We start from the raw sequence: 288,358 nt of genomic DNA, 5'->3' as shown, positions 1-288,358 counted from the left end.
GGCTTTCATAACATAAGATAGCGTGCATTTATTAGGTAGATAGTTGATACATTAATAAACAACTCAAAACAATGTCTACATTAGCGCCTGGTTAGTTAAAATGTAAATATGTGATTTATGATTTCTTTGTCTATAAACACACACGCACAAACACACTCACACACACACACACACACACACACAGACACACACAGCTTCCCCCTTTCCTGCCTCCTCTACTGGTATTGGTAGACCCTATTACTGGTCTGTGCTAGGATCAAAGGACACTGTAATTGAAATGGTAGGCAGAGGGGGAAGGGAGGGTTTCCCTGAGGAATTTGGGTTCTGGTTTGTAAGAAGGGAAAGTCTGGCTCACGCAAACTGACAAGACTACAAGTTCTTATCAGAAAATAAAATTGTGCATTTGTGAGAGGAAGATTAGATTACATTTTGTCTTAACAAACATTCATACCATGGGCACAAAATGGCTGTGGGGCCTCCATCTTGTTCCCTTTAATCAGTCAGTTTCCCCAACACATTGAAGTAATTCTAATGTCTGGAATTCTCTGGTACCATCCACTCAGTGTTAAACCTTATTTAATGGTTTAATGATACATGAGTCCCCAGCAGCCTATTTCCTCTGTGCTGGGTGGTCTAATGGGCGGATGTAATTTGCTGAGAGTTTCAGCTGGACGAATTGTCAGCCCATCACAGGGCCCATTGCTGGTATGAATCAGTTTGTCTAGAAGGAAGTGTGTAATCTCTGCCTTAGCCTCACTTCTAGTAGGGCCGGACTGTGGGTAACCAGGGACTCTTATCAAGTGCTAAACTGCTTAAATATGGTTTAACACTGAATGGAGGGATAGTGCTGGGGACTCCAGGCACCATAACCAATTCAAAGAGTTGAAATGATTATAGTGCCTACAGTGTCCCTTTAATCCTTGGTCTACTTAAAACAATGTCGAGGAATTTGTGCAAGTAACCTTCATTTTTCCAACTGCCACCACATGTAGATAAAATTATATAAAATATGTGTCTCCCATCAAAGGGTATGATAGAATAATAATAACTAATCACCCGCTTTTTTGTAAAAGGATGTCCTATGGTACGAAGGCTCCATTTTGTTTCTCAGACTCCATCTTGTTGTTTACTGCTCAAAGTTGCTTTTATGAAACATTGATTTCGAGACAGTATCCTATAATCTGCTGATCTCTGCTAATTTTGCTTATAAACAGATGTTTTATGTGTAGACAATGATTTAAGGAACAAACATAATCAAATGCAGAATCTGGTCAATGTTGACCTTAATATTTGATGATTTTTGTATATCTCAACACTTTATATTTCTGAACTATTGCCAAATCAAATATAACGCCTGTCTAGGTGCCAATGAGTAGTTTTCCAGAGTATGCGCTCTTATTATTGTAATGTAATATGATAACCATGTGACAAAACCTCTTTATAAACCGATGTGATGCGCAAATTAAATCAGAGTTGATTTGAACCTCACTATCATGGTGCCGTGCCAGTCAATTCTCTGAGGTCATACGTGTGGTTTGCTGATTGGAACCCAAGTTCAGACCGCGGCCGTTATGATTCCCTGGGGAAGAAACTTTGCCCTTTCAGGGTATAATGCAATCAAAGTTCCTCTTGTGCACAGATATGAGAAAAAAAGAAAAACATAGTGTGCCCTTTTGTATAAAAACAATAGCGTTAATAAAAACGCACTTACAAGATAATAGTAATAAAAGTTCATATCACCATAAATGGTTGATATACCGATCATCATATTGTCCACAATCCTGAAGTCCAGTGCATGGAATCCGGGAATCTAGATAGTCCTATGTGTTTTATCTGTTATGCACAGACATACTCAGTGGAAAAATTATAAATAAAATGCCTTCACTCTTCGCTAAATAAATACCTACCCAAACCAACACCCTTATAACGTCCAAACTCCACTCTAAGATTATGCAATTCGCCTATGAGCTTCTAGAAGCACTGTCGTTCTTTTAGTCCATTTCATCCGTGTTCCAAGCCACATATCCTTACAATTCTTCTAAACTTCCCCATAACTCTCAAAGGTGTTTAAAGTGGCATAACTGTCGCTCACATGCATCATGCATTTTGAACTTCCATACCAGGTCATTTGTAGATGTGAGAACAGGTACCCTACCTCCCATAACATTCACAGCTCCAGTGTATGTGGCCATGAATATAGCTTCTACCCTGGACCCATAAAACAAATGTTGGAATGGAGTTATGTTAGCACAGTAGCAGCTTGTACGAGTCAGGGCAGGGCGCACGTAAAGATCTAAAAGGTAAAATGGCTGCAAATCAAAACGGACAGAGAGGAAGAGAAGAACGACAAAGCAACACATCTCCACCCTAGTACCATAGAGACTATAGAGCACACAGCAAGTCTTCCAACACATACAGATTAATCACTAGCGATTATTACTTACAGCCAGACGGAACTATCACATTAACAGAAATATTCATTCCCTTAACTTGCTACTTGCTACTAATAACACAGAATAATATAGGTTCTTCCGTTCTCTGAACTGTATTCTAGCTACCTCTGCTCTCGCTGCCTGTATTAACACTACTTATAATATCGCTACTTGGATTCTAGCTTCCTATTCCCGTTACTCTTTACCTCCTTGTTCCTGCCCAAGCTATAAACCTGTAAATGAGGTGTGGACTCTGTTGGTGCACCGTGATGACTTGGAACCTGCTGGTAACTTGTTTTCAGACATCTTATAACCTGTATACTGCTTTTATAACAATTATTCTTTTTTAGAACATTTACATTTTTGCTACAAAGCTTAACCTTGTAGACTAAAGAACTGCAGAGGGGTGTAAGAAAGTTAGAGGTTGCAGTCCTTGAAGATATGAAGAAGTTAAGGGTCTGAGCTCTTAAACCTCACTTTACGTTTTTTTTGGTAAAGAGCCGTGTTCAACCTTTAATCTTTTATTCTGCTCACCTCATCAGGAGACATAATGAAGACAATGTTCCTTTTTTTTTGTCTAATTTATGCATCTTTACTTTGTATAAAAACTGCGAAATTCTACTTCATTTTAGCTGTTTCTCTTTTGAAGTCTTACCACTGGTCACGGTTGCTGTATAACGATCAATAAAAACATTTTGGTGAATCTGTTGTTTTTCATAAGCTAAAAACCCTAAACTACTTACTGTGATGAGGCTCCCAATAAAGCTTGGTAACTTCTACACCATGTCATGTGATCTTGTCTGGTCCCTACTTCACAATTAGCACACAAAACCTGTCCATGCTTTTCATTACTGAGGCTTGTCTTGTGCATCACACAAAGGCCTGTCTATGGGTTCCTAGTTACAGCAATTTTAAGTTGCAAAGGATCTTCAGATTTGCAAGATAAGGTCAAGGTAAGTATACCCCAACACGGAAAGCAAGGACAAAGAGCATCCTTTAATAAAGGAAATATTTGTTTCCAGTCCTTTAAGCTGGGCTTAATGTCTGAAATTACAGAATGAGATGGATATTTTGTTGTGAGTGAAGACCCTATAACCCTGACTCTTGGAGTTGCTCGGAGGCCAGCCTCCACCCCACAGAGTATGGACCCTGTCCGAGACACTCTAAAAGAAGTAAAAAATGTCTATGATACCTGTGGTGCGGAGTCTAAAGGGGACCCAGGGCGTATTCTACCCCCAGTTGGAGCCAGATGAACTTTGTGGATCGCCAGGACTTATTCACACACCAACCAAGATAATAATAAAATTCTATACATTACTAAAAAGTATAATAAATATTAGTGAATAGAAGGGTGAAATTTGTAGCCAATCCCAAGTACCTCTCCAAAAAAATACTATAAACAGTAGTGTTAGGGCTATTTTCTTTCCCCGGGGACATCCTACGGCTGAACTCCTTAGTTCAGGACTTCCAACCAGCACAACACACATACAGGCCCGAAGTGCCAACTCAGACACAACACCAATGTGAGGTCGAAAATAAACTCTGAGTTTATTAATATAAATGTTCAGATTATATAGGTATTTTATCATGTCACATTATATAGAATCAGCAATTAATTTAGACTGCTGTCAAAGACCCCTCATTATCACAATGATTATTTCAGACAGGTTTCGATCAGTAAAGAACAAAATAGGAGGTGAACTCAAAATGGCTGCTTGGTTATATGGATATTCTGAATAGCAAGCAATTTGAAAAGAGAAAAACAAGACGAGTGGATTTCTATTTCCACAGAGGGGTAGGGGTGGGTGTGTGACTATTAGCAAACACATCTGGTTTCATTTTGGCATACATGGAAAAGTCATTGGTTTTACTGGAAGATGTTGGCATGAGTTAAATAGGAGAAGCAAAACACATTTTTATTTAATAACAAGCACTGAAATAAAGAAATTACCATATTGTTAGGAATAATACACTTTGTCTATTTACAATGCTTAGTGAATATACCCCAAGATAGAGCTATAAACGTTCCTGTCTCAGAGCGTTGGTCTAATTTCCTGTTTTCTATTTCTGTAATTCTAACTGCGTAGTAACATATCTATTTTATGAGTGCGTAGTAACTTTTTTTTTATTTCATCTTATTTTATATTTTATCTTATTTATTAAACTGAAACTATAATGAGTACTCCCTCATTACACCTGCAAGCTAGCTATAGGATAAGATATGTTGAGATAAGATTGATGTTATTATTGGATAATTCCTCTTGAATATAACCTGTTACACAGCCTATTAAATGTTAGAAGTCACCTTGAACCTTACATTGTCTTGTCTCGTTCATTGGGGGCTCCTCACCAGCTGGTTTGGGGACAAGGAGAAATACAGAGAGTTGCAAATTGATAAGAAAGACCATGGCAAGGGGGAATTTCTGACAGAGAAAATTCCTCACAAACACATATGCAGCACAAAATAATAAATTAAACACTGTTGTTTGGGCTGGTTAGCTCCAATCTGGGCGCTTTTGGACTGTATATAGTTTAAGTGGCAAGCTGCCCAGTGATATTTAGGTTGTGGGGTGCTGTGTCGGGAGTTTTGTGGCTCAGATTCCCTGGTGCCCCTGTCTGGAGACGACACAGAAGGGGGGAAATATCAATTAACATTACTCTGAACTGATCCCATCAACACTTATCAGCCCAGACAGAGTGGAGTCGGGGCCCAGACAGAGTGAAGCCAGGAAGGGGAATGGATTGCATTATATTGGATTGTATGGACCAACCCCTGGAGGGTGAATCCACATCTGAGGAGTATAAATGTACGTGGTGTGTTCTATTTTACCCCCTTGGTAATGGTTGGGGGAAAGGGCTGCTATATCTGCTGTGAATACTGCAATAGGATTCAAAGAATATCACTGGTAGAGTGAACAAAGTCCTTTCATCAGGGAGACTGCAATGGGATTCGAAGTGTATTCCATACTAATGATAGCACAGAGTAAGCTGACCTGGTGGAGGTACTCGGTCTGAATAAGGAGTCAGGATTTAAAGGGACACTATAGTAACCAAAACAACTTCAGCTTAATGAAGTAGTTTTGGTGTATAGATCATGCCCCTGCAGTCTCACTGGTCAATTCACTGTGATTTGGGAGTTAATTCACCTTTATTTCTGTTCATGCAGCCCTGGCCACACCTCCCCTGGCTGTGATTGACACAGCATGCATGAAAACAAAATGGTTTCACTAAACTTGCCTTTAAAAAAATATATAGGCTCCTGTAGGTACCAGAGTACGAGATAAAAGATTCTAAATTAAACAGAATTTACAATAAAGGAAGTATACACATTAGATGACTCATTATAGGAAGTGTTTAGAAAGGCTGTACAAGTCACATGCAGGGAGGTGTGGCTACTCAAAGCACAAGACAGGGTCAAAATGCAATAGAATCAAATTATATAATGCACTCTTGGATAACCACAAGTGAAACCACGACAGGGCATTGAGAAATATCTAATTTGAAGTTAAATAGCCTATGAAGGGCACTGATTGGTCAATAGCGGTCATGTGATGTTGGAAATGTATGCGCAACATCAACATGAAACACACACATAGGTCTGCAACTGAAATGGGGGCGGAGAATATGGAGGCATAAAAGGGTCCACATGCTCAGCAGCAGGCATCAATCGGACTGCTGAAGGAGCCGCCATGGTTGTGAGGGAGAGCGGCACAGGCGTTAAGGGAGCATCATACATTACAGTTGCATTGGATGGAAATGGAGGTAGCAAAACAATTAATGGTGGTGAAATTGCTATGGAACGCGTTAGAGGAAAGATTGAAGAGGAATTTCCGAACTGCTACACCAATATATGAACATTCTAGAGGAACCAGTTTTTCCATTACATTTAATTACAATAAAATTCTAGTCAATTCCGGTACAGTTTCAGCTCGGTCTGCCTTGTTAAACCTTTTTGTGTTTGTTGTTCCTTAGGGCTAACTGACACTTTCCAGGTAATCCCTTTGTTCTTTATCTCAATTAGAAGAGATTCTGAGACTGTTAGGAACTCAGTGGAACTTGTTAAAATGTACTCCTATTACATGAGAAACAAAGACATCCCCAAAACAAACACTCTAAAGACAATACAACTCATACAAATGGAAATATTTACTAAGACTAGGATTGTGGGAAACTAATAAGAGATTTGGAACTCTATGGCCAAATTAACCAAATTGGAAGAACTTTCTTTCATTATTTTTTTTTCCCCAAGAATAGCTATTTTTCTTAGTATTTGCTATTCCGATGCCAATTTTCCACAATTCCAAGTATGTGAATATCTCTGGAGATTTTTAGAGCAGGGTTTGGGGTAAATCGATGAATTAAAAGGCACTTTGGAGAATATTGTTGTACCTAGTACGCATTAATGACTATTTTTCTCTAGTTTGTTGTGTTACAGGCTGGAATTGAAATGGTATAAGGTTGGTGTAGGCAACCTTCGGCCCTCCAGATGTTGAGGACTACATCTCCCATTATGCTCTTAATGCCATAATTATGTCAAAGCATTTGGAGTGCCAAAGGTTGTCTATCCAGGGGACAAGGCCCACCTTGTTTATGACACGTTATTGTTTATTCATTTTTTAACAGGAATAATGATCACAGAAACATATGGAATGAAAAGTTATATCCTTTTGATGACCATAGTGATTGTTCTACGTTTAGAACTTCCCCTCATTTTTTGGTTACACCAGCGACGTTACTGGGCGTAAGCCATTGCTGACACTAGAAAAAGGACATAAACTACAAGTGAAGTATGGGATGCCTTGTGTTTGCTTCATGTTGTGTACGTGATTAAAGGGACACTATAGTCACCAGAACAACTTGTATTGATAATTGTATGGATAATTATTGATCATCGCTTTATAAAATCATTTAGCTAAGAACTATAGTAAGCAATTTAGCTATGAACTATAGTATCCTGTATCCTGGCATACTTCTCAGAGTTCAAAACTCTTCTGTATGGGATAGAATTCCAAACAAGTCTTTCAGATGGGATCAGATGTCTTATCATAACAGGATTCGGACCCTCTGGGCATCTGGACAACATTCCTGGGGAAATGGGGGGATGACCTCCTGTGTATTTAGGATTCTGCACGCTCGGATGTATAATCTGTACATGTTACTTACATACACTAGTGTTACAGGACATCCAATCGGCGTCTTGCTAACAGCCTTCCCTAGTCGCTGTGGTATAGTGGGCATGACCGGGAAATCTTATTCAGCCTGCCGGAACTCTGTGTTGGATCGGGGGCTAGCCATGTCCCACTTAACTTTGGACTTTCACCTAATTCGAGCTAGCAATATCTGATCCGATATTGCTTTTTGGACACAATGGGCACTCCAGGAAGACCTTTCTGGGGATGTATGTATGGCATGGGGGGGTTCCTATATGTTTTATGTGTTTTTGATGTTTTGTATTTGTATGTTAGTCATGCTGACACAAGAAATTCATGGGCATGTTGTGGGAGTGTTCTGGGCATGGTTGACTGTACCCTTGCTGTATTTATAAGTGGGCCATCTGGCCATAATAAAACCAGTCTTCTTCACCTTTCACTAAGTCTCTACCGCGGTAACCTGTGCAAGAATCTATAATCACTCTGGAGCCGATCACTAATGGAAGGGGCGATCTAGGCGGTAGTAACCCATCTTCAGGAGGGTATACAGCTAGTTATGTCAGCTGGGTTCCTAAAACCTATAAAAGCCAGAAGTCTCATCTGTAGATAGACACATCATGGATGACTTTCCTGATTAGACTGCTGGTAACAGGCAGAAAGGAAGTGCAAGCCTGCATGTTGGTTTTCTACATTAATCGGTGATGTATTCGATTTTGTACACTTATTGCAGCTAAATGTATTCGGATCCCTTTTTTTGTATTTAAATATATATTGCATCACTATGAGCATTTTGCAGTGCATGCTCAGTAGTCTTGAAAGTCTTTCTTATGGGAAAGCATTGGATTGGCTGAGATTGTCAAATCTGATCATCTCAACCAAGGGGGTGGAGAGGGGAGGGGCCAGCCACGACCGGACCCGCGCCGCACTGGTATAAGGTAAGTAGATCACCTTTTTAACCGGAGGTAAAACAGGTATTTACACCAATAGTGTCAGGAATTGCTATAGTGGTTCCTTTAAGGAATGCACAAGCATCCTGTGTATGTGTTCAAAACAGGTTATTCTTTAAGTGAAATAATATGACCACACTGGCTCAAACTAGTTATAGAAAGGCCCATGAAGGATACTGGTAGCAAAACAGGATTTTTAACCCTCCAATCACATTTCTGAGAAACTGTAATGTTTACATTATGGATTTTGCATGATTACTTGAGGCTCGGTTTTAATGATTAAAAAAGATATATATTAATCAACACTCTGCGACCACAAGACTACCCTAGATAAGGCGATATTCCTTTTGTATCAACACATGCTAGTGGGGCACCTCACCAACAACGACCAATTCCGCAGGCGCTGGGAACGCATGCTGGGTACATCCTTCACTGCGTCGCAATGGGATAAGATCCTCATATTGCACCATAAATGCTCATTGAGTTCCCAATATCAAGTAATAAACTATAAACTCCTCTCATTCTGGTAAAGATATATATTAATCATTTTGTTCCTTTAATGGAATTTTAATTCTGCCCATACATTTTCCCTTACTAAAGATGGCGGCCGTCATCGCAGAGCACGTCGTTCGTTGCCACGCCCACAACATTCACACGAGTGCTGAGAGTTTCCGTTATCCTCGGGGAAATCCCCTGCTGTCAATCACTCCGCGCTGGCACGCCCCTCCGCCCTTTGATTGGTCGCGGGGTGTGGCCGCTGGGCGTGGCCGTTGGTTTGGCTGTGTAGCGGGCGGGTGTTGCCGCCAGTGAGTCCATGGCTACCTGGAGGGAAGGAGCTGCGCGGAGACCGGACACTCACTCTCACCGGAGTTCATGTAAGTCAGCCCGGAGCCGGATACCGAGCACATCGGTTACTTCTCTCTGTCCTTCCTGAGCTCAGACCATCACAACCTCCACTCACACTCAGTGAGTGAGCCTGGCTGCCCCACCCCCCTTCAGCACTCAATGAGTGAGCCTGGCTGCTTCACCCCACCTCAGCACTCACTGAGTGAGCCTGACTGCTTCACCTCCCCTCAGCACTCAGTGAGTGAGCCTGGCTGCTCCCCCCCTTCAGCACTCAGTGAGTGAGCCTCAGCACTCAGTGAGTGAGCCTCAGCACTCAGTGAGTGAGCCTCAGCACTCAGTGAGTGAGCCTCAGCACTCAGTGAGTGAGCCTCAGCACTCAGTGAGTGAGCCTCAGCACTCAGTGAGTGAGCCTCAGCACTCAGTGAGTGAGCCTCAGCACTCAGTGAGTGAGCCTGGCTGCCCCCCCCCCTTTTAGCACTCAGTGAGTAAGCCTCAGCACTCAGTAAGTGTGCCTGGCTGCCCCCCCTTTTAGCACTCAGTGAGTGAGCCTGGCTGCTTACCCCAGCACTCAGTGAGTGGGCCTCCACGTCCCATGTTTCCATTCAGATTCCTCAAACTGAGTCCCATACTCCTCCACACACCCTCCCCCCCCTCCATGGTTCCCCCTCAGATCCTCTATGTCCCATCCTCCCTCTCAGAGCTCCCCCTGCTGAACACCATTGTTCTTCTGGCTGGACTGTCTTCTCCCAGCTTGGGCAAGTTCTTTGGATGTTACCCCGCACAGGGGGCCCACAGCACTCTGCCTATACTATCTGATTACAGCTGGATTGCAGGGCAGCTGCAGAACATCTTGGGACAAGCGCATTGCTGCAGAGGAACTTATCTGGATGTTTTGGGCATTGCTGCTGCTGCAGAACCTCTTGTTTTGGATTGGTCCCTTGTAGCTGCTGCAAAAACCCTCTCTTGGATTCTTACTTTGCATTCTCAGCTGCTGCAGAACCTCTTTGGGAAAAGATCTTTGTAGCAACAGTCTGCAGACTGAGGATCCTCTCCCTGGAAAGTGTGCTCTGCGCTGTACACACTGCAGGACCTGGTCCATGTACTCTGTGCTCAGCAAGCCCAGGCTCCCATGCAGCCTGCAAGGGTTAAACTAGTCCAGCACATCCACAATGCAAGCTGAAGGAAAGGGTTAATGTTATCTCTCTCCTGTATCATTCCTGAATGTAAGATTTTAGGAAGGGTGGTGGAAGACCGAAATATTATCTTTTGTTTCTCTTAACGATCTGCAAAACTGAAGATTAGACTTGTTTTTTTTTTTTCTGTAGTGTTCAACGTGTAGGGAAGCCTACTGCTATATATGGTGTTCCTTGGCTTTTCCATCTCCTAATGATATATACTGTATATTGTAGGTATTTGTTGATTTGTACTGTTTGTCTGATATTCTGCATTGTATTGTAATTAAACGTCTAAGATTCATTCCTAGTCTGTGAAATAATCTTAGATTGGGTGGGGGTGATGTTAAAATACTGTACCCAACAAAGGCTCATAGTGTGTTTTAGTAGACAAGTAATGGAGGTTAGAGTACTGAAACAATCTCTATAGGAACCCCACTTGCCTTGTGACATAATTGCTTTCAAAGCCATGTGGTATTGGAGTCTCATGGCTTTACTGGCTCTTTGATCTAACACTTCACACAATCTGATATAGAATAGTCCTGCTATCTACATCTTATTTGCAATGTTATCTTGCTAATGGGTGAGCTGAGATCTAACACTGGGGCATACCTTGTCCAACAATACAAGGGGGTCAGGAACATTATACTAATTGTTAGTCTTAACCTTACAGCCTTTTTATTTTATGTGCATAGTTTAACATCAGGACCTAATCTCATTGTATAACACACTGCTTTGAGATCTATATTTAAAAAAGAAACAAATTGCTCGGAAATTATAGATTTGCGAGCTTCATTATTAAGGGATAATTTTCAAGAATTCATTAAGAACATTAACAATAATCAGCATTGGTTTTATGAAACATGGTTCGTCAAACTAACCTAATTGCCTTCTGTGAAGAAGTAAGTAGAAGTATAGATCAGGATGTTGCAATGTATGTGATTTCCTTGTATTTTGCCAAAACGTTTGATACAGTTCCACACAATAGGTTAGTGTTCAAACCAAAAGAAATTGTTCTAGATGAGAATTCTTGCCCTTGGCTATAATTGTGGATTAAAGGACATCGAATACAGAGCGTTGTAATTCATGGTAAATGGTTGCCCTCCGGGTTCTGTTCCGTGACTTTGTTATAACATTTATAAATGATCTTAAAATAGGCATTGAAAGTCATGTTTCAGTGTCTGCAGATTTCACAAAACTTTGTAAAAGACTACAATGTGAGCAGGATATTGCCTCGCCGCAGAGGGATTTAGATAGACTGGCTGGGAACTCAAATGGCAGATGAAATTTTAATGTAGATAAATCTTAACTTCAGGGTTAAGAATGTGCAAGCAACTTACACCTAAAACTTTGAATTAGGGATCAGACATGAGAAGAATTTGGGAATTGTTATAGGCATCAATGTGCAATGTCAATCGGTAGTTGCTAAGGCTAGTAAGGCATTGTCATGTAAAAAAAAAACTGCATTAATTCTCGGGCTGAACATATAATTTTGCTTCTTTTTAAATCGCTGGTATGACCACATCTTGAATATACTGTGCTATTTTGGACACCTGTTCTAAAGTGGGATTTTTATGGTGCTAAAAAAGTAGAGGCAGGCTCCAAAATTAATAAAATCTAAACCTCTTTAGTTTAGAAAAACAGTGCCTCAGAAGGGATATGAATATTATATAAATATATTTAGGGCCAATACAAACAATTGTCTGGAGATCCGTTCATAAACAGGGCTATACAAAGGACATGAGGTCAAGCATTTAGACTGGAAGAAAGGAGATTTAGTCTAAGGCAAAGGAAGGTTTTTTTTTTTTTTTTCGTGACTATAAGGATGTAGAATTTTCTGCCTGTAGAGGTGGTTTTATCAGTCTGTACAAATTTTCAAACATTAACTGAATACTTGCAAAAACATAATATACAGGGATATATACATTTTAATGTGTGGGTTAATAGCTTTTTGATCCAAGGAGAGATCTGCCGTTCTGGGATCAACGAGGAAATCTATTTCATTTTTAATTTTTTTGCTGTAAAATTGGAAAGCGCTTGAAACTGGATTTGCCTTTTTTTGTACAGCAAAAACAGATGTGAGGCTGAATTTGATGGACACGTCTCTTTTCCGCTAAGTAACCATGTAAGAAGTATTTTAGCTCATCTGTTTGCAATTTGACTAACTTTGGTTTTGTTTTCTTTGCACAATTCAAGCCTTTATACATTTCTTAAATCCATATTTCCTGTCTGGTAATATTGGGATTCCTGCTGCCTGCCCAGCTCCCCCTTACAAAATTACTGTATTGAAAATGAAAGCGGATACATGTGTAGATCTTGCGTTCGTCTTTACTGCTCTCTGATGCAGGAAATAAATCTGAGATAAAATAATTGCTTATTCTCTTGTAATAGAGACAAGACTGGCTGTAGTTATTCAGAAAGCCTGGGACTGACATGGGAATTCCCATGTTTTAGGTTATAGTAGGTTGCAGAGTTATTCCAATTAAATTATCTTTAACCCAAGGTGCTCAATCCCTCCCCACCCACCATTCTAATTTAGCAGTTTAGTAAATAAGCACTTCCTATCTCAGCCTCTCTATTGTGAGACTTGCATTTATGGTAGTGTGTATGTATGTATATTTTGGAAATTTTTTTTTTTTTTTTTTACCACCTCGTCTTTCTGTAAATTTGAGTTTGTAAGATATCTAGTCTTTTTAATGTATTGTTACAAATTAATCCTTGGCATGGAAACAAAATTCAGACCGTACAGAAACAAATGTATACGTATTTACTGAAAATACCAACATTTACTCAGGACGTGCTTGAGCGCACTACAGCCCCCTCTCCAGATGTTTAATTTTTTTTTTTACTTTTTTTAAATTTATTTTTATTGCCGTAATTTGACCCCTAGGTGGCAGTATGGGATTAGCATCCTGCTAGTAAAAACTCTTGTAGTTGTATTGAGAGGGAAAAAAAAGAAAATATTCTTTACGTCGGGGCTTTTTTTTTTCTTTTTTTTTCTAACTATCTATAATATGAATAATTCCTATTTTCAATATTTAAATGTAAGTATGCTTGGCCTTATGTTTAATATACATCTTGTTTAAAATGGTATGGGATTAGCAAGGATGTGTCATAATTGGAGGGGGGGGGAGGGAGACCTGTATAAGTTTCAAAAATTATTAAATTCCCTTGTGAATTTTCTGTAACTCTTGTCTTTGTAAACACCCCCCATTACAAATGAGGGGTGCCATGCAGCTTTGGCCCAGTACAGGCCTAGCAGGGGTTACATGGACGAGAGTGATGCAAAACCTAGAGGTGCAATCGGTCATCTGTCTACTAATGGAGTAGGGGGCCTCAAACGTGTAAACTAAAGCCGAGCCAGGATTCCTTGCAGGCTAGGATGCCTTGCATTTTATTCAATAGAATGCTGGATCCACCTAGGAGTGAGAACAAAGCAGAATAGTGCAGAGGAGTTATACTAAACCAAAGATTAGCAAAACATTCTAGTGGGTTGCTTAGCAAACTTATCGCAATGCTGTCACCAGTAGAGCAAAAACACATCTGATTAAGTTGCTGTTTTAACGCTTATAAAAACAGTTGAGTTAGAAATCCAATGACTTAAAACTACAGTTATTATCCGGAAATAAAACAAATTAACCTAAATGCAAGTTAGTAGGAGAGGCTAAATTTCAACAACAAAAAATCCCCACAAATTATAAATCCGTCTCATTAATCATGTGCTCTAGAGATCGGTGGCTCTAAAACTTTAGCTTAATGAAGCAGTTTTGGTGTATAGCTCTTGCCGCTGCAGTCTCACTGGTCAATTCTCTGCCATTTAAGAGTTAAATAACTTTCGTTTCTGTTTATGCAGCCCTAGCCACACTTCCCCTGGCTGTGACTCACACAGCCTGCATGAAATAAAATTGTTTCATTTTCAATCAGATGTTAAATTGGTTTGTTTTTAACTCCTAATCTGTAAATTGAACTTGAGTTACCTCAAGGAGACTCCCGTAGGGTCTTGCAAGCAATTAACAGTGCAGTGATAAGAAATTCTAAATTAAACAGAATTGGGGAAAAAAAGGAAGTATAAACATTACATGACTCTTTGCAGGACGTGCTTAGGAAGGCTGTGTAAGTCACATGCAGGGAGGTGGGACTAGGGCTGCATAAACAAAGTGATTTGGCTCCTAAATAGCATATAATTTTGCAGTGAGGGCCTGATCTTTACACCAAAACTACTTCATTAAGCTATAGTTGTTTTGGAGACTATAGTATCCCTTTTAAAAGCCCCATTGCTGGTTTGTTTTAATCACTTGTTGGTATGCTCTCATATTCATTTCACAATTTATTTGGAAACTTGTCGACAGGTGTCTGGAAATTCAGAGAATCGAAACTTGAAAGTATATGGCTTCAGCTGTTTGCATAACTCATGTAGGGTAGTGGACTAATTTGAAGAAAAAGTAAAGTGCACACCATAGATTAATAGACTAGATGCTATGTGTAGCTTCCTACACACAGTTGCTTGTGCAGTACAAATTTTATAAGTTTTAGTTTAACGGTTTCCACAACAAAAACATGCATCCATTATAAGGGTTCTGCTTGGATGAATTCATACTAAATATAGAATCCACTACACTTGCTTAACTATAAACGAGTTTCTAAACTCTCTAAAAAAATAAAAAAATAACTATTTTTAAAGCGCCCAACTTTAGGCAAAAATAATGGGTATTGGTTTTTAGTATAATTTTTCACAATGTCAATGTACCCTATTTTGGCAGCTCCTATTTTAGCAACCAAATACCTGCGTTAATGAGATTAACCCACATACTTGTGAAATCCATCCTCCTGGTGCTCTTTGCGGTGCTAAACCAAGGACGTTGTAAGATTTCCCACGTGAGTTGGTTAAAGGAATACTCCAACCAGGAGTTGACTCTCCTGAGCGCAGTCCTGCCTTTCACAGCTTGGTTTAGAAGAGCTTACAGAAGCTACTACTTTTAGTAGTTGAGGTGGGCAGCGGTGTCTTGTGGACCCCAGGTAATAAGTTAAACCGTTCAAAAACTACTTGCTTAGACTCTTGCCACCATAAACCGGTGTCTTTTAAAAAAAAAAAAGAGAACTTAAACCTTGTGGGTTTTGAAGCTCGTTTATAGTTGAGTGAGTGTTGGAATACCTTATAAACTAGACCTATGAACTATGACTCCTATCAAGGACCTCTTCTGTGCCTATTCAGTATTGGTGTGTAGGCGTTCATGATAAGCTCGGCAGTGTTATGGGAAGTTAAAGAAGCGTTAAGTCGAGGCCAAGTCACATACTACCCCATGAGAGCTCAGTTCAGAAGCAAGCATAGCACAAGTTAATGAAAACCTAAACAAATATAGGTTTTCAAAGCTGTTTTTTAATCTGCGTATTTTGCATTTGAGTCGCATTTAACACCTCTGTTCTAGGAGAGGGGTAGAAAATCAAAATGCAGCAATATAGACCCATTTACATTTATACTTTTACATGTACATTTTATATTGTTATTGCTTATCTAACATTATTGCATCCTATCTAATTATTACCCAGTCTGTGATGGCTGATATTTGTTAGCATGCACTAGAGGAGGTTGGAGCTAAAATTGGATGGAAAAACAAATTGCTTATGATCTTTGCTGAAACTGTCAGGGGAACAAAGATTCTATGTAACCTGAGCCTTCAAGGTCTGTTCTCGACATGCCAAAATACTTTCTGCAGGAGTGGTCCCACGTGTGTCTATGCCCAGGGGTACTATGAAGAAAAACACGTGCCTGGGTCTGTCATGTGATATGCAATTATTAGAAGTGAAAACTTGTTTTTCCTATCTTTCTGTCTATTGGGAAGCCATTATAGGTGCACCCCGAATGTCTTCTAAGAACTTTTATTCCTCTTTTAAAAAAAAGTGTGTGTGTGTGTGTGTGTATATTTATATTTATATTTATTTTTATTTTAAACCTTCATTAAGTCTTTGTTCCAATCTGCATACAAATCATCTTTTCATTTCTTTAAATGGCGAAGACTTGAATACTTCTTGATAGTGGACTCTAAAGCCATTGTTTAGAGACATCTCGGTGAGCTAGAAGCCTTAGACATAGCTGGCCAAAACTGGCTAGACCAGAAGTAGGGGTATAAATGCTAGCTGTATTTAGGAAATAATCAGGCCATAGAAAGTGTTTTCTATCATAGTAGGCATACCCCACTTTTAAGTACACAATGGGACCAGAGCATGTATGTAAAACAAAAATGTACTTAAAGTGAAGCAATACCTTTTTTTTTTTTTTTTTTTTTTTTTTTTTCACTTCCCAATGCATGTACTGCATTGCAATAGTCATTTACAGGCATAACTGATACTGCAACTGCAGATTTCCAGGGATTTTATTTCCAATGATTGATTTTAGTGATTTCCTGTGGACTTTTATTCAGTTAAAACAAACCGTAAAAAGAAAAATCTCATTCCGGATTGTACCATAAATGGCAGGGTAAACCCTTTCACTGGGTGGCAGCCGATTGCAGAATATGAACAATGTATGGGCAAAAAAATATATGTTCAGCTAGCAGTAGACATTATAAATTTGAGATGATTAACCTGTGCCATGTCAGAAGGTGTGATAAGTTCTTGCCCCAAAGACACTGAACTGAGCTGTTCCGGGCAAGAATAGAACCTTCCATTTCCTGTTCACTCGCGGACAGAAGAGGCGCGGGAATGTCTGTACTCGCGAGTGTACTTGAAGTGAGTGTATGTAAAGCTGGGTATGCCTGTATAACACTCCCAATGAACTCCCACAGCTGAGAAGCTTTAGTGTCAAAATCCTTTTAATACATAAAACAATCGCCCAAGCATAGCGGGTGTTTAGTGCCGCATTACCGTATTTCTAATTAACTGTCACTACCTGATGCCACTTATTCTCTAGTTATCACCTCAAGGCCCGTCAGTCAACAGAGGAAGTGATGTCTCTGTTAATTGGGGTGATAAGTGTGGCGGAGGTAAGAAGGGATCTTACTAATCTCTGCCACAATTCCATGTTTTCAGTATGCTTGGGCATGCAAACATCTCAGAGAACTTCCTTTAGTCCACATGTGTTGTGAATGCGTACGACGTTGAGATATGTGTCTATAGTTTATAAGACACAACAAGGCTGAATTAATCTTTTATTTATTATAGAATACATTTCTGGCTAATGTTGACTTTTATATACTTAAAGTTCAGACCATTTTATTTTTTTCCAACTTTCCTCTATCTTTATGTAAGGAAACACTAGTTGATGGATCCACTGGGTATCTTTGTTTGTATATATATATGTGTGTGTATATATATATATATATATATAATGAGCAAGTGGCAATATATTGCTTCACAAATTATGGCTTTGTGCAAACCGTAATCGGGAAAGCTTATTTTTTTATTTTTATTTTTTACAATTGATTCCCTTGAGATGTCTTCTTTGTGGTGCTATTTCCTTGACAGATTTTTCAAGTCGAATTGTGAAATTATATACATTATTAACACTCTTGAGTGTTGCGATTCAAAATAACGTGATCAGTTGGGATTGTCGAACCTGGTCAGATGCAAAGGAAATAGAAAAGGGTATGTAAGTTTTTATCAAACCAGATAAAACTTGCACCTCATAACTGCTTTAAAAGAATGAGACAGGTTGGCGCGAGCAGGCAATATATGGATTACAAATACAGTAGTTGACCTTTTTAAGTGCAAACTGTTTTTAGACTGGAAACAAGCTCCAATAATATATTTCACAATCACCTGATTACATTTTGCTCACTTGGTTATAGAACATTTATAAAAATTGATGCCCAAGTAGAATAGCTTGCATTTTCTTTGAAACAAAACACACATTATGCAGACAGAAGTAAATCAGTTGTTGCTTATTATGATACCCTGCACCCCATAACCTTTGGAAGGACACTAGGTGGCTGAGATGTTTAATGTATTACCGTATTTAAAATGACTTGTTTTCATGTCACATGCTAGATCCTGCCTATTTTATCTTATGCAACTTCTCCTAAGTGGATGATCTGTAGCAATTTGATTTTCAGGATTTTATATTTACATTAGACATCTTTAATTTAATGAAGAATTATTCTATTTTTTTTTCCCCCACAGGATTAGCAAACTGAAGTGCCTAGAACATGGCGTGGAACGGCGGACAGAACAGTAATGGTGCCAATATCCGTTCTGAAAATCAGTATTCATTACAGCATACTCCAAACACACTTGCACCTGTGCAAAAACAAATGCAATGTGCACCTCAGAACGCTTGCAGTCAGAGTGGCATGAATGCAGAAAGATTCTACTCCAATCAAAACTCACAAGGGCGATATATTGAAGGTTTGCTGACAGCAAAAACAAATGAAGATATGTGTAGATTAGAGAACACTATTTTGGCTATTTCACCATATGGTCATACTAATCAGATTCCTCAGAATAAGGGGTCTACTGTATCCAACAATGTGCCAGGCAATCAGCTTGCTGTTGAGAGAGGAGCATATCAACCTCCCGACTACCCAACTCAGAATCTTCAACGAATGCAAAGAGCGAACTATGTTGCCCAGCAGTATGCCAACTTGTCATCTCAACAACCATCGAAGTCACAACAGCTACTACAAACAGCACCTTCAGTACAGCGTTATAATCCCAATGGTAATGCGGTTTCCATCAATTACCATACATTACCATCACAAAGTTATCAGCAGACTGTCAGTTATGGAAATGCTCAGAATCGGGGACCACAACCAACTCAGAATTTTGATAAACCCATTACATATGCTTCCTATAGACAATCCAGAAGCAAGGTTAACCATTCCCAGACAATTCTGCCAAAAGTGCCAACATCATCTCCGGCTCAGTATAACATACAAAAGGTAGGAGCTCAGGACTTAAAGTTGAGTTTCCCTTCCAATATTGCAAGTAAAAATTCCAGTGAATGTCTTCAGAATCTGCAAACCTCATTAATGCCAAACTGCCAGACAGGGCAGTCGGAGGGCTCTGTTTTAGTTGATAGGTCTTCAGAAAGTTACCAAATAAATACACATAGTGCCTCTATACCAAACCAGCCTGTTCACAATCAAACAACTGTGAATGCATCACAGACATTTAATGTGCAGCATGGACAGTCTTTTTCCACCCAAGCACAAAATTACCTCCCACAGGCTGCTCAGCAACCAGTCGCAAATAATCCTGAACGGGCTCGCGAGTTGCAAATGTTGCAATATATTAAGACTTTGCCCCCAAACAGCAAAGCGAGAGAAGAGTTTTATTTGCTAATTAATCTATACAAAAAAGTCAAGCAAAACATGTTTCAGTTGGTTTTGGAAGGAGAACGTAAAATGCAAAATGCGCAATTGCCAGTCAGTGCTACACAAGAAGTTGTAAGTTCCTATACCGAAGCTGAACTGAAATCTGTTTTAATGCATCAGCCGATGGTATCCAACGTTCCAGTACCACCTGCAAGTTGTAGGGCACAACAACAAAATGTGACGCAAAGTCCCTCATTTCAGATGAGGGGAAATGGAAACCAAGCCAATCACTCTTCCTCGCAGAAGCTTGAACCTCCGAGTCAAACCTATAACTCTGAAGGGTGGAATGTAAATGCTCAAGCTTTGTATTCTGTGTCTGGTCAGCAGAATCCTATGAACACACGTAATGATTGTAATCAGTCTTCCAGTTCTGACTCTTATAAATTAGCCCAAGAAAGGGCTGTTACATCCCATTTATTACAGAACAATTCGGCTACAGTGAACTTGTTGCAAAACCTAAATAAACTGTTGCCTTCCAGTGTTGGCAACCAAATGGAATGTGTTCCTCAAACGAAAACATTGCCACAGCACAGTGATTCTTCAGCAAGTCCTCAGATGAACAGAAGGACTCCTAATCATAACGTAAACTTTTTGTCTGGTGTTGGTCAGACAACTACTGTAAATTGTGAGAATCAAACTGATCAGTCAAATAACCAAACCAGCACTTTGCTGCAGCAGGCTGATTTTTCTGTAAGTCCTCAGCAGAGCAGGAAGATGCCTCAATTTCAGGTTAATGTAACCCTTGTACAAAGTAATGGTCCACTAAGGAATAATGCAACTATGGAAAATCCCAGTGTTCCATCGAGTATCCAGGAAACCCCTTCACCAACTGCACAAAGTGCAGATGTTTTATCCAGTTCATTAGAAGCCATAGATACTTGTCTCACAATGTGGAAGACTAAGCCACATAATGTGTCTGGAGCAAGTCAACTTTTGTTAACACAAAATAAACAAACTGTAGTGGACAGCACCGCGTTGAATGGTGATTGCTTAAATGAATGGTTAAAAGACCCTTCTGTCATATGTAATGATGCTCCAGTTTCAATATCTGCTATTTCTTCCCTTAAACAAGAAGCAGGATCTGCTAAAGTTGGTGAGCCTCAAATTGCCATTGTTTCCCCACTAGTACAATCCAAAATAAAGCATCATACAGAGGTCCAGCCTCAAATAACAAACGAACCAGTCACCCAAGAAGCTACTACCCTGCCCTTTAGCATTACAAATGAAAAAGTTAATTCTTATCTGGCCAGTATGGAAAATATCCCTGGCACGGCTCATGGAGGCTTTAAACATCGGTTATTAAGTGAACTTGAGGCTGTAAACACCGTTCTTCAAACAATAAGCTCTGGTAGAACAATGCCTCTGTTGCAAGAGGATACACAAAATACCTCATTTGTACGAAAACAAAGCATTAATGAATCTCCCAACCAGCTGCTTATCCAAACTTCAAATGAAGAAAGTGAAACTGAACAAGACGGTAGCTTTCAAATATCTAGTATCTGTTCCCTCGCTGAAGGAAACTCCTTCTATGACTCATCAGTTGCCATGATGTTTGTCAATTCATCTTTACCACAGGAAGACAACTTGTGCCTCACAAAAACTGAGGTGCAAGATGGTCAGGAAAGAGAACCTGAACGATGTTCTTCTGAGACTCCACAGATGGAACATGCTACAGTTAATGATGATCATAAACTAGAGACTACAGATGAGGTAAAGGACACTAATGCAACCTCCCATTCTATAGCCTTAATGTCTGAGTATTTACATGGATCAGACACTCTGAACCTTAATGTTGAATATTCTTGTACTGAGCAGTCTCCAAATGAAATGGCTACTGCTGACTTAGACTCCACAAAACTATCTGATCAGTTGACTGAGCTGTTATCGGAATTCCCCTATGGAATAAAAAATTATGTGTCAGAACTTGCTGATAAAGTAACAAACCCTGTATCTTCACCCATTAAGGAAGAACAAAGTCCAGTTGGTAATGGATGTTCCTTACTTGAAGAACCACCTAGACTTCAGCAAGTATTAAAGGAAGAAGTGCCTTCAGTTAAGACTTTTTCTATGTCATTTAAAGAACTACCTCAAGCTGAGCACCCAAACGATGAGAGTAATTTAGGTGACAGTGTATCTCTATCCGTTAAGGAAGACCTACCTATACTTGAGAGAGAATCGTCCCTACTTCTGGAAAATTCTTCATGTTCTGAGAAATTAAGTGAGCTGCCCCTTCCTCAGCTTGAGAGAGAATTGCCTCTACTTCTAGAAAATTCTTCATGTTCTGAGAAATTAAGTGAGCCGCCCCTTCCTCAGCTTGAGAGAGCATCACCACTATTTCTGGAAAATTCTGAGCAATTAAGTGAGCAGTCCCTTGACGGCATACAGATTACAATACTAAGTCAGGAAGAAAGTGCTAAACTTTTTCCTGGTACAGCAGATACGGAGTTGTTGCATGATTTGCCTGTGGAAAAAATGGAGGATACAAGTAATGCAGTGCTGGATGAATCCCAGTCCAAAGATGGTATTGAGAAGTCTGATAAGGAGGATGTGGAAAGTTCATCAAAGAAAGAAATGCCTGATGAGTTTTGTTGCCTGTTTAAATGGCTCACGTATGCATATGGGAAAGCACCAAAATGCTCGTGTAACTTGGCAGAAGTCAAAAGTGCTAAACAGTCTTTAGCAAACACCGTGCTTGACAAAACATCTGGTTCTTCTGACATAAATGACTCGTCAAAATCCACAAATACTAATTTTATAGATAGTGAGCCATCTCCAAACTCTGTGTGCCAATCTTCAGGTGAAAATGAAGTGTCCTCATTTGTGAAGCAGACAGAATACAAAGAGGTGCAATCTGTCGCTAAATTTAAGCCTCCAATTTCAAACAGTACCCCAAACTTACACGTGGAGAAGTTAAAAAGATCTGAATCCTGGGGAAAGAAAGCTACCAAATCTGTTTATGAAAACAACAAATATGTCAAACTTGGAAAACCTGACTGCAAGAATGGTTCAAGAGAGGAGGCTTCAAAAAAAGCTAAATTTGACTCCACATCTTCAAGAAAACCAGATAAACTGATAATTAAGACTGACTTTTTGAAAAACAAGAACTTTAAAAAAGACAGAGACCGTTCACCAGAGTCAAAAAGTGCTCAATCAGCAAATGGTGCAGGAGATTGTTCCCAAACATCCACCTCTCAAAACTCAGCCAGGGAGGTCATGAAAAAACACCATTCAAAAAAAGCTATAAGTGAAAATGTAAAACAGCCTGTGCGGCAACATCATTCCACAGAGCGGTTTTCAAAATCTAGCCTGGAAAAATCCAAGCCTTTCTCGTCCAGCCTTGATAGTGACATGCCCATGAAATCTGCGAACAAGTGTGATAAACCAAAAACCTTGCCAGATTACCTGCAAAGAAGACCTTCTAACAGCCACGGCAAAGGGCAGGAGCCAGTATTCACACAAACAAAAGGTCAGGAAAAATATTCTAATAAATACTCACATCCTGAGAATCAAAAAATGGGACCTAACTGGAATGGGCATCGAACAGGCCGTATGAACATAAAATCTCCTGCAAAAGCTAAACACATTTCCTCAAAAGTGAGCTCTGAGCAAGCAACATTAACTAAAAATTTCAATCGCTTAAAAAGAGAACTATCGAAAAGTAAAAGCTACATATCAAACAATAGCAGGCAAATTAGTTCTAAGCAGAGCACTCAAGGGAGAATGTCAGCCTCAAATAAAGTGTCAGATCTGACAAATTCATCAGCAAGTAAAGATAAAATTTATTTGGGTCCTTTTCATACGTTGCAAAGTCCATCATCTCAGAATAGCATTAGTCTAACAAAGCTGGAAGTCAGGTCTGCACCAGACAAATCTGGATTCATTCATGGTGACAGGAGGCGTAAGTCATTTGAGCAAGCTTCACGGACTAATACGTCAAGTACTCTTGTGAAGAAGACAAGTAGCCCAAAAATGCTAGAATTCAAACTCTGTCCTGAATTGTTACAGAAAAGTCCTTTGGCACATGTCCACTCGGAAGAGCCAAAGACCAAAAATGAACAAAATAGAATTGAAGGTAAGGTATTTTTTCTTTAGTCCATATTTATGTAGCTGTTCATTTTGTATTTTCCTAAAATGTATATTTCTTTATTTTGTAGGAATTAAAAGCAAGAAGGAGGCATGGTTTAAAGATATTCCATTTAAAAAACGTAGACTTGAAAGCTTTGAAGAACAAAGTAAGTTAATACTGTCTGTCTTCAATCTGTTTTTTGGATGGTCGTGTGCCTCAGCCACTTCAGATAACAGCTGTAATATGAGCATCTTGTTGCAATCTATATTGGGTCCATAACATGTGGCTAATATGTTGGGAATTTGAATATGTAGCAGACTAAAGTAGAACGCTTGAAGCACCATAACTACTACAATGCACTGTAAGTAGTCAAACTGCACACTGCAGTGATTATGATGCTTGTAGTGTTTAAGGATTAACAAACTAGGACCATCAAGGGTTTATAAAATGTATCCCTTGTTCTGCTTTTTCCAGTAGAAAGCTCACCTGTCAAATGTTTTAATGTGATGCTTGCTGCCCTATTTTCTATCCACCCATATCTTGAAGCTGGCATTACAGAGGTGATGATTATGCAGCAGAATGACTGAAATGTGTGTGTGTGTTTCACTGTGCTCAGACACTATTTTTATTTCGTATAAACCTCAGATTGCACTTTGACACTTTATATTTTACCCCTTACAGAGGACCAGGCTTCTTCACAGTCTTCAGGACCTACTCCATCTTCTCCATTAACTGAAACGGATTCTGCGCGGCAATATCAGGATTCCAAAGCTGCAACGTTTCAGGCTTTCCAAAAGATTTTTCTGGAAAAGAGAAGCCGGAGTCTCGAAAGCTAGCTGATCAAAAACCTTTTGACTTGAAACTGCTGTAATGGCTGTTTGACTTTTTCGTTTTGCCTTCTTGTTCTATGAAGGCATCTTCACTGTACAAAATTTACAAAACCGCTGTTGATGATCCAGTATTAAATAGGGCATGTTGACCCTGACACTAAAATATGCAGTTTATTTTTTCACTTTTTTATGGTTTTAATTTAATGTACGTCAAACACTGGCGGTTTTCTTTGTTTACAGTATGCTGCTATAAAAATGGGTTTACACTTTCTCTACATTAAGACTTTTTTTTTTTTCTTTCTCTCAGCAGAAGCCAAAAAACTCATGTTTTCCTACCTGAAAAGTGAGCAACAAACTGCTGTTAAAGTGAGCAGATTACATTGTGAACTTTAGCTGCTAGGTCAAAACTTTGCACTATGTTCATTATAACAGTTTTTTGTTATGAAATCTTTTTGTTATAGAATTATTTTCACAAGTTGAATAAAACCTTTTTCTTTTGTAAAGATGGTTTGAAAAGTCTATAATTTACTAAACCGCATGCAGTTACTTAATCATGTTTTATATTTCTATGTATGTGTTTTTTAAAATATGCATTATGAAGCCATAAGTCCTGTTATTATTTAGGTGGAGTTTTTTTTTTTTTGTTTGTTTTGTTTTTTACATTTAAAATGTACCTTTTTTTTTTTTTCCTGGCATAGGGTGGCAGTACAATAGGGATGTACTCTTCCCATAGGCAAGCATCTGAAAGAAATCAATTAACATAAAAAGTTCCTCCCCTTACCAGGTAAAAGAGACCCTGCAGCCTTAGGACCCCAGTTCTCTTTCTTGTTCCAACAGGAACGGTCGGCATCTGGAAGATGGAGAGCAGTGGTGAGGCACATGGGTTGCTGCCAGGGGGATCCGGTCTGATAGCCTCCCGGGTGGAGCGCTGGACGGCCATTGGACATACTGCAATTACGGAGGCAGGTATGAAAAGCCTGCTTTTATGCCGCGTGAGGTCACTGGCTAAACAAGGAGGCGGTCCTTTAGGGCAGCGAATCCCTGCCCGTCGGAGGAGCATGCGCACAGCGGTGGAACGCATGCCCGGGTGGTTTTGCATTCCACCGGAGTTCCGACCGCGCTATCGCGCATGCGCGGTCGGAACTCCCCAAAAAAACGCCGCCAAATTTGAAATGAGCTGCCTATGTATACTGTGCAGATCTGTCGGCATGGATGCTTGGCATTGAAGATCTCCCGTGTCACCAGCCCCCCCCACACGGGTCAGAGGTTTTAGAGGTAGGATCCTGATGGCTTCTATTCTTTAAAACTTTCTAGATAGGTTGATTAAAGTAGAATTCAAATATTGTTTAAAATTTGTGTATTACAGATATGTCTAGCCCTGTTTCTACGGATAATATGGATAAAGGCAAGGTTCCTACTCCTCCTGTTTCTAAAAAAAAAAAAAAAAAAAGCCAGTTCCAAGTCTAAACACTCCTTTGCCAGATGGGTTCAAGAGGAAAATCTGTAATAATTGCTCCTCATTATCGCTAGAAAAATCCAAGCAACAAGAAATGAAGTCTTTTTTTGTCTTGGTTTCAGGATAATCTAGCCCAGACCTTTGAGTCTTTTTTTAAAGAAACGGCTCAGACTTCTCCAGTTAAAACTAATAAGCAGAGAGCTAAAAGGAAGAGGACACCTTCTGGTTCAGAACTCTCTTCTGGGGAATGTTCCTTTTCGGATTCAGAATCCTCTAGCGAATCTTCTGATAATGAAGTGGGGTTTCCTCGTGACGAGCTAAGGAAATTTATTAAAGAGGTTACTATGGTCCTTGCTGATGAGACAGCAGATAAAACCAGGAGTAAATTTTTCCCAATCCAAGAAAAGATGCTGGATTTAATTTTCAGGGAATGGAAGAACCCAGAGAAAATGGCCTTTATTTCCAGTCATTTTAAAAGTATTGTTAAAATACAGGAGGATGATAAATGGGAGAATTTACCAGTAGTTGATGTACAAGTTGCGCAATTGTCAAAAAAAAAACAACTACTTTACCTATTGGAGTTTTCAGGTCTGAAAGACCCTATGGATAAGAGAGCTGAAACTTCCAGCAGATGGGCTTATCAGGCAGCAGGTTTTCAGGCAAAAGCTGCATTAGCCGGGGCTTCAGTAGCAACAGCTCAGAATTTTTGGTTGAATACCTTGGAAGAAGGTCTGGGTGATACCCAGGACAAAGACCTGTCCCTCCTATTCCAAAATTTGAGGTTGTCAAATGAGTATCTTATGGATATTGTTGCGGAGGTGATTAAACTATCAGCTTGTATCATGGGTTTGTCATCTATAACACGAAGGGCACTGTGGCTTAAGGCCTGGGCAGCAGACACTGCTTCAAAAGCTGCATTATGTGAACTACCCTTGGAGAAGAAAAAGTTGTTTGGGTCTCCCCTAGAAGAATTGGTACGACAAATGTCAAACTAAAAAGGCCTTGCCCCAGGACAGAAAGTATTCCTGGAAGCCCAGGTACAGAAATTTCCAATTCAGGCACCGGAGGGGTTTTCAAGATAAACCCAGGGGTTCTCGTCAACAAAAGAGATCAGAAGTTTGACACTCACAAAGACAAAACTGACAGAAACAAACGTTTCTGACGCCATCAGAGTAGGAGGCAGGTTACAGAATTTCGTTCACAAATGGAGAGAAACAACTACAAACCCATGGGTTTTGAATATAATCCAAAATGGTTACCGAATAGAATTCTTGGATTCTCCAAGGTCAAATTTCCTTGTCTCATCCTACCAGTCAAAATTAAAAAAACAAGCCCTTTTTACCGCCACTGTTTCCCTTTTAATAAAAGGTGTTATAGAAAGGGTCCCAAATTCTCAAGTTTATCAAGGGGTATACTCCCGCTTGTTCCAAAACCAGACATGTCTTTTCGCCAAATTTTAGATCTAAAATCCCTAAACAAACTCGTTTCTTATCAACATTTCTGAATGGAAACAATAGAGTCTGTCACTCATATCCTTCGAAGAGGAGATTTTATGGCCACCTTGAATCTAAAGGATGCCTATCTGCATGTTCCTATGGATGTGAGCTCAAGAAGATACCTCAGGTTTGCTATAAAGAAAGGAAAGAATATCCATCATTTCCAGTTCAGGGCTCTCCCGTTTGGGCTAGCCTCAGCACCCAGGATTTTTACAAAGATCCTCACGCCAATCACTGCACTTTTAAGGCTACAAGGTATCACAATCGTGCCCTATTTGGACGACTGGTGGATAAAAGCAGATACAAGAACCACGCTGAATTCAGATGTGGCTTACACCCTAAAAATCCTGGAAGAACATGGGTGGATTATAAAACTAGAAAAGTCACATCTTACCCCTTCAAAGTCCATCCTATTTTTGGGGTTTTTGATCAAGTCAGATACCCTGTCAATTCATCTTTCAAACAAGAAGAAGACAAAGATAAAGAGGTTGATAACAAAACTTCTTCAGGTATCAGAATGTTCTGTAAGAACAGCCATGCAGGTTTTCGGTCATCTGACCTCTACGATTCCAGCAGTAAAATGGGCCAGAGCGGAATCAAGGCGCTTGCAATGGGAAATACTTAAGCAGTGGTCAAAAAAGGAAGAAGACTTGGATGCAATCATGTGTATATCAAATCATACAAAAGAAAGAATCTCTTGGTGGCTGCAGGAAAAATTCTTTACAAAAGGCCGGTCCTTTCACCTAAGATCCTGGGTAGTAATTTCAACAGATGCATCAAAAACAGGTTGGGGAGCTCACCTAGGTTATCACTTAAGACAGGGTGTTTGGTCAAAAGACGAAACAAAGGAATCGTCAAATTTCAGAGAAATGCTAGCAGTCTTCTACGCCCTTCAACAGTTCGAAGTTTTCATTTTCGGGAAAGCTGTAAAGATCCAGTCGGACAATCAGACTACCGTGTCCTACCTGAACAAACAAGGCGGTACAAAAGTAAAAAAAATTGTATCTTCTTTGCTCTCTAATTATGTCCTGGGCTCAGTACCATCTGGAAGACATTTCAGCCGTTCACATTCAGGGGGTAGACAACATTGTTAAGACGATTTGAGCAGATCAAAATGGTCCCAGAACGAGTGGTCGCTCAATCAAGTAGTCTTTGCTCAGCTGGTGGGGAGATTTGGCCTTCCAGTTATAGACCTTATGGCAAGAAGATCAAATGCAAAAGTAAGAGCGTTTGCCTCCCTTTTCAGGGTAGACAGGCCTCTGGTAATAGACGGTCTTTCAATCCGGTGGGAATTTCCCCTTGCTTACATTTTTCCCCCGGTAAGCTTAATTCCGAGAATTCTACACAAAGTGTCTTCGGATCAGGCACGTCTCCTGGCCATACTGCCGTACTGGTTCGCAGCTGGTTCTCGGGTTTGAGGAATATGACTTTAAAGTACTGGACTCTTCCGGTTACGCCGGATCTTCTGGAAAACGCGGATGTCCCAGTGAAAGTATTGGAGATGTTCAAATTGACAGCTTGGCTGCTGCAAGGCTGATTCTGCATCATAAGGGTATTAAAAAAGAGAGGTTTCAGTTGCTTTTAAACTCCACTAGGAGCTCTACCTCTTCTATATACTTGAAGATTTGGACAAGATTTCTTCACTGGTGCATTACTAAAGATTGCATTAGATCCGATCCGTCTGCTGACACAATCCTTCATTTTTTGCAAGATGGTCTTGAACAGGGTTTTAGTCGGTCTACCCTCAAGGTCCAAGTTTTTGCTCTAAGTCATTTTTTGGTAAAGAATTGTGCTTATAATCCTCTCATTAGGAGATTTTTTAAAGCAGTAAGGATCTTAAGGCCTCCTATAAAAGTCTGGTTTCCCTCTTGGGATTTGTCCTTAGTTTTAAAATGTCTTTGTTCTCAACCTTTTGAGCCGCTAGAAAATGCCTCTTTGAAGAATGTGTCCCTAAAATCCGTGTTTCTAGTAGCAATTACTTCAGCTAAGAGAATTGGGGAACTGCAGGCGCTGTCCTCTTCGCTTGACTTTACTAAGTTTTATCCGGATAAAGTGGTTATGTTCCCTAAGCCTTCATTTCTTCCGAAAGTCATCTCCTCCAAAGTTATCAACCGACCTATTTGTCTGCCTTCCTTCATTGGTCCGGTTAAGCCGGATTGGGAATTTGATTGGAACCTACTGGATGTAGGGAGGTCGCTTAAAATCTACTTAGAACGCTCCTCTACATATAGACAAACGGATAATTTTTTCGTGAATTTCTTTGGAAAATTCAAAGGTCAAGTAGCATCCAAAGCCACTTTGGCAAGATGGTTGGTAGAGGTTATAAAGTTGGCTTATTCTTCGTCGAACCTTCCTATACCTGCTTCCTTGAAAGCACATTCCACTAGAGCCATGGCTATGTCTTGGGCTGAAAAAGCTTGTGCATCTCCGGAAGAGATATGTAAAGCAGCTACCTGGTCTTCTTTCAACACCTTTGTGAAGCATTACAGACTAGATGTATTCTCTGCCTCTGACGCTGATTTCGGGCACAAGGTGTTTATAAGCTGTTTTGGACTAATTCCCGCCCTTACTTGGGATCTCGATATATCCCTATTGTACTGCCACCATATGCCAGGAAAAACTGCAATTTTACTCACCGTAAATTCCTTTTTCCTTAATATGGTTTCCTTAATATGGTTTTTGTGGTTCCACTGTGGTTTTCTTGACACGTACTGAGGTCCTAAGGCTGCAGGATCTCTTATACCTGGTAAGGGGAGGAACTTTTTATGTTAATTGATTTCTTTCAGATGCTTGCCTATGGGAAGAGTACATCCCTATTGTAATGCCACCATATTAAGGAAAAAGGAATTTACAGTGAGTAAAATTGCAGTTTTTAGTTATATTCTCTATGCTGTCCCAAAATTTTTTTTTTTAAAAATTGTGTATATAGATTTAAACCTGCACCACATATACTTGATTTTACTAAAATGTTGCACCTTTTTAATACCCCAGTGAACAGCTCCAAGAGTTTGTGGTATTTTTCCTCTTATACCTTGGTTTATCATTACAGAACTTATCTAATATTGAACTAAACATTTTCTGTTACTTTAGATTGTTAAAGGATTAATGACCATGTTGACCGTGGCCAGGGGAAACGGGTTAAACATTTTTTAAAAGTGTGTTCCCATCCCATCCACCTCTGTTAGCATTTGTAATTAGTGAATTCGCGAACACAAAATTTTCGGTTCGCGAACGGCGGACGCGAACTTCCGCAAACGTTCGCGAACCCGGGCGAACCGCCATTGACTTCAATGGGCAGGCGAATTTTAAAACCCACAGGGACTCTTTCTGGCCACAATAGTGATGGAAAAGTTGTTTCAAGGGGACTAACACCTGGACTGTGGCATGCTGGAGGGGGATCCATGGCAAAACTCCCATGGAAAATTACACAGTTGATGCAGAGACTGGTTTTAATCCATAAAGGGCATAAATCACCTAACATTCCTAAATCGCAATGGATATGGATTGACATATGACATATTGACACCTTGATATATGGATTGACGCCTGTCCTCAGAGACCCTGATACACACTGACACAGAGCAGAATAGGGACTGTTCCCCCTACATAGGGTCACTTGGCAGATATGGATTGACACCTATCCTAAGGATCCCTGATAAACACTGACACAGAGCAGAACAGGGACTGTTCCCCCTACATAGGGTCACTTGGCAGATATGGATTGACACCTGTCCTCAGAGACCATGATATCCACGGACACAGAGCAGAATAGAGACTGTTCCTCCTACATAGGGTCACTTGGCAGATATGGCTTGACACCTGTCCTCAGAGATCATGATACACACTGACACAGAGCAGAATAGAGACTGTTCCCCCTACATAGGGTCACTTGGCAGATATGGATTGACACCTGTCCTCAGAGCCCCTGATACACACTGACACAGAGCAGACTAGAGACTGTTCCCCCTACAAAGGGTCACTTGGCAGATATGGATTGACACCTGTCCTTAGAGCCCCTGATACACACTGACACAGAGCAGAATAGGGACTGTTCCCCCTACATAGGGTCACTTGGCAGATATGGATTGACACCTGTCCTTAGAGCCCCTGATAAACACTGACACAGAGCAGAATAGGGACTGTTCCCCCTACATAGGGTCACTTGGCAGATATGGATTGACACCTGTCCTCAGAGATCATGATACACACTGACACAGAGCAGAATAGAGACTGTTCCCCCTACATAGGGTCACTTGGCAGATATGGATTGACACCTGTCCTCAGAGCCCCTGATACACACTGACACAGAGCAGAATAGGGACTGTTCCCCCTACATAGGGTCACTTGGCAGATATGGATTGACACCTGTCCTCAGAGACCTAATTGTGTAATAATGGTAATACTATTACCTATTATATAATATTGGCAGGGGCAAGGAAATGCCCTCTAAATAGATGGGTATAGGCTGAGAGTATGGAGACTGGAGTGATAAAGTGTCAATAAGGTGATATAAAGTTAAATTTATCACAGACACACAACCACCCTTTCTCTTAGCTAGTTTCCAGAAATGCTGGATAGGTAGAAGGGCTATAAAGACTCAGAGAGGTCTAAGAAGAATCCTCTAAACTAGCCCTAATCTCCTTAAACACCTTCAAGGGTGTTCTAAGCTAAAGCTCAATCTAACCGTTTAGATGACTGCCTGATTTCCCATCACAGGTGCTGGCTAGGAATAACAGTGTGCAAGACAAAGAGTGGGTCTAAGTGTCCATAGTGCAGTAAAGTGTCCCTAGAGAAGTGAAAAAGAGAATAACGAGCTGGCGTCCAAGAGAATAACGAGCTGGCGCCCTATCAGGGGACGTGTATATGGCATCGATTTTAGGAACCGGAAGAGGGAAAAAGATGCTTGGTCAGTCCTCCTACTTCAAATTTGGGGCACTGCGCGTGCAATCTAATGTGCCACCAGATAGGAGTGGTGTGTTAAGTAGTACTATTCCTATCAGTTTAATCCCTGTTATGTGTTTTTTTTGGTTTGGTTTTTGAAGCCACAGTGCAGCACCAGAGGGCAGAAAAATTAGGCACGTACACATGCCTGAAAAATTAGGTATTGTTGCAGCCGCTGCTGTAGCAGCGGCCATAAAAATTGATGTTTGTTTCCCAGGCAGAAAGTGCCCTAAAACATTGCGGCTTGAACCCTAGTTGGTGGCGGATAAGTCCCGCAAGTCAACCGGCATTCAGAACTAAAATACAGCAGCGTGTGGGCCATTTTTAGCCACAGGCAGCTCATCTCATCAGGCCTTTTTTAGTCGAATGTATCGCCCAGTGTCAGTCCCTTCGGGATCCATCCCTCATTCATCTTAATAAAGGTGAGGTAATCTAGACTTTTTTGACCTAGGCGACTTCTCTTCTCAGTGACAATTTTTCCTGCTGCACTGAAGGTCCTTTCTGACAGGACACTTGAAGCGGGGCAGGCCAGAAGTTCTATCGCAAATTGGGATAGCTCAGGCCACAGGTCAAGCCTGCAGTAGTCAAGGGGTTCATCGCTCCTCAGACTGTCGATATCTGCAGTTAAGGTGAGGTAGTCTGCTACCTGTCGGTCGAGTCGTTCTCTGAGGGTGGATTCCAAAGGGCTGTGGCGATGCGTAGGACTTAAAAAGCTCCGCATGTCCTCCATCAACAACACGTCTTTAAAGCGTCCTTTAAAGCGTCCTGTCCTTGCCGGCGTGGTCGTGGGAGGAGGAGGATGACTTTCACCTCTTCCCCTGTTAGATTCCCGTTGTGCTGTTACATCACCCTTATACGCTGTGTAAAGCATACTGTTTAATTTATTTTGCAAATGCTGCATCCTTTCCGACTTGTTGTAATTTGGTAACATTTCCGCCACTTTCTAGTAGCGTGGACACCCAGTACAGGTCGTTCTCCTTCAGCCTTTTTATACGACGGTCCCTCAACAGGCATGACAGCATTAAAGACCCCATTTGCACAAGGTTGGATGCCGAGCTACTCATTTCCCTTTCCTCCTCCTCAGTGATCTCAATGAAGGTATGTTCTTCCCCTCAGCCACGTACAACACCACAGGTACCAGATAGGTGACAACGAGCACCCTGGGATGCCTGTTGTGGTTGGTCTTCCTCCTCCTCAAAGCCACATTCCTCCTCTTACTGCTCTTCCTCACAATCCTCTTCCAGCGTTGCCGCAGGTCCAGCAAGCGATGCTGATAAGGCTGTTTCTGGTGGTAATGGTGACCACAACTCTTCCTCTTCAAGCTGATCTACGGCCTGATCCAGCACTCTTCGCAGGGCACGCTCCAGGAAGAAAACAAATGGTATGATGTCGCTGATGGTGCCTTCGGTTCCACTGACTAGGTTTGTCACCTCCTAAAAAGGACGCATGAGCCTACAGGCATTGCGCATGAGCGTCCAGTAACGTGGCAAAAAAATTCCCAGCTCCCCAGAGGCTGTCCTAGCACCCCGGTCATACAAATATTCATTAACGGCTTTTTCTTGTTGGAGCAGGCGGTCGAACATTAGGAGTGTTGAATTCCAACGTGTCGGGCTGTCGCAAATCAAGCGCCTCACTGGCATGTTGTTTCGCCGCTGGATATCTGCAAAGTGCGCCATGGCCGTGTAGGAACGCCTGAAATGGCCACACACCTTCCTGGCCTGCTTCAGGATGTCCTGTAAGCCTGTGTACTTATGCACAAAGCGTTGTACGATCAGATTACGCACATGTGCCATGCACGGCACATGTGTCAACTTGCCCAACTTCAATGCCGCCAACAAATTTGTTCTGTTGTCACAAACCACTTTGCTGATATCCAGTTGCTGCGGAGTCAGCCACTTTTCCACCTGTGCATTCAGGGCGGACAGGAGTGCTTGTCCGGTGTGACTCTGCTTTCAAGCAAGTCAAACCCAAGACGGCATGACACTGCCGTATCCGGGATGTGGAATAGTACCTGGGGAGCTGGGGGTATGCCGTTGATGTGGAGCAAGACGCAGCAGCAGAAGAGGACTCAGCCGAGGAGGTTATGGAAGAGGATGAAGTAGGAGGAGTAGAGGAGGTGGCAGCAGGCCTGCCTGCAAGTCGTGGCGGTGTCACCAACTCCTCTGCAGAGCCACGCATTCCATTTCTGGCAGCCGTCAGCAGGTTTACCCAATGCGCAGTGTAGGTGATATACCTACCCTGACCATGCTTTGCAGACCAGGTATCAGTGGTCAGATGGACCCTTGCCCCAACACTGTGTGCCAGACATGCCATTACTTCCTTTTGCACAATCGAGTACAGGTTGGGGATTGCCTTTTGTGAAAAGAAATTTCGTCCGGGTACCTTCCACTGCGGTGTCCCAATAGCTACAAATTTTTTGAACGCCTCAGACTCCACCAGCTTGTATGGAAAAAGCTGGCGGGCTAATAGTTCAGACAAGTCAGCTGTCAGATGCCGGGCAAGGGGGTGACTTGGTGATATTGGCTTCTTACGCTCAAACATGTCCTTGACAGACACCTGACTGTGGGCAGATGAGCGGGAACTGCTCAAGGCGAGAGACGAAGTGGCGGATGGTTGAGAGGGGGCAAGGAGGACAGCAGTGGTTGACGTGGCTGAAGATGCTGGACCAGGAGGAGGATGGCGGCTTTGAGTTTGTGTGCTGCTTGTACTCATGTGTTGATCCCATAGGCGTTTGTGATGTGCGATTTGGAGACTCTAGGCGTTTGAAGACAACGAACTGCTATTCAATCTATAACAGTGAAAAAAGTTTTGGGGTTTTTAAATGCACGCTATTGTGACACCAGATATGAGTGGCACTGTGCACTGGCAGAGGTTGTCAGAGTAGACGCTGTAGGCCTGACACACCCGCTTGAAGACAACTAACTGCTATTCAATCTATAACAGTGAAAAATGTTTTTTGTTTTTAAATGCACGCTATTGTGACACCAGATATGAGTGGCAATGTGCACTGGCAGAGGTTGGCAGAGTACACGCTGTAGGCCTGACACACCCGCTTGAAGACAACTAACTGCTTTTCAATCTATAACAGTGAAAAAAGTTTTTGGGGTTTTGAATGCACGCTATTGTGACACCAGATATGAGTGGCACTGTGCACTGGCAGATGTTGGCAGAGTAGACGCTGTAGGCCTGACACACCCACTTGAAGACAACTAACTGCTATTCAATCTATAACAGTGGAAAAAGTTGTTTTTTGTTTTTAAATGCATGCTATTGTGAGACCAGATATGAGTGGCACTGTGCAATGGCAGAGGTTGGCAGAGTACACTGTAGGCCTGACACCCGCTTGCAGACAACTAACTGCTATTCAATCTATAACAGTGAAAAAGTTTTTCGGTTTTTAAATGCAATCTATTGCGACACCAGATAAGAGTGGCACTTTGCACTGGCAGAGGTTGGCAGAGTACACGCTGTAGGCCTGACACACACTTATGAAGGACACTGACTGCTATTATATTACAGTCCAAAAAGTTTTTTGTTTTTAAATGCATGCTATTGTGACACCAGATAAGAGTGGCAATGTGCACTGGCAGAGGTTGGCAGAGTAAACGCTGTAGGCTTCCCACACCCGCTTGAAGACAACTAACTGCTATTCAATCTATAACAGTGAAAAACGTTTTTGGGTTTTTAAATGCACGCTATTGTGACACCAGATATGAGTGGCACTGTGCACTGGCAGAGGTTGGCAGAGTACACGCTGTAGGCCTGACACACACTTATGAAGGACACTGACTGCTATTATATTACAGTCAAAAACTTTTTTTGTTTTTAAATGCAAGCTATTGTGACACCAGATATGAGTGGCACTGTGCACTGGCAGAGGTTGGCAGAGTACACGCTGTAGGCCTGACACCCGCTTGCAGACAACTAACTGCTATTCAATCTATAACAGTGAAAAAAGTTTTTGGGTTTTTAATGCAATCTATTGTGACACCAGATAATAGTGGCAATGTGCACTGGCAGAGGTTGGCAGAGTACACGCTGTAGGCCTGACACCCGCTTGAAGGACACTGACTGCTATTAGATTACAGTCAAAAACTTTTTTGTTTTTAAATGCACGCTATTGTGACACCAGATATGAGTGACACTGTGCACTGGCAGAGGTTGGCAGAGTACACGCTGTATGCCTGACACACGCTTATGAAGGACACTGACTGCTATTATATTACAGTCAAAAACTTTTTTTGTTTTTAAATGCAAGCTATTGTGACACCAGATATGAGTGGCACTGTGCACTGGCAGAGGTTGGCAGAGTACACGCTGTTGGACTGACACACAGACGCTTGCAGACAACTAACTGCTATTCAATCTATTACAGTGAAAAACATTTTTTTGTTTTTAAATGCACGCTATTGTGACACCAGATATGAGTGGCACTCTGCACTGGCAGAGGTTAGCAGAGTAGATGCTGTAGGCCTGTCACACACGCTTGAAGACAACTAACTGCTATTCAATCTATTACAGTGAAAAAACTTTTTTGTTTTTAAATGCAAGCTATTGTGACACCAGATATGAGTGGCACTGTGCACTGGCAGAGGTTGGCAGAGTACACGCTGTAGGCCTGACACACAGACGCTTGCAGACAACTAACTGCTATTCAATCTATTTCAGTGAAAAAAAATTGGGGTTTTTAAATGCAAGCTATTGTGACACCAGATATGAGTGGTGGCACTGGGCAAGTGGGCACAGTATCCACTGTGAGCCTGACACAGAAGCTGGCAGGCAGGCAACTGCAATTACATTATACGGGGAAAAAAGCAGACTGATGTTCTAGCCCTAAAAAGGGTTTTTTGGGGTGCTGTCCTTACAGCAGAGATCAGATGAGTCCTTCAGGACTGTAGTGGACACTGAATACACTAGCCTAGCTATCAATTTCCCTATCAAATCAGCAGCAACTACACTGTCCCTCCTCTCACTAAGAATGCAGCTTCACAATGAATGTAAAATGGATGCTGTACAGGAGGTGGGAGGGTCTGTAAGGGAGGGTCTGCTGTTGATTGGCTGGAATGTGTCTGCTGACTGTGAGGCACAGGGTCAAAGTTTACTCAATGATGACGAATAGGGGGCGGATCGAACCGCGCATATGTTCGCCCACCGTGGCGAACGCGAACACGCTATGTTCGCCAGGAACTATTCGCCAGTGAACCGTTCGGTACATCACTACTTCCAGGTTATTCGCGAAAGTTAAAATTTAAGATTAGATTTGCCGAACTAAAAGCACAGCTTACTATGAGAATTTGTTTCAGTGTAAGTAGTAGTGACCATCCTAGCACCTGTTCTGCTACTGTTATAGACATGACTAGTGATGTCAGAATGTTTAACTAAAACTCTGGCCGTATATGGATACATGTGAAAACCCTTGACCCTCCATCTTCTCATTTTACACCAACGTTCCAGACTTCTCATGGTACAGCACAGCAAATTACCATCTGTTCTTAACCCACTAGACATCCATACCGAATATGAATATAGAATCATTTCCCACAACAATTTTGACATTAAATGTGGAAATCACTGCAAAGTCTTATTTTACTAAAGTACCCGGTTTGTCTCTAGCTGTTTGGATTTGTATCTATATCTATGTACCTACTCAAGGAAATAAACAAATAGCAGACAGAGTTAAAGACATGCTTGAGAAATGGTAACAGTACTGGCATTTTCTTTTCTCTAATTCAGTGGTTTATGAAACAAACTTGTGGCCTCTAAAGGAAAGTCAATACAGGCTCTGTGTAAGGGCTTCTTTACTCATGTTTTATACAATATGTCTGTTAGTAAGTTACGATGCAGAATATGTCACTTTAGCACTTAACATGTCACTGCACAAGCCAACATACTTGTAACACCTGATATCGTACTCTTATCCAAACTCCTAAAATATGGTCAAAACTGATATTTTATAGGCACACTGATCTAGCACTTGGCTTACGTCATTCTTGTACCTTGTAACATTCGCACAGGTATTAGAGCTAATGCACACAGGACAGAAGTGAATAACTCAAATGCTGTTTTTAAACCCTTAACCCCTGCAGTAGTCCATAACGTTTTCACATTATATAATCTGGAATTTAAACCGATACATACCAGCAAAGAAAAAAAAAAGCAGGGTGGGGTCAAGAGCATATACACATTCCAACCTTTTACTGGAATAACCCCATTAATCTATAGGTTGTCTATAATGACGATTAACGGCCACTGGAGGCCAGTAAGGCAGCTTGTGATATAGACATATTTACAAACCCACCATATTATTCAATAGTATTCTCTAATATCCTTTTACACTTACAGAGAGAATTTTAACAGCATTATGCGAATCCCATTTCTCTCCCCTGCCCTAACATATTTTTATTTGTCTTTTTTTGTTTGTTTTCTTTTTCCATATTTCTATTATTATTATTATTGCTATTTATATAGCGCCAACAGATTCCATAGCGCTTTACAATATTATGAGAGGGGGAGATTTAACTATAGATAGGACAATTACAGGAAAACTTACAGGAACGATAGGTTGAAGAGGCACCTGCTTCAAAATGAATCAAATCCAAAGCGTTATAGTATGCAGTTTCACAGTTGGTCTTGCTGAGTTATACGCAATGAGTCTAATTCATGGAATGCCATTTACTGCTGAATTCCATAGAACTGTCGTCTTCCATTACACCCTGAGGCATCTGTTGTTTACTCTTTATCTTTGTTTTCCTATGGTGCAAATCTTTAAAAAGATAGGAATACAAACCTGTAAAACACTTACTCTAGTGACCTATACTAACTGTTTAGGTTACAGCCCCCGTGTGCATGTATGAGGTACGTCCGACAAAAAACAGTCCTTAAGGACGTCTGCGGTAAATTTGAGCTCTGAAAGCGATCGTGATCACTTCCAGCTGTCAGGGTATTTATATCGGCAGACATTTTGTGCTATGATAGAAATTAAAGTGTATATTGCCTAAATCATTCTGAACAGAGCAGACTCCATTTTGTTATCTTCAAGTTAACAAAAGACACAAGATTTCTATCCCTTCTGTAAAACTAACCACTTTGCCAGAGCTAAGGAATGCTTAGTATATACAAACCAAATTGATAAGAAATGAGAACGGGGGATGGACTGACTGTCTAAATGTTAATGGAATATAATTAATCCTAAACCCAGACATTTATGACAGAGAAGATTAAATAATTTAATTTTACTTTTGATATTGTATAAGATTCCCATTGTAAGAGAAAGGTGAAACTTAGTTTACGAACTGTCATATTAGAAATTATAGCATAATTTTCCAGACACATAGTCTGAAGAAAGCCCAAAGAAACTCTTTGAACTGACAGAAAACTTAAATTATAAATAACCATAAAGATAAGCTAAATGGCGTCAAAATAGCCACCAGGAAAAGTTAACTCTTTCCTGGATAGGAATGTTTAGTGGGACCAGTGGTGTATACTGGTTTTGTGCTGCCCCAGGGCAGGACAAAACTCAGGCCCCCCCCCCCACGTCCCCCCTGCGCACCCCCCCACCCAACCTTTACCCCGCCCCGCATTCTAAATACACACACACACATTCACTGACAGATACGCATACACTAGCTAACAGAAACACACACTCGCTATCAGAAACACACACACACTAACAGACACACTCACACTCAGTAACAGACAAACACACTCACTAACAGACACACACTAACAGACACACACTCACTCACTAGCAGACACAAACTAGCAGACACACACACTCACTAACATACACACACTCACAGGCAAACACACACACTAACAGACACACACAGTCAGACACACACACACACTCACTAACAGACACACACACTCACAGGTAAACACACTAACAGACACACACACTAACAGACACACACACTAACAGACACACACACTAACAGACACACACACTAACAGACACACTCACACTCAGTAACAGACAAACACACTCACTAACAGACACACACTCACACTCACTAACAGACACACACTCACTAACAGACACACTCACACTCACTAACAGACACACACACACTAACAGACACACACATACTCACACTCACTAACAGACACACACACTCACACTCACTAACAGACACACACTCACACACACTAACAGACACACTCACACTCAGTAACAGACACACACACTCACTAACAGACTCACACTCACTAACAGACACACACTCACTAACAGACACACACACACTCACTAACCGGCACACACTCACTAACAGACACACACACTCACATTAACAGACACACACACACTCACTCACACTCACTAACAGACACACACTCACACTCACTAACAGACACACACACTCACACTCACTCACATGAACACTTTTCTTTTTTTACTTTAACCCCCCAGCCTCCTTACCTTTGGGAATGCTGGGGGAGGGCGGTCATCTTTCTCCCTGGTGGTCCAGTGGCTGCTGGGCTGCTGGGCAGTCGGGCGGGCGGCTGGCGCTCTGGGGTGTATTAGCCGTGAGGCAAACAAGGCATTTGCCTTGGGCGGCATTTTCCAGGGGGCGGCAAAAAAAGCCGCCCCCAAATGCCCAAGGCAAATGTCTTGTTAGCCTTGCGGCTAACAGACATGCTGGGCTGCTGGGCGGGCGATCTGTTGGGCGGCTGGCGAGGGAGCACTTCCTCTGAGCTGTCTGCTCAGCTCCCTCACGTGCCACACAGTGAGGCTGGGAGCCGGAATATGACATCATATTCCGTCTCCGCCTCCCAGCCTCACTGTGCGGCGCACGAGGGAGCTGAGCAGACAGCTCAGAGGAAGGGAGCACTATCTGGAAGGTAACCACACCTCCAGTTTTCTATTGGTCTATCACCTAGAGAATTTTCCCTTTAAAAAGTTAAGACAAAGGGAAGAGAGAGGTATGCAAAGGAAGCAAAGAAGCAAGAGGTGAGCAGTTGGGGGCAATGCAGAGAAATCCATGACAGATATCCACTCCAGGGCACTCAGAATTTCATACACACCAATCACACATCCATTCAGTTCCTGAGACTACCTACTAATCTGATGAAAATATCTACTCAACTGGTAATTATACTGGTTTCATTTAATTAATCTAAATTAATTACAATTTTCTAATAGCATGATATATGACTGGATAAATCACGATCAGATTTCGATATTTAGAAATCTTAGTTACTAATTCTAAAAAACCCAAAAATGAAAGTGTAGGTACACTAAAAACTGAAACGGGGGTGTTAGTCAATGAAGACCAGGAAAAGGCAGGAATTTTAAATAACTATTTCTCCTCTGTATATATTAAGGAAGAACCCATGGCAATAGATGTGCAAATGATTGCTACTAAAAACTTGCAGAATAATTGTAATTGGTTAACTCAAGACAAGGTGCTGCAGCAACTAAAGAAAGTTAATATAAACAAAGCTCCAGGGCCTGACGGTATCCATCCACGTGTACTTAAGGAACTAAGTGTAGAAATAAGTGAACCTCTGTTTTTAATCTTTCAAGATTCTTTTCTTTCAGGAAGTGTTCCGGAGGATTGGAGGAAGGCAGATGTGGTTCCTATATTCAAAAAGGGTTCAAAATCCTTGCCTGGAAATTATAGACCTGTGAGCTTAACTTCTGTGGCTGGTAAAATATTTGAAAGGTTATTAAGGGATTATATTCAAGAATTCCTTGAGAAGAACATGATTATCAGCAAAAATCAGCACGGTTTTATGAAGCACAGGTCGTGTCAAACTAACTTGATTGCATTCTACGAAGAAGTAAGTAGAAGTATAGATCAGGGTGTTGCAGTGGATGTGATCTATTTGGACTTTGCCAAGGCATTTGATACAGTTCCACACAGAAGATTAGTGTTCAAACTCAAGGAAATCGGTCTAGATGAAAATGCTTGTTCTTGGGTAGAACATTGGCTTAAAAACAGAGTACAAAGAGTTGTCGTTAATGGTAAATTTTCAAGCTGGACAGAGGTGGCAAGTGGTGTCCCTCAGGGGTCTGTTCTGGGACCCCTTCTATTTAACATGTTTATAAATGATCTTGAAGACAGCATTGAAAGTCGTGTTTCAGTGTTTGCAGATGACACAAAACTTTATAAAATAATACAATGTGAGCAAGATATTACTTTGCTGCAGAGGAATTTAGAGAGACTGGAGGACTGGGCACTCAAATGGCAGATGAAATTTAATGTTGAAAAATGCAAAGTTATGCACTTCGGCATAAAGAATACACAAGCAACGTATACCCTTAATGGAAGCGAATTAGGGATAACAACACACGAAAAGGACTTGGGAATTGTTATAGACAACAAACTATGCAACAATGTGCAATGTCAATCGGCAGTGGCCAAGGCCAGTAGGGTATTGTCATGCATGAAAAAGGGCATTAATTCTCGGGACGAGAATATCATTTTGCCTCTTTATAAATCACTGGTAAGACCACACATTGAATATGCTGTGCGATTTTGGGCACCTGTTCTAAAGAAGGATATTATGGCACTAGAAAAAGTGCAGAGGCGGGCTACAAAATTAATAAAAGGATTAGAGCATATCAGCTATGAAGAAAGGTTAACAAATTTAAACCTATTTAGTTTCGAAAAACGTCGCCTGAGAGGGGATATGATAACATTATACAAATATATTCGAGGCCAATACAAACCATTGTGTGGAAATCTATTCACAAACCGGACTTTACATAGGACACGAGGTCATGCGTTTAGACTAGAAGAAAGAAGATTTTGTCTAAGGCAAAGGAAAGGTTTTTTTACTGTAAGAACAATCAGGATGTGGAATTCTCTGCCTGAAGAAGTGGTTTTATCAGAGTCCATACAGATGTTCAAACAGCTACTAGATGCATACTTGCAAAAACAGAATATTCAAGGATATAATCTTTCAATGTAGGGTAATAACTGCTTGATCCAAGGATAAATCTAACTGCCATTCTGGGATAAAGAAGCAATTTTTTCCTAGCTTGTTGCAAAATTGGAAGTGCTTCAGACTGGGTTTTTTTGCCTTCTTTTGGATCAACAGCAAAAAACATATGTAAGGAAGGCTGAACTTGATGGACGCAAGTCTCTTTTCAGCTATGTAACTATGTAACTATAACCATCCCATGCTGCAGATGGGAAAATAATAATTATGTATTTATGTGATTTATCACATGTTAGCATATCGTGATATTTATCCAGGTGTATTGATTTGCTCTAAAATAAGATAAAATATCTGTTTAGGCAAGTTAAAATTCTGCTTATAGAACATGGTAGATTACTCTTATTGGATGGTTCCAGGAAATGACTAATGAGCTGGTTTAACCCCTTACGGACCAAACTTCTGAAATAAAAGGGAATCATGACATGTCACACATGTCATGTGTCCTTAAGGGGTTAAATGTTATTTTATTTAAAATCACATGAGAATAGGTCTTAATTACCTAGGAGGTCTAGCCAGCATTGAAAGGGTTATTCTAACTGTTAGCTAAAGTTTTATGGCCTTAAGCTGCAGCTCTGTGTGTGTAAGTTTCACTTTCGTTTCTCTGTGAAGTACCGTCATAAATCTTCTCTTGACAGCTAATGTTGTAGATTCTATACTGTATTAACCATTGGAATGTATTACCATTTGTATTGCATACTCATGTTATACTGAATATTCATTGATTATTATCACGCATGTTACATATTATTATTATTATTTAAATTGTCACAATAAATTGTATCTATTTTTATAACAAATTGTGATTTCATTTATATCTTTGGGATCTGAGAATTTAAATAGTGGGCAATTCTCAACTGTTTACTATTATTATCCCATAAATATCCCCACACAGCTGCTCTAAGGGTATTACACAATGGTTATATCGAGGCATCATGGAATATCCCCCAGGAGCGATCACTTCCGGGTTGCCGCACGTAGCGCCCGGCAGTGTAGGCAAGAGCATCGGAAGCCTTCAGGCAGGCTTCCGATGCTCTGCCTGTACTGAGCGCCTCGAGGGGTCGAGGCACTCACTTAAATTTAAAAAAATAATATTTTTTAAAAAATTAACCCCTAACCTCCCTACCTCTCCCTCCCCATGTACGGCGGGGGAACGGCGGCGATCGGTCTTCTTCTGAGGGGGACTGTCTGGGCTCGGCTCAGGACACTACTGACCTCATCATTCTAAAGATTTCTCGTTATTTTAACTCTGACATATGATACTCTGCTTCCTGATCGGCTTCTCAAAGCTCTACATCTAAACGATAAATTTTAGGGAAGCCGTAGTTATACTGAGCTGTTAATCCAGATAGGAGCTGCCTTCACTTTAGGTACGTTCCTCAATCAGCACGATAAGTGCCCTTGAAGGCACAGAATAGGAAATGGCCTGTTAACAGACAATTCGAGTCTTAGACATTAGAATCAAGACGATAGGTGCCCTTGAAGGCACAGAATAGGTCATTTCCTCTCAGCAGACAGTTAGAGATATTTGCTGTATAGCAAGCAGATTGACTTGATAGAAGATTAGGTGCCTATCAAGGCACAGTTTAGAACTGCTGCTGAACTACTATCAGCCTTACTAGACAGCTCCCCATTATTTGGATTAAGACAATTTGGACTATTTAATATATGTTTTTTTTTCTCTGTTGCTCTTGTTTAACTATCTATCCACATCTCTGACATAATCCGAGACTGTTTATCTATTTAATAACAATTTGTTATTGCTCTATAGTAGCAACTACTAGATATATATGTTGCCACTTTTATATTAAGTCTGGCTGCTTGCCAGCACAAGGGAACTTTAGTTAACTAGAACACAGCTGTAGATATACTTTTCTTTCTTTGTACTTTCTAGTTTACAAATCACTTTATTATTATTATTTCACGATAGCACTCTCCTCTCACTGTGTGATAACAAACCTTTCTTTTATTTTAATGGAAAAAATAAATGACAAGTTTTAACCTCTACCTTTACCTGTATATACATTTTTTTGTGGGCTAATTTTGAATCTAGAAAATTAACGAATACTAAGGGTTACTCCTTTCCAAAGCCTGAATCTTAGAGCTCGCTGCATCTTCCACTATATATATGTATACACACACACACACGTAATATATACGTATATATATATATACACACACACACACACGTAATATATACGTATATATATATACACACACACACACACGTAATATATACGTATATATATATACACACACACACGTAATATATACGTATATATATATACACACACACACACACACGTAATATATACGTATATATATATATACACACACACACACACACACGTAATATATACATATATATATATACACACACACACGTAAGATATACGTATATATATATACACACACACACACACGTAATATATACGTATATATATATATATACACACACACACACGTAATATATACGTATATATATATATATATACACACACACACGTAAGATATACGTATATATATATTGAAAATAATTTTTTTGAAAAAACTTTGGCCTGCGTTTGTGACTAAGTGGCTACTACAAAAGACTGGACATACCCCATTTTGAATATCCTGGGTTGTCTACATTTAACAAAATAGCATGCCATGATGGGGTTATTTCACATTCCTGGACTACCATATGGTCTCAAAAGGCAACAGAGACCAAGCAAACCAATATGTCAAACTGAATTGGGCAAGTCCTATATTGACCCTGTAACTTTCCAAAACACCATAAAACCTGTACATGGGGGGGAGGGAGGGGTATTGTTATACTCTGGAGACTTCAATCAACACAAATATCAGTGTTTAAAGCAAACCTTTTGTGTAACAGGTTCGCTTTGGCGTTGTCTTTACATGCTCCTGTTTTTAAGATATGTCATAGATAGACAACTTTTATGAGCAACGCAATGTTTATGAGATTGATAAGAAAGTGACGTTCCATATCATTACAAGAAAAGAAGTTGCTTATCAGCACATACAATTTTTTTATGACGCAAATGAACCAGATAACTGTTGCCTACAGGGTAAATTGATTATAATGTATGCCAATAAATTATACTTCTGTAAACATATAAAAAGTATATAAGATTGTTGAATTCATGTTAATATTTTTCTAAGACTTTTCACGTATCCCATGTCACCTGCTGTTAACCACAAATCGTTATTCACGGTACTGTAAGGACATATAATAAGAGCAAGACTCTAATTCCCTTAACATCAGGAACAACATATATTCGGTGTGCTTATTCAATTAACTCTGAATTGTAGCCAATTGAAATATGAATTTTAAAATTGAGGTTAAAATTGCCAAGTTGTGACTGTATGCAAGTTGCAGAATTATCTCCATATTAGCTATTTTTGCTAAACCCCTTAAGGACCAAACTTCTGGAATAAAAGGGAATCATGACATGCCACACGTCATGTGTCCTTAAGGGGTTAAATGTTGCCATTTGGCTTTTAATTTGCAGCAATTCAGATTTTAGAGAGCAAGCCTTAGCAAATTCATGTTCCGGCATACTGTGGGTTTGAATCATAATCACCCTTTAATAAACAGACTCTATCCCTTTACGAACATTGGATTATCTGCTCAATGATAAGGATTTATCCAGAAATCTTTACTCTTTTTTATGAGGTACCATCTGGTTAATGTGTAACCAAAATAACTTGCCCAAACTGAAGAGAGAGTCCTATAAAAATTGCAATAACAAAATGAGTCATGTGAGTAGCATTTTGGAACACTGTCACAAATAGTCATGAAAGAACATGTGTTTTTGTTTAATTCTTTTCTGGTTTTGTTTAATTTTCTGCTTTTTTTTTTGTATGCTCAATTTTTTCTTAAACTAGTTTTAAGTTAAGTAATCTTCAAGACCCCCTTTGAGGCTGGTTTGATACACGCTAGGGTGCTTCTATTTGTATTTTGGTTTATATTGTGTTTACACCCATCAAGCCCTGTGTCTGGGAGTCTGAAAGAAAAATAATAAGACAAAAAGCAACAAGAAAGCTGGGGGGATGGACATCAGTAACACCAGTAACATCAGGACGGGACAAGGCCATGTGGTGTTAGAAGAAATGTGTATCTTGGTTAGGAACAGGGAAGTAAAATTAGTTTATAATGGTTGTTGTGGGGTTGGTGATAGGTTATACCACAACTGTTACATAGTTACAGAGTTTTCTAGGTTGAAAAAAAGTCTAAAATCTGTCAAATTCAACCCTAAAGCCTATTTTTTAATCCTGTTAATCCAAAACAAGACACAAATTGTAGCCATTTCCAAGTATGTCACAGAAGAGGAAAATTCCTTCCTGACTCTCTAAGGACAATCAGATCTCTCCTATTTACATACATATCAATGATATCCTTGAATATAATGTTAATGCAAAAGTGCACCCAAGCCTTTTTTTAAAATGATCTATAGAAACTGTATGTAATGCGCCATTTAACCCACTTATTTCCCCCCAATAATAACTTACTGGGACGTGTCCACAGTTCCCACAAATTACTTTTAAAACCAACCAAACTGTTTTTTCTTTGCTTTCTATACTTAAAGAATGAGATTTTCTGATAACAGTAAAAATAAATATCAGTTGTTCCCGCCTATTGGAGAAAGCAGAGTGACAATAGGTGTTTTTCTTGCAGAAGTGATGTTTTGCTATCGAAACCTGAGCCATGGCAGCTGTGTGCCATCTGCAATCATTGCTTCTTTACAATTATGATTGACAAGCTCATTACCATGGTGCCTACAGATAATTAAACTCTGACTGACACACGGACAAGATCCAGACTGTTACTCAGTGAGAAGCAATGGAGTGACAATAAGCCCCTATTTTTTTAATGCCTTATACATACAACGTGATAAAATGCTAAATAAATAAATCAATGGTAAAAAAATAAAAAGTTGGAAGCTCTTATTAAAGGGACACAAATCAGAGTTGGAAGAGAAAATTAGTCAATGGAGATATATATTGTATTTTACTAGAAATTCTACACAGGCCTTGATTTCAATAGTAAAACTTTTTGGTTGAACCTTTTTGTTATTTCTTTGTTTTTGACATGTTTATCTGTACAAAATATTGTCAGAAAAACTATTAAAAGGTTTATATTATTAAAGGGACACACACATGTTAGATGCACTGTGCAGGTTAGGTTACAGTTAGTTATACTGGGTGGGTTTATATTATTAAAGGGACACTCCAGGCTCCCACACACGTTAGGTGCACTGTGTAGGTTAGGTTACAGTTAGTTATACTGGGTGGGTTTATATTATTAAAGGGACACTCCAGGTTCCAACACACGTTAGGTGCTCTGTGTAGGTTAGGTTACAGTTAGTTATACTGGGTGGGTTTATATTATTAAAGGGACACTCCCGGCTCCCACACACGTTAGGTGCACTGTGTAGGTTAGGTTACAGTTAGTTATACTGGGTGGGTTTATATTATTAAAGGGACACTCCAGGTTCCAACACACGTTAGGTGCTCTGTGTAGGTTAGGTTACAGTTAGTTATACTGGGTGGGTTTATATTATTAAAGGGACACTCCAGGCTCCCACACACGTTAGGTGCACTGTGTAGGTTAGGTTACAGTTAGTTATACTAGGTGGGTTTATATTATAAAAGGGACACTCCAGGCTCCCACACACGTTAGATGCACTGTGTAGGTTAGGTTACAGTTAGTTATACAGGGTGGGTTTATATTATTAAAGGGACACTCCAGGCTCCCACACACGTTAGGTGCTCTGTGTAGGTTAGGTTACAGTTAGTTATACTGGGTGGGTTTATATTATTAAAGGGACACTCCAGGCTCCCACACACGTTAGGTGCACTGTGTAGGTTAGGTTACAGTTAGTTATACTAGATAGGTTTATATTAATAAAGGGGCACTCCAGGCTCCCACACACATTAGATGCACTGTGAAGTTAGGTTACAGTTAGTTATACTGGGTGGGTTGCTATTATTAAAGGGACACTCCAGGCTCCCACACACGTTAGGTGCACTGTGTAGGTTAGGTTACAGTTAGTTATACCGGGTGGGTTTATATTATTAAAGGGACACTCCAGGCTCCCACACACGTTAGATGCACTGTGTAGGTTAGGTTACAGTTAGTTATACTGGGTGGGTTTATATTATTAAAGGGTGGCTCTCTCCTAGCCATCAATCATAATTGCTTATCAGATCTTGAGTGGATGAATGTATGAAATGTATGAAAATGAACCCCTGATAAGAATAATGCAATAATGGTGAAATGTCACCAAGTATATAAATCTTTAACTATTGAACTGTGTGACAACAATCACCTAACTGGACAAGAATTCAGAAATTCTGATCTACAAAAAGAACAAACTCATAGTAGTCTTGTTAAATTTTATGTAGTCACTAAACATTCGTATTTTTCTGTGTTAAAGCCCTCCTTGTGTCAAACATACACCTCTATTTAATGTGGCTGGATTCGCTTTCCAAATGATTTAATATTTTTGATAAACTTTTAAAACTATTTAATATTATGAAAACTATTTTACTTTTGTGATACATATATAGTTATGTACTTTTCATTTGTGATATATGTTTTGATATTTTAATATGTTGAAAAAATAATTTTAATGTTTATCCATGAATATTAAATCATTTAAAATGTTTTGTGCAACAGTAACAAATTTCGGCCCTTTATGGGTGACATCGGAGATACATTACGATAAAGACACATTGTGACAGTCACGACTCAGGACACTAGCGGACGTTGAGTTAATACAATTTGGCATTTAGCTTCAGAACTCAAATAGGTGCGTTTACAGACAAATCCAGACAGCCTCCTTTCCCTAGATCTGATAATTGTTCCAAATGGATGCTATTCTCAGAGCATTGCAGTGGTTGCTTATGGGTTGCTTATGTGAATGCTGACAAAATTAAATGCTCCCTATGTAATACAGATCTGAAGTAGATAAAAGGCACAATTAGCAGACTTGTACCTTGATTTAATATTCATAGATACGCTTTTAAAATGATTTAATATTTGAAAAATATTTTAATTTTTTTTTGAATTATTGATTTATTTTTATAAATTATGTATGATTTTATTATTTTAATACCTTGAAAAATATTTTAAACGTTTATCCAAAAATATTACATCATTTGAATTTTTTTATCAAAAAATATTAAATTGTTTGAAAAGCTTGTACAAAAATATTAAACTAAGCCCTTAGTATGATGGAGGGACATCTCTGCTGGCATGGGGTGTACGTTGCCAAATATGGGGAGTCAAAATCTCTATCTTTTTTTTTTTTTTAAAGGTTTGAAGAACTGGAGACATTGACTTCTACCATAAATAGTCCTCTTGTAACCGCGGCTGGTTCCCTTATTTACCACTATAATGTCTTAAAGCATAGAACTTAGCAGGGCTCACCATACAGATATCTTAGCCATAATTTTATATAGTTAGTTGGAGATCCTCTATTTAACATATATAAATAATTGAGAATACAATATAAAATAATGATTCTCTTAGAAGCTATAAAGTTTTGTCTTTTTAGATATTTATGATATAAAAATATAAATATAGACATATAAAATCCATTATAGCAGGGGGGCGTGGCCAGCAGAGCAGCACACCAGACGTGTTTATTTGGAGCTCCTGCTTCACGAATACAAAACCGACCCAAAAGCCACGAAAAAGCCGAACCGAGACCCGAAAAGCAAACAGCAACAAACACCAAACCCCCTGCAGAGATATGGGGAAAAAAAATAAGAAAATCACCCGCCCAGAGAGCTCCCACCAGCCCGACATTAGGCGCTCCTTTACAAGGCCGCAACCAGCTATGCAGGCCAAAATGGCGCCGAGCAGACCCCATAGCGACAGTGATTCCGATTCCTCGGTGGAGAGGGAGGAATCCCAGGCCGCAACCCCGACACCCGCGTTATACGGGTCGGAGACCTCGGACTCTGATGACTCACCCTCCACTAAAGGTGACATCAAGAAGCTCCTCATCGATCTCCGAGAGATGTGGAAATCTGACCTGGCCGGCGTAAAGACGGAGGTCGCTGGACTGAAAGGGCGCCTGGACGCAATTGAAACCCGAGAGGGTAACAGAGACGACTCCCTGACGGACACCAAAAGACAGGTAGAGGCACTGACACTTCAGCTGCAGGGGCTCAAGCGCACGGTTACAATGATGGACACACGCCATCGTAAACGGAATGTCCGCATACGCGGAGCCCCTGAGGATATAGACTCTGAGGCCCTACTGGATTACACAAACCAAGTGGCAGCGGCTATGGGAGCAAAACCTGATGGAGACACAAGGCCGATAACGGCCGCGTTTCGAATCCGGAAATCCCCGACCGCCCCAGCGGATGCCTCAAGAGATATAATAGCCGTTACCCGAAACGTCGCAGTTAAAACGGCGATGATGGCCTACTCCAGGAAAACCCCCACCGTTACCGTGGACAACCACCAAGTAAGAGTCTTCGCAGACATCCCATTTACTACACTGCTCGAGCGGAGGAAACTCTCGCCGATCACCCAACAACTGCGAGACAAGGGAATCCGGTACCGGTGGGGCGCAACAGGCACATTGGTGGTCCAACAAAAGGACTCAATACTCACGTTGTCTGCAGACGAAGACCCGGCAGGATTTCTCCAGACCCTCCAGTTACAGCAGCAGACACCCATGGAGGGGGAATCAGAGAACCGGGAGGACAAGAACCGAGGAAGCGTCGGCAAGGCGGAGAGGAAAAGGAGCAAACAGCACTCATACAACCCCCCACAGACTTAAACGAGCAGGGAACTTATGACTCCTACCGCAAACCAGCTGCACGGCTGCAAAAGACCTATGGGGATTTAAGGCAATGACAGCAGATAGAGACTCTGAGCCAGGACTTTATACTTTATAGTTTTGCATTCCTTACTTTACAAATTATTATGATTTTCTTTATGATGTTTCCTTTATTTGCATTTTACTTTAATATTATATATACACGGGGCATACAGCTAAGGGAGGGGAGTCTTGGTGCGAAAGGTATAGGCGATTCTTTCTTGGGCATCAGAGACTTCCAGCCTGACCCAATAGGCCACCGCCAGCGGATACATGCACCCATTAGGCTATTATCCCTCGTTAAGATATTTCAATGGGAGTTAGCCAAACGGCACTACTGGATCCAATAAACACTGTACATTGTATCTCATTCCATCTGGAGCACCCCTTTGTAAGATGGCCCGACAGTAGAAGCGCTATATTGTCAGTTAACCAGGGGTCAACAGATCAGTGGTAACCCATGATTTATGTCTCCCACCGTGGCTTGGATGCCGCACAATTACCAGACATGCGGACACGTAGACGTAGCTACTTGTATTATGATCCCAATAGTTCCTAGTCTCGCAAACAGATAGGTCCTCAGCACAACCTTTCCCTTGGTTGTACTGGCTACCAAGCTCTTTAATTTTCAGTGCAATGGGCCGGCAGCACCAGGCTGGGGATTCACCATGCATGCCTAACCTGCTAGAATTAAATGATCCGGCACCCGCATAGTACCCGCTACTCATCCTGCTTAGTAAATATGGCCGGGCAGACGGTTTCACTGTATAACGCCTTGATGTCTATGCCTTGCCTGATGTACCTAGACGCGCCACAACAGATACGCCGTATCCGAACAAATTTGCCCCCTTACATATCCTACCTTTATTAATACTAGATATGCGCAACTAAGAATGTCTCACACCTATTTTCTCGTTATTAATTATTAATTTTTATGTCTAGATAGACTCGCTTCTATGCCAACTTAATTTTCACTAACCGCCTAAGCAGTATGATATTTGATTGTTTTCCTTACAAAAATGTACAGTTTCTCTTTGAGACATGTAAAACTGGATACTTCTGTCACTAAGCAATGTCATGATTACTGATATCATTTGTATTATTCTGAAACACAACAAAAATAAAGAATTAAAAAAAAAAAAAAAAAAATCCATTATAGCAGAGTTTATAAGATTAAACTAAATGCTTGCAAATATCATTAATAGATTAACCTACCCTTCTGAACATGTCATCATGTCAGCCTCTCTGTCATTTTAAGATGGAGCAGCGTCTGTCTCCAAGTCTCTCCTCTGTCTTAACATTTAAAAGTACACCTATTTATACCTTAGGTGTCTTCATTTTAGGGTTACTGTAGTTCATATATGAAAAAGTAACTTCTTTTACTTTTATTCATTTTAGGACCTCCCTTAACTTGGCAAAAAGACAAGTCCATAACTAAAGGGTGTATACGTCATGGAAATTTTCCTGACTTAGGTCAAGATGGCATCATAAAATCTGAACATCTTTATCTACTTAGGGTTACCACAGTATATTATGTACTGAAAGAGTCGTAGCATAGCCTTGAAGCTTGTTTATGCATTATTGTCATTGTATTTCATCTGGGACAAAATGGCGTAAACATATTATGCACTGAAGGTAATTAAGAGGTTACTGCTTAAAGAAACATGTATGAAAAAACAATATGTTCCATTTCTAACACCTTGTCAGTTTGCAATATCTCTTAAAGACAAAGTACACAGTTTGAGGAATACACTATTTGCACTTGCCCATAACACCCTCTCCATTAAACTGTGGGCATTGTAGAGCATTTCTTCCTTAAATTAGTAAACCACAGTTCTCCAACAGTCTTTAAGTTTTAATGCTCCCAGCATCTTTGATTATTGTAGCGGTAAAACATCCGTAGTGTGATCTTTTCCTGTAAAGGTGGTTGATTAAAATGAACAAAGCTTTTGTTTGGGAAAGAATTGAAAAGAACACCAGGTTCCATAGTAAGATATTCTTGGATGGATCCTGATAGGAATTGTAATCCAAAGTTAAAAGTAGTAATTGTATTTGTAATCCAAAGTCTTTAACCCCTTAAGGACCAAACTTCTGAAATAAAAGGGAATCATGTCATGTCACACATGTCATGTGTCCTTAAGGGGTTAAAGGCCTGTAGAAGTTTACATTTCTTAGATACATTGCTGGAGGTTGTGTTTGTAGAATACCCGGGTATTTGTTGTAGAGTATAGGTTGTAAAGTCTAGCTATCCAAATATTTGGCTAGAATTGGTTGCAGATATTGAATCAGCATCATCTGTTATCACCGTGGTGATGGTGTTGGTATTTGTGTTTGTATTTTGTCTTTGCATGTTTTTTTTTGTTTTGTTTTTTTCCATGAAACATTTTTACACCGTTTATGATGTGTATAGATTGAATACTCTCCAATATTCTTTTACGGAATAAAGTAATTGATAGCATTTCCAAGACATTGTCTTAGGTGACATTGATCCCATTATAGTAAATGTTATGTTGATACAGCAATCGAAGTGGTTTCTCAAGAACGCCTCTTTTTGCTGGATTGGAATCTTTGTAACACCTCTACATCTCACTGATAGACATCTTACTGACATCAGGTGCTGTTGTGCTAAAAATGTTAACAGGTCAAATCTGTGGAAAAATCTTTACATTTGTTATACTTTGTATAATAATGATAGATGAAATAGTAACATAGTTAATCGTTCTAGTGTTTTCTTTTAAAGATAAACCCTTGTATATGATTTAAATATATAAGGATACTTTGAAGCAGCAAAGTATTTACCCCCTTTGTTCACAATGGTATGTAAAATCATATTCTTTTTAAATGTTAAAAATACTCTTTTATTCAAAATCTCTCAATATATTTAGAATAGTTGATAATTGGAAACATGACATTATGCATCTTTCTTTGTCCAGTTAGGGAGAAGACAACTTATTCTCTAAGTTATAATTAGTAAATATAATAACTACAGTTATTAGTGGCTTAATATTCTCTTGGCTGGGCTTCTGCTCTAAGTAGGCCGGTCTTGTTATTCTTTATTAATTGCATCAAGGTTTCTTTCGTTAATGAATGTGTTTCTTCCTGATTCAAATTGCCACCAAATGTCACTGTAAAGTTCATTATTACAGAATATGGTTCCAGTATGGTTTTTCACTCTAAGCTCAAAGTTCACTTTAAGCACAGGGCAATACATGATTCCAAGTTAGCCAATTTTAATATAGGCCAGCACTTACGGGGCCTACAAGCTTGAGCTTTGGAATAAAGGTGCCTTCCTTTACAGTCAATCAGGTATTCTCAGTACTATGTTCCATCTTGAGAAATAGCTGGTTGTTGACAGTTATCAGCCTTTATTTATTTTTCCGGTCATCTGTCCAGAATAAGCATAACACTTCTTTTCAGCATAAGAAGGCTGTTTGCGGTAGTCATTACAATGGAATTTTAAAGTAAAACAATGTGCATCTAAAAGCCAACTTTTAGTGTGCATAGGAATTACAAGGACGTTCATAATGTGAGATAAAGAACAGCTTTTTTTTTAAAACTGAATAGTCTGTGAACACAAAATGACCTTGCACTGAAAATTCACTTGCAAAAAAAACCTTTTTTTTTTGTTTTGTTAATTAATTAATTTAATAAACGTAGTTAGAACCTCCCTCAAAGTCCCGATTTCTTTGCAAGAAACATGTCGTCCTTAAATACTGGGTAAGTCTGTTAAACAGTGAAATAGCATTTTTACCCTGTATATTATTTTGTCACAGCTATAATGTACAGTATTACAATCTATTTTATTAGTGTTGTGCCAACTTTTCATTATAACCAAGTGGTCTAGCAAGCCATAGAATATTTATTTATTTATTCTTTAAAGCCCTGACCTCAATCGGCAAAGCAATATTGTAATGGTGTCCATTGCAATTTGCATTTTTTTTTTTTAATTGTTAGATAAATAAAGTTCTGAATATTGTGCAATAAAAAAAAAAAACTGAAAAACTTTGCATTTATGCCACACCTTCCTGTTGTAAACGGATTCTGTATATTTCTTGTCATAAGTACTTGTACTTGAATCTTGAATTGTTTAACAAAGTAATTGTTTATATTGTGGTAAAAAAGAAAAAATACATATATTGATTTACCTTTAAAGATACCTGCATTTTAAATTAAATATCCTTTATATGTTGTTAAAGCATAAATTATCTGCAAATTACGATTATATACAAAAATGCATGTTCCGGGTGTTCCCATGATTAATTTTCTATAGTTTTTTTTTTCTTTAAGTCTGGAATCAGATGCCTTTTGGGATGAGCACCCCTCTCAGACCCCAGTTTCAGAGGCTTCTTTGGAGGTGACCAGAGAAAAGTATAGATTCTATAAAATAGATGTGAGGTGGCTTTGGACAGTAAAGTCACCTTAATTATACTTTTCATATAGCAGATATGTGACATGCAATATGATCTAATATAGCAGAACATTATCACTTTAATTGACACTGCATTTTCTTTTATGCGTTATTCTTTATGCATTATTATTTTTTATTTATTTTTTCTAAAATTTTAATGTCTGTTTAGAATATTGCAGGCTTTGCAATATCACATTAATTTAGCATTATATATATATATATTCACAATGCTCTTACAACGTATTATTATTAAAATTAGGCTCTTTCAGCATTATCACTACCTCCCACTGGAATTAGTGTAGGATACACCAATATTGGGGTACTGTAGAATATGTGGTGGAACTGAATCGCCATATATGAGATTTGAAAGTGTATTATTATTTCTACGCTGTTCCCTAATCTGTATTTATGTACATAATTGTGGCAGCATATAGCTTTTAACCCCTTAAGGACCGGACTTTTTTTGCAATGTTGTACATTTGCGACCAGGCATCTTTTTGACACTTTTGTGGTGTTTGTGTTTAGCTGTAATTTTCCGCTCTCTCATTTACTGTTCCCATACAAATTATATATTGGTTTTTTTCAGGACAAAAGGGGCTTTCTTTACATACCATTATTTATATAATCTCATGTAATTTAATAAAAAAAAATGAAAAAATATGATGAAAAATTGAAAAAAATACACGTTTTTTTGAATTGTATGTGAAAAATCTTTTACTCATCTACAAAAGCGAATGAAAAAAACTGCTAAATAGATTCAAAATGTTGTCCTGAGTTCAAAAATACCCAGTGTTTACATGCTTTTTGCTATTTTTTTGCATGTTATAGGGCTATAAGTACAAGTAGGATATTGCGGTTTCAAAACATACATTTTTAAAATGTATCAATAGTGACATTGTAACACTATTATCTGTCATAAATTGCTAAATAACACCCCACATGTACATATTTTTTTAAAAGTAGACAACCCAGGGTATTCAATATGGGGTATGTCCAGACTTTTTTAGTAGCCACTTAGTCGCAAACACTGGCCAAAGTTAGCGTTCATATTTGTTTGTGTGTGAAAAAAGTAAAAAACTAAATTGAACGCTAATTTTGGCCAGTGTTTGTGACTAAGTGGTTACTAAAAAAGACTGGACATAACCCAAGGTATTGCAAATGGGGTGTCTTCTTTTGCAAATGGTATGCCATCATGGGGGTAATTCTCATTCTTGGGCTACCATACGCTCTCAAAGGCAACGTACCCAACCTGGCCATTTTCAATGTAAAAATATTTGACCCATATATTTGACCCTGTAACTTTCAAAAATGCTATAAAACCTGTACATGGGGGGTCCTGTTCTACTCAGGAGACTTTGCTGAACACAAATATTAGTGTTTCAAAACTGGAAAATGTATCACAACAATTATATCATCAGTAAAAGTGCTGTTTGTGTGTGAAAAATGCAAAAAAAGTCACTTTCACTGACAATATCATCGCTGTGATGTGTTTTACTGTTTTGAATCACTAATATTTGTGTTCAGCGAAGTCTCCCGAGTAAAACAGTACCCCCCATGTACAGGTTTTAGGGTGTCGTAGAACGTTACAGGGTAAAATACAGTGATAGCAAATTAAATTCTCTGGACTTTCGGCCTGGGTTGGCAGGCAGGTCCCTTAAATTGCAATCAATAAAATAACTTAATTATGTAAAAATATTACATAAATACGCACGTAGAATTTAAATATATATGCATATTTATATATTTGAAGTCTACGTGTATATTTATATTATTATTTATGTATTTTGTATATGGACATATGAATAGTTCGCATTCTTTTTATTTATTTATATATACATAGATATATATACAATTTCATTCTAAGTGTATTTTGATATAAATATATATATATTAATATCAAAATACAGTTAGAATAAAATTTCATATAGATATATAATTTTTTTTAATTTTAATTTTTATTTTTAATTTTTTTAATTTAATTTAAATTATTTATTATTCGTATTTTATAATAATATATATACAATATATATAGTTATTATATATTATATATATACGTGTGTATATTAATTATAAGTGTATTTTTATATTAATATATGTACATATTAATATAAAAATACACTTAGCATGACATTATATATATGATATATAGACATATATTATATAGGTATAATATATGTCTATATATCATATATATATATACACATATATAATTATTATTTTTTTATTAACTATAACTTTAATTTTTTTTTCAGATTTTACACTTGCAGGGAGACTGCCTGTCAGCACAGACAGTCCCCCTGCAGGCAGAGACTAGGACACCTATTGTGACCATGTGGTCGCCCTGTTGGGCGATCACATGGCCCCAGGGGTCCTAAACCGCCATGGGGAGACTGTCTGGGCTGCAGGCAGTCTCCCCACACCGGGAGCACCGCCGATCGCCACCGGGGGAACGACGGTGATCGGGTAAGTACATTTTAAATTTAGGACGGTTCAGGACCGTCGTCGGTCGGCAAGGGAAAAATGCCCATGACGGTCCTGAACCGTCTAGCGTCCTCAAGGGGTTAAAGAATCAAGTATTTTATCCATCAGGTGTTTGTGGTTTACCTATCACTGTGGGGTTTTCTCTAGATTTTTAATCCTCCCCCCTCTCTCCCCCCATCCTCCCCCTCTCTTTTTAAAATATTATTATTATTATTATTATTGCCATTTATATAGCGCCAACAGATTCCGTAGCGCTTTACAATATTTTGAGAGGGGGGGGATGTAACAATAAATAGGACAATTACAAGAAAACTTACAGGAACGATAGATAGAAGAGGACCCTGCTCAAACGAGCTTACAGAGTATAAATCAGTTCCTGGCTCTGAGACAGCATGTAAATGCTCTTATTGCTTAGTCTATGTATATTTATTTATAAACAACATTGATATTTAATCTTATTTTATGTTATTTTATGAAAACCTAGTTTATGAAATTCACTGAGATTACATGAGTCTGATCTGATTACAGTCAGTAGTACAATATCATTGTTCTAATTTCCTTACTGCTAGCACTACAGGTACAGTGGGATAGTACCACTGATTTAAGTAAGCTTTCCCTTTTAAAATTTGTGGACTTTAATCCTTCTGCCATTGCAATAGACTAGAGTCTGTACCTGAGTAAGCAAAGTCATTATGTGCAGGAATTGAGCACTTTAAATAGTCGTAATACTTATGCTATGAATTGGGCTGGCTGCTTAACACATCACTTAGTATCTTTTGGCTACATTTAAAGCTGTAAATGTATTTAACATTTTATTTAAATAAACCTTTCAACAATTTCAGTTTAAAAGTTATCAGAGATCCTGTATAGTTACAATTTTATTTTGTCCTGATTTATCTTACATATATATTATTTTTAATTATTTTATAAATATTTATTTTTGCAGAGCATTTAGAGAAGCAAATGATGTATAACAACCTGCTGCTCTTCTGTTATATATATATATATTTTATATTAACAGATTTTCTAGGAGGGTAGTATAATTTCAACTCTGTTTAGGAAAAATATAAGCTAGTTAGCATATATTATATAAAATATATGCTGCAGTGTACTGCATTGTACTGTAATGAATGGTTTTAAAAGCCATGCCTTTCTCTCTATGGCTGTATGTAATAAAGTTGTTCATAATTTGGAATATAAAAAAAACAAAAAACTTCTCAATTCCTTGGAATGGAAGCAATGTTTATATGTCTCTGTATCGCCGCAACCTTGGCTAGACGTTGGGGGCCAATTGTAACCGCGGCTGGTAACTCCATAAAATAGTTATGCTGTTATAATTCCTGATTTTTAATCAACAGCTAGTGTAACTGACAATATGGAAATTATCACTGTTTTATAAAACTTTTACATAGTGGATATTACAATCCAGAAGGCAGTAATGCAATAAGTAAATCCTGTCTGTCTGTTGCTTCTGTGGCATGAATGTTTTCATTAAGCCATAATGCAATTTTCTTTGCATTCTTGGAATTAGACTTCGAAATCTATTAGTAATATAATAGCAAGTCTTCCATCGCTTTGTCTTATCACTTTTGTTTTGACTGCATTTTGCATTAATCTTTTTTTCTGCGCATGCATACCAAGCAGCTACAAAGAGAACATACCCCCCTGCCTGCAATCCACTGTCCTGGAACTAATGGGCCATGCTGTGCTGGTGTATTAGGCATATTAGGGAGTTTACAAATATATCTAGTACTATAGTTTCTTGCTACTAACGCGATATGCTGTAACTGCACAGATTGATACTTTATTTCTTTTTCTCTGTTGCACTTCCTATTTAGGGACCTGGTTACATTGTTAAATACTTTTTGTTACACATTTGTCCAATAAAGTTATTTAGCAGTATATTCTCTTTTTAAATCCCGGTGGCTTTACCACTCAGCTTTCCTTTTTATTTATAGCAGTTATGGAGTTTTGGGAAGTTACAGGGTCAAATATAGCACGTTCCCTTTTTCAGTTTGTACACTTATTATTTTGCCAGATTGGTTATGTTGCCTTTGAGACCGTATGGCAGCCCAGGAATGAAAATTAACCCCATCTTTGGCATTCCATTTTCAAAATGGGGTATGTCCGGGTGGGAGAAGCCAGTAGCAAGGCAAAGCAGATGCAAGCTTATAGACCTTTGCTCTACTATTGATAAAGACAGCAGTATAACCAACTAAAATTGCACCGATTACTCAGGGAAAACGTTCACAGGCCACCTATACATACCATGGGCTGAAAATCAAAGATACCCAAAGCAGACAAAGCATCCAGCAGTCGTGATATCAACGATCTCCTCAGGTGCTCATACAAGGCCGCATGTCCCAATATGGCGCCACTAGGCTCATTGGAGGACATTCTCGCTGATGTAGGCAAGGGAGCCTCATCCTCTCCGGTGTCGGAGGTGAGACATGCCCCTGCTGCAGACCGTGAACTGGTAACAACTGCCACCATTAAGCAATGCTGAGAGAATTGCGTACCAATATTGCAGCTGATATCTCCCAGTTTAAAGGGGCAACTGAGGGAGCCATCACGAGCATCACGCTATTGGAGGCCACAAGCAGTGTCCAAGATTCCAGACTTGCAACTGGAAGAAATACAGCACCTGCAGCGGGACACGGAGGTCCGTGTAGACACAATGGTGAAACGAAGGAGACTCTATAATATGAAACTCCACGGTGTACCCGGTTAAGTTCGAGGGCTCTATACTCTCCTTCTTTCACGACTTTACAAAGAAAATGCTAGCTTGGCAGAGAATGCTGAAGCCAGTATTGCAGACCCTCTGATCAAGAGATGTGACCTACTGCTGGGGCGCACCCAGGATGCTCATCTTCTCCTACCAAGGCAAACCTCATCGTGTGCACTGCCCTCCAGGACTGGAAACCTGTATTGGGCTTACTGGCACCTAATGGAACTACAGATAAGGGGCTATCTAGCCTGGTTCCCTCAAACATCTCAGAATCCACACCACGATCTCCCCAGGGACATTCCTCTACAGTGGCGGACACTTGACTGTTACGCTGGTCTCAAACACTGGCAAAAGTTAGCGTTCATATTTTTTTTTTTTTTTATGATATCATCAGTACTCATATTTTTGTTTAGTGATGTCTCACATGTACAACAGTAGCCCCCCATGTCCAGGTTTTATGGTGTTTTGCTAAGTTACAGGGTCAAATATAAGGCTTGCTCATTTCAATTTTTACACATTGACATTTGCCAGGTTTGTTATGTTGCCTTTGAGACGATGTGGCAGACCAGGAATGAGAATTACCACCAAGATTGCATGCCATTTATAAAAGTATACAACCCAGTGTACGCAAAATGGGGTATGCTCATTCTTTTTTTGTAGCCACTTGGTCACAATTTAGCATTCATGTTTGTTTTTTTTCATTTTTCACAAAGAAACTGCCCTTTCATCGTGATACATTTTACTGTTTTGAAACACTCATATTGGTGTTCAGTGAAATCGTCCGAGTCCAATTCCCCCCTTTACCTTCCCCTCCCCCATGTACAGGTTTTATGGTGTTTTGAAGAGTTACAGGGTTAAATTTAGTGCTTGTGAATTAAATTCTATTAACTTTCTGACTGCGTTGTCCGACATATCACTCAAATTGTAATTAATAAAATTTGTTAATTATGTAAGAAGATTACATAAATATACTTGATAGAGTTAGAACCAAATCCCATGTATATATTTATAATTTATTTTCTATTTCTCTAGTTTTCATCTATTTTATCCAAACCAATATATGGACCTATGTACTACATTTGTAATACCTTTCGCTTTAACCACATTTTAACCACATTTTCTAGGGCAAAGTGAACATTTTATCTCAAGGCATTCCACCCCACTCTCCGACTGTACCCCCCACTAACTCTCCTGGCCCAGTATCTTTACAAACATCTACGATATGAGACACTGAATGCTTTTATCACAATGGCCAAGCTGAAACAACCACAAAACCACAGGTCATGCTCCTGGCTGTGACGACCTCACACATTACATTGTTTGCACCTTGGTTCTACCCTTTCTCAATCAATGCACTTCCAAAATGTTGCCATATTACTCACACCCTTTTTACAACCTCAATTACATTTATAACAAAAAGACCCAACCTATTGCTGCAGCTCCATGTAGATCTTCCTCTAAAAGGGACGCTCCTGGCACCATTAATACTTTCAGTAGGTTTTAGTCTCATTAATGCATTCCTTTTTTTTACATGCTCTAATCCTTATTGTAAAATAAAATGTTTTGCTGAATTCTGCACCATCTTAGCCCCGCCCCCTCACTCAAGAATAGTACTTCCTTTTCAAATGCATGTACACAACTTAGCCATTGACAGTACTGAGTGATCTGAACTACACAACAACCTGTATTAGAAGAAGAAGACACCCAGGGAGGCATATAGTAAGGATAGCACTATCTGTTGGTAGTTTATCTATTTATTGCAGCCAAGTTGTGAGTTCACTTTTGGGGCTTAAACTGTGTGCATAAATTTGATAAGGAAGTCGGGGTGTGGCTATGGAGGCAGGCTTATAGTGCAGCATTATACTAAACATTTATTTTTATTGATGCCCAGAGTATCCCTTTAACAGATAAAACCACGGCATTTGCCAAACAACTTGTTTTTCCAACTTGCTGTATGTTTTGTAGTGATAAGGGTGTTTACCTTATCTATTACGTATTCCCATGTCTTCCACTTGTTTAGAGGTTTTTTTTATCTACCGGTACTTTGTTTTGCTTACATTAGACGTGTATTGCTACCAAATTGTTGTTTTCACTCAAAATCGTAAAATAAATATTAGTAAGATAAAAAAAATGTACGTATCTATCTAACATGAAAATACGGACATGCTACTGTTTTGTTTTTTTATGCGTTAATGGCATCACGTCTTGTCACTCGATGTTTGTGTTAAATTTATCAAATGGAATTTAGGAAACATTGAAATATTCCTCAGGGGAAAGAAAATTATGTTGATGTTTTTTAATAGAAGATATATTGGTTTTAGTAGCAATGATATTGTTATAAAGCTAGAAAATGTGCGTGTGTTTGGCATCCAATGAACCTTAAAACAGTAATTCACACATACCGTGTGAAAAACTTTATTTTAATTTTCATTCATGCCATTAAGCAACCATGACCTGATCAAATGACACAATAAATTAGAGAACATGAATTGGGGAAAAGGCTAATTCATTAAATTCTTTCCTGTGATTGAAGCAGTGGTTTCCAAACCAGTCCTCAAGACAGTCAGACTAGTCCAGGATTTAGGGATTTAGGGATTACACAACTGGGTTATCCCTAAATCCTGGACTGGTAGGCATGTCTTAAGGACTGGTTTGGGAACCACTGGGTTGAAGCTTGAATGTGTATAAGAAACATTCAATTGGACCATCGAGGAGGAGGCCATATTGTAGGAGGCAGAGATGTAAGACACACCAAGAGAGGTAAGAAAAACTTGAATTTCCTTAATTTTTTATGAGAAATAGGGGAAGGAGGAGGCTGAATATACCTGGACACAGGGACACTAAATCGTTAGGAAAACAGGTTTATATTCCTAATGCTTTACAGTTCCTTTAAGGACATCGGCACACTTCTATCAGAAGGTGACATTGAGGGGAAAAAACATCAATCAAAAGATTATGATGCCTTTATTTTGGACAAAACATCCCTTCAAATCTGGAAAATAAATGTAATTTGCTAGACATACAAAGATACTAATTAACATATTTAGAGCTTTAGAAATTCTAAATGTTATTTTGTTATAAGGTGAACACACAGTTGCTGCTGTGTCTACGAATGCCAGATGGATAATGGATTTGATATTGTTGGCATAGATTCAAGCAGACAGGTCTACACTCCTCAGGCTGTGAACTAAGGGATATTGACAGCAAGTGAGACTTTTCATGTTTCTCCACTTCTTCTTCCCATTGTCTGGGCTTTTCTTTTTCTTATTTTCCTGTTTTTTCTGTTTTCTGTTTCTTTTCTTCAAACTCCTCTGTCCTTCCAGCCTTTTTGTTTGTTTTTGTTCTCCCCAATCCCTCGGCTAGGCATTTTTTTCTGTCGTTCTCATATTCAACCTTTTACCTGGTTTCTATTCGTATTTCTCTTCAAAGTCTCTATTAACTAAAGTGAGAATTTAATGTAATTAACGTAGCCGAACAGTTTGGAAAAATGATATGTAAAAATATGAGAAGAACTCATGCCTTCCTTTAGCACGGGAGGCTATGGCTGCAGGATCGCATCATATAATAAAGTTCAGGGTTCAATTCTTTAAATTCTTTACATATACGTCAATTTACAAAAAATCGTTTTTATGTCAAAACTTGATGAATGGATTATTACATAGAAAAATTGTTTTAAGGTGACAGTTGTCCTTTAACTTTTCTTCAATCAGCTAACTGGTTGCAGTGTTCTTCAAAGATAGGGGGTCAGTGAAAAGGGTGTTGGGGGGCACGCTGCTGCAGGGATATATAGCATGTCTGGATTGATGTTGTGACTGTCTGTTACCCAAGTAGAAAGCAAGCAAGAGACAGAACCTCAACGGATACCAATCCATGGTCCAGGAGTTATATTTGTCTACAGTTATTTTTATCTTGCCGATGCCTGGATAATTTAGAGGAAATAACTGCTTATTCTTAGATAAATTTGAGGAACCATAATTTTTTTATATGCTATCTGATTTAAATGCCTGCTAAAGTCACCCAGACCATGTCTTATCAATGAAATGGCCTGGGTGCACTGGTCTTGTCATTTTAACCCTGTGATGTAAAACATTGCATTTTTTTAAGAAACTGCAGTGTTTCCATTGCAGGTTTAAATAAAGCCCTAGTGACTTTCCTCCAGATAGCCACTGTGATGTAATTCCAGTAAAATACAAGTTTAGCAGGCTAAGATTGCCACAAGGCATATGTATGTATATGTGTTTGTAGTATCAGTTAGTTAATAACACGTAGCTAAGATACTGTCATCACTGTACTGACCAGGTGCAGGAATGTAAGAACTGGAATTACGCGTCCCTCTCCTTTGTATCAGATGAGCCACGTGGTTAGACCGGATGGATGAGTTTAGACTCTATTCATTAAATAGGTTAAGGGTATGTGTGGGTGTAGTTAATTGTGGGAGGAGCTACAGTGCTATATAAGGAATGTACTCTATGTATTCAGTACTCAGACTTTGCTGTATTTTGGTGACGCTAGTCCCTCTGAGTCCCGATCGGTGATCCAATAAAGAATCTCTTCCTTCCTGAAGAAACCTGTGTCCATCTCTCTGTGCTTGGCTTCCGTCAGTTTCTCCGGTATCATTTGGTGCATTGGCCGGGAAGCTCATCGTTCAACGGTAGCTGAGAGGCAGAGGCGTGAGACGGTCTATCTTTGCCCACGTTCTCTACGGCTGCACCCCTGAACTTCTGCGTGGACCTCCCTTCGTCTCGGCGCCACTGGTCTGTTGTCCAGGAGATCATCGGCCTCTACGTGAGAAGTGCTGGGGTGTCCCCGTCGATGAGTGTGAACTCAGGTTCAGGAACGAGGAGGTAAGACAACTGCTGTTTTAGACGGCAGGACCCACTAGGGGTATACCGATTGTGCGGTAGGCCCAAAGGGGTTTTGAATCTGTGTATCTGCCCCCTCTGTCGGAGGGAAGGAGCGAAGGCGCACCGCTCGATCGAACGCTCTTTAGTCAGACCGTTTGATTTGGTTAGTCAGGCGGGGTCCTGGTGTAAATAGCCCTAGCCGGACACCGGTGTCTTGTCTAGACTAGCGTTCTAGGGTGTATATTACGTTCGCTAGGTCGGAGGGACCGGGAGACTAAGCGGCGCCTGTGTAAATTCGGTTCGCTAGTTCTCATCCTATCTGGGCTAAGTGGGAAGGCGTGTAAATTTGGAACCCACTAGACTTTTGATAGTGCGACTAAGAGGCGCCTGTGTAAATTCGGTTCTCTAGCTCGCTATATATGTGGTGATTGGGCAGTGTGGCTAACCAAAACGGGTGTATATAGTTTTAGGTAGTCCATTCAAGGTACTGGCCAATAGTTTAGTTGGGAATTGTAAATGTGTTAACGATTGTTTTAGTAAAGTGTATATCTTGTTAGATAGCGCGAGCTCAGCCGTCTAGCGAGAGTGTTAATAGTGTGTTGCTGTATTATAGTGCACGGTACCATAACCCTGTATATTTACTGACATTATATAATAAGTACTAATCATTGTCGTCCATTGCATGTTTAACACCATAACCACTAATAATTGTATTGTGACCTTAACTTGTGCTTTGACCTATGCTAACCGTACTGTAACCGCTATTTGTAAAAGACGATGTTACTGGGGTGTGTTATAGACGGGTAATTCGTATATAGAGAATTATAGCGTGGGTGACTGTATAGTTACGCCAAAGGGCATAATATTGATTATATAGTGACTGGTGTAACAGCTGTGTGTGTACGGGAATTCCCTGAGTGTTTATTGTTATTGTGTACGTTTCACTTGGTAACCGTACCACGTGGTGCTGTTGCCAGAGGAAACGGGTGTGACTGTTGAATAGTACGCGTGTATAGTATTCGTTGTCGACGACGTTCCATTGTTAAGTATGGGTGCGTCGCAGTCAACGATTCCGGATCCCTTAGGATGTATGGTTAAGAATTTTAAAAAGGGATTCAAAGTTTGTGATTTTGGGGTTAAGATGTCCCCTGTACGTTTGGTCACTTTGTGCACTAGGGAGTGGCCTACTTTGGTTGCGGCATGGCCGCCACGTGGCAGTTTGGATCCAACTCTGGTACAGCGCTTACACGTGGCTGTATCAGGTAGGCCTGAACTTTACGGCCAGTTTCCTTATATTGATTGTTGGAGACAGGCCGTAAATGACTCGCCAAAATGGCTCCGGACATGCCACGAGGAACAGTGTCGCCTCATGGTAGCTAGGACTTGTTCGTCCACTAGGGCTGGTGTTAGGCCCATTTTGGACACGCCCCCTGAGTCCGAGATCCCTTTGCCGCCCCCTTACTTTCCGTTAAGAAGAAGTGACGCAAACGCAGGAAGTCCTGCACCCCTCCCCTCATTACCCTCATCCACTTCCGCTTCCTCCTCCAGTACAGGATCCACCCCCCCTCGTACTAAATCTCCCCTTCCGGAACCAGAATCCACCCCCATTAGAAACGAATATCCTGATTTGGCGCCACTTCAGACTTCCGGTCAAGCTTCATCTAGCTCGGCCCGAAGTGTTCTATTTACCACCTTTTCCCAAAACCGACCTCCCACATCCCCATACCCTATCTCTCCCCGACCGGAACCCATGACTGACGCCTCTCTACGTAGCCCCATCCAAACCCGACAGTTGACTGGTGCCCAACAATTAAAGCACTATCAGATGCCTCTTCGTCTGAATCCCGGGTCAGCTTATATCGATGCCGCAGGTCAAATGGCACACGCTGACCCAGTCTTCGTATATGTCCCATTTACCACAACCGATCTTTTAAACTGGAAGACCCATAATTCCTCGTATACTGAGAAACCACAAGCTATGACTGATCTGTTCACCTCAATAGTACAGACGCATAATCCGACATGGGCTGATTGCCAGCAGTTACTAATGACTTTATTTAACAATGAGGAAAGGACAAGAATAAATCAAGCAGCCATTAAAGCATTAGAGGATAGAGCCCGTGCTTTGAACCAAGCCAATCCAGCAGCATGGGCCGCAACACATTATCCCAACACTGATCCCGATTGGAACGTAAATGGTGCTGATATGGTTCAACTCAGAGCCTATAGAGACGCTATAATTGCTGGCATGAAAGCCGGAGGAAAGAAGGCTATTAATATGTCAAAGACAGTTGAGGTGATTCAGAAAAGCGATGAAGCGCCCAGTGTCTTTTATGACCGATTATTGGAGGCGTACCGCTTGTACACCCCCTTTAATCCGGAAGACGCAGACAATTCCCGAATGGTGAACTCCGCCTTTGTCAGCCAAGCTTACGGAGATATTAAGCGCAAGCTACAAAAGTTAGAAGGGTTTGCAGGTATGTCAATCTCCCAACTAATGGAGGTAGCTAATAAGGTCTATATGAATAGGGAAACAGAAAGCAAGAAAGAGGAGGAGCGCAAGATGCGTAAAAAGGCTGATATGCTAGCGGTAGCGATCGCAGGCGTAGATAAACGGGGCCCAGATAGAGGCAATAATAGATGGAGTAGGGAGCCTTTGAGTAGGGATCAGTGTGCGTATTGCAAGGAAGAAGGGCATTGGAGGAACGAATGTCCGCAAAGAGAGCAGTACGAGAGAGACCAACCCAGGGCAGGCTACGGAAACTTTAGAGGTAGAGCGAGAGGTAGAGGAGGCCCCGGAGGGAGTAATGGTTATAGAGGGAGTAATGGGAACAGAGGAAGTGTTAGGGAAGACAGGTATATTCCAGCAGCGCAAAGGTCCCGCGATAGAGAAGGTAGGGACTTTGTAGGATTGGCTGACACTGTCATGGAGGACTATTGATACCGACCGGGCTCCATCCCCCTTGGTCGAGCGGAGCCTATGGTCGATGTATCAATAGGGGGGAAAAGGAGTGCGTTCATGATCGACACTGGTGCTGAACATTCAGTGGTGACTAATCTAGTTGCTCCTCCATCTGGAAGGACTATTACTGTGATAGGAGCAACTGGAAGAAGTGCTGAAAGACCGGTTCTTAAAAGTCGACTCTGTACATTGGGAGGCCACGTAGTAAAACACCAATTCCTTTATATGCCTGAATGTCCAGTCCAATTGCTGGGACGTGATATGCTATCCAAATTACAAGCGCAGATTACGTTCCTACCAGATGGAACAACATCTTTAAAGTTTAATGGACCTTCAGGTATTATGACTTTATCCGTACCAAAGGAAGAAGAGTGGCGACTTTATACAGTGTTGACTAGCCAAAACCCTAGGAGTGATGAGACATTGTTTAACATACCAGGAGTTTGGGCAGAGAACAACCCACCAGGACTGGCCCGCAATATTCCACCAATAAAAATTGAACTGAAACATGGGGTTTATCCAGTGAGCCTAAGACAATATCACATTCCGCAGAAGGCTAAGAAGAACATCCAATCCTATCTGGATAAGTTCATACGGTATGGTATCCTAAAATTCTGTACTTCCCCCTGGAACACCCCATTGCTGCCTGTTCAAAAGCCCGGCACAGATGAGTATCGACCTGTGCAGGACTTAAGAGCAGTCAATGATGCGGTTGTTAGCATACATCCAGTTGTACCCAATCCATATAACCTGCTTGCTTTAATTCCGGGCGGGGCTACTTACTTCACAGTTTTAGACCTCAAAGATGCCTTCTTTTGCCTCCGAATTGCCGCAGAAAGTCAATGTATTTTCGCTTTCCAATGGGAGAACGCTGTAACGGGCTCAAAACGCCAAATGACTTGGAAAGACTGCCCCAAGGGTTTAAAAATTCACCTACCCTATTTGGTTCAGCTCTAAGTCAAGATCTACTGGATTTCGAGTCTATCCCAGGAGAATGTGTATTGTTACAATATGTAGATGACTTGTTGATAGCAGCAGTTACAAAAGAAAAATGTCAGCAAGCAACGCACGATCTACTACATATTCTCTGGAAGGCAGGATACAAGGTGTCCAGGAAGAAGGCTCAGTTGTGTTTGCCAACTGTCAAGTATCTGGGATTCCATATCTCTGAAGGTCAAAGGATTATGGGGCCAGAGAGAAAAGAGGCTGTCTGCCAAATACCAATACCCAAGAATAGAAGACAAGTGCGAGAATTCTTGGGGGCAGCAGGCTTCTGTAGGATATGGATTCCCAGCTATGCGATACTGGCAAAACCTCTGTACGCAGCTATCAAAGGTACAGAGCACGACCCCTTCTTATGGACCCAAGAACAGCAAACGGCATTTGAAGATGTGAAGAAGGCTTTGATGAGTGCCCCAGCATTAGGTCTACCTGATCACACACGACCATTCTACTTATATGTACACGAGCAAAGAAGAATGGCTGTGGGAGTATTGACACAGTACTTGGGATCATGGCAAAGACCTGTTGCCTACATGTCTAAGCAACTGGATGCAGTGGCCAGCGGACTTCCACCTTGTCTAAGAGCCGTAGCTGCAGCCGCCCTGCTAGTAGCTGAAGCCGATAAACTCACTCTGGGTCAAGAACTTTATGTACGAGTCCCACATGCAGTACAGACGTTGTTGGATTACAAAGGAAATCATTGGTTTAGTAACAGCCGTATGACCAAGTATCAAGCAATGTTGTGTGAAAACCCAAGAGTGCATTTAGAGACTGTAAACACCTTAAATCCAGCTACCCTTTTGCCACAACCTACTGAAAGTCAACATGATTGTCTGGAAGTAATGGATGAAGTATTCTCAAGTAGACCAGATCTTCGTGATTTTCCCATCCAGAACCCCGATGTTCAATATTACACCGACGGCAGTAGTTATGTGAAAGAAGGGATCCGCTATGCAGGATATGCAGTGACAACAATAGACAAGGTGATAGAAGCTCGGCCACTGGCGAAAGGAACATCAGCACAAAAGGCAGAATTGATAGCACTGACACGAGCGTTACAATTGGCTGAAGGTTTAAGAGTGAATATCTATACGGACTCTAAGTATGCGTTTTTAACCACTCATGCCCACGGAGCTTTGTATAAAGAAAGAGGACTACTGAATTCAGAGGGCAAAGAAATCAAGTACGCAGCTGAAATCCTACAACTATTGGAAGCAGTGTGGGAGCCGAAAGAAGTCGGTATCATACATTGTCGAGCGCATCTGAGAGGAGATGGTGATGTAACCAAGGGAAATCGGATGGCAGATAGTGCAGCTAAGCGTGCTGCTGAATCAGGAAGACAGGAGTATGTGGGGCATATAGCTGCTCTTATACCAACTCCACTGTCCCAATGGACTCCAGTTTATACAGCTCAAGAAGAGGAGTGGTTAAAGACTGAACCGGGAAAGTATTTGGAGAACAAGTGGTATCAGCTAGAAGATGGAAGAATAGTCATACCAGCATCACTAGCGGTAGAAATTGTCCAAAATTATCACAACGGGACACATTCTGGGAGAGACAGTACTGAAGAATCTCTCAGGAAACATTTCTACATACCAAGATTGTCCAACTTGACTCAGGCCATTGTACGCAGATGTGTAACGTGTGCTAAGAATAATGCAAGACAAGGACCAGTAAAGCCACCAGGAGTCCAGTTTATGGGGGGACTCCCCATGTCCGATCTACAAATAGACTTTACAGTGATGCCTAAGTCGGGTGGACATCGTTACCTGCTGGTAATTGTGTGCACCTATTCAGGCTGGGTAGAAGCATGTCCTACTCGTACAGAGAAAGCAGGAGAAGTTGTGAGATTCCTGCTACGAGAAATAATACCCCGATATGGACTACCCTGTTCTATAGGATCGGACAATGGTCCAGCTTTTGTTCACCAGTGCCTACAACAACTGACTCATATGCTTGGTATAAAGTGGAGGCTTCATACTGCATATAGACCCCAGAGTTCTGGTAAGGTAGAGAGAATGAATAGAACTATAAAGAACCAGTTGGCTAAAATGTGTCAGGAAACCCAACTTAAGTGGAACGTTCTCTTACCTATAGCCTTATTGCGAATCCGCAGTACCCCTACCAGAAGGATGGGCCTCTCTCCTTTTGAAATCATGTATGGGCGACCACCTCCCGTACTTGGTAACTTAAGGGGGGACTTGAGTCAGTTGGGAGAAGGAATTACTCGGCAGCAGGTTGTAGAGTTGGGTAAGACTATGGAGGAGGTACAGAAATGGGTACAAGATAGATTACCTGTGAATATTTATCCCCCTGTTCATAGTTACCATCCAGGAGACCAAGTGTGGATTAAAGAGTGGAATACTGTACCGTTAGGGCCCAAGTGGAGAGGTCCTTATGTTGTTCTTTTGTCTACCCCTACAGCAATAAAAGTAGCAGAAGTGACTCCGTGGATACATCACTCCAGGGTTAAACCAGCAGCAGTCGATTCTTGGCAAGTTACAGCAGATCCAGAGAATCCCTGCAAGATCCGGTTAAAACGTACTACTCAGTCGGAGTAACGAGGAATTATTGTGGATTACAAATTTTATTGTTACAGGTGTGAGTGAGAAGGCCATAATAAAGCCTGTCCGCTTACCATCACATAGTGTATAAGCCAGGAAAGTCTCGAAGGGACACCTGTGAAGACGAGCAGAACTCCATTCCCTGCAGCCCCTCACATCCTGGAAGCTGAGGTTCCATCGCACGGACGAAGACTGAGGATGACGGCGAAAGATGTGCTTTTGATTGTGTTTATTTATATGTGTTTTTATATTCAGGAAGGTAGAGGTACCGACACTCCTAGCTGTGAGGTATGCATTAAGACTACGAGAACAGGTAACCATATTTCCCAAACCCTAATTTGGCATTCACAATACGAATGTAAAGGAGAGGTATCAAGATGTAGATACCTAAATATAGACTATAGTGTGTGCCATTTAGGAGTAGGAGAACCTAAGTGCTTCAGTCCGGAGTATCAGCCTCGTACAATTTGGTTGACTCTCAGGAATGGAGATCCTCAGGGGACCCTAATTAATAAGACGGTGTTAGAATCCGTACATTCTTCGGGTGTTCTGCTATTTGATGCATGTAAGGCGATATCAAGTGGTAGAAAACCGTGGAATGTATGTGGGGATCTTAGATGGGAGAGGACGTATGGGTCTAATGATAAATATATTTGTCCCAGTGGTAAAAATAAATATGTGAGTCCTAGATGCCCAAATAAAGACTATAACTTTTGTCCATATTGGTCTTGTGTGGGGTGGGCAACTTGGGGACAGACAGTAGACAAAGACATGATAGTGACTAAGTTGCCGACTAGCCCTTATTGTAAGTCTATGGAATGCAACCCAGTCCATATACTTATTAATAACCCCGACAAGTTCCTAGATAAGTATGGAAATTTATTTGGGTTTCAGATATACGGGACGGGTTTAGATCCTGGGACATTATTGTTTATAGGAATAGAGACTGATACGGTATCCTCCCAGACTCATCAAGTATACCATTCCTTTTACGAAGAGATGAGTATAGATAATAAGATCCCCCATAATGCTAAAAACCTGTTCATCGATTTAGCTGAAAGTATTGCCGGTAGTCTTAATGTTACCAACTGCTATGTGTGTGGAGGTACTAACATGGGAGACCAATGGCCTTAGGAAGCAAAGGAGGTAATGTCCGGTTCTGAGGCAGTTCAACAATTAATATCTTCACAAGCCGATTATCAGATGAGTGTTAGAGGTAAATCTGAGTGGAGATTAAAGACCTCCATCATAGGTTATGTTTGCATAGCAAGGAAAGGAATAATGTATAATACTTCTGTAGGAGAATTAACTTGTCTAGGGCAAAAAGCTTATGATGATGATACAAAGAATACAACTTGGTGGTCGGCTTCAAATGTCTCAGAACCATCAAACCCGTTTGCTAGATACGCCAATTTAAAGGATGTGTGGTTTGATCTATCCATCACATCTACCTGGAGAGCCCCAGCAAATTTGTACTGGATCTGTGGTAAGAAAGCCTATTCGGAGTTGCCACAGGACTGGGAAGGGGCATGTGTGTTGGGTATGCTCAAACCATCCTTCTTCTTGTTACCAATTGAAACAGGTGAGACTTTAGGTGTTAAAGTGTATGATGTGAATCATAGGAAGAAAAGGGGACCCTTAGAGATAGGCACCTGGGAAGATAATGAATGGCCTCCCCAGCGTATCATAGATTATTATGGGCCAGCCACGTGGGCTGAGGATGGTACCTTTGGTTATAGAACCCCTATTTATATGCTCAACCGTATTATAAGATTACAGGCGGTGGTTGAGATTATCACAAATGAGACATCACAAGCGCTCAATCTTCTAGCGAAGCATAATACCAGGATGAGGACAGCAGTGTACCAAAATAGATTAGCCTTGGATTACCTTTTGGCAGTAGAGGGAGGTGTATGTGGGAAGTTTAACCTGAGCAATTGCTGTCTTCAAATAGATGACGAAGGGCAAGCAATAGCTGAGCTTACTAGCCATATGGTTAAACTAGTGCATGTGCCTACTCAGGTATGGAAAGGGTATAATCCAAGTAGTTGGTTTGGTAGCTGGTATGAGTGGTTTGGAGGGCTTAAGGCAGTGGTAGGTGGAGTCCTACTGATTTTACTGTTGTGTCTACTCCTGCCGTGTCTTATACCCTTAGTAGTTAGGTCTGTGCAAAGCCTGATAGGAAGTATAGCAGAGAGGAAGGCTGCTGCACAGATAATGGCGATATATAAGTATAAGGCTCTAGATCAAGGAGAACCAATGCAGGAAGATGAGTGTTAAAAGATTCACATCATAAGATAAGTCTGGTCTGGTTCATGGTAACCTGAGGTATATGCAAACCAAGGTTAAGTGATGCCTCAAGTAATTGTGAAATATCAGAGGCATCAAAGGGGGGAATGTGATGTAATTCCAGTAAAATACAAGTTTAGCAGGCTAAGATTGCCACAAGGCATATGTATGTATATGTGTTTGTAGTATCAGTTAGTTAATAACACGTAGCTAAGATACTGTCATCACTGTACTGACCAGGTGCAGGAATGTAAGAACTGGAATTACGCGTCCCTCTCCTTTGTATCAGATGAGCCACGTGGTTAGACCGGATGGATGAGTTTAGACTCTATTCATTAAATAGGTTAAGGGTATGTGTGGGTGTAGTTAATTGTGGGAGGAGCTACAGTGCTATATAAGGAATGTACTCTATGTATTCAGTACTCAGACTTTGCTGTATTTTGGTGACGCTAGTCCCTCTGAGTCCCGATCGGTGATCCAATAAAGAATCTCTTCCTTCCTGAAGAAACCTGTGTCCATCTCTCTGTGCTTGGCTTCCGTCAGTTTCTCCGGTATCACCACTAGATGCGCTTCCATCTCCTGAAACTCATAGCAGCATTAGATTGGAGGAGCACAGTGTTTGGCTGCCCATTCCTAGTTCCAATTCATTCCTTGTCTATAGGAAGCAATGAATTGGAGGAGGAGATCGTGAGTGATGTCAGCTTAGATGCTGAAATCACTAGAGGCGGAGGCTGAAATGGAGGCGTCCCGGTTCTGGAAACGAGGTGAGTAACCCTTATATTGCTTAAATTTAACTGGGCAAAGCTGGATGGACAGCGACCACTTTGGTATAAGGGAACCTGTAGTCCCTATAGTCAGCCTCGAATTCTGTGGCTACCATCTTCTCTGTGAACACATTCATTTTATATATATACACTGGAGTTATGGTACCTTCTCTCCACCCTCTGTTTATTGGACTCCTAAAAGAAAACATGTCTCAGCTTGCCTTGGATGTCTAATGCAGTGTTTCCCAACCCAGTCCTCAAGGCACACCTACCAGTCCAGGATTTAAGGATTACCCAGTTTTGTCTAAGGTGTTTTTTCTTTTTTTTTCTAAAAACACCTTAGACAAAACTGGGTAATCCTTAAATCCTGGACTGGCAGGTGTGCCTTAAGGACTGGGTTGGGAAACACTGGTCTAATGTACACAACACTCATACTTTAATTAAAATTATAAAAGTGTGTTGGTACAGTCTACGTGCCCTCAAATGGAAAACAGAAGCTGTTACACTTATAAATGTGTAGTTAGACAATTCACTAAAGCACAGGGACATGGCAGATTTAGGGTTTAGCTGAGGGTTAGAATTAGGGTTAGCTAACTAATTTTGTTATGGGCAAACGCAAATATTACAAGTTTTAGAATGCAAAGTTGTATTTTGAAACGGTGTACTTTGTTTTTAAGATATTGCAAACTGACAAGGTGTTAGAAATGGAACATATTGTTTTTCATGCAATGTTTCCTTAATAGATAACCTCTTACCTACTTTCAGTGTATAATATTCTGCTTAGTTCTAACTTACGCCATTTTGTCTTAGTATATTGAATTTCCAATGACGTATGCACCCTTACGTTTTAGTATAAACATTAAGATAAGATGTTCAGACTTTAGGAAGCCATCTTGTCCCAAGTCAGGGAATTTCCCACGACGTGTGCACCCTTACATTTTAGTTATGGCCTTGTATCTTTGCCAAGTTAAGGGAGGCCCTAAAATGAATAAAGTAAAATAACTTTTACTTTTTTATTTATGAACTGCGGTAAACCTAAAATTATGTGAAGGTAGAAATATGTGTACCTTTTAAATGTTAACGGACAGAGGAGAGATTTGGAGACAGACACCATCTTATAATGACTGAGAGATGATGACATGTTCAGGAGGGTATGTTAATCTATTAATGATATTGAAGCATATAGTTTCATCTTATAAACTCTGCTATAAATTATTGTAATGGATTTTATATATCTATATTGTATTTTTATTTAATAAAATATCTAAAAGGACAAAACTTTTGTGACGAGACCAATCTCGCCACATTGCATTGGAGGAGCCTGGTTGCCTGCCTGTTGCCTCTGGACTATGGCCCCATGTTAAAAAGCCTTCTTTTCCCCTGCAGAAAAGGCTTGTTCGTGCCTTTCTGCCCGGCGGTCTACCGAACTAACGCACGAATGACTGGACCACCTGGGAGCTGGAGTGTGTCGGCAATTTACCTCCCAGAAGCTGCGGTTAACCGCAGCTTAATTGACGAATACTGGGTGGCCTTTGTTCATTTGCCGAACACGTGACGGCGGCCATTTTAAAGTCCCGAATGGCCAGCGGTGTTCAGCGCCCAAACTATGGAACTGGAAACGGACACTTATTTGCGCGAACACCGCTGAGCCGTCAGCCTCCTTGCTTCTATTCATGGCGGTTTAGCCGAACGCTGAATTAATCTGGACTTTTTCTATGCGACTGTTTTAACCCAGATAGCTAGGCCATGAAGCCTATTCGTGTAATTAAAGACTTTGGCTCCATGGCAATTGAACTGTGTGTACAGGATCTGAGCGCTATTCGGTAGTTATGTGCGCTCAGATCCCAGCTATCTGGGTATATGTGACATGTCTGTATTTTATGTATAAAATGTAACTTTGCATATTTTAAAGTAGTTTGCTGTCTTTGTGTCCCCACGTGTATAATGGAGTTTTGCCTCTGTCCTAGGAGATAATTGGATTACTTGTGGGGATGTTTTACTTCTGTGTGTCTGAATGTGATACATGTCTGTCTGTGTTACAGTCTTGCATCTGGTCCCCTAGGGGAGTGTCCACCAGGTGGGAGACCTGCATAAATACTGGGCAGGTAGCCCTGATTAAACCCTCAACACGGAGCTCTGTCTCGTCTTTGGGGGATTTACTGTATGCTGTTAGAGACTGATTGCCAGGAATGTAAGCCGCTTGGGTGCTTTTCCTGTTCGTCTGCTAGCAGCTATTCGTGAGGTTCTGGTTCGGGAGTTTGGAGTGCTATTTTATATGCGGTTTGTGAGTTTGGAGCATTCCCTTGTATCCGGTTCGGGAGGTTGGTGTTCTACAGTAGCTGTGCCTGTATCTCTGGAAGGGGAAGATCTTCTAAACGGCGGTTTAACACTTTTATGCCCTGGGTGCCGTTACAACTTTATTGCTTCCAAGACAATCCTTATTTTATATTGTAACCTCTCTCGTTCCTTAACCCTAACCATAGGAGTAAGGATTAAATTAACCCTATACATAATTTTAAACGTAATGTTTTATCATTAGGTGACAATAGTTTCTATAAACAAATTACCTTTTAAATCTAACCCTAACATTAACCCTAAATGTCCCATGTCTCTGTACTTAGTGAATTCCCTAGCCATAATGTCAGCATGAAACTAGCTTTACTCACCTTCCAGGACCTCACTAAGGAGGAGTTACCATTCCAGCTGATGCCTCATCATCGGGAGTGACATGGTGGTCTTGCGCATGCTTCCAGCTTGCATCAGATTTCCCTACCCGTGAGGAGTGCTAGCACACATGTGCAGCACAGGCAACAGCTGATCCACGTCTCAGGGCCGGATTAACATATGGGCTTTTTTTTTTTTTTTTTTTTTTTTTTATACACACTACTCTCAGGGTTGCCACCTGGCCAGTATTTCTGAGGTATTTAAAGGCTGCCTAGCCGGTGCCGGTATTGCAGTAATACCGGCAATAAAAATGTCAGTCTCAGTATAAACAGAGATTATTTTGCAATACCAGCATCGGCCAATAGGGGTCGCTGTGTGTGTGGAGAGAGGCAGGGATAGGAAGTTACAGCATCTCCCTCACTGCCTCTCTCTCCTCACTGACCCTTGGGGAGCAGCTCTGCACAGAGAGTCTAAACAGCAGTTACAAACCTGCAGAGACAGCCTACAGCTCAGGTAAGTGAGGGATGGAGGGAAAGGCTGCAGGGAGACACTAGGGGAAACTGTGAGACATGGGGACGGTGAGAGACTTGGGGACACTGGGAGACATATGGACACTTGGAGACATGGGGACACTAAGAAACTGGGGAACATGGGGACCTATGTCTCCCAGTGGCCCCTAGTCTCTCATGTCCCCATGTCTCCCGCCAGTGTCACTTGAGTCTTAGTGTCCCCATGTCTCCCAGTGTCCCTGGTATCTCTCAGTGTCCCTAGTGTCTCAGTGTCCCTAGTGTCTCTGTGTCCCCATGTTTCTCAGTGTCCCCATGTATCTCAGTGTCCCCATGTATCTCAGTGTCCCCATGTTTCTCAGTGTCCCCATGTATCTCAGTGTCACAGTGTCCCCTAGTATCTCAGTGTCCCCATGTCTCCCCAAGTGTCTCAGTGTCCCCAGGTCTCCCAGTGTCCCCTAGTGTCTCAGTGTCCCTATGTCTCACAGTGTCCCAGGGGAACACAGACTCTAAGGGAGACATGGAAGCACAAACACTAGGGGACACTGAGAGACATGGGGACACAGGGAGACATGGGGACACTGGGCGACTTTGAGACCTGAGAGACATAGAGCACTCCCAGTGTCCCCATGTCTCCCAGGGTCCCTTGTATCTCAGTGTCCCCATGTCTCCCAGGGTCCCTGGTGTCTCTCAGTGTCCGTAGTGTGCCAGTGTCCCTAGTGTCTGTGTTTCCTAGTCTCCCAGAGTCCCCTAGTCTCCCAGTGTCTCAGTGTCCCTATGTCTACCAGTGTCCACATGTCTTCCAGTGTCTCAGTGTCCCCTAGTATAAAAGAAAAAAATCTCAGGCACTCATTTTGATAGATTTAAGCTGTTTTATTGGACACCGCAACGTTTGTTGTACCCAGGTCTTTATCAAGTCTCCAGTGTCCCCTATGTATCACAGTGTACCCTATGTATCACAGTGTCTCAGTGCCCCATGTATCCCAGTGTCTCTGGTGTCTCTCAGTGTTCGTAGTGATTCAGTGTCCTTAGTGTTTCAGTGTCCCCTAGTCTCCCAGTGTCCCCATGTCTCTCAGTGTGCCCTCGTGTCTCAAAGTCACCCAGTGTCTCCATGTCTCCCCCAGTGTCTCCATGTCTCCCCCAGTGTCTCCATGTCTCCCAGTGTCCCTATGTCTCCCAGTGTCCCTATGTTAGATTTTGTATATATTGCGTATTAATATTGTTTTTGTATTTTATTGTACCCTATTGTATTAATGCAATGCTTTGTGGACCCAGGACATACTTGAAAACGAGAGAAATCTCAATGTATCCATCCTGGTAAAATATTTTATAAATAAACACATAGTGAGAGATGGACATATTCAAACAAATAGCATAAGTCAAAAATCAGAGTAAAACAGACACAATATTCAGGACATAATTTTTAGAAATAAATCAAATTTTTCAACTTTTTTGGTAGCAAGGTCTGTTTAAATCAGTAGACATGTGCAATTCATTTCGGTCCGAATGTGAATTCGGACTAATTTCGGGACATTCTGACATTCGGGTACTTCCGAATGTCCGAATAGCTGAATTGCCGAATTGTCGAACTTCCGAATTGCCAAAGTCCTGAAGTTCCGAAGTTGCCGAAGTAGCCGAAGTTCCGAAGTTCCGAAGCACAGTATTGCCTAAGTACTAATATACCTACCCATTGGAGGAATGAAGAATGTTACACTGTATACAATTTTAAATAAAAAGTATACAAACATAGCCACGATTCAGCTGTAAGCATTTGCAACACTTACAACAATCAAGTAACACACATTCATATAAAACGTAAGTTACGTAGCCTGTCAATGGAATGACAGGAATGAATAAGTAGATAACTCCCTAATTCCCACGCTATTAGGGAGCTATCTGCTAAAAGGCTGAAAGACCTAAATTGGTCTTTCAGCCAAATTTACTAATACTAAGTAAAGATTACTTATATTATTAGTAAATTATGCAACTACTCGCTATACTACTCGCTATACCGCGAGTAGGGGCATGTCTAGTAAACAGTGAGCAGCCTGAACGGCAGGTGGGGGCCCTAAAGTGGAATAAGGGGGGGGGACCTATTGTCATTCTTGAAAGTAACCAATCAGAGTTATGAGTCAAATTACACAGCGTTGGAAAATTCCAAAGAACTTTCCCACGCTGTGTAAAATGACACAGAGCACTCTGATTGGCTGGATTTCAAGCTAACCAATCAGAGTGCTCTGTGTCATTTTACACAGCGTGGGAAAGTTCTTTGGAATTTATCCACGCTGTGTAAAATGACACAGAGCACTCTGATTGGCATAACCCCTTAAGGACACATGACGTGTGTAACATGTCATGATTCCCTTTTATTCCAGAAGTTTGGTCCTTCAGGGGTTAAACCAACCAATAATTGCAGGGCGATGCAAGGCTTTATAAGCCTTCCTCCGCCCTGCAGAGCTCAGTCTGCTCAGAGCCCTCCATGGGTGAAGATGGATTTTTTTTTTTTGAGCTCTGTTTTTTTTTTTTTTTTTTTAATTGCGACGGTCATTGTGGATTTTTATTTGGCCTTTTATGGGGCTGAAAAAAGAAGATTTTAGAAAAAAGAAGACATCAAATTGTAAGATTTATATATATATATATATATATATATATATATATATATATATATATATTAGAGGTACTTAGTTAAAGGGACACTATAGTCACCTGAACAACTTTAGCTTAATGAAGCAGTGTTGGTGTATAGAACATGCCCCTGCAGCCTCGCTGCTCAATCCTCTGCCATTTAGGAGTTAAATCCCTTTGTTTATGAACCCTAGTCACACCTCCCTGCATGTGACTTGCACAGCCTTCCATAAACACTTCCTGTAAAGAGAGCCCTATTTAGGCTTTCTTTATTGCAAGTTCTGTTTAATTATGATTTTCTTATCCACTGCTATGTTAATAGCTTGCTAGACCCTGCAAGAGCCTCCTGTATGTGATTAAAGTTCAATTTACAGATTGAGATACAACTATTTAAGGTAAATTACATCTGTTTGAAAGTGAAACCAGTTTTTTTTTTCATGCAGGCTCTGTCAGTCACAGCCAGGGGAGGTGTGGCTAGGGCTGCATAAACAGAAACAAAGTGATTTAACTCCTAAATGACAGTGAATTGAGCAGTGAAATTGCAGGGGATAGATCTATACACTAAAACTGCTTTATTTAGCGAAAGTAATTTAGGTGACTATAGTGTTCCTTTAACCCCTTCAGGACCGGCCTGTTTTTGCGATGTTTGTACGTTAAGGACCAGAGCAGTTTTAACACTTTTGTGGTGTTTGTGTTTAGCTGTAATTTTCCGCTCTCTCATTTACGGTTCCCATACAAGTTATATATTGTTTTTTTCAAGACAAGAAGGGCTTTCTTTACATACCAGTATTTATATTATGTCATATATTGTATTTAAAAAAAATAATGAAATATGGTGAAAAATAAAAAAAAAAACATGTTTTTGGACTTTTACTTGAAAAATCTTTTACTTATCTACAAAAGCTAATGAAAAAAACTGCTAAATAGATTCAAAATTTTGTCCCGAGTTTAAAAACACCCAGTGTTTACATGCTTTATTGCTTTTTTTTGCAAGTTATAGGCCTATAAATACAAGTAGGAAATTGCTGTTTCAATATATATATATTTTAAATGTATCAATAGTGACATTGTTACACCGTTATCTGTCATAAATCCCCGAAACACACCTAACATGTACATATTTTTTAAAGTAGACAACCCAGGGTATTTAAAATGGGGTATGTCCAGTCTTTTTTAGTAGCCACCTAGTCACAAACACTGGCCAAAGTTAGCATTTATATTTGTTTGTGTGTTAAAAATGCAAAAAACGCTAACTTTGGCCGGTGTTTGTGACTAAGTGGCTACTAAAAAAGGCTGAACATACCCCATTTGCAATACCTTGGGTTGTCTTCTTTTGTAAATGGTATGCCATCATGGGGCTAATTCTCATTCCTTGGCTACCATACGCTGTCAAAGGCAACCTAACCAATCTGACAAATTTCAATAAAAAAAATCAAGCCTTATATTTGACCCTGTAACTTTCACAAACACTATAAAACCTCTACATGTGGGGTACTGTTATACTCAGGAGACTTCGCTGAACACAAATATTAGTGTATCAGAACAGTAAAATATATCACAGCAATAATATCCTCAGTGAAAGAGCTGTTTGTGTGTGAAAAATGCAAAAAACTTCACTTTCACTGACAATATCATCGCTGTGATATGTTTTACTGTTTTGAAACACTAATATTTGTGTTCAGCGAAGTCTCCCGAGTAAAACAGTACCCCCATGTACAGGATTTAGGGTGTCATAGAAAGTTACAGGGTTAAGCACAGTGCTAGCAAATTAAATTATCTGGACTTTTGGCCTGGGTTGGCAGGCAGGTCCCTCAAATTGCAATCATTAAAATTACTTAATTAGGTAAAAATATTACATAAATATGCACGTAGAATTTTAATATATATACATATTTATATATTTGACGTCTACGTGTATATTTATGAAATTATTAATGTAATTTTGTATGTGGACATATGTATATTTCGTATTATTTTTATTTATTTATTTATACATAGATATATATATCATTACATTCTAAGTGTATTTTGATATAAATATATATATATATCAATATCAAAATACTGTTAGAATAAAATTGAATATATATATATAATTTTTTTTTAATTATTAAAAATTATTTTTATTTTTTGTTATTTATTTTTATTAACATATTATTTGTATTTTATAATAATATATATATACCATATATATAGTTATTATATATATTGTATATATTCGTGTGTAATTTAAATATAAGTGTATTTTTATATTAATATACGTATATATAAATATAAAAATACACTTAGTGTGACATTATATATATGATACATATACATATATTATATATATAGATATAATACATGTATATATATCATATATATATATACACATATTATAATTTTTTTTACACTGATTGTTTTTTTTTTTAACTTTATTTCTGATTTTTCACTTGCAGGGAGACTGCCTGTCAGCACAGACAGTCCCCCTGCAGGCAGATACAAAGACCCCTATTGCGGTCATGTGATCGAGTGATCACATGGCCGTGGGGTCCTGATCTGCCGAGGGGGGACTGCCCGGGCAGACAGGCAGTCCCCCTGGACCGGGAGGAGAGCTGATCGCCGCCGTGGGACCGACGGCGATCAGGTAAGTAGCCCAAAACCGTTATGACGGTTCAGGACCGTCAGCGGTCCAAACGCACGTTTTACCGCTGACGGTCCTGAACCGTCAGCGGTCCTGAAGGGGTTAATGGTCCCCCCTCATTTTTTTAGGGTGAGGGGGGTAAGTAGGGGTTCATTTTTTGAGGGGACCCCTAGTCACCTGGGGGGGTTACTTTTTTATTTAGGGCCCCCACCTGCTGCTCAGGGGTGTGGGCCAGGGGGGGAGGACAATAGGTCCCCCTGCCTTTATGGTTATTTATGGCCCCCACCCGCCGCTCAGTGGTAGGGACCAGGGGGGAGGACAATAGGTCCCCCCTTTCAAGTATTTTAGGGCCCCCACCCACCGCTCAGGGGTGGGGGCCGGGTGGAGGACAATAGGCCCTGCCCTTTCATTTTACTATGGGGTCCACACCCGCAGCTCAGGGGTGGGTGCCAGGGGGAAGGACAATAGGTCCCCTCCTATTTGAAGTATTTTAGGGCCCCCACCCACTGCTCAGGGGTGGGGGCCAGGGGGAGGACGATAGGTCCCCCCTTGAAGTAATTTAGAGCCACCACTCGCGGCACGGGTGGGAGCTCGGGAGGGGGGGCCCTGTTTTTTTGTTTGTTTTTTTTAAACAGTGAGCAGCCACAGGCTGCACACTATTTAATAGACATGCCCCTACTCGCAGTATAGCGAGTGGGGGCAGAATGTACTAATACTAAGTTCCGAAATTCTGAAGGTCCGAAGTTGCCGAAGTTCCGAAGTGTCGAAGGACCGAAGTACCGAACTTCCGAAGTGTCGAAGTGCTGAATTGGCGTACCGAACCGAAGTCCCGAAGTGCCGAAGTCCCGAAGTGCCGAAGTCCCGAATTTCAAAATGCCAAACCAAATTTTTCCCCATGCACATCCCAATAAATCGCAGGGGAATGATCTATACACTAAAACTTCTTTATTTAGCTAAAGTAATTTAGGTGACTATAGTGTTCCTTTAAGATCAAAATAGCCGAACTGGAAAATAAGTCAGTTATGCTGTCAGTTCGGTTACTCTGTCCTTACATTTAAAAATCACTTGAAATTTACTTTCAATTTTCACTTTAGTAAATAAATATGATAGAACTCCATGTCTGCCTAGGGGCAATATGATGTATATGCATTGTGGGCAGGGTCATTGTGGATAGGGCATTAAGGGTAAGAGCATTGTTTGTAGATGCATTGTGAGTAGGGCATTCTGGATAGGAGCATTATGGGTAGGTCATTGTGGGTAGGGGCATTGTGAGTAGGGCATTGTGGATAGGGCATTAAGGGTAAGAGCATTTTGAGTAGGGGCATTGTGGGTAGGGCATTGTGGGCAGGGCATTGTAGGTTGGGGCATTGTGTGTAAGGGAATTGTGGGTAGGGAATTAAGGGTAGGGGGATTGTGGGTAGGGCATTAAGGGTAGGGGCATTGTGGGTAGGGCATTAAGCGTAGGGGGATTGTGGGTAGGGTTTGGAGGACAGTGATAGCTGGCATCCTTGATGTGAGGTGACATCCTGTCTGCAGAGCTAACTATTGAAGAAAACTTAAACTGTGTCAACTAGTTTGTGACAACCTACTTGGGTGTTGTTTTCATAACAACCTTTATTGGAAAAAAAAATTATCAAATAAACATTTAACAGTACATGTAACCAGAGCATAGTATTTGCTGATGTAGCAGGTTTACAGAGAAAGTAAATAATTCTTAATTTCAGAAAACAATAGAAACCCAGTTATTGGTTTCATGTGTTTGTATACTCTATAATTAATAATAATGTCAGTAATTATAATAATGATAATAATTATAAAAAAAATCATAACAATAATTCTAGTAATTACATAATACTAGATATAGTACAGATATAAATGGCATGCATTATATTGTTTGAAACTATGTATTTGTTTTAAGACAGTGACAATTCAGGCAACATTTCTACAATAATACTATGTTACCATCCCAACACAAACTGTATACAGACAGCCATGAATGAAAGACACATGTATTTATTATGATGTAAATAATAATAATAATAATAATAATAATAATAATAATAATAATAATATGTAGCTTTTATAATGCAGACTAAGCCACGGAGTCTTTCACAAAGTATCCTGAAATCACTAAATCCCTGCTTCTTGTATCAATGATTAGGAATGCAGGGTTAGATCATTGTTTCAGTTCCTGATCACAGTGCTGTGTGTGGAGCGGTCCCCCCTCCGGCAGGATGTGTGCTCTCCTCATGTAATGCTGTGAGTGCCGGTTCCTGGCAGACTGCATCATTTTGCAGGCTGCAGGAGGGGGAGCAGGTGGAAGGCTCACACTGCAGTGAGGCTGATCCAGGGATGGAGATGTGTTCTCATCCTTCTGCTTATGAATAAGCAAAAAAAATAAAAAAAAATCCCAGACAATGCCATGGCAGGGATGCTGAAGGAACAATGCATGTGAGGGGTGAGGGCACATGGTGGATAGGCTGGTGCTGTGCCAGGGATTGGCAGGATGCTGCAGATGAGAGTGTGAGTCTCCAGGACTAGCAAAGCCTCCCCAATCCCATCTCTGCTCATCCCATCTCACTCCCCCCCCCTCCCCTCCCCAGCCCCATCTGTCCATCCATCCATTCTCACTCCCTGCCTGGCACAAGGGGGTTATGGCTGCTGAGGAGGTGCTGCAGACAGTGGAGGAATACAAGGCTGAGATTGAGAGGCTGACCAAGGAGCTGAGTGAGACCACCCAGGAGAAGATCCAGGCTGCTGAGTATGGGCTGGTGGTGCTGGAGGAGAAGCTGTCCCTGAAGCAGCAGTATGATGACCTGGAGGCTGAGTATGACAACCTCAAGCAGGAACTGGAACAGCTCAAGGAGGTAAGTGTCTGTGAGCTGAGACTGCTGTCTGCAGGGAGGTCTGCCTGCTGGCCAGGGATATGGTGACCTTTGGGGGATCCCTGCTCTGTGTTTGGGGGGCAGTTCTGTCAGTAATGGGGTGCGAGTCCTGCAGGGGTTCAGTCTGCTGAATATTGGGAGGGGGGTCTGCTGTCCCTTTTGTTGGTGTCTATGTCACATTGCACTGTATGGATGTCCTTGTTGTCATGGATCCTGTGTTGTGTGGATCCTTTTTTTCACTCACACATGTGGTCCAAGGTTCTGTGTATTTTGTGCAAGTCATAGGATGCACAGTTTACAGAATGCTGGGATTGTGTCATGTCCAGATGCAGATATAATTACTCCTTGCAGACACTGGGGTTTATCAGCTAAATTGAGAATCATGGGGAATGGACAAGAGAATTGATACTTTTTGGCCAAAGTGTTTCTATTTCACATACTTTAGATTAACATTTGCAGCTATCTTGTCAATGTTCCACATTTCCCAGCTTAGTGAACACATTCCAGTCATTATAACCCTGTTATTTAATTAAAAGAAAAATCAGACAATTAAAACCAATTACCCCTCACACCTCATGTAACCCCTGGACCCCCACTCTTCCTATTGGCTCATGAGCAGCTGTTCAGAAAATGTATACAATGACATGGCAGCTAGACACAATCAGGTGAAACTAGACATGGAGCTTCGTGAGATGTATAGGCCTTGGTACAAAAGATTCCATGTTGTACTGCACCACAGTATATGTTGGCATAATCAAAATGGCAATTATGCTTTAACACTTTGAGTACATTACTTATTTCGCTTTCACTTATTGGATGTGGGTGACTGTGTTTACTTTTACTCCACATTGTAATGGGGATAATTGCAGCTCAGATTTACATCACAATATTTCTCTGAAACAAATACAAAGTCTGTAAAAAAACATACAAAGTGGCTGTAATGCGGTTTTCCTGGTGTCATAATATGTGATAAATAATGTTGCTGTTTATTTCATTGTTTAAATTCTGCTTTTTTTTTTTGCAGAATTGCAAAATAAAGCAAATACCTTGAATTTTATTTCTTTATGTTAAAATGCATGCTGAAGTTTCCAATTTTTATTTTTATTATATGCGTATATATAGAAGATATTTTTACAGACCATTTAATAATCTGCGGCAGAGGGGGTTAAATATCTCTCTGGGGCTGTGACACTATGTCTGCTGATGACAAAGCCTGGTACAAGGCCGTAGGCGGAAGAATGTGGTCTCTTTATAAACAGGGCTGGTCTCTTTATTTGCAATGCCAACTTGTGCAGATTGAGAGAATTCCTGCTATATTACCAGCTTTCTCCCAGGGCTGCTTTAGACTTCATTTTATGTTTGGGTCTCCTTGATAGAATGCATGTGCTGTCCATAAATCAGTGCTGAGCATGACCTGCTGGTAGGGCCTTTGGATGTTTTTCCTGGGTCCTTTAATTAGTGATTGCAGGAATAAAATATATAGAAGATTTCTCTCTTCTGCTTCTGTACAAGGGCTTAAAGTAGTACTAAGACACTAAGGCCTGTGGAGATTATATAATGGGACAGTAACAATGTATATACTAAGAGGCCTGAAGTGTGTATGTACTGGGACCTGTACAGGTGTTTATACACTCTTTATATACTGGGACCTGTGCAGGTGTTTATACTGGGCCTGAGATCTGTACAGGTGTTTATACACTCTTTATACACTGAGACCTGTACAGGTGTTTATACACTCTTCATACGCTGGGACCTGTACATGTATTTATACACTCTTTATACACTGAGACCTGTACAGGTGTTTATGCACTCTTTATACGCTGAGACCTGTACAGGTGTTTATACACTCTTTATATACTGGGACCTGTGCAGGTGTTTATACTGGGCCTGAGATCTGTACAGGTGTTTATACACTCTTTATACGCTGAGACCTGTACAGGTGTTTATACACTCTTCATACGCTGGGACCTGTACATGTATTTATACACTCTTTATACACTGAGACCTGTACAGGTGTTTATACACTCTTTATACGCTGAGACCTGTACAGGTGTTTATACACTCTTTATACGCTGAGACCTGTACAGGTGTTTATACACTCTTTATACACTGAGACCTGTACACGTGTTTATACACTCTTTATACACTGAGACCTGTACAGGTGTTTATACACTCTTTATACGCTGAGACCTGTACAGGTGTTTATACACTCTTTATACACTGGGACCTGTACAGGTGTTTATACACTCTTTATACGCTGAGACCTGTACAGGTGTTTATACACTCTTTATACGCTGAGACCTGTACAGGTGTTTATACACTCTTTATACACTGAGACCTGTACACGTGTTTATACACTCTTTATACACTGAGACCTGTACAGGTGTTTATACACTCTTTATACGCTGAGACCTGTACAGGTGTTTATACACTCTTTATACACTGGGACCTGTACAGGTGTTTATACACTCTTTATACACTGGGACCTGTACAGGTGTTTATACACTCTTTATACGCTGGAACCTGTACAGGTGTTTATACACTCTTTATGCACTGGGACCCGTACAGGTGTTTATACACTCTTTATACGCTGGGACCCGTACAGGTGTTTATACACTCTTTATATGCTGGGACCTGTACATGTATTTATACACTCTTTATACACTGAGACCTTTACAGGTGCTTATACACTCTTTATACACTGAGACCTGTACAGGTGTTTATACACTCTTTATACACTGAGACCTGTACAGGTGTTTATACACTCTTTATACGCTGAGACCTGTACAGGTGTTTATACACTCTTTATACACTGGGACCTGTACAGGTGTTTATACACTCTTTATATGCTGAGACCTATACAGGTGTTTATACACTCTTTATCCATGGGACCTGTCCAGGTGTTTATACTGGGCCTGGGACCTGTCCAGGTGTTTATACTTGACCTGGGACCTGTCCAGGTGTTTATACTTGACCTGGGACCTGTGGTGTTTATACACTTTTACTTGGGTCAGTAGTGTTTATATTCTGGATCCTGCAGTGTTTACACTATGGCTCCTGTAGTAATTAGATGCTGGAGTCTGAAGTTTTGAAGCCTGTAGTATTTACATTCTGTAACTTGTAGTAATTAGGTACTGGGCCCTGTAGTATTTACATTCTGTAACTTGTAGTATTTACACTCTGGGCCCTGTAGTATTTACATTCTGGGCCCTGTAGTATTTACATTCTGGGCCCTGTAGTATTTACATTCTGGGGTCTTGTAGTATTTACATTCTGGGCCCTGTAGTATTTACATTCTGGGTCTTGTAGTATTTACATTCTGGGGTCTTGTAGTATTTACATTCTGGGGTCTGTAGTATTTACATTCTGGGGTCTGTAGTATTTACCCTTGTAGTATTTAAATTCTGGGCCCTGTAGTATTTACATTCTGTGACTTGTAGTAATTAGGTACTGGGCCTTGTAGTATTTACATTATGGGCCTTGTAGTATTTACATTATGGGCCCTGTAGTATTTACATTCTGGGCCCTGTAGTATTTACATTCTGGGGTCTGTAGTATTTACGTACTGGGCCTTGTAGTATTTACATTCTGGGGTCTGTAGTATTTACATTCTGGGCCTTGTAGTATTTACATTCTGGGTTCTCTAGTATTTACGTACTGGGTCTTGTAGTATTTACATTCTGGGCCCTGTAGTATTTACGTACTGGGCCTTGTAGTATTTACATTCTGGTGTCTGTAGTATTTACATTCTGGGCCTTGTAGTATTTACATTCTGGTGTCTGTAGTATTTACATTCTGGGCCTTGTAGTATTTACATTCTGGGGTCTGTAGTATTTACGTACTGGGCCTTGTAGTATTTACATTCTGGGCCCTGTAGTATTTACATTCTGTGACTTGTAGTAATTAGGTACTGGGCCTTGTAGTATTTACATTCTGGGGTCTGTAGTATTTACATTCTGGGCCCTGTAGTATTTACATTCTGGGGTCTGTAGTATTTACGTACTGGGCCTTGTAGTATTTACATTCTGGGGTCTGTAGTATTTACGTACTGGGTCTTGTAGTATTTACATTCTGGGGTCTGTAGTATTTACGTACTGGGCCTTGTAGTATTTACATTCTGGTGTCTGTAGTATTTATGTACTGGGCCTTGTAGTATTTACATTCTGTGACTTGTAGTAATTATGTACTGGGCCTTGTAGTGTTTACATTCTGGGGCCTTTAGTATTTATATTATGTGATGTGTAGTAACTATACACTGGGGCTTACATTGCTTACAGTAGTGTGTTTACATTCTGGGGAAGTTAGTAATTGAGTACTAGGGCCTCTAGTTATATATTCTGGGGTCTATACTATTTACATTCTGGGGAAGTTAATAATTGGGCACTAGGGCCTGTAGTATTATATCATGGGGCCTGTAGTATTATATCATGGGGCCTCTAGTTATATATGCTGGGGCCTGTACTATTTACATTCTGGGGAAGTTAGTAATTGGGCACTAGAGCCTGTAGTATTATATTCTGGGGCTTGTAGTATTTATATTTTTGGGCCTGTCGTACTATATTTTATGGGGCCTGCAGTATTTAAATTTTTGGGCCTGTAGTATTATATTCTGGGGCCTGCAATATTTACATTTTTTGGCCTGTAGTATTATATTCTGGGGCCTGCAATATTTACATTTTTTGGCCTGTCGTACTATATTCTGGGGCCTGAAATATTTACATTTTTGGGCCTGTCGTACTATATACTGGGGCCTGCAATATTTACATTTTTTGGCCTGTAGTATTATATTCTGGGGCCTGCAATATTTACATTTTTTGGCCTGTCGTACTATATTCTGGGGCTTGCAATATTTACATTTTTTGCCTGTAGTATTATATTCTGGGGCCTGCAATATTTACATTTTTTGGCCTGTCGTACTATATTCTGGGGCCTGAAATATTTAAATTTTTGGGCCTGTCGTACTATATTCTGGGGCCTACAATATTTACATTTTTTGGCCTGTCGTACTATATTCTGGGGCCTGAAATATTTAAATTTTGGGCCTGTCGTACTATATTCTGGGGCCTGCAATATTTACATTTTTGGCCTGTCGTACTATATTCTGGGGCCTGCAGTATTTACATTTTTGGGCCGGTAGTGTTTATGAGCTGAGGCCTTTAGTACATGGGTGTTGACGTATGCAGTTATTATGTACTGAGGTATGTGTCTTTATACTGCTTATACTGCTTATGGTTCCATGTTTGTTCGGGACACTAATATTTGGTGCAGGAACACTAGTGGCCTACATTTTCTTAAATGCTTGTAGTCTCCTCATGGTAAGCACTGTCCACAACATGCGGGATGTGGTGAACCAGGAACTGTAAGGCAACGGCCCCACACACACACACCCCAAGACTGGTTAGATGCAGTGTGACTCCTTAATATGCAGTGTGACACAAGATACATACTGTATTGTAATGCCTTGCATTGTGTTTTGTTGTGTTAAGCACAAATCAGAAATTGTTGCATGCACAGACACAGACACGCAAACACACAGTCTGAGATAATGAAATATAGCACAATAGCTTGTTGTTTGATAGTGAAATATTGCACAGTTTAACAATATGTTTGTTTGAAATTCTTTAAATGTTGTTTATTTAATATATGATAATCTATATATCCATATATATGTAGATCTATACTCTGGCAAATTACAAACTCTGGCTAACAATAACTGTTTTTAAAACTGTAAAGGAGAATTGTTGTGATTTTTTTGCTGTTTTGTTTCCAAGGAAAATAGTGTCACTGTATCTAGTATCAAAAATGGATTTGGACCAAACAGTAGTTGAACTAATCAGTGACCTCAGCCTGAGGGATCAGCGTCCGGTCACTCACATTGTGTCAGTGAAGTGTATTAATCAGGGTGTCCCGCATTGCCAACATGCCAGACAGGGGGCAGTACTCCACCCATAGTATATCCCTGCAATGTTTATCAATATGGTGCATATGTATTTCATACCTAAATATGAAACATGGCTAATTCATAGTCCGTTACATTTATTTATATGTGTGATGTAATTCCAGTAAAATACAAGTTTAGCAGGCTAAGATTGCCACAAGGCATATGTATGTATATGTGTTTGTAGTATCAGTTAGTTAATTACACGTAGCTAAGATACTGTTATCACTGTACTGACCAGGTGCAGGAATGTAAGAACTGGAATTACGCGTCCCTCTCCTTTGTATCAGATGAGCCACGTGGTTAGACCGGATGGATGAGTTTAGACTCTATTTATTAAATAGGTTAAGGGTATGTGTGGGTGTAGTTAATTGTGGGAGGAGCTACAGTGCTATATAAGGAATGTACTCTATGTATTCAGTACTCAGACTTTGCTGTATTTTGGTGACGCTAGTCCCTCTGAGTCCCGATCGGTGATCCAATAAAGAATCTCTTCCTTCCTGAAGAAACCTGTGTCCATCTCTCTGTGCTTGGCTTCCGTCAGTTTCTCCGGTATCATTTGGTGCATTGGCCGGGAAGCTCATCGTTCAACGGTAGCTGAGAGGCAGAGGCGTGAGACGGTCTATCTTTGCCCACGTTCTCTACGGCTGCACCCCTGAACTTCTGCGTGGACCTCCCTTCGTCTCGGCGCCACTGGTCTGTTGTCCAGGAGATCATCGGCCTCTACGTGAGAAGTGCTGGGGTGTCCCCGTCGATGAGTGTGAACTCAGGTTCAGGAACGAGGAGGTAAGACAACTGCTGTTTTAGACGGCAGGACCCACTAGGGGTATACCGATTGTGCGGTAGGCCCAAAGGGGTTTTGAATCTGTGTATCTGCCCCCTCTGTCGGAGGGAAGGAGCGAAGGCGCACCGCTCGATCGAACGCTCTTTAGTCAGACCGTTTGATTTGGTTAGTCAGGCGGGGTCCTGGTGTAAATAGCCCTAGCCGGACACCGGTGTCTTGTCTAGACTAGCGTTCTAGGGTGTATATTACGTTCGCTAGGTCGGAGGGACCGGGAGACTAAGCGGCGCCTGTGTAAATTCGGTTCGCTAGTTCTCATCCTATCTGGGCTAAGTGGGAAGGCGTGTAAATTTGGAACCCACTAGACTTTTGATAGTGCGACTAAGAGGCGCCTGTGTAAATTCGGTTCTCTAGCTCGCTATATATGTGGTGATTGGGCAGTGTGGCTAACCAAAACGGGTGTATATAGTTTTAGGTAGTCCATTCAAGGTACTGGCCAATAGTTTAGTTGGGAATTGTAAATGTGTTAACGATTGTTTTAGTAAAGTGTATATCTTGTTAGATAGCGCGAGCTCAGCCGTCTAGCGAGAGTGTTAATAGTGTGTTGCTGTATTATAGTGCACGGTACCATAACCCTGTATATTTACTGACATTATATAATAAGTACTAATCATTGTCGTCCATTGCATGTTTAACACCATAACCACTAATAATTGTATTGTGACCTTAACTTGTGCTTTGACGCTATTTGTAAAAGACGATGTTACTGGGGTGTGTTATAGACGGGTAATTCGTATATAGAGAATTATAGCGTGGGTGACTGTATAGTTACGCCAAAGGGCATAATATTGATTATATAGTGACTGGTGTAACAGCTGTGTGTGTACGGGAATTCCCTGAGTGTTTATTGTTATTGTGTACGTTTCACTTGGTAACCGTACCACGTGGTGCTGTTGCCAGAGGAAACGGGTGTGACTGTTGAATAGTACGCGTGTATAGTATTCGTTGTCGACGACGTTCCATTGTTAAGTATGGGTGCGTCGCAGTCAACGATTCCGGATCCCTTAGGATGTATGGTTAAGAATTTTAAAAAGGGATTCAAAGTTTGTGATTTTGGGGTAAAGATGTCTCCTGTACGTTTGGTCACTTTGTGTACTAGGGAGTGGCCTACTTTGGTTGCGGCATGGCCGCCACGTGGCAGTTTGGATCCAACTCTGGTACAGCGCTTACACGTGGCTGTATCGGGTAGGCCTGAACTTTACGGCCAGTTTCCTTATATTGACTGTTGGAGACAGGCCGTAAATGACTCGCCAAAATGGCTCCAGACATGCCACGAGGAGCAGTGTCGCCTCATGGTAGCTAGGACTTGCTCGTCCACTAGGACTGGTGTTAGGCCCATTTTGGACACGCCCCCTGAGTCCGAGATCCCTTTGCCGCCCCCTTACTTTCCGTTAAGAAGAAGTGACGCAAACGCAGGAAGTCCTGCACCCCTCCCCTCATTACCCTCATCCACTTCCGCTTCCTCCTCCAGTACAGGATCCACCCCCCCTCGTACTAAATCTCCCCTTCCGGAACCAGAATCCACCCCCATTAGAAACGAATATCCTGATTTGGCGCCACTTCAGACTTCCGGTCAAGCTTCATCTAGCTCGGCTCGAAGTGTTTTATTTACGACCTTTTCCCAAAACCGACCTCCCACATCCCCATACCCTATCTCTCCCCGACCGGAACCCATGACTGATGCCTCTCTACGTAGCCCCATCCAAACCCGACAGTTGACTGGTGCCCAACAATTAAAGCACTATCAGATGCCTCTTCGTCTGAATCCCGGGTCAGCTTATATCGATGCCGCAGGTCAAATGGCACACGCTGACCCAGTCTTCGTATATGTCCCATTTACCACAACCGATCTTTTAAACTGGAAGACCCATAATTCCTCGTATACTGAGAAACCACAAGCTATGACTGATCTGTTCACCTCAATAGTACAGACGCATAATCCGACATGGGCTGATTGCCAGCAGTTACTAATGACTTTATTTAACAATGAGGAAAGGACAAGAATAAATCAAGCAGCCATTAAAGCATTAGAGGATAGAGCCCGTGCTTTGAACCAAGCCAATCCAGCAGCATGGGCCGCGACACACTATCCCAACACCGATCCCGATTGGAACGTAAATGGTGCTGATATGGTTCAACTCAGAGCCTATAGAGACGCTATAATTGCTGGCATGAAAGCCGGAGGAAAGAAAGCCATTAACATGTCGAAGACAGTTGAGGTGATCCAGAAAAGCGATGAAGCGCCCAGTGTCTTTTATGACCGATTATTGGAGGCATACCGCTTGTATACCCCCTTTAATCCGGAAGACGCAGACAATTCCCGAATGGTTAACTCCGCCTTTGTCAGCCAAGCATACGGAGATATTAAGCGCAAGCTACAAAAGTTAGAAGGGTTTGCAGGTATGTCCATCACCCAACTAATGGAGGTAGCAAATAAGGTCTATATGAACAGGGATACAGAAAGTAAGAAAGAGGAAGAGCGCAAGATGCGTAAAAAGGCTGATATGCTAGCGGTAGCGATCGCAGGCGTAGATAAACGGGGCCCAGATAGAGGCAATAATAGATGGAGTAGGGAGCCTTTGAGTAGGGATCAATGCGCGTATTGCAAGGAAGAAGGGCATTGGAGGAACGAATGTCCGCAAAGAGAGCAGTACGAGAGAGACCAACCCAGGGCAGGCTACGGAAACTTTAGAGGTAGAGCGAGAGGTAGAGGAGGCCCCGGAGGGAGTAATGGTTATAGAGGGAGTAATGGGAACAGAGGAAGTGTTAGGGAAGACAGGTATATTCCAGCAGCGCAAAGGTCCCGCGATAGAGAAGGTAGGGACTTTGTAGGATTGGCTGACACTGTCATGGAGGACTATTGATACCGACCGGGCTCCATCCCCCTTGGTCGAGCGGAGCCTATGGTCGATGTATCAATAGGGGGGAAAAGGAGTGCGTTCATGATCGACACTGGTGCTGAACATTCAGTGGTGACTAATCTAGTTGCTCCTCCATCTGGAAGGACTATTACTGTGATAGGAGCAACTGGAAGAAGTGCTGAAAAACCGGTTCTTAAAAGTCGACTCTGTACATTGGGAGGCCACGTAGTAAAACACCAATTCCTTTATATGCCTGAATGTCCAGTCCAATTGCTGGGACGTGATATGCTATCAAAATTACAAGCGCAGATTACGTTCCTACCAAATGGAACAACATCCTTAAAGTTTAATGGACCTTCAGGTATTATGACTTTATCCGTACCAAAGGAAGAAGAGTGGCGACTTTATACAGTGTTGACTAGCCAAAACCCTAGGAGTGATGAGACATTGTTTAACATACCAGGAGTTTGGGCAGAGAACAACCCACCAGGACTGGCCCGCAATATTCCACCAATAAAAATTGAACTGAAACATGGGGTTTATCCAGTGAGCCTAAGACAATATCACATTCCGCAGAAGGCTAAGAAGAACATCCAATCCTATCTGGATAAGTTCATACGGTATGGTATCCTAAAATTCTGTACTTCCCCCTGGAACACCCCATTGCTGCCTGTTCAAAAGCTCGGTACAGATGAGTATCGACCTGTACAGGACTTAAGAGCAGTCAATGATGCGGTTGTTAGCATACATCCAGTTGTACCCAATCCATATAACCTGCTTGCTTTAATTCCGGGCGGGGCTACTTACTTCACAGTCTTAGATCTCAAAGATGCCTTCTTTTGCCTCCGAATTGCCGCAGAAAGCCAATGTATTTTCGCTTTCCAATGGGAGAACGCTGTAACGGGCTCAAAACGCCAAATGACTTGGACAAGACTGCCCCAAGGGTTTAAAAATTCACCTACCCTATTTGGTTCAGCTCTAAGTCAAGATCTACTGGATTTCGAGTCTATCCCAGGAGAATGTGTATTGTTACAATATGTAGATGACTTGTTGATAGCAGCAGTTACAAAAGAAAAATGTCAGCAAGCAACGCACGATCTACTACATATTCTCTGGAAGGCAGGATACAAGGTGTCCAGGAAGAAGGCTCAGTTGTGTTTGCCAACTGTCAAGTATCTGGGATTCCATATCTCTGAAGGTCAAAGGATTATGGGGCCAGAGAGAAAAGAAGCTGTCTGCCAAATACCAATACCCAAGAATAGAAGACAAGTGCGAGAATTCTTGGGGGCAGCAGGCTTCTGTAGGATATGGATTCCCAGCTATGCGATACTGGCAAAACCTCTGTACGCAGCCATCAAAGGTACAGAGCACGACCCCTTCTTATGGACCCAAGAACAGCAAACGGCATTTGAAGATGTGAAGAAGGCTTTGATGAGTGCCCCAGCATTAGGTCTACCTGATCACACACGACCATTCTACTTATATGTACACGAGCAAAGAAGAATGGCTGTGGGAGTATTGACACAGTACTTGGGATCATGGCAAAGACCTGTTGCCTACATGTCTAAGCAACGGGATGCAGTGGCCAGCGGACTTCCACCTTGTCTAAGAGCCGTAGCTGCAGCCGCCCTGCTAGTAGCTGAAGCCGATAAACTCACTCTGGGTCAAGAACTTTATGTACGAGTCCCACATGCAGTACAGACGTTGTTGGATTACAAAGGAAATCATTGGTTTAGTAACAGCCGTATGACCAAGTATCAAGCAATGTTGTGTGAAAACCCAAGAGTGCATTTAGAGACTGTAAACACCTTAAATCCAGCTACCCTTTTGCCGCAACCTACTGAAAGTCAACATGATTGTTTGGAAGTAATGGATGAAGTATTTTCAAGTAGACCAGATCTTCGTGATTTTCCCATCCAGAACCCCGATGTTCAATATTACACCGACGGCAGTAGTTATGTGAAAGAAGGGATCCGCTATGCAGGATATGCAGTGACAACAATAGACAAGGTGATAGAAGCTCGGCCACTGGCGAAAGGAACATCAGCACAAAAGGCAGAATTAATAGCACTAACACGAGCGTTACAATTGGCTGAAGGTTTAAGAGTAAATATCTATACGGACTCTAAGTATGCGTTTTTAACCACTCATGCCCACGGAGCTTTGTATAAAGAAAGAGGACTACTGAATTCAGAAGGCAAAGAAATCAAGTACGCAGCTGAAATCCTACAACTATTGGAAGCAGTGTGGGAGCCGAAAGAAGTCGGTATCATACATTGTCGAGCGCATCTGAGAGGAGATGGTGATGTAACCAAGGGAAATCGGATGGCAGATAGTGCAGCTAAGCGTGCTGCTGAATCAGGAAGACAGGAGTATGTGGGGCATATAGCTGCTCTTATACCAACTCCACTGTCCCAATGGACTCCAGTTTATACAGCTCAAGAAGAGGAGTGGTTAAAGACTGAACCGGGAAAGTATTTGGAGAACAAGTGGTATCAGCTAGAAGATGGAAGAATAGTCATACCAGCATCACTAGCGGTAGAAATTGTCCAAAATTATCACAACGGGACACATTCTGGGAGAGACAGTACTGAAGAATCTCTCAGGAAACATTTCTACATACCAAGATTGTCCAACTTGACTCAGGCCATTGTACGCAGATGTGTAACGTGTGCTAAGAATAATGCAAGACAAGGACCAGTAAAGCCACCAGGAGTCCAGTTTATGGGGGGACTCCCCATGTCCGATCTACAAATAGACTTTACAGTAATGCCTAAATCGGGTGGACATCGTTACCTGTTGGTAATTGTGTGCACCTATTCAGGCTGGGTAGAAGCATGTCCTACTCGTACAGAGAAAGCAGGAGAAGTTGTAAGATTCCTGCTACGAGAAATAATACCCCGATATGGACTACCCTGTTCTATAGGATCGGACAATGGTCCAGCTTTTGTTCATCAGTGCCTACAACAACTGACTCATATGCTTGGTATAAAGTGGAGGCTTCATACTGCATATAGACCCCAGAGTTCTGGTAAGGTAGAGAGAATGAATAGAACTATAAAGAACCAGTTGGCTAAAATGTGTCAGGAAACCCAACTTAAGTGGAACGTTCTCTTACCCATAGCTTTATTGCGAATCCGCAGTACCCCTACCAGAAGGATGGGCCTCTCTCCTTTTGAAATCATGTATGGGCGACCACCTCCCGTACTTGGTAACTTAAGGGGGGACTTGAGTCAGTTGGGAGAAGGAATTACCCGGCAGCAGGTTGTAGAGTTGGGTAAGACTATGGAGGAGGTACAGAAATGGGTACAAGATAGATTACCTGTGAATATTTATCCCCCTGTTCATAGTTATCATCCAGGAGACCAAGTGTGGATTAAAGAGTGGAATAATGTACCGTTAGGGCCCAAGTGGAGAGGTCCTTATGTTGTTCTTTTGTCTACCCCTACAGCGATAAAAGTAGCCGAAGTAACTCCGTGGATACATCACTCCAGGGTTAAACCAGCAGCAGTCGATTCTTGGCAAATTACAGCAGATCCAGAGAATCCCTGCAAGATCCGGTTGAAACGCACTACTCAGTCGGAGTAACGAGGAATTATTGTGGATTACAAATTTTATTGTTACAGGTGTGAGTGAGAAGGCCATAATAAAGCCTGTCCGCTTACCAACACATAGTGTATAAGCCAGGAAAGTCTCGAAGGGACACCTGTGAAGACGAGCAGAACTCCATTCCCTGCAGCCCTCACATCCTGGAAGCTGAGGTTCCATCGCACGGACGAAGACTGAGGATGACGGCGAAAGATGTGCTTTTGATTGTGTTTATTTATATGTGTTTTTATATTCAGGAAGGTAGAGGTACCGACACTCCTAGCTGTGAGGTATGCATTAAGACTACGAGAACAGGTAACCATATTTCCCAAACCCTAATTTGGCATTCACAATACGAATGTAAAGGAGAGGTATCAAGATGTAGATACCTAAATATAGACTATAGTGTGTGCCATTTAGGAGTAGGAGAACCTAAGTGCTTCAGTCCAGAGTATCAACCTCGTACAATTTGGTTGACTCTCAGGAATGGAGATCCTCAGGGGACCCTAATTAATAAGACGGTGTTAGAATCCGTACATTCTTCGGGTGTTCTGCTATTTGATGCATGTAAGGCGATATCAAGTGGTAGAAAACCGTGGAATGTATGTGGGGATCTTAGATGGGAGAGGACGTATGGGTCTAATGATAAATATATTTGTCCCAGTAGTAAAAATAAATATGTGAGTCCTAGATGCCCAAATAAAGACTATAACTTTTGTCCATATTGGTCTTGTGTGGGGTGGGCGACTTGGGGACAGACAGTAGATAAAGACATGATAGTGACTAAGTTGCCGACTAGCCCTTATTGTAAGTCTATGGAATGCAACCCAGTCCATATACTTATTAATAACCCCGACAAGTTCCTAGATAAGTATGGAAATTTATTTGGGTTTCAGATATACGGGACGGGTTTAGATCCTGGGACATTATTGTTTATAGGAATAGAGACTGATACGGTATCCTCCCAGACTCATCAAGTATACCATTCCTTTTATGAAGAGATGAGTATAGATAATAAGATCCCCCATAACGCTAAAAACCTGTTCATTGACCTAGCTGAAAGTATTGCCGGTAGTCTTAATGTTACCAACTGCTATGTGTGTGGAGGTACTAACATGGGAGACCAATGGCCTTGGGAAGCAAAGGAGGTAATGTCCGGTTCTGAGGCAGTTGACCAACTAATATCTACACAAGCCGATTATCATTTGAGTGTTAGAGGTAAATCTGAGTGGAGATTAAAGACCTCCATCATAGGTTATGTTTGCATAGCAAGGAAAGGAATAATGTATAATACTTCTGTAGGAGAATTAACTTGTCTAGGGCAAAAAGCTTATGATGATGATACTAAAAATACAACTTGGTGGTCGGCTTCAAATGTCTCAGAACCATCTAACCCGTTTGCTAGATATGCCAGTTTAAAGGATGTGTGGTTTGATTTATCCATCACATCTACCTGGAGAGCCCCAGCAAATTTGTACTGGATCTGTGGTAAGAAAGCCTATTCGGAGTTGCCACAGGACTGGGAAGGGGCATGTGTGTTGGGTATGCTCAAACCATCCTTCTTCTTGTTACCGATTGAAACAGGTGAGACTTTAGGTGTTAAAGTGTATGATGTGAATCATAGGAAGAAAAGGGGACCCTTAGAGATAGGCACCTGGGAAGATAATGAATGGCCTCCCCAGCGTATCATAGATTATTATGGGCCAGCCACGTTGGCAGAAGATGGTACCTTTGGTTATAGAACCCCAATTTATATGCTCAACCGTATTATAAGATTACAGGCGGTGGTTGAGATTATTACTAATGAGACCTCACAAGCACTCAATCTTCTAGCGAAGCATAATACCAGGATGAGGACAGCAGTGTACCAAAATAGATTAGCCTTGGATTACCTTTTGGCAGTAGAGGGAGGTGTATGTGGGAAGTTTAACCTGAGCAATTGCTGTCTTCAAATAGATGACGAAGGGCAAGCAATAGCTGAGCTTACTAGCCATATGGTTAAACTAGTGCATGTGCCTACTCAGGTATGGAAAGGGTACAATCCAAGTAGTTGGTTTGGTAGCTGGTATGAGTGGTTTGGAGGGCTTAAGGCAGTGGTAGGTGGAGTCCTACTGATTTTACTGTTGTGTCTACTCCTACCGTGTCTTATACCCTTAGTAGTTAGGTCTGTGCAAAGCCTGATAGGAAGTATAGCAGAGAGGAAGGCTGCTGCACAGATAATGGCGATATATAAGTATAAGGCTCTAGATCAAGGAGAACCAATGCAGGAAGATGAGTGTTAAAAGATTCACATCATAAGATAAGTCTGGTCTGGTTCATGGTAACCTGAGGTATATGCAAACCAAGGTTAAGTGATGCCTCAAGTAATTGTGAAATATCAGAGGCATCAAAGGGGGGAATGTGATGTAATTCCAGTAAAATACAAGTTTAGCAGGCTAAGATTGCCACAAGGCATATGTATGTATATGTGTTTGTAGTATCAGTTAGTTAATTACACGTAGCTAAGATACTGTTATCACTGTACTGACCAGGTGCAGGAATGTAAGAACTGGAATTACGCGTCCCTCTCCTTTGTATCAGATGAGCCACGTGGTTAGACCGGATGGATGAGTTTAGACTCTATTTATTAAATAGGTTAAGGGTATGTGTGGGTGTAGTTAATTGTGGGAGGAGCTACAGTGCTATATAAGGAATGTACTCTATGTATTCAGTACTCAGACTTTGCTGTATTTTGGTGACGCTAGTCCCTCTGAGTCCCGATCGGTGATCCAATAAAGAATCTCTTCCTTCCTGAAGAAACCTGTGTCCATCTCTCTGTGCTTGGCTTCCGTCAGTTTCTCCGGTATCATATGCATTTATTTCTCTAATATTTTAGTATTACGCAAAATTCAAAATAGCATTGAAATAAAAAAAAAAATAGCATGCGCAATTAATTATGCATCATAATATTTATGATTATACATTCATTGTAGTTTAAAGACACATTACTGGGAGTATTACTGCTGTGGAGCTCTGTTATACATCAGTCACATTACTGGGAGTATTATTGCTGTGGAGCTCTGTTATACACTCAGACACATTACTGGGAGTATTATTGCTGTGGAGCTCTGTTATACACCCAGACACATTACTGGGAGTATTATTGCTGTGGAGCTCTGTTATACACCCAGACACATTACTGGGAGTATTATTGCTGTGGAGCTCTGTTATACACCCAGACACATTACTGGGAGTATTATTGATGTGGAGCTCTGTTATACACTCAGACACATTACTGGGAGTATTATTTCTGTGCAGCTGTTATACACCCAGACACATTACTGGGAGTATTATTGCTGTGGAGCTCTGTTATACACTCAGACACATTACTGGGAGTATTATGGCTGTGGAGCTCTGTTATACACTCAGACACATTACTGGGAGTATTATTTATGTGGAGCTCTGTTATACACCCAGACACATTACTGGGAGTATTATTGCTGTGGAACTCTGTTATACACTCAGGCACCTTACTGGGAGTATTATTGCTGTGGAGCTCTGTTATACACTAAGACACATTACTGGGAGTATTATTGCTGTGGAGCTCTGTTATACACTCAGACACATTACTGGGAGTATTATTGCTGTGGAGCTCTGTTATACACCCAGACACATTACTGGGAGTATTATTGCTGTGGAGCTCTGTTATACACTCAGACAAATTACTGGGAGTATTATTGCTGTGGAGCTCTGTTATACACCCAGACACATTACTCGGAGTATTATTGCTGTGGAGCTCTGTTACACACTCAGACACATTACTGGGATTATTATTGCGGTGGAGCTCTGTTATACACTCAGACACATTACTGGGAGTATTATTGCTGTGGAGCTCTGTTATACACTCAGACACATTACTGGGAGTATTATTGCTATGGAGCTCTGTTATACACTCAGACACATTACTGGGAGTATTATTGCTATGGAGCTCTGTTATACACTCAGACACATAACTGGAAGTATTATTGCTATGGAGCTCTGTTATACACTCAGACACATTACTGGGAGTATTATTGCTATGGAGCTCTGTTATACACTCAGACACCTTACTGGGAGTATTATTGCTGTGGAGCTCTGTTATACACTCAGACACATTACTGGGAGTATTATTGCTGTGGAGCTCTGTTATACACTCAGACACATTACTGGGAGTATTATTGCTGTGGAGCTCTGTTATACACTCAGACACATTACTGGGAGTATTATTGATGTGGAGCTCTGTTATACACTCAGACACATTACTGGGAGTATTATTGCTGTGGAGCGCTGTTATACACTCAGACATCTTACTGGGAGTATTATTGCTGTGGAGCTCTGTTATACACTCAGACACATTACTGGGAGTATTATTGATGTGGAGCTCTGTTATACACTCAGACACATTACTGGGAGTATTATTGCTGTGGAGCTTTGTTATACACTCAGACACATTACTGGGAGTATTATTGCTGTGGAGCTCTGTTATACACTCAGACACCTTACTGGGAGTATTATTGCTGTGGAGCTCTGTTATACACGCAGACACATTACTGGGAGTATTATTGCTGTGGAGCTCTGTTATACACTCAGACACATTACTGGGAGTATTATTGCTGTGGAGCTCTGTTATACACTCAGACACATTACTGGGAGTATTATTGCTGTGGAGCTTTGTTATACACTCAGACACATTACTGGGAGTATTATTGCTGTGGAGCTCTGTTATACACTCACATTACTGGGAGTATTATTGCTGTGGAGCTCTGTTATACACTCACATTACTGGGAGTATTATTGCTGTGGAGCTTTGTTATACACTCAGACACATTACTGGGAGTATTATTGCTGTGGAGCTCTGTTATACACTCACATTACTGGGAGTATTATTGCTGTGGAGCTCTGTTATACACTCACATTACTGGGAGTATTATTGCTGTGGAGCTCTGTTATACACTCAGACACATTACTGGGAGTATTATTGCTGTGGAGCTCTGTTGTACACTCGGACACATTACTGGGAGTATTATTGCTGTGGAGCTCTGTTATACACTCAGACACATTACTGGGAGTATTATTGCTGTGGAGCTCTGTTATACACTCAGACACATTACTGGGAGTATTATTGCTGTGGAGCTCTGTTAAACACTCAGACACATTACTGGGCGTATTATTGCTGTGGAGCTTTGTTATACACTCAGACACATTACTGGGAGTATTATTGCTGTGGAGCTCTGTTATACACTCACATTACTGGGAGTATTATTGCTGTGGAGCTTTGTTATACACTCAGACACATTACTGGGAGTATTATTGCTGTGGAGCTCTGTTATACACTCACATTACTGGGAGTATTATTGCTGTGGAGCTCTGTTATACACTCACATTACTGGGAGTATTATTGCTGTGGAGCTCTGTTATACACTCAGACACATTACTGGGAGTATTATTGCTGTGGAACTCTGTTGTACACTCGGACACATTACTGGGAGTATTATTGCTGTGGAGCTCTGTTATACACTCAGACACATTACTGAGAGTATTATTGCTGTGGAGCTCTGTTATACACTCAGACACATTACTGGGAGCATTATTGCTGTGGAGCTCTGTTATACACTCAGACACATTACTGGGAGTATTATTGCTGTGGAGCTCTGTTATACACTCAGACACATTACTGGGAGTATTATTACTGTGGAGCTCTGTTATACACTCAGACACATTACTGGGAGTATTATTGCTGTGGAGCTCTGTTATACACTCAGACACATTACTGGGAGTATTATTGCTGTGGAGCTCTGTTATACACTCAGACACATTACTGGGAGTATTATTACTGTGGAGCTCTGTTATACACTCAGACACATTACTGGGAGTATTATTGCTGTGGGGCTCTGTTATACACTCAGACACATTACTGGGAGTATTATTGCTGTGGGGCTCTGTTATACACTCAGACACATTACTGGGAGTATTATTGCTGTGGAGCTCTGTTATACACTCAGACACATTACTGGGAGTATTATTACTGTGGAGCTCTGTTATACACTCAGACACATTACTGGGAGTATTATTGCTGTGGAGCTCTGTTATACACTCAGACACATTACTGGGAGTATTATTGCTGTGGGGCTCTGTTATACACTCAGACACATTACTGGGAGTATTATTGCTGTGGAGCTCTGTTATACACTCAGACACATTACTGGGAGTATTATTGCTGTGGGCTCTGTTATACACTCAGACACATTACTGGGAGTATTATTGCTGTGGGCTCTGTTATACACTCAGACACATTACTGGGAGTATTATTGCTGTGGAGCTCTGTTATACACTCAGACACATTACTGGGAGCATTATTGCTGTGGAGCTCTGTTATACACTCAGACACATTACTGGGAGTATTATTGCTGTGGAGCTCTGTTATACACTCAGACACATTACTGGGAGTATTATTACTGTGGAGCTCTGTTATACACTCAGACACATTACTGGGAGTATTATTGCTGTGGAGCTCTGTTATACACTCAGACACATTACTGGGAGTATTATTGCTGTGGAGCTCTGTTATACACTCAGACACATTACTGGGAGTATTATTACTGTGGAGCTCTGTTATACACTCAGACACATTACTGGGAGTATTATTGCTGTGGGGCTCTGTTATACACTCAGACACATTACTGGGAGTATTATTGCTGTGGGGCTCTGTTATACACTCAGACACATTACTGGGAGTATTATTGCTGTGGAGCTCTGTTATACACTCAGACACATTACTGGGAGTATTATTACTATGGAGCTCTGTTATACACTCAGACACATTACTGGGAGTATTATTGCTGTGGAGCTCTGTTATACACTCAGACACATTACTGGGAGTATTATTGCTGTGGGGCTCTGTTATACACTCAGACACATTACTGGGAGTATTATTGCTGTGGAGCTCTGTTATACACTCAGACACATTACTGGGAGTATTATTGCTGTGGAGCTCTGTTATACACTCAGACACATTACTGGGAGTATTATTGCTGTGGGCTCTGTTATACACTCAGACACATTACTGGGAGTATTATTACTGTGGGGCTCTGTTATACACTCAGACACATTACTGGGAGTATTATTACTGTGGGGCTCTGTTATACACTCAGACACATTACTGGGAGTATTATTACTGTGGAGCTCTGTTATACACTCAGACACATTACTGGGAGTGTTATTGCTGTGGGGCTCTGTTATACACTCAGACACATTACTGGGAGTATTATTGCTGTGGAGCTCCATTACACACTGAGACATACCAGCAATACAGAGCTCCTAGAAAAGAGGGACATTTGGAGAGAAAAGAGGGACAGATGGATTTGGGTCAAAAAAATCCCTAAATAGGGACACTCTGGAGGCATGCTTTTTTGCTGCTGTTGATCAAGAGAAAACATGGAAGAATATAGAAACATAGAAACATAGAATGTGACGGCAGATAAGAACCATTCGGCCCATCTAGTCTGCCCAGTTTTCTAAATACTTTCATTAGTCCCTGGCCTTATATGATATGAAAGTAAAATAACTATACTCCCGCTACAACCTGACATATAATTATACAGATTCTAGGAGCACTAATGATCAAGGCTAGGCAATGATGGACTATCTGATGGACTATCTGATGATGTGTTGTAAAAGTTCAGCTTTATATCCCATTGAACCCCCCCTGTGTGATAAGGGAATTTACAGCAAGCATCTGACCCTCTTTATCGCTCATGGTTTTTTACACCAGTTATAAAAAAAAGTTATAACTATTTAAATAGACAGTACACAAACAATCTACAGGGGTGGAGATGAGATCAAGTGCATGCTGGGATGTCTAAATTTAGATTTTGAAAGACAAAGGAGTTTAAGAATCAATGTATAATTTAAAAAAATCCTTAATATGCAGGGTTTACCTTGGTAGGTCCGGTTTATGTGTAAATTGAATATCTATATATATATATATGTATGTATATAGGAGCTCCATGCAGAATTCAGACCAGACAGACCGTTGTCAGTTTTTTAAATAATTCATTGGTCTCCCAGTATACTGGAATGCGAAAGGTGATCTTCACTGATGCAGAATACAGTAATTTAATGCAGCCCATTAAATATTAATTTTCTGTATGTCTTTATTACAAGATATAACCGTCATAATAGCATTTAGAAAAATACTTCTACCATATGCAGAAAAAATGGTGAGATGAAATTTCAGTCATGTCTAAAATAAACCACTTATGCACTTATTGGGAATAAAGGGCCTCCTCGTCTAATAGAAGCATTGGCAGAAGCTACAAAAACAGTAATTACCTTATCAAGACATCACTTATGGCACTTGATACAGAAGATGACGCTATTATTTTTTCCGGTTTCTGAGTTGGGTGGAGAAAAAATACAGATCCAGGTCTTCATATTGTCTGAGTGCTCTGTTAAATAACATTGTTTCAAATCCATTTATAGGCTAATGCATATATTGGTGCATGGGGCTTATGTGCCATTGGCTCTTGGGATCCATTAATTTGGCAGCTCTGATGTCACATAGCGTCATGGCGTGAGCCCACCAGGCTGTAACTACTCCTCGTAACACAACAGCATGTCAGAAATGTAATTCCACTAAAAAAAAAAACAGAATTGTTATTTGTTGTCACAAATTGTGATGTAGATCAAATTTTTGAGTCAGTGAATGGCCGTCGCGGTCAATTGCTTGCCACAGCCCATCCTTTCGTCATTTTCCAAGCATGGCTCCCATTTTATCAGTTTAAGAATGACAAAACTCCCAACTTCGGGAGGTATGAAAGCGGGGCAGGGGTGGACCGTGGTGGACATGTGACAATAGCCACAATGGGTAGTCCCGCCCTTAAAGGGGCAGAGTATTCCAGCTTGGCGGGAACGCATGTCATTCTGAATGATGGCCTCCTGCCTGGCCCCACTAGGGCAGACCATGCCCTCTGCATAGTGCAAGTGTGTAGGCAACAGGGAGCGAAATCAGGACAGTGGGACATGACCCCAGAATCAGGCCAGGGGAACATGACCCCAAAATCAGGAAATCATTTAAAAAACAGTACAGATGAGAGGCCTGGGAAGATAAAGACTGAGTTGAACTGGCTGGGAAACATCTTACCTTCTCTCAATGTTTTAGGCAAAGGTTGCCTTTTGGTCAGTGGTGGGAGGTCCTTAAAAATGGCTGCAACCTTTCTAGCCACCATCCCCAGCCTGTTATTGCATGGCAGAGGCACTCATATATCTAAGTATTTGTCCTGGTTGTGAGGTAAGGGAAATTCTTATTATGAATCTGAGGGGGAGACCCTCAAACTGAGTGAAAATGGTTTGAGGGAAACCAATGTAGCTTATTTAAAAAAAAAAAAACATTTTAAATTAACGTTGCATTCGTGATTTACCACTTGCTATAGGTGAAGTCAGCATACAGAGTGAGCCTAATTACTTGTCAAATTAAATTCAACATTTAAACAAAGCTTTCAGGTTTAAAACAAAAAAACCAAACACACTGTCGTATATACTACTTTGAGGCGGTTATGCTCATTACATCTCACTGTCACTTCGAGCTGGAAGTGCTTTTACTAGTAAACTTCGGACGTTCCTATGCCTGAAATATCAGAGAACGCAGGTCCCGTAAGGGATGGGATGCATTGTCATAATGCGCAAAATATCTTTGCATTTTAAAGGAGGGGAAGGAGTGCATTAACACAGCACTGGAAAAAATATGTAAAAATATGATTATTGATCAACCATAAGTTGACTCTGTAAAGCAAGACAGATATTAACCTCTCTTACTGAGTGCAAAACAATAATGTATTCATGGTACAAAATCACTTGCACTGGGCTTGGTGGAAACACAGGGCTATCCACTAAAGCGAGAATTCAAAGTTTGGAAGTAGTCATACTAGGAGCACTGCTGACTTACTGATTGTTTTGACTATTGTGTCCTTATATTTGAAATTCACTTGAAATTCTCTATTTAGTAAACAACCCTGATATCCATATTTGCTAACCATCCCGGATTTTATAATATAGTCTTTCCCACCATCTTGGGTTGGGTTTTCTCTGGTGTCCAACCTCTGGGATTGGTGGAGAGCAAGCGGATACTTCTCTGTCTGATAATTAAATGACCAGATATGGGAATAATTCTGGAATGTACACATTCTGCCACAATGTAGGCAGGATGGCGTAGCTAAAAATGAGAAGAAAACATGGTGCCCGTCAATCGCTGTTAACCTATCCACGTTTAAACTGCAGATTTAAACAATGTTAGGCAATGTTACCTTGTCCTCACTATTGTCATAGACCTTTTGCCACTATTGTCATAGCGCTATTGGTTATTGTGACTATTGTCATAGCGTTATTGTCACTATTGTCATAGAGCTATTGTCACTATTGTCATAAAGCTATTGTCACTATTGTCATAGCGTTATTGTCATAGCGTTATTGGTTATCACTATTGTCATAGAGCTATTGTCACTATTGTCATAGAGCTATTATCACTATTGTCGTAGATCGAGGGATTCCTTTCTATCTTATCACCTGTCTAGAGTGAGTTAACAGGAAATGCAATATTAAATAACAGGGATTTTTCTGAAAACTGAGATCATCAAGTTAGAAAGCATTGGGAGGATATTGCTCATGCACGGCAAAATGCCATGATGCGCCAGTCAGCATCTGCTCTTCAAGATGCATTGAACCCATGCACAGTGTAGAAATACTGAATGTGCAGCACTGACCCAGGAAGCCCCTCTTGTGTCCATCTGTGTGCCTGCAGGGACGTGTTATACTCGTCAGAACAACTACATTAAGCTATAGTTGTTCTGGTGACTATAGTGTCCCTTTAATATCCGAGGGATACAAAGGAAACTGTAGCCAGCTAGGTATAGCTGTTCATTTTAGAGCTGTCTTGTCACAATAAAGAGCAAATCAGATGGTCCCAAGCAGTATATTTAACTATAGATCAGTCCCTCTCCCTATATTGACTATTTGAAATTAATGGACTTTAGTCTTTAATCAACCAGGACTACGATTTAACTATAAACCATAGTCCCTTATCATGAATAATGTTTCACTAGTAAATACACTACGCTTTAATTGTAAAATAAATGTTATACAGTGAAAATTTGGGGTTACGCCCTGGAGGGTCTTGTCTTGCATTGTTGGTATATTTGCATTACCAGCACCGGCCAAACAGTCTTAAAAATACTAGCCAGGTGGCAACCCTAGCAATAATGCAGTGACCATTTGGGATATTTTTGTAATTCACACAGTTACAGTTAAGTGGAAGCTGAACAAAATCCACTTATCTTGCAAAATATAAACACGAATGATCCAATGATGCGTTGTATGACGGGGTTATTAATGTTGGTATTTCATATTGTGTCAGATCATTTTCAGATCAATGTAAGTATCCCTTTACAGGAAATGGCTACATTGTTTAGACATTGTTCCTCCTATGATGGATTTAGAAATGTGAATCTCTCATAATGAAAGGAACGTATTTTAATCCTATCTTGCTGCCTTGCTGTACGCAGTGGATTGTCTGGGCCAGTTCGGAATTAACCTTTTAGCGATCCACGGTCAATGACAGTCTATTGATCGCTTTCACAAATGGAGCCATACTGTAATTGTTTGTTTTTAAAGCTGGAGAGATCAGGTCAGTGATGGGATATTTAAATTTGCATTAAACAAGAGCTGCCCCTGTTTTGTTGGTAGCAGAGCAGATACTGCAGGTTTGTAGTTTTCTTTTTAAATTATTCCTCAGGTTTTCTGGACACTAAAAATGAATTTGAAAAAATCCTGCATCCTTGTCATTTGCTGATTTTAATGCGACTTATGTTACAAACTTGTACAGAGATCTGGTCTCTGGGTCAAAACCTGCCTCAATTGTCTGGTTTTACTCTCCGTTGGAATGAATGAGAGCTCCAAAGACTTACCTGTGCAGAGCTTACATACATCGTATAGCTGAACCTGAAAATGTGATGTAGATTTATTGCACCACACAGCAATATTGTCAATACTGGAAAGATACAAATGATTCTTACACACACAATTTATAATATTCAACAGGGTACAAGGGGCATCGTCCATTCTCAGGCAACAGGAAAGCTATAAATGTACACTTGTCAATAGAAATGGGACATTCTAACACATTAATGAATAGCTTTAAGGTGAAATCATTTAAGACACACCTTGGTGGCCTATGAGGCATACTGGATACATACCTCTCAAGTGTCCCTATTTAGGAAGGACAGTCCCTATTTTGGGCCCAAATCCATCTGTCTCTCTTCTATCCTAATTCACACTTTTCTAGGATCTCCATGTTGTTCGTATGTCTGAGTGTATAACAGAGCTCCACAGCAATAATACTCCCAGTAATGTGTCTGAGTGTATAACAGAGCCCCACAGCAATAATACTCCCAGTAATGTGTCTGAGTGTATAACAGAGCTCCACAACCACAGCAATATACTCCCAGTAATGTGTCTGAGTGTATAACAGAGCTCCACAGCAATAATACTCCCAGTAATGTGTCTGAGTGTATAACAGAGCTCCCCAGCAATAATACTACCAGTAATGTGTCTGAGTGTATAACAGAGCCCCACAACAATAATACTCCCAGTAATGTGTCTGAGTGTATAACAGAGCCCCACAGCAATAATACTCCCAGTAATGTGTCTGAGTGTATAACAGAGCTCCACAGCAATAATACTCCCAGTAATGTGTCTGAGTGTATAACAAAGCTCTACAGCAATAATACTCCCAGTAATGTGTCTGAGTGTATAACAGAGCTCCACAGCAATAATACTCCCAGTAATGTGTCTGAGTGTATAACAGAGCTCCACAGCAATAATACTCCCAGTAATGTGAGTGTATAACAGAGCTCCACAGCAATAATACTCCCAGTAATGTGTCTGAGTGTATAACAGAGCACCACAGCAATAATACTCCCAGTAATGTGTCTGAGTGTATAACAGAGCTCCACAGTAATAATACTCCCAGTAATGTGTCTGAGTGTATAACAGAGCTCCACAGCAATAATACTCCCAGTAATGTGTCTGAGTGTATAACAGGGCTCACAGCAATAATACTCCCAGTAATGTGTCTGAGTGTATAACAGAGCTCCACAGTAATAATACTCCCAGTAATGTGTCTGTGTGTATAACAGAGCTCCACAGCAATAATACTCCCAGTAATGTGTCTAACAGAGCCCCACAGCAGCACTAATACTCCCAGTAATGTGTCTGTGTGTATAACAGAGCTCCACAGCAATAATACTCCCAGTAATGTGTCTGAATGTATAACAGAGTTCCACAGCAATAATACTCCCAGTAATATGTCTGAGTGTATAACAGAGCTCCACAACAATAATACTCCCAGTAATGTGTCTTTAACTACAATAAATGTGTTTAGAAATCAGTATGTTAAAAAAAAAAAAATACATTGTTCTTCTAAATTACATTTAATTTGTATAAACCAGCCAGTTGTTAGGATAGCTGCGCAGTCTGTGTAAATGCTGCGTAGACTGCGTATACTGCGTAGGAATGTAGAAAGTTACATTTTATATTCACAGATCTAAACAGCAGTGATGAAGGACAATGCTGCTTTGTAGGAAAATAAGAGTTCTAAGAAATGCTAAATATCTCGGACATTTAGGAATGTAAACAAACCAGAAAAACAAATGGATTTTTGTTTCGGCCTTGCACAGTGTCAAGACATGAAAGCGTTCCTAGACTCCTTTATCTGAAAGAATCACTGTGTCTACTTATCTCTCAGACACAATAAGACTTTACTTCACACCTAACTAACATGACCAAGTTACCAGATGAGCTCTGTGAATTTGCAATTTATTTTAACAAATGACACAAAGACTCACCTTAGAGACGAAAGGGCAGAGCAAACAAAGGTCCTTTTCCAAAAGCCCTCATAGATCTTATCTTCAGAAAGATGTGTGAATTCACAGATCTGTGTAAATGCTTTGTCATTCATTTAGAGACACCTTGTTACAGCACTTACTTTGCATCCCCACTGATTCCATTCACAGGGCGTATTCACTAACGCATGAATTGTCAAGAATTCAAAACGAATCTCAAGCTGAAGTGTCTTGATTTTTCATTTTTTTTGAATGACGTCCTCTTTTTGAAATTAGTTTTTTGCTTCAGACTTATTGTGGCTTCGTCACGGGATGGTATCCAGCAATATTGTGTATATATTTATATATATATATATAAAGTTAAATCACCTCTTGGATTCCCGGACATTACGCCAGTTCCTCTCTTTAACTCGGTTCTCTTTTCCAGTAATATGAATAATGTGACATTTATTGCTATGTTAATAGCATATATCTATGTGTATACAGCCACATCTATAAACCCTTACGATTCACTCGATATTACTCTAGCTCTGGTTGGTTATTTTAAGGCCAGACAGACTATTAGATTAATTAAAAGAGAATTCCAGGCTCCGGGGAACCAAAAAACACAAATTAATCAAATGAATTCTTTCCAAGCATTATCTGTTTTTCCTACTTTTTCCTTCCTTTTTGTTTTAATTTTACCTTTTAGTTTTACCTTAGGTTGCTCAATCCTGTGTCTGTTAATTTGTTAGAATTATCTTTCTGTCTTCTTGGGTTTAAGAATAGAATACACTTCTTTTGTGTTTTTCACTTGAACATCTATTTTTTGCCATCGTTTGATTTATTGCTTGTATTCTGGTCCCTACGGCGTGGCCGCATTCTCCAGCACATTTTAAAACAGTACTTTTTTTTTCTTACGGATTGGACTAGGCTCCAATTAGACGACATATCACTCGTATAAGAATTAACCAATAAAATTAGGATTTCTTATCTGTATCGCATAATCCGTAATGGGGTATCTATGTAGGCCTTAAGATTAGTATGGTTTCAGATCTAGATTTCCTAAATTGATGTTAAATGGTCCGTCGAGGTATTTGTGTCATTTTTTTCTAAAAGTCAGATTCATGGATGTTGCATATATAAATAAATACAGAATAACATAATGTTGAGACCCTCTAGCAGGAAATGATACAATGTTATTGATTTTAAATACATGCTCTTAGTCGTATACTGTGTCCATTGTACAGCGCTGCGGAACTTGCTGGCGCTATATAAATAAAAAAATAATAATACTAATATGAGTATCATTCTACTCACTTGGCACCATGAACACAAACATAAAGTCAAGTGAGTGCTGCACATGAGGAAATGTACGAACGAGCTCTGTGGCGGGGGGGTCTGCGGCTCACCGGTAATAACTTAAATTAGAAGCCCACAGCCATTACAGCGTAGGGTGAATACAAAAAATAACATTTATTGGGAATCAAAGAGAACAAAAAAAGATACAACATTTCATCGGAAACGTACCTTTTTTTGTCCGCTTTGGTCCACAATAAATTTTATTTTTGTATTCACCCTACGTTGTGATGGCTGTGGGCTTCTAATTTAAGTTATATAATGAACACAAGCAAAGGGGAAACCTCTGGCTATTAACACATTTTTTTCCAAGATGAGATGCCACGCAAGGTTTTACTGTGTATGAGTGAGTGTGTGTTAGTGTGTGTGTGTGTCATTAGTTGAGCTGACCGATGTCACATTCACCAAATGGAAGGTCAGGAATTAGCAAGGTCACGTGATATCACCTTCAAACCATTCCTCTGTACTGCTTTTAGCTGGCAAGCCTGCGCCTCCATAAAGTACATTTGATGGCATGGATACATTCTGATAACGGGTTCTGTTCTCCGGGAGTTCCAGAAGAACTCTGCTCCGAATTGCAGCTTGTGCATCCAGTATCTGAAGTCGTTCTGCTGTTCGGTTTTCCGCTGCCAGACTTCGTGTTTGTTGGCAGTAATTTCACATTGCTCACATTATCTTTTTAGTACAGCTTGGAATGGTTCACAGAAACCAATATGCCTTGTTGCATATTTAAAGGGATACTATAGTCACCAGAACAACTACAGCTTAATGTAGTCATTCGGGTGTCTATAGTCTGTCCCTGCTGAGAAAAGGCAGTGTTTACATTGGTGCCTAGGAATGGCAGTAATTCAGGCGGCCACTAGAGGTGCTTTTTATTTCAGTGCTGTATTGTGTGCAGCACTGACATTCCGTGTCTCCACACTCTGCATGGAGACGCTGGAGACGCTGAACGCTCCCCATAGAGATGCATTGACCCCAAAACAAGAACAAATAAATATATATATATATAAATAAGTATCAAGCAGAACTATTATTTTAAGACTACACTTTCCTACAGTCACCATCTCTAACACTGTCTGACCAACTGTAAGAGACAGGTGGGTGCAGTGCACATGCATGTCAGTCACTGACAAATATTAACCCTCCAGTCATCAGCATACAGTGTCTGAGCAACACGGCATGGACCTAGGTCTGACACCTTTCTAGGATAATTAATTATATATGTGTGAAAATGATATCACAAGATAGTATGTGACGTCACAGGGAGAGAGGAACATTTCCCGAATGACTAAATAACTACTTACAATGTGTGTACTATGTGTGACTGTGCATGCAGCATTATGTGTGTATGTAGCAGAGTGTATACTGTTTATGAGTGTGCGTGTGTGTGTGTTGAGGTGTGTACAGCAGTGTGTCTGTGTGTATAGTGGTCAGTGTGTATATAGAAGTGTGTACCTACTGTGTCTGACAGTGTATGTAATTGTGTGTATACATTGTGTGCATAGCATTGTGTATGTACTTTATCTGATTGTGTGTGTCACTGTGTGTATACTGTGTGTATCGTAGTGTGTACGTACTGTGTCTGACAGTGTATGTCATTGTGTGTATACATTGTGTGTATAGCATTGTGTATGTACTGTATCTGATTGTGTGTGTCACTGTGTGTATACTGTGTGTATCGTAGTGTGTACATACTGTGTCTGACAGTGTATGTCATTGTGTGTATACATTGTGTGCATAGCATTGTGTTTGTACTGTATCTGATTGTGTGTGTCATTGTGTATATACTTTGTGTGTATATCAATGTGTATGTACTGTGTCTGATACTGTATGTCATTGTGTGTATACTGCGTGTATCACAGTTTGTATGTACTGTGTCTGATACTGTATGTCACTATGTGTATGCTGTGTGTATGTACTGCGTCTGACAGTGTGTGCCTTTGTGTGTGTACTTTGTGTGTATAGCAGTGTGTATGTACTGTCTAACAGTGTATGCCATTGTGTGTATACTGTGCGCATGTACTGTCTAACAGTGTGTGTATACTGTGTGTATAGCAGTGTGCATGTACTGTGTCTGACAGTGTGTGTCATTTTGTGTATAGCAGTGTGTATGTACTGTGTATGACAGTGTATGTCATTGTGTGTATACTGTGTGTATAGCAGTGTGTATGTACTGTGCCTGACAGTGTGTGTCATTGTGTGTATGCTGTGTGTATAGCAGTGTGTATGCTATGTAACAAACTGTGTATAAATGCTCGCTTCAAAATAATACACACCGAGAAATCTTGTCAAAGCATCTTGTCCGTGTCTTATTGCTGACAATGATTCTCCATCAACGTTGATTTTGGTGACCGAGGGATCGAGAACCGAGGGGAGTTGAGTCCATTACAGCATTAACCCTTTCAAGTGTATGTCATTGTGTGTATACTGTGTGTATAGAAGGGTGTATGTACTGTGTGACAGTTTGTGTCATTGTGTGTATAGTAGTGTGTATGTACTGTGTCTGACAGTGTGTGTCATTGTATGTATACTTTGTGTGTATATCAGTGAGTATGTACTGTGTCTGACAGTGTGTGTCATTGTGTGTATACTTTGTGTATAGTAGTGTGTATGTACTGTCTGACAGTGTGTGTATACTTTGTGTATAGCAGTGTGTATGTACTGTCTTACAGTTTGTGTATACTGTGTATATAGCATGGTGTATGTACTGTCTTACAGTTTGTGTATACTGTGAGTACCAGTCATGTATAATAGAGGTGGTTATTCTGACTCTCCATTTCACTCCCGCTCTCCCAGAAGTCCAGTTAGAGTTTAATACTGGCCTAAGCATTGCGGTATTTCTGCAATGCCGGCACCAGCCTGTCAGCCTCAAATACCGGTTGTGCCAGTAAGATACCAGCCAGGTGGCAACACTACGTGGGCACCAGTTACAGGACATGAGTGCTAGTTGTATATGGAAAGGGGCAGATCCCACGTCTTCATAGTCTTTCTCTTAAAAATCTCCACGTAATACAGAGTATCCTGGTCATTTATCACAATGCTGTATTTGTTTATCGTAATACATTGTGTCTTTAGATTACCATTTCATTTGTTTTATTTTTTTAGCAGTATTGACGTTTTGTTTTGTTTTGCTGGCAGTAGTGGTTTCTGATCACACAACCCGCATTGCATTTTGTGGGATCAAGTATTGCTCCAATGCATGGAACCAGGCTGCATTATGACATAAAGATCAATACCATGTTTGATTGGTATCTATCAGGGGATACGGCATTTTTGTAGTGTATCCTATTTATTTCCTTGGGCTAAGGGCTTTCACACAAAATGTTATTTGAGATATCAGGTACTCTGTGAGTAAAAATCAGCTGCAAACACTGAATACGACTGTTCTGAGTGTGAGTGGGGTGTGGCCAGGAGCGAGGCTGTTCTAAATGTGAGTGGGGTGTGGCCAAGAGCCGGGCTGTTCTGAGTGTGAGTGGGGTGTGGCCAAGAGCCGGGCTGTTCTGAGTGTGAGTGGGGTGTGGCCAAGAGCCGGGCTGTTCTGAGTGTGAGTGGGGTTTGGCCAGGAGTGGGGCTGTTCTGAGTGTGAGTGGGGTGTGGCCAGGAGCGGGGCTGTTCTGAGTGTGAGTGGGGGTGTAGTCAGAAAGCGAGGCTGTTCTGAGTGTGAGTGGGGTGTGGCCAGGAGCGGGGCTGTTCTGAGTGTGAGTGGGGGTGTAGTCAGAAAGCGAGGCTGTTCTGAGTGTGAGTGGGGTGTAGCCAAGAGCCGGGCTGTTCTGATTTTAGGTTACTAACTAATAATTTATACAACTAAAATGTAATTTAGAAGAAGAACAATTTATCTTATTTACACAAACTGATTTCTAAACACATTTGTTGTAGTTTAAATGTAGACTTTGTGTTACCTGCATTGCCACTTTTAGAAATATTGAGGTTTCTTTTGTATTTAATTATAAGAACAGAATTCCAAACAAACAATCGTATTATCCTGAGACTCAGCAGTGAGTGAGCCACGAGCAGACAGATTTATTAATTTCTGCATATGAAGGCAATGTTGGGGGGTTGACAGAAAACCCACTCAGACTCCAACTGAAACACTGTAATGTTTGCAAAACAGTTAAAGATTCTAGAGAGGGCTATGGAAGAACATACACATTTGTTGTGACATTGTATACATCTTTTATTTGGACACATTGCTGCTTATAATATATGTAGCTGACAATGTGTCACGGGGAGGGGGCAGGGGATGTATGGAGTTAGGAAGGTCAGAGGTGTTGTAGTGAATGGAAGTTATATTTGGGGGAGTCTTCCTGCACAATCAGAAAGCAGAGCAGCATTTGAACTAATAGAATTACAAAGGATTCCGAATAATGGATGTTAAGAATGGACATGGGATGATTTTACCAGGATTGTGTCCCTCTAGATCGGAATATTAGTTTAGAAGCTTTGCAGGAGGATCGGAGCAGAAGAGAAATGTTAGGAATGAGAGATGGTTTAGGGGACAGCATTTTGGTAAGAGTTACATCTGTCTGATGTTCAGAAGAGTTAAAATAGCCAAGATTGAAGACAATGAATCGTGATTATCCTTGGCTTGAAATGAACATACATTGATACTTCTAGATGATATAATCCCTATGAATACCAATATTATCTTCCTTAGGGCACAATCTGTACATTCATTCTCTGTGCTCCATGTTTACAACAAAGTAAGTGAATTACAAGGGTTGCAAAACATGATTTGAAATTGAAATAGAAAATAATGAGCTATTAGGATAAGTGGCTGTGCAGTTGTATAAATATGGTATAAGATTCTTACAGAGGCTTTAACTATGAATTATCACTTGATATCTGCAATCTGCACTTTAAACAATCTGGCTTTCATGGACTGTAACCAACACAACACTCAGCCAAGACTGAACCTGAAATATCCACATGTCTCCTATGGGGGGTTTTTCATATAATTTGCCTATTTCCTAATTTTGAGAAGACCCAATGTAAGGCATGAGGTATGAAGAAGGTTATGGGAGAATCAGCTGGGAGCCAATAGAGAAAATGGTCCCTGGTTTGTTTCACAAATTGTTATAAAACATAAACTGCAATCACCGACAGACACTCAGAAAAAGTATTCTGTGAGTGCAGGGCTTACATGAAACCAGGCGTTACTCCAAGAACCAGGACCACTTCAGTGACTTGAAGTGATTATGGTGTCTGGAGTCTGCAAGTGCAGTGTTACACTATAAAACGTTGCACCCCACTGCGGCTGGAGCTCCTAGAAAAGTGGGACATTAGGATAGAAAAGAGAGACAGAGGGCTTTGGGCCCATAATAGGGACTGTCCTTCCTTAACAGGGACACTTGGGAGAAATGTCCTCATTTCTCACTCTCACTCTCTCCCTCATTGTTACTTTCTACCTCTCTCGGTCACTTTCTCAATGTCACTCTCGCCTTCTATCAATATCTCTTTTTAACTGTCACTCTCTTCCTGTCTTTCAGCAATATCTCCCTCTATCTTAGTATCACACTCTATGTCTTTTTCCCCTCTCAATGTCTCTCTCTCCCTTTATCACTCTCTCCCTCTGTTTATCACTCTCTCTCAATGTCTCTCTCTCCTTTAATCACTCTCTCCCTCTCAATGTCACTTTCTCCCTAAGGTTTATCACTCTCTCTCAATGTCTCTCTCTCCCTTTATCACTCTCTCCCTCTCTGTTTATCACACTCTCTCAATGTCTCTCTCTCCCTTTATCACTCTCTCCCTCTCTGTTTATCACACTCTCTCAATGTCTCTCTCTCCCTTTATCACTCTCTCCCTCTCTGTTTATCACACTATCTCAATGTCTCTCTCTCCCTTTATCACTCTCTCCCTCTCTGTTTATCACACTCTCTCAATGTCTCTCTCTCCCTTTATCACTCTCTCCCTCTCTGTTTATCACTCTCTCTCAATGTCTCTCTCTCCCTTTATCACTCTCTCCCTCTCTGTTTATCACTCTCTCTCAATGTCTCTCTCTCCCTTTATCACTCTCTCCCTCTCTGTTTATCACACTATCTCAATGTCTCTCTCTCCCTTTATCACTCTCTCCCTCTCTGTTTATCACACTCTCTCAATGTCTCTCTCTCCCTTTATCACTCTCTCCCTCTCTGTTTATCACTCTCTCTCAATGTCTCTCTCTCCCTTTATCACTCTCTCCTTCTCAAGGTCACTCTCTCCCTATGTTTATTACTCTATCCCTCTATTTATCATTCCCTCTCAATGTCACTCTCTCCCTCTGTTTATCACTCTCTCTCAATGTCTCTCTCTCCCTTTATCACTCGCTCCCTCTCAATGTCACTTTCTTCCTCTGTTTAACACTTTCTCCCTCTATTTATCATCCTCTATTTATCATTCCCTCTCAATGTCACTCTCTCCCTCTATCATTCCCTCTCAATGTCACTCTCTCCCTCTGTTTATCACTCTCTCTCAATGTCTCTCTCTCCCTTTATCACTCGCTCCCTCTCAATGTCACTCTCTCCCTCTGTTTATCACTCTCTCCTCTATCATTCCCTCTCAATGTCACTCTCTCCCTCTGTTTATCACTCTCTCCCTCTCAATGTCACTCTCTCCCTCTGTTTATCACTCTCTCCCTCTCAATGTCACTCTCTCCCTCTGTTTATCACTCTCTCTCAATGTCTCTCTCTCCCCTTATTTATTTATTTATTTATTTATTATTGCTATTTATAAAGCGCACACAGGTTCCGCAGCGCTGTACAATTAGTTGAGAAACGTACAAAATACACAGACAAATACAAGGGGTAAGAGAGCCCTGCCCGTAAGCTGATATCTAGCCATTGGAGCTCTTTTATACAAAGTGCTTGGCTAGATGGCCCGTGAGCTTTCAATCTAAAGGAAACCATGGGGATTTGAGACAAGAGGTAGCAGGGGAAGTTTGGAGGTGATGGCTGAAAGAGTTAACAGAGAGAAGCTATTGGTAAGATGTTAGGGGAATGAAGAGGTAATTGGGTGAGAATCTCAAACAGCTGGGGGAGCATGCTATATCTTTACGGGGAGCCTGGGTGGGTGGGAAGTGGGGAGAAAAAAATGCAGTCTTCACTGAGCTGATTGTGAAGTGAGGCCTGAGGAATAGGGATGGAACAGTCATATGAAGGTATTTACGACTGGGGAGGGGAAAAGGAGAGTGTGGGGGGGTGTGGGGTGTGGGGGGGGGAGGGTGGGGGCAGAGTAGGCCTTATCACTCTCTCTCTCTCTCAATGTCACTCTCTCCCTCTGTTTATCACTCTCTCCCTATTAATGTCACTCTCTCCATCTTCCACTCTCTCCCTCTGTTTATCACTCTCTCTCTCTCTCAATGTCACTCTCTCCCCTTATCACTCTCTCCCTCTCTCTCAATGTCACTCTCTCCCTCTGTTTATCACTCTCTCCCTATTAATGTCACTCTCTCCATCTTCCACTCTCTCCCTCTGTTTATCACTCTCTCTCTCAATGTCACTCTCTCCCCTTATCACTCTCTCCCTCTGTTTATCACTCTCTCCCTCTCTTTATCACTCTCTCCCTCTCAATGTCACTCTCTCCCTCTGTTTATCACCCTCTCTCAATGTCACTCTCTCCCCTTATCACTATCTCCCTCTGTTTATAACTCTCACCCTATTAATGTCACTCTCTCCATCTTCCACTCTCTCCCTCTGTTTATAACTCTCACCCTATTAATGTCACTCTCTCCATCTTCCACTCTCTCCCTCTGTTTATCACTCTCTCCCTCTCAATGTCACTCTCTCCCCTTATCACTCTCTCCCTCTGTTTATCACTCTCACCCTCTCTTTATCACTCTCTCCCTCTCTTTATCACTCTCTCCCTCTGTTTATCACTTTCACCCTCTCTTTATCACTCTCTCCCTCTGTTTATCCCTCTCACCCTCTCTTTATCACTCTCTCCATCTGTTTATCACTCTCTCCATCTGTTTATCACTCTCTCCCTATTAATGTCACTCTCTCCATCTTCCACTCTCTCCCTGTCTCAGCATCACCCACTCAGTCTGAGGTGCCATAAAGAGACTCACTGGGGTGACTGGTCCTTTATCAGTGTTGCTGTTGTGTGTATGAAATATTCGTTAGACTAATTAGCTGTGAGCTCTGTATATTTTATAATGTCTTGCATCACGGTTGTTAATTAAACATGAGAGAAATAGTGTGTACTTGTGTTGAGTGGCAGGGGTGCTCCATTAGAGAGATACATTAGACCTTTACATAAACTGACACTGCTGGGATCAGCCCTGCATTCTCTGCTAACTGTGAGAATACAGTTATCTTTCTCCCAGTTAAATATTGATGCATTAAACTGTTACATTTTTAATCACTGGATACAACAATGCATGGATACAGCTCCCTGTATGGAACTCAAACTGTATTTGTCGTAGAGGATCACAAAATACATTGTAACTTATTGTAATAGCATTATTTCAATATATGTATATCATTTTCATTTGAACTAAATTAATATATACATTTTTGGGGTAATCTAAGAAAAATGTTCACTATATATCCCAACTGCCCTGGATCTGGTGGAATTAGATTGTTTGGGGAGCAACCTGGGTACTGCTTTCATGGAGTTTCTCTGAGGCACCAGGAAAATCCTTTCTTATATTCCTATATGCAAAAGCCGTTCTGCTTCTTTGTAACACCAAGAAGAATTTTGAAAGATGCCAATTAGAGATGTCCCGAACGGTTCGCTGGCGAATAGTTCCTGGCGAACATAGCTTGTTCGCATTCGCCACGGATGGCGAACATATGCGATGTTCGGTCCGCCCCTATTCGTCATCATTGAGTAAACTTTGACCCTGTACCTCACAGTCAGCAGACACATTCCAGCCAATCAGCAGCAGACCCTCCCTCCCAGATCCTCCCACCTCCTAGACAGCATCCATTTTAGATTCATTCGGAAGCTGCATTCTTTTTTTTTTTAGACAGATGTGTGTTATATTTGAGCATGCTAGGCTGAACGTGCGTATATCATGGCTAGTTGCACTGAGGGTATGAGTATATAGCAGTACATTGTTGTGAAAAGTGAAAGATGGCTGTCATGTTTAGGGTGTAGCTTGCACGTTATCAACTGTGTATTTATATCAGCAGCTCCACCACTAGTTATAAATCAAGTGTGAGTCGCCCCATGAGGTGAGACTAGTGAATAAGATAATACATGAACGGTTAAGGTAAAGGCATGTAAGGAACTACGAAAACTACGAAAGTTTGGTCCTTAAGGGGTTAAACGCTTGCTACTTTACGATTAGTTAATGTGCAGAGAGCAGTTCATGTGATCAAATGCATGGTGTGGAGGATCGGCTATAGTGGGAAATGCTTGGCGGCTGCTGTTTACTGCTTGTGCTCATCTGATCCCTTCTGGGTGCCAGGTGCAGACCCTGGGAGTCCCTGATACCTGGAACAACAAAGGCAAGTCTCTGGCTGAGTGCCAGGTTCGCGGCTTGAGGTGGTGGAAGCTTGTTTTGTCGGGTGGTCGGATCTGTCCCAGTGGTGCTTCACGTCTGGTGCGGGATTGTGGTGGCTTAAGGTGGAGGCAAGTGCTTGACATGGGGCAGGCTCTGCATTTCTGTTTGTGCTTCCGATCCCATCTTCGACGCCTTTTGCGTTGGTGGATTTTAATGGGGACTGCTTCGCTTAGCTGTGGTGGAGCTTGTTGGGGCTGTGGTGGAGCTTGTTGGGGACTGTGGTGGAGCTTGTTGGGGCTTCCTGCTTGTTATTTGCTGATTAAAGTCTGGTCCAGCTTAGACTCAATATCCTGCCATGCTTTGCTGGTACCAGGAGGACACGCGGCTGCCGCCATATTGGGAGAGTCGCAGATGAGTAAGTCAGCCTGGGCGGCTGTGATCTGTGCGTCCATTAGCTCCAGACAGCCTCTCAGGGGTGGACCGGGATAACCCCCACCGGTCCGAGGGGGGGAGGGGGGGTAACGGAGCTCCTGCTGGGAAGTAGCTGCTCCTGGGCATCCCAGGATCGGGAGATTGCCCGCCTCTCCCACCCGGTGAGCACCAGGCCACACTTGCCATGCAGAGGTAAGTAAGACTCTGTCGAGTTGCTGACCGCTATTAAGCATGTCGGGTCGGTCAGGTAGGAGTGAAATTCGCTTGTTGATAGCTGCTTAAAGTGAGATATTGAGGGAGCTCACACGAAGTGCGTCTTTCCTCCATGACAGCTAGGCCCCGCCCCCTGGAAGCTGCATTCTTAGTGAGAGGAGGGACAGTGTAGCTACTGCTGATTTAATAGGGAAATCAATAGCTAGGCTAGTGTATTCAGTGTCCACTACAGTCCTGAAGGACTCATCTGATCTCTGCTGTAAGGACAGCACCACAAAAAGCCCTTTTTAGGGCTAGAGCATCAGTCTGCTTTTTTGTTTTTTTTCCCTGTGTAATCTAATTGCAGTTGCCTGCCTGCCAGCGTTGGTGTCAGGCTCACAGCGTATACTGTGCCCACTTGCCCAGTGCCACCACTCATATCTGGTGTCACAATCGCTTGCATTTAAAAAAAACAAAAACTTTTTTGACTGTAATATAATAGCAGTCAGTTTCCTTCACACGTGTGCGTTTCAGGGCCTGCCAGGGCACAGTGTCACACCAGTGCAACTCATATCTGGTGTAACAGTAGTGTACATTTAAAAAAAAATACAGGGGGCTTGTTGTCACCTTTCGGGGACCCTTGGTGTTGTACGTGGCTGGGTGGAGGAAGAGACCTTCAATGACATCAGTGAGGACAAGGAACTGGACATGGCTAGCTTGGTATCCAACCTTGTGCAAATGGGGAGTTTGCGGTTGTGCAAATGGACTGTTTGCGGTTGTTTGCGGTGCGTTAAACGGGGAGTTTGGTCTGTCACTGTGAAGCGGGCGTAACCCTTACACTATCTGATCGATACAACATCATACCTGATGTTTTAAAGCATGTGATTCCAAACAATTTAGGAATGTTAGGTGATTTATGCCCTTTATGGATTAAAACCAGACTCTGCATCAACTATGAAATTTTCCATGGGAGTTTTGCCATGGATCCCCCTCCGGCATGCCACAGTCCAGGTGGTAGTCCCCTTGAAACAACTTTTCCATCACTATTGTGGCCAGAAAGAGTCCCTGTGGGTTTTAAAATTTGCCTGCCTATTGAAGTCTAGGGCGGTTCGCCCGGTTTGCCCGTTCGCGAACATTTGCGGAAGTTCGCGTTTGCCATTCGCGAACGGAACATTTTATGTTCGCGACATCACTAATGCCAATACTTTGTGTTGATGATTTATTTCTTTTTTAATAAATATGGGCTAAATTACTTCTAACTAACCTGGACTCCACGTGATTGCACAAGGCAGTTCGAATTATCAGTTTCCTCATTTTACAGCACTTGGATCTAATTATTATCAAATGTTTCACTGAGGGTATAGCTTAAAACAGCTTTTAGAAGCTGCAGCGTTTTGCAATTCCTCCCCTTCTAACCCCGCCCAGACTTTCTGTCGCTGTCCAATCACAGACTTCCCAATGCAGCTCAATGAGACGTCTTTGTAAGGTAGATACTCGTGGCAATTGCTGCCTCTTGAGTCTCTGTCCACTGAGCTAAACAAACCAGGAAGTAACAGGAACGGTTGTTTGATTGACAGCCAGGGGGTGTAACAAGGTTAAATTAGAAAAGTGACAATTTCTATTGAAATCTGTACTTTTTGTACATACATAAAGCACTTTAGCAAACTAAAGCACTTTAGGTGCATGGGGTGCACTATTAATCAAATGTCACATTTTCTCTTCTAGAAATCCCTCTGCATCATTGAACACATCCAGTCCTAACAGTGAATTCACAGAATTCTGCTCTCCTAGGAGAGAAGATAGATTATACTTATTAATTATGAAGTATATTGCACCCCGAGTCAGGTGACTGGTTGCTATGTGAAGACATTTTTATTTTTTCGTGGAGGGAGCCCTCAAATGATGGAGCCCAAACAGCTTGTTGCCCCGGCATGCAGATGTACCTAGTATGACGCACCCCCTTTGTTGGCCGGTACACAAGATGAGGAACAGCTATGTGAGGACCTCCAGCGTCGCTCATTTCCCCATAGGAAAGTATTGAAAAGCATTTTCAATGCTTTCCTATGGGGAGCTCTAATGCGCATGCGCATGGGCGGGATCAGTCTCGCCCACCGGCCGACGTAATCACAGGGAGGAGCGGAGGAAGAAGCAGTGCCAGGAAAACTGATTGTTTTCCTGGCACTAGAGATTCCCTTTAATATCGTTTTGAGATATTTTTCCTTTACATCTGCAGAAGCAGCACATTTTTCACACAAAGATTTTGTTCGAGATGTGCAGCACCCTCGCTCCTGATTAACGGCCTGCCATGCAACATCTCCTGACCAAGGAAATAAATTGCTTCTTGCACAATATTGGGAGCTGATGCAGGGCTAAGGGGGGAGACTTTGGTTACTCTGTGTATTTATTTGCTCTGGTGTCTGGATGATCTATGAGGCTTTTAATTGCATTGGAGATTTGCCCTTAACCCCTTAAGGACCAAACTTCTGGAATAAAATGGAATCATGACGTGTCAGACATGTCATGTGTCCTTAAGGGGTTAAGACTTTGCTAGTTATCCATGTGAATATATCTGATAAATAATAAATGAAAGGGATGCGACTAAGAGGCCTCCGTTTATTTTTCTCAACATAAATAACAAGAATTAATATATCCACAATCCCATCCGTCGTGCTGAGACCCTAAAAACGAACCCACATTTAGACCCCCGAAAGGCTGAGGACGGAGTTCTAGCCACATACCTCTACTGACATTAAAATGGTTGTATTTGGAAGATCCGATGGACTGCGCTGATCGTTAATCACTGAGAGCAAAGCTAGCAATCTGTGATGGTCTATAGAGCAAGGTATCCTCACAGTCTCTAAATGGGTGATGCAGGCAGCGGGACAAAGTCACGAAATTAGTGAATCTCTCTGAAAAATAGGAAAAGTAATAAGCTGCTGCACATACAGACTGCTGGCACATCGACCACTTCTATACACTAAAGTAGTCATGGTTCTTGGATTAACCCTTTTGGCTTATTAGCTGTAAATGAATAATCGAAAAGAACAGCACATATTGTGGTAATATTGTTAAAGGGATACTGCTTTATATTCCTGGCACTATAGCTCCCTTTGCTTCCCCCCTCCCTCGCAGCATGTGTAAATTAGCGCTTTTTTATGTAAGAGACATCTACGTTACGACACAAAAAGTCTCCTTGAGTCCCCCATGTACAAGTCCCCGTTCCCTGGTGATCTGCATGGCGAGATATGTGTCTCTGGGATCTCGGGTTCGTGCCGTGGCTCAGGTTGCTGTCTGGCTGGTTCACCCGATGCCTTGTACTGGCTGTGACCTTCTCTGCTGCAAGCGCTCTTGTTGCCTCGTTGTGGTGCCACCTATCGACGGGTGCTGGTGGGGTCGGATAGTCGGATCTTCTTGCCAGGGTGAGAGTCGATCAGTGCTTAGGCGGAGGAGGTATGTGTGAAGTCCGGTTAGGCCTTCAGGATGTTGCAGGTGAGTGTTCCGTGTGGTGAGACGCAGAGTGGCCGTTGCAGCCTGTTTGTGAGTTCCCTGAGTGGGCCTTCCCCTGAGTCGTGCGCTAGGGAGAGTCGGGCGTCTGATTGCAGTACCTCGCATGGGTGTGGTTCCCTTCTGCCCCCCGGCCCGTGAGAGGACCAGCGCTGGTCGAGGAGTTAAGCCCTGTAGGCGGTCTGGTTTGGCAGCGCGGAGTCTCCATGATTGGGGTACTTGCCGCTTCTTCCTCCTCCTCCTGCTTTGCACCGGAGCCGTGTCGCGGCCCTGCAGAGCAGGTTGTGTGTTGTGGGTATTTCTTAGGCTTGTAAGAGTGGGGCTTGCCTCTGCCTCCTGCTCTGTTCTTTGGCCCACTGTAGACCAGAATTGGGACCAGAAGCGCTCAAAGGCCTTTTCTATCCTCGCCTCGTGGAAGGCCATGGATGTTGCGGCGGCCATCTTGCAAAGTAGGTCACGGTTAATAGGGCGTACTGCCGCTGTTTGCTCTTAACTGTGGCGTTCCACTGTAGTAGGTTAGCCCGCCAGTGGGGACCGGGATATCCCCCACCGGTCCAGGGGGGGGGGGGAAACAGGGCACAGCGGTGAGCAGGAGCCGAGTGAGGTGGAGGAGCGGCCATCCCCACCACCTCAACGCAGTAGGCCTCGGACGCTGGCTGTGTTGTTATTGCACAGTCTGTTGTCTTCGGCACATTCAGCCTGCCTGCCTCCCGTGGGTGAGTAGTTAGGGCAGAGTTGTAGTCTGAAATTGGGGGTTAATACCCCTAGTTTTGATCAGGATCAAGCTTTTTTCTGTGGAGCTCTGGCTTCGCACGTCTGCCTCGGTCGGCTGCCAGGCCCCGCCCCCAGTAATTTTATATCAGTTTTGTTTTTCAATTTTAGCAAAACAATCCATATTAAAGTGATGTGCTAATTTAGTTTTTTTTTTGTTTGTTTGCATATAGTTTTGCGCCCCTATGATCAATGTGCTAGTTTAAATTGCTCCACGAATCCCTTCATGAATATGAATAGAACTTAAGTTAAATACGTCCGTATATCGGGCACAAAATATAACAATGAAAAAGCTTCTTGTGAAATCTGGTCAACTTTGGAATCCATTTGGAATTATTTTAAATGGAATATTTGGGTTTTAACAGTCTCTAAATTGATGTATTACTAAAACTGGAAGTCAGGGTCAAACTCAGCCTGGACAAGCTGAGCCCCTGGCATCTTGGATTAAGCAGCAATACATATAGGTTTTGGTGACTAGATGCTAGTGCAGTTTGGACCCAATGTAAGAATATTGATGACGTGTCACTAATAAATGTGATTTTGCTTCACTGTATAACATTGTTTATAGGGTTTTAATGCACACTCTTTGTTTTGTCTGACGTATTGGGATTACTAGACACTGGGAGCCCTATAGATGTGTTAGTGGTTGTGGTGGCAGTCCTGGCACCTAACCCTACACCAAACCCTACCCCTAACCCTAGATATGTAAGTGGATGTTGTGGCTAGGTTTAGGTTCGGGAGCCCTGCAGATGTGTAAGTGGTTGTGGTGGCAAAAGAGGGATACTTATGTATGCCCGAATTGCCGAACTCCCGAATTTCGTAAGTGCCGAACTTAATCGAAGTGGCAAATGTTTTTGCTTACCCGAATTTCCAAACCCAATTCTTTTGCCCATGCACATCCCTAGGGCTTAGTCTTCCTATAGACAGAAGAGAAGATTTTTTCATTTTTTATTTTACTTTTTCTAAATATTTTGTGTTTCTTTTTTTAGTTTTTATTATATTTTTTGCACCAATTTTTCATATTTTTATATTAATATTCATTATTGAAATTGTCTGTTTGAGCCCTTGGTGAGTACCACATAGAGAAGGTGTGTCACTTTTAATGGCAATGCCATTTGGGAGAGTGTATTTAAGATTATATTTAACTTTCATTAAAAATTTCACATTTTAAGGCTTGTTTAATTATTTATTTATTTATTTTTAAGCACAATTTCTATATATTTGTTGTTAGTATAGGGACCAGCGTAGTCTCCTTTACATACCCTTGAATTTGAGATAATCTGTTGTTAGAAATGATACTATTTTGTGTTTGTCTAATGCTATAGTGTCCTAGTCACCAATAAAGTGACAGCCCCAAATCCAAAAGCCTTAAAACAGTACTTTACTTACCTTTTATCCAATGTGGCGCACCTCTCTCTCCGGCTGATCCTCTTCCTTGGAAAGCATTGGGAGGCTAATGTGCATGCGTGGCTAAACAACGCACTGCGCCAATCAGACAGCCACTATGAGACCATCTTATTCAAATAGCCATGTTTCATTCAGCTATCAGTCACTAGAGGCGCTGACGCAGAAATATGTGTATGACACAGTATGCACATAAAGGCATTTAAACCCTGCCATGTAAACGTTGCCTTTTCTGGAGAGGGCTATGGCACTCAAACCATGTCATTGAGATGAAGTGGTCTGGACGTCTATAGTGTCCTCTTAGCCCTTTCATGATGAGAACACACATAGTCAACATATACAAATGCAATTAGAGAATAAAATACTTTTTTTTTTATTTTATTTTTTTCATAAATCTTTATTTTTATTGTGCACAAAGATGACAAACAGCCTTGACTCGCCACAACAGCAGTGTCAAGGCATGGGTAGTTTTAGTTTGCATTACAGGTTGTGACATGTGTTAATCAGGCACATTTTAAATTTTGTAGTTGCTAACAATCTGTAGATACCACACAGCATCAATAACATATATAGAAATGACATATATAGATACTACTTCGCTGAACTGTAAAGTAGGTGCTAGAGTAACTAAGATCTGGCTAACGTTTTGGTCAATTGCTGAAATGCAGTGAAAGGATTAATAGAAGGAGTGTTCAACATTTGTAAGTATTGATAAACATACTCGTTGAGTTAATGTTAGTGAAAGACTCTGAAAGCAGGCAAGAAGGTGTGCATGTTCACTGGTATATGAAGGTCATACGTTGAAAATACACTGCTAGTTTGTTTTAAAAATTAAGTGTTTGTTTAGGCTGTAAACCCTCGATTACATAAATAAGTAGCTAGAGAGACATTTGCAGTAAACAGTAAGCAGTAAGCAGTGTCGTTAGTAATGAGCGGTATCTCGAACAATAAAACACGTTTAAGATGATTATCTTTTCTATTTAAATGCTAGGCTAGGTAGACTTATGTGCTTGTCAGTAATGCCTAAAGTTATGAGAGGTCATGCGATAGTACAGTTTTGAGAAGGGTATACTGTATACTCATTTAGCAGGTTACATTTGTCACGTTCTCGTAGACCTAAAATAGAAATGGTTATGTCAACAGAGCATTAACAGAAGTCAGGCTGTGGCATTCACATACAACAGGCATGGCGATTTTAACAGAATTAGGAGTGTTTGGGGCTAGCATGTAAGTGTGAGCGCGGTTAGGCTCAGCCATCAAGTGTGGTATAAGTGCATGTAAGTAAGTAGCAGAGTTCACATGGTTTAAATGTGGGCTATGGCTGGAGGCCATATGATGAGACAGTCCCCATGGATCTAGCCGATGCCCGTTCTGGAGGTCGTGGATGCGGATCCGAAGCGGGGTGCTAGGGAGGTGCCCGTCCGCTGTGGCATCTTCGGTCCTTGCAGTGGTAAGAGGTGGTTGCTGGCTAGGTGCGTGGTTGGCGACTGAGCGCCTCTTCCCTGCGGGTCTGTTTCAGCGGTGATGGCTGTGCGGCGGGCGGGTGATGCCGGCGGTGCTTGTTGTGCCGCTCCTGTCCCAGGTAGCCGCATGTGGGTCAGCTGGTCGGAGGTGCGCTCGGGGCTTTCGGGTGGTATGGCTTGCACCTTACCGCTTACGTGTAAGTAGGTTTGGGTGCCCAAGTTGGTGTGATCTGTCTCTGTCTTAGTCGCTTGTCTGTGCTTGTGTGGGCGAACGCCCGTTTGGAGTGCCTGTAGTGGGCCACCATAATAGCGTCGGCGGGTCAGCGGTCAAATCCACATGGCCACCGCCTGTGCCGCTTGAAGACTGGGCATGCCCCTGCTGCATTGTAGCTTGTAGAAGGCCGAGCAGAGCCTGTCGGGGGCCTCTAGGGAGGAGGGCTGCACACCTCTGTGAATCATGGCGGGCGGCCATCTTGGACACGCTCCGCCTGACTCCTGCTTGCTTCTCCCGGTTGTGTGTGCTCGAGTCTGGTCTGCCTGGTCCGTCCAGCTAGTAGGACCGGGATATCCCCCACCGGTCCAAGGGGGGGGGGAGGGTTGGAAACCTGCTTCGTCGTTGAGGGGATCCGGTGTCGGAGAGAGCGGCCGCCTCTCCCCAGCTCCGGCCTCTGTAGGCCGCGTTTGCCGTCCCGGTTTTCCGGCTCCTACGAGTTGGGTGTTGCACCCTGGTGGTTCCTTGGGCTATTCAGCCCTCGATTATGCAGGTTTTCCTGCCCGGGAAGCAGGAGCTCGAGTCCCCTGCGTCTGCTTAGGTCGATGGCTGAGAATAAAATACTTGTAGTATGGTTAAGACCATAGTAGTAACACACAATATATATCATCAGTTATACCAGCTATGATATTGGGAATATTGTGTCACAATAAAAACAAAGATGTATAATAACGCAAAGTAAAGTCTCATACATCATTAATTAAAAATCTAAACATTTTTTTTTATTCTTATAAAAATGTTTAGTTGCATGTTTAGTGCAGCTCGATAATCATATGTTTTTATCACACAATTTTAGCATAGATTTTTCAAGTTAATCTTTTCTTAACTTTAAAACAAAAACAGTAACAAGGTTCTTTGTATAAACTGAGACATGGTAAAGCAATATATCTTACAGTCTGGCTCCATTGTCAAACCCCCCATTTTAGGCTGATCTCCCAAACTGATGGCTTCGGAATCAGTGCTTTTAAAGTCTTTGTGAACTTTGTTTCAACTCTGCTTTACAGAGTAAATGAACAAGCCTGCCATTGTCAGTGTTACATTATAATTCTGGATATTAATCAATGCTTCTATTGGGTAATGTCTGATACAGTCAATAATGTTTAACAACTCGCTGTTTAGCCAATAAACTCCTGAATTTCCTTTAGCTTCTGAATGAATCGCAATCTCTGCTTCAAGAGTATTTGCGGCATTAAAGAAACCGTCAAACTGAGCCAAGTGAATTAACTGTCCATCTCACAGCTTTTATTATATTACAGAAACTGCTTCTCATCGTTATCTGATTGGAAGCTACTAGACTAGAGCATTTATCGAATAAGTTTGCTGTTCTCGTACATGCAATAGTTTCAACTGTATTGACTTGAGAGCTTTTGATCAATTCAATGTAATTTAAATATCATACTAATCGTTGTATTGTCCCATTAGCTACAGTACATCACAGCCTAGAGTTAACCAGCACAGATGTTACAGAATTACCCCCTGTGATATTACAATATTATCAAAGGGGGAGATTTAACAATAAATTATACAATTACAAATACTTACAGGAACAATAGGTTGAAGAGGGCCTTGCTCAAACAAGCTTGTAGTCTATAGAGCATTGAGCGTCTTCATCCAGAGTGCGAAGATGTTGAACATTTACCTCCCTCCCGCCAGTATCCCAACTCGCAGGTATAGTGGGGTACGCAGTGAGGAATGCTTTACTCTCTGAGGGTTCTATGGCTGCCTTTCTTCCCAGGACTGACAAGGTTAATAAGCAAAGCAGTAGCTTGTCATTCACCCCTCCTCCCCCTCCCCAAACTGACAAAGAGAGACAAACTTCTAAGTAAGTAGCCAGACTTAGGGACATAAAGATACCACTATGCACATTCACTTAAATATTCAGTAAGCAACATTTATTTATTTTATCTGAAGTACTGTACAAGTGTTAGGTATTGAGTCCATTAACCTTTTTCATTACTGTTAACCCCTTCGTGAGAAGGATTGAGGATAAAGTTGTGACACAGTAAGAGAGCCAGTAATGAGCTTAAAGAAAGTGTGGATATAATTATTAATTATTATAAAGTATACAAACACTACTCCTATAGAATGTAAGCTCGATCGAGCAGGGTCCTCTTCAACCTATCGTTCCTGTAAGTTTATTTGTAATTGTCCTATTTATAGTTAAATCCCCTCTCATAATATTGTAAAGCGCTACGGAATCTGTTGGTGCTATATAAATTGCAATTATAATAATAATAATAATACACACTCATTCAGACAGTATACGCACGATGACACATATTGAGTATAGTATATACACACACACAACACAATACTACAGTCAGACACGGTATACACATAATGACTCGCTGCCATAAACACACACACACACAACCAGATATGGTATACACTCACATATCGACAGTAAACATGCTAACACATACTATCACACACAGTCAGACACGGTATACACATAATTGTTCCTGTCAGTTTTCTTGTAATTGTCCTATTTATAGTTACATCCCCCCTCTCATAATATTGTAAAGCGCTACGGAATCTGTTGGCGCTATATAAATGGCGATAATAATAATAATAATGACTCACTGCCATAAACACACACACACACACACTCATACACACACATACACACAACATACACACACATACACAACCAGATATGGTTTACACCCACATACTGTCACAGTATACACGCTGACACATACTATCACACACAGCTATACACAGTAAAAAAATAAAATTGTGTAAATATACATGTTTTTTAATTTAAAGTTTGTCTGCAAAGCAATGTACACACAAGTTAAAAATACTGTGCTCTGTTTACTTGCTAGCGATGCAACCCTTGCTTCAAATAAATGTTTTGCTAATATTTTGTGGTCTGGTAGTGAAGGGGTTAACGTGACCATTTTAATTGAGCCTCCTGGATTTATGGCCACAATGTAGGCTGACACAGTGTCCCCTCACGGGTCTCTAATTCTACAATTATTATGGAACTTGGTTCTTTTACAAAAAGCTGATCCCATTCTAGTGACATCATGTTCAACCAGGAAAGGGCTGAGATCAGACATCTAGGGGTAAATTGCTGAGCATGTAAACCTATGACATCACATGCTCAGGTATGACTTCATAAGCTGCTCTGCATTATTTGCCATCCGGTATAATGAAATTAAATCAGGCTGATTATGTAACGTGTACCAAGGTTTCCTATAATGTATCTGGATTATTCATTTTACAGATTTCAGACAATCCCGAGGATTCCTTGACTTCTCACTATGTTCCATTGGTTTTGTTTTTGGTGTACATACATCCCTAAAACCTGGCTAAGTAACAGAGTATATATAACATACAAACACCTGCAGTGCCACCACGGTTTGCCAGTTCCCATCTTGCTTCCAGCTGGTTTATAGCTTTGCTGGAAGCCAATTAAAATTCCTTCATATCCATACATCCAGCAGAGAGATTGTGGCCCCCTGCTACAATGGAGCAATAATGATTCACCAGTTATTATGCAGCATCAATGCCTCATTACAGTGACCAGTTCCCAGTAAGGTTTATTCCTCCTTGTTAATTAAAGGGACAGTCATTGCCACAGACAAACTCATTATGCTACTCTGATTGACGTTGTAAATATGTTATTATGAGTATAAATGAATATTTAAAGCAAACACCATTACTCCCTCATTTTCTGTGCATTGTTTTTGTGAATCAAATTATGATTGCGTTTTTTTCAAGCTGATAGCAAGACGTCAGGCAGGATTTGGTATTTTATGTTTAATATTAATGCAGTGCGTTAGTATTTTGTATTCCTCCCATAACCGTGCATGCCTCCCAACAGTCCTGCTTTAACCCCTTAAGGACCAAACTTCTGGAATAAAATGGAATCATGACATGTCACACGTGCCCTTAAGGGGTTAAGAGGGACAGTTCCGTCATCCTGCATGTGGGGAGGCCAGGGAAGTGTTCCCAGGCAGCACAGCGCAAGCGCATCTGCGTGGTCCTGTCGGTAAGGCGCCGGCCAGACAAGCCACCACGCCCTTTAGTGGCCACCTCTGCCACTTTTCTGGGTGGATCCGCCCATTATGGGTGAGTTGTGCCATTGACATTGCCCCTCCCTTAGGGCCTGCCATCTTGTGTTGGTGTGCTAACATGTGGTCCAGCTGCAAGTCATGTGATTTACGTCATATTCGTGCCTTGAAAGCCTTCCATGTGATATAAATCCCAATAAGGAAAGCATTTAACAAGTTTTAAATAGCATAAACAATGGTTTCATTTCTGTTACATATTCAGCTGTAAACATGTATCAATCTGTCTTTCTATAAATTTTATCTTGTATAAACAGAGAGAACCTAATTTCTGAGAACTCAGATCTGCTTGGTGGATGGGTATATATTTACTCTTTGAGAAACTACGAATCTACTGCTAATAAAGTGGCCCTTTAACCCCTTAACCCCTTAAGGACCAAACTTCTGGAATAAAAGGGAATCATGACATGTCACACATGTCATGTGTCCTTAAGGGGTTAAGGACACATGACATGTGGGACATGTCATGATTCCCTTTTATTCCAGAAGTTTGGTCCTTAAGGGGTTAATCAGAAATAGTCCCATCGTATAGCATGTTTAAACGTGTCTTTACCTTGTGCTTCTCATTCTTAAATCAATTAGCATATTAAAATAATAAATAAATAAATAGAAACTAAAATGGAAAAAATAATTCCTTAACCTTGGGCGTGTTGGAAGACAACATATCATAGAATACAAAGAAACATAACCTTCTGTTCCCCGCACAGAATTTGTTTTATTATCAGGAATCATCTGTGTGGCTTTGCAACTTGTGATATAGTTCCGAGATGGCCGTCTCCATTCTGAAAATGATCTTTTAGTAGTAATGCTTGCTAGACTTTGTAGCTTTCTGAGATAAAAATAATATCCATCTATTTACATTATTGCTTTTAATTGATATGCGAAGAATACATTTACAAGCGACTGTACCACTTTAAATACCATGCATCCACTATTGCTAACAAAATAAGGCTTTGGGTTTTATCCACCCCCACTGAGCTATTCTTGTATTTCATTTCACGGTGCTTTTAGAGCTTTTAACTTGAAGGCTGTGGCTGAGCCCAGCTATGAAATTGCAACTTGATATTTTGTTTCAAATGGAATATTGGTAAAATGGCTGACATAAATCTTTTAACAAAATGGATTCTCAAAACTAATAACAAATGGATTTAGAGTTGTAATGGGGACTGGTAAAGATGTAACCAGGACTAGTAAACAAGGTCTCAGAGGCTGTTGACAGAACCTAAGGCGGAATATGAAGATTCTCAGGGGAAGTGGACTGATGGTATTGGTATTGGAGTCAGTTACATGGGTTTTTGGACTGACCAGGGTGATTTTGCCTGCGTTACACAGACTCCTTTATATTCTTTGTAGTTTATACAGATTCAATTATACATGAGTCTCTACACTGCTATTTTTCATATTAGTTAGATCAGATGAAAGCTCTGCTTGGTGGTTTTAGGTAATTATAAATATGTGCAGACAGAGGGAAATGCTTGTTTAAAATGATTACAGCACAAAGGCAGGCAGAACATATCTCCATCTGACAACTATACACAGACCTCTTCATGTAACCTCCAATATTCCAGATAGCGCCCTGCAGTCACAGATTTGGCCAAAATATCACTAAATCAGAGCACGTTGTGTTACCTTTGCTTTATTTTAAAAAAGTGTGCAATACAAAAAACAAACAAAAACAAATCACACCGCACACATAGAACACATCAGAAGGGGACTCCCAGGGTAACTGGACACACGTGGCTCCCATTGGCCCATTCTCGTCAGCTCTAATTAGGGTTGTTAAAGACACAAGGCTCAGTATACTAAGTTGTAGCTCTGCAACATGTGAGTAGACAGAAATGCTGTCATAACTGATAACAGCCCATAGGCCTCAAAATGTAAGGATTATAATGATGCATCATATATTTATGTTATATTGCTATTTACCTGCTCCAATGCCACCATCATGGATAACTCATGGGTGTTAGATTGCAGCCCCTATTTGTTGTGATTAACAAATCCCCATCAGGGCAATCCTCTGTGCTAATGCCGACATGCTGGATTCACTGCAAGCAGAGAGCACAATGAATGTCATCTAGGGGTTAACACAGTTATAAGGAGCAAACTGCTTGAGGATGGTTCTCTCACAATCCCCTCTCAGACTGCACTCTCCACCATGATATTACACGAGGTGGAATAAAGCAAGACTAAAAATCTATTATTCAGTGTTGCATTTATTGTCCACACCGTCAATGAATGAGGATAGTGCATTCTGCAGGCTACACAGAATATTCAGCCTATCATTGAGTAAATCCTAACTAACATAACTTTAACTAGATTATATACGTTTTACTTGGTTACACGAGCATCCTATTTGGCAATCACCCTGAGATCATGTTTGGTCATATTTGTGTGCAGTGTTGCTGTTTGAATGCAAGGGCGTGTCTGTGTACAGTGTTTGTGTTTTAATGCAGGGGTGTGTTTGTTTGCAGTGTTGGTGTCTCAATGCAGGGGTGTGTTTCTCTGCATTGTTGGTGTTTCAATGCAGGGGTGTGTCTGTGTGCAGTGTTGGTGTCTCAATGCACGGGTGTGTTTCTCTGCATTGTTGTTTTAATGCAGGGGTGTGTCTGTGTGCAGTGTTGGAGTTTCAATGCAGGGGTGTGTTTCTCTGCATTGTTGTTTCAATGCAGGTGTGTGTCTGTGTGCAGTGTTGGAGTTGCAATGCAGGGGTGTGTTTCTCTGCATTGTTGTTTTAATGCAGGGTTGTGTCTGTTTGCAGTGTTGATGTTTCAAGGCAGGGGTGTGTTTGTTTGTAGTGTTGGTGTTTGAATGCAGGGGTGTGTTTGTGTGCAGTGTTGGTGTTTGAATGCAAGGTTGTGTTTGTTTGTAGTGTTGGTGTTGGTGTTTGAATGCAGGGTTGTGTCTGTTTGCAGTGTTGATGTTTCAATGCAGGGGTGTGTTTGTTTGTAGTGTTGGTGTTTTTTGTCAATCTTTATTTATTTTGTGCATAGTGAGTACAAACATGTTTACACTGCCACAATAGCTGGTGTAAGCAGAGATGTAGACATATTATAACATTAGTGGCATGGAAAGACATTGCACATTTTGTTGTATTAATAAACAGAACATGTAACAGGTTGAATGCTGAGCAGGTACATGGTTGAGATATGGAAGTTATATTCAGCAGTGAAATATTTGCTAGACCTTGTAGTATGCATGCTGACTAAACTTGGTAATGCTTTACATTATTGTATGATTAACTGGCAGATGGCTGAGTGGTAAACGTGTATGAGTGTCCCTGGGTAATCAAGTGTACACTACAAACAATGGCGAGAGGCTCATCGCTAATTCCAAGAATAAACGGTAAATGTAGTAAGCTTAACTATGCAACGTTCAACCGCATTTGCTCAGACTCCATAATCTTAGTAATGCACTGGCTTGGGTATATCATAGTTGCAGGCTACGCTAGGTACAACACTTAAACTGTAGTTATCAAAGAGGAAAACATATTTAACACTTGTAAGGCATAGTACATAACTTTTAGCTGTATATCAGTCCGAGTGTGCTTAGGGAAATAAACACTCCAGAACCCTTGATTGTACGCAAAAGCTGGATCTCCCTGTGGATGAAGGGATATGTTTGTTAGTATCGAGCAGTTCAGACACAAAAGGACCTGTGTCCTGTGCGTGCTGTGTGCATCCATATGGTCCGTTCAACCAATGCCCTGGGTTGTGAAGCTGCAGGTGAACAGGTGTCTGTCTCCCTCGATCACCAGCGCACCAGGGGTTAAGGCTTTCGTCTGTTCCTCTCGCCGGGCTCTTCCCGAGGTACCTGTGTGGCGCTCACCGTTCTGGCGAGTCTTGGTGTCGCTAGTCGGGGTTCGGGTGGCTGGTGAGGTTAGTGTGGTAGACATCTTAGGTGTACTGGCTGGTCTCACCCTGGTGTGAGTGGGAGTGAGCGCTGTCGCCGCTGGACATGTCGCCTTTTCCCGCCATCTTGTTTTTCGGCGCCGTCTGGAGGCCGCCCTAGCGGTGCTTGGCCGGAGTCCACACAGGAGTCGCCGGGTTGCTGGGCGAATCCACGCCGCCGCCAGTCTTCTCGCTAGCCTGAAGGCATGACATTTGGCACTGAGCTTCGTCCAGAGGCTTGCACAGAGGTGGTCGAAGAAGTCCAAGGTATGTTTGGGGGGCCTTAAACGGATGTGTTGCGTCGTTGGCGCCATCTTGCCTGAGCCCTGGCATCTTTGTCTCACCGTAGTTTTTGTCTCTTGTTTTTGTAGCTTTGCGGGGGTGTCCTCAATGCTGGGTTGCGGTCGATTTAGGCCACGTGTAGTGATGCCAGGCACATCCGCCATTTTGGACCTCGTCGTGTCTATGCCGCGGGAGGGTTCCCCAGTAGCTGTGTCGTCTGAGCTCATGATCTCCCTTGCTGGCGGGGACCGGGATAACCCCCTCCGGTCCACGGGGGCGGGGGGAAGCGATAAGCGATTGTCCCCTCTTCAGCCTGAGAACCGGGAGAGCGGCCGTCTCTCCACGGCTCCCACCCGTGCAGGCCGCGGATTGCGATTTGGGTATTTGAGCGGCGGGGTGCCTCGAGTCGGGTATCCCCAGGTTCCGCATCCCCTCCTGAGCTTGAGGATAGTTGTCCGCAGCCGGTACGATCCGGTGGTCGGGCGCAATGCCCCGAATCAGGGCTTCAGATGCGGGAGCTCTCGCCAAAGACGTCTGGCTCGCTCGGCAGGTAAGCTCCGCCCAGTGTTGGTGTTTTAATGCAGGGGTGTGTACGTGTGCAATGTTGGAGTTTGAATAATGGATTGTATGCCCCATACACAGATGCACACAGTGAAACAGATATGCACACACATTCACCAGCCCATTGACACAGCAGCCCCTTCCTAACTGCATGTCCCTGGAGCCAGCCACCAGTGCTCCGTTCTTGTCTCCTCTCTTCTCCCCTGTACTGCTAGTGAAGTTTAATCACTTCCTGTCAGCAAAGCGGGCGCTCGGGGGAACAGCTCGGCCAGCTATTGCTGCTGGTCTAATTCGGGGGCTGTATGCTTGACAGGTCTTCTCGAGAGATCTGTGGTGTTACCACCAATCATAAAATGCACCGGTAAAAAAAAAAAAGAAACAGTTTCTCGGAATAACATTGTTTCTTAGAATTGTTATCTATGCTCCCCATGTTCTCCATATTTCTTGAACATTTCATGGTAAATTAATGTGTTTATGTGATATCACATTGAAACAAGAGAACTAGTTTATCAAAACGGTTACTTTAGATTATTGCTCAAATACTCTGTATCAACGTGGAGCTCTGTTATACACTCAGACACACCAACAATATGGAACTCCTAAAAAAGAGGGACATTAGGATAGAAAAGAGGGACAGAGGGATTTGGGCCCAAATTAGGGACTGTTCCTCATAAATAGGGACAATTAGCAGGTATGCAATTCATCCTCATGGTCAAGATTCACAGTTTAAACTGATACCGGAGAAACTGACGGAAGCCAAGCACAGAGAGATGGACACAGGTTTCTTCAGGAAGGAAGAGATTCTTTATTGGATCACCGATCGGGACTCAGAGGGACTAGCGTCACCAAAATACAGCAAAGTCTGAGTACTGAATACATAGAGTACATTCCTTATATAGCACTGTAGCTCCTCCCACAATTAACTACACCCACACATACCCTTAACCTATTTAATGAATAGAGTCTAAACTCATCCATCCGGTCTAACCACGTGGCTCATCTGATACAAAGGAGAGGGACGCGTAATTCCAGTTCTTACATTCCTGCACCTGGTCAGTACAGTGATGACAGTATCTTAGCTACGTGTTATTAACTAACTGATACTACAAACACATATACATACATATGCCTTGTGGCAATCTTAGCCTGCTAAACTTGTATTTTACTGGAATTACATCACATTCCCCCCTTTGATGCCTCTGATATTTCACAATTACTTGAGGCATCACTTAACCTTGGTTTGCATATACCTCAGGTTACCATGAACCAGACCAGACTTATCTTATGATGTGAATCTTCAACATTCATCTTCTTGCATTGGTTCTCCCTGATCTAGAGCCTTATACTTATATATCGCCATTATCTGTGCAGCAGCCTTCCTCTCTGCTATACTTCCTATCAGGCTTTGCACAGACCTAACTACTAAGGGTATAAGACACGGTAGGAGTAGACACAACAGTAAAATCAGTAGGACTCCACCTACCACTGCCTTAAGCCCTCCAAACCACTCATACCAGCTACCAAACCAACTACTTGGATTGTACCCTTTCCATACCTGAGTAGGCACATGCGCTAGTTTAACCATATGGCTAGTAAGCTCAGCTATTGCTTGCCCTTCGTCATCTATTTGAAGACAGCAATTACTTAGGTTAAACTTCCCACATACACCTCCCTCTACTGCCAAAAGGTAATCCAAGGCTAATCTATTTTGGTAGACTGCTGTCCTCATCCTGGTGTTATGCTTCGCTAGAAGATTGAGCGCTTGTGATGTCTCATTTGTGATAATCTCAACCACCGCCTGTAATCTTATAATACGGTTGAGCATATTAATAGGGGTTCTATAACCAAAGGTACCATCCTCAGCCCACGTGGCTGGCCCATAGTAATCTATAATACGCTGGGGAGGCCATTCATCATCTTCCCAGGCGCCTATCTCTATGGGTCCCCTTTTCTTCCTATGATTCACATCATACACTTTAACACCTAAAGTCTCACCTGTTTCAATCGGTAACAAGAAGAAGGATGGTTTGAGCATACCCAACACACATGCCCCTTCCCAGTCCTGTGGCAGCTCCGAATAGGCTTTCTTACCACAGATCCAGTACAAATTTGCTGGGGCTCTCCAAGTAGATGTGATGGATAGATCAAACCACACATCCTTTAAATTGGCATATCTAGCAAACGGGTTAGATGGTTCTGAGACATTTGAAGCCGACCACCAAGTTGTATTCTTTGTATCATCATCATAAGCTTTTTGCCCTAGACAAGTTAATTCTCCTACAGAAGTATTATACATTATTCCTTTCCTTGCTATGCAAACATAACCTATGATGGAGGTCTTTAATCTCCACTCAGATTTACCTCTAACACTCATATGATAATCGGCTTGTGTAGATATTAATTGGTCAACTGCCTCAGAACCGGACATTACCTCCTTTGCTTCCCAAGGCCATTGGTCTCCCATGTTAGTACCTCCACACACATAGCAGTTGGTAACATTAAGACTACCGGCAATACTTTCAGCTAAATCGATGAACAGGTTTTTAGCATTATGGGGGATCTTATTATCTATACTCATCTCTTCGTAAAAGGAATGGTATACTTGATGAGTCTGGGAGGATACCGTATCAGTCTCTATTCCTATAAACAATAATGTCCCAGGATCTAAACCCGTCCCGTATATTTGAAACCCAAATAAATTTCCATACTTATCTAAGAACTTGTCGGGGTTATTAATGAGTATATGGACTGGGTTGCATTCCATAGACTTACAATAAGGGCTAGTCGGCAACTTAGTCACTATCATGTCTTTGTCTACTGTCTGTCCCCAAGTTGCCCACCCCACACAAGACCAATATGGGCAAAAGTTATAATCTCTATTTGGGCATCTAGGACTTACATATTTATTTTTGCTACTGGGACAAATATATTTATCGTTAGACCCATACGTCCTCTCCCATCTAAGATCCCCACATACATTCCACGGCTTTCTACCACTCGATATCGCTTTACACGCATCAAATAGCAGAACACCCGAAGAATGTACGGATTCTAACACCGTTTTATTAATTAGGGTCCCCTGAGGATCTCCATTCCTGAGAGTCAACCAAATTGTACGAGGCTGATACTCCGGACTGAAGCACTTAGGTTCTCCTACTCCTAAATGGCACACACTATAATCTATATTTAAGTATCTACATCTCGATACATCTCCTTTACATTCGTATTGTGAATGCCAAATTAGGGTTTGGGAAATATGGTTACCTGTTCTCGTAGTCTTAATGCATACCTCACAGCTAGGAGTGTCGGTACCTCTACCTTCCTGAATATAAAAACACATATAAATAAACACTATCAAAAGCACATCTTTCGCCGTCATCCTCAGTCTTCGTCCGTGCGATGGCGCCTCAGCTTCCAGGATGTGAGGGGCTGCAGGGAATGGAGTTCTGCTCATCTTCACAGGTGTCCCTTCGAGACTTTCCTGGCTTATACACTATGTGATGGTAAGCGGACAGGCTTTATTATGGCCTTCTCACTCACACCTGTAACAATAAAATTTGTAATCCACAATAATTCCTCGTTACTCCGACTGAGTAGTGCGTTTTAACCGGATCTTGCAGGGATTCTCTGGATCTGCTGTAACTTGCCAAGAATCGACTGCTGCTGGTTTAACCCTGGAGTGATGTATCCACGGAGTCACTTCTGCTACTTTTATTGCTGTAGGGGTAGACAAAAGAACAACATAAGGACCTCTCCACTTGGGCCCTAACGGTACATTATTCCACTCTTTAATCCACACTTGATCTCCTGGATGATAACTATGAACAGGGGGATAAATATTCACAGGTAATCTATCTTGTACCCATTTCTGTACCTCCTCCATAGTCTTACCCAACTCTACAACCTGCTGCCGGGTAATTCCTTCTCCCAACTGACTCAAGTCCCCCCTTAAGTTACCAAGTACGGGAGGTGGTCGCCCATACATGATTTCAAAAGGAGAGAGGCCCATCCTTCTGGTAGGGGTACTGCGGATTCGCAATAAGGCTATAGGTAAGAGAACGTTCCACTTAAGTTGGGTTTCCTGACACATTTTAGCCAACTGGTTCTTTATAGTTCTATTCATTCTCTCTACCTTACCAGAACTCTGGGGTCTATATGCAGTATGAAGCCTCCACTTTATACCAAGCATATGAGTCAGTTGTTGTAGGCACTGGTGAACAAAAGCTGGACCATTGTCCGATCCTATAGAACAGGGTAGTCCATATCGGGGTATTATTTCTCGTAGCAGGAATCTCACAACTTCTCCTGCTTTCTCTGTACGAGTAGGACATGCTTCTACCCAGCCTGAATAGGTGCACACAATTACCAGCAGGTAACGATGTCCACCCGATTTAGGCATCACTGTAAAGTCTATTTGTAGATCGGACATGGGGAGTCCCCCCATAAACTGAACTCCTGGTGGCTTTACTGGTCCTTGTCTTGCATTATTCTTAGCACACGTTACACATCTGCGTACAATGGCCTGAGTCAAGTTGGACAATCTTGGTATGTAGAAATGTTTTCTAAGAGATTCTTCAGTACTGTCTCTCCCAGAATGTGTCCCGTTGTGATAATTTTGGACAATTTCTACCGCTAGCGATGCTGGTATAACTATTCTTCCATCTTCTAGCTGATACCACTTGTTCTCCAGATACTTTCCCGGTTCAGTCTTTAACCACTCCTCTTCTTGAGCTGTATAAACTGGAGTCCATTGGGACAGTGGAGTTGGTATAAGAGCAGCTATATGCCCTACATACTCCTGTCTTCCTGATTCAGCAGCACGCTTAGCTGCACTATCTGCCATCCGATTTCCCTTGGTTACATCACCATCTCCTCTCAGATGCGCTCGACAATGTATGATACCGACTTCTTTCGGCTCCCACACTGCTTCCAATAGTTGTAGGATTTCAGCTGCGTACTTGATTTCTTTGCCTTCTGAATTCAGTAGTCCTCTTTCTTTATACAAAGCTCCGTGGGCATGAGTGGTTAAAAACGCATACTTAGAGTCCGTATAGATATTTACTCTTAAACCTTCAGCCAATTGTAACGCTCGTGTTAGTGCTATTAATTCTGCCTTTTGTGCTGATGTTCCTTTCGCCAGTGGCCGAGCTTCTATCACCTTGTCTATTGTTGTCACTGCATATCCTGCATAGCGGATCCCTTCTTTCACATAACTACTGCCGTCGGTGTAATATTGAACATCGGGGTTCTGGATGGGAAAATCACGAAGATCTGGTCTACTTGAGAATACTTCATCCATTACTTCCAAACAATCATGTTGACTTTCAGTAGGTTGTGGCAAAAGGGTAGCTGGATTTAAGGTGTTTACAGTCTCTAAATGCACTCTTGGGTTTTCACACAACATTGCTTGATACTTGGTCATACGGCTATTACTAAACCAATGATTTCCTTTGTAATCCAACAACGTCTGTACTGCATGTGGGACTCGTACATAAAGTTCTTGACCCAGAGTGAGTTTATCGGCTTCAGCTACTAGCAGGGCGGCTGCAGCTACGGCTCTTAGACAAGGTGGAAGTCCGCTGGCCACTGCATCCAGTTGCTTAGACATGTAGGCAACAGGTCTTTGCCATGATCCCAAGTACTGTGTCAATACTCCCACAGCCATTCTTCTTTGCTCGTGTACATATAAGTAGAATGGTCGTGTGTGATCAGGTAGACCTAATGCTGGGGCACTCATCAAAGCCTTCTTCACATCTTCAAATGCCGTTTGCTGTTCTTGGGTCCATAAGAAGGGGTCGTGCTCTGTACCTTTGATAGCTGCGTACAGAGGTTTTGCTAGTATCGCATAGCTGGGAATCCATATCCTACAGAAGCCTGCTGCCCCCAAGAATTCTCGCACTTGTCTTCTATTCTTGGGTATTGGTATTTGGCAGACAGCTTCTTTTCTCTCTGGCCCCATAATTCTTTGACCTTCAGAGATATGGAATCCTAGATACTTGACAGTTGGCAAACACAACTGAGCCTTCTTTCTAGACACCTTGTATCCTGCCTTCCAGAGAATGTGTAGTAGATCGTGCGTTGCTTGCTGACAGATTTCTTTTGTAACTGCTGCTATCAACAAGTCATCTACATATTGTAACAATACACACTCTCCTGGGATGGACTCGAAATCCAATAGATCTTGACTTAGGGCTGAACCAAATAGGGTAGGTGAATTTTTAAACCCTTGGGGCAGTCTTGTCCAAGTCATTTGGCGTTTTGAGCCCGTTACAGCGTTCTCCCATTGGAAAGCGAAAATACATTGACTTTCTGCGGCAATTCGGAGGCAAAAGAAGGCATCTTTGAGATCTAAGACTGTGAAGTAAGTAGCCCCGCCCGGAATTAAAGCAAGCAGGTTATATGGATTGGGTACAACTGGATGTATGCTAACAACCGCATCATTGACTGCTCTTAAGTCCTGCACAGGTCGATACTCATCTGTGCCGGGCTTTTGAACAGGCAGCAATGGGGTGTTCCAGGGGGAAGTACAGAATTTTAGGATACCATACCGTATGAACTTATCCAGATAGGATTGGATGTTCTTCTTAGCCTTCTGCGGAATGTGATATTGTCTTAGGCTCACTGGATAAACCCCATGTTTCAGTTCAATTTTTATTGGTGGAATATTGCGGGCCAGTCCTGGTGGGTTGTTCTCTGCCCAAACTCCTGGTATGTTAAACAATGTCTCATCACTCCTAGGGTTTTGGCTAGTCAACACTGTATAAAGTCGCCACTCTTCTTCCTTTGGTACGGATAAAGTCATAATACCTGAAGGTCCATTAAACTTTAAAGATGTTGTTCCATCTGGTAGGAACGTAATCTGCGCTTGTAATTTGGATAGCATATCACGTCCCAGCAATTGGACTGGACATTCAGGCATATAAAGGAATTGGTGTTTTACTACGTGGCCTCCCAATGTACAGAGTCGACTTTTAAGAACCGGTCTTTCAGCACTTCTTCCAGTTGCTCCTATCACAGTAATAGTCCTTCCAGATGGAGGAGCAACTAGATTAGTCACCACTGAATGTTCAGCACCAGTGTCGATCATGAACGCACTCCTTTTCCCCCCTATTGATACATCGACCATAGGCTCCGCTCGACCAAGGGGGATGGAGCCCGGTCGGTATCAATAGTCCTCCATGACCGTGTCAGCCAATCCTACAAAGTCCCTACCTTCTCTATCGCGAGACCTTTGCGCTGCTGGAATATACCTGTCTTCCCTAACACTTCCTCTGTTCCCATTACTCCCTCTATAACCATTACTCCCTCCGGGACCTCCTCTACCTCTCGCTCTGCCTCTAAAGTTTCCGTAGCCTGCCCTGGGTTGGTCTCTCTCGTACTGCTCTCTTTGCGGACATTCGTTCCTCCAATGCCCTTCTTCCTTGCAATACGCACACTGATCCCTACTCAAAGGCTCCCTACTCCATCTATTATTGCCTCTATCTGGGCCCCGTCTATCTACGCCTGCGATCGCTACCGCTAGCATATCAGCCTTTTTACGCATCTTGCGCTCCTCCTCTTTCTTGCTTTCTGTTTCCCTATTCATATAGACCTTATTAGCTACCTCCATTAGTTGGGAGATTGACATACCTGCAAACCCTTCTAACTTTTGTAGCTTGCGCTTAATATCTCCGTAAGCTTGGCTGACAAAGGCGGAGTTAACCATTCGGGAATTGTCTGCGTCTTCCGGATTAAAGGGGGTGTACAAGCGGTACGCCTCCAATAATCGGTCATAAAAGACACTGGGCGCTTCATCGCTTTTCTGGATCACCTCAACTGTCTTCGACATGTTAATGGCTTTCTTTCCTCCGGCTTTCATGCCAGCAATTATAGCGTCTCTATAGGCTCTGAGTTGAACCATATCAGCACCATTTACGTTCCAATCGGGATCAGTGTTGGGATAATGTGTTGCGGCCCATGCTGCTGGATTAGCTTGGTTCAAAGCACGGGCTCTATCCTCTAATGCTTTAATGGCTGCTTGATTTATTCTTGTCCTTTCCTCATTGTTAAATGAAGTCATTAATAACTGCTGGCAATCAGCCCATGTCGGATTATGTGTCTGTACTATTGAGGTGAACAGATCAGTCATGGCTTGTGGTTTCTCAGTATACGAGGAATTATGGGTCTTCCAGTTTAAAAGGTCGGTAGTGGTGAAAGGGACATATACGAAGACAGGGTCAGCGTGTGCCATTTGACCTGCGGCATCGATATAAGCTGACCCGGGATTTAAGCGAAGAGGCATCTGATAGTGCTTTAATTGTTGGGCACCAGTCAACTGTCGGGTTTGGATGGGGCTACGTAGGGAAGCGTCAGTCATGGGTTCCGGTCGGGGAGATATAGGGTATGGGGATGTGGGAGGTTGGTTTTGGGAAAAGGTAGTGAATAGAACACTTCGGGCCGAGCTAGATGAAGCTTGACCGGAAGTCTGAAGTGGCGCCAAATCAGGATATTCGTTTCTAATGGGGGTGGGTTCTGGTTCCGGAAGGGGAGATTTAGTACGAGGGGGGGTGGATCCTGTACTGGAGGAGGAAGCGGAAGTGGATGAGGGTAATGAGGGAAGGGTTACAGGACTTCCTGTATTTGCGTCACTTCCTCTTACCGGAAAGTAAGGGGGCGGCAAAGGGATCTCGGACTCAGGGGGCGTGTCCAAAATGGGCCTAACACCAGTCCTAGTGGACGAACAAGTCCTAGCTACCATGAGGCGACACTGCTCCTCGTGGCATGTCCGGAGCCATTTTGGCGAGTCATTTACGGCCTGTCTCCAACAATCAATATAAGGAAACTGGCCGTAAAGTTCAGGCCTACCTGATACAGCCACGTGTAAGCGCTGTACCAGAGTTGGATCCAAACTGCCACGTGGCGGCCATGCCGCAACCAAAGTAGGCCACTCCCTAGTGCACAAAGTGACCAAACGTACAGGGGACATCTTAACCCCAAAATCACAAACTTTGAATCCCTTTTTAAAATTCTTAACCATACATCCTAAGGGATCCGGAATCGTTGACTGCGACGCACCCATATTTAACAGTGGAACGTCGTCGACAACGATTACTATACACGCGTACTATTCAACAGTCACACCCGTTTCCTCTGGCAACAGCACCACGTGGTACGGTTACCAAGTGAAACGTACACAATAACAATAAACACTCAGGGAATTCCCGTACACACACAGCTGCTACACCAGTCACTATATAATCAATATTATGCCCTTTGGCGTAACTACACAGTCACCCACGCTATAATTCTCTATATACGAATTACCCGTCTATAACACACCCCAGTAACATCGTCTTTTACAAATAGCGGTTACAGTACGGTTAGCATAGGTCAAAGCACAAGTTAAGGTCACAATACAATTATTAGTGGTTATGGTGTTAAACATGCAATGGACGACAATGATTAGTACTTATTATATAATGTCAGTAAATATACAGGGTTATGGTACCGTGCACTATAATACAGCAACACACTATTAACACTCTCGCTAGACGGCTGAGCTCGCGCTATCTAACAAGATATACACTTTACTAAAACAATCGTTAACACATTTACAATTCCCAACTAAACTATTGGCCAGTACCTTGAATGGACTACCTAAAACTATATACACCCGTTTTGGTTAGCCACACTGCCCAATCACCACATATATAGCGAGCTAGAGAACCGAATTTACACAGACGCCTCTTAGTCGCACTATACAACGAGCTAGAGAACCGAATTTACACAGGCGCCTCTTAGTCGTACTATCAAAAGTCTAGTGGGTTCCAAATTTACACGCCTTCCCACTTAGCCCAGATAGGATGAGAACTAGCGAACCGAATTTACACAGGCGCCGCTTAGTCTCCCGGTCCCTCCGACCTAGCGAACGTAATATACACCCTAGAACGCTAGTCTAGACAAGACACCGGTGTCCGGCTAGGGCTATCTTACACCAGGACCCCGCCTGACTAACCAAATCAAACGGTCTGACTAAAGAGCGTTCGATCGAGCGGTGCGCCTTCGCTCCTTCCCTCCGACAGAGGGGGCAGATACAGATTCAAAAACCCCTTTGGGCCTACCGCACAATCGGTATACCCCTAGCGGGTCCTGCCGTCTAAAACAGCAGTTATCTTACCTCCTCGTTCCTGAACCTGAGTTCACACTCATCGACGGGGACACCCCAGCACTTCTCACGTAGAGGCCGATGATCTCCTGGACAACAGACCAGTGGCGCCGAGACGAAGGGAGGTCCACGCAGAAGTTCAGGGGTGCAGCCGTAGAGAACGTGGGCAAAGATAGACCGTCTCACGCCTCTGCCTCTCAGCTACCGTTGAACGATGAGCTTCCCGGCCAATGCACCAAATGATACCGGAGAAACTGACGGAAGCCAAGCACAGAGAGATGGACACAGGTTTCTTCAGGAAGGAAGAGATTCTTTATTGGATCACCGATCGGGACTCAGAGGGACTAGCGTCACCAAAATACAGCAAAGTCTGAGTACTGAATACATATTTTTATTTATTTATTTATTATTGCCATTTATATAGCGCCAACAGATTCCGTAGCGCTTTACAATATTATGAGAGGGGGATTTAACTATAAATAGGACAATTACAAATAAACTTACAGGAACAATAGGTTGAAGAGGACCCTGCTCAAACGAGCTTACATTCTATAGGAGGTGGGGTGTAAAACACATTAGGACAGGAATTTACAATCAAATAAGGTGGGCTGCCCTTTAGGAGAGGGCAAGAGACAGGTATGTGAGGTAAGGGTTAGTCTTGGAGGCCATAAGCTTTCCTAAAGAGATGGGTTTTAAGGCACTTCTTAAAAGATGCAAGACTAGGGGAGAGTCTGATGGCGGTAGGCAGGCTATTCCATAGGAAGGGAGCCGCCCGCGAGAAGTCCTGCAAGCGCGAGTTGGCCGTACGAGTGCGGACAACGGACAGGAGGTGGTCACGGGCAGAACGGAGAGACCGAGAAGGGACATACCTATGGATCTGTGAGAAGATATAAGAAGGGCTAGAGTTGTTCAGTGCTTTATAGGTGTGAGTTAGTACCTTGAATTGACTCCTATAGCATACAGGAAGCCAATGTAAGGACTGGCAGAGGGGTGAGGTGTGAGAGAAGCGACTAGAGAGGAAAATCAATCTAGCAGCAGCATTCATTACGGACTGTAAGGGTGCAGTACGGCTATTGGGGAGACCAATCAGGAGAGGGTTACAATAATCCATGCGGGAAATTACTAGAGCATGGACAAGCTCCTTGGTAGTATCTGGTGCAAGAAAGGGGCGGATGCGGGCTATGTTTTTAAGATGGAATCTACAGGATTTGGCAACATGCTGGATGTGAGGCTCAAAGGTGAGACCAGAGTCAAGTATGACACCAAGACAGCGCGCTTGCAAGGATGGACTGATGTTGGTACCACAAACTTGGAGGGAGAGCGAAAGAGGAGGATCAGTATTAGGAGGAGGAAAGACAAGGAGCTCAGTTTTTGAGAGATTGAGTTTCATAGAGTACATTCCTTATATAGCACTGTAGCTCCTCCCACAATTAACTACACCCACACATACCCTTAACCTATTTAATGAATAGAGTCTAAACTCATCCATCCGGTCTAACCACGTGGCTCATCTGATACAAAGGAGAGGGACGCGTAATTCCAGTTCTTACATTCCTGCACCTGGTCAGTACAGTGATGACAGTATCTTAGCTACGTGTTATTAACTAACTGATACTACAAACACATATACATACATATGCCTTGTGGCAATCTTAGCCTGCTAAACTTGTATTTTACTGGAATTACATCACAAAACCTTTGCTATAGAGTGTTACCTAAAATGGCAATCCATTGTGTGTAACAACTGACCAGCTTTCTATCCTGGTTCTATCCTGGTATCTATTTATATGTTATGTTATGCCTCCAATCAGCTTCTTTACCTTGAAACGGTCATACAATGTTTCCCCATTCATTGCCAAATATAGATTTCCAATCATACATCTTCATGCCATCTTGGAGCCTACAGTGAAACGTACACATGTCCTTCGCTCGAAATATTCTTACAGAGTTTGCTCTTTCTAGCCGTCCTTCAGATGAAGGTTAAAGTGACAGTGAAAGGTTCATATCTGTGACAGTCAGGCAACATATGGTTTACATAAATAACAGCTGGCTGTAGCAACTGGTAAAGTCAGCATTTTACTAAATGACTACATCACTGTATTTTGTTTGGTGAATGCCTCAGTATTACCCCATCTTGTTTAAATGAAATACAGTTAGCAGAGGGGAGTCTGAGAATTTAACTTCTTCTTCCTGTACATGAGAAAGACGTAACAACAACAACAATGATCTGAGTAAAAGTATATATATATAAGTACCATTTGAAAACATTCATTCTAAGCATTAGGCTACAGGTAATACAACATTATAGGAATGTTTTAGCACAACAAATAACAAACTTTAGTTACATTCCTCTCTGAGGTTAAAGGAACACTATAGTCACCTAAATTACTTTAGCTAAATAAAGCAGTTTTAGTGTATAGATCATTCCCCTGCAATTTCACTGCTCAATTCACTGTCATTTAGGAGTTAAATCACTTATTATGCAGCCCTAGCCACACCTCCCCTGGCTATGATTGACAGAGCCTGCATGAAAAAAAAACTGGTTTAACTTTCAAACAGATGTAATTTACCTTAAATAATTGTATCTCGATCTCTAAATTGAACTTTAATCACATACAGATGGCTCTTGCAGGGTCTAGCAAGCTATTAACATAGCATGGGATAAGAAAACCTTAATTAAACAGAACTTGCAATAAAGAAAGCCTAAATAGGGCTCTCTTTACAGGAAGTGTTTATGGAAGGCTGTGCAAGTCACATGCAGGGAGGTGTGACTAGGGTTCATAAACAAAGGGATTTAACTCTTAAATGGCAGAGGATTGAGCAGTGAGGCTGCCGGGGCATGTTCTATACACCAAAACTGCTTCATTAAGCTAAAGTTGTTTAGGTGACTATAGTGTCCATTTAAGCTGGATGTATAAGTGTGGATATGATGAAATGTGTGAAATATTATATAAGATGTGTATTTTATAGAGTGTAGGGAAAAGTAGATTTTTTTTCTCATGTTTTTTTAAAAGGGTTCAAAACAAGACTGCACATAATGGTATTTAACTTTCAATCTAAGGTCTTTGCATAAAGTTGGAGTCTCATCACTCATGGATGGTGGGTAGGTCCAGTCTGTAAACGAGTATATGCCTATAATTCTTTATTTTTACCCTTACACAGGCTTTTGGACAGTCATTCACCATCCACCGCAAAGTTGCAGAAGATGGCGAAACTCGAGAGGAGACTCTCTTGCAGGAGTCGGCATCTAAAGAGGCTTATTACCTGGGGAGGATCCTGGAGATGCAGAACGAGGTTAAGCAGAGTCGGGCGGTTGTCACCAATGTCCAAGGAGAGAATGCACGCCTAAACACTGTTGTCCAAGACTTGAAGGAAGTAAGTAAAGATGTTGGGTTGGACGGGACAAAGTAAATTATGTGGATTATCGAAACCTGTCATGAAGTTCAAGGTACAGGACCATAAATTACAAATAATGATCAATGTCTCATGGTGGCCACAGTATATCTAGTTTTATATATAGTAGCTTACCCTTAATGGTATGTAGAGTCATTTTTAACGCTGGTGTGATTTTCTTTCCCCCATATATAAATATATTGGGGTCATGGGAGTGGGCTCCAGTGTTTTCAGGTGGTCTTGTATGACTTTAGAAGGGAACAGTTATCATTCATTTACCCTGGACAAAAGTATGTTTGAGGTCAGTGTCGTAGTCATAGTTGATCCTGAAAAGGACTCTTTTGATGAATAGGTATGTTTATTGAATTACATATAGCCATATGGTCAGTACTGGAGAGCTGAAAATGATCGCTGACCAATAACTGTCAGACCATTTATACTGTTGTAAACATTGTATATGGTGCTTTGACCCATGGCAACATGAGACATATGAGTGTGTAAGTAGGGTCTGAAAATTACAGGTTGCCAATTAACAAGTTATGTATAATTGTCTTAAAGGGATACTATAAGCCTCAAAGCCAAGGGAGGTGTGGACTAGGTGTCACGATTCGGGGAACCCAACACGCTAACACACACACAGAAAAGGTGCAGTACCGGACCTTAGAGTGGCCGGGCTAAGCACACAAAGAATAGTCAGAAGACAAGCCAAGTAGGGGGAACCAGAAGACAGAATAACGAGAAACAAGCCGAGGTCAAAGGGTAGGAGAAAGTCACAAAGTCAGATTAATGTACTGCACCTTTTCTGTGTGTGTGTTAGCGTGTTGGGTTCCCCGAATCGTGACACCTAGTCCACACCTCCCTTGGCTTTGAGGCTTATAGTATCCCTTTAAGACAATTATACATAACTTGTTAATTATGTGTAAAGGAGTCATTATCAGACTGGAGCAATTTAAATGGAGTCCAAAAGAAATGGGATTATTTAAAAGTTGCACTACTGAAGGCAACAGAAAATTGCATTAGGCTTGTCAGTAAAAGCAAAAAATTCAAGAAACCACTGTGGTACTCCACAGATGTAGCCAAAATAGTAAAAAACAAAAAGTTAGCATTTAGTAATTATAAAAAAACCCAGAGTGAGGAAGACAGAATGACCTATAAGATTAGGCAGAAAGAGGCTAAGCAAGTTATAAGAGCTTCCAAATCACACACAGAAGAGAAAATAGCACAGTCAGTAAAAAAGGGGGACAAAACCTTTTTTAGATACATAAATGAGAAAAGAAAAGTAAAACAAGGATTAGTTAGATTAAAAACAAAAGAAGGAAGGTATGTAGATGAGGATAAAGGTCTAGCTGACTGCCTCAATGAATATTTTTGTTCGGTATTTACAGATGAAAATGAAGGAAAGGGACCTCAGTTAAGAAAAAGGATAAATGAGTCATTTATTACACGTGAGTTTACAGAGGAAGAGGTTCTATTTCAACTGTCAAAAGTAAAGACAAATAAGTCAATGGGACCTGATGGAATACACCCAAAGCTATTAAAAGAGCTTAGTGGTGTACTAGCAAAACCATTAACCGATTTATTTAACCAATCATTGATAACAGGAGTAGTCCCAGAAGATTGGAAGTTAGCGAATGTTGTGCCCATTCACAAGAAAGGTAATAGGGAGGAGTCGGGCAACTATAGGCCAGTAAGCCTAACTTCAGTAGTGGGGAAAGTGATGGAAACCATGTTAAAGGATAGGATTGTTGAACATCTAAAAACACATGGATTTCAAGATCAGAGACAACATGGGTTTACTTCAGGGAGATCATGCCAAACTAATCTTATTGATTTTTTTGATTGGGTAACTAAAATTATAGATCAGGGTGGTGCAGTAGACATTGCTTACCTCGATTTCAGTAAGGCTTTTGACACTGTTGCACATAGAAGGCTTATCAACAAACTACAATCTTTGAGTTTGGATTCCAATATTGTTGAATGGGTAAGGCAGTGGCTGAGTGACAGGCAACAGAGGGTTGTAGTCAATGGAGTATATTCAAAGCTTGGGCTTGTCACCAGTGGGGTACCTCAGGGATCTGTACTTGGACCCATTCTCTTTAATATTTTTATTAGTGAAATTGCAGAAGGTCTTGATGGTAAGGTGTGTCTTTTGGCGGATGATACTAAGATATGTAACAGGGTTGATGTTCCAGGAGGGATAAGCCAAATGGAAAAGGATTTAGGTAAACTAGAAAAATGGTCAGAGTTGTGGCAACTGACATTTAATGTGGATAAGTGCAAGATAATGCATCTTGGACGTAAAAACCCAAGGGCAGAGTACAGAATATTTGATAGAGTCCTAACCTCAACATCTGAGGAAAGGGATTTAGGGGTGATTATTTCTGATGACTTAAAGGTAGGCAGACAATGTAATAGAGCAGCAGGAAATGCTAGCAGAATGCTTGGTTGTATAGGGAGAGGTATTAGCAGTAGAAAGAGGGAAGTGCTCATGCCATTGTACAGAACACTGGTGAGACCTCACTTGGAGTACTGTACACAGTACTGGAGACCCTATCTTCAGAAGGATATTGATACCTTAGAGAGAGTTCAAAGAAGGGCTACTAAACTGGTTCATGGATTGCAGGATAAAACTTACCAGGAAAGGTTAAAGGATCTTAACATGTATAGCATGGAGGAAAGACGAGACAGGGGGGATATGATAGAAACATTTAAATACATAAAGGGAATCAACACAGTAAAGGAGGAGACTATATTTAAAAGAAGAAAAACTACCACAACAAGAGGACATAGTCTTAAATTAGAGGGACAAAGGTTTAAAAATAATATCAGGAAGTATTACTTTACTGAGAGGGTAGTGGATGCATGGAATAGCCTTCCAGCTGAAGTGGTAGAGGTTAACACAGTAAAGGAGTTTAAGCATGCGTGGGATAGGCATAAGGCTATCCTAACTATAAGATAAGGCCAGGGACTAATGAAAGTATTTAGAAAACTGGGCAGACTAGATGGGCCGAATGGTTCTTATCTGCCGTCACATTCTATGTTTCTATGTTTCTATGTTTCTATGTTTAACAAGCCAGAGAGTACGTAACCAGAAACACAAGTTCAGTAGCAATAGTAGTAAGCAAAGACCACAACAGGGCAGGGAGGAACAGGAAAGGTAAGTATTTAAACCATTAGATTAATTCTGATTGGATAATTTCCAATCAGAATTAGTAATCACACGTGGGAGATAAGTATACCTCCCACTGTGATTGAGGCACTGTGCCTTTAACGCCGGGTCAGGTGGCTGACCGCGGCGTGTACAAGACTGGGCAGTCCCCCAGCGTTCAGCGTATGCCGGGAAAGGACCCGCGGACGGCTGGAGGGTGAGTGCCGCGAGCGGACTGCAGCCTCCCCTTGCAGCCGCCCGCGGGATCCTGACACTAGGGCTACATAAACAGAAACAAAAGTGCTTTAACTCTTAAATGGCAGAGAATTGAGCAGTGAGACTGCAGGGGCGTAGTCTATACACCAAAACTGCTTCATTAAGTTAAAGTTGTTTTCGTGACTATAGTGTCCCTTTAATTAAGCATCTTGGATCTAGGAATTTACAACTTTAAGCACAATAATTAAAATAACAGGTAAAGTGTCCATTGTTTTGGACATAAGACCAGAACAACGCTTTCATTGGCACAATACACAATGTTGCATGATAGAAGCAAATATAACTTACAATGTATTCCATGATTTCACCATACCTCGAGGACCTCACCTCACACTCACACACTGAATGCAGAACACTTCCAAAGTTCCAAAGTTTATGCAGACATAAATTACCATAAGCAGATGTAGTCAAGTAAGGAGAGAAAGCAGTCTGTGGATAGGAAAGGTACAAATGTACCATGGGGAGAATGAGAATGAAATCTGACCAAACAATGTTAGTATCTGTTTAAATTGCAATAACAGTAAGTATCGCCCTTACTATATATATAATTGTTCCTGGAAAAATCAGTTTGTCATCTCACTATCAGGGCTGTCAGGAGTAACACCCAGCTTGTATAGGTCAGAAGCTGCAAGAAATTAAGAAAGGTAGACGAGGAGAACAAGATGTACTACCTATCCTGAGAGTGGCCAGACATAATGAAACCTGAGTGGAAATAAAAAATAAATAGGATAATGTGGTTCAACAAGTGGGGTATCTGAGGTCAATATCATAATATAACCAGCCAAGGCCAGGATACCTGAAACATAATATAAATGGCAAACTACAAAAGGACAGATAGAGATAAGTAATACAGGACAAGGTCTCACCAAAATGCAAGACAACACTAAGGGACGCAATTTCTGACCAAGAGGAACCACCAAGGGATACACATGGAAGTCAGGCTTTATAGGTTTCAGACTAGAGTCAGCCACATGACTAACAAAAAGGCCTAGCATGTAGGCAGCCAGCAATATCAGGAAAACTGTTTTAGGGCATGCCAATATCGAGAGCAATATCGGAAGGACTGTGTGATGGCATGCCAATATCGAGAGCAATATAGGAAGGACTGTGTGATGGCATGTCAATATCGAGAGCAATATAGGAAGGACTGTGTGATGGCATGCCAATATCGAGAGCAATATAGGAAGGACTGTGTGATGGCATGTCAATATCGAGAGCAATTTCGGAAGGACTGTGTGATGGCATGCCAATATCAGGAGCAATATTGGAAGGACTGTGTGATGGCATGCCAATATCGAGAGCAATATCGGAAGGACTGTGTGATGGCATGCCAATGTCAGGAGCAATGTCGGAAAGACTGTGTGATGGTATGCCAATATCTAGAGCAATATCGGAAGGACTGTGTGATGGTATGCCAATATCAGGAGCAATATAGGAAGTACTGTGTGATGGTATGCCAATATCTAGAGCAATATCGGAAGGACTGTGTAATGGTATGCCAATATCTAGAGCAATATCGGAAGGACTTTGTAATGGTATGCCAATATCAGGAGCAATATCGGAAGTACTGTGTGATGGTATGCCAATATCGAAAGCAATATCGGAAGGACTGTGTGATGGCATGCCAATATCAGGAGCAATATCGGAAGTACTGTGTGACGGTATGCCAATATCGAGAGCAATATCGGAAGGACTGTGTGATGGCATGCCAATATCAGGAGCAATATCGGAAGTACTGTGTGACGGTATGCCAATATCGAGAGCAATATCGGAAGGACTGTGTGATGGCATGCCAATATCAGGAGCAATATCGGAAGGACTGTGTGATGGCATGGACCAATATCAGAAATAAACACGGGGTGCAATATCGGTAGGACTACTTGATGATCTGCCAAATCAATATCATTAGCAAAGTCGGGAGGGCTGTTTGATGGCATGCAAAATATGGGAGCAATACTGAAAGGATTGTTTGACGGTGCGCCTATATCGCTTTAATTTAACCTTGACAGAACTGCTTGGCTGAGAGTAATGGGAGTGGGTTAGACTGCCAGAACGGAACAACGCATGAGAGTGCTCCAAATATTCAGCCAATGCTGGTAGGTGGAGAATGCATTATTTTATCAATACAGTTAATTACAAAATTGCAATAAAATTGCAGAATTATTATTATTAATATTGTTATTAAAGTTGCAGTATGTTGTAATCCTTGTTTTTATTGGATAGCTACATTTACATTAAGCTACACAGATGTGATGATAGATCCAGGGTCAGCGTCCGGTGCTTGCTCCCGTGGTATCTGGCAGTCAGAGGGCACAGCGAGGTCAGACAGCACTATAGCCCTTTCTTTGTGATCGTCAAATCCACAGCTAAGCTTCAGAGTGAGCAGAATGCACTTGTGTTGGCAAATGTTTTAGGTGTGTACGTGCAGTCATTAGGACTTCTTTATGATTCCATGCAAGAAATTCATATTCTTTTAACTTTTTTTGTCTTTGGCTTGTTAATATTGGAAGCAATATCGGAAGGACTGTTTGATGGCTTGTTAATATTGGAAGCAATATCGGAAGGAATGTTTGATGGTTTGTTAATATTGGAAGCAATATCGGAAGGACTGTTTGATGGTTTGTTAATATTGGAAGCAATATCGGAAGGACTGTTTGATGGTTTGTTAATATTGGAAGCAATATCGGAAGGACTGTTTGATGGTTTGTTAATATTGGAAGCAATATCGGAAGGACTGTTTGATGGTTTGTTAATATTGGAAGCAATATCGGAAGGACTGTTTGATGGTTTGTTAATATTGGAAGCAATATCGGAAGGACTGTTTGATGGTTTGTTAATATTGGAAGCAATATCGGAAGGACTGTTTGATGGCTTGTTTATATTGGAAGCAATATCGGAAGGACTGTTTGATGGCTTGTTTATATTGGAAGCAATATCGGAAGGAATGTTTGATGGCTTGTTAATATTGGAAGCAATATCGGAAGGAATGTTTGATGGTTTGTTAATATTGGAAGTAATATCGGAAGGACTGTTTGATGGCTTGTTAATATTGGAAGCAATATCGGAAGGACTGTTTGATGGCTTGTTAATATTGGAAGCAATATCGGAAGGACTGTTTGATGGCTTGTTAATATTGGAAGCAATATCGGAAGGAATGCTTGATGCCTCTGCCAAAGACCTACGTATAGATGTTGGATCAATGCTCTGCCAAAGACCTACGTATATCCTCTGTCCGTACTCCCACCTCTAATGCTTGCCTCCAAGATTTCTCCAGGGCTGCACCTCTTCTGTGGAACTCCCTTTCCTTCTCCGTAAGACTTTCACCCAATCTCCACTCATTCACAAAATCATTGAAAACGTACTTCTTCAAGAAAGCATATCAATTAAACAGTTAGCAGGTTTTTATCCCCCACAGCCCTTGACTCCTCTCCTGCCACTTTCAAAAATCACTTACTAAGCCCTCAGTGAATACTTTTCTAACAACCTACTTTGTACCCCTACTTTTACCCTTTGTGTCACTATACCCCACTCCCTCTAGAATATAAGCTCATTGAGCAGGGCCCTCCACCTCTCTGTTACTTTACGTCCAGTTGTCTGGTTACAATTACATGTCTGTTAGACCACCCATTCTACAGCGCTACGGAATCTGATGGCACTACTTAAATAATAAAATAATAATAATAATGGCATGTCAATATTGGAAGCAATATCGGGAGGGTTGTTTGATGACTTGCCAATATCAGGAGCAATATCGGGAGTACTGTTTAATGGCTTGTTAATATTGGAAGCAATATCGGGCGGACCTGTGGCGTCTCCAGGATTCATAGTTGGGGGGGCACGTAAGGGATCAGGGACAAAAGTAGAGGGGCAGTTATAAAACGTGCCTGTGTATATATATATGTGACATGTGACCTAGACATCTTATTTATTGTTTATACTAAAATATAAGAGTGCACACATCATGGGATATTCCCTGACTTAGGACAAGATGGCGTCTCAAAGTCTGATGATGTAGCATAGCCTTGAAGATGTTATTGCATTACTTGTTTTGTATTAAGCTAAGACAAATTGGCGTAAACATATTATGCACTGAAAGTAGGTAAGAGGTAATTGGTTAAACATGTATGAAAAACAACATGTTCAATTTCAAACACCTTATCAGTTTGCATTATCTCTTAAAGACAAAGTACACAGTTTAAAACTTGTAATATTTGCATTTGCCCATAACAATAGACTCCAGGTAGGACATCTGAAATTGCTGTCCAAAAGAGTGCAGTTCTAGGAACAGCTAAGATACTGCGCAGAACCTTGAGACTCCCAGGCCTCTGGTAGAGGACCCAAGAATGAGGAATACACACAAATTAGCACCCATCCTGGCATATAAAATAACATAACAATTTAAAAATAAAAATGTTACAGAATTAAAAAAATAAAAATAAAACCTATAGATATTAGTTATTTATCGCTCGTCCGAATTAAATTCAATTATTATTAGAGGTTTATTGAATACCTAGTATTGGAAAATGTCACTAATCTTAGTAAACTTTGCACTTTGCCCAACAGTTTTCCTATATTTAATTTTAAATAGACAGACAGACTTCCCCACTCCAGCATATAAAGAGTAAATTATTACTAAATGGGCCTCACATCTCGAGACTTTACTTAGCATTCTTTTGCTATTAGGTAAAGTGACTGGAGTGTAAGTTATGTCATTCACTAAGAAACAAAACAAAAACGTGATGTGTTTGTCGTTGCTTGGAATACCAATCAGAGGTAATTGTTAACGAGTCAAGGAGAATAGAGCTTTTAAATGCTAGAAGCCTGGGTTACACGCATGATACAGGAAATGCAAAGAGGTTCTTTTTTCCTACCCCCAAGGGATGGAATGGATGTAATTTCAAGGCAATCGGGCAGAATGCTGGGACTTCCTCCGGCTGGAGATTATGTAGTTGTGGTCCTTCAGCAACTCTGCTTGATGTTTAGTCTATCCCTTCCACCCCAATTAAAATGTGCATTGAAACCAGCGTGTGGACAAGATCTCGATCCTTTCCACGCCATATCATTGTCACGCCACATCATCCTCTTCTGGTCCGCAGTTCAATTAAGTGCTTCTCATAAATAAACGCAGTGATCCTCCAATTTTTTATGTAATACTTCTCTATCAGTGAACGCTACACCACGCTGCACATACCGATTGCTTGCACAATGACCACTTCTAAAAGCAGGTCATGAAGGTTGAGCAACCCTTTTAAGGCTTGCCACTGCACACTAATAATCATCTATGGTAATTACAATTTAATAAAATACGTTAAATTTGGAATTGTTTCCAAATGTGTCATTTTAATTACTGATCTGAGACTCTGGGTCAAAGAGTTATAATTTGCGAAGAACATTTTAGAACTGCAGAATATGTTCATAAATGGAGATATTATAACATGATAAAATGGAGATATATAAAGCAAGGAACATATCATACCACCCTAGTCTTTCGATCTCAAAGAACTATGCCAGGGGTAGGCAGCCTTCAGCACTTCAGCTGTTGTGGACTTCATCTCCCCTGATGCTTTGCCAGAATTATGGCTGTAAGAGCATTATCGAAGATGTAGTCTACAAAATCTGGAGTACCGAAGGCTGCCTACTCCTGGTCTATATCAATGAGGAGCTCATGGCATGCTTGCCTGAGATACTGGATACAATTAAGTATTGTAAAGCGTACATATTATTTATTTATAAAACATTTTACCAGTAAGAATAGATTGAGATTTCTCTAGTTTTCAGGTATGTCCTGGGTCCACAAAAGTAATATGTGAAAAAGTCTGTGAATGCACAATATGCTATGAAGATTATTGTGAATTTGTTCCCTCTTGTTGTGCTCTGCATTCGCAATAATGACAGATCCGGCTCACACCACACCAATGTCAGTCAGTTACACATTTCTGGAGATCTTTAAGCCCTTCAATGCGGCACTCATGTATGCATACACGATTATCAGGGTCTGCACATATACCCCGCAATCCTGTATACACTTGTTCAACCATTGCACATGCCGTTCTTGTGGTCCAGAGGTTTCCCTGGTGGTCTGGAGGGCTGCCTGTGAAATTAAGAGCTTCACTATGCAAGGAAGAAGCTGTTATGTCTGTCGGCAGAGCACCGTGCTCGCTGACAATAAACGTGAAATATGCACAGAATTCACATTAGGCAGCCCGGTGCAGAGTTGCTGCAAAGTCACATGTGCTAGTGGTGCAACTTGCCCGCACACAATGAAAAAATATCTTTCAAGCCCAAACAATGCACATCCAGACTCCTACCACCATGACTTCAAAAATAATTAATAAGTAAACCTTTTATTATAAGTAAACAATCTTTCAATCCTTTTCCTTGCTCCAAATACCCTACATTTAGTAAATATGTTGCAGTTCGGTTCAGTTTTCCATTTCATTACTTGGATTTTATTTTGCGTGCTGATCCCCTCCCAGTTTTGATAACGATGCAGTTTATTTCCAGGAGTGACAATTGCCTTCACGCGAGAATGTTTTATGTCTGATTTTCCCAATCAAAAATGACATCTCTTTGCCAAAATCTCCAGAATGCTTTCCAAAAATAGCAACAGCCCCGAGGGAGCAGCAGGAGGCGGATTTAATGTGCAGCTACTGTAAGAACAAAGCGTACAGATAATGATATTTTATCAATGCTTTGGGAGCTGTGACTGTATGTAAATAAAGCCTGTCTGTAAGCTGGTGGAGAGGTGTATAATTGATACCCTATAGAACATACCCTCTATTTGTGCCACCTGTGGCTTTCGTACAGGGGTAAAATCAAAAGAGAAAAAAGAATATACTTTTCACAGACATAAAATATAAAACTGAGAGCTGTATTATAAATAATATAATAAACACTAAATCACATGAAGATAGTTTGTTCAGGAAGCCAGTCGTCTAGCTCACTTACTGGGATGTAGAGATCACCGAATGATGTCAGAATAACTAAAAGATGAAAGCCTCGTGGCACAGACTGAGGGGGGGGGACCTGGAGGGTGTTGCTCCCAGTTGCTGTGAGCCCGGCCGGTCTGGTCTGTTGGGGCCTGCGGCGGACCGGTGGCCGCGGGGCCACGGGGCCGTATGGACTATGCTTAGGAGAAGTGGCCGGCGATAGAGGGGGACACGGAGGCACCATGTCTGATTTACCGAGACTCTTCTGGGACAGTGGAGGTGCAGAGGCCGTCTGGTTGGTGGATGTCAAAAACATATAGTCTGGGCTGTGGATCTGGGCTGTGGATCCATAACCCCAACAGCAGAATGGAGTAGATCACACGACCTAGTTAATGACACCATTTTTGTCCCATGACAAATCATAAGTAACCATGGGCAACCAGGTGGCGACTAACATACGAGCTACCCTTGCGCTGTATCCTTCTTCTCATACGTTAAGGCACAATGTTCACAGCTGTAACCCTGTATATTGATTTAGCTCTTCGTAATACATCCTTTTTATTGTTAGGAAAAACACACAGGAAATAGAAAAGAGCAAAGGAAAATGAACAACCAGACATACATAAGCGATACACTGTGTACTGAGACTCGCCTTTAAGGCTATCTTGAAAGTTCACATATATGACCTATCACGCGCATTGAGCCCTCGCCATAGGATTTTTTCTTAAGTCCATATAATTTGGATAACAGATGGGCCTGAGGCACAGTTGCAACCATGAGATTTTCTACATACTTAATCCCACATGATTCCGTACTGATTATTAGCTAAATCAAAAGGTATGCGTTTATAATTCTGAAGTACTTATACTAGTATTAATGCATGTACCTGAAGTTACCACTGATAGTACTACCTATTTAATATTGGTTATTTTTTAGCTCAATGAGCACATCTTTATAAATGTGTCCATTCATTACCGTATATACTCGAATATAAGCCGAGGCCCCTAATTTTACCCCCAAAAACTGGGAAAACTTATTGACTCGAGTATAAGACTAGGGTGGGAAATGCAGCAGCTACTGGTAAATTTCTAAATAAAATTAGATCCCCAAAAAATTATATTAATTAAATATTTATTTACAGTGTGTGTATATAATGAATGCAGTGTGTGTGTATGAATGCAGTGTGTGTGTATGAGTGCAGTGTGTGTATGAGTGCAGTGTGTGTGTATGAATGCAGTGTGTGTGTATGAGTGCAGTGTGTATGAATGCAGTGTGTGTATGAGTACAGTGTGTGTGTATGAATGCAGTGTGAGTATGAATGCAGTGTGAGTGTATGAATGCAGTGTGTGTATATGAATGCAGTGTGAGTGTGTGTGTGTGTGTGTGTGTTGCAGAGCCTTGGTGGGGGGTGGGCATTTTTATTATTATTTTTTTACAATTATTTTAATACTTGTTTTTATTATTATTATTATTATTATTATTAATAAAATATTATATTATTTAAATGTTGTTTTTTTTTCGTCCCCATTCCCTGCTTGTTAGCTGTCCAGGGAGGGGGGTTCTCACTCCCTGGTGGTCCAGTGGATGGGCACTGTGTAGGAGGGGGCTGGCAGCGCTCTTACTTACCTCTCCTGCAGCTCCTGTCAAACTGTGATTATATATATTTTTTTAAATTCACAAATAGACCAGATAAAGAGCACACAGGGGGTTACTACAACTAAAACCAGTTGAAGGCATTTTACTTTTTTCAGTTTTGTGTTTAGCGACATTTAGTGAATAAGTCCCTAGACTAACAAGCTAAATTCTGTTCACTGTAGAGAGGGTGTTCGCTGTAATCCGTATACATTAGTATCCTTTCTTTGTATGGCCGTGTCCATCTGTTAGTACTGTAGTTACCTTCCCCCCTATATTCCGAAAACTGCAAGAATGTGTGTATCTTTCAACCACCTCCTATTTCCTTTTAAGCTCCTTTAAGAACTTATGTGTTAGTATCCTATTGGATCATCCAATAAGGGGCATGTATAATACTCATTTCATATACTGATCTGTGACACTAATAAATCATAGTCCTTTTGAATTAGCATTGTGTACATGTCGTTCAATTGGGCTCCCCAGCACTGCAGAGGTTGCGGACGAAATCGGATATTGATAAATTAATAAAAATCCATGGCAAATGAAGCACTTTTCTATTTAAAGGATACTACACTAAATTAACATCAGTGTGTTAAACCGTTTCTTTTTTTTTTGTTCACATTTTTTATCTTTAACCAATATGATGACTAACCAAAACGGATGCAAAAAGGGCAGCTAGGGACCTCAATGGGGGACTAATTTGCCCTGCAATAAGGTGTGCCTGCCTTGTCTGGCCTTTTCTTTACAAACTGAGGTGAATCCTGTTGAAGACTTTTGGGCTGTTCACTAACCTTTGAGTTATAGTAAATTAAAGACCTAAAGAACTTCAACATTTTGGCAAACATAGCTGATTTGGTAACATTCTGTGTGCTACAGTCATGGCTTGGCTTTTTTTAACACTGATTTTACATTTTGGTCTTCAATTTAACATTAATCACTGTTTAGCTTATAAAAACTGCAAAAATGCATTATCATTATAATTATAATACATTATTTGTAAAGCGCCAGCGCATTCCGCAGAGGTGTGCATGGGTACAATTGATACAAGTAAACAGACAAAGATACAATGCATCGAAGAGACATTACAACATTTGACAAACAAATACAGAAGGAGTTTAGAGTCCTATTCCCATGGGAACTTACAATCTACATGTATTAAAGTCCTGTACACAAAGGTTGGATGCTTGAAGGTTGAGCAACCAGTCTTCCCGGCAGAACACACACAAGATAATCTGGGTCTGCATCCAGCAACAAAGGGTATTTTTTACCGTATGGACTACATTTTAATATATATATATATATATATATATAAAACAAAAGATAATCTTGCACTCCTCCTGTGTAAATGGTAGATGCCCGGTGCTTGTCAGCCAAAATTCAAAAAATATATCCAAGATAGCACTCCAGGGACTTGTATACAAATTAACTTTTATTACCTTCCAGTAAAAACAGCGAAAATCAACGTTTCAGCTTGATCTCCTCAAGCTTTCGTCAGGATACACTGTGCACAACACAAAACCCCACATATATAGCATATAATAAATTAGTTACTCACCACACCTGTGTTGCCTCCGATCCCATGGACGCACGGACCGAGACTGACGCCGGCTGCCCGGAAACCGTCAGCAGCCGTGCGACGTCGCGTTCAATGACGCGGCCAGGGGTCGTTACCATGGCGACCTATAAACATAGTGCCGAAACAATTATTTACAAGTATAAATAAAAACAAATTCCACTCTAGCATAATGGAGGATATAACCCAATACATATAAAGTCACAGGCTAAGTAAACAGACAAAACCAGTCTCACTCCAACAGCTACGATTAGTGAAGCATATCGGAGGTATTATACGAAATAAAGGGGGAACATATACTTAATATTGGACTGTTATCATGATCAGTGCAGTGTAGCCACATCGACTTCAAAAGCTTAATAACAAACAATGGTCTATATCAGAGAATCTAGCGATCAAAAAATCCCAGTGCCTTTTGTACCATAGCACAGGGCTAGGGAGGGAGCAAACTAAACCTCACTATTGGCAGAGGGTCTTTTACCCACCACAGAAGATTGAATCCATGGGCCAACAATTCTATAACTTTTGCAGCCATAGCTTGTTTAGAGTGAATAGCCACAGTATTGGACCTAAAGAATAACAAAAAATGAAATCAAAAAATACAAAAAATTCAGATTATACCAATAAATCAATCTAGATATAATACAATATAGGGACTGAGGGAAGCAAGACTAATAGACACTCCCAGATTTACTGACCCATATATCCCTCTACTCATGAATATGTGGGCTACAAAAAGAAAAAAAGAAGGAACATTACATGATCATCTATATTAAACAAGGATCTTTAACGTAATCCTCAGTAAGCACATGATCACTGTGAGTGCATGGACTGGTAGCCTATCCCCCTGGGTGGGCACCATATCATCATCTCACATACGTGATTATACATGACCAAAATAGTATTGGATGTGTTAGAGAACAAAGCAACTGTAAGCCCATCCCCCAGGGTGGGCATGACATCACTTGTCTCATAATACCATCCATGAACTTATAAGAATGCAGAAAGGGTATATTTTTCATTAAGCCCATCCGGGTATACTGTTCTCAAAGTTCTGATCCAGTATAATTCACGCTGTAGAAGCATCTTACTACGGCCTCCCCCTCGTCTCGGTGGTGGTATGTGGTCAATCGCCATCAGCTTCAAAGTTGGTAGTGTATGGCCTTTCTCCAAAAAATGTTTGGCCACAGGGAGGTCAGATTTTCGATCCCTATAGGCCACTCTTATACTGGACCTGTGGTTCCGTATCAGTTCACGGAGAATTGTTGGCCCATGGTTTCAATCTTCTGTGGTGGGTAAAAGACCCTCTGCCCAATAGTGAGGTTTAGTTTGCTCCCTCCCTAGCCCTGTGCTATGGTACAAAAGGCACTGGGATTTTTTGATCGCTAGATTCTCTGATATAGACCATTGTTTGTTATTAAGCTTTTGAAGTCGATGTGGCTACACTGCACTGATCATGATAACAGTCCAATATTAAGTATATGTTCCCCCTTTATTTCGTATAATACCTCCGATATGCTTCACTAATCGTAGCTGTTGGAGTGAGACTGGTTTTGTCTGTTTACTTAGCCTGTGACTTTATATGTATTGGGTTATATCCTCCATTATGCTAGAGTGGAATTTGTTTTTATTTATACTTGTAAATAATTGTTTCGGCACTATGTTTATAGGTCGCCATGGTAACGACCCCTGGCCGCGTCATTGAACGCGACGTCGCACGGCTGCTGACGGTTTCCGGGCAGCCGGCGTCAGTCTCGGTCCGTGCGTCCATGGGATCGGAGGCAACACAGGTGTGGTGAGTAACTAATTTATTATATGCTATATATGTGGGGTTTTGTGTTGTGCACAGTGTATCCTGACGAAAGCTTGAGGAGATCAAGCGGAAACGTTGATTTTCGCTGTTTTTACTGGAAGGTAATAAAAGTTAATTTTTATACAAGTCCCTGGAGTGCTATCTTGGATATATTTTTTATATATATATATATATATATATATATATATAAAGACAACTAATAGTGCTGTCAGTAAAGTAAAATATGCAATAAACATAAATAAAAATGTACTCACAAGTAAAGTGCAGGTCAACTGCGTTGGTGGTATGATCCCCACCTTGGATATACTTGGAGTCACACAAGGGTAAAAGGAAGCCAGATAAAAAATTCCAAATATGAAAATGTGTATTAAAAAGATGATTGGCACAAAATTGTAACCAAAAAGCCTTTTATTGAAAAGAGTGCACATTCAAAATAACCATAACGCGTTTCGCCACTTGGGCTTTTTCAAATGGGATAGAATTTAAGACATGGCTGATCAGAGTTTATATAGGTATCTTAACAATTAAAATTGGCGCCAAAAAGACATCATAGATCAGCAGCCAATGAAATGAAAGAATATAAACACTGAGCTCATCATTACGGCATAGTGTATGTTTGTCTATGGAGATTGTAAGTGCTTGGTTTTATTTATCTGTTAGCAGTGGTTGTGCCTGAAACTCCTGAACTTAATAATTAGTAGTGTCCATATATATTTGGCCAAACCATTTATTTTATTCCTAGATTTATCACCTGATTCCAGAACCATCTCCTCAGAAACTTTCAATATAAAATAAATCCAATCAATCAATCAATCAGGAAGAAGCTGCGGGCATTCTAAAACATATTATGCTCAAAACACAAGCAATGAAATGTTACAATGTTACAATTTAAAATTCCTTTTAAAAGGAACTGTCAATTCTCAGGATTTTTTTAATATTATGTTCACTTTTCTATATATGTTACAAATATGTATTTGTGTTGTGTGAAAAAAAAGAAAATATATATATATAGAAACCCACAATGCTTTATTCTGCAATTAAGCGCCTACATCTTAGTTCCCTGTCAATCGTTGTCATACAGCGCTGCAGAATCTGTTGGCGCTATATAAATAATAATAATAATAATAATAATAATTGCTATAAGCTCTGTCCTTTGCAGCTCTCAGTCAGCTTAGAGAGAATAAAGAGAAGAGATGAAATTAAACAATGTTTTTATTTCTCCTGTTCATTTGCAATGTTTGCCCTGGCTCTGCCTTGTATGAACTGGATTGACAAGCAGTAAATTATGGACCACCGCTTTACTACATCTGAACCCAATAATCAGAGGTCGTCAACAAAGTTGTACTGCCCCCTGGTGGCTGCTTTGAATTAGCTCATACATCCTGCTATTTCACTTTACTTGTTTAGCTTCTAGTTAACAAACCTCTTGACACCAATTCTAATAACAACTTCAGAATGTTCAAGCCAAGAGACAGAGAAGTATAGTGTCAGAGGAATAAGAAAGTTTGAACAGCTGCGGATATTCTCTAACTTTGACTTCGAATTTTGGGGCATCAGAAAATCAGATACCAGGGAGTAAATAAATAAAAATCAGTTTAGCAAACTAAGATTAGTAAAATCTGCAGCATTTTTATGTTTAGATTTTTTTTAATAAAAACATTGTATTTAGGAAATAAATTCAATAATTCATTAATGTTAAAACATATCCAATGACCATGAGATTTTTAAATCAACTCTAACTCATTACTGATGTTAAGCCAAACTTCGTTTACAAACTTTACAAACATTGTTGCTTGTGTAATAAATCAGAAAATGAATTGTGCGTATAGTTTGTATTAGAATGTTCATGGGCTCTGTCTGTCTGTCTGTCTGTCTATCTATCTATTTACCTGTGTAAAGTTTATAGAATGTGTCCAAGTAGCTGGTTCAAGCAGCTTGTTACCTTCAGATTCTACACTGCGTGCAGAATTATTAGGCAAATTAGTATTTTGACCACATCATCCTCTTTATGCATGTTGTCTTACTCCAAGCTGTATAGGCTCGAAAGCCTACTACCAATTAAGCATATTAGGTGATGTGCATCTCTGTAATGAGAAGGGGTGTGGTCTAATGACATCAACACCCTATATCAGGTGTGCATAATTATTAGGCAACTTCCTTTCCTTTGGCAAAATGGGTCAAAAGAAGGACTTGACAGGCTCAGAAAAGTCAAAAATAGTGAGATATCTTGCAGAGGGATGCAGCACTCTTAAAATTGCAAAGCTTCTGAAGCGTGATCATCGAACAATCAAGCGTTTCATTCAAAATAGTCAACAGGGTCGCAAGAAGCGTGTGGAGAAACCAAGGCGCAAAATAACTGCCCATGAACTGAGAAAAGTCAAGCGTGCAGCTGCCAGGATGCCACTTGCCACCAGTTTGGCCATATTTCAGAGCTGCAACATCACTGGAGTGCCCAAAAGCACAAGGTGTGCAATACTCAGAGACATGGCCAAGGTAAGAAAGGCTGAAAGACGACCACCACTGAACAAGACACACAAGCTGAAACGTCAAGACTGGGCCAAGAAATATCTCAAGACTGATTTTTCTAAGGTTTTATGGACTGATGAAATGAGAGTGAGTCTTGATGGGCCAGATGGATGGGCCCGTGGCTGGATTGGTAAAGGGCAGAGAGCTCCAGTCCGACTCAGACGCCAGCAAGGTGGAGGTGGAGTACTGGTTTGGGCTGGTATCATCAAAGATGAGCTTGTGGGGCCTTTTCAAGCTCAACTCCCAGTTTCTGGAAGACACCTTCTTCAAGCAGTGGTACAGGAAGAAGTCTGCATCCTTCAAGAAAAACATGATTTTCATGCAGGACAATGCTCCATCACAGGCGTCCAAGTACTCCACAGCGTGGCTGGCAAGAAAGGGTATAAAATAAGAAAATCTAATGACATGGCCTCCTTGTTCACCTGATCTGAACCCCATTGAGAACCTGTGGTCCATCATCAAATGTGAGATTTACAAGGAGGGAAAACAGTACACCTCTCTGAACAGTGTCTGGGAGGCTGTGGTTGCTGCTGCACGCAATGTTGATGGTGAACAGATCAAAACACTGACAGAATCCATGGATGGCAGGCTTTTGAGTGTCCTTGCAAAGAAAGGTGGCTATATTGGTCACTGATTTGTTTTTGTTATGTGTTTGAATGTGAGAAATGTATATTTGTGAATGTTGAGATGTTATATTGGTTTCACTGGTAAAAATAAATAATTGAAATGGGTATATATTTGTTTTTTGTTAAGCTGCCTAATAATTATGCACAGTAATAGTCACCTGCACACACAGATATCCCCCTAAAATAGCTATAAGTAAAAACAAACTAAAAACTACTTCCACAAATATTCAGCTTTGATATTAATGAGTTTTTTGGGTTCATTGAGAACATGGTTGTTGTTCAATAATAAAATTAATCCTCAAAAATACAACTTGCCTAATAATTCTGCACTCCCTGTATATGCCTGAGAGTTTAACTTTTCAAGGTTATTTAAACATGTGATTTATAGCTCAGTCAAGCTGAACTTTTCTAATTTTTTTTTATATCCGCCTTGTGTAATTGCTTTTTACCTATATAAGTTACGCTCTGTACACAATAAAGTTGAAGTTGTTTGGAGATACCGTTACTGAGTGTGTCTTATTGCTCTTCCCGAGATCGTTCCTGGTCAAATATCCCTCCACGGAAACTGCTGTTCAGCTGTGTGGGTTATACGAGAGTGCTGAGGACTCTTCTAAGGGGTACCTGGTGGGAATTACCTGCAAAACAATCTGGTGTTTGGGATCCCAATATCCTGAAATCTAATTTTAGGGAATTCCTTTATCTATCTATCTGTCTGACAATATTGGAGTTAAAATATTAGCCATAATAGTCTAGTAATCCAGAAGTTAAATAAGTGATGCATCTAGTGTCTTGTAATACCCTCTTGACTGTACTTTCAGAACATTTTGGAGATCCAGCCTTTATCAAGTCTACAGCATTTCTCAATGACAAAATGAGAAATGCTTTAGCATTGATAAAGGGAGGATCTCCGAATGTTTTCTATTTCAAAATTCTGTTAGTCCGATAAAAAGGATATTAGATAATTACTGGCAGTCATAATAATATATCTAGTACTTCCGTTTTTAGTACTGAAAGCATTGGAGTAAATGCAGATTTAGGAATCCAATTATTTTATCAAAATCCTACAAGGTTATTCACTGAACAGAAAATTCTAAGTTATTTCAAAGTGAATTTCAAATTTAAGGCAAAGTATCTAGCCCAGAAGCAATTGGTGGCTTAGATTTCCTATTTGGCTATCTTTAATTTGAATTTTAAATATTTTTTAAATTCACTTTGAATAACCCTGTTATTGCATGTATATAATTTCAGAATTGAAATTCTACTCATACGTGTCATTTTGCTTTCATTTGTAAATATACTGTATAACGATGGTAAGTTACAAACTGCACATTTTCTTGAAATTAGTTTGTCTTTATAAGTAACGGTTAGTTTCCCAGTGTCTTTTTTTTTCTCTGTATTAGATAAGAACTTTCAAATAAATGGTTTGTTTTTTTTCTCCAAGAGATAATTACAATTTATGATACCCAATAAAACCACAAGAACTGCAGACAACCTCTCTCTGTTTTCTTAAGCCAACCAATGTGCACCAGTCTTTTTTCTAAAATCATAATTTATTGAACTTTTTGCAATAATTTTACACAAGACAAAAAAATACTTGAGCTTGTATAAGTAAAATATGCATTACGAATAAAAGAGTTTTCACCTGGAGGATATTTGTACAAAAAAAAAAAAGAAAGAAAGAAAGAAACAAAGATATAAAGCATAAATAAACATACTGTAGCATATATATATATAAAAATTGATTTTCTCCCCCCTCCTGGGTGGTACGTTTATTCCTCATTCTCGGGTCCTCTACCAGAGGCCTGGGAGTTTGAGGGTTCTGTGCAGTATCTTAGCTGTTCCTAGAGCTGCACTCTTCTGGACAGCAATCTTGTCCCACCTGGAATCTGGTGAAGCCACTCCCCCAACTTGGGAGTCACACCTCCGAGTGCTCCTATCACAACTGGGACTACTATTGCCTTCCACATCCTTTCTAGTTCTTTCAGTCCTTGGTATTTGTTCACCTTCTCATGTTCCTTCTTCCTGATGTTGTAGTCACTGGGTATTGCCACATCCACCACAACTGCAGTCTTTCGTTCCTTTTCTACCACCACAATGTCTGGTTGGTTGGCCAGCATGCACTTGCTTGTCTGTCTGAATCTTGAAGTCCCACAGGATCTTGGCCCTGTCATTCTCAACTACCCTTTGTGGTATCTCCCATCTAGACTTAGGCAGGTCCAATCCATATTCTGTGCAGATGTTTCAGTACACAATTCCAGTAACTTGGTTGTGTTTCAACATGTATGCTGTTCCTGCTAACATCTTGCATCTGGCTACTCGGTGCTGGACTGCCTCAGAGGCCTTTTTATACAGTCTGCACCTTGGGTCTTGCCTGGTGTGGTAGATTCCAGCTACCAGGGTCTTGTACTGCTAGAATTAGTGCCTCAGTGCTGTCATTCAGTCCTGCCTTTTCCAACCACCAGTAGGGTCTTGTCATGTGAGCCACATCCACTATCTGCCAGTGGTACACCCCATGGAGAGGTTTATCTTGCCAAGGAACCTCCTCTTTTTCTGCCACCTCGATCTGTGGAAGTCTCAGGCATTCCCTTAGCAGTTCATCTTTGGGAGCCATCGTGATGAACCTGTGGATGCTCTGTGTTTCATCCAGGACTGTGACCTTGACACTCATCAGGCCCCAACCTCCTTCCTTCCGGCATGTGTACAGTCTCTGGGTGCTGGATTTTGGGTGGAATCCTCCACTCATCGTGACTAGTTTCCTGGTCTTGACATCCATGGTGACCAGTTCTTCTCTTGGACAGGTTATTATTCCAGCTGGGTACCTGATGACCGGTAGGGCATATGTTTTGATGACTTGGATCTTGTTCTTGCCATTGAGCTGGGACTTCAGGACCTGACTTATTATTTGGAGGTACTTGGATGTTGCTATCCGTATCCACTCTTCTTGATGATCTGGCTAAGGGGATTGAAGCCTATGCAGAACAGCATTGGGGATAGCGCATCACCTTGGTATATGCCACATTTAATGTTCACTTGAGTTATTGTTCTTGAATTGGCTTCTAGAGTTGTTTTCCACTTGCCCATCGAGTTCTTGATGAAGACTCTTATTGTCTTGCTGACCTTGTAGAGAGCCAAGCATTGCAGTATCCATGTGTGTGGCATTGTGTCATAGGCTTTCTTGTAGTCAATCCAAGCCATACACAGATTGGTACCTGCTTGAATGCTACTACAACAGCAGACCCAATTATATATATGTATATACCAGAGTATTGTGGCATTATATATATATATTATATATATATATATATATCATAGTTCAAATGATACCTTTTTGCTTAAATTGCTTCAGACCTGGGGAAGAGAGGAAAACTCTCGAAAGCTTGTCTTTTAAGTATTATGTTAGTCCAATAAAAAAAATGTATGTTTGCATACGGCAATATTCTGGTATTTGGCATCTTATCTACTGAACTAAGACAAGCTCTACCTTTTTAAAAATCTGTGTTCTTCCATTTAATTTCCAGTTAATCTGTTATCTAGGGAGATGATTTTCTCTTTTTTAAATCCTTGCTAAGCGCCATATCACTTCTGTTTGGCAACCGATTGCTCCAGATTTTAGTTATGGTTGTTATTGGATGTAACTGCATAATGCCAGTGAAATTAAATGTGATATGTTTGCTGTAGCAACGTGTTGTATATATCGAGCAAATATACTCCTTCTGTTCTTATCCTTGGTAAAAATAACCAAATATTGATTTTTGAATAGATATTTAAACTTTGAGGTGTCAGCTGACAGTTGTGAAGTGAACTGACATAGATTGGTTCTAGGGTTATTTACATTCTAGGGTTATTTAACAACTGAGTATCAAAAAAACAAAACACTCAAGCAAAGTTCAGGTAAAAATTCACATATACAGTAGATATGGGGTTACAGCTGAATCCTAAAGAGATACACAAGAACTGACCCTAGCATAATACTGTAACAATGTGTATGTCCACAATAACATTAAGTGCACTCACAGGATATCACAAATATTGCATTCAAAATATTACCCCTCCTCGATGTCCTGGGGGGCTGGTTATACACCACTCTCCTCTGCTCTTGTATAGCTATTATCCTTGGATGACTGGGTACATTGGATTAGGTAATAAAGATTTATTCCATAAAGTGATAATGCATAAGTATCAGCAGGTCCAACGCGTTTCATCTTTCCAAATGCACGACTTCCTCAGGGACCATTTCAGTCAAAATATCAAAACAAAAAAAAACGTGTATATAAGCCAGAGAAGAGGCCTGAGAGGTAGCTACCTCGGAGCTAAATAAGCCAAGTACTTTTTAGTTTTGGGCATTATCCACTTAGTTCCTCTTGACTTCTAGGTCAGGTTTGCCCTGTCCCTCTAGTCTTCATATTTCTGTTCATACTTTTTAGTTTTAACTAGTGACTATCTGTTTATATCTGCTATGAATTGTCAGCTTGAGTCTGATCAGTGGTTTTCTCATAATATAATTTTTTTTTTTAAATAAATAGGTAAAACGTTATGGAATAGGCAAATGGCCTATGAAGTGTGTGTGCTAATTAATACTTTGTTACCCCTTATCTACACCTTTTTATATATTTTTTATAACTTTTTAAAATAAAAATGATTTAAAAATAAATAAATAAAAATGCAGAAGTTTGAACATAATATAACATTTATTTGCTAAATTAAGGCCAAAGTTGTTCAGCTGAGAATATAAATGATTTAGATTTCAATTGATCACATTTAGTGAATTTTACCAGCGCATTTCTAATTTTTTTCAATGTTTTTGTTTTCTATAGAGTAATGAAATTCTGGAACTGCAAAGGATGCGAATGAAAGATGAAATTCGGGAATACAAGTTCCGGGAAGCCAGACTTCTTCAGGATTACACTGAGCTTGAAGAGGAGAATATCACTTTACAGAAACTGGTGTCTACCCTGAAACAAAATCAGGTACAAATAGTTTGATTCATTTTAGAATTGTCAACTTGAAAATGATGAGTATCACTATTGCTATAATACAATGGTGTGACATTCGGAATAACAACGTTAGTGTAGTTAGCGACTTATGTATGGACACATGGTCAAGTTAGACCTTGTCTGGGGATAAGCCTGAGGTAGAGCTTTTGGGAGGGTAAGAGTGACGTAAAGCTTGTGACTGGTAAATGGCAACAAGTTTGGGTATTGGCCATTTCTGGATTAAAAGCCTGTATTCCTAACGCAATAGTGCCCCTGTCCCTAGTGGTATTAAGATCCTTGAGTTTTATTTAACATTTTCCAGCACCAAGCTCACCTCTCCACCTCTTGCGACATCGAGGAAGCTTGGTCAATTCCATAGAAATGCACTGGGAGCCTGATATGCCTGTGTGGTGAATGCCGCGCATGCATTTAAGCTTCCCCATGGTAAAGCAATGTATTCAATACTTTCCTATAGACTTTCTTGTTTTGCAACCAGGATTTTACTACAGGTGGATTTAACCGTGCATTGTAAACATTACTATTTAAAGGGATACTATAGTCACCCAGACCACTTCAGGTCAATGAAGTGGTCTGGGTGCCAGGTCCCTCAGGATTTAACCCTTCAGATGTACACATAGCAGTTTCAGAGAACCTGCTATGTTTACATGGCAGGGTTAATCCAGCCTCTAATGGCTGTCTTCTTGACAGCCGCTAGAGGCGCTTCTGCGACGCTGGATGCGAAAATCGCATTCACCGTGCAGAACGTCCATAGGAAAGCATTGAGAAATTATTTTCTATCGACTGTTTGAATGCGCGCGCAGCTCTCGGGAGCTGAGGGTGGGGGTGGGGGGACCTAAGGGTTATATATTGTCAGTAAAACAAGTTTGTTTTCCTGACACTATAGTGATCCTTTAAAAAAAAAAAAACTGCAGTATTTTGCATTTCAAGGTTAAAAGGTGAGGACCACTACGACCAGATCCCTTTTTATAATACTTATTTCTCGCCTTCTTCTTCTTGTTGGATGGCTCGCCGTGATGCTAATTTACATATATAGTATAATGCTTCTGTGTGTCAGTTAGAAATATCCATACACATCAAACTTGTGTTTACTTTGGGTTTATGATGCTTACAATTGCTAATATGTAATAAAATATCAAAGAATGTTCAAGGACGATGGATGGGAGAGACGTAGTCTTTGTATATAAAATCAGAGTGTTTACAAAGCTACACCCAACACTCCACTTCAATAAAGAACATCCATATGATTCCTATTGGTTCAGATCAACATTCCAGAATTCTCAGAAAAAGAAAGTCATGTGATGTGAAAGTCATCGGTTACCTTTACTCAATCAATCCAGATATCCATATCTAATGTGAATGTGTGTATAGAATGTGCAACATGCTACAATTAATTCCCTCTATTTAATTAATTTATTTATTTGTTCAGTTTGACAGTTAACCTCTGTTTACTGTTTGTCTTAGGACCATATGACAATGTCAGTGACCTGTCTATTCATACACCATTTGCACCACATTCGTATCCCAGTCATTGAGTATAAGACAACATGTAGTGACAACGTTACGGTATATGAGAAATCTTAGAAGACTGAGGCACTATCTTTGTTACTGCTTATTTTACTTCAAACTCTCTCTGTTTCAGCGATATATTAATATCCATTTTTCTAATTTACATTGTGTAACTACTTGGATAATAATATATATTCATATAACAATAAAAAATTGTAAATAAAATATAAAACAATCAGAAAAATGTACTTGCTCAGGTGCAGTTATGTCTTTGTAGACAGAACAATGAGAATAATATCCGTAGTATTTCTAACATATATTCCTGATACAGACATACACCTTAAGCATTTAGATCTAAACTAAATCTAGATCTAAACACGGACTGAAGCAAACACAGATCCCTATGGAGGGGCAATCTAATATAAATCGCTTTAAAAGTCTCTACAAAGCTAAAGGTTTGTATCAGCACACAAGAGTTTAATTAGAAGACATATCACATTTCATTCAAAAAGGAGATTTTTTTTCCAATGGGAATGTCTTAACAATTAAAATTCTTTCCTCAGGAGATTAACCCAATGAGGGCGTCCAATTAGTTGGCATTTTTCACTAATGGTAAAATGCTGGTAACAAAATATCTCGAGTAGATAATTGACTATATTATACCTATTTACTTTTTTATTTCACTTGTAACAGTTTCAAATGTAGGAAGGTTAAACTGTTTTTTTTTTAAATCTTTATTTCTAGAGATTGGTTGTTCAGAGTATTTTGCATTGGTACACATATTTATTTATTTATTAGACAACACATTCGTAATGTTAGACATGTGTTAGCAAAACACGATAAAGGCATCTCTGTATATTTCCCCTATGGACCTTTAGATAATTATCGGTTTATTTAAGCGAAGCCCTTATATAATGCCAGTAATTATTTGCTAACAGATTGTCCTCACACATGACCTTCACTTGTTTTAATCAGTTAGTGTACATATACACATGCATGTATACACACACACACACACCAGCACACACAGATATAGTACATATGTATATATAAAAAACAATTACTATTGTGCATTTTATGCAGGACCTTAAGTGAAAAAAAAATATGTTGCGCTACAGAAATTCTGGAATTTGCGTAAATCAGTGGGGAGTTTTAAGTCTATATATAAAGTCTATATTATAACTGTCCACGCTGAGGAGAATCTACGACGTAGGGGTTTGTAAAGTGTTGTGTCAGCCCTGTTTGTAATTGGATATCACACAGTGTTACAGAAATATCTCTACGCCAAGCGTACTATGTGTGTCAGCAGTCAGTCATACAAGGAGTATATACATATAATATATGCAGAGAGAAGAAGACTCGCTCAAGAGCAAAACAGTGATTTTGTGTCGAGAATGCTGATCAAGGAACATAGAAAAATATAACCTGCAAATTTACAGAATTTGTATTTTTTTTGTTTATTCTCTCCTTATTTGCACAATTTAAAGTATTGCAACAATGTTATACACTATCCCATGCTGTTCAATCCTTTATTGTCAGAAAAATAGAATACAACGGTACACAATAGGAGGGATGCGTATAGTAATTGTGAAATACAAAGATAGACAAGAACCAAAATCCCAAATTAGAAGCACCGTAAAAGGTACTCATGGCTCATAATGCAATCTGTACGTATGTCATGTAGTATCCCCCCGGCACCCCATCTCTCATTTTCATCAGATCCTTAGTCAGGTCAGGATTAGACATTTCCGGATTATATTTTTGGATCATATTTTGGATTATATTCTTGTTTGTGTATTCATGTGTTTTCATTTGTTTTAATGCAACTTAATTGTATTTTATTTTGTGTTGTGTTTAGTTCCATGGGCAGAAGAGGAGGGGTCAGTGTGGGTTTAGGGTTTTGGTCTTATAAGTGAGTTTAGAGCAGGGTTAGTCACATTGTGGGAGGCAAATATTTGCCAGTATTTACTAACATTTTGCCTTGAGTTTGACCTCAATGCAGCTCATAAATAGGGCTTTTTTTTTTTTTGCACAGATTTCTATAGTCGTTAATGGCTTTTTTTTTACCACATTTCATAGTACGCCTTATCTGGTAGCAAACAGTTCCCTGCATTAATATTGACACCCTTGGTAAATATGAGCAGAGAAATCTGTGAACATGTGTCTTTAGTGTTTAACCTTTTGATCTTTTGTTCAAAAATATACACAAAAATACTCAGTTCTCTTGGATATCTAACAATTGCAAACACAACACAGGTTTATCACAAAAAAAATTAAATAATAAAAACTTTTTAAAATAGACTTAAAGCACAATTATTGGAACCCCTATGAATTCAGATGAGAATAATATATTTTAAGTTTATTCCCATTTATATTTTACATTTTTTAGTACATGACTTCCTGTTACACAGGGGATAAATAGGTAACACATAGGAGACCTTCCCTTTGTCATTCATTACAATGAGTAAAACCATGCCATATAGCTGTGATGTGCAACAAAAGGCTATAGAGCTTTACAAAATTGGAATTGGTATTAGCTATGTCTAACCCGTTTGTCTATCCGAGAGTGCTTTCATAGCAAACCTTACCGAGTTTATTGACGGGATATTATCAACACAGACATTGGAATGCTTACCGTCAAAAATGCACTTATCTGTTTTCTGTTTATTGTAAAACTTCTCTATATATTTTTTTTTATTTTCTATATGCCATGTACAACACAGCTAAAACATTTCGTCACATCCACACCAAAATAAAGTATTTACATTTTTATTTTTTTTTATAAATAAACAAATGCCAATTTTTCAGGGCAATAACAGTGGGCACTATATATGGATCAAAACTACCAGTCGCAACAACAGTAGCCACTTTGTACTGCTTGGCATGTATGTTTGGTCATGTATAGTGAGAGAATGATAGAACATTACTTCTAGCATTTAACACCAACAATACACCTATCATTTTTATTAGTAGAAAGAGAGGTCTAAATTTTATCTCTATTATTTCTACATACCATTCCAGTGACTCCCGTTTACGAAGGTCTACATGATAACGGAGTGATAAACTGTTTCTTCAGACATCTCTCTGCTTCAATAGTCGGTTCTCATGGCCTTCACTCACTTCATTTAACATGATAACCAGTTCCTCCTCAGCACAAGGACTACAAATATATTGTAACTGTAAAAATCTTGTAATCTTGTAATTTGCTCTCTAGTTTGTAGTTTGTAATTACAGTAAAAACATAACACTTGACGACTGTGACATGTTTTATAAAATAATATTTGAACGGGGGGGGATTGGTGTATAGACACATATATAAAGACAGAGAAACAGACAGACCGGTTAGATAGATACATAGATGATAGACAGACTGGCAGACAGATAGATAGACAGACTGATAGATAGATAGATAGATAGATAGATAGACAGACAGACAGACAGATAGACAGACAGACAGACAGACAGACAGATAGATAGATAGATAGATAGATAGATATAAAGCTGTCTATGTGTTTATGTATTTTAACTGTTTCTTTTTTGTGATGCAGGTTGAATATGAAGGTTTGAAACACGAGATTAAACGACTCGAAGAGGACACTGTGTTACTCAATAGTCAACTGGAAGATGCCATTCGATTGAAAGAGATTTCTGACCATCAACTCGAAGAAGCTCTGGAGACTTTAAAGAATGAGAGGGAACAAAAGAACTGTTTGAGAAAAGAGCTTTCTCAGTATATTAATATTAACGATAGCATGTATAATAACCATATTAACATAGCAGTAGATGGGCTCAAGTTTTCAGAGGACAGCAATGAGTCCAACAATGAAGATAAGATGAATGGTCATGTACATCCCCCCATCGTCAAGCTAAATGGTGATTATCGGACTCAGGCCGCGAGGAAGGGAGATTCGATGCATCCCGTCTCAGATCTTTTCAGTGAGTTGAATATTTCTGAGATGCAGAAACTTAAACAGCAACTTATTCAGGTAAGATCAATCAATAAAAGTATGCTCTATTTATCACAATTATCCCTCCTCTTTTTCATTTATCAGGTTTTATAAGATTCATTTAGTTGTCTTCTTATGCCAGATCATTGTTCTCCAATGATCATCAAAGACCAACAATACTGCATGCTTGGTGTCTGTAACTGGTGGGCTTACCCTGAGTCGTGTAAGTGTGTGGAGCACATATAATCATTCAGATTTTCCCTTGAAAACACAAGTGGGATTTTTATATTTTGATCGTTCTACACTTCTCTCTGAGTTCTCAGTGGTGATTGGTCAATAGAGAACCTTGGTGTTTGCCAAAACTAGATGCAGTTCTATCTGGTTCCCAGCCTGGTTGTGAAATGTTGTTACATTAATCTGTCCAGACTCCCTTTGGAAAACACAAGCTTGAGTCCAAACTCTGTCATTACATTCCTGTTTACTAACATCAATTTTAAAATGAAGGAAGGCAGTTACTTTTAGTTGGATGTGAGGATGATGATGGTGATTATTATTATTATTATTATTATTATGTTATTTATATAGCGCCATCAAATTCCACAGCGCTTTACAATGGGTGGACGAACAGACATGTAGTTGTAACCAGACAAGTTGGACAGAGGGGTTGAGGGCCCTGCTCAATGAGCTTACATTCTGGAGGAGTGGGGTAAATTGACACAAAAAGGTAAGGGAAGTATTAGACTAGTGACAGTTGCAGAAGAGGAATCAGTTTGGTTCAAAATAATTATTTTTGTGATATAACTGAAGAAAAGATTTCTAAGAGAAAATGCCACCAACCCATTAGAGGCCAAGTCTGGATATATTCCCGGTAATTGTCTCTTGTATCATATTGTATCACTTACTATACTGGTGCTTCACAAGCCAGTGACTAAATGTATCTCATCTATCGACATTAATGCTTCTCTAAGCTCCCATTTAACATCCTCAATTTTTATGCAGAATGTAACCATATGTTGTAATTATAGATGTGACTTCACTGGTATTTGGTAGGATAGCCATAACCATGACAACAGTCCCTTTCCTGCCAATCTTTACAGTTGGTACTATGCTAGACTTGACATCTACCACACCCACAGTTATACATAGATTGCCAGATAGTGAAGAAATGTATAGAAACATAGAAACATAGAAACATAGAATGTGACGGCAGATAAGAACCATTCGGCCCATCTAGTCTGCCCAGTTTTCTAAATACTTTCATTAGTCCCTGGCCTTATCTTATAGTTTGGATAGCCTTATGCCTTTCCCACGCATGCTTAAACTCCTTTACTGTGTCAACCTCTACCACTTCAGCTGGAAGGCTATTCCATGCATCCACTACCCTCTCAGTAAAGTAATACTTCCTGATATTATTTTTAAACCTTTGTCCCTCTAATTTAAGACTATGTCCTCTTGTTGTGGTAGTTTTTCTTCTTTTAAATATAGTCTCCTCCTTTACTGTGTTGATTCCCTTTATGTATTTAAATGTTTCTATCATATCCCCCCTGTCTCGTCTTTCCTCCAAGCTATACATGTTAAGATCCTTTAACCTTTCCTGGTAAGTTTTATCCTGCAATCCATGAACCAGTTTAGTAGCCCTTCTTTGAACTCTCTCTAAGGTATCAATATCCTTCTGAAGATAGGGTCTCCAGTACTGTGTACAGTACTCCAAGTGAGGTCTCACCAGTGTTCTGTACAATGGCATGAGCACTTCCCTCTTTCTACTGCTAATACCTCTCCCTATACAACCAAGCATTCTGCTAGCATTTCCTGCTGCTCTATTACATTGTCTGCCTACCTTTAAGTCATCAGAAATAATCACCCCTAAATCCCTTTCCTCAGATGTTGAGGTTAGGACTCTATCAAATATTCTGTACTCTGCCCTTGGGTTTTTACGTCCAAGATGCATTATCTTGCACTTATCCACATTAAATGTCAGTTGCCACAACTCTGACCATTTTTCTAGTCTACCTAAATCATTTTCCATTTGGCTTATCCCTCCTGGAACATCAACCCTGTTACATATCTTAGTATCATCCGCAAAAAGACACACCTTACCATCAAGACCTTCTGCAATATCACTAATAAAAATATTAAAGAGAATGGGTCCAAGTACAGATCCCTGAGGTACCCCACTGGTGACAAGCCCAAGCTTCGAATATACTCCATTGACTACAACCCTCTGTTGCCTGTCACTCAGCCACTGCCTTACCCATTCAACAATATTGGAATCCAAACTCAAAGATTGTAGTTTGTTGATAAGCCTTCTATGTGCAACAGTGTCAAAAGCCTTACTGAAATCGAGGTAAGCAATGTCTACTGCACCACCCTGATCTATAATTTTAGTTACCCAATCAAAAAAATCAATAAGATTAGTTTGGCATGATCTCCCTGAAGTAAACCCATGTTGTCTCTGATCTTGAAATCCGTGTGTTTTTAGATGTTCAACAATCCTATCCTTTAACATGGTTTCCATCACTTTCCCCACTACTGAAGTTAGGCTTACTGGCCTATAGTTGCCCGACTCCTCCCTATTACCTTTCTTGTGAATGGGCACAACATTCGCTAACTTCCAATCTTCTGGGACTACTCCTGTTATCAATGATTGGTTAAATAAATCTGTTAATGGTTTTGCTAGTACACCACTAAGCTCTTTTAATAGCTTTGGGTGTATTCCATCAGGTCCCATTGACTTATTTGTCTTTACTTTTGACAGTTGAAATAGAACCTCTTCCTCTGTAAACTCACATGTAATAAATGACTCATTTATCCTTTTTCTTAACTGAGGTCCCTTTCCTTCATTTTCATCTGTAAATACCGAACAAAAATATTCATTGAGGCAGTCAGCTAGACCTTTATCCTCATCTACATACCTTCCTTCTTTTGTTTTTTTTTTTAAAGATTCTTTATTTTTCATTTTTCATTCTTCATAAACAAAGGTTGATGAACGTTTTACAGAAAAAAAGAGGTTGGTTAGTCAGGGGGTAACAATGATACGACACATGTTTATTTACACATAACTCTGGCATTGTGTTTGGTATCTCATACATTATATTTCCTTGGGGACTTGAGAGTTGGGAGGTTCGTGTGTATGACCTTACGGGTCATGTTCTCTTTGGTCAGCTGTTGTTGCGGAGGTTTAGGTCGGTTATGATGTTTCTGACCAGGTAACGGTCCCGAAGTTTGCCAGTTAATAGAGACAAGTTAGATTGTAGGCTTGTTGGGTCAGGTATTTTGATGACGGTCGTTCTATTGTTGGGGGAAGGGGGAACATTTGTCTTGGGAATTACGGCCTTTGGGTCGTTTAGTGACTGTGGCGATGGCGGCATGGCCTGGTAGGTGGGTTGGGTGCTGTGGGGAGGGGGAGTGTTGGGTAGGTGGGTTGTTAAGGGTGGGGAGAGGGTTGTGAAGAGAGGGGTTAGAGGCTGCTGCCCTCCTGGGTACTCCCCCCGAGCCCAGGGTGGGTGGGAGTGGTGTGGGGTTGGCTGGTTAGGTGTGTGTCTTCGCATTCGTTCTATGTTGGTGGTGTTGGTTGTGTGATCTGGTAGATCACCATGGAGGGTTACTGTGGCCTTCTAGCCATGGGTCCCAAACTTTGTGGAATGATTTAGGGGTGTCGTGTATCTGTGCTGTCATTCTGTCCATATCTATACTATCTGTGATTTTTGCGTATATTTGAGGGTGGGTGGGTATACGTGATGTGGACCAGTGTTCTGCAATTGCTCTGCGTGTGGCAAGGGTCACTCTTGCTATGAGTTTATTTTCATTGCGGGTGAAGCTATCCAGCGGTTTGGAGAGTAGAAGAGCCCATGGGTCGAGGGGTACTGGCTTGTCCAGTAGTCTGGATAGGAGGGCCGTTATCGTTAGCCATAAGGGGGTAAGTTTAGGGCACGTCCACCAGCAGTGGAGGAAAGTGCCTGTTTCGCCACATAATTTCCAGCAGAGGTTGGTGGGGCACTGTTTCATGGCTTTTAGGCGGTAGGGAGTGAGGTACCATCTGAAGAGCATTTTGTATGCCTGCTCTTGATGGGTGACGCATATTGAAATGGATTTGGTAGATGCCCAGATGTCAGCCCAATCTGAGGGGTCTTCGGGGGGTCCCAGGTCTTTCTCCCAGGCCGTGATGTATGGGAGGGATACCTGTGTATGGTGTGTGGTTAGAGTCTGGTATATGGTTGATATTTGGCTCTTTCTGAATGGTGAGTGGAGGGTGTCCCTTTCAAAACTGGTCAGGGATGAGGTTGCTGCTAAGCGGACTGTGTCTGTTGCTGCGAAGCTTCGAAGTTGGAGGTAGCGGAAGTAGTCGTATGTGGTTAGGGTTTCGGGGTTGGGGATGTCGGTGTATTGCAGGGGCTTTCCATTGGGGTAAAGGTGTCCTAGTCGAACTATGTCGCGGTCTTCGAAGTGGGCGTAGTCTTGTGGAGTGAGGCCTGGTGGAAACATTCTGTTGCGGAGGATTGGGGTGAGAGGTGATAGGCCCGTGGACAGCTCGAATTTGTCGCTTAGGTGGTCCCAGAGGTCTAGGGAGTGGGTGATTGTTGGGGAGGTGGGGGGTGGCAGCGATCTGTATTTTTTTTGGAGCCACATGTATTGGGAGGGGTGTTCTTTACCAAAGATGAGATGTTCTAAGTCTACCCAACGTTTGTGTGAGGGGGGAAGGTGCCAGTGTTGAATTTGGGTGAGGTGAGCCGCATGGAGGTAGAGTGTAAGGTTGGGGAGGCCTAGCCCTCCGGAGGGTTTGGGTACGTATAGTGTGGATCTACGGACTCGGGGTTTTTTCCCGTTCCAGATGAATCGGTCTATGGCAGTTTGCAGTTGTTTGAGGTCTGTTTTTTTACAGGGGATGGGTAGTGCTTGGAAGGCATAGAGGAATTTGGGTAGGAGGTTCATTTTAACCGATGCTATTCTCCCTAGCCAAGATATGGTCATCGGTTTCCAGCGTTCCAGATTTAGGAATGCTTTTTGGAATAGTGGGGGGTAGTTGGCTGTGTATAGGGTAGAGGTGTCGTTGGTGATTTGGACCCCTAGATAGGTGATCGCTGATGGGCATAGTCTGAAGGGGAAGTCCCGTTTCAGGATGTGGATAGTTGATTCCGAGAGGTTAAGCGGCATAAGGTCTGATTTAGTGGCGTTGAGTTGATATCCGGAGATTTTTGAGTAGCTTTGTAGGGTTGTTAGGAGGGTGGTTAGGGTCGGGACGGGGTTAGTCAGGGTAAGGAGGATGTCGTCTGCGTATGCTGCGATTGTGAATGTTTCGTCCCTGATCCGGAGCCCTTCTATGTGTGGGTCATTACGTATGGTCTCCAGCAGGGGTTCAAGGGAGATGGCGAATAGTAAAGGGGACAGGGGGCAACCTTGACGGGTTCCATTCAGTATGGGGAAGGAAGGTGGGGTGATGTTGGGGATTAGGAGGTGTGCGGTCGGTGTGTGGTACATTGCTTTTAGAAAAAGGGTGAATTCTTGTGGGAATCCGAATTTGTGGAGTACTGTAAAGAGGTATGGCCAGAGAAGGCGGTCGAAGGCCTTCTCGGCGTCTAGGGAGAGTATCGTGGTGGGGAGGCGTTTATGATTGGCATACCAGATGAGGTCTATAGCTCGTCTGGTATTGTCTTGTGCTTGTCTTTGAGGGATAAAACCTACTTGGTCTGGGTTGATAAGTTTTGGTAAGAGGGGGTTGATTCTTGTCGTCATCACTTTGGTCAGGAGTTTTAAGTCTATGTTCAGGAGTGAGATGGGGCGGAAGTGGCCTGGGTCTTCGTGGGTCTTACCGGGTTTGGGTAGGAGAGTAATGTTCGCTCGCGTCATGTCGGGGGGTAGTGGGGTGCCTTTGAGCATTTCGTTAAATACTTTGCATAGTCGTGGGGTGAGTATGTCTCCAAATGTTTTGTAGTAGATGGCTGTCAGGCCGTCAGGGCCAGGGCTTTTATTGGGTTTTAAGGTTTTTATAGCTGCTTGCAGTTCTTCTGGGGTGATGTCTGCGGAGATTATCGTTCTAGCTGTGTCTGTGAGGGAGGGGAGGGAGAGTGTTTTGAGGAAGTTGTCTGTTAAGGTTTGGGTGAGGTCGGTTCGGGGGTTCGGGGTGTGGTTGTAGAGGGACGTAAAGTAGTCTTGGAATGTCTTCCCGATTGTGTGGGGGTCTCTACTCAGTGTGCCGTCTGCTGTACGAATCTTGGAGATTCGTTTCGAGTCCGTTAGGTGCTTGAGGCGTTTTGCTAGCATCGAGTCTGCTTTGTTACCCTTCTCGTAGTATTTTTGTTTGGTCCATGTGAGTGCTTTAGCTGTGGCTGAGAGTGAGAGGCGTTTGAGCAGGGTCCTGGCTGCTGAGAGCTGGTCAAAAAGAGAGGGAGTTGGGTTTTGTTTGTGTAGAGTTTCTAGACGGCCTATTTCGGAGATGGTGTCCATGAGTTGTCTGTTGTGTTGTTTTTTGCGTGTCGTTGCAATGGCTATTAATTTGCCTCTTATGACCGGTTTGTGGGCCGCCCAAAGGGTGATTGGGGAGGACACAGAAGGGTCATTCAAGGTGAAGTATTCTTTTATGTTTTCTGCCAGGGACATGGTTACGAGCTTGTCTTGTAGGAGCTGTGAGTTGAGCTTCCATGTCCACGGACGTGTCATGTTGGGAATTGAGAGGGTGAGGGAGATGTCGGCATGGTCCGACCATGTTATATGGCCTATGGAGGTGTGTGTGATTCTGGATGTGATGTTTGGGGAAATGAGGAAGTAGTCGATACGGGAGTAGGTGTTGTGGGGATGGGAGTAGAACGTATAATCTCGAGTGGAGGGGTGCTGGGCTCTCCATATATCCAGGAGGTTATGTGTGTGAAGGAATTGAGAGAAAGGGGCGTCGTTGTGTGAGGGTCGTGGGTCTCCTTGAGATTTGGATGTGCGGTCCAGGGTTGGGTGGTGTGTGGCGTTGCAGTCGCCCCCTACAATGGTGAAGGTTGCCTTGAGCGTTGTTAGGTGGGCCGAGAATGTTTGCCAGAAAGCTGGGTCTGGGGTTGTGGGGGCGTATAAGGAGGTGATAGAGTAGGTTGAGGGTCCTATTTTGCCCGTGAGCGTGAGGTATCTACCTTGCTTGTCCGGGAAGGCTTGGACGTCGGTCAGAGGGCAGGTTGTTTTAAGTATGACGGCTACTCCTTTAGTTTTGGCTTCTGGTGAGTTGGCATGGAAGCTGCGGTTGTAGTGTTTGTTCCGGAGTGGGAAGTGTTTGTGAGGGGTGAAGTGGGTTTCCTGAACTAAGAGAATGTCTGCTTTTTGGCTGTGGGCCCATCGTAGTAGGGCGTGACGTTTTTTGGGGTTGTTAAGGCCTTTTGCGTTGATGGAAACACAGTGTAGCTTGAGTGTCATGGCCGGGGTTGAGTTGGTCAGGTGCTGGGGTGTGTCTGTGTGGTGTGGGAAGATCTAGAGATTGGGTATCGGGGTCTGGGTATTCCCAGGAGGGCAGCAGGGGGAGGAGGGTATGGCGGGACGGGTGAGGTATACGGAGGGGGTATAAGTGCTGGTCTTATCTCGGTTGCCAGCAAGGGTGGTCTGTGGTGTCTGGGGTCTCTCTGGTTGGAGTGGTCAGAGACCGTCGACACAAATCAGGTCGTGTGGGGGGAAGAGGTCGTCTGTCTAGGAGTGGGCGGCAAACAATTTGCGATTGTAAGTGGGCAGTCTGGTAATAGTGCAAAACCTGGTGTAATGGAACCTGGAGAGTAACTTTTGGAACTATTTACAGCAGTGTGTACTTCTTGCCGCGCCTCGATGCGACATTGGGTTGTTTGGTGTGTTACGGCTTAGGTCTCTTCTGTGTGGGTAATACGTCGTGGTTTAGGGGTCACGTCCCCCCGGGCCCCCCTAGGGTGGAGGCCAGTGGAGCCCTGAGGTCGCCCAGGGCCCCCATTGCTGCCTGAGTATCTCATATCCTTGAGGCTCAGGGCCGTCGCGGCCCCCCGCCTCCCCCGTCCCGAAGGCGGGGGGAGGGGAAAGGCCGCCAAGACCCAGGCCGTGTCCTCTCCCGTCCCCGTCCCTGACAAAGTGGCACCGTGGTGCGGCACCCGATCTCCGGACCGTCGCGGCCTGCCGCCCCCCCCGCCCCCGGGGGGGAGGGGGGGAGGGGAGGGCCGCCAGAGCCCAGAGGTATCCTTCTCTGAGGCCGAATCAGGTGTAACCCGTGTGATGCAGTGCCCGCCCCAGCCGGGACCGTCGTAGTCCGCCGCCCCCCCGTCCCATGGGGGGGGGGGGGGAAGACCACCAGGGAACCGGGACCTCCCTCCACCCATCTCAAGTATAAAACAGAAGCTTTCTCCAGAGACCGTGTCCCCCACTCCAGCATCATACATAAAACATAAAGCAGAGATTGTCCCCATAGAGCCCCTACGGTATTCTCAGGGTTCCCAGAGTTTTGTTGGTCGCGCCGGAGGCGCCGCGTCCACCCCGTGCCCGGGCCGTCGCAGTCCGCCGCCCCCCCCCGCCCCCAAAAAAGGGGGGGGGGGGAAGACCACCAGGGCCCCAGGGCCTCCACCCCCAGCCCCAGGTGTAGGACAGCGGCTGTCCCCATGAAACCATACCCCCACCCCAGCCCTGGGCATAAAACAGAGAGTGTCCCCATAGTGTTCTTACGGTATTCCCAGAGTTCGTAAAGTTCTTGGAGATCGTGTTGGTCTCATGGGTCGGTGTCCAGCCTCTGGGTGTTGGGGTGTACTTTAGGTCGATCAATAGCTGAGTGGGGCCTTAGGCATATACGTCCTGGGGTGCTATGCTGTATTCCTCGAGGTGTTGTGTGGCCCCGCTGGGGTCTCCTAGGGCCGCGGGCAGAGGCGTGCCAATCCGGGGAGGCCCAGCGCCGCCAACGCGGGGATCGGTGCCGGAGTGCAGAGTTCCCAGGGGGGGTCTCAAGAGCGCTGAAGTGTTCGTGCGGTGGCGGGGCGAGCGCGACAGCCAGGGTCTCGCGCCGGGCCCCGGGGTTTGCGGTCAGGTCTCTAGGTTGGTTTCAATGCGGGTACCAATCAGGGTTCTTCTGTACATGCAGCTGGGTCTAGTGTGGCGGGAAGGGTCCGTGTGAAGTAGCTGTAATTAGGGTCGTTGTGGATTCGGTCGAGGCGCGGCAGCCGTGCCGGTGTGTGGGTTTAGGCTGGGGGCTGCCTGGGGCGCTGTCTTCTGTCGCGCTCCCTTTGCGGCTGTTGGTCCCATGTTCGGTGTTGGGCTGCAGGTTGTTGCGAGTTTGCGGTTATGTCTCGGGCAAGGTCCTGGAGGCCTAGTTGTTCGGCAAATTCCTGGGCTTCTGATGGCCTATACAGCGTGTATGTGCGGTTGTCGTGTCGCACCATGAGTTTAAACGGATGGCCCCAGGAATAGCGAATTCTTCTTGCTTGTAGTGCTTGGGTTAGAGGTTTCAGCTCTCTGCGTTTGCGGAGGGTTGTAGGCGCTAGGTCCTGGTATAATTGTACCGCATGGCCCTCTATTTGAAGTGGGGTCTCTCTAGTTGCGCGCATTATTGCTTCCTTAATGTGGAAGTAGTGGCAGCGGACTATGATGTCCCGTGGTTGTGAGGCAGTTGCGGAGGGCGGGCGGAGGGCCCTGTGCGCTCTGTCGAGGAGAAGATCTGACGGTGGAGCGTCTGGCAGCAAGCTGCTGAAGGCCTCATGAAGCATGGCGTTGAGGGCTTCTGGTGCGGAGGATTCCGGCAGACCTCTTATGCGGATGTTATTCCGCCTGGATCTGTTGTTCAGGTCTTCTTGTAGGTCCTCTAGGTTTGCTATTTGTCCCTGCACTTCCTTGAGTGTGGCCTCATGGCTGGAGGTGATGGCGGTAACGTCGGCCATTTTGTTTTCCAGGGTGTGAGTGCGTTTCGTTAAGTCAGTCAGGCCCTCTTTGAGTGGGGCTAGGTGTTTTGTCAGCTCATCTGCCACTAGTGATTTCATGTCAGATAGTAAGTCTTTTAGGTCTTTCCTTGTAAGGGGCGAGGGCTCCCTTTTGCGGCTAGTGACGCTGGTGTCAGAATCTGAATCTGAGGCCTGCAGGCTGTGTGTGTCTGGCAACTCTTTGTCTGACCTGACTTTGAAGATTGGCGCTACGGCTGCTCCGGTTCTGGATTTTCGTCCCCCTCCCATCTTAACGCGTTCCGTTGTGGGTCGGGGTCGCGGAGGTCAGTTTTCGGGTGTCTTTGTGCGGTATTGCCCCTAATGTGCGTTGATAATTGTATTGCCGCCACGGAGCTCTCCTACAACGCGGCCATCTTCGTCGGCGGTTAAGCTCCGCCCCCCCCTTCTTTTGTTTTTAATCTAACTAATCCTTGTTTTACTTTTCTTTTCTCATTTATGTATCTAAAAAAGGTTTTGTCCCCCTTTTTTACTGACTGTGCTATTTTCTCTTCTGTGTGTGATTTGGAAGCTCTTATAACTTGCTTAGCCTCTTTCTGCCTAATCTTATAGGTCATTCTGTCTTCCTCACTCTGGTTTTTTTTATAATTACTAAATGCTAACTTTTTGTTTTTTACTATTTTGGCTACATCTGTGGAGTACCACAGTGGTTTCTTGAATTTTTTGCTTTTACTGACAAGCCTAATGCAATTTTCTGTTGCCTTCAGTAGTGCAACTTTTAAATAATCCCATTTATTTTGGACTCCATTTAAATTGCTCCAGTCTGATAATGACTCCTTTACACATATTCTAATTTTTGAAAAGTCTGTTTTTCTAAAGTCTAAAACTTTTGTTTTTGTGTGGTGTGACTCAGTCACTGTTCTTATATTAAACCACACTGACTGATGATCACTGGATCCTAAACTTTCACCTACAGTAATATCTGATACCAAATCTCCATTTGTTAACACTAAATCTAGTATGGCCTCTTTACGAGTTGGCTCCTCAACGACTTGTTTTAGAGACAATCCCAGTAGGGAGTTTAGAATATGTGTGCTCCTGGCACAAGTAGCTATTTTTGTTTTCCAATTTATATCAGGAAGATTAAAGTCACCCATGATGATAACTTCCCCCTTCATTGTCATTTTAGCTATTTCTTCAACTAGTAGATTATCTAACTCTTCAATTTGTCCTGGGGGCCTATAAATCACACCTACACGAGTTACTGTGTGATTACCAAATTCTAACGTAGCCCAAACTGACTCTATGTTCGCCTCACTAACCTTTATTAGGCTAGATTTTATGCTATTCTTTACATACAGGGCCACCCCTCCCCCTTTCTTGCCTTCCCTGTCTTTTCTATATAAAGAGTACCCTGGTATTGCTATGTCCCAGTCATTTTTCTCATTATACCATGTCTCAGTAACAGCGACTAAATCTACACTATCAGTTGCCATTATTGCCACAAGTTCATGGATCTTATTCCCTAAACTGCGAGCATTTGTAGACATGACTCTAAGCTTATCATTTTTTAACACACTTGCTACAGGCACCTTCTGTCCTTGTTTTGGGGGACAATTGGATTGATGTTTTATCACCCTTTTGCCCCCCCCCCCCTAGTTTAAATACATCCTAGCAAAACCTCTGAACTGCTCACTGAGAACATTTGTTCCCTTTTGAGAAAGATGCAAACCATCTTTTTTGTACAGTTTATTTCCATTCCAAACAGAGCTACCATGAGCAATAAAGCCAAATCCTTGCTCCCGACACCATTCACCAAGCCACAAGTTAAAGTCCCTAATACGCATCCGCCTGTCATTCTGAGTGTTATGCACAGGCAGGACTTCAGAGAATGACAATGTGGAAGCAACCTGCCGTATATCATTGGCAAAAACACTAAAAACTTCCTTAACCTCTGAAACCTCATTGCAAGCCAAGTCATTTGTCCCTAAATGGACAAGTACATCCAATTCCCCTTCCTGCTTTGCTTGCTTAACAATATTACCGATACGTCTCCTGTCTCTGTGAGCAGTAGCTCCGGGAAGACACCTCACAAGACCACCATTGTCCATCTCCACACCTCTTATGATGGAATCCCCCACCAACAACTGCTTTCTATTAGGCCTCACCAAGCCTCTCTGCACAACACCACTAGCCTCAGTGCCTCTCTGCACAACACCACTAGCCTCAATGCCTCTCTTCACAACACCACTAGCCTCAGTGCCTCTCTTCACAACACCACTAGCCTCAGTGCCTCTCTTCACAACACCACTAGCCTCAGTGCCTCTCTGCACAACACCACTAGCCTCAGTGCCTCTCTGCACAACACCACAGAGATTACATAGTCTTTTCTCCAGAGTCGAACAGCTCTGTCTGTCATTGCTCATGGTGATTGTATGCATCTGCTCAGCCAATCAACTCATTTACGAAAAAAACAAAAAAACATAAATAATTTCTTGAGCTTATGTTGCTTCCAGAGGCAGTTTGGGACTTGATACTGATTATTGCAATTGATTATAAGTGAGTATCATGTGCTACACACATCAAGAATAGGCTCACCTCTTCCATTATTTTAAGTGGCTTTTATTTCACTGATAGAGTGTTTGTTAATTGTAGACGTTTTCACTTGAAAAGCATATTGCTAAAAAATAAACTAAAGTACTAAATAATATGTTTTTTCATTTCTGAACATCATTGTGCATTTAATACCAACCTGAATTCTAACTGGCTTATCATTAGAACTTAGGAGTGTTGGTATCCATTGGTATATCATGCGGCCGCAAGGCTCCAGACACAGGGTTATTTGTAGATTGTTTTTCTAAACATTCAGACAGTATGTTCCATTTCCTGTAAAACTTGAAAAAAATCGATTGTGACTTCATATTTTTCGTGATGAGGTGTGCAGAAAAATAAGGGAGTTACGGTTTGTTTTGTCTGATCGATGCTTTAAACTTGGCGTTATTGATTTTCTCTTGTGCATAATGGACTGCCTCAGATATAAATATAGACTATGCTTTCTGTGGTCTATACCTTCATTCCAGTGTGCTAGAAGGATTTCTGCTTAGGCTATTACCTTATTTAACCTCTTATCAGGTTTATACAAAATTTATGAGGGCATCATTTTGAAACGGTGTGAATAATATCCTTGCATAGTGTCAGGGACCTCCTGATCTCTTGTATAATTCGAGGTTTACTAATTGAAATAAAGGTATGAGCTCGGAGAACAATCGCACAGACACCAGTCATATAATCAAACTTCTGATCCTTTATTGGGAGAGCAAGGGTATTTATACAGTTTAGACAAAGAAGGTATAATGGCAGAAGCATTTCTAACTAGTTTCATATAGTATGCCTGTGATCAATCAGTCATGTGACCTCCGAGCGTTATTCCTTAGCAGGGTCCTCAGGTTCTGTGCACATCCTGCAACCCACACATTCTTGATAAAACATTTATTAGGCTACGTGCCTTATTCGAGATCTGCTACACAATAACTTTTTAACCTTAAAAACCTATTGAAACTGGTGGTGTGGGACAAGATGGAGGGACATGGGCTCCTATCCTTCATAATCGTAATTTTAAACTTCACCTAAACACAGACTTTTCCGAGTATTCACAGATAGCAATGCAATGTTGTTTGTGTGGTTGCCAGTGTGGTCATATAACTTGCTTTGAAGTGATACAGAGAACCATTGCAACCAGCTTTTCGAGTTACTGTTACATTTTTATCAGATACTGTAGATATTTTAAAAAGGTCTAGATATTTTTTGGAGAAATAGCAGATTAATCCAATAATATATATAATTGCCATTTTTAAATCAATAAGTATTTTACCCTGTTTGTGACATAAATGGATATTGGTTTAAATTGGAGTTTTCACTTTCTTTTGGATCAACCACTGAAACAGATGTGTGGTAGGTTGAATTTGATAGACCTAAGCCCCTTACAATTCATGACCATTTAGGATTCAGTGAGATTTGAAGAAAGGAGATTTCACATACAGCTGAAGGAGAAAATTATTGGGTAAAAGAGTTTTTCTCTTTTTGGGGATTGATTGACAGCAGATGTAGGTGCAGTTAAAAAAGCAATGCCTGGATTGTCTGTAACTGGTAGTTCATCCATTAGCTGTAGTCTGCAGGTGTGGAAGCTAAGAGAATGACTGTTTTTCAGGTGTGAAGTGAGGCTGTGTGAGTCAAAGTCGGGATGGTGTGACAAAGCCTGCATAAACAGAGTGATTTAACTGGGCTTGTTAACTGGGGTTATACTCAAAAGAATATAAACTACATATGTCTACAAATATCATCCTACTTACCATATAGAACATTTGGGTAGGTCAATATCTGCAGAAAGTTAACAGCTAGATGTTCTATTTTAGAGTCCCTTCATGCAAAAAAAATATTTTATAGAGGGACAATTTTATTGAGGGACAGTGATCATATGAAGCCATTTAGTATCACATAGTTATTTGACTCCTTTTTAAATCATAATGATAACTGAAATCACCCAAATAGCCCTGGTCAAAAGTGTACATACCATTGAATGTTTGGCCTTGTTACCAACACACAAGGTAACACACACCGGCCAAATGGCAATTAAAGGTTAATTTCCCACACCTGTGGCTTTTTAAATTGCAATTAGTGTCTGTGTATAAATAGTCAATGAGTTTGTTAGCTCTACCGTAGATGCGCTGAGCAGGCTAGATACTGAGTTTAACGGATCCCCTATACTCAGGCTGAGTGTATCCATTGTAAGTCTCCCAAATCCCAAGTGAAACAGTGATCAGAGCCCTTGGTTACGCTAACATCAGCTAAGACTTGATGAAGGGTACAACAGGAATATTGTGTTTATTTGGTTACACGTGGCTTTTATGCACAGACCCCTACAAGAAGTCTCTCATACAACATTACAGGAGTTTCAATCCCAAGATCCTCTGTGTCTGAGAGATAATTGCATGAGGAAACCTCTTTAATTTAATTATCCCTATGGTACAGAAAAATCTACAATAGTTCCAAACCTCCCACAAACACATTTTTATATTTCAAAAGGGGTTAGTTGATTGCATGGAAGGCCAGAGCTTAAAGCTTAAGTTCTTCTTTGAAGTAGGGACCCCCAACAGAGCTATTCTGTAAGGTGTCAGAAGTCACACATAAGTGGCTTGGAAGTCTGGGCTCTGTACAGGAAGTCTGGGCTCTGTATAGGAAGTCCTTTGAAATGGTAATGATCATTAACTTTCAAGAAGAACCAAAAAGAAACCCTTGTGTTTCAATATGAATCCAAAAGAGACATTTGCTTAACGCAATTATCCCCCAGGCACTAGAGTTATAGATCATAAAACAGAAAACTATTAAACATACATTCCACACATATAGGAACCCTAAAAATAAACCAGGGAAATGTCTTGTAAATAGAAGGCAAAGTGTTAAAGTATATGGCCCATAGTCGGTGGGCAGGAGGCTAGCTTCCACACATCCAGGGTAAGGAGCGTTCGTCACACTGAGCCATTGGGAGCAAAAAAAAAACTGTCAAGACCTGTGTAACAAGTTAATGGAACTTTATAAAGATGGGAAAGGATATAAAAAGATATCCAAAGCCTTGAGAATGCCAGTCAGCACTGTTCGATCACTTATTGCTCACTCATGTTTTCTTTGAAAATGGCTCATATATTACCAATTCTCCAAGGGTAAGCAAACGTTTGAGCACAACTGTAAGATCATTAGCATTCCTAAAGTTCTTAAAGTTTAATACGTAGTATGAAAATATAAGGCACAGTTGACTAGGAGAGTATAAATCAATAGCAACATTAACCAATCATGGGTGTCTGATAAAAAGTAACCCAGAGACATGTTCAAGGAAATCCAAATTGTTAGTTCGAGCGTGCTCGGTGAAGCAATCAGACACACAAGACAATTGTGATTCGAAGATTACTTCCTCTTTATTGGGATAGCTTACAAGATTATGTAGTACTTTGTGACTTGCGCAACAAAAACAGGATGTTTTTTTGTACCATAAAAGGAATTTACAGAACTAAGCATATTTCAACGGTTGTATATAAAAAAACATAAAGTTAGTTAGGACATAAGAAGGGGGGCTGAGGGTAAAGCTGCAATCGTCTCCTCAGAAACCACAGAATGTCACAAGTAAAGAAATTATGCTTTCTTGTCAGACACTGAAACTAGACTAAAAGTTCAAAGCATAACATGATAGTAAAAACAGACTGGTCATCCAGTCATCCGTAGCTTGAGCCTGAGGTCTTTATTCCTGCATCAATATATATATATATATATATATATGTGTGTGTGTGTGCAGTATTCTAGCCTTGCTGCTTGTATGAACATCTCTGCCTGGTGGCATTGTGTTGCCTCTTGTGTAACTACTTATTATGATTGAAGTGAGCCTGAGATAGATCAATGACTCATATTAAGTTGTGATTTAAGAAGCAGGACTGTTGTCTGACTGGGCCTTGGTGTTCTTAAAGAAGCTCAGTAAAGCTAAGTAATCACTTCTTGACCTTAGTGATGACTAACATTGCACTCACTGCAAACAGAGTAACATAAAGTCAGATACATTGGATACATTATAATATTTTTTTTCAAAAACCCTGAAAAATACATTATCTTTAAAAAGGCATGTTTTAAGCCGTTATGTAAACGTATATTTAAAATGACATATTGCTTGCTGAACGAAAAGTTTGGAAGCCAAGCGTAACATGATCCAAATTGTGGCAAGTTCGATGAAATCTGAGAATGCTGTAACTGGATACATTTGGGGATGTATTGATTTGTAAGTATACAGAATTTGCGTTAATATTATTTTTTATTATTAATTCATTAGCATTGCTCAGCTGTGTATCCATTACAGATATCCTTGCCTGATCCCATAAAGAAGGAAAATTAGTCATAAATCCTTCAAAATGTGAGACTGACATTGCACTACACACTGCCCTAACTCAGAATAATAACTTATATCACATCGACCAACACCACAGCTGCTATGACACAGATGAAAGCCCCTCACAGAACATAATTTATTCTATTATTATTATTATTTACTATTATATTATTTACTATTATTATTATTTTATCAGCAGTTGACATTTTTTTTGTCAGATTTGTCTTTGGATTTACTTTGTCTCATCCACCCATTGCACATTGCTACAGTATATGTTGGCATTGTATAGCTCGTAATGATGAAGATGAGCTATGAGAAGAAAGCTCCAACTTTAAGCCAAGTATCAGTACTGGAAATGGCAGGGTGTCTTCAAGGAACGATACTACAGTCACGATTTCACAGTTTGGAGAGATCTCTGAAAGTAAAATAAACATTAATTTATCTGTTTATACATTTTCTTCAGTTTAGTTGAAGGTCAAAAAGCATAGACCCACAAAAGCGGCACTAGCAAAGGAAGGCTCCAGGCAGTGTGTCTGTTCCAGCATCACATAGAAGATAGCTGCTTGTTACATGTTGTGGTAATGTATGGCCATACTATATAACAGAAATAAAGATTCATATAATATAATACATCATATAATATATTGATGCTCGTCTACCATAAAGTTAATTTCAACATAAAAAGGAAGCTTGATTGAACAATAAAAATTGGATAACAGCCGGCCCCTGATTAAACCTTTGCGTGGTCACTGTGGATAGATACCAGGCAGTCGCTACTTATTATCTGTGTTGTAAATCAGCTCACAGTTTATTGATTTGACGTCTCTGTTCGTAAAATGAATTTCACAGTTTCTGAGGTAATTAATGACCTTTAACTATTGGCATTATTAATCATAATCGTTATTATTAATGTCACAGAAGATCAAGTCTTGGTTAAAGGGACTGTGTCTTGCAGATCGGAGAGCGCACAGATAAATCATGTGCATTAGACTGCAACAATTCAGGAATTTAAGGATTCATTTCAGATCAACTCAGCAAATTAATTAAATTCTATAACATCTGCAGAGAAAAATACATGATAGCTACTTACCTCCAGCAGAGATTCACCATGTTCGTAGATTTATGGCTGCTTAGTAACACTCACTCCCAAACTCCTGCATTTTCCTGACATGATTGGTCCTGCTTGAGAAGACTTCCCCGATCACCTTGCACCTCCACCATGATGCCAATACAAAGAATTCATTGCCCGAGCTTCAGTGTCCCTCCATTTTAATATGCCTATCGCAAGCGGGAGGCATATTGGAATGGAGGGACACTCCATTCCTGTAGAAGGGCTTACCTGTTCTTTAATTTAAATAAGTCGTATCTATAATGTCAGGTACATTTTAAAGTTCACAGAGAAAACATAAGTGACTGTGGGCTCTGGGAGATGATGTTGAACAAGGCTGACACTTGTAAGTAATGGTGGATTGGGAGCCATCAAATTGCAGAAGGTTATGAAGAAGATATTTATAAGGAGATATCAATGGTGGCAGGGAAAGGAAGATGTCTACAGGGGGAAAGGGGAATAAGTACAAAAGAAGGCAGGAAGAGAAAACCTAATAACTGTACACAGTCACAGAGTATTGCTCAGTATGACAACAGCTATGCCAGCAAGGATTCTAAACTTTAGATAAAACTGGATTCATTTCAAGTTAATTTCCTGTCTACACACTTTCTTCTAGATTGGCTACAACAATTGATGGATGAAAACATGGGGGGAATTTAATCAAACACTTTATTTAATGCATGAAAGAGTCCCTTTCACTGAAGACTAGTTTATAGGGGCAGATGGGGTTGTGTCCCCACAGGTTTTTTTCCAACGATAAAAATAAAATATGAGCATAATAGGGACTAGTGATTAAGAGTTTTATAAAGAACTTGTGTCTAGCATGATTAGTTCTGAATTTTCCTCTCCTTGTTGAAGATGCTCTTTGGAGATAGGGCAATAAAACATATCGGGATTTTGAGGCATTATTGAAAAATACCTTATTTTGCTGACACAGAGCCCCCAGACATGCATAGTCCACTCTAACAGGATTTCTGACAACACGTACTGGCTTTGCCTTTGGCCGTCAGATCCTGGACACACTAATAGACAGACCTTTACATAATTCTGTCTTCTTAGGCAGCTATTCATTAACATTATCAGAGGTCCAGTTGGTTCATAATGTTAAACAAGTCATGACATCAAGTTGGGACAGGTGTTAACTACATGAGGTTAAGTGGACAGAGCCCAAAAAAGCCAAGGGGCAAAACTCAAATTTCAGGGGTAGAGTCAAGCCCGTCATCATCTGAAAACTTCAAACTGGTCTCTTTAATATGCCTTTCACATTTTCACATTTTAAGTTGTTTTTACAAAGTTACATTTAATATCTTCAACAAACAACTTGCAGGTTCCCACATATATCTCACATCTTGAAATATAATGAATTTCTAGAGTAAATATTTAAATCCCTAAGGCTATTGTCACATTTATTTCATATGTATTTTTAAGTGTAAGTGACAGCAGAGTTGTAGAGTAAATTCTCAGTCCACAAAGGCGCACATTTAGAAATGTCCCAAAGTGCATGGTAATATTGTGAGCCATGCTTAGTTTATATCAGTTTTTATTCCAATAAGTCAGTAATTTCAATAGACGAAAAAAGTTATTAATTTATTCTTATGCCATTTTCCTGCTGTACAGCTTAATGTAGTAGTTTTGGTGAATACAGGCTAAGAAACATTGCTGTTTTTGAGAGAATGCTATGTATATATTTGTTAGATTGTCTCTAGTGGCTGTCAATCAGACAATCAGTCATTCAGACAGTCGCTATAGGCACTTCCGTGTGAAGAATATAATTAATTGAAATCTTTCACATTCTGTGTGGATTCAGTGCTTCCATATAAGGAACATCGGATTAGCTAGCTGCAACAATTGCTGCACATGCTCAGTAGCTCCTTTTCTGAGAACCATTGGATTGGTCCTAAGATTGTTAGATAGTTTAGAAATTTACAAGCATTTTTTTTTTATGTTAGGCATTTTTTATGTTAGAGTGGCATGTATTCTAAGCAGGGAACACTTTAACATTAAATATGAATATATTTATTTTTTAAGTGAGAGGTTTTTTTTTTAAATCTCCTGCTGAATATAAGTCGCATACCAGATTATTTGGGTGTTTTTATTTAGTTTTTTTACAATTGTTTTAATTCTGTTTTTTTTTTAGAATTGTTTTATTTGTAATTTTTTTTTTTTTTTTACTTCAGATGCATTAGAAGATACATTCCACTGCGGGGTAGTTCCAGTAGGACACATTCCCAAAAATGTTAACCACAATACATAAGGAACACATAACAAATCAAAGGGCTTGCAGTAGCTGCAAATACTAAATCTGCAGCTATTTAAAATCAAGATTGTATATACCCCCAAAAAATAAATGTAAAAAGAAAATCCTGTACCCAACTCACAATATCCACAGAAAACACACTAAACCAATACCCAATAAACAAGTTGCATGCCTGTTTTCTTTAGAACTTCTCTATATGTGTTTTTGAGGAGTATTCCAATTCTTTGACATAATCTCCTTATTTGTTTATCTTTGACTCTACTCTAGTCTCATCACCTACTTCCTCTAAAGCAAAGGACTTGTACTTTTAAAAAACAAGATATGCAAGTTTCTTAAATTTTAATAACATTGTCAAATGTGCTATTTTACATATTAATAATAAAACAATGTATCAAAGTTATAAAAGCATCAAAGTACTTCAGCACCGAGTTGTGTGGTAAGGAATTGTTGATTCTTGAAACTTTGTCCAACTAACGTTCTTGCATTCTAACTGCTGTTTGGTTGTCTTTTAGGTGGAACGAGAAAAATCTATACTGCTGACTAATCTTCAAGAGTCACAGACTCAACTAGAACATACTAAAGGAGCCTTAACGGAGCAACATGAGCGTGTCCATAGACTCACAGAACACGTGAATGCAATGAGGAGGCTACATAGTAGCAAAGAACTGCAATCTGACAAGGCTAAGGTCTCTAGTGAGGAGACCCATGACTATGAGGTTGACATCAATGGCCTGGAGATTCTAGAATGTAAATACAAAGTAGCTGTTACAGAGGTCATTGATCTCAAAGCTGAACTCAAAGCCTTAAAAGAAAAATATAATAAACATATAGAGAACTATACTGAGGAAAAGACCAAACTGGACTCAAGGATACAGACGTACGATGAACAGGTGATGGGTCTAGAAAGAGCCAGCAAAGAGAGCAGTGAGAAGCTCATCCTGTTGGAAAAGGAACTTCATATAATGACCGCGATAGCAAATGAAACCCATAATACGCTTAATACTGCTCAGGATGAGCTGGTTACATTCAGTGAAGAATTGGCTCAGTTATATCATCATGTTTGCTTGTGCAACAATGAAACCCCAAATAGGGTAATGTTGGACTACTATAGACAAAGCAAAGTGACTCGGAGTGGAAGCTTGAAGGGTCCTGATGACCCCAGAGGGCTTTTATCACCAAGGCTGGCAAGGAGGGGTATAGCTTCTCCTGTAGAGCTAAGGAGTCCATGTGAGCCAGTTGCAAAAGAAAGTACAGAGTCAAGCAAAGAGCCAACTCCTCTACAGTCTGCTACTGTATCCCCTGTTATCACAGCCCCTCCATCCTCCCCAGTGTCAGACTCCAGTGACATCCGTAAAGAACCAATGAACATTTACAACCTCAATGCCATAATCAGGGATCAAATCAAACACTTGCAGAAGGCGGTGGACAGGTCCTTGCAGCTGTCACGCCAACGAGCTGCAGCCAGAGAGCTGGTGCCTATGATTGATAAAGACAAGGAAGCCTTATTGGAGGAGATTCTCAAGCTGAAGTCTCTACTGAGTACCAAACGGGAACAGATTGCCACCCTTAGAGCTGTTTTAAAAGCCAACAAACAGGTAGAGTTAAACAACATAACAGGAGGAAAGTAAATGTGTACACCGTATAGCATTTTACAATTATGTCTTATCAAATGAGTGGACATGTGCATTTGAGTTTCATTCTGAATCGAGTTTTGCCTGCATTCTGCCGACATTTTGGATTTCAAGAGCTCTCGAATTCCGAATTCAGCAGAATCAAAATTGAAATAAAAACAAATTAATTCAGAACTAATCAAAATGAAATTTTTCTGATCCATTCATTTTCATAAAGACAGCAAATTCGGGACTTATCTACTAAGCAACTGAAAGTGCACGCTTAAGAAAAAGGGCTTTTTTTTGTTTGACTCTTTCAACTGTGTAGTAGATGGCTCCCTAATTTGGTATCCTATTCTTATGTGTGATTTTGATAATTAACGATGCCACATTAGGGACATAGCTACTAAGCACCTGAAAGGGCAAATTTAAGAAAGGGGCTTTTTTTCCTATTTTTACCCTTTCAGCTGTACCTAAGTTGTACCTAATTAAGGGCTTTTATGTGGAATTTCCCTTTTTAAACATACCAACTTAGTGCCCTGTTTAGTAGATAGCTCCCTATCTGGTACCCTTATGTGGGATTGCCCTATTTAAGGATACCATATTAGGGTACTGTTTGGCAGATAGCTCCATCAATGTTGTCTATTTAGACCTTTATTGGTATCATCATTTTATATTGTTTCTCGGATCGCTCATATTGGAGGTGTTAAATGAAAGATTATAGATATTGGACATACTTGTTTCTTTATTGCATAATTCAATCTGTTGTCTGTGTAAAATGTCATTTAGTGCTCCTAAAAACTTAGCATTGTGGATCTTATTTTGTAAAAATAATGCTCTCATGGAGTAATGTTCTCATGGAGTAATGTTCTCATGGAGTAATGTTCTCATGGAATAATGGTCTCATTGAGTAATGATCTCATGGAATAATCCTGTCATGGAGTATTGTTCTAACGGAGTAATGTTCTCATTGAGTAATGCTCTCATGGAATAATCCTGTCATGGAGTATTGTTCTAACGGAGTAATGTTCTCATTGAGTAATGTTCCCATGGAGTAATGCTCTCATGGAGTAATGTTCTAACAAAGTAATGTTCTCATTGAGTAATGTTCTCATGGAATAATACTCTCATGGAATAATGCTCTCCTGGAGTAATGCTCTCATGGAATAATGCTCTCCTGGAGTAATGCTCTCATGGAATAATGCTCTCATTGAGTAATGCTCTAATGGAGTAATGTTCTAACGAAGTAATGCTCTCATTGAGTAATGTTCTAATGAAATAATACTCTCATGGAATAATGCTCTCCTGGAGTAATGCTCTAATGGAATAATGCTCTCATTCAGTAATGCTCTCATAGAATAATGCTCTCATTGAATAATGCATGCAATAATGCTGTCATGGAGTAATGTTTTCATTGAGTAATGTTCTCATGGAATAATACTCTAATGGAATAATGCTCTCATGGACTAATGCTCTCATTGAGTAATACTCTCATTGAGAAATGCTCTCAAAAAGTAATGCTTTCATGGAGTTATGTTCTCATTGAGTAATGCTCTCATTGAGAAATGCTCTCAAAAAGTAATGCTCTAATGGAGTAATGTTCTCATTGAGTAATGCTCTCATGGAGTAATGTTCCCATGGAGTAATGCTCTCATGGAGTAATGTTCTCATGGAGTAATGCTCTCATGGAGTAATGATGTTATGGAGTAATGTTCTCATGGAGTAATGCTCTCATGGAGTAATGCTCTCACGGAGTAATGTTCTTATGGAGTAATGCTCTCATGAAATAATGCTCTCATTGAGTAATACTCCCATGGAATAATACTCTCATTGAGTAATGCCCTCATGGAGTAATGCTCTAATGGAATAATGTTCCCATGGAGTAATGTTCTCATTGAGTAATGCTCTCATGGAGTAATGTTCTCATGGAGTAATGCTCTCATGGAGTAATGTTCCCATGGAGTAATGTTCTCATTGAGTAATGCTCTCATGGAGTAATGTTCTCATGGAGTAATGATCTCATGGAGTAATGCTCTCACGGAGTAATGTTCTCATGAAGTAATGCTCTCATGGAGTAATGTTCTAACGAAGTAATGTTCTCATTGAGTAATGTTCTCATGGAATAATACTCTCATGGAATAATGCTCTCCTGGAGTAATGCTCTCATGGAGTAATGTTCTCATGGAGTAATGCTCTCATGGAGTAATGTTGTTATGGAGTAATGTTCTCATGGAGTAATGCTCTCATGGAGTAATGCTCTCACGGAGTAATGTTCTTATGGAGTAATGCTCTTATGAAATAATGCTCTCATTGAGTAATACTCCCATGGAATAATACTCTCATTGAGTAATGCCCTCATGGAGTAATGCTCTAATGGAATAATGTTCCCATGGAGTAATGTTCTCATTGAGTAATGCTCTCATGGAGTAATGTTCTCATGGAGTAATGCTCTCATGGAGTACTGTTCCCATGGAGTAATGTTCTCATTGAGTAATGCTCTCATGGAGTAATGTTCTCATGGAGTAATGATCTCATGGAGTAATGCTCTCACGGAGTAATGTTCTCATGAAGTAATGCTCTCATGGAGTAATGTTCTAACGAAGTAATGTTCTCATTGAGTAATGTTCTCATGGAATAATACTCTCATGGAATAATGCTCTCCTGGAGTAATGCTCTCATGGAATAATGCTCTCATTGAGTAATGCTCTGATGGAGTAATGTTCTAACGAAGTAATGCTCTCATTGAGTAATGTTCTAATGGAATAATACTCTCATGGAATAATGCTCTCCTGGAGTAATGCTCTCATGGAATAATGCTCTCATTCAGTAATGCTCTCATTGAATAAAGCATGCAATAATGCTGTCATGGAGTAATGTTTTCATTGAGTAATGTTCTCATGGAATAATAATCTAATGGAATAATGCTCTCATGGAATAATGCTCTCATTGAGTAATACTCTCATTGAGAAATGCTCTCAAAAAGTAATGCTCTCATGGAGTTATGTTCTCATTGAGTAATGCTCTCATTGAGAAATGCTCTCAAAAAGTAATGCTCTAATGGAGTAATGTTCTCATTGAGTAATGCTCTCATGGAGTAATGTTCCCATGGAGTAATGTTCTCATTGAGTAATGCTCTCATGGAGTAATGTTCTCATGGAGTAATGCTCTCATGGAGTAATGTTGTTATGGACTAATGTTCTCATGGAGTAATGCTCTCATGGAGTAATGCTCTCATGGAGTAATTTTCTTATGGAGTAATGCTCTCATGAAATAATGCTCTCATTGAGTAATACTCCCATGGAATAATACTCTCATTGAGTAATGCCCTCATGGAGTAATGCTCTAATGGAATAATTCTCTCATTGAGTAATGCTCTCATTGAGTAATGCCCTCATGGAGTAATGCTCTAATGGACTAATGCTCTCATTGAGTAATACTCTCATTGAGAAATGCTCTCAAAAAGTAATGCTTTCATGGAGTTATGTTCTAATTGAGTAATGCTCTCATTGAGAAATGCTCTCAAAAAGTAATGTTCTAATGGAGTAATGTTCTCATTGAGTAATGTTCCCATGGAATAATGCTCTCATGGAGTAATGTTCTCATGGAGTAATGCTCTCATGGAGTAATGTTGTTATGGAGTAATGTTCTCATGGAGTAATGCTCTCATGGAGTAATGCTCTCACGGAGTAATGTTCTTATGGAGTAATGCTCTCATGAAATAATGCTCTCATTGAGTAATACTCCCATGGAATAATACTCTCATTGAGTAATGCCCTCATGGAGTAATGCTCTAATGGAATAATGTTCCCATGGAGTAATGTTCTCATTGAGTAATGCTCTCATGGAGTAATGTTCTCATGGAGTAATGCTCTCATGGAGTAATGTTCCCATGGAGTAATGTTCTCATTGAGTAATGCTCTCATGGAGTAATGTTGTTGTGGACTAATGTTCTCATGGAGTAATGCTCTCATGGAGTAATGCTCTCATGGAGTAATTTTCTTATGGAGTAATGCTCTCATGAAATAATGCTCTCATTGAGTAATACTCCCATGGAATAATACTCTCATTGAGTAATGCCCTCATGGAGTAATGCTCTAATGGAATAATTATCTCATTGAGTAATGCTCTCATTGAGTAATGCCCTCATGGAGTAATGCTCTAATGGAATAATGCTCTAATGGAATAATGCTCTCATTGAGTAATGCTCTCATGGAATAATGCTCTCATTGAGTAATGCTCTAATTGAATAATAATGCTCTCATTGAGTAATGCTCTAATTGAGTAATAATGCTCTCATTGAGTAATGCTCTCATTGAGTAATGCCCTCATGGAGTAATGTTCTAATGGAATAATACTCTCATGGAATAATGCTCACCTGGAGTAATGCTCTCATGGAATAATGCTCTCATTCAGTAATGCTCTCATTGAATAATGCATGCAATAATGCTGTCATGGAGTAATGTTTTCATTGAGTAATGTTCTCATGGAATAATAATCTAATGGAATAATGCTCTCATGGAATAATGCTCTCATTGAGTAATACTCTCATTGAGAAATTCTCTCAAAAAGTAATGCTCTCATGGAGTTATGTTCTCATTGAGTAATGCTCTCATTGAGAAATGCTCTCAAAAAGTAATGCTCTAATGGAGTAATGTGCTCATTGAGTAATGCTCTCATGGAGTAATGTTCCCATGGAGTAATGTTCTCATTGAGTAATGCTCTCATGGAGTAATGTTCTCATGGAGTAATGCTCTCATGGAGTAATGTTGTTATGGACTAATGTTCTCATGGAGTAATGCTCTCATGGAGTAATGCTCTCATGGAGTAATTTTCTTATGGAGTAATGCTCTCATGAAATAATGCTCTCATTGAGTAATACTCCCATGGAATAATACTCTCATTGAGTAATGCCCTCATGGAGTAATGCTCTAATGGAATAATTCTCTCATTGAGTAATGCTCTCATTGAGTAATGCCCTCATGGAGTAATGCTCTAATGGAATAATGCTCTCATTGAGTAATACTCTCATTGAGAAATGCTCTCAAAAAGTAATGCTTTCATGGAGTTATGTTCTCATTGAGTAATGCTCTCATTGAGAAATGCTCTCAAAAAGTAATGCTCTAATGGAGTAATGTTCTCATTGAGTAATGCTCTCATGGAGTAATGTTCCCATGGAGTAATGCTCTCATGGAGGAATGTTCTCATGAAGTAATGCTCTCATGGAGTAATGTTGTTATGGAGTAATGTTCTCATGGAGTAATGCTCTCATGGAGTAATGCTCTCACGGAGTAATGTTCTTATGGAGTAATGCTCTCATGAAATAATGCTCTCATTGAGTAATACTCCCATGGAATAATAGTCTCATTGAGTAATGCCCTCATGGAGTAATGCTCTAATGGAATAATGTTCCCATGGAGTAATGTTCTCATTGAGTAATGCTCTCATGGAGTAATGTTCTCATGGAGTAATGCTCTCATGGAGTAATGTTCCCATGGAGTAATGTTCCCATGGAGTAATGTTCTCATTGAGTAATGCTCTCATGGAGTAATGTTCTCATGGAGTAATGATCTCATGGAGTAATGCTCTCACGGAGTAATGTTCTCATGAAGTAATGCTCTCATGGAGTAATGTTCTAACGAAGTAATGTTCTCATTGAGTAATGTTCTCATGGAATAATACTCTCATGGAATAATGCTCTCCTGGAGTAATGCTCTCCTGGAATAATGCTCTCATTGAGTAATGCTCTAATGGAGTAATGTTCTAACGAAGTAATGCTCTCATTGAGTAATGTTCTAATGGAATAATACTCTCATGGAATAATGCTCTCCTGGAGTAATGCTCTCATGGAATAATGCTCTCATTCAGTAATGCTCTCATTGAGTAATGCATGCAATAATGCTGTCATGGAATAATGTTTTCATTGAGTAATGTTCTCATGGAATAATAATCTAATGGAATAATGCTCTCATGGAATAATGCTCTCATTGAGTAATACTCTCATTGAGAAATGCTCTCAAAAAGTAATTCTCTCATTGAGTTATGTTCTCATTGAGTAATGCTCTCATTGAGAAATGCTCTCAAAAAGTAATGCTCTAATGGAGTAATGTTCTCATTGAGTAATGCTCTCATGGAGTAATGTTCCCATGGAGTAATGTTCTCATTCAGTAATGCTCTCATGGAGTAATGTTCTCATGGAGTAATGCTCTCATGGAGTAATGTTGTTATGGACTAATGTTCTCATGGAGTAATGCTCTCATGGAGTAATGCTCTCATGGAGTAATGTTCTTATGGAGTAATGCTCTCATGAAATAATGCTCTCATTGAGTAATACTCCCATGGAATAATACTCTCATTGAGTAATGCCCTCATGGAGTAATGCTCTAATGGAATAATTCTCTCATTGAGTAATGCTCTCATTGAGTAATGCCCTCATGGAGTAATGCTCTAATGGAATAATGCTCTCATTGAGTAATGCTCTAATTGAATAATAATGCTCTCATTGAGTAATACTCTCATTGAGAAATGCTCTCAAAAAGTAATGCTCTCATGGAGTTATGTTCTCATTGAGTAATGCTCTCATTGAGAAATGCTCTAAAAAAGTAATGTTCTAATGGAGTAATGTTCTCATTGAGTAATGCTCTCATGGAGTAATGTTCCCATGGAGTAATGTTCTCATTGAGTAATGCTCTCATGGAGTAATGTTCTCATGGAGTAATGCTCTCATGGAGTAATGTTGTTATGGACTAATGTTCTCATGGAGTAATGCTCTCATGGAGTAATGCTCTCATGGAGTAATTTTCTTATGGAGTAATGCTCTCATGAAATAATGCTCTCATTGAGTAATACTCCCATGGAATAATACTCTCATTGAGTAATGCCCTCATGGAGTAATGCTCTAATGGAATAATGCTCTCATTGAGTAATGCTCTCATTGAGTAATGCTCTAATTGAATAATAATGCTCTCATTGAGTAATGCTCTAATTGAGTAATAATGCTCTCATTGAGTAATGCTCTCATTGAGTAATGCCCTCATGGAGTAATGTTCTAATGGAATAATACTCTCATGGAATAATGCTCACCTGGAGTAATGCTCTCATGGAATAATGCTCTCATTCAGTAATGCTCTCATTGAATAATGCATGCAATAATGCTGTCATGGAGTAATGTTCTAATAGAATAATACTCTCATGGAATAATGCTCACCTGGAGTAATGCTCTCATGGAATAATGCTCTCATTCAGTAATGCTCTCATTGAATAATGCATGCAATAATGCTGTCATGGAGTAATGTTTTCATTGAGTAATGTTCTCATGGAATAATAATCTAATGGAATAATGCTCTCATGGAATAATGCTCTCATTGAGTAATACTCTCATTGAGAAATTCTCTCAAAAAGTAATGCTCTCATGGAGTTATGTTCTCATTGAGTAATGCTCTCATTGAGAAATGCTCTCAAAAAGTAATGCTCTAATGGAGTAATGTTCTCATTGAGTAATGCTCTCATGGAGTAATGTTCCCATGGAGTAATGTTCTCATTGAGTAATGCTCTCATGGAGTAATGTTCTCATGGAGTAATGCTCTCATGGAGTAATGTTGTTATGGACTAATGTTCTCATTGAGTAATGCTCTCATGGAGTAATGTTCCCATGGAGTAATGTTCTCATTGAGTAATGCTCTCATGGAGTAATGTTCTCATGGAGTAATGCTCTCATGGAGTAATGTTGTTATGGACTAATGTTCTCATGGAGTAATGCTCTCATGGAGTAATGCTCTCATGGAGTAATTTTCTTATGGAGTAATGCTCTCATGAAATAATGCTCTCATTGAGTAATACTCCCATGGAATAATACTCTCATTGAGTAATGCCCTCATGGAGTAATGCTCTAATGGAATAATTCTCTCATTGAGTAATGCTCTCATTGAGTAATGCCCTCATGGAGTAATGCTCTAATGGAATAATTCTCTCATTGAGTAATGCTCTCATTGAGTAATGCCCTCATGGAGTAATGCTCTAATGGAATAATGCTCTCATTGAGTAATACTCTCATTGAGAAATGCTCTCAAAAAGTAATGCTTTCATGGAGTTATGTTCTCATTGAGTAATGCTCTCATTGAGAAATGCTCTCAAAAAGTAATGCTCTAATGGAGTAATGTTCTCATTGAGTAATGCTCTCATGGAGTAATGTTCCCATGGAGTAATGCTCTCATGGAGTAATGTTCTCATGAAGTAATGCTCTCATGGAGTAATGTTGTTATGGAGTAATGTTCTCATTGAGTAATGCTCTCATGGAGTAATGCTCTCACGGAGTAATGTTCTTATGGAGTAATGCTCTCATGAAATAATGCTCTCATTGAGTAATACTCCCATGGAATAATAGTCTCATTGAGTAATGCCCTCATGGAGTAATGCTCTAATGGAATAATGTTCCCATGGAGTAATGTTCTCATTGAGTAATGCTCTCATGGAGTAATGTTCTCATGGAGTAATGCTCTCATGGAGTAATGTTCCCATGGAGTAATATTCCCATGGAGTAATGTTCTCATTGAGTAATGCTCTCATGGAGTAATGTTCTCATGGAGTAATGATCTCATGGAGTAATGCTCTCACGGAGTAATGTTCTCATGAAGTAATGCTCTCATGGAGTAATGTTCTAACGAAGTAATGTTCTCATTGAGTAATGTTCTCATGGAATAATACTCTCATTGAGTAATGCTCTCATGGAGTAATGTTCTCATGGAGTAATGATCTCATGGAGTAATGCTCTCACGGAGTAATGTTCTCATGAAGTAATGCTCTTATGGAGTAATGTTCTAACGAAGTAATGTTCTCATTGAGTAATGTTCTAATGGAATAATACTCTCATGGAATAATGCTCTCCTGGAGTAATGCTCTAATGGAATAATGCTCTCATTGAGTAATACTCTCATTGAGAAATGCTCTCAAAAAGTAATGCTTTCATGGAGTTATGTTCTCATTGAGTAATGCTCTCATTGAGAAATGCTCTCAAAAAGTAATGCTCTAATGGAGTAATGTTCTCATTGAGTAATGCTCTCATGGAGTAATGTTCCCATGGAGTAATGCTCTCATGGAGTAATGTTCTCATGAAGTAATGCTCTCATGGAGTAATGTTGTTATGGAGTAATGTTCTCATTGAGTAATGCTCTCATGGAGTAATGCTCTCACGGAGTAATGTTCTTATGGAGTAATGCTCTCATGAAATAATGCTCTCATTGAGTAATACTCCCATGGAATAATAGTCTCATTGAGTAATGCCCTCATGGAGTAATGCTCTAATGGAATAATGTTCCCATGGAGTAATGTTCTCATTGAGTAATGCTCTCATGGAGTAATGTTCTCATGGAGTAATGCTCTCATGCATGGAGTAATGTTCCCATGGAGTAATATTCCCATGGAGTAATGTTCTCATTGAGTAATGCTCTCATGGAGTAATGTTCTCATGGAGTAATGATCTCATGGAGTAATGCTCTCACGGAGTAATGTTCTCATGAAGTAATGCTCTCATGGAGTAATGTTCTAACGAAGTAATGTTCTCATTGAGTAATGTTCTCATGGAATAATACTCTCATTGAGTAATGCTCTCATGGAGTAATGTTCTCATGGAGTAATGATCTCATGGAGTAATGCTCTCACGGAGTAATGTTCTCATGAAGTAATGCTCTCATGGAGTAATGTTCTAACGAAGTAATGTTCTCATTGAGTAATGTTCTAATGGAATAATACTCTCATGGAATAATGCTCTCCTGGAGTAATGCTCTCATGGAATAATGCTCTCATTCAGTAATGCTCTCATTGAATAATGCATGCAATAATGCTGTCATGGAATAATGTTTTCATTGAGTAATGTTCTCATGGAATAATAATCTAATGGAATAATGCTCTCATGGAATAATGCTCTCATTGAGTAATACTCTCATTGAGAAATGCTCTCAAAAAGTAATTCTCTCATTGAGTTATGTTCTCATTGAGTAATGCTCTCATTGAGAAATGCTCTCAAAAAGTAATGCTCTAATGGAGTAATGTTCTCATTGAGTAATGCTCTCATGGAGTAATGTTCCCATGGAGTAATGTTCTCATTCAGTAATGCTCTCATGGAGTAATGTTCTCATGGAGTAATGCTCTCATGGAGTAATGTTGTTATGGACTAATGTTCTCATGGAGTCATGCTCTCATGGAGTAATGCTCTCATGGAGTAATGTTCTTATGGAGTAATGTTCTCATGAAATAATGCTCTCATTGAGTAATACTCCCATGGAATAATACTCTCATTGAGTAATGCCCTCATGGAGTAATGCTCTAATGGAATAATTCTCTCATTGAGTAATGCTCTCATTGAGTAATGCCCTCATGGAGTAATGCTCTAATGGAATAATGCTCTCATTGAGTAATGCTCTAATTGAATAATAATGCTCTCATTGAGTAATGCTCTAATTGAGTAATAATGCTCTCATTGAGTAATGCTCTCATTGAGTAATGCCCTCATGGAGTAATGTTCTAATGGAATAATGCTCTCATTGAGTAATACTCTCATGGGGTAAATTATCATAGAGTATTGCTCTCATGGAGTAATGTTGTCATTGTAGGGCCATGATCTATACACCAAAACAGCTTCATTAAGCTAAAGTTGTTTCGGTGCTTAGAGTATTCCTTTAAATCATTTCAAAAGTTAATCCAAAAATAGGAACTCATTTAAATCCAAAGTTAATCCAAAAATATTAAATTGAGGCCAGAGCTTATAATTTATTTCGGTGTATCTACTTTTTTTAATCTATGCACGGGACAAAGATCCTCTGGTTGATGGATGTAGACCGACCCCCTCCCTCTCGGAATTCCGGGAACCAGTTAAGAAGACAGAGACGTTGTTTTCCAAACCAATTTGTTCTTTTATTGAATGCAAATTATATTTATACATATCTTTCATGGTGGGGGAGGGGGGAATATTAGTATATGGGTGTGACAATTGCATAAGAGTTGTAAAACAGTTGTTTATCACAAGATATAAGCAGCTGTTTCCTTTTATATCCTATGTTAAATTACACAAATATACTGATTAAAACCAGATGTTACAAATACCAAAGAAAATGAACTTTTGGACAACAATAAGAACATATTACGAAAGCAGTAAGGTTTTCTGGGAACTGAAATAACAAGCAGCGATTCCAAGTTTCAAATTAACCTTTAATGTAACCAGCTAGAATAGATAGTAAAATGGATATTCTATCCTTCTAAAATGGATATTCTATCCTTCAGTAATGCTCTCATGGAGTAATGCTCTCATGGAGTAATGTTCTCATGGAGTAATGTTCTCATGGAATAATGCTCTCATTGAGTAATGCTCTCATTGAGTAATGCTCTCATGGAATAATGCTCTCATGGAATAATGCTCTCATGGAGTAATGCTCTCATGGAGTAATGTTCTCATGGAGTAATGTTCTCATTGAGTAATGCTCTCATTGAGTAATGTTCTCATTGAGTAATGCTCTAATGGATTACTGTTCTCATGGAGTAATGCTCTCATGGAATAATGTTGTCATGGAGTAATGTTCTCATGGATTAATGTTGTCATGGAGTAATGCTCTCATGGAGTAATGTTCTCATTGAGTAATGCTCTCATGGAGTAAAGTTCTCATGGATTAATGTTGTCATGGAGTAATGCTCTCATGGAGTAATGTTCTCATGGAGTAATGCTCTCATGGAGTAATGTTCTCATGGAGTAATGTTCTCATGGAGTAATGCTCTCATTGAGTAATACTCTCATTGAGTAATACTATCATGGAGTAATGTTCTCATGGAGTAATGGTCTCATTGAATAATACTCTAATTGAGTAATGTTCTCATGAAGTAATGCTCTCATTGAGTAATGTTCTCATTGAGTAATGCTCTAATGGATTAATGTTCTCATGGAGTAATGCTCTCATGGAATAATGCTCTCATTGAGTAATGCTCTCATTGAGTAATACTCTCATTGAGTAATACTATCATGGAGTAATGTTCTCATGGAGTAATGGTCTCATTGAATAATACTCTAATTGAGTAATGTTCTCATGGAGTAATGCTCTCATTGAGTAATGTTCTCATTGAGTAATGCTCTAATGGATTAATGTTCTCATGGATTAATGTTCTCATGGAGTAATGCTCTCATGGAGTAATGTTGTCATGGAGTAATGCTCTAATGGATTAATGTTCTCATGGAGTAATGCTCTCATGGAATAATGTTGTCATGGAGTAATGTTCTCATGGAGTAATGCTCTCATTGAGTAATGTTCTCATTGAGTAATGCTCTAATGGATTAATGTTCTCATGGATTAATGTTCTCATGGAGTAATGCTCTCATGGAGTAATGTTGTCATGGAGTAATGCTCTAATGGATTAATGTTCTCATGGAGTAATGCTCTCATGGAATAATGTTGTCATGGAGTAATGTTCTCATGGAGTAATGCTCTCATGAAGTAATGGTAAAATATAGGTGGAAAGCTTTTTAATCTTATTTATTATTCATATGTTATATCTATGACCACAGAGTCAATGTTTCTTTTATTCATACAGGTAATATTTATTAAAATTGTTCTAAATGTACTAGAATTGTGCTAATTATACTATTGTATATGTGGCACAGGTATTCCCACTGGATACACGGTTTAATTCCTCCTAAAGTCCATTTCATTGTGTGTTGGGCCTTTCAGTGTCAACTACCACAAAAATCTACGTTTACCCCTAGTAATGGGGGTGGAGGGAGGGGGAGATTTTTAGTATTATTAGGATCTACTATCTATTATTGTGTGATAATATATCATAGGATCTGCTATTTATTATTGTGCGATAATATATCATAGGATCTGCTATTTATTATTGTGCGATAATATATCATAGGATCCACTATCTATTATTGTGCGATAATATATCATAGGATCTGCTATTTATTATTGTGCGATAATATAGCATAGGATCCACTATCTATTATTGTGCGATAATATATCATAGGATCTACTATCTATTATTGTGCGATAATATATCATAGGATCCACTATTTATTATTGTGCGATAATATATCATAGGGTCTACTATACCATGTCAACCTCTTCATGTCACAGTTTTCCTCTGCCCATTAAAACATACGGTCATGGCATAAGCAGTTTGGCAGAATTTGTGGTCTTAAAGGCTACTTCCTTATGTCTGATCCATTTTTTGTTTTCCATCTGGGTATTATATACTATGTGTTTGCTGTAAGAAACTCCAGGCTTTCTTTAGTAGAAACATTTATCATTGTTAAATGTGTGCCTGCAATGTTTTAGTAAAAAGTAAAAACATAACAGAACGTAACATTACTATCCAAGAGAGACAATTCTACCTTTGTTCTTCTCGATTCCCATTCCTTGGCAGAGACTTTCTTATTTCCTCCTGCACTTGGGAACACCAGGGCTTTTTGCCATAACCAGTCTAAATAAATTATACTCCTGGGGGTACCTATACCTCATGGGCACTTTCCCTTCTAACAACTTGATTTTTGTTCTGCATTCCCTGAGTTCCCCAGAGAGAGAACGCCCTATTAATCTATAGCTTGCAAATATCTGCTATCTGGTGGGAATTCCACAGTTGTTCGGGTAGTAGAGACAACTTCTGTGATAGGAAACCATTTCTCCTATAGAGGCGCGGAGCCACAGAGGGGAATTAAGTTGCTGAACTTTAGTTTTAAAATACGTTATTTGAAATTGGGTTAAAAAGTCAAGTTGGGGGTCCTACAAATAAAGAGACGACGTCTTATGTGAGCCACAGGAATTATATTACAGAACTCACATTGTATTCACTTTATTCGTCAGTGTGTTTGTTTTAGAAATTCAAGGAGTCAAAGTTCCCACAATTAATGATGCAATTTTTGTTTTTTATTGAGAACTAAAACAATAAATATTAGTAAATCATTATTATGAGTGAATAATAGCTAAATTCATATTCAAGAGCATCCATAATATTTAACATATTAAAAAGAGAAAGGAGGAGATTATTTTAAAAATGTAGCTACATTTCTTGCATAGGTAGATAGAACCACTGCATCCCTAGAATGTTGGAGAATTGTTAGATAAATTGCTACATTGGATTTGGACTCTCCCATGGATAGTCCACCAATATAACCTGGGCACTGTATTTTTTGTGGACTGTAAGTCACATCACCTCCTGTCTGTCTGAGAATGATGAGAGTTTATAGAGCAAAATATCTTGAGTGCAGCTGTACCCACAAATAAGGTAAATAAAAAAAAAACAGAAATTTATAGGCGCTCGCTATAACGTGATAAATCAGTGAGGGCTGCTGTATACAATACAAGGATTCCCAAACCTTGTGTATTGGTAAAACAGAAAATAGAGTATGGCGTATACTGCACTCACATTTACATGAGCTATAACCAGCTCAGGGGTAACAGGTGTTCAGCAGAATAATCCCTGCTTGTAGGATATTACGAATTATTTTCCTCTTTGGGTCTGATGGGGTCCAACTCTCAGGAGAAGGGAAGAATAGGAACAACAAATAGTGCTCTCTGATGATATAATGTGGTATAAATAAAAAGAAAAGGAAATATACTCACAAATTGAAGTGCAGATCACACTGCACTTGAGATATAGCGTGGGCGGTATAATCCCCACCTCAGGATATATAAAATGCCAGGAAAAGAAATAATAAAAATGTTATATGTGTAAAAATAATAAAAATCATATGAATGGCACAGAAGTATAGCCAAACTTAATTTATTATTTAAAATACACAATAAAATCCATTAACGCGTTTCACCACTGGGGTTTTATCAAAATGGAATAACATTAAAACCTGGCAAGAATAGAATATATATAGGAGCAATGTTACTTTAAAAATGGCGCCAAAAGTAGCATCAATTAGCATAAGCCAATCAGAGTTAGGCATAATACATATTGGAAACAAGACTTATAGTGATAATAAAAATAGGGATTAAAATAGATGAAATAAAAGTCTGTCATGTGACAGACATAATGCATAATATATAAATAAAAAACAAAGCTTCTAACTGAAACGGTGCTATGTTTAAACATAGAGGAAGCGCGTCATGTGACCCGCGCGGCATTGTGGGGAATGTAGTGCCCGGGTCACGTGATCGCACTCACACACATATGCTGGCCGTCCTGGTAATGGGCGGTATGTGTGCGCGCCGCGTCACGTGACCCGCGGCGAGCACACATACCGCCCATTATCAGGACGGCCACCATATGTGTGTGAGTATATTTCCTTTTCTTTTTATTTATACCACATTATACCATCAGAGAGCACTATTTGTTGTTCCTATTCTTCCCTTCTCCTGAGAGTTGGACACCATCAGACCCAAAGATGAAAAGAATTCGTAATATCCTACAAGCAGGGATTATTCTGCTGAACACCTGTTACCCCTGAGCTGGTCATAGCTCATGTAAATGTGAGTGTAATACATCTTATTATTTTATTGCCACGTATCTTGTACACTCTGCACGATTGGTCCTTTTCCCTTTGTGTTTTCCATATCACGAGAGAATTTGAAGTATCAAAGAAAGCGAGAACAGACATTTTATTTTATTTTTCCTATATATTGGGACTAATTTTATTATTTATATATTTTATTTTGTTTTATCTTGGCGCAGCCTTTTTCTCTTTTTCCTGTACATTCTCACTTCAGAGGGTAAGAGGGTTACCCTCTGTAAGGTTGCTGCCTACTTATTATATTATTAGCGCTAACCTATTTTCTACTTTTTATGGCGTATACTGCGCCCAAAAATAATAAGTACATACACCTCAGGAAGGTAGAGTTGGTAAATACCTCAAAATAATAAAACAGAAAAAACAATAATATTGCAATACAGTATTATAAAGTGCAAAGTCTTTGCTAAATAGCTATAGGAAAACCACTCACATACGGTAGAGCTATATAAGAGCTCTGCTTTATTCCGCGTGGACGGTACAATCCCCGTCTAAGGATACAGGATGGTAAAGATGGTACTGATCCTCCAGATGCGAGTGTAAATATAAAAGTGAGAGAGAAAAAAAACACTCGGATAGTGTAGTAAGTACTATAAGTTAGGATGATTAAAGAAAGTATTGTACTTACAATTGTAGAGCAAAAACTTGCTCTAGTAATCACAGCTTGGCTGGTACTATCCCCACCTAAGGATATGATGGTATATATATAAGTAGAATAAAATTGACTATTTATTATAAAAATATAGCATATAAATATATATAGGTACAAAAAGTCCAAAGAAATGTCCCACTTAACGCGTTTCGCCTCTCCAAAGGCTTTATCAAAAGTCTGTATGTATGTATTATTTTTGGGCGCAGTATATGCCATACTCTAAATAAGGTAAATAGTCTATTGACCCTAAAAAGGACGTTAAGGGAACACTATAGCGTTAGGAATACAAAACTGTACCTAATGCTATAGTAATCCCCTATCCCTCACATACTAGCTCCCCCCTATGCAAGCTTGAATAGAATTAAAAACCCTTTAATTCACTTACCTTAATTTCAGCTCTGGCTCAATCTCCGCTTCCTCTTATTTCAAGCATCATATCCGTGCTATGCCTTCTCTATATGAAATCATTAAATAATGCTTTCCTATGGGGATTTCATGATATTGGTCGTCCTCCTGCAAAGAGTGAGGATGTCCAGCATCATTTAACAGAGTTAAACTCTCTGGTAGACAGCCACTAGAGGCAGTCTTAACCCTGCAAAGTAAACCCTGCGGGTTCTCTAAAACGGCATGCTTTAGATTGCAGGCGTATGGAATAAGGGATACTGCACCCAGACCACGTCAATGAGATGATGTGGTCTGGGTGACTATAGTGTCCCTTTATATTGTCACATTGTTAGGGCAATTTTCTTTTCCTGGGGATCTGATTCGGCTGCAGTTCTGTACTCCAGGAATTCAGCACACCACACATACAGGGCCCGGGAGAGTCATCTAAGACTCAACACCAATGTAAGGTTCCAAAATCAACTCTTAGGTTATTGGTATAACACATCGTGTTATATAGTTATCTTATCATGCCACATTAGATCATAATATACAGAATCAGCCATTATATTAGACAATTGTCAACGATTACTCATCATTAGTGATGTCCCGAACGGTTCGCTGGCGATTAGTCCCTGGCGAACATATGCAATGTTCGGTCCGCCCCCTATTCGTCATCATTGAGTAAACTTTGACCCTGTACCTCACAGTCAGCAGACACATTCCAGCCAATCAGCAGCAGACCCTCCCTCCCAGACCCTCCCAACTCCTAGACATCATACAATTTAAATTAATTCTGAAGCTGCATTCATTTTTTTTTTTTGTGGTCTTTCAGCCAAATTTACTAATACTAAGTAAAAATTACTTAGTATTAGTAAATTGTGCCCCTACTCGCAATACCGCGAGTAGGGGCATGTCTATTAAACAGTGAGCAACCTGTGGCTGCTCACTGTTAAAAAAAAAAAGAAAAAAAAAAGGCTCCCCCTCCCTGAGCGGGTGGGGGCCCTAAAGTAAAAAAAGGGGGGAGGACCTAATGTCCTCCCCCCTGGCCCCCACCCCTGAGCGGCGGGTGGGGGCCCTAAATACCAATAGGGGGGGACCTATTGTCCTCCCCCCTGGGCCCCACCCCTGAGCGGCGGGTGGGGGCCCTAAATACCAATAGGGGGGGACGACCTATTGTCCTCCCCCCGGCCCCCACCCCTGAGCGGCGGGTGGGGGCCCTAAATACCAATAGGGGGGTGGACCTATTGTCCTCCCTCCTGGCCCCCACCCCTGAGCGGCGGGTGGGGGCCCTAAATACCAATAGGGGAAAATTATTTGATTTCGGCCATTAGGACGAAAAGAGCACTAAGCTTGCGCACAAAATAAAAAAGGTAGTAGGAAGCCGGCAGCGCTACCAGCTCCCTCCTTGTAATAAATAACTATTCCTACCCCCCCTGTATTAAAAGGGAGGTTAAATTCTCCCATATGCCCGAACTCCCTTATGCCCTGCCGCTCATGGGTGGGGACCAGGGGAGACCTAATGAGCCAAGGGGGGACCCTAATTAAATAAATAATAGGGGGGACATTAAGTCCCCCTCCACTCATGGGTGGGGACCAGGGGGGACATTAGGTTCTCCCTTTAATTCATTAGGGTCCCCACTCGCCGCAATAGCTGCCCAGTCACTAGTACTTTTAAATTTGTTTAGGCAACTTGCCCCTACTCGAGGCATACCGAGTGTAGGGGCATGCGGGAGGATTTAACCTCCCTTTTATTGATATGGGGGTCATAGTGACCCCCATATGTTTTAATGCAGGGGTGGGGGGGAGGTTGGGATTTATATTTATTACAAGGAGGGAGCTGGTAGCGCTGCCGACTCCCTCCTTAGTTTTTTTTCCGCACATGAACACTGTTTTTTCTCCGTGCTGTGGGGGTTTATTCCCCTGCAGCATCAAATCTATTAAACAAACGAAACGAAAAGGTAATGCATTCAGCTTTTGCCCTTTCGTTTCGTTTCTATTTCATTTGTAGGACTTTCGTTTACGTTTTAGTAAACAAATACGAAAAAAAAAAAATTCTGACAAAATCGAATTCGTACGAAAACCAATGCACATGTCTACTGCATACTATGTCAATTCTGCTTCTCATCTCCCTTATATCTAGAATATATTGGCTGCTTAATTTTACCATATATATCAGTCATTTTTAGTTTGTACTTTTAAGAATCACTTTTGTCCTGCTAAGGTAAAACACCATCTGACTTGGTTGACAGATGGTGAGAACTTATACATCTAAAATTAAAACATGGTTGTGGCCAGGTATGCCTCATAAGTAAGTTGTCCTGTTTGGCATGCGCCCCAGGTCAATCGTGACTTGAAATTTCTTCTAAAATTCCTCCAGTAACTTTCCACTGTTCATAGCTAGTTCTAAAATAGAGGCTTAGTATCTTAGTCTTAATTTTACATAATAAACTGCATGAAATGACTGATACATTGTCCAAGATGGCAGGTGGCAGTTTAGCAAAACGTGTTTACAATGACTAATCAATTTCACATTTGCCATTTTACTCAATGTATCCTCTATAAGAATACTAAAACGTATTTGCAAAATCTATCATCTTTATCCATTTGCTAATTCTAACTTCACTGCACTATTCATTATTTTAACTTATTTATTACTGCAAACATTTTATATATGCTTAATTTTAAGTCTTCCAATGATATATTCACATTACTAAAACTCGGAATGATTAAATAATCCCTTTTGTTTGGGTATTGATTTGATGATCTTACATGTGAAGATTTGTTGGGAATTGTGTGTGACATGAACACTTTAAAAAACAATCTCGGAATTCTAGGACTTTTGTGGCTAATTCTGAATGACAACCTTGACCAAAATAAAGCATTTTTAAAACATTTTTTTTTTCTTTTTTTTCCCCAGACCGCTGAAGTTGCTCTTGCCAACCTGAAGAACAAATATGAGAATGAAAAAACCATGGTAACTGAAACCATGACAAAACTGCGCAATGAGCTCAAGGCTCTTAAAGAGGACGCAGCTACCTTCTCGTCACTCCGAGCCATGTTTGCCACCAGGTAACAGAGATCTCTTGGATCTATTACTATGCACCTCAACCACACAAGCTCTGACAACGTGACAGTATACTAGTTATTAATGACATTTAATAAAGGGATCTATCGCAAAATGAACTAAATATAAGGAATACAAATTAATAAATTATAGGGCATAAAGACAGATAATCAACTACCTGGACTTTAATTAACTGATGAGCGGTACTTCTGCCAGCTTGGCACCAGGGCCGGACTGGGAATAAAAAGCAGCCCTGGAAAAAATAAATTCTATACCAGCCCCATAATGCGTCGCACCAGTATAGTGCGCCTATATGGAAGCGGGAAAAAAAACCTGAAAACTATCACTGAATCGTGAAAGAAAGCATTCACAGGGCTTCAAAACAAACAAAAGAGCGGATTGGTTGTAAGCAGACGGCATTTGCATATAATCAATGTTTCAGTCCATTTTCTTGATACATTACGAAAATTTTGATCATTTGGACTGAAATTGTGAGTGTATGCTATTGCACAGCAGTAAAAAAAATGATGTTATCTTGCTCATTTTGAAGTAATAAGAGTTTGCTCTTCACTTTGAATGACAACTGGATACATTTCAGTCAATGCCAATTCAATTCCCATAGGAAAGCATTAGGGGGCTATTGCACATGTGTGACAAAACGCTGCGCTTCATCGCACCAATCAGCATCTCCTCATAGATATCCATTGCATCAATGCATCTCTATGGGGAGCAATCAGCGCCTCCATGCAGAGTGTGCAGCACTGGACTAGGAAGCATCTCTAGTGCCGTCTGAGTGACTGTCACTAGAGATGTCCCGTTGCAGCAATGTAGACACTGCCTTTTCTCTGAAAAGGTAGCATTTACAGTGCTCAGCCTACAGGGACAGGCTATAGACACCAGAACCACGTCTTTCTCTCACCGGTCGACTCTAAATTACAGGGAGAGCAGGAGACACAAGTGAAGATGCATTTTGTTTCTGTTCCCCCCCCCCCCCCCCAAAGCCCCTTTCATGTGTCTCTAAGCCCCAGTCCCATTGTCTCTTTCTCCATTTCCCCAGCCCTTCTGTGAGTCTCTTTCTCAGACCACAGCACCTCTATGTGTATCTTTCCCCACAGCTCCTCTGTGTGTCTCATTCTCCTCTTTCCCAGCCCCTCTGTGTGTCTCATTCTCCCCTTTCCCAGCCCCTCTGTCTCTTTCTCCCCACACACCTCCATGTGTCTTTTTACTCCCCAGCCCCTCCATGTGTCTCATTCCCCACAGCCGTCCATGTGTCTCATTCCACCATCTCCAGTCTTCCATGAGTCTCAGTAGCCCCGCATGTGTCCTATTAGCCCTCAGCACTCCATGTGTCCCACTAGCCCTCCCTCCCAGCCCTCCATGTGTTCCTATAGCACCCTCCCAGCCCTCCATGAGTCCCTATATTCCCTCCCAGCCCTGTATGTGCCTCAGTAGCACCCCCATGTGTCCCATAAGCCCCCCGTGCAGGCCCGGACTGGCCATCGGGCACACCCGGCAAATGCCCGGTGGGCCGCGGTGGCCATGGGCCGAGGCCGGCAGGGGAAGGTCCCAGGATCTCCCCTGCCGGTCTATGCAGGGCCGGCACTATCCGAGCGCCGGCCCCGCTGTTTTCAATGAAGGGCCAGTGAGGAGATCATAGATCTCCCTCACTGGCCCCCTTGGAGAGACCTGCGGCTGGGGAGGGAGGTAGAGGACCCGGCGGAGCTCTATCTTGCAGCTCCGCCGGGTTCCTCTCGCGAGATCCGGCGCGTTGCCATGGCAACGACCGGATCTCGCGAGAGTGAACTCTAGCCCTCAGGCTAGAGTTCACTCACCACTGGACCACCAGGGATGGTGTCGGAGTGCCGGTCCCCCCCACCCACTCACCAGCATGCCAGTCCCCCCCTCCCAGGCTAAAGGTAAGAAGGGAGGGGGGGACATAATGCATACTTTTTTATTTATTTTACCCCCCAGCACTCAATCCCTTCTAACATTCACACACAACACACACATCACTATCACACACAGCACTCTCACTCCCATCACACACAGCACACACATCACTATCACACACAGCACTCTCACTCCCATCACACACAGCACTCTCACTCCCATCACAGCATTTTCACACACAGCACTCACTCCCATCACACACAGCACTCTCACTCCCATCACACACAGCACTCTCACTCCCATCACACACAGCACTCTCACTCCCATCACACACAGCACTCTCACACCCATCACAGCACTTTCACACACAGCACTCACACCCATCACACACAGCAGTCTCACACCCATCACAGCACTTTCACACACAACACTCTCACACCCATCACAGCACTTTCACACACAGCACTCTCACACCCATCACACACAGAACTCTCACACACATCACACTCAGCACTCACACACATCATCCACAGCACTATCACACTCATCACATTTAGGACTCACACACACATCACACTCAGCACTATCACAAAACACATCATACACAGCACTCTCACACACATCACACTCAGCACTCACACACATCATCCACAGCACTATCACACTCATCACATTTAGGACTCACACACACATCACACTCAGCACTATCACAAAACACATCATACACAGCACTCTCACACACATCACACTCAGCACTCACGCACATCATCCACAGCACTATCACACTCGGCACTCTCACACACAGCACTCTCACACACATCACCCTCAGCACTCACACACATCATCCACAGCACTATCACACTCAGCACTCTCACACACATCACACTCAGGACTCACACACATCACACTCCGCACTATCACAAAACACATCACACACAGCACCCTCATACACAGCACCCTCACACACATCACACACAGCATCCATCATACACACATACTGCACCCCTCACATACACACCGCACCTCCCCAACACACACATACACAATACTTCCAAATATATATATATATATATATATTATATATATATATATATATATACACACACACTACATTCCTGACATACACACTCTGGATACCCTATACACACACTAGATTCCTTGTAAGCAAACACATACTACACCCCTAAACACACACTCTCTACAAACACTACATCACATATACACACACACACACACTATAGCCTGTATGCACACACTTGCTACATCCCCTATACACACATTCTTTACAGACCCTAGCCACATATGCATTACATTACACCACAAACACAACACAACTAAAACCGACCTTTGCGCATGGTCTGCCCTGGCCTGCACTTTGAGAAGGGGGCGTGTTTGTCGTTAGTGACGACAAAACACGCCCTCTCTGCACCGCCCCTTCTTAGTGGGCCGCTGTGATAAAAAAATGCCCGGGCCGAATTTTTATCCCAGTCCGGCCCTGCCCCCGTGTGTCCCATTAACCCCCCAGCCCTCCATGTGTCCTATCAGCTCTCCTTCCCAGCCCTCCATGTGTCTCTATAGCCCCCTCCCAGCCACCATGTGTCCCAATAGGCCCCTACCCAGCCCCCACGTGTCCCACTAGCCATCCCTCCCAGTCACCATGTGTCCCATTAGCCCCCTCCCAGCCCTCTGTGTTCCTATAGCCTCCCTCCCAACCCTCCATGTGTGCCTATACCTCCCTCCCAACCCTCCAGGTGTTCTTATATCCCTCTCCCAACCCTCCATGTGTCCCATTAGTGGCCCCCACCCCAGCTCTCCCGTTCTCCCATTAGTTCCCCCCCCCGCTCTCTCTGTGTCCCATTAGATTGCCTCCCCCCAGCTCTCCCTGTGTCTTATTAGTCCCCCCTCAGCTCTCCCTGTGTCCCATTAGTTCCCCCCTGGCTCTCCCTGTGTTTAATTAGTCCCCCCCCCAGCTCTCCCTGTATCCTATTAGTTCCCACCCCAGCTCACCCTGTGTCCCATTAGTTCCCCCTCCCCCCCACACACAGCTCTCCCTGTGTCCCATTAGTTTACCTCCCCAGGTCTCCCTGTGTCCCATTAGTTCCCCCCACAGCTCTCCCTGTGTCCCATTAGTTCCCCTCCCCAGGTCTCCCTGTGTCCCATTAGTTTCCCCTTCCTGCTCTCCCTGTGTCCCATTAGTCCCCCCCAGCTCTCCCTGTGTCCCATTAGTTTCCCCTCCTCCACTCGCCCCAGCTCTCCCTGTACCTTGCTGTAGTGTGGCCGAGCAGGCAGACCGTGGTGGACGAGCTTCTGCTCACTGTACCCGGTCTGACAGGAAGCAGTCATGTGCTCTCTGTGAGCGTTTCCTGTCAGACCGGGTAGGGGAACAGGAGCTACTCTACCACTGTCTGCCTGCTCGGCCACGCTACATTCTGTGACCGGCAGGAGGGGAGCGCATACCCTCCTGCCGGTTACCCTATAATTGCGCCGTTCCGCAATCCCGGTGGGCCAGTCCGGCCCTGCTTGGCACACATGTAATCAAAGTGTGATGTTTGCCAAGATGGCATGTCCCCATCAGAAACCACTCCCAACAATGTCCCAGCTTCACTGATGTTAAAGTTCCATAGATGGGGGAAATCAGTGATACACTGTAACCATTTTGTTTTCTATGTTAACTTTCAGGATTTTAATCTTAAAAATATATGGTAGTGCATTTTATACTCTGGTGATTAATGTCAAAAATACTTTTATCTGTGACATTCTACTAAAATATAAAGAGTTTCAAAAAGAAATGAATCTGTACACTCACAGGGTTATTCACTAACGTGTGAATTTAGTTTTCCACATTTTACGGTTGTTACCTGACTTTTAATGTTCGGGATCTTGTATCCAAGTGTGAATCCCATGTAATGTATAATGATCTATGTACAGGTTGACAGACAGATGGATATACGTTTGTTTTACTGGAGAGAGATAGAGAAAATGTCACCAGATTTTTTTCTTTCCCTCTTTTGCCTGAGCAGATGCGACGAGTATGTAACACAGTTGGACGAGATGCAGAGGCAACTGGCAGCGGCAGAGGACGAGAAGAAGACTTTGAACTCTTTGTTGCGGATGGCCATCCAGCAGAAACTGGCGCTCACCCAGAGGCTGGAAGATCTGGAGTTTGACAACGAGCAGTCTTGGCGTACCAAAGGCAAGCTTGGAAAGACCAAGATCGGCAGCCCCAAAGTAAGTTCAGGGCCATCAGCAACTCTGACACCTATAGAAATACAGTTGCATAGCTTGATTCTCCAGATGTCAAATCCAGTGCTCAGCAGTGGGAGAGAGAAGAAGAGGTACCCACCTAGTGACCAGGCTCCCTCCACCAGTCCAGGATTCAGTAACACTCCCTCCGCCAGTCCAGGATTCAGTAACACTCACTCCGCCAGTCCAGGATTCAGTAACACTCACTCCGCCAGTCCAGGATTCAGTAACACTCACTCAGCCAGTCCAGGATTCAGTAACACTCACTCCGCCAGTCCAGGATTCAGTAACACTCACTCCGCCAGTCCAGGATTCAGTAACACTCACTCAGCCAGCCCAGGATTCAGTAACACTCACTCAGCCAGCCCAGGATTCAGTAACATTCCTTCAGCCAGTCCAGGATTCAGTAACACTCACTCAGCCAGCCCAGGATTCAGTAACACTCCCTCCGCCAGTCCAGGATTCAGTAACACTCCCTCCGCCAGTCCAGGATTCAGTAACACTCCCTCCGCCAGTCCAGGATTCAGTAACACTCACTCCGCCAGTCCAGGTTTCAGTAACACTCACTCAGCCAGCCCAGGATTCAGTAACACTCCCTCCTCCAGCCCAGGATTCAGTAACACTCTCTGAGCCAGCCCAGGATTCAGTAACACTCACTCCGCCAGTCCAGGATTCAGTAACACTCCCTCCGCCAGCCCAGGATTCAGTAACACTCCCTCAGCCAACCCAGGATTCAGTAACACTCCCTCCGCCAGTCAAGGATTCAGTAACACTCACTCCGCCAGTCCAGGATTCAGTAACACTCCCTCCGCCAGCCCAGGATTCAGTAACACTCCCTCAGCCAACCCAGGATTCAGTAACACTCCCTCCGCCAGTCCAGGATTCAGTAACACTCCCTCCGCCAGCCCAGGATTCAGTAACACTCACTCAGCCAACCCAGGATTCAGTAACACTCCCTCCTCCAGCCCAGGATTCAGTAACACTCACTCAGCCAGCCCAGGATTCAGTAACACTCACTCAGCCAACCCAGGATTCAGTAACACTCCCTCCTCCAGCCCAGGATACAGTAACACTCCCTCCTCCAGCCCAGGATACATTAATACTCCCTCCTCCCACCTAGGATTCAGTAACACTCTTAGCCAGTCCAGGATACAGTAACACTCTCAGCCAGCCCAGGATTCAGTAACACTCCCCCAGCCAGCCCAGGATTCACTAACACTCCGTCCGCCAACCCAGGATTAAGTAACACTCTCAGCCAGTCCAGCATTCAGTAACATTGTCAGCCAGTCCAGGATTCAGTAACACTCCCTCAGCCAGCCCAGGAATCAGTAACATTCTCTGAGCCAGCCCAAAATTCAGTAACACTCCCTCCACCAACCCAGGGTTCAGTAACACTCTCTGAGCAAGCCCAGGATTCAGTAACACTCCCTCTGCCAGTCCAGGATTCAGTAACACTCCCTCAGCCAACCCAGGATGCAGTAACACTCTCAGCCAGCCCAGGATACAGTAACACTCCCTCAGCCAGCCCAGGATACAGTAACACTCTCACCCAGCCCAGGATGCAGTAACACTCTCAGCCAGCCCAGGATACAGTAACACTCTCAGCCAGCCCAGGATACAGTAACACGCTCAGCCAGCCCAGGATACAGTAACACTCTCAGCCAGCCCAGGATACAGTAACACGCTCAGCCAGCCCAGGATACAGTAACACGCTCAGCCAGCCCAGGATACAGTAACACTCTGTGAGCCAGCCCAGGATTCAGTATTTGTTTTTTGTAATTAATCTAAAAACCATGTGTCCGTCCATCATCAACATCATCATCATCAAGAAATGTAGAGTGTTATGCAGAATCCTGAGATGGGCGTTCTATGGGTTCTATGTACATTTTGTACTTGTATGGGATATATATATATATATATATATATATATATATATATATATATATATATGTGTGTGTGCATATGATATTGATTTTAGCCCAATAAATGAGAAATTGTTACATGAGGCAATGTTCAATAATTTTGGATACATCCAAGACAAATATCTGAGAATGACAGAAAAAAATATCTGCCACATCACAGCTTCCTCTGGTCTATTTTACATGATGTGTGGCTGGGCGTAGTTTTTGGCCTATATCTGTTTATCAAGATGTGCAAATGGCGACTGTGGCAGGAAATTAGTATTTGGTAAACCAGTGGATTTGTTTAAACTCAACCCATGGGGGTCAGCTTTTATCATGTACCAGGGAGATGCATTAGCCAATATGAAGACAAAATGGACAGTTTATATTATCTGTACTGTGTGGTTTGTATAGAAAGAGAATTATAATTTGCAATTGGTTCCCAGGGTCTCAGTGTATCCATTTCAGCAGTTAAATCTTAGTTTCTAAACAATATCATAAAGTAGCAAGAATATTTGACCTATCATGCTTAATAGAAACCCCTCTTTGTTTCCCTTTAAAACCAAAAAACAACAAATCATAGGAGTTAGTATTATATAAGAATCTCTCAGAACAATATAAGAGAAATCTATTTTGTTTTGTTTCTTTATTTTTTATATTTTATATATAAGGCACCAACACATTCTGCAGCACTACGGTACATGTAAAAAGACAAAGATACAATACATCTAAGAGGTTGTACAATGTGTGAGAAACAATACTGGAGGAGATAAGGGCCCCATAGGGACTTACAATCTAGATTTGGGTAGCAAGAAGCACTAGTGGTAGTGAGTAGAATCTAGATAGGATAGGGGTGGTGAGAAACACGAGGCCGGGATTGCAAAACTGAGATTGGCGTTAAAGGACCACTATAGGCACCCAGACCACTTCAGCTTAATGAAGTGGTCTGGGTGCCAGGTCCATCTAGGATTAACTCTTTCTGCTGTAAACATAGCAGTTTCAGAGAAACTGCTATGTTTACCTATGGGTTAATCCAGCCTCTAGTGGCTGTCTCATTGACAGCCGCTAGAGGCACTTCCGCGCTTCTCACTGTGAAAATCACAGTGAGAAGACGCCAGCGTCCATAGGAAAGCATTGATAATGCTTTCCTATGAGACTGGCTGAATGCGCACGCGGCTCTTGCCGCGCATGCGCATTCAGCCGATGATGGAAGAAGAGGGAGGAGAGTCCCAGTGCCGAGGGAGCCCGGCGCTGGAAAAAGGGTAAGGGATTAACCCCTTCTTCCCCCTTCAGCGCCACGGAAGTGGGACCCTGAGGGTGGGGGTACCCTCAGGGCACTATAGTGCCAGGAAAATTAGTATGTTTTCCTGGCACTATAGTGGTCCTTTAATACATAGCATGATAAGGACATTTATTGGTAAGTGGAATGCGTTAGTTACTGAGTTGGGTGGTTGGCTTCCTTGAACAAGAATGTCTTTAGGAAGCATTTAAAGGAAGGCAGACACAGGTAAAGTTGGACAGCTCAGGGAAGTGTGTTTCAGAGGGTTGGCATCGCACTAGAGAAGTCCATCAGTATAGCATGGGAGGAGGTGATAATAACCCTCTATAAATCCATAGATATATAGACGATATGCCCTGTCTCATAGGAACATGTATGGTCAGTGTGTAGAATGTCGAAATACAAAGATCTACAGACAGATTTTTGCTTTTTAAAGAAAATAACTGCATCACATATGGGAATGTCCTCATTGAATTAGCTGTTAGTGTTGCAATACTGCCAGGGTTAGTTACTATAGTGTAAATTCTAAGTGAATTTCAAATTTAAGGCCAGAGTGGCCGAACTGGCTGCCTGGAATTTTTCAGTTCGGCCTTTTTTTTTATTTTAAATTTTAAATTCGCCTTTAATTCTTATTTTAGTAAAAAGCTTACAATCCCTGCTGTCACAAACAGAATTGGGAGGGATAATCCATAAGCCTTCCAGCTATATTTCACATCCAAAGGCACCTGTGCATAGTCATTCATAGACATCTTTAGCACCAACAAAAAGTGATGTTTGGGATAAATCCTTCAGGTCATTCCTCAGTGATACCCAGGTGCTGCTTAACCAAATATCATTGTTAATCAGAGTACCCAAATAAACATAAATGCTAATGAATACTTGTATTTCCCAGTTAAAGCTGCTTTATTGGCGGGTACCATTGCACGGTTGGAATTCATGTTGGGAATATTCGTTGAGGTGTGTAGGAATTATCCTAGTGATACTGGATTTATGCTAGCTCCAGATAATGTATTCAGTGATAGCAAACTGGAACTGGGATTTTCCATGGGACTAACGGATACATTAGATAATACACGTCATGTTCTTGTATATTACAGTGATAGATAGATTGCAGGAGAAACGCAGTGACAAAGACACAAAATCGTAAAATTATATAAAGGTACACAAACATTTTTATTTTGTTTACGGATACTTGCGTTTTAGTCTAAAGGGTTAAACAGGCTGATGGTTTAACATTAAATAGATACTCTGAAGGAAATGCCACTAATTGAGTAAATTGTTGCCAACTAACAGAATGTTGTTATTTGTGTACTTTCTAAGCTAGTGATAGTGCAGACAGCAATACAGTAACATTCACGCATTGTTGTTAAAAGAAAGGAAGCTCTGATTAAGGACTGTATATCTTGGGGGGGGGGGGGTTGTAAAACTAATCATCACTTTGTAATCTGAGACATTGTAGTTAATTGTTGTGTTACTTGTTGTGCAATACTTTCTAATGCCCCAGAATAAAACTGAGATTCAGCTTAAAGGGTTACTCTGACCACCATAACCCCTTCAGTGATTTGAAGTGGTCATGGTGGTAGGATACTGTATGTGCAATGCTTTAGCTTGAAACACTGCACATACTGAGATATTCATAATTGTGTGTTGGGGGCTAGTTGCACCCCCCAGCACACGTGACATTGGCAGCCCAGAACTATGTTCCGGGCTACCTAATGACAATTCTGTTCATAAAATACGTCTGTCTTCAGTGCGTGTTGCACGTGGCCAGCAGACGTGAAGATAGCTTTGCCCTCCCACATTGTGCTCCCTCCCGCCTCCCTGCATTGCAAATTGTTTTATTTAAAAACAAAACCCTCCCTCTCTTCTCCCCAATCCCTCTCTCCCTCTATAAGATGCCTGTGATTGGACAACGCAGGTCCCCTGTGACGTTGGAGGGGACAGGGAAGATCAGCGCCGGGAGCTTCACCTGGCGCTGGGTTCCAGGTAAGTAAATCTTTATTTTGCAGGTTTTACTGCAATCAGAGGGCAGGGACCTTCTCCATAGTGCCCAATAGGGCATATTACACCAGAAAGGTCCTCCCCCTCAAAATGGTTATAATTACCCTTTACCCCTGCAAGCTAGCTACACCTGCATATCTGCTATATGTTTAAAACTAGCAAATGGGCAGCTATTGCTTTTTAATAATGGGGGGGGGGGGCATCAGGTGAGGTTCTTTAAAATGTATACTGGGTTGTGAATAGATAACTGACCATCCCCCTTCAGGTCGGAGATGTTTAATAAATGAAAGGGAGGACATCCTAGCATCTCCCCTGCCCCCACCGATGGTCAGCAGCAGGAGGCTATTATAATATAAGGGAGGAATCTTGTGTCGTCCCCCCGGCCCCCAACTATGGTCTGTGGGTAGAGACTATTATAAGATAAGGGAGGAATCTTGTGTCGTCCCCCCGGCCCCCAACTATGGTCTTTGGGTGGAGGCTATTATAATATAAGGGAGGAATCTTGTGTCGTCCCCCCGGCCCTAACTATGGTCTGTGGGTAGAGACTATTATAATATAAGGGAGGAATCTTGTGTCGTCTCCCCGGCCCCCAACTATGGCCTTTGGGTGGAGGCTATTATAATATAAGGGAGGAATCTTGTGTCGTCCCCCCGGCCCTAACTATGGTCTGTGGGTAGAGACTATTATAATATAAGGGAGGAATCTTGTGTCGTCCCCCCGCCCCTAACTATGGTCTGTGGGTGGAGGCTATTATAATATAAGGGAGGAATCTTGTGTCATCCCCCCGGTCCCCAACTATGGTCTGTGGGTAGAGACTATTATAATATAAGGGGGCGATGCTAGTGTCCCGTGGCCTCGCCCATGGTTCCAGTGTAGAATAATTTATGTGATTCTCCATTTTATTTTATTTAGGGACTTTGTGCACAAAACAGCCCTTTATTATATCCTGGTATATATGTTCACCACTACTCTCATCACATTAATACAGTTATTCCACAAATTCAATTACATCAACTAAATGTTTCTTTGAACAAACCTACTTCGCTTGCAGTCATAGATCCGGCCGAGGTGGATAAAATCACCAGCTTTAAAAGTGATTTAAATAAAATGCTAGCGTTCAGAAAACACCCAATTTCTGCCTATAGTAATTCTAACTCTTTTATATTCCTACCACACTGTTACCTCCAAAATCCCTCCGGGTGAAACTAAATACACTTTTGAGAGCTCACAAAAATCTGCCTTAAAATAAGATGCTATCGATAGTGACGCCATGATTTCACTTTCACTATTGTTCCATTTAACACATTTTGTGTGCTGTACATCATTAGAATCCATTAATTACCCATATACCTTTCAAACAGAAATCATTCACCCTTGTCATCTACTGGTTATTGAAACATGACGGTGTAATCATATTAGGGGCTATGTGTAAAAGTGTTTTAAGTAACACTGTATACATTTAATAAGCATGTAGCTGGTTTTTAAGAAAGGAAGAAACATTCCCAAAAATATTATTTTCCTGATTATTATTATTATTAATTTTATTTATACTGTGTCTTCGGTCTGGGTTAATCTATGCTGCTTTCTATTATTTAAATAAACACAATATCAGTGGATTACAATAATCACCTGTACTTTTATTGGTCAAACACAGACTGCTACTGTTCAATAACCATGTTCTACTGTTCAAAGGACCATGAGATAAATATCCAGACACTGCAATAAGGAATAATACATATCTACAGATCGAGGCACGAGAATGGCTCATTCTTTACTACTTTATAACATAAGGTTGTGTTTAGAAAAGAAAACACGGTCAATTTGCAGATAAGATACTCATCGGTAATTGGCGTGCATGAATTCCTTTGCACATCAAGTGTTTGATCAATAATCTCACTATAGTTTTAGTTTGATGTTTACGAAAATGATACATTAATCTTGGTAAAGCTAATTGTTGGTGAGGATTCTGCCTAATTTTCTTTTCTGGGCCTTAAATTTATAATATTCAGTTCCCACGTCAATAAATTATCAGAAATGATTTCTGGATAAATAATTAACAAATGGCAGAGTTTTACAAAAAGATTTATCCATCCATATTGGTTTAGATAACCAATACGGATAGACTGTGCTTTGCCATAAATGTTCGGTGTCCAGTAAAGATAGATTTTGCTTGACCATCAAAGGAGATAACCAGTAGCGATAGATTATGATGTACCATCGATGTTCTGATTGTGATTGGCCACCAATGTTGTGTGTCCAATAAGGATAGATTTGACCATCTATGGAGTTATCCAATGGCAATATATTATGATGCACCATCAATGTTGTTAATATTGTGTGTCAAATAAGGATAGATTTTTTTTTTTTTTTTTTACCATCAAGGTTGCTATCCATTTCCAATAGTGATAAATTATGATGTACCATCCATGTTGGATATGCAATAAGAATAGGTTGTGATTGGCTATCAATGTTGGATATCCAAAAATGGCACTTTGCAATCAGGCATCAATATTGGATATGGTATAAAAAAAAGAGTATACTTGATCATCAACGCTGGATATGAAGGATAGACTGTGAGTGGAAGTCAACTTGGGTATTAAATAAATATAGTGGCAGGATATTAATGTCAGATATCCTGAAATGATTGTGATTACCGATCAACTTGAAAACCCCAAACACAGCAGATGTCCTCTGCATGAAGGTTTTCTGGCAACAGAGGAACCATAAAGGATCATATTGAATTTCAAATATGTAAAAAAAAATTCCCCCCTTACTTTTCTCTTTTTATTGTATAGGTGATGGCACACTATGAATGTTCAAACTGTGTGTTGTCGAGCAAACTTAAACTATTTTAACAACAGTGTGGCTGAAAACCTCCTTTATGTTTGAAATATAAGACACTCTTTGACTGGTAGAACAGATAAACTCACATAATCCAGAAAGAGGGTTAAACACGAAATCGCAAGCTTTTGGAGATTACATTTTAAACTTTTAAGATAATAAATTGTCGTAGTTCAGCTTTACAAAAGCTTTAAAACACACAGTCGAACCTCCCATCTAAAAATCAAAGGGTTACGTGCCTAAATAGAATTCAGATTCAAATTCATCATAACTGTACAATGTACATACAAGGACAATCAAACACAGTTGGCATCTGATCAGAAATAAAGTAGCGATTAATAAAATACTATCTAAAACTGTACTCTCAATGTAAGCCTTTAGCAGTGTAAGCCTAATACTATAATACCTCTAGTAAAAATGCAATACTAATGTCCTCCCCCCTGGCCCCCACCCCTGAGCGGTGGGTGTGGGCCCTAAATTAGAATAAGGGGGGGGGGACCTAATGTCCGCCCCCTTTTTTAGAGCCATTTTAGTGTCCCAAAAGTTCGGGTCCCCATTGACTTGAAGTTCGGTGTTCGGTGATTTAATACTCGTGACGTGCGAGTGGGGGCTTTTAATCTAAAGGGGGGACCTATTGCCCCCCCCCCGACCCCCACCCCTGAGCGGCTGGTGGGGGCCCTAAAGTAAAATAATGGGGGGGGACCTATTGTCCTCCCCCCTGGCCCCCACCCCTGAGCGGCGGGTGGGGGCCCTAAATAAAAATTGGGGGGTGACCTAATGTCCTCCCCTGGCCCTCACCCCTGTGCGGTGGGTGGGGGCCCTAAATACCAATTGGGGGGGGACCTATTGTCCTCCCCCTGGCCCCCACCCCTGAGCGGTGGGTGGGGGCCCTAAATACCAATTAGGGGGGACCTAATGTCCTCCCCCCTGGCCCCCACCCCTGAGCGGTGGGTGTGGGCCCTAAATAAAAATTGGGGAGGTCCTATTGTCCTCCCCCCTGGCCCCCACCCCTGAGCGGCGGGTGGGGGGCCCTAAATAAAAATTGGGGGGTGACCTAATGTCCTCCCCTGGCCCTCACCCCTGAGCGGTGGGTGGGGGCCCTAAATTAGAAAAGGGGGGACCTAATGTCCTCCCCCCTGGCCCCCACCCCTGAGCGGTGGGTGGGGGCCCTAAATACCAATTAGGGGGGGACCTAATGTCCTCCCCCCTGGCCTCCACCCTGAGCGGTGGGTGTGGGCCCTAAATTAGAATAAGGGGGGGGACCTAATGTCCGCCCCCTTTTTTAGAGCCATTTTAGTGCCCAAAAGTTGGGGTCCCCATTGACTTCAATGGGGTTCGGGTACGGGGTCAAGTTCGAGTACCGAACTCGAACTTTTTGCCGAAGTTCGGCCAAACCCGGCGAACCCAAACATCCAGGTGTCCGCTGAACTCTAGATGTGAGCACATAAAATGTGCAAGAATAAAATGTGGACACATAAATCATGTGCAAGAAATACATAATGCAATATAAAGTGCAAAATGTGCGCACTGTATCATGTGCATAAAGTTTTGTGTTTTGTGTACTTCTGTCTCTGCTAGTTTACTTGTTCTTAGCAGGTATCTGGATTTGACAGTGAGCCCCAGATAGTGCGGTATGAGGCCAGATTCCTGGGTTAAAACTGGCTGGCGTTGCCAGTTGGCTTCCGGTTTTACACATATTACCGTAGTTAGTATAAGTCAGTACAGGGTCCCCATTGATGGCTATTATAGAAGGAATATAAGGATGGAGTAACATGGCTAAGGCCTTGATTTAATCAGCTTTCCAAGTGATTCAGAGCTGTTAGAAAAACTGTCCAAACTATTTACCTAGAACAATTCCGCATAGATTTTAATGAACGTTTCAGTAGATAAATCATTTGGCAAGTTTTTTATATTAGTATTAAATCCTTTGGAAAGATTATTACATTGAGGCATAAAGCCTTGGTTTAGTAATAATGGATAGGCTGTCCAAATGTTACAAACATTTTATATTTTTGAATAAACTTTTAAAATTATTTTTGTAATATATTAAAATATTAAAAATATATCATATAGAAAAAATAGATGAATATATTGAAAAAAATTCTAAATATTACAAAAATAAACAATATTTCATAACATTAAATAATTTCAAACATGTATCCCAAAATATGAAATCAATTGGAACGCTTATCCACCTAAAATTAATCGAGGCCTAGGTTTGTTCACTAGCTAGTAAGGTGCTAGTGACTCCATCTTGGCACAACTATCATATTCATCTTTGCAATATTCATTCCTGTTAGCAGCATTCTAAGATAGGGTTTGTATTACATTATTTATTCAAAGTTTTAACTAGTGTGAATGACCATAAGGCTTATTCCTTGCACACACTCAGCCTGTTCTTTTCGAAATGAGCTAAGGTCAATGAAATAAAAAATATTTCCAGAATTATAGATTTTGTATAAAGAAGAGAAAATATAAATTGAGTAAGTCTGAGAGCAGTAACATTTTGTGTTTTAGGTAACAGCCCTTTTATCTGAGAGTTTTAATACTATGACGTTTGTCAGTACTTTGTTTTTAGAAATCAAAGCAAGGTTAGTCCCTTTTTTGTAAAAATTAGAAGTAAAGTTGCGTTAGGATTTCCCTGTCCCCCTGGATGACAAACTTCATTTCCCAGAGATTGCCATTCACTCTCAGGCCTATGTAGTTGGCACAGTGAAGGTTATTTATGAAGTGTCTCCATGAGAAACATGGTTCAATCAAAACACAATTAGTGCCTACGTTTATACATAAAAAAAAAGGTTCTCACCGGAGATACATCCCAGACCTCCAGATGCGGCAAAACAGAAGTGAGATCTAATTAGAATTTCGTTATTTTCCAGATTATATATAAAAATTGCATGGACGTTATTTTTTGAGATCACTTTATTGAACGACGGTTTTCCGACTTTCTATATCTGTCGTTACCTGCACGCTAAAAACTGTTGCTAATCTAAGAATAAAACGTCCCAAAGAAAGTAAACATTTCAAAACTTTGCAAATGTGACCATTTTGTTCTCATGTATGCCAACCATTTAAGGTAAAAATATAACCCAATATATCATGCTTAGCTATAACGACTGCACCAAATGTACAACAAAAATATTACAAAACTAAAATGTTTTTCATCATATAAGATCATTTTGAAAGTGTATCCGTGTAGCAGAGCTCACGTGCTCGGACTAAGTATCTCTGCCAGGTCAGCTTCCTATTTGGTATTATAAATGTGATTGCTGTGGGGGAGGGGCAAAGGGGGTCTCCAGGAATCAGTAAGAGTCCTGGTTTATGTCAGACTGTTCCTACATGGTTTGACTTTAAACTGGGGGGTGGTGGAATCAGGACGACAAGACATGTCTAGGTACCCGAACATTGAGCTGTTGGCACTTTAAATAAATATATAATATTAACTTAAACATGCTCAACTATAGCATGGTTTTAGTGTGCAGTGGAGATCGACATCTAGTGTACAGATTCATTAATACATCTTCTCTCTTATGGGAAGCCTTTTCGAAACTATTTAATGTTAGCAGATTGTGAAGTCTCATGTTTCTTAAAATAAAATGTGAGTTAGAAATTCAATGGGTTAATTCAGAGCCAAACATAATATATATAGAAGACAATGGACATGTTCATTCTGATTTCAGCTAATTAAATATTTAATACCAGGGCAAGCAAGCATACAAATGAAAAAATTAAAAAAAACAATAAAACATGCATGTTTGTTGTTTGCTAAGTTTATAGAGGTCATTTTCATATAAGAATAGATTGGGGTATTAATAGATAAATATTATTGGCTATTAATGTATTACCAGCGTTTATGATTACATTTCCTGAATGGATGAGCAGAGGGGACCTGGGACAAACAAGGTCATAGTCAAATTTATTTAAATCTAAACCTAAACAAATCGACCCACCCAAGGTTTACCCGTTTAGACTTATCCATTGAATAAGACTCTACAGATAAATCCCGAACACATCAATTCGTTCTGGTGTAAGTTAAAAGGAATTCAATTTGTTTGACCCAGCTGAAACAGATTGGTGCACAAGTCCAATATTTATGTGAGTGCGATTTTAGTGACCATGTGAAGCTTCATTGAATTCCAGATTTTACTACGTTTATATTATTAAATTGGTTCATTTAAATGGCAAGGACTCACGTACTTCACAATAGCAGCTGGTCACAAGGAGAGTCTACATTAACTCTAAGAGAGTTATTTGCTGTGAGCATTGTCGGGATTTCAAAAATGGCCAACTGGAAAAATTCTCCAAGTCAGCTATCCTTCAAGCTCAGCTGTGTTTGCATTGAATTTACGTTGACTTCCTGACAATTGTTACTTTCGTAAATATCTCTGTCTAGAATGTGTTATCTTCATATGGCCTTCCGAAGAACTTAAAGGGTTATATATCATGCTACAAGGACAATTGAGAATTCATCTTCTGCTGAACCAATATTTTGTACTAATTTCCTTTTGCCAAGGCTTATTTATAAACCGCAGCATATTGCTATGCTGTTTTCACTGGTCTATTTCTCAGAGGCTCTGAAGATCTCTGACCAAGAATAGTCCTGTTTTCTAACCTTCTGAAAACCTTTGACCTATTTCTAGTGAGGGTTAATATAAAGAATTGCAGTATAAGGGTTAACATGCAGACATGCAGAATTAGTTATTTTTCTACCCTAATGGATCACTTCCCTACGCCTTGTTTCACTGGACACAATTAAACCTCAAGGCTAACGTAACTGTACATTCTTTCAACAAGAACCTAGACCTTCATTTGTACACAAATTTCAAGGATAAAATTCACCGCTACCAAGATATTGTTATCTTACAGAAAGGAATGATGAGGGAGGGCCGCAGCTGTTGTTTCACTTCCACCAGATTTTCACACACTCTTCCAGACTCCTTGGTAAGGTCACACATAGTTTATGAAAACACATGGAAACATCTCAAGGATAAGAAAAAAAAAACAGAAGGAAGTATAGGAGGTGTGGGGAGCTACAGTGAGTGTGCTGCTCAGGTAGTGTGTGTTATAGGAGGTGTGGGGAGCTGCAGTGAGCGTGCTGCACAGGTAATTTGGGTTATAGGAGGTGTGGGGAACTGCAGTGAGTGTGTTGCTCATGTAGTGTGGGTTATAAGAGGTGTGTGTTACAGGAGGTGAGGGGCTTCAGTGAGCATGCTGCTCAGCTAGTGTAGGTTATAGGAGGTGTGAGGAGCTGCAGTGAGTGTGCTGTTCAGGTAGTGTGGGTTATAGGAGGTGTGGGGAGCTGCATCGAGTATGCTGCTCAGGTAGTGTGGGTTATAGGAGGTGTGGAAAGCTGCAGTGAGTGTGCTGCTCAGGTAGTGTGGGTTATAGGAGGTGTGGGGAGCTACAGTGAGTCTGCTGCTCAGGTAGTGTGTGTTATAGGAGGTGTGGGGAGCTGCAGTGAGCGTGCTGCACAGGTAATTTGGGTTATAGGAGGTGTGGGGAACTGCAGTGAGTGTGCTGCTCAGGTAGTGTGGGTTATAGGAGGTGTGGGGAGCTGCAGTGAGCGTGCTGCTCAGGTAGTGTGTGTTTCAGGAGGTGTGGGGAGCTGCAGTGAGTGTGCTGCTCAGGTAGTGTGAGTTATAGGAGGTGTGGGACGCTGCAGTGAGCGTGCTGCTCAGGTAGTGTGTGTTTCTTGGAAAAAAATACTGGCCATACTAATTTGCATAATTAATTATGCATGTAAGACATCACAAGATATACATCACAAGGAGTGACATAACAGAAAATGTTTTAAAATCACTAAAAAACTATTTACAGTTTAATTCTGCTGTAAGATTGTTCCCACTGTCTCCCTGTCTCACAATGCAGTGTCTTCATGTCTCCTAGTCAGGGCCGGCGCGTCTGCCGGCCACCATCTCCGCCCCCGGCGTGGCAGTGCTGCGATCAGGCGCGGCGAGGGAGCTCTAACCTCTCTGCTCTGCTCCCTCGCGCGCTGTCTAGTGATGCCGCGGGAGCCGGAATATGACGTCATATTCCGGCTCCCGCGGCATCAGCAGACAGTGCGCGAGGGAGCAGAGCAGAGAGGTTAGAGCTCCCTCGCCGCGCCTGATCGCAGCACTGCCACACGCCGCCCAGCAGCCCCACTGGACCCCAGGGAATGATCCACACCATCTCTCCAGGTAGGGAGGCTGGGTGGATATTATTTATTTATTAAAATAATTTGTGAATGTATGTGATGTGTCTGTGTGTGAGAGTGTCTGTCTGTGTGTGTGAGAGTATCTGTTTGAGAGTGTGTGTGAGTGTCTGTGTGTCTGTGAGTGAGTGTCTGTATGTGTGAGTGTCTGTGTGTGTGTGTCTGTGTGAGTGTGTGTGTGAGTGAGTGTCTGTGTGTCTGTGAGTGAGTGTCTGTGTGTGTGAGTGTCTGTGTGTGAGTGTTTGTGTGAGTGTCTGTGTGTCTGTGAGTATGTGTCTGTGTGTCTGTGAGTGACTGTGTGTGAGTGTGTGCGTGAGTGAGTGTATGTGTGTCTGTGAGTGACTGTGTGTCTGTGAGTGTGTGCGTGAGTGAGTGTATGTGTGTCTGTGAGTGACTGTGAGTGTGTGCGTGAGTGAGTGTATGTGTGTCTGTGAGTGATTGTATGAGTGTTGCATGTGAGTGTATGAGTGTGTCAGTGTATGTGTGTGTCTGTCAGTGTGTGTTTGTGAGTGTCTGTCAAATCAGTGAGAGTATCTTTGTCATTAAGTCTGTGTGTGACTATCAGTGTGTCTGTCAATGAGTGTCGATCAGTGTGTGTGTCAGATCAGTGAGTCTCTGTGTTTGTCATTGAGTGTGTGTGACTGTCAGAAGAACACTAAGGGACATGGAAGGGAGGGGACCAATAATGGACGGGGAGAGGGGCTGGTTAAGAAGCACATAGGTGAAGATGTTATTTTTGAATGGGGGGGGGGCGGAAAAATACATCTTCGCCTATGTACCCAAAAATCCTTGCACCGGCCCTGCTCCTAGTGCCCCCTAGTTTTTCAGTGTCCTCCTGTCTGCCTAAGTGTATCAGTGTCCCCATGTTTCCTAGTTTCCCCTGGTGTCTCTGTGTCCCCATGTCTCTCAGTGTCCCCATGTCTCCCACTAGTGTCTCAATATCCCCATGTTTCCCAGTTTCCACGTCTCACAGTATCTCAGTGCCTCCATGTCGCCTAATGTCTCAGTGTCCCCATGTCTCCCAGTGTCCCCATGTCTCCCTTAGTGTCTCAGGGTCCCCTAGTGTCCTCATGTCTCCCAGTGTCCACTAGTGTCTCAGTACCCCCATGTTTCCCAGTGTCCCCTAGTGTCCCAGTGTCCCCATGTCTCCCAGTGTCCTCAATGTCTGTTTTCCAGGATCCCCCAGTGTCCCCATGTCTCCCCTAGTGTCTAAGTGTCCCCATGTGTGGGGAGCTGCAGTGAGTGTGCTGCTCAGGTAGTGTGTGTTATAGGAGGTGTGGGGAGTTGCAGTGAGTGTGCTGCTCAGGTAGTGTGTGTTATAAGAGGTGTGGGGAGCTGCAGTGAGCGTGCTGCTCAGGTAGTGTGTGTTATAAGAGGTGTGGGGAGAAGCAGTGAGCATGCTGCTCAGGTAGTGTGTGTTATAGGAGGTATGGGGAGCTGCAGTGAGCATGCTGCTCAGGTAGTGTGTGTTATAAGAGGTGTGGGGAGCTGCAGTGAGCGTGCTGCTCAGGTAGTGTGTGTTATAGGAGGTGTGGGGAGCTGCAGTGAGTGTGCTGCTCAGGTAGTGTGTGTTTCAGGAGGTGTGGGGAGCTGCAGTGAGTGTGCTGCTCAGGTAGTGTGTGTTATAAGAGGTGTGGGGAGCAGCAGTGAGTGTGCTGCTCAGGTAGTGTGGGTTATAGGAGGTGTGGGACGCTGCAGTGAGCGTGCTGCTCAGGTAGTGTGTGTTTCTTGGAAAAAAAATACTGGCCATACTAATTTGCATAATTAATTATGCATGTAAGACATCACAAGATATAAATCACAAGGAGTGACGTAACAGAAAATGTTTTAAAATCACTAAAAAACTATTTACAGTTTGATTCTGCTGTAAGATTGTTCCCACTTTCTCCCTGTCTCACAATGCAGTGTCTTCATGTCTCCTAGTGCCCCCTAGTTTTTTAGTATCCTCCTGTCTGCCTAAGTGTATCAGTGTCCCCATGTTTCCTAGTGTCCCCTAGTGTCTCTGTGTCCCCATGTCTCTCAGTGTCCCCATGTCTCCCACTACTGTCTCAGTTTCCCCATGTTTCCCAGTTTCCACATCTCACAGTATCTCAGTGCCTCCATGTCGCCTAATGTCTCAGTGTCCCCATGTCTCCCAGTGTCCCCATGTCTCCCTTAGTGTCTCAGGGTGTCTCCCTTAGTGTCTCAGTGTCCCCTAGTGTCCCAGTGTCCCCATGTCTCCCAGTGTCCTCAATGTCTGTTTTCCAGGATCCCCCAGTGTCCCCATGTCTCCCCTAGTGTCTAAGTGTCCCCATGTCTCCCCTAGTGTTTCAGTGTCCCCATGTCTCCCAGTGTCCCCTAGTGTCCCATGTCTTCCAGTGTCTCCATGTGTCTCCAAGGATCCCCCAGTGTCCCTATGTTTCTGTGTGCCCCAATGTCCCCATGTCTCCCAGTGTCTCAGTGTCCCCATGTCTCTGTGTCTCCAGGATCCCCCTGTGCCCCTATGTCTCTGTGTGCCCCCTGTGTTACCTGTTACAGACTGCCCTTCCATTTCTCTCCCCCCACCCCTTACTTACCTGAGCTGCCTGCTGGACTCTCTTGGCAGAGATGCTTCCCCGCGCATCAGTGAGTAGAGAGAGGCAGGGAGGGAGATAATGTAACTTCATTGAATCTCTCCACACACACAGCGCCACCTACTGGCCGTAGTTTATACTGAGAAAAATACCGGCAATATACTGCAATACCGGCACCGGCAGACGGCCTCAAATACCGGCTGTGCCGGTAAAATATAGGCCAGGTGGCAACCCTACATGCTCTAGATTAGGCATGTCCGAGCTACTAGGTGGCAAAGGAAGCAGGGAGTCCGTTACTTACTGTGCTCCATCTACACAGCTCTTTTGCGTGCCCTGCAGTGAGCCGGCAGCTGGTATATGACATCGGTATCAGCATCACTACTGGGCACACAAGAGACCTGTGCAGGAAGAGCAAAGTGATCTCAGCACACCAGCAATCACTGACCACCAAAGAGAGAATCTACTCCGGCCCTTCCAGAGCAAGGTAGGGAGGCTGGATGGACCTCTTAATTACTAAATGTGTGTATGAATGTGATTTGTGTGTGTGTGTCTGTAATTATGTGTGTATGTGATTGAGTGTCTGTGATTGTATGTGTGTGGCTCTGTGATTGTGCATCTATGTGATTGTGTGTGTGTGTGTGTATGTCTGTGATTGTGTGCATAGGTTTGTAATTGTATGTGTGTGTGTCTGTGATTATATATTTTCTGTGCAGCCTAAGACAATTCCTCTTCACTCAGTGTGGCCTGGCGAAGCCAAATGTTTGGACAACCATGCTCTAGATTTAAGTACGTCCTATAAATATCTAATCCTTGAAACTAAACCTCCATATAATAGACTAGTTAAAGTTAATCATGTGCCTTGATTTTTTTATTTTTTAAAATTCTTTTTACTTAGCTGTAATGAAATTCATGATTCATTAAATTTTAAGGGCAACGCCAGCCTGGAGTGTCTCAGACATCAACAATGCTTTGAGTGAATGCAGATGTCATGGACGTTTTGCAATGTTTTCAAAGCCCTTTTCAATCTGAGTATTTTTATTTATTGCCAAATTTCAACTTCCTAACTTTTGGTTTATTTACTCTTTTGTATCAACTTCATATTCCAAGATAAAGAAAAAAACAACTCTGTCTCACCCACGCAGCAATTCTGTTTCCACAGTATTCTCTGAATGCAATAGTGCGTATGCAAAAAAAGCATTCATTTGGTTTTAGATTCGGAACCTACATCTCTTGCGTTCAGCAGGCTGTAAGAACAACTTTAGTTTAGAAAGAATTTCCAAGGGTGGTAAATGAGTCACCGCAAAGCATATGGCAGAAATGTCCAAAAACATTATTGATCCAAAATTATCCATTGACATTCCTTGAATTCCAATTTGTTTTCACACAGCTTAATGCAGTGGTTTTGGTGCATAGAGATGCCACTGCAGTCTTATATGTTGCTTTTTCTGCAGTATCTCCTGACTTCCTGGAGTTCGTTTTTATACCATGTGGAAGAAAGATGCTGTTTGACAATATATTTAAATATTGGACTGCTGTCTTATTGTGAGTGGTTCTCCAACCCCTCGCAGATCATTTCCCCAGACAGGAGAGATGCTTCCCCCCCCCAATACATTAAAACAGCTAAACAGACTCAAAGCACTTCTGTAAGATATTTATTTTTATTTTAGTTTGACATTAAAATACACGCAGCTGATTGCAGGCAGTGTGTATGTTGTTCTTTTGTAACGATTACTTATAGATTCCAATAAACATAAATCAGTGCTCACTTCCAATTCAAGTAGAATAAAACAAAATTGAGTTTTGCCGAGTTCAAGTTTGCGTCCGAAATCCCGAATGCCTTTATTACGTCCCCCTCCTCCCGTTCTGTTTAGTTAGGTATGCTGAAATAATTGGATCAGGATATAAAATAAACTCTGTCACCGATGTAAATATCTTTAAATCAGGTTGAGTCGAATAAGTGAGGCCCACACCAGAATCTTGCTCAAGTAAAACTTCTTCTAATTGGGATTGTCTGTGAGTCTCAGATTACAGTGAGATACACACAACAATAGTGACATCACGCTCTGATCACAATAAAATGGAAAGAACTTTTTATAGCTAAAGGCTAACGATAAATGCTCTGCAAAAAGCTGACTAATATAATCCTGACACCGTGCCAGTGAGCACATGACTATCACAGTATACGCTTCCAGTTATTTTATATTGTTCCTGCCAAATTTCAGTAGAACTTCCAAAATACGGTGTGTGTATAAAAATACATTGTCCAAGCAGGAATTGTTATTTACCCCTTTCCTAATTTACTGTCAGATTTCCCTTGTTCTCCTAGAGGACCCAAATTCCCCATATCTCATGCTCCGTGTAGGACCTAGACTCAGAAGGTGCTGTGAATACTTATTCAATATCTTTTTTTACTTTGTTGGGTTTGTTTATTTACAATATCTTTAAGATAACCGTGTCAATTCCAAAGTTTATGATGCGGATAAATCATCCACAATAGCAATACAAAAGCTAAATTACTAAATCAACAAATTAAGTGAGTAAAGGATGTATTAACCCCTGGAAAACATTCAGAAAAAAAGGAATTGGGGGCACACCCGGAACATGCCATTAAGAGACCAAAATATATACAAAATACAGATTAAGGAACAGCGCACACATACAGAACAATACAGTTTATATTTTATAAGGCGACTTAAAATCACCGATCTCAGCAAACAAATAAGGGGATGCAGTTCCACCATGTGGACATATTGTGTTAACCCCACTACTCGTTCACACTAACCCATATTCCTCTTCTGCAGCTTAGCATAACTTTAGAATGACAGGGATTGTTATTGCACTTTTTAATAAATATCTTTGTTTTAAAAATATACAATTTAACTCTATTTACTGTATGTTGCATTGTGCTCAAATGCAGACTTTTTACGTTCTGCTGCTATTTTCTGTAAGCCAACCCTACTGCTAGAAATGCTATCAAGGTCCTTACGGATACCTAAGTTCAGTGTATTTGCCCATTTATATTTCTCTATTTTTGTCACACAATTCATTTTACTGTTGCAGTCCATGTGTGAACTATTTAAACTTTTCATTCCCTCAATTTTTCTATAAAGCGTGAATTAACGAATTAAACAAAACAAATGTATTTTAATTTGCATTATTTTATTTTTATCTGAACAACAATCTGTGCAAAAATTGCTTTTTATTGTAGAATTGTATGCTCGGTGTGCACCCCTTGTTTCAAATAAACATTATGCTAATCACTTTTTTCAAGCAAACATTGCTTGGTAGTTATGGGGTTAAATAAATTGAATAACAATTTTCATGGTAGCCATCCTCTCGGCAAAAACATGGAAATGCACTAGAGGGCGTAAGAACACCACTAACTATAACTGTTAATACCGTTTCAGCTCCTCAATACAATGATTGCAATTTTCTTTTTAATACGCCGTCAGAGACCAGAAGCCAAACACAGCATAGTACTAAATACATTGAAACTCATACAGACATTTTGAAAATTATTAGTTTTTACAAACAGGGTTATTTAGTGAATTTCAAATTTAAGACCAGAGTGGACAAATTAAAAATATAGGTGACTTCGAGATTTGGCTATGTTGTCCCTAAATATGAAACTGACTTTGAATACTTACCTTAGTGAATAGCCAATGTGTCTGCCTTCTCCCTTTTGACGAGATGTCCACCATTTTTCCTGTATGTATAAACGATTGTGGAAGCTTTACGTCCAGGCAGGCTTGCTCTAGGCATTTATTGAGTCTCTGACTGTAGTTTTCATATAATGTTCCTACAAAAGATCATTAAAAGTTCACTTCTTTAAGAAAGCATATCAATTAAACTGTTACTAGCTTTTGCGCCCTGCAGCTTGGTGACCCTCTCTGCTTCCTCTTCCGCAAGTGTGTCATCCAAAAAACTAACCCTTTACTGTAAACTTAACTAGTAACCTACTTTTTTCTGTGCATGAAATATATCCTACCCTTACCTCTTGTGTCACTATACCTCACCCCCTCTAGAATGTAAGCTCGTTTGAGCAGGGCCCTCAACACCCTCTGTTCATGTGCGTCCAGCTCGTCTTGTTACCAACACATGTCTGTAAGTCCACCTATTGCACAGCGCGATGGCATTTGTTGGCGCTTTATAAGTAGTAATAATAATAATAATTATAATCCAGTTGGCGCTATATAAATGGCAAGAATAAGAACAGGATCGAAGTACTGAATCCTTACTGCTCTTTGCTTGATATAATTAATCATTATGATCGCGTCCTCTAGTGGCTTTTCCTCTTTTTCATTTTTGTTGTCTCTGTTGAGCAGCTTTTGAAAATTTTAATTTTTTTTCAACTTTTTTAAGAGAATTTTGGTTTATCTAACCTCAACAAATCCTTGTACGGAGTAGGGCACTGCCTATATTAATACAGAAGGACTGTGTCCACGCCACGTGGTTAGACGAACAGTGTCCACACCACGTGGTTAGACGAACAGTGTCCACACCACGTGGTTAGACGAACAGTGTCCACACCACGTGGTTAGACGAACAGTGTCCACACCACGTGGTTAGACGAACAGTGTCCACACCACGTGGTTAGACAAACAGTGTCCACACCACGTGGTTAGACGAACAATGTCCACACCACGTGGTTAGACGAACAATGTCCACACCACGTGGTTAGACGAACAGTGTCCACACCACGTGGTTAGACGAACATACCTTGTGAAAGTTATTACTAGGGATCTTTGCACACGATTGTTTTGCTTTCTATATGTAATTCTATTCTTTATTTTATGCATCACTTTATGCATTCCTTTCTACTTACATGCAAAGCATTCTTGAGAATACATATTGAGATAAAGTTGCCTATCTTGTGCCATTCTGGTTAGTTAGAAGTGCACAGGGATTTATTAAACCTTAGCTTTCAGAGACCTGGGATACATTGTGCATTCCATTCCAGTATATAAACCGGTGTAACCCCACCAAGTGTTGTAGTTTCTCCTTCGTTAAATGATTAATAACTGATATTGCCACTGGGTCGTCTTCAAGTCTTTAAATTTTGTGTTTCAAATCTTTATTCATAGATAACTAGACAGACAGACAGACAGATAGACAGAATTAATTATGAGGTTGGGGAAGGATAAAATCAGCTGTTATAATCTTTTATATTGTAAAAAAGTCTAAATTTTATTTATAAATGTCCTTATTCCTGGATGCGAACACTGTCCTTCTGCAGCTTACTGCTCACAGCTTCTTAATTTACAAATGTACTTTTATGTAAATGCATATGTTTGTTTACTCATCATAATTTATATTACATTTAAATAAAACACATCCTCACATGGTTTGATTTAGCTTTTGAATTCTATACATTAGAGGGACAGTATCAGTGACAATTACCTCAGGATTCATGTTCTTTCATTAAATAATTGCAAACAATAATAACCAAGGTAAAAGAAGAGCATCTATCGTCGTAGCTTTAACCTGTCAGAGAGCGGCCACCTTGGCATTGCATCACATGTTCCATAGCTAACCTAGACAATTTCTGCTTGTTGTTATGTAGTAAGTATCATTTCTCTCAAATACTTTTTGACATTTTACATTTTTTCCTCTTTAAACATTTTTCCGGTTAGCTAATATAGGCCTCAATTTAATAATGTTTGATAAGCTTTTCGAATGATCTAATGTTTTTGAATAAACTTTTAAAATTATTTAATATTCTAAAAAAAACATTCCTGTTTTCTAATATTTTGATTATTTTTTGACACAATAAAATCTTTTTTTCATATATAATTTGTTGAAAAAATATATATATATTGTTAAAGTTTATCCTAAAATATTAAATCATTTGGAAACCATAGTAAATTGAGGTCACGGCATCTGAATGTAGAATTAGTACATTCATTGTTATTGTTAATATTTTACAAGTTGTAAGTCACCTTACTATTGCTAATTGTTATATCCATCCATGTTTGCATTGGAGACTTTTATATATTTATTATAAATCATGGAATGGGGTCAGAGTACCTGTGTTGAGTGTTGCCCTGTCTGATTAGAATTTTATACAATCTACTGTCAATTTTATTATCAATAAAATATTTTTGTTGTGGTATTGGGCCACTCGTGCCAACCTATATGCAAAGAATGTAATTTTTAGTGTAATAGTGCGCGTAGCTCATCTGAAACTGTTTCTTTAGCCCTCCATAATTGGCTTAGATATTTACACTGCTTATATTTTTGTTTTAAATCGGTTGACATGTTGTGCTCATTTTACCAAAAAATGTATTCCCACTTTTGCATGTTGAATACTCAGGCACACACATAAAGTCTCCATATTTCCCAGCAGAGCTGTTTGCCATACTGACTACATACACTGATGAAACCGCTTTAAGTGTTAGATTTTTGGGGAATAATTTAAAAAAGTTAAAAACAAACCTCTAAGGAAAAAACACTAGCCAATAAATGTACATCCAGCACATTACATAGGTATGAAGTAATACAATGTAGCAGTGACAATATTGTTCACCGAATTCAAATTAAGGCATTTGTTTCAGTAGAGTAGAAGAGATGAATTTTCTCTTTTTGTAGGTGAATTTTTAGGAGTCCTAAACCTGTTGGTTCATGGTTTACCCATGTTGGTGTCTCCCAGAAATTAAGAAGTGAGTTACATCTACACTTACACTGCAGCAACCACATCATCAAGGGGCAAGGAAAAAAAAAACGTCACTGTGATTCCAAGCAACTACATGTGCAGGCGACAGGTAGCATCTAAGCTGTACCTACAGCGTCTCTAACACACACCAGGTAACACGTGTGCTGTCTTTGCAGCAAATTCCAGCTCCAGGTGCGAGAATTCCACTTCCAACGTATTGCAATAGATTCCCGTTTCAAGCAGCACAGGAAAGATCACCACTCAGGTCCTCAACAACTTCAACCCCACCAAATGTCTCAAGCCCAGAGAAGACTTCTTCTCTCCTTTTCCACCAGCCGCCTGTTGTGAGGAGCAAAGGACTTCATAGCACTCAGTTCAGCAGCTCTTCTCCACTCCATGCTTCCAGCCAAAGTTTTTTATACACCTCCTCAGACGCTTCTAGTTCCAGGCAACAGGAAAACATCTTCCGTTTTACACCACCAACCTCTCCTTCGTCCAGCACCAGAGACCCTCACTCTGTAACTGCCATGGCTCTGTGTTCCAGACAAAAAGGTAACACTCTTGGGGCAGTTTCTCCCAGATATAGGTGGCACCAAACTAACTATGGTGTGAATGAAATCAACCCTGTATCCTACCATCAGCCAACAAGGGTTCTCTATTCAAGGTCACTAGGAAGTCCCAGTTACACCGGCAACACTGGTTTTACCAAAATAAATTATAGCCCAGAAAACATCCAATAAAAAAATATTACATTGACACCTTAGCAATCCCAGAATGGGTTCATCCCTTATTCACAAGATCTCTGTGCAGATTGTGTCCTTTTAAGAAGGTTTTATGGTAAATTATGTTCTATAACCTGTACTTGATGTGATGGAGCTGGAGTCTGCTCAAAACATGTGAATGTGACAGATTTTTCAGGGCAACATGTTCTAAGCAATTGACGGACAGTGAGCATCACTTTGATTCATGGAAAAAAAAGGAAATGTAAATGTCAGTTTAGAATGGACAATGTAATGAGAGATGTACACATCTTAAGCACAGGTTTTCAAAACATTCCTTAACATTTGAATGGTTTTGCCAAAGTGGCCTTTAAATTGTGTGTTATTAACAACTGCATTTCTGACATAAGTTATTTTATCAAAGTAAAATTGTTTATATGCATGCTATATCCATGGGGCCTGACCAGTTGCTAGAATGTTATGTATTTATTTTTTAAATGTTCTCTGATGCCTCGAGAGTTGTACCAGACAGTTACACGAGCTCTGATCCTGGGACAGACAGTTCTGCTAAATAACCATATTTCAGAAAAATTATTAACAGCCCAAAAGATACAAATACGGAAAGCCTGATTATTTTGGGAATATCTTGGAATTCTGCCATGACCGGTTCTAAAACCAGATAGTCTGGACTTTTCAGTAATGTACTATATCACAATACATTATTGATTTAAAAGCAAAGCAGATTGTCCCTGCTTGCACACAGATGACTCTATGGGGGAAGAACTCCCTGCATGCACACAGATGACTCTATGGGGGAAGAACTTCCTGCTTGCACACAGATGACCCTGGACTTAACAAGATCATTTTCATAATAGATAGACCAGGGGTTCCCTAAGTGCAATTTGAAGCACATTTTAGTCTTGACTCAATAAGTAAGAGAACGTATTTCTAGAAGTCTCAGGGTTAGTTCTTCTTGATAATTCATATGAATGTAACAGAAAGTGCCCCTTATTAGGGATTAATAGAAATAATAATACGGAGGGGGAATTTGACACATGTTGGTGAGTGATGGGAATACCCAGTTGTTTATCTTCACTGGCAGACTGTTAGATTGTCCCATGTCTGGTTTGTTTAACTTTGTTTTGTTTTTTATGTACCTTTGATTGAGTCAAACTGTAATTAAACTTTCCCTTTTCACCAATATCACATATGCCTTGTAAGCTGTTACTTGTTCGGGATCTTTTGACGTTTTTCACTGCTATACTTTGAGAAAAATAAGTTACTGATGGGAACACACTGTGACGGCTAAGTGAGGTATTATTGTGTTGTTCTGCTTACAGGTAAATTGTTGTTTTGTTTAAACTAATCTAGACAAATCATATCTTGTAATGTGGATCTATCAATAATTGCATTCCATTCTAATAACTGCTTGATCCAAGGATAAATCTGACTGCCATTCTGGGGTCAAGAAGGAATTTTTTTCCTAGCTTGTTGCAAAATTGGAAGTGCTTCAAACTGGGGTTTTTTTTTTTTTATGCCTTCTTTTGGATCAACAGCAAAAAACATATGTGAGGAAGGCTGAACTTGATGGACGCAAGTCTCTTTTCAGCTATGTAACTATGTAACTATGTAACTATGTAACTATTTACCCTAAAACACAACAAACAATTAGTCAGATCAATTAAAAAAATAAAAAAATAAAAAAAATTAAAAAAATTGGGGGTCAGCCATTTAATATTAATTAGTGCTGGCGGTCTTTTTAATACTGATTTTCTTAATAAAACTACAATTTCATATCACAATTGGGGTAGGGCCCAATCAGGAGAGTTCTTGAAAACTAAGTTACTCTCATGTTCCGCTGGTATCATTATATTATTCCCTCTTTGCCTTCTATGGGGACTCTGGTTATGAGGCCAACGGTTAGAAATGTAGGGAAAAGGAAACTCAATAATGATAATTTGGGGGGAGGGGGGTGGCAGTGTATGCTGAATGAGAAAATGTCATATGTAGAAAAAGCATGGTAATGGGAAGATAACGCCCTGTTTGTGCTGCAAATCACTGGGAGGCATGCACTTTGTATTAGAACTTTTTGGTCAGAAAGAGACTTTCTCTTGTTCCCGGTGTAGCCGGAGAGGAGTGATAAGGGGAGTAATAAGACAGTACAAGGATCAGTCTGTGGGTTCTGTTTACAATAGAGGAGGAATAGGGTTTTTTTTAAGTAGATTTTTGTTGTTGAGAAATTGTATAACTTGCTAATACAATGCAACAGAAACAGGAGTATTTTGTTCATAAATAGGACCTTCTGTGGACTCTACTAATATAACTAAAATGCAGAATCCGATATCGTATTCCCAATCATTCCTTAGCAATCAAACTGCTAAATTATTATTTTATTATTTATATAGCGCCATCCGATTCCGTAGCGCTGTTCAATGGGTGGGCTAGCAGACATGTAATTTTAACCAGACAACTGGACGTACAGGAACAGAGAGGTGGAGGGCCCTGCTCAATGAGCTTACATTCTAGAGGGAGTGGGGCATAGTGCCACAAGGGGAAAAGTAGGGGTACGAAGTAGGCTGTTAGAAAAGTATTCACTGAGGGCTTAGTAGGTAATTTTTGACAGTTGCAGGAGAGGAGTCATGTGGGGTGGGGTATTAAAACCTGCTAATAGTTTAATTGATATGCTTTCTTGAAGTAGTGAGTTTTCAATGATTTTTTGAAGCAGTGGAGACTGGGTGAAAGTCTTACGGAGAAGGGAACGGAGTTCCACAGGAGAGGTACAGCCCTGTAGAAATCTTGGAGGCGAGCGTTAGAGGTGGGAGTACGGACAGAGGATAGACGTAGGTCTCTGGCAGAGCGGCCTCGACATACTTGTGTATTAGGGAGGATAGGTAGGTTGGAGCAGCATTATGTTGGGACTTGCAAGTAAATAACTGTGTATCTTTAACAGCAAATACTATAGTGGGTGTACTAGATTGACTTGTAGTAACTTGACAAACTAATTACACATTTTAAAGCTATTCACAAAACAGCAATGTAAAATGTGCTTTGCTAGATTGAGTCCAAATTTAGACACAAAAGCTGTTAGGCACAGTACAAGGGGCGTTCCCACTCACTTACTATTACCTAAATCTGTTAACAGCTCACAGTTTAGTGAATAAAACCCTCAACCAAGAGTTTTAAAATTTCTCCAACTGATGTTTTTTCCAAAATGTAGCAAACTAACCACATTTCAATATTTTACCATTATGGACAGAAAGACACTCAATGCGAATGCATGCTAAACATATTTATCAGGTTAAGGAGTTTTCAAGCTTGTTTGTTTGCCGAGCAGTTTTCTTAAAATGCTTGCTATTTTTTATTGAATGAACACTCTAGCATTAAAAATAAATATATTTTATATAACACTGATGTGTTCCTTTGTACACTTTCACATTATATCTCCCCCCGACCCCCCTTTGCTAAATAAACACTATAGGGTCAGGGACACAAACATGTATTCCTGACCCTTTTCTAATAAAAACACTATCTAGCCACTCTGCCCCTCCACATCCCCCATTGCCCTCTAAAGATAGCATAATCTTACCTTTATTCCAGTTTGCTGGCTCTGCCCCTGATCTGCCTCCTTCGCTGACATCCTCAGAAGTGGTGATCTCAGCCAATCACAATGCTTTCAAATAGGTAAGCATTGGATTGGCTGAGCTTGTCAAGGTGGCAGATCAGGGGCAGAGCTAGCACAGGTCAAACACAGCCCTGGCTAATCATCGTCTCCTCATAGAGATACATTGAATATATGAGGAAAGTTCGGTGTCTCCATGCAGAGGGTGGAGACACTGAAAGGCAGTACTGCACAGTTTGCAGAACTGCCCCAGGAAGCACAATGAGCAGCCATCTGAGGAGTGGCCAGTGGAGTTATCACTAGGCTGTAATGTAAACACTGCATTTTCTCTGAAAACACAGTGTTTACTGCAAAAAGCCTGCAGGGACTGATCATACTCACCAGAGCAAATACAATAAGCTGTAGTAGTTCTGGTGACTATAGTGTCCCTTTAAAAGAAAACTTTGATACAAGCTATTAAACGTACCTGTAATCCAGTGTTCGGACAGTCTCCTCACTGAGGTCCAGTTCACCCACAGTGAGATCATAAGCTTGATGATCTCTGTCCAATCCAATGGGAAGCATTGAGATGCATTGCAGCCATTGCAGCATTCCACCAATCCATTGTTTCTTTATGAGAAGCATTTAATCCGGTGATTCTCTGTAAGAAGCTAAATTAGAAGGCTATTCTAGAGGCTGTCTAATGATGCCCTAGAGGTGCGTTTTCAGCAAACAATAGTCCTTTCACACATCAGCCTCCAAAACATCCCTCCTTGTGCAGCGAGTGGGGGTGACGTCACCAAAAGCAGATAATCTGCCTTGGTGTGGGATTGCAGGTGAATTTTTATTTTGAATTTTTTTATTTTAGCTTTATTTATTTTTTTAATTATATGTGTACTAAAAATATAAATAATATGTCTATATCTTACGGTACTCTCAGGAGTTTTTGTGCCATTTGGTTCACAGATCAAATGAGAAGAAGTAACCAATAGAGTGAAAAAGTATAGGAGCAGTACAAACCTATTTTAATATATTTATTAAAAATCTAATACTAAAATACAGATTTTTGTCACTGTGTCTCATTTTTTCCACTCTATTTGTTACTTCTCACTTGATTTGGGAATAAAATGAATGCACAAGTCTATTTCCTGCTGTGAAAGTGATAAGTAAATGGCCACATATCTTATGTTTTATTAACATCTCTGGGGCTGTCGTACCGGAACAGCAAGTTATGTGATACAGATAAGGTACACAAACAAATAAAAATACTTGCAATAAATTTGTAACCTCTCTATTTTATATTGAAATATGGCATTGTTTTAATATATACATAGTTTAAGAAATATGATATATGCAATTTGTCTTAATAATTTGTTTCTTCAGATCCGTTTTAAAAGCCAAGAAAAAATTCCAGAAGGTGCCTTATAAACTCATCATTTTCCTTAATGGGTTATTGATTAACAAAGTAAATAAAAAGCAAGTTTTATTTTTATGCTTTCTTTTTTATACAAATAGATCATGTCAAGGGGAGAAGTGGAATACACACTCTGAGCTGTGCTGCATTAAAGAATTCGACCCCAATAATGTATTTAAATAGCAGTTTTACATACGGCCACTAGGAGCAGCAGAGCTATAATGTTTTTTGTATTGACACTCTCAGTGGTGGCTATCTATGGTATGGAAGTAGCAACAAATATTACCAGGTTCAATAAAAGCATTCTTATACTTTAGACCAGGAACTAGCTCTCCGTTTAGCTCAACTCAGAACTCCAAATATGGTCACAGTTCCTATTGGCTAAATTATAGTATAAACAACAGTTTGCTGTTACAATAAGTTCAATAAGTAACTTCGATAAGTTACAATAAGTTCAGGGTTCAAGTAACCCTCCCTCCCCCATTCCCCCACCACCCTCCCCCCTGGAAACGGCTAACATGTTCGAACATCTTTAAATAAAAAATAAAGCAAATATAGTGCAGAGCTTTCGTATAATATAGTGTAGCAGCTTTCAGTATAAAACTTACTGAGATCAGAGTGGAATGAGCGCCATTCTCACATCCAGAGCGTCAGAGGGATCAATTTCCTTGTGTGTGTTGGATCCAATTGAACTTTGACCGGTTCGGCAAACAATCAGGTAAGGAATCCCTCTTAATTTTCCAAAAACTTAATCTCTACACAGGTAATAAATAAGTGATTGTCTGCCTGTTTGTGTTTGACTATCTGCCTGTGTGTGTATGTGACTGTGTGTGTGTCTGTGTAAGACTGTCTGCCTGTGTGTGTGACTGTCTGCGTGCGTGTGTGTGTGTGACTGTCTGTGTGTGTGTGTGTGTGTGTTTGACTGTCTGTGTGTGTGACTGTGTGTGTGTGTCTGTGTAAGACTGTCTGCCTGTGTGTGTGTGTGTGTGTGTGTGTGTGACTGTGTAAGACTGTCTGCCGGTGTGTGTGTGACTGTCTGCGTGTGTGTTTGTGTGTGTGTCTGTGTCTGTGTGTCTACCTGTGGGTGTATGCTTTACTGTCTGCCTGTGTTTGTGTGTGACTGTGTGTGTGTCTGTGTAAGACTGTCTGCCTGTGTGTGACTGTCTGCCTGTGTGTGTGTGGCTGTCTGCCTGTGTGTGTGTGTGTTTGTGCGTGACTGTCTGCCTGTGTGTGTATGTGTGTGTGAGACTGTCTGCATGAAGGATAAGAATATCCATCTTACTATCTATTCTAGCTGTTCTTTTTAAGGGTTAATTAGAACTTGGAAAAACTGTTTTTTTATTCCATTTCTCAGAAAACCTTACTGCGTGCCAAATGTTCTTATTATTGTCCAAAATGTAGGTATTTGTAAACATCTGGTTTTTATCAAATATACTTGTGTTATATAACTGTGAAGATTTTTCACATCAGGCACCTAAAGGCCGAATGTCGGCCCTGTATACATCCGATATTGTCAGAGATATTGTGGGACTGAAATTAAATGATATTGATTAATTGATACTGTAAAGTCACTACTTAGAAGATGTGACTCCATTTAGCAGCTTTTTGCAGCCTAATGTAACAGACACAGATATTCTTTTTTCTTTCTTTCTCTTTTCACTGTCTGATTGTAAACCTGTGGAATGAAAGTGTAAACACACTAACCAGAGATAAGACAACTCCAACAGGGCATTCCAGATCCCAAGTGTTAGGAGGAAGGGTGGTGAGAAACCCTTTACTTAAAGGACCACTATAGTGCCAGGAAAACATACTTGTTTTCCTGGCACTATAGTGCCCTGAGGGTGCCCCCACCCTCAGGGACCCCCTCCGGCCGGGCTCTGGGGAGAGGAAAGGGGTTAAAACTTACCTTTCTCCAGCGCCGGGCGGGGAGCTCTTCTCCTCCGATCCTCCTCCTCTCCTCCCATTCGTCTGAATGCGCACGCGCGGCAAGAGCTGCGCGCGCATTTAGCCGGTCTCATAGGAAAGCATTATCAATGCTTTCCTATGGACGCTTGCGTGCTCTCACTGTGATTTTCACAGTGAGAATCACGCAAGCGCCTCTAGCGGCTGTCAGTGAAACAGCCGCTAGAGGATTTGGAGGCCGGATTAACCCATTTATAAACATAGCAGTTTCTCTGAAACTGCTATGTTTATAAAAGAAATGGGTTAACCCTAGCTGGACCTGGCACCCAGACCACTTCATTAAGCTGAAGTGGTCTGGGTGCCTATAGTGGTCCTTTAAATATATAATCAAGTTTAATTCTACACTAAGTAATACCTCGCCTTAATAATATTTTGAATATATTCATAGATAGAATCCTAATGAATAGATTAATCGATCTCCTCATTATTAAACTCTAGCATTAGCTAGATGTGTGTAAAAAGACATTTATACATAATATGTTACAACATATTACCAACACAGACACACATAGCCCCATACAATAGGACAGTGTTACAGGAAAACAGACATAGATAAAACATACTCCTTACCAGAAACTAATTAAAACAAGACCGGGTTTAACCAAAGTCCAGATACTCAAATAAATATCTGACTATATCAATCTACCAGAAACCTTTGAAATGTGACAGCCATCTATGACTGATTGGCTATAAAGATAACAGTTTTCCATGTCATTTTCATCATGTATTTAAATTAACCCCTTAGATAAAGTGGTGATTGGAATTAGTGATTTCGTGATACAATAGCACCCCGTACTGGTCAATGTCTATAAAATTGACCACTAGGATGAGGTCAGCACTCATTATAATAATATTACCCCATAAATATCCTCACAGTATTTTCCAATGAATAACAAAATCCTTCACTGCGTTCTCCTATAGTCGCAGAACATGTTTTGCTCTGCCCTCAAAGCTTTCTCAAAGTTTATTGGGCAGCGAGAAATGTGTACTGCGATGAGTGAACAACAGGAAAGCAATAGGAGAATGCCGTGGAGGATTTTGTTATAATTCATTGGATAATATCGGATGTATATACTTTTTAAAGTACTCCTTAAGGATCTTCGTGTCCTTTGGATTTTGTTTATTACTCAAAAACATAGCATGCATCCGCCCCTATTTAACACCAGACGCGACTAAGGTGCTGGTCCATGTCGTTGTTCTTTCACGTCTTGACTACTGCAATCCCCCTCTCAGTGATCTTACGTGTTCCCAGATTGCACTGCTGCAATCTATAATGAATGCGGCAAGGAGGCTCATTTTCCTTTCCGCCTGCACCTCCCACGCCTCCCCCTCTGTCAGTCCCTACATTGGCTTCCAGTTAGATAAGATATAGGGCTCCCCCCTATGACTCTTCTCATCCTCCTCCCCCCCATGACTCCTCTCCTGCAACTGTCAAAAATAAGTTCCCAGTGAATAATTTTCTAGCAACCTATTTCATTACCGCTACTTATACCCTTTGTGTCACTATACCCCACTCCCTCTAGCATGTAAGCTCATTGACCAGGGCCCTCAACCCCTCTGTTCCGGTGCATCAAACTTGTCTGGTTACAATTACGTGTCTGTTAGTCCACCCATTGTACAGCGCTGCGGAATTTGCTGGCGCTATATAAATATTAAAATAATAATAATTACGTTTTTGGAAAGTTAGGAGGGATTCCTTACCTGATTGTTTCCCGAACCGGTCACAGCCCTATTGGATCCAACGCACATGAGGAAATTGATCCCTCCGATGCTCTGGATGGGAGAATGGTGCACATTCCACTTAGATCTCAGTGAGCTGTTTCAGTATTTTATGTTGTTATATAGATGCTCTGCAATATATTTGCTTTATTTTATTTTTATTTAAATATGCTGTTTTGAACACATTGTGGACATATTTCATAGCATTAGTATTTTTTTTTTTTTTTTGCACACCAATTTTGTCCCAGATTTGTTCCTTGTTTTGGTTGCTGCAATGTATGCACTTTATTGTGTGTTTTGCACAGTGTGTGTGTGTGTGTCAACATCTGAGTTGCATAGTTTACTTGTAATATCACTTGGTTTAAAGAGATACACACCATTTTTGCTTTCACTTTCTTACACAGTCTTAAATAGATTTAGCCTCTGCTTTACCACTTGTTTTTTTTTGAGTTTGGATTGTAATACATTTTTATTACACATATAAATCTGCCGTGGACAAGCTGAGCCCAGACATACTGTCTGAGATGGCTGATTTATACCCACACTGTCTGCAAGGAGAATTAAACTTATCTTACAGCTTCAAAGGCCGTTACATATTGTATACATCTGTGTCAGCTGAATTGTTAATTAACTGTTTTCAGAAAATAGCCCGAGAGCTTTGGACAAATAAAAAATACATAATCGGGATCATTGGAGATACTTTTTACGATTAGTGAAATTAGCAAGCTGATGTAGTCATTTAAAAACCATCGTTATTAAGCTGTTTTACAAAGTCACTCCCAGAAATTTCATTTATATGTTTTATTCTAATTAAATGCATTTTAGCTATTAGAAAACGGCAGGTTTAGTTTGAATTTTTTATTTTTATTTTCATTTTAATGATACCCTGTATGGTTTGGGAGTAAGAGTTGAGTATGTGGGCGCAAATCACGTGCTGTTTAATCCTATATCCATGTGTCATCAATATCCTCATACATTATCAGTATTGTTTATTGCCAAATGTAACAATATGTATAATAAATGTGAAATGCGTAATAAATACTTAAATTATAACCTTATATTTGTCACAATTCTAAAGTGTAATCTGTGTTATTGTTAACGAATGAATTTTACAATTTGATTGGATTTTTTTGATAATTTATATATAATTATATCAAAGAAACGTTCACTGCCTTCTGCTTCAACGTCTCAAATTTGATCAAATAATACCCAAAGTGAATTTGGCTTAGACTGGGAACAATTACAGTCTTTAAATTAAAAAGGCAAACTGTCCTGGCTCTCATAATTCATATTTTTTATAACTAGTTGGTGAAATATAAACACTTCTAAAGGGAATCTATCATGAAAAAATAATGTTTGATGCATTTAAATGGTTGTAGTAATTTTAATTTCTGTATTTTTTGCAATATTTGTGCTGAGTTTATCTTACTAAATAAATAAAAAATCTTGTTGTATTAATTAAATCGTGTCTATGCACCCTCCCTTATCAAACCCAATACTTACCTGATGCCCAGTGAATTCACTGACTCAATAACATCAACACTTCAAGTACCGTGACCACTACAGAGCAGTGTGATAGTTATGGTGCCCCGAGTGTCCTGGCGCCCCTATTGTAATAGTCTAACCAAATCGGTTGCATTGCTTACCTGAAGTCAGCACTGTGCCACTCCATGCCTTTACTACAGCTTTAAGCCTTAAAGGGAATCTCCAGTGCCAGGAAAACGATCCGTTTTCCTGGCACTGGAGGGTCCCTCTCCCTCCCACCCCCCAATCCCCGGTTACTGAAGGGGTGAAAACCCCTTCAGTCACTTACCTGAGGAAGCGGTGATGTCCCTCGCCGCTGTCTCCTCCTCCGCGACGCTCCGCCTCTCCATTGCGTCGGCTGGTGGGCAAGACTGCATTAGCGCACCCCATAGGAAAGCATTGAAAAATAATTTCAATGCTTTCCTATGGGGATTTGAGCGACGCTGGAGGTCCTCACACAGCGTGAGGACGTCCAGCGACGCTCTAGCACAGGTTTCCTGTGCTATAGACCAGGAAGTGACCTCTAGTGGCTGACTAGTAGACAGCCACTAGAGGTGGAGTTAACCCTGCAAGGTAATTATTGCAGTTTATAAAAAAAACTGCAATAATTACAGTTGCAGGGTTAGGAGTAGTGGGAGTTGGCACCCAGACCACTCCAATGGGCAGAAGTGGTCTGGGTGCCTGGATTGTCCCTTTAAGCTCTCTCCCTGAGCTAAGACTGGCAATACAGGGCTTATCTAATTGGCTGAGAGCAATCAGCTGATTCTCTTAGCTGTTCATTGCAGGGTTTAACACAAGAGGCTGCTTATGAGCTTCTGGCTCTACTGAAGGCTGAGGGGAGGCAGGAAGAGGTCCCTGGCAGACTATGTTTAAATACGCTCTGACTGCTTGCAATGTGGGAGCCAGGGTACTATTGGCACTTTAACCACTACAGTGTGCTAAAGTGGTTATGGAACTTGGAGAGTTCATAAAAGGTCCTCTTAACCACTACTTAACCAGTACAGCATCCAAATTGTGTGTTGATAAAGCTTTTTACCCTTTTAAGATATTTTGAAAACACCAAACATTTACATGATACTCAATGTATATACTGACTTAATTAAAGGAACACTCTATGGACTATAAGCACCAGTGGTCAGTGGTTACTGACATGGAGCCCAAGTCAACGTGTCACATTAAGGTCCCAATATGAATTCAGTGAACGCGTGTCTCTGTAAAATCCATAGTACTGTCCATAGACCCAAAGCTTATAAATTTAGACTTTATTCAGACACAAATACCATTATTTAAATTTTTTGTGATGGTTTCCCTTTAAATTTAAATATCAGTATTTTTCGATTAACTCTAAAAACATCTATTTTGTTTCATTATACTTCTGAAATCAGTCGCTAATGTTGTTTTGTTTAATTCATGGATAACTAATCCATATTTGTAATTTATTGTGGAAAAAAAACAAGTTTTGGGGAAGAAAATAACTATGACTAGTATTGACAATTAGAGACACTGCCAAGTGTGTTTAACAAAAGTTAAAGACTGTTAATAAAAGAAATGAAGCTGCCCCTTTAAATCTCAAATCCTCTGAAATATAATCAACACCAATCATGACATTGCTCAAGGAGAGCCAATATTTGAATCTGAAAGCTTTATTTATAACGTCAAAAGAACTTTGAAGCAGCTGCGGTGGATGATTTAACAATTTGAGACCCAATACCTGGTAACTTACTGCAGGCATCTCATTTCAGCTGCCTGTATCCTGGATTTGTTCTCCAGAACGTAAGTGAGGATAAGGACCATCGAGGGAATTGGAACTATGGTTCAGTCCATTGACATATTCCAAAGACCTTTGACTTTCCCAGTATACTTTCTTAAAAAGACTATTCCGTCCATTCCCCATAATGCAAGAAATAATCTAATTTATAAAAGAGTTGCTTTTGTTCTGTCTGAAAAAGAGTTGTCAATATTTGGTAACTGATAGCAAGAAATACATTCTAGTAAAACTATTCACACTCTCTTCTCCAGTGCCGACCAACTTCACCCGCTTCCCACCATCTAAAATGACAATCCCTCTGAGGCTTTCAAGTTTATCGAAATCTATAACATCGGGACTTTTTAATACCAAATCACTGGTAGAGATTTGTGTCTTGAGGCAGATTTCAAGGCTGACGTCAGGAATTGAATTAATGTAAAGTCAGCAACCTGCAGTCTCACGTTGTCATTAGATGGAATTGGTTTGGAAATCATTGGGATACTCTATCTCTATCTTACTACTTTGTCCTGGAACGTTAGATCGTAGCACAAGCCAGTATATATGGAACATTTAGCAAAATCGCTTCTTATGAACCCTCAACATCAGACATTTGCGGACTCTCTGTGGTTGAAGATGGGACATTTTTGAAAGGGCAACATTGGGCAAAATATCTTGCTTAATATCAATTAGGAGTTTTTCAGTGTTGCTATCTGTTTTACGTTCTCCTTATATAATCCCAAATTTTAAAGACAGACAATGTTGCTTTTTAATCTGCACTTTTACTGTTCTTAACCATATTTAATATGTATGTAGAGGGATTGCATGAAGGCAGTGGGTGAGAATACAGTTTAAATTAATGCTTCCTGTTAGTTATTAAAAAAACATTTTTATATACTAGCTACGAAATGTAAAAAAGTATATTGTTTAAATTAAATTGCACTTTCTGGGCAATTGATGCACTATGCCTTACTCAGCTTAACTGTCCGTGTTGTAATACTTTGTAATGTACATATATAGTTATCTCGACAAAGGAGAGATTTACTGCCCAAGGTTGTGATTGTAACCACAAATAATGTAAAAGTATAATATTCTCAGTTTCTAGGTTATTCGAAAAACCAAGTGGCTGGTGTGGTTGTCTAATCAGTTATAATGTTGAAGAGTTGGGTGTCTACCTTTTGGCCCTCCTAATGCAATGGATATAAAAAGGGATGTCGCATTAAAACTGGCAAAGCATTGTGTTTTTACATTTTGCCATCATGCCTTTAAATTATTCAGGAAATTCTTCTTAAAATAACTTATTCAGATTCATTTACTTTTGTTAACATAGTACTATCTTTACATTATTCGCTAGCCCAAGAACTATACCAAATGGTATTGGCCTCTGATTGCAAATGTTACAATCAAATAATTTGCTGTCTGATCTGAAACTAAATTCTTTGGAAAGCAGTAAAATCAAGAAATCAGAAAATAAGACATTACACAACTTCAGCTACAACTGGCTGAATGATGCTCTAATATGAGAGAGAAATGGCAGCCATTTCCTGGGCCTTGACATATGATTAATAGGGGATGGAAAATCTAAATGTGATCATTTAATCTGTCAATGCTACGATATCTCATCTAATAAAGAGCTTCATTTTTTTTTTATCTAATTAGAAGTTTAGTTTTTTTTTGTTTGTTTGTTTGTTTGTTTTTAAAGTAGAATTCTCCAGTATGTTAAAGGGAATGTCTGAGCTATAAAATGTAATAATACATTTGTACAATACTGATCAAAGCAATATATGTATTTATTCGTTTTTCCTTCCTGAACATTCTAAGTTTTCTTAGCTGCAGAATTTGTATCTGCAGCTAATGTGACCTGCCCCTTTTCCTTTTTTGCCGAGCACTAACTTATGTTCTTTGCTGGGCAGTAAACAATTAAACTTTTCCTGTAAAAAAAAAGTGTTGTGAACACAGGTAGAATAATAAGATATACTATGAACTGTTTAATAAATGGACACATGGACAATGGTAACATACATGAAAATATATATTCCTCTTAGATATATGTATAATGTATTTCTTTTCATTGTTGTTACATATCCAGGCATCCTGCCATAACAAATCTATATGTTAAGGAATTGTCGGATGGGGTTGTCTGCAGGGCCACCATCAGGGCATGGCAGCTCCTGTCTCTAACTCTTGCGGCCTGTGTGCAGCGCATTGTAAGAGACAGGAGCTGCTGGGAAGGGTAGTGAGAGTGTGCTGCGGGCCCCCACTCATGGTCCGGACTGGCCTCCGGGATGCCAGGAAATTTCCCGGTGGGCCGGCACACTATTAGGCCTATTCGCACCGACTTAGGCGCACCGGCCCACTGGCCGCACAGCACACGAGTCCGCGGGCCGCACGACACAATTACAGGATGACTGGCAGGAGGGGATGCTCTCCCCTTCTGCCGGTCACAGAATGTAGCGTGGCCAGGCAGGCAGGCTGCGAGTAGAGGAGCTCCTGTACAACGTCAGAATGTTAAATATTTTATGAAAAGCAAATAATAGAAATCCAATATTAATAATATATTTTAATTTCAGATTGTAACATTACCACATGTGGAAACACTCCAAGGGGATGGATTTTTATGTTAGGGCAATAGCTACAGTACTCAAAAAAAATAATAATATTATCTTATAGTACATTTATAATAACCAGCCAGGGCCACCACCTTCATATATACAGTTACAACTCGTGTGTTGCTGATTGTAGATCGAAATATTCATTGGTTCTTAATCATGAGACCTAAACCCAGCATAGACAAATGTGGGCCCACCAGCTTTACATTCCCAAACATTGTGGTACTGTGTTGCTGCAGGTGAATGAACAGATAAAGTAAGGACCAGATTACAGAGGCATTGAGAAAAGGGAACACATTTATTGGATTTAAAATGGGTATAGCATTTTTTGTTCTTGTCTGGTTTCTGTCTGCACATAAAGAGGAGTCTGCCGGCCTATAGTATGATCCACGCAGGTGTTAAGATTGATGACATCATAAGTGTGATTACTCCTATATTGAACAAGATTCTCTGTTTTTGGTGCATTTGTGATAACGAAGGCAATCCCGTGGTCCCCTAATGGTGGATCATCTCCATCTCCTGCTATCCTCAGCCAACCATTGATGGAGCTTTAGACTTATAATCAAAGAACAGTTGCCTATTAAAGGTAAAGTGATTTGTGTGCCATCTAGAGGTGAATAAGTAGTGAGATAGAAGTTATATTAGAATAGTGAATTGTGGTAAATTAAAGGGACACTATAAGCCTCAACACAACTTTAACTTAATGAAGTAGTTTTGGTTGTATAGATTATGGCCCTGCAATCTCACTGCTCAAATATCTGCCATTTAGGAGTTAAATCAATTTGTTTATGCAGCCCTGGTCACACCTACCTGCATGTGACTTACACAGCCTTCCAAAATACTTCCTGTAAAGAGTCATCTAATGTTTACACTTCCTTTATTGCACAGTTAGGGCTGCATAAACTGAAACAAAAGTGATTTAACTCCTAAATGGCAGATAATTGAGCAGTGAGACTGCAGGGACATGATCTAAACATAAAAACTGCTTCTTACGGCTAAAGTTGTTTTGTTGCTAAGAGTATTTTTTTTTTTAAACTAAGCTGTATAAAATAACTAAATAAAACAATTTTAAAAAGACGTAGTATGTGGAATACAAAATGTGCAGGCAGTGGCGTACACATGACCCATGGGGCCCCGGTGCGAAAATTGATCCGTGGGCCCCCCCCCCCCGCGCTTACTCTGCGCGGGCTGGGGCAGCAACACATGGCGGCGGGCACCTGGTCGCAGGGGTTGCAGGGCTGCGACCGCGGTATGTACGCCAGTGCATGCAGATGCACACACACTTAAAGGACCACTACAGACACCCAGATCACATCAGCTCAATGAAGTGGTCTGGGTGTCAGGTCCCTCTAGTTTTAACCCTGCAGCTGAAAGCATAGCAGTTTCAGAGAAACTGTTATGTTTCACTGAGGGTTAATCCAGCCTCTAGTGGCTGTCTCACTGACAGCCGCTAGAGGCGCTTCCGCCATTTTAAGACACTGACCGTCCATAGGAAAGCATTGAGTAATGCTTTCCTATGGACGGTTTGAATGCGTGCACGGCTCTTGCCGTGCATGCGCATTCGGAGCTGAGAGGCGGAGGGTTCCCCAGCGCCATGGGAGTCCGGCGCTGGAGAAAGGTAAGTGCTGAAGACACACACACACTCTCACGAACAAATGCATACACACTAGCTAACAGACACACACATTTACTGACAGAGACACACTCAGCGGCAGACATACATACACACTCACTTACAAAACATACACTCTCACTGACAAACACACACTCACTAACAGACATCAAACAGACTCACTAACACACACACACACACAAACACACTCAGTAACAGACACACACAGTAACACACTCACTGACACACACACACTAACACTCACACTAACACACACACACACACACACTAACACACACACACACACTAACACACACACACACACTAACACTCACACACTAACACACACACACACTAACACACACACACTAACACACACACTAACACACACACACTAACACTCACACACTAACACTCACACACACTCACTCACACACACTAACACTCACACACACTCACTCACACACACTAACACACTCACTCACACACACACACACACTCACACACACTTACACATGTTTTTTTTTTTTTAATTTAATCCCCCCAGCCTCCCTACCTTTTGGAGTGCTGAGGGGATTCCCTGGGGTCCAGTGGTGCTGCTGGGCTCCTAGGCGGGCAGTCAGGCTGGCCGGTGCGCGAGGGAGCACTCTCCCCTGAGTGCTTCCTCTTCAGCTCCCTCGCGCCATCTTCCGGCTCCGGTATCAGTGCGGTGCGCGAGGGAGCTGAAGAGGAAGCACTCAGGGGAGAGTGCTCCCTCGCGCACCGGCCAGCCTGACTGCCCGCCGGGTGTAAGCAGGGCCAGCCTCGGGGGGCCCGGAGGTGGCCGGCTTCAGGCCCCCCTCAGGAGAAGAGGCTGGCCCTGTGGGTACATACAGGGTCGCAGGGGCGGCCGGGCCCCCTGGTGGGCCGGGCCCGGTCGCAGCCGCGACCCCTGCGACCCTGGTATGTACGCCACTGTGTGCAGGTGAAAAACAATATATTTATCATGACAAAGTTTAAAAGATTATTCTTGACAGAAAATAGGGCATACACATCTCACAGGTATTAAATACATCGCAAACGGTGCCCATAAAATTATATATTTTAATACATGTCATTTATCCAGCATTGTCAACCAAATCCACATTTCCTTGTTTCCTATCTATGATAAAAAGCCATTCTTTAAAACAAAACTTTAAATTCTTCACATCTTAAAAGGGCTATATCTACAGCATTGCCTGTTTTAATTAAGGGCAGGATTAACAGACATGATAAACTGGGGAACCCCTTACCAAGGGGTCACCTTTGACCCTGTTTTGTAATCTTAAGGACTGAGGAAACACCAAGCAGCAGGGTACCCCGATTCATCAATATTAACCCTTCACCTCCCACACAAAGAGAAGAGAGTATGTGACTGCTCCCCCCTGGTAGCAAGGAAGGGGATTCTGGGGCCCCACTGGGTTATTAGGTGGTCTTGGAGACCCCTGGAGATTCTAATGATTTATTATTAAATAACACCTTAATGTAGATGGTGTGTGGGAATGACTGGGATTATTATCAAAGGCACCCTTACATTTATTAAATTATCCCTCCTCACAGTATGGAAAAAAAGGAACAGTCTGGTAACTGTGTGTCATCATATTAACACTTTGAGGGAATAAAAGCAGCTACTGTGCCGGTCCTCGTCCTCCCCTGATTAATGGTGAGTTCATGGGACTTCCACTTGTTTTTTTACATTGGAAAGTAGAGAGAGAGTAACTAACTCAAGTCACAATCCGGCTGTTGATGGGATTCTGGGAAAAACCACATATTCCTTAACCCCTTGCATTCCGCACATAGGGTATAGGCAATAGCTGACTTACTGCCTTCAATTCATTGGGGTCCACTGCTAAATGTGTGTTTGTTATATTTACTGGGTTTTATTCCAGTAAATGAATTTATTCGGGAATAATGCCTGTGTCTTCACACCCCAGTTAAGATAATATTCCTCCTAATTCAGTCCTGGTTCAGTTTAGTGAGATTCTGTTTAAATTCTATTTGATTATCTTAGTAAATAAGGTGCATTTCAGGTTGAATCAAGGAGCCCAAACCATTATTATTATTAATAATTTCATAAATAACTTTTTTATGTCATAAGTGCTTCAAATATTAAGAACTATCATGAGTTGAATTTCCGAGCAGGTGGGCTTCAATTTAAATACAATATCTGCAGTCTGATGTTTTAATTCCGATGTAGGGGGATTGCTATAAACATTTATATAACATTGAACATTAAAACCATTGCTATGTTTATGTAGTAATTCCATATTCTGATATTCCACATCTACCATTGTGTCTGTCTGTAATCCATTGTGTCTTGTGATTGTTAAAATAAATACTACCAAAGCAATTTGCAACATACTTACTGAATTGAAAGTGTTGGGCTGGATAAACAAACCAAGACTTTATCTTGCTTAATGTTTGGAAATATTATGATCGCTTATTTTGTACAGCTGGAGTAAATACTAATTATGTCTTAGATTTAATTAATGTTGGATAACCTTTTCAAAGTATTTAACAGAAATATAGTTTAGATTTTTTTTAAATATTTGATGGTATATCGATACATATTTTTTTGAAATATGACATACCTTTCTGATTTTTTTTAAATCATTTAAAAAGTGTATCCAAAAATATTGAATAATTTGAGAAGTTTATCCTAACATTATATTGAGGCCTATATTTATTTAATGAAAGTCTACAGAGGTGAAACCAAAATGAATTGTGGCACCTTAAAAACCAAATCTGTTTAGTTTAGCCCCAAAATACCCACGTTGCGATCTTGGACTAAATTGTTAAAATTCAGTTTTGAGATCATGTTTTTTTACATTTGTAATACAGCTCTTGCTGTAAAAGGGGACTGCCACTTTCCAGGATTTGAATATTCTGTATATTTTTCCTCTACATATAGGAAATGTGTTTTTGTGTGATTCTAAAAATTAAATTAAATGTAAAATTCTGTCCTGGAATTGGGCACTTTCATCCTGGCTTCCTATCAATCATCATTATAAATGTTGCCATTTGCTGCCTTTGAACATAGTTCATCCAAGAGAAGACAAAGAGACAATGGTTTTGCTTTTCTCATTTGCATTCTGTGCCTTGGCTGTGCCTTGACTGAAATGGAAGTCACTCAGGAGCAAGTGGAGTACAAAATGAAACTTTATGGCCGGTACACTAACAGAGAATTTGGGGATATGTCTCCATTTTTTTATGTTATTCCCCGCCTATCGACTCATCAACAATTTCCCAAAGATATTCTCCAAGATTTCAATGAAAGCTTAGCTAGGAACAAGTACATGCTACACAACTTCAATGTGATCCTACCATGCTAACTATCTTAAACATACACTGCAGTCACCAGAACCACTGCAGCTTAATGTAATTGTTCTGGTGTCTATAGCCTGTCCCTGCAGGCATTTTAATGTAAACACTACCATTTTAGGTCAAAGGCAGTGTGTACATTGGTGTCTAGGAGCACCCCTAGTGGCAGTCACTCAAACAATCACTAGAGGTGCTTCCTGGGTCAGTACTGCACAGTGTGTGCAGCACTGGCATTCAGCGTCTCCACGTTCTGCATGGAGGCGCTGACCGTTCCCCATAGAGATGCATTGATTTGATGCATCTCTATAAGGAGGTGCTGATTAGCTTAGCGTGGAATTTTGCCGCATATCCTATGGGAAAGCATTGGATTGGTTGAGATAATCATGATTGATGATCTCTTTCATCTTCTAGACTTCATTCAAATGTCATTTAGACTCTTGAAGGCATTAGTCAAATACAGAAGTTATATTTTCTAAAATTTGGCTAGAGGCTTGTTTTATTTCCTTTTTAAATAAGAAGATAATATAAAAATATAAATATGAAGATAATTCTAACAAGTTTTTAGAGTCAAGGTAGACCTATTTCCTTCTTTTGTTGGTCACATGGAGAGATCACTTGCTTTTTCTGTTAGATACAATAACTAACACTTCCTTCTTCCACTAGATCCAGAACGATAGATAGATGGAAAAAGCTGTCTATTTTTGGTTGATATTTCAAGCTACTGGTAGACACATGGATGTAAAAGGACAGGGAGATAAAGCTTCTGGTTCTAGTAGACACAGGGAGATAAAGTTCCTGGTTCTGGTAGACACAGGGAGATAAAGCTCCCGGTTCTGGTAGACACAATGAGATAAAGCTCCTGGTTATGGTATACACAGGGAGAGAAAGCTCCTGGTTATGGTAGACACAGGGAGATAAAGCTCCCGGTTCTGGTAGACACAATGAGATAAAGCTCCTGGTTTTGGTAGACACAGGTAGAGAAAGCTCCTGGTTATGGTAGACACAGGGAGATAAAGCTCCTGGTTATGGCATACACAGGGAGAGAAAGCTCCTGGTTTTGGTAGACACAGGGAGAGAAAGCTCCTGGTTTTGGTAGACACAGGTAGAGAAAGCTCCTGGTTATGGTAGACACAGGGAGATAAAGCTCCTGGTTATGGTAGACACCGGGAGATAAAGCTCCTGGTTATGGTAGACACCGGGAGATAAAGCTCCTGGTTATGGCATACACAGGGAGAGAAAGCTCCTGGTTTTGGTAGACACAGGTAGAGAAAGCTCCTGGTTATGGTAGACACAGGGAGAGAAAGCTCCTGGTTATGGTAGACACAGGGAGATAAAGCTCCTGGTTATGGTAGACATCGGGAGAGAAAGCTCCTGGTTTTGGTAGACACAGGTAGAGAAAGCTCCTGGTTATGGTAGACACAGGGAGAGAAAGCTCCTGGTTATGGTAGACACAGGGAGATAAAGCTCCTGGTTATGGTAGACATCGGGAGAGAAAGCTCCTGGTTATGGTAGACACAGGGAGAGAAAGCTCCTGGTTATGGTAGACATCGGGAGAGAAAGCTCCTGGTTATGGTAGACACAGGGAGAGAAAGCTCCTGGTTATGGTATACACAGGGAGAGAAAGCTCCTGGTTATGGTAGACACAGGGAGATAAAGCTCCTGGTTATGGTAGACACAGGGAGATAAAGCTCCTGGTTATGGTAGACACCGGGAGATAAAGCTCCTGGTTATGGTAGACACAGGGAGAGAAAGCTCCTGGTTATGGTAGACACCGGGAGATAAAGCTCCTGGTTATGGTAGACACAGGGAGAGAAAGCTCCTGGTTTTGGTAGACACAGGGAGAGAAAGCTCCTGGTTTTGGTAGACACAGGGAGAGAAAGCTCCTGGTTATGGTAGACACAGGGAGATAAAGCTCCTGGTTATGGTAGACACCGGGAGATAATGCTCCTGGTTATGGTAGACACCGGGAGATAATGCTCCTGGTTATGGTAGACACCGGGAGATAATGCTCCTGGTTTTGGTAGACACAGGTAGAGAAAGCTCCTGGTTATGGTAGACATCGGGAGAGAAAGCTCCTGGTTATGGTAGACATCGGGAGAGAAAGCTCCTGGTTATGGTAGACACAGGGAGAGAAAGCGCCTGGTTATGGTAGACACAGGGAGAGAAAGCTCCTGGTTTTGGTAGACACAGGGAGAGAAAGCTCCTGGTTTTGGTAGACACAGGTAGAGAAAGCTCCTGGTTATGGTAGACACAGGGAGATAAAGCTCCTGGTTATGGTAGACACCGGGAGATAAAGCTCCTGGTTATGGTAGACACAGGGAGAGAAAGCTCCTGGTTTTGGTAGACACAGGTAGAGAAAGCTCCTGGTTATGGTAGACATCGGGAGAGAAAGCTCCTGGTTATGGTAGACATCGGGAGAGAAAGCTCCTGGTTATGGTAGACACAGGGAGAGAAAGCTCCTGGTTATGGTAGACACCGGGAGAGAAAGCTCCTGGTTATGGTAGACACAGGGAGAGAAAGCTCCTGGTTATGGTATACACAGGGAGATAAAGCTCCTGGTTATGGTAGACACAGGGAGATAAAGCTCCTGGTTATGGTATACACAGGGAGATAAAGCTCCTGGTTATGGTATACACAGGGAGATAAAGCTCCTGGTTATGGTATACACAGGGAGAGAAAGCTCCTGGTTATGGTATACACAGGGAGATAAAGCTCCTGGTTATGGTAGACATCGGGAGAGAAAGCTCCTGGTTATGGTAGACATCGGGAGAGAAAGCTCCTGGTTATGGTAGACACAGGGAGATAAAGCTCCTGGTTATGGTATACACAGGGAGAGAAAGCTCCTGGTTATGGTATACACAGGGAGATAAAGCTCCTGGTTATGGTATACACAGGGAGATAAAGCTCCTGGTTATGGTATACACAGGGAGAGAAAGCTCCTGGTTATGGTAGACACAGGGAGAGAAAGCTCCTGGTTATGGTAGACACAGGGAGATAAAGCTCCTGGTTATGGTACACATGGAGATAAAGGTTCTGGTAGACACAGCGAGATAATAATTCTTGCAAGCAGTAGACACAGTGAGATAATTCTTGCGTGTGGCAGACTTGGTTGAGTCCAGTAAAGCTAATGTTTGGGCTCTGCATGGGGCTCCTGACACTGGAAAGATTTTCAATGATAAATGTAAACTTTTCTAACCATAGCAGAGAATGTATCAAGTTCAAGCCACGAAGCTGTGTTTGGCAGCTGGTTGAGTTTGAAAATCTATTCGCTTCTCCCCACCCCCTGCCCAGCTCCTCTGCCATGGAAAGGTGTTATGTTTACCACGTGGCAGCTCTTCCCCTTCTGTTCTGAACCCCTTCTGTCCAGCCACTTTCTACTCTGCCCTCCAATTAGAAAAAAATCAGGGTTAGTGTAGCCACAGAAGAGCAGAATTTATCAGTGAATTAATTTCTGTTTAAATTGCAGATTCACTTTAATGTTCTTCATTTTTAATCGGCCAGTCCTTTATCTTTCACAAGGTCTCTAAAATTAGATGACATTAGATTTATCCTGTACTGTCCCTTTAATACCTCTGTACTAGCTCTGGTTTTTGTGGAAACATTTTAACCAGTTTGCTGCTTTCTGTGTTCGTGTTTGTGTGTACGCTCTAATCCTGCACCGTGTCATATCTCTGTATGTATGTCTAATTTATCAGTTTCTTGTAGATTGTCAGCAGTCTCCTGCCCCAGCACCACAGTGCTCACAACTAACCAGTCGGCTAGACTGCTCGAGTGTCAGGTAACGTGACTCTAACGCTTTTTATCTAACTTCCACTATAACCGCATGCAAACCTCATCACCCTTAACAATGGCATCCTGTCACCACGACCATCTCTCTGCACGTAGTGTAACACGGGTAAATGTTTATAGCGATGTATTCCGTTAATGTTGTTGCTTAAAACACATTTGCAATATTTTATATTTGAGGCTTATCTTATCGACCAAATGGCAAGTGGAGAAATGACCATGATTAAAAGCTGATTGGTTGTAGAAGGAGAAATGTTTTTGTTATTTAATTATGACATCATTGTACGGTACAACCAGCAACATACTGGCAACTTTTTATTAGAAATTGGCAAAAGGATTAAGAGAACATTATCTCGCTGTGATACATATTTGCCCATTTTATTCTCTGTTCAGCAAAACCTTTGTATTTAACCGGTAGAAAATAAATTCCCATTTGAGTCAGGGATTAAATGTGGGAGAAACATTCTATACAGGGTTATTTACTAACGGGAGAATTCAAAGTGAATTCAAAGATAATTTCAAATTTAGGGCTAGACTAACCAAACTGAAAGAATAGCTGGTCGAGAGATTTTTTCCAGATCAGCTATTTTTACCTTAAATTTGAGATTCACTTTGAATTAACCCTGAATTTTCACTTTAGTGAAAATCCTGCATGGAACTGAAATTTGTACTAGCTCAACGTTTTACATAAAATACCCTTTGGTCTATATCTTTGCCAGCAATCTGTACAGACGGGAATATAGGCTTGTGATAATGAGAGTTCTTGCATGAAAGGCATCCTTCGACTCAGTGATCAAATTTTTATTTTTTTTTAAAGTTCAAAAAATCTCCCCAATTTCACTGTTAAACTTTAAAAAGTAAAGAAAATACTTGAATTAAAGGGACACTATAGTCACCAAAACAACTTTAACTTAATGAAGTAGTTTTGGTGTAAAGATCATGCATCTGCAGTCTCACTGCTCAAATCACTGCCATTTAGGAGTTAAATCACTTTTGTTTCTGTTTATGCAGCCCTAGCCACATCTTCCCTGGCTGTCACTGACACAACCTGCATGAAAAAATGGTTTTATTTTCAATCAAATGTAACTTACATTAAAAGTTTTTATCTCCTGCGCTGTATTTTTTGTTTTATTTCATACAAGAGGCTCCTGTACGATCTAGCAAGCTATTAACAGAGCAGGAGATAAGAAATGATACATTAAACAAAATTTGCAATAAAGGAAGTGCAAACTTTAGATGACTCTTTACAGGAAGTGTTTAGGAAGACTGTCTAAGTTACATGCAGGGAGGTGTGACTAGGGCTGCATAAACAAAGTGATTTAACTCCTAAATGGCAGAGAATTGAGCAGAGAGACTGCAGGGGCATGATGTATACACCAAAACTGGTTTGTTAAGCTAAAGTTGTTTTGGTGACTACAATGTCTCTTTAACACTAATTTTGTTAATTTGCCTACTTTATGTTGGTCAAGGCCAGACATTGCCCAAATAGACAAGTGATGTCATTATTAAGAAGCTACAGACTTTTTTTTGTATCAGGATACCTGTAATGTTTACTAGCCACAAATGACCAGAATTCTTCTGCTGGATAACCCTGATTCAGACACTGAATTCAGTAAAATTACAAAAATGCATAATTGCAGTGCCTTATTTTTGCAAATATTTGCATACTGTAAATGCACCTGTTTGAAGATTCATTTTTACATTCTAATTTATTTATTTTGTTTAGTCCTAATTTAGCCCTCCGAGAAGAGAAATCACATTCCAGCCCGCAATGCGCCCCCCTCAATTGTCTTTCGAAACCACCCCTGAATCCAAAAACGTAAAAGGAGACACTGGAGTGGAACAAATCGAGTGGACTTTGCCCGTCAGAATCACTGCATCGATGGACATGGGGACATCTGCTCAAAGGTCAGAAGCCAGGACTTAAAAATTCACGACAAGCACAGAAATGAATGAAGAAATCGGTTAATGGAAATGCAGTGAGATTTCAGGAACCAACCCAACAGCTATCGGTTAAAGAGTACGATGGCACCCTATTTATTTATCGGATGACCCTACAGTGATACTCTGAATCAATATGCAAATATTAATGCCACTGAATTTTATTTCATGCTGTTAATATGATTTGGTTGTGTTTCATATTTATAATTGTCATTAAGCATGCTATTTATTTTTTTATATATATATATATATACATATATATATATATACACATAATTTTTGCACATTTTCTTTGTTTTCTAAATATTTGGAGAATTATTCATCAAAATGATTTGCGTCCCCTGACAAATCCAATGCAAACAACACGCGCTTGGTTTATAAACGAAAGGTATTGAGTTCACTTTATTTCTTTTTGAAACGGCAAATATTACTTGAGCGGACAATGATGTGTTAATAATATAAATGTAAAAGAATGAGCTAATACATTGTGTAGTGTGCACAGTTTATAAATAAGGCATCGGGCCATTCAGTTTAGTTAGTCTTTGTAGCTATTTAAAGGAGAGTTGGATCAATAAGTGTAAATTCATGGATTTGTTCAATTCTGTAAAAGCATTTACGAGGGCTTGTTATTGGATCTTTATTATCACCAACATATTCTGTAGCGCTGTATAAAAACAATATTTTCCTGTGTCCCAGTTTGCAGGGACCCGTCTTTGATGGATATTTTATCTTAGTCCATTCTTTCGGTAGTGTTATTAAGTTATTTTAAAACATCATTTTTTAACTCACATCCTTTCTCCCATGCAGTGATTTTGCTGACAATTAATCCATAATTCTTTGTCGGATTTCCCTGCTGTGAAAGGGTTAGGAATTAAGTTTAGATTTATTATCAAATCGAGTAAGATTTTTTATTTTATTTTTGGCCAGTGTGTGGCCGTTAAACCTGCACAAATAAATGGTGATTGGGTTGAATTTAATTGTTGATAATGTGTTTGGCTAATGCACTGACATTGTTTCTGCACTTAATATTTGATCTTTGTAACTTTTTCGTTAACCCTTTGAGTGCTCGAGGGAATGTATTCACCTACGCACTTAAAGAGTTGGCTATAATTAAGATATACAGTGGTGATTTGTGCTGAAGGCTGTTAATGAATCACCTGTTAATGTATGAATTTAATTAATGGATTTTGTATTTTAAGTATATAATTTTATGCTCTTAGAACACTTAACATGCAGTGAAGTAGGTGTGCTTTCTACCATTTCACTATGGAACATTTTGATAAATTATTACTTAATAGTATTATTTAAATATTTTTCACAGTTGAAAGAAACCAACAGCCCCAGTCGAAAAACGTATTTGCCTGCTTAATGTTTTTTTTCTGATACAGCCATAGAGTGGTTTAGTAGGTTTGTTAATTGTTTTTGAAAATATTTCACACAAGAAAAGTCTGTTAATTATGCATCAATCACGACTGTGAAAGTTCTTTAAAACAATCAATTCTCAAAAACAAATTCTCATAAAATAAAAAAATTTAAAAAATTGTACATTAGCTGGATATAACACGACCGGGAAACTTCTTTAAAACAATCAATTCTCAAAAACAAATTCTCATAAAATAAAAAATTAAAAAAATAGTACATTAGCTGGATATAACACGACCGGGAAACTTCTTTAAAACAATCAATTCTCAAAAAAATATAAAATAAAAAAAATTAGTACGTTAGCTGGATATAGCAGCTAAACATTTTATAATTGGAAAAAATAATTGTGTTAATTTCACATAACGGTTAGAACTGCCATATCTTTAATAGAATTTCATAAATTAAAATGTCACGTGTTGAGACATATAGTGGGGGAAGAAATTGATCCACGCGCATTCCACTTCCTGCTACAACTTCCTGTCAGGAAGTGATAATTCCAAATAAAATTTGTGCAGCTAAATCACATGATGTACAATATGTATGATCTGTTAATGAGTACGTCATACATTCTTATATCAATACATTTTCCCGTTACCCTTCCCTCCCAACATCAACAAACGTTTGTTTTAGAAATCTCCATTCCGAAAAAAGTATAAATAAACAGAATATTTAGCCATTTTTATTTAACCAGATTTTGTCACACTTTCTATACATAAAAATATTGCATTTTCTGTTTGCTAATATTTTATATTCCGACTAAATATTGCAAAATAAGGAATACAAAATAATCTCTAATTTATTTATTTTATTTTATTTATACTCCCAATATTTATGTCAAGAATGAACAAATAGATACAAAATGAGATGTGTGTACATTTACATAATTTCCATTTTTAAGGTATTCCTGGACGGCAATCAGTTCATACAATTCTGTTTTCAGAACACATTTACAACAAACATTGCACCTATGTCTTAGTGAATTACATATTATGCTACTTTTTTTTTTCCAGAAAAATAACTTGGCAGAGAAGGGGTTAAGCAGCTTCTATATATATTTGTTATAGATGATGGACAGAATGTAATGCTGTTATTCGATGAATTATTAGGATAAAGAAATAGTAAATCACGCAGGTAAGTGTTCAGAATTTTGACGGTTCAGGCATATCTTCCTGGACATGTTGTTACTAATTAGGCTGTAGAACGTCAGTCTTACTAACGCAATTAGGGAAATAAAGTAAAAAAGATCTGATTATATCTCAATGCTGATTGTAAAATGAATGCTACTTTCTCCAAATGACTTGGTACAAATGGAAGCACAGTGAGTTAGTTAACTCTTAACGATATGTCTGCAATATTCTCATTTTCAGAGATTATTTTACCTCATTTAAATACAATGATATTGCCTTGCCCATTATATATATATTATTCCAGGCCTTCTCCACCCAGGGTTGACTGTAGGCACTCTGGTGCCTTGTGCTGGGTTTAGCACCACCCTCATACCCCAAAAACGGACTATTACATGAAGCCAACACTGGTTAAGTGTTGCAATGTTACAACAAAATTGGGAGTATGAGGTAGGACCAGCACCAACCAAAGAGGTCTACTCAGCCTGTGTGACTTGGTATCTAGAAGACTTTTCTTTAATTGCTATAGCTATTACATATAGCCATTTTAACTTCATGTCCCCTTGCTATAGCAATACCTGGACAGTATTTGGCGAGCGAAGGGTTTTGCTCGCAGTGTGCATTGGCATGTTGAACCTATACACAGTCCCAGAGAAACAGTCGCTGCGTTTCGATACTTTGTGAAATTGTTGACCCACAATGATTATTACGCTGCACTGTGATTAAACAGGATTGTTAATGACAATATAGACATGTGTAATTATTAAAGTACTTGATCAATCTTCTTCCTTTGTTTGTTTATTTGGTGATAAATCAGGGATGGCATCATGTAACCCTCCCCCAATTATTTGAATACATTTCCCTAAATGCTTTATCAAGCTGACAGATCACCATAGACGATGCATTATGCAACAGCTGGAAAGCTACTGGTCCTGTTGGCTAGCCCCATTATAAAGCAGAAATTCTATGTGAAACACTAAACCTGAGAATCTGTGAAAATTAAGTGGTGTAATCCCAAGGATTTTAGAACTTGTGGCTACAGACCAAGCACGAACAGGCCACCAGGCAAACCGGACAAATGACCGGTGGGCTGCAATGGCCATGGGTCGTGGCTGACAGGGGAGATTAGAGGATCGCCCATGCTGGACTATGCAGGGCTGTTTCTATCCAAGCACCGGCCTTGTGTGAGATGATGGCCCAGTCACACACACTGCACCTCTCACACAAACACTGCACCCTCACAACACACATTGCACACCCTCACACTAACACTGCACCCTCACACACTGCACCCCTCACACAAACACTGCACTCTCATACACATTGCACCCCTCACACAAACACTGCACCCTCCACATACATTGCACCCCTCACACAAACACTGCACCCTTCACACACATTGCACCCCTCACACAAACACTGCACTCTCATACACATTGCACCCCTCACACAAACACTGCACCCTTCACATACATTGCACCCCTCACACAAACACTGCACCCTTCACACACATTGCACCACTCACAAAAACACTGCACTCTCAGACACAGATTGCATCCCTCATACACACACATATACTGCACTCCTCACACACATTGCATCCTTTACACACTATACTCCTCACACACATTGGGCCCCTTACACACACATTGCATCCTTCAAACACACATTGAACTGTTCACACACATTGCACCCCTCGCATACACTCACACTACACCCCTCACAAACACTGCATTCTCACACACACTGCACCCTTCACACACACTACATGCACATTGCTTCCAGAACACACGCTACATCTCTCACACACACATTGAACCCCTGACACACACACTGCACCCCTCACACACAGTACACCCCTCGCATACAAATACACACACTGCATCCCACACACTTATACACACTCTGGATCCTCTACACTCAAAACACTTCCTGCCTGGCCCTGCCCCTTCTTACTGGGCCAATGATTAGAAAATGCCTGGGCCAAATGTTTTTCCAGTCCATCCCTGCTACCAACAGGTTGGGCTATTTAAATCATTTATAATATAATTGTGTTCCAAAGTTCGACCGCTGGTCATACTCTTAGAATGATATCTTAGGAGCAATAGAAAACATTTACGTATATATAAATCTAAAAGTCGCAGTTGAATAAAGTTAAACCTTTTACCTAAACGTGTACCACTGGTAAGAGATATTTACAGTCATGATGGACACTTTAGAAGTTCTTTACGTGCAAAAGCGACTACAGGCTGAGGAACTGCAATCCAGTCCATACAATGACCAATCTGACAGTCGGGCAGCCATGAAATCTGTATTGTATTCTAGAAGAGAAAGATAGAAAATATCTTGAATCAGCACCATATCTGTATTATCCTATTCAATGCTGACATGATGGACTCATAGAGAAGCAGTAAACTTGCCGTTACAGACATAATCTCTCAAGTCATCGATGTTCACATTCTGCAACAAAATTCTGCTCCCTAGACCTGAGCGAGGCATTGCCACAGCCCGTGACAGCGTAATGACACCGACACTACGGAGTGAGGAAACCTATTTTATAATGGTATCAATGTTTTATTATAAAAAAAGCAAAAAGAAATTGGAAAGGGAGCAGAATCGTTACATTCCAGAAATGACCAAAATGAATCTTATTGGACGGCAAAGCATTAACATTGCTGGACAATCGTTTGGTTTTGTTAATTTTTCGATTGTATTTTCATTATTAAGATTTTTTCATATTATTTATATTTTCAAAAGTCTATAAGCAACAAAACATTTGCCGAAAGCTCTTTGAAGATCTATGAGATCTATGAGATCATAGAGATCTCTGCACCGTATCTGTTGAAGATTGGAAGTCACTGGCCCCAAGTTAACGTGGTCAACGTCAGTGGAACAGTCTGAAGTGGCTCTGCTGGAACATGGAATGGTCCCGACGCAGGTACCATCAAAAAGGAGACGGCTTTGTCAATAAACAGACTACTGCCGCCATCTGCTGACAGAATGTCAGTACTACATTTAACCATTTTCCACACTGATTTTCTTTGTATCTATAGGTCTAAAATGTTTTTCCTATATATTGCATTTCAGGTGTATCACCTTATTTTAAAACATTTTAATAAAGGCTATGTTTTAAACATGTAAATTAAATCAAAGTGGGGAAAACATATGCACAGAAGGAAGAAAAAATAAAATTAAAATAGTGTGGTCACTTACTTCGTGCCGATGTTTCAGACAGGCTGTAAAGTGGTGCCGGACTAATCCCAAATGAAAGTGTCACCACCTTGCTCCAAAAGGTCCGCACCTACTGCCATCCATAATATATAAAGAAGGTAATTCATGAACAGGGCATCTTTATTAGTTAAAAAATCATAACAAGACATATGTATGGTCTGTTGATAAAGGGTCAGCCCTCTAAGGTATTTAACCTATCTATTTACCTCCCCCCCCTCCCCCATTCCTCTTTCCAGCAGGCACAGGGCTGACTTTTTATTTTATTTTTAGCCCAATTCGTCGATGGGGCACTAGTTGTCAATAAAATGTAGTTTAAGTAACTGAAGTGCCGGAGCTCACTGAAACTGCTATGTTTCACTGATGGTTAATCCAGCCTCTAGTAGCTGTCTCACTGCCAGCCACTAGAGGCACTTCCGCGATTCTCACTGTGAAAATCAGTGAGAAGACGCTGGACATCCATAGGAAAGCATTTAGTAATACTTTCCTATGGGCTGTTTGAATGCGCACACGGCTTTTGCTGAACATACGCATTCGAAGCTGAGAGGCGGATCGCAGCGGAGAGATCCCCAAAGGTAAGTGCTGAAAGGGTTTTAACCACACACACACACACACACTTACGAACAGACGCATACACACTAGCTAACAGACACACACATTTACTGACAGACACACACTCAGTGACAGACATACATACACACTCACTTATAAAACATATAATCTCACTGACAAACACACACTCACTAACAGACACCAAACAGACTCACTAACAGACACACACAAACTAACAGACAGAATTGCAATACTGGTCCTTAGAATGGCCGGGCTATGCAAAAGAATAGTCAAAGCAAGTCAAGGTCCAAGGGAAATAGAGAGATGGAATACGAAGACACAAGCCAAGGTCAAAGGGAAATAGAGAGATGGAATACGAAGACACAAGCCAAGGTCAAAGGGAAATAGAGAGATGGAATACGAAGACACAAGCCAAGGTCAAAGGGAAATAGAGAGATGGAATACGAAGACACAAGCCAAGGTCAAAGGGAAATAGAGAGATGGAATACGAAGACACAAGCCAAGGTCAAAGGGAAATAGAGAGATGGAATACGAAGAGACAAGCCGAGGTCAGGGAGCAGAGAAAACAGAGTAAACGTAAGACAAGCCAAAGTTCGGTAACCAATTAATCAGACAGAGTATAACGCGCTATTAGGCTAAACAAAGACCACAACAGGGCACTGAGGCAAGGGGGAGGTTAGCCTTTATACACACAGGGTGTGTCTGATTGGCTAACCTCCAATTAGTGTTAGCCACAACACGTGTGAGGTGTTTCTTCCCTCCCTTGTGGTCTCTGAGGTCATCACTGTGTGCTGGGTCACATGACCGGGTCTGGCACACATATAAGGATGCTGCTCTGGAGCGTGCAGCGTCAGAAACACCGTCAGTCTAGAGCACGGCGGCGGGGACAGCTGCACGGCAGGGACCAGATGGCGCCACTAGCGGTGACGGGGTAAGCAAGGCCGCCACGAGCGGCGTGGAGGCAGGGGACCTGACAATCCTGGTGCAACCAGACCTGGAGTTGGCTACCCCTCCTTGTGAAAGCTTCAGAAAGATCACTTGTGGGATTGAAACGTTGCACTTTGTTCCAATAGACCTGCTGAATTCATCCTTGCGTGCCTGGGCTACAATTTTTGTTCCCCATATATATTA

The 288,358-nt window shown here is 40.9% G+C and overlaps 2 protein-coding genes across 11 annotated transcripts; both read left to right on the top strand.

Annotated features, from left to right (window-relative positions):
• Nucleotides 1–9,340: 9,340 nt before the first annotated feature.
• On the top strand, nt 9,341–25,242 carry RESF1 (retroelement silencing factor 1). The gene is made up of 4 exons (XM_063446775.1): nt 9,341–9,404; nt 18,663–23,927; nt 24,010–24,087; nt 24,603–25,242. Exons 2-4 carry the CDS (start codon nt 18,689–18,691, stop codon nt 24,755–24,757), a joined length of 5,472 nt encoding a protein of 1,823 aa, XP_063302845.1. The 5' UTR covers nt 9,341–9,404; nt 18,663–18,688; the 3' UTR covers nt 24,758–25,242.
• Nucleotides 25,243–87,449: 62,207 nt separating this feature from the next.
• BICD1 (BICD cargo adaptor 1) lies at nt 87,450–281,097 on the top strand. Of its 10 annotated transcripts, none has more exons than XM_063446765.1 (10): nt 87,484–87,758; nt 155,829–156,041; nt 179,397–179,549; nt 184,631–185,068; nt 205,674–206,756; nt 226,215–226,366; nt 231,272–231,479; nt 236,570–236,660; nt 278,859–278,931; nt 280,677–281,097. In XM_063446765.1, the coding sequence occupies exons 1-10, from the start codon at nt 87,546–87,548 to the stop codon at nt 280,864–280,866; spliced, it is 2,814 nt and encodes a 937-aa protein (XP_063302835.1). In that variant the 5' UTR covers nt 87,484–87,545; the 3' UTR covers nt 280,867–281,097. The 10 variants fall into 10 exon arrangements, with proteins under 10 accessions (XP_063302839.1, XP_063302835.1, XP_063302837.1 ...); XM_063446767.1 differs by having other exon boundaries at nt 280,666–280,854; XM_063446766.1 differs by lacking the exon at nt 236,570–236,660 and having other exon boundaries at nt 278,849–278,931.
• Nucleotides 281,098–288,358: the final 7,261 nt, after the last annotated feature.

The sequence above is a fragment of the Pelobates fuscus genome, chromosome 3 (genome assembly GCF_036172605.1).
Source record: "Pelobates fuscus isolate aPelFus1 chromosome 3, aPelFus1.pri, whole genome shotgun sequence".
Classification (NCBI taxonomy): Eukaryota; Metazoa; Chordata; class Amphibia; order Anura; family Pelobatidae; genus Pelobates; species Pelobates fuscus.
Note: the sequence above shows the minus strand (reverse complement) of the source record. Positions and strands in the feature narration are given on the sequence as shown.

Bases quoted from the DNA above. Each gene is read 5' to 3' on its own strand.
- RESF1 (XM_063446775.1), top strand. From the start codon at position 18,689: ATGGCGTGGAACGGCGGACAGAACAGTAATGGTGCCAATATCCGTTCT. The intron at 23,928-24,009 runs GTAAGGTATTTT...TTTATTTTGTAG, and splicing joins TGAACAAAATAGAATTGAAG to GAATTAAAAGCAAGAAGGAG. The intron at 24,088-24,602 runs GTAAGTTAATAC...TACCCCTTACAG, and splicing joins TGAAAGCTTTGAAGAACAAA to AGGACCAGGCTTCTTCACAG.
- BICD1 (XM_063446769.1), top strand. From the start codon at position 87,546: ATGGCTGCTGAGGAGGTGCTGCAGACAGTGGAGGAATACAAGGCTGAG. The intron at 156,042-179,396 runs GTAAGTAAAGAT...TGTTTTCTATAG, and splicing joins TTGTCCAAGACTTGAAGGAA to AGTAATGAAATTCTGGAACT. The intron at 185,069-205,673 runs GTAAGATCAATC...GTTGTCTTTTAG, and splicing joins TTAAACAGCAACTTATTCAG to GTGGAACGAGAAAAATCTAT.